Here is a 275,418-nt window from a genome sequence, read left to right as displayed (position 1 = left end):
GTTCTGCCCAGTCCTAACACCACTGAAAGCATTCACAGACAGGGGGTACACAAAATAGACCTGAAATTCAGCCCCCATTTGTTATACAGAGCAGAGCCTTGTAAAGCAAAAGGCTGATACATCTGACTGGAGATAATACAGGCACAGCACAACACCCCACGGGCAGCACATTCCCCTCCTCAGGCACCCCACGGTCCCCAGGCAGGCAGAAAGGGACACAGCCTCCCAGCAAAAAGAGGCGCGTCTCAGACTGAGATTTACTTGATCGCTGTAACATAAATAGAACTCACGATAGCAATCAGTATTTGAACCAATTCTAGCATAACACACATCCTCAAGCTGCACAAATACCAGTCTTTCTGCTCCCAGGGACCACTAAATCGGCAGATACCCAACTTCTGATTTAAGCGCTCTTTCATGCTTTCCTATATTAATGAGTGTTTGTTTGCTCCTCCACACAAACCTGCACAAGCAGAACTCTCATTTCACACATCTTTTCCCCACAGTTTACACTTACCACATTTCAAGCCTCAGTAACCTTCTCTTCAGGGAGAGCAAAATAGCTACGAGGAGAGCAAACATACCCACATGCAACAGTCAGCTACAAGTCTGACTTTCTATATGAGAAAAAAATACTCCAGGAATTAAGAGTTTTCTTTTCTAATCAAATGTTACCAGAAGCTAGTAAAAGAACTGCTTGTAAGTTTTTGGTAAACACACAGACTACCTTCCCGCACCTCTACAAACCTGATGTTTGTGCTTTAATGCATAAGTCCAGAAAAAAAAAAGCCACAGTGAAACCCCAGCAGCAGGAAATCACGGAGAAGACAGCTTAGCCTTAATCCCGGCTTCACCCACCCAGCTACCCCAGACACCAAGTCTGAACCATGAGGAAGACAGCGGGGCAGAGCTGCTCTCATGGTCACATCGCACTGGCTGCTGGGGGTGGTCTCTGGCCAGAAGCAGCACAGGCTGAAAGCTCCCCGGTTTCCCCCCAACTACCAAACCTCTCCCATGCACCTGCCCCCCAGCCCAGGCTTTAATGCCTTCACACCAGCTGGTTGGTTCTCAGATGATGGGTCGGTGATTACCTTGATCAAAATAATTGAGGGCTGCAACCAGGACTGCCCAGTTAAAATGGGCAGGGGTTTCTAGGATACCTGCTTGCTTTCCCTGCAACTTGCTACAAATACAAAGTTTCTGTAGGAAATAACAGGAGAGCGATTCCTGCAGACAGTTCCGTTTGCTACAAGGGGCTTACTGCCTCCCTTTCTTTGCATTGGTGTGAGCTTCAGGTAGCTGGTGTGTAACAGGGACATTTAGTGGGGAACAGCTGTGCTGCTGAAGTACTGCCCAGCAGCAGTGGTCTGACCACAGACTTTTCTGTCTCCGACACTGTGAATCTTCGGGTCTAAGCTTTTGCATCGTTCCTTGCCAGGCAGCAGTGGAGATACGCTGTCTCACACAAAGACAATGCACTGAGGCCCTCAGATGTCAACACCACATGGAATGAGTAACGCAGCTGATATGGAAAAGGCAATAATAAAAACAACTTTGAGAGAATGAAAAAAAAAAGAAAAGAAAAAAAAAACACATTTTATTGAGAGGTCTTCTTGCTCCAATCACAGAAGAAAGAAAACAGAAGCTATAATGTGTTTATATCAACCACAAGTTTAAAATAAAGCACAACAATCAAGTACAGATTTCTTTGTCAAAATATACCGTGAGAAAAGCAAGCAATGCTCTGCTGCAATAGGCATTGTGTTCATGCAGGATTCCCACAGGCACCACGGTCTTCTTGCACAGCTCCTGTGCCCATGCCTGCTCTGAAACACTCGCGTATCAGCGCTCTTTAACAGGGCCTGTGCACTTCTATGCTCTCCATCACAATTATCTCTTGAGTACTTCCCCACTTCCCATTTTGACGTGTAGCTTGGGCTGCTCCCCTCACACCTCGGAGGTGAATGAGGCATGCAAAGGCCTTAAAGCAGTGTGGAGCTCTGCCGAGCACGTAGCAGCCCCTGGTGCTCCCAGCTGCAGCTCTCACCGCTTCGTGCTGCGGGCACCGATGCCACACGGGGCTCTCTGCCGGTCCCCGAGCAGGGATCTGGCCCTGAGGCCTTCTCTTGGGTGAGTTCACAGGACTTTGTACAGCAGCAGGGCTCCCACGCCATGTCCTGCAGACTCTGGCCGTGCCGGCAGCTTGTCAGTGCCTCCCAGAAGTGCAGGAGCTGCCAGTACCCGCTGTCCTCATGCGCGTGCCGCCAGCTGCTCCGGCTCCACAGCCCCATCGCCCATCCGCCTCCCTCCCTGCCTGGGTGCTCTGCCGACAGCTCCCGGTGCAGCAGGAGGGGCAGAGCCATGCCACACCACAATCCCGCGTCCCGCAGCCTTGCCCGGCACGACTCACCCCACACGGCTCTCACACTCCCAAACCTCTCTGGAGACCACACAGGCGGCACCGCGAGGCAAGATCTCCCACCCTGGGCTCCTATGGCAAGGACACATCATTGGGGAGCGTGAGGCCTGTGAGAAGCCTCTTCCCCCCCCTTGTTTTACAAGTTGCTGTTATATTAAAACACCAGCTACAGCAGGATGCTGTTTTGGGCTCGGGGCAGTGGGGGCTCAGGCAGTGTCGCCGGTTGTCTGCGGATGGGGAGGGTACTGGCAGGCGCCTTCCACCACCGCTGGGTTTATGGCATCGTGTTAGCTAGCTGGCCACCAGCTCTTGCCCCAACATTTTATTATGGAAAAGCTCTGGCAGTGTTCCTTCAATAATCTGCAGTTGGAGCATGGGACACAGTGAAGCCACATTACTTCTCACTGACATGAAGTTAAAGAGAACTGGACAGTAACGAGATAGGCTGAATGGCCAAAAGTGTGAATCATATTGTACTATAAACATAGACGGAATGAATGCCAGAGAACATGCCAAAACTCTCACATGGGGACTTCTGTTACTGGGACCAACTGTCTCAATCTTACCACCTGCTTTACAAAGACAAACGCGGGTGCATTAAGCCCAGAACATCCTTGCTGTAAGCATGCAGCACATACACCCCTGCAGGACCCGGGGTCTAGCACGGCCACCCCAAGCATCCCATCACATCAGCCACTCTGCAGCCACCTCTGACAGCACCAATGCAGGATAGAAAACAACATCTCTTTATAAAAAGGGGTGGAGGGGGGGATCACATTGTAATTCATTAATTCAGCAATTTTAGTTAAGTGAACATTGATACATGGAAGAAAAAGCATAAAAATACAGAACCGATATTAGGCTTGAAAATAAATGTAAGTCATAACATCAAAAACAGCTGCTAAAATAACGTACTGTGAACACTAGCATCCCACCAGCTACAGCAGTGAAAAGCCTTACACCTGTTCAGTGCTGCGAGAAGGTGGCTCTTTACAGTGCTGATTTTCACTCATCTTTTACATTTTTTCTTTCTCAAAACTTCCAAACAGAAAAGGCATCCCCTCCAATCTGCCACACTTTTCTAAATTAACTATCTAAAATTACATTAAAACAAAATATAAAGATACCTTAACTGACTAAAACATGATGTTACATCAAACATAATTCTTTTAGTTCTGTTATTTTTATCAAAAACCTCCATATACAAAGAGAGTACAAAGGGAAGAGAGCGATGCATAGTCCACCTGCCAGCTAGATCCACGCAGGAACTGCTGACAGATCACAGAGCAGTTAGGCAAGAGAACGGTACAATTCCTGTCCAGGTACATGGAAACATCCAAAATACCGTGTCTGAAATACGACGTGTGAATCTGCTCAGCTGCTCTGATCTGCTTCTCGAGGACAAACATACAGGATCAGAGGGCTGTTTAAACTGACAGAGCAACCAGTAACATACAGTTATAGTATGCTTTAAGCCTGTAATTGCAGTGATAATTTCTTCTTCCCCCAAGTGACTTGGAGAAACGGGACTTCTTCAGTCCTGGATGCAGCCAGGAGGATCGCTGCTGCCCCTTGCCCTCCGACGCCGCACACTGGCACAGCCACCAGTGGGAAGGGAGCTCCCAGGCAGCTCTGACCAAGTCCGGGAGATGACGAACAAAGGAGCTGCAAAGAGAAAAAGGCACCTCTCCTGGGTACTCTCTTATTACCAGGTCTTCCCAACTGCTTGTAGAAAAACAAGGCACCAGCAGCACTAAGAAACTCGTGTGCGTCGCTGCACGCTGTGTGCTGGCACGAGGGAACCCAGTGCTGCCCCGGTTGTTTGAGCCACCTCTGAAGCCAGGCTCAAGTTCAGGCTCAAGGGCTACTGGTGGAAATCAAGCAGTGGCTCTAAACACACATGAACTAATTTTCCCTTTTATTCGGCATTTCCTGCTGAAATACATATTTTTAAAACATTAAATCAAAGCCCACTTTTCTAGAAGTGGCCATCAGGACCCATATGAGCAGCCTGGTGAGAGCCTGAAGATCCCAGCCCAACTAAACCTTTAAGCATCTCTCTCTGATGCAGAATCAATTCCCCTCCTGCGCTGCCACTCGGCTGTGGGAAGAAACCGGCTGGTGCCACAGGTGCACCGAGAGAACCGTGCCGGCAGCTCGGAGGGTCCCAACTGCAGCCCACAGCCTCCTTCTGACAAGGCTTCGTTTGTCCGCATTCCCCACCAGGTCATCTCATCAATCTGTGGTTCTAAAGCTTAGAGTGTTTTTTGTTTTAATTCACTGATAAGGTACGTTATCTACAACGATTAACTTGGCATCAAAGAAATAACACTACTACACATGGTGGTCTAAGACAACTTTGTGGGATTTTCTATAGAGTTCACATCCTAACTCCAGCTCTCTGGTAGTTTTGAAACATCATTCATCTGGGTGCTTGGCTTATTCATGGAATTTATCTACAGTAAAATCCACATCTCAAACCCCATAAAGGGAATAAATGGCACTCCTGAGCTAGAAAATAATTAATTCTCCAGCTTTGAGCAGGGTTGGTTTAAACCTCAAAAATGAGTTTTTGTTATTTCACTTAACTGTAAGGCAACAGGATTATCTCAAACTGCAAGATATTCATTCTCTTAGAGCAATCACGATTGATGAAAATAATGAACGGAAGCAGGATGGTATAATTAACGTGGAACAATATGGGTCTATGGGAAAGAGAACTTGTCCAATTAGTGGAATAATGAATTTCAGCTTGGTCGATAAATGTAATCATTTGGATGCAATAGTCTTTGTCTTTCATAAATGACTTGACCTCGTGCTAACATGACATTTTGATTAAGGGGAAAACAAAACAAACCAAAACAAAAAAACAGAATTCTATAAAGCCAAGTTGTCACACATCAAATGGACTCAAGTCCAGACACCGATAGGTCCCACGGTGACTGCAGGCAGGGAAACGCGGAGATGATGCATTTCCTGCGGTGCTCCATGGGGACCGATCCTTGCCCTTCTGCAACCCGATATTTGGCCGGCAGCCCGAAGACACCGTAAAAACATCATCGGTAAAGTGAGCAAGTGACACAAACCGGAGGGGCTGGCCACAGGCTCTGCCAGCAGCGGGGCCGGCCACCAAGCAGCACGCACCTCCACAGGGACGAGGCCGGCCGGGCACGGGGCTCTGCCTTGGCAGGCTGGCACCGGGAGGCACAAGGGCCAGGACCTCTCCCATCCAGCTGACCAAGGCACCGCGAGGATGCCAGGGCTCAGGCCCAGACCAAACAAATTTAGACCAGAATGTTGTTCATTTGTTTGTTTTACAGCGAGGGCAATTAGCTATTAGGAGGCTTTATCCCAGGTTGTGGCAGATTCTCCATCACTCGTTTATTAACCTTTATCATCAGGATGGGATGTTTTTCTAACAGGCTGGCTCTGGTTCAAGCAGGAATTAACGCAGGGCGCTCCCGCAGCCATGAACACAGGAGGGAAGTGGTCACAAGTGTCCTTTCTGCAATCATGTGATTGACAACTTGGCACCCCTCTGCCTGCCCTCTTTACCTGACAGCTGCTATTTAAAGGCATTTACATATCCTTGCAGCAACGGGCCTTTGGCTATTGCAGATGCAAATAGTCTGTGACCTCAGAGACTGCTCGGTGCTTGCTCATCACGCTGGCAGGCTCTGGCAGCCAGGAGAATGCCGGCGGGGGGATGCGGGAGGGCTGGGGCCTGGGGAGGAAGCTCTGAGAAGGGCGAGGAGGAACAGGAGGGGCTCGGCCCCTGCGTGCCCGCGGCAGAGGGAGCGAGGCTGGGACCGCCGCACCTGGGGCGTGGGCCAGCAGCTCTCCCACCGCCCGCTTCATCACTTGAAGACGGATGGGAATGTCGGGCAGTCTGGTGACTTCATCTTCTTCATGAACTTCTTGAACTCCTTGTTCTTCTTGTCCCACTTGTAGATGGCCGTCAGCAGGTACTGGGTCTTCACCTGGCGGCCCATGATCAGGAAGTAGTGGCCGAAGTTGTCCAGCTGATGGCAGGGGCAGTCGGCGCCGTTCTTCAGGAACAGCACCAGCTTCTTCAGGTTCTTCTTCCTGATGGGCCCCAGCTTCAGCGCCTTTCTCTTCCGTGGGATGATCATCTTGTCCCCGTTCTCCTTCTTCACTTCCTTTATGGTCATCTTAAGAGCTGAAAAACAAGCCCGGGAGAAGGGGAAAACAGAAAAGTCCTGAGCCGCCTTCACTCACAGAGCACTTGCTACCCACCCACCCGTGTCACCGTGCTGCCGGGAAGGTGCCCCGGGGACAGCGGGTGCCAGGACAGCACAAGCAAAACCTTCCCCGTGACGCCCAGACCCCGGCCTGCCCGCAGGGCCGCAGTGCAAACCCCACAGCGCCCGAGGCAGGGCCGTGCCTTCCTGGCAGGGCACCAGCGTAAGACGTCGGCCTCTGCTTCCCACCCCCCAGCACAAAACGTGCCAGGCACTTTGTATGTGGAAGGGAAACTCCTTCAGGGAAGCAACACAAACTTTGCTAGCAAAACATTGGCTGAGTAAGAACATAATTTCCCTGCTTCAGCACACGGAGAGACTCTTACAGGGGCCATTTAAAAGGTCAGCCTAGCTCCTCAAACATTTGCGTACAGTCACTCCTGGCCTCGGGCGCCCACAAAACAAGTTCCCAAGCACCGACCGTGTCTGCGTGAGAGCAGCAAAGCCCCTTGAAAGAACCCGTGCCCGATGGGGAAGCAGGGAGCAGCCAGCAGCGCAGGCACCTTCCCCAGCAAAGGGGGGAAATCCCATACGACTCCCATAGAAAATATCTTCCTCTTGGGGTTCAGCATTTTCCTGAGTTAATCACAACCCAAATTAAAATAATAATAATAATAATGTTCCCTTGCCCTGACCATGAAGAGGAATTTAGCATGCATGGGAAAAATGATGAAAATGTGTTGTACATTAAAGTATCACTTCTGTGCCATTTGGCTCTGCCTCATTTTGGGAGAAAAGCACATATGGCCAAAAATTACTAACATATTTCCATCATTTGGGAGTTTACTTCAGAGTTGCAGATAAATAGCGCCTGGATAGGTGATTAATTGTCTGCTGTCCCTTTCCATTTGATTCTCAGATGTGTGTGTAGCAGGCAGCACTGCAAAAACCCCGGGTTCTGGCAGGGAGAGGAATCCCCCGCAGCACTGTTCCTTGAAGTCCTGTTCTGCTGGATCTTGTAGTAATAAATACACGTTGCCTCTGGACGGCAGCTCTGTTCACCGTTCCAGACACAAATGGCAACAGCACAGCGCGATGACAATCCCGAGAGCGCAGCAGAGCCTGCGTATTACCCTCACACTCCCAGCCACTGCACTGGCAAAAGGAATAATGGTATTTATCTGCCCATGTGCTAAAAAGGTCTACTGTTTGCCAAGAGCCCCGTTGTGCTCTACTGTTACTGTACAGGAAAGTAATCTGGGACTGGAAACCTAAGTGAAACTGTAATTCCATCTGTTTTTCAAATTCAGGATGTCGAAGGAGCTAAAGAGATGCAAGCTTTAAAGGAGCTAAAGACACTGAACCAGGTTAATTTGCAATGAATCTGGAAAATAGAGCAAGTAGTTTACACGCAGCTCTAAGCTCCATGACATTACTTGGGTAGCGACAACAGCATTCCTCCAAATGAGCCTCAGTTTCTTTATCAGTTCTGGCTTTGAACTCTTGCTCTGAGCACAGCAGTTTCCAGCAGTGTAATACCCATAATTAGAGACTTTTTCCAAAGTGGCTTGTTTGCAAATTGCTTTGCTGTGATTGCTGCAAGTTTAGAACCTTGTCGCTAGAGGAAGAAAACAAGCTGGCAACTAGCAGAGGTGTTGTTCTGCTCCAAGCATCGTAGTCTACAGAAGACAGAGGGTCTGGAAATCCTGTGCCCTTGGAGCTCACAGCTCCCTGCCTTGCACAGCAGCAGGGAGCTGTGCCCTTCACTCTCCAACCACCAGCAAATCTTTGTCATCAAACCCAGCAGCCCCCAGAGAGGTGACGGCAGACAAGCGCCTTTCTCTGCGTCCACCCCAGCAGCAGCACTGGCCAGCTGCAGCACCCACCCTGGGGACTCTCCGTCCCCTCTGCTCCAGCAGCGAGCACGCCACAGGGCCGTGGCCCATTCCTGCAGGGTGCACGGAGAGGTTTTGTTTTGGCGCCGCATCTGGTCCTGAAACACCCTCCTGGGGAGCTGCTGGTACATCTGCTCACAGGCGAGGCGTGGAGGCAGAGCAGCAGGGAGAACCAGTGTCCAGCCACCCGCCCCAAGGGCTCCTCCCGGAGAACAGCAGTGAAAGCGTTATTCGGGCTGGGAGGGAGCACACAAAACACAACAAAGGCAGATTTCAGGATCTAATTTGGGACTCATCAGCCGTCAGCCACGTTGTGTTGACAACAGCACAAGTCCTCCCGGGGTGCTAAACCCAGGCTTGCCCTCACTCAGCCCTGGTGCCAAGAGGCTGTGGTCCCTGCCCAGGCACTCGCTGCCAGCCAGGACCAGCAGTGCCAAATGCCTGGCTCCCGCAGCAGCTCTGGGGCTGACGCTGCTCCTTCCAGCCCAGAGCCGAGCCACGCCAAAGCATAAAAGCACACCACTGGGGCTGTCCTCGCCATCTGGAAAGCCTGAGACCCTGTGCCACAGAGGAGGGCAGAACCCTTTCCCCCAGCGCCCCGTGCATCCCCCCGGGGTTACCCTGCTGCCCAAGTGCCCTGGGAGGGGATGCAACAGGGCGAGGGCGCAGGGCTGGCCATGGCTCCCCAGGCATGGGGCGAGACCCTCGCCTGTGTAACGCTCACCCCTTTGAACCACATCAGGAATTTGGCCCCAGCTACAAACAGCTCCTATCAGACTGCAGCATAGCTCTGCTATCTCTAACGCGGAGAGAGGGGAGCACTGAGGATATAAAAATGTCTTCTTTATATCTACTAAAATGACGCAGGATATATGGAAGTGTTTGTTCACTCGGAGCAAAATCACTTGTGGCAGCAAGAGCTCCAAGGAGAGCAAAGGCTCCACGGAGCTGGTTGCGGTCCAGCCTGAAAGTACAACCTGCACTGCATCACTTGAAACACTCTCATCGATACCTCTGCAGCTCCAGCTTCCCAGTCCCACTCACACAGAGGAAAAAGGAAACCCAACCTCCCAGGCAGACTGGGAGCACTGCCAGCGCCCCTGGGAGCAGAACCCTCCTACCCTCCACAAGGGCTCAGCACCATGCACGGCACAAAAGCAAAGCCTCTCCCGCATCACTCCTGCTCACTCACCAGGTGAGAGTCATGGGCACCGCAGTGCTTGGGGCAGGGGCAGCACGGGGCACACCGCAACGCACACACCGGGCAGGCACCGCTGCAGCAGAGTGCACCCAAGCGCCCTCCCAGAAGCTGGGAAGACAACGTCCCCCCACCCCGTACAGCCCTGCTGAGTGAGCTCCCATCTGTACAGCTGCATGGCAATGCCCGCGCCCTCACCCCAGCCCCTCCAGCCCCCCTTTGGCAGCATGCAGGAGCCGGGGACTCCATCCCCACTGCGGGCAGGGGCCCCGCTGCAGCACCCTCAGGGGCAGGGAAAGGAACGTGAGAGAACGGAAAGCTCTGCTGTTCCTTCAGCCTCGCTGCTCCTTCCTTTAGAAATCACTCAGAAGAAGGAAACCTGCCAGAAGACACATTAGGGCTGTAACAGGAGAAGGCTGCAGGCAAGGAACTGTCAGTCAAGGGAAAAAAATAAACAGCATGTATTGATTGTACTGCAGTCTCCAGTGCAGCAAGAGCCCGTTCAGCAGGATCCCCTCAGACCCCAGAGAAAGGGCAGAAACAATAAATAAAATCAGCAAGAGAAACAGAGAGCGGAATGAACTCCAGGAGAGCGTGTGGCCAGCCCAGCCTGCACGAGGAGTAAGAAACAAACCCTGGCTGCAGCCCAGGAGGTGCGGGGGGCACAGGAGGGCACTCGCACTTCATCACGCCTCCATCGTGTGTCCCTGGCACACCAGAGCAGCACCAAAACCTGAGCTGCAGTTAACCCAAGCGTGCCTGCCAGCCCCCCCAGCATCACTCTGTGCCCCAGGCTGGTCCCACAGCCCCGCTGCCAGCCCCAGCTGCAGGGCAGCAGCCACACGTAGCCAGAGGTGCATGGGGACTTCTCCAGGACCTCTCCTGGAGGGGCTCTGCCGGTGCTGCCAAGAAGAGAGGAGGCAGCTGCTGGATACTGCTGAAGGAAAGAAAGAAAGGAGACACCAACCTCTGGGCACCTCCACCAGCAGGCGGGATGCAGCCAGCCCCGCAGCCGTGCCCGGGGCTGTTGTACAGCTGCCTCCAGCCGTGGGCAAAGCACCCCACACCTCACAAGCCGCTGGGACATACGGGAAGCCTGCGGTAACATCATCGTGGGGATCGGCAAGGAAGAGCTGGCGAGCAGGACCCACCAAACAGCTGCCCCTTGCAGCACACGTTAGTTTAAACATTTATTGTATGTGTCTGGCTTTGATGAGGATCTGTAACCTGTCAGTTGCCAGTGTTTACCTTGGTGGATGTGCATGAGAAATCTCAGTCTGAATGGCTGGGAGTTTATTTTAGTGCCAGATAAACAGCTCCCCTTGAGAAATTGCCCCTGTGACAGTAACCCCTGAAGACTAAACAGAGATCTAAGAACCACGCACTGTGCTTTGAGAAAACTTCCTGAAGCCAATTCATCCTCTGCCAGCTGCTCTCCACAGGCTGGGACATCCCCAGGAGTGCCCTGCCCCATCTTCCCTTGGAGCAGAGGGAAGACTTGCACTGCACCTCTGCATCTCTTCCTGCACACCAGCTTCCCAGGTTGCTACAGGCTGGAAACAGCGTTAGATGCACCCAGGAATTCTCCTGGCTGGGGAGGAAAAACACAGCAACAGAAGGAAGAAAATACCAGTGCAGCTGCATGAAACCTACATCACTGAAAATCCATGCAAATGAACTTTTCCACTGCTATTTGTTCTGGTGACAAGGGAGGAACAAGGGAACAAAAGGACATCCAAGATGCAACCAGCTTTCCATTGTGAAGAAAGAATGATGCTTCACACGCAGCAGACACTAGTTACATCCTGCTCAGTTGTGTTTGGGTTTTTCTACTGTAGGAAAGTCATCGTGTCTTCACAAGGAAAAAAAAAAAAAAAAGAGATTAAAGAAAGCAGCAATGGGAAGGAGAAGGAATAGAAGCAACCTCAGCATCAGCAAGAGCTCCAATGTGTTTAAGAACTAAAGCTATATGTTGGAGTCATGCTGGTACACAGAACAAAGAACAATCCCAAATTACTTGCAATGGCTTGAAAAAGACTCTGCTTCAGCAGAGGAAACAAACAGCTTTAAACAACGCTTGGAAAACACGCTGCTCTGGGGGGCAGGCAGGTGTGATGCAGTAGCAGTGCCTGGCATTGCACCAGCCACGGAGCTGCCCCCGCTCCTTCCCCCGGCGGGGGGACCCATCCCTGCCACCCCAACCGCAGCAGGAGGCGGCTTTCTGTGAAAGCCTTCGCAGCAGTTTTGGATTAGCTGGGGGTGCGCACGGCAGTCGGTGTCGCTGCTGCTCAGCAACTCTATCTGGCCACTCGCCGCAGCCCTACCCAGGGAGCGCCTGCCAAGAAATATTTCCACCCTCCGGATTGTCACCACTAAACTTCTCCAGAACCAGCCTACTCTGCGGGCAAGTCAGTGTCTGAAGCCCCTCTACCGAGCCCACAAATACGTCTGGTTTGGCCTCTCCTGCCGGTCGTGCAGCTGCCCTGCAGTGCAGGATGTGTAACAGCAGAGGCTGATGGCAAGCACGCAGCAGGACACCGCTGTGGCTCAGGGACACGGCACGACCCACACCGCTCCCACCCAGCACCCCTCTGTCTGCAGGGGGGCAAACTACAGAGCAAACAGCAAACACGGCCAAAGATGAAGGCTTGGGAGTGGAAGACCTCCCCTGGCCCTCCCAGGTACTTGGTACCTGTCCTGTTGGTCGCTTGCCCCTGGAGGCGAGGGGATGGGGAGCAGAAAAGCGCCCAGGGCCAGCCGGGTGCTTCCCACATCAGCCAGGCTGCAGCACTGGATTCACGCACATTCCTGAGAAACCATTACACGGCTGCTCCTGTCGATGCTTTTCCCTGTTACAAGAGGTCTGCACTGAACTTAGGGCATTTGGCATACCAAATCTGCAGGAGAGTTGAGAATTCATTTCCAGCAGAAAGGGTAATACACCAGCACGCAGAGCGGGTTTGGGTTTGCATAGCATGCTCTGGCACAGGGCACATTCAAGCGCTAATCCCCGAGGAATGCACACCTTGTTCAATATGCCTTTAATAACTTTCCAGGAAAGCTACATACACCAGCAAGGATGTCAAAACCAGTTAATTCTGGGCTTGATCTGAAAAAGCTATTTTTCCCTGCAATACTTTTTGTTGTTGTGTTTTTTCTCTTTTTTTTTTTTTTTTTTTTTTTTTAAATGGAGTTCTGTTTACCTGTGATTCTCTGACTCACTCACAAGCCATAACGGATTTAGGACTCAGCTGTGAAGTAGCCCTGTATTCACTCCCTCACTGCTCAGCCTTAGCAAGATGAAGGCTTGCTCTTGGTTTTTTACACCTGGACTTGACAAGCAGAGCGTAACTTCGCTAAAAGAAGCCCAGGGCTCCAAGGAAGCTGGGCAGGAGAGACATCCGGGTGCACCTCCCCAGAGAGCTGCCGGCCGTGCTGCAGCACCAAGGCCGGGGGTGACACCGAGTGCAGGCACCACGCTGCGACCGGGACCCCAGCCCCTGCCACCCCCACCGGGCTGCGCCAGCAGGACCCGGCCCTGGCCATGTCCCCTCACCGCGCGCCGACACTGACATCTAGAGGCTCACTCGCCTCCGGGCAAGGACTGCAACTGCCCACAGGCACTCTCAGGGTGGGCAGGGAAACTGGAGCAGCTGTAGCACCCTGCTGGTGCCCAGGTTCCTGCTCAGGGGGCAGGGGGCAGTGCCCTCCAGGCACACCGTGCACCCTGCCTGCTGCCCTGGGCACTGCCGCGTCCGGCCCAAATGTCTGGAAAGGGAGCAGGATGCTCTCATGCCAGGGTCCCAAGCACCTTCTCCCTTCCACACTCCAGAGCCCTGCCAGCGAGGAGAAGCAGCAGGAACGCTTTCCTTACCAAACTCGCTGGCACACAGGTGCTCAATGATGGCTTCCGACTTCATCTCGTTGTCGCACGGGGGACACACCGTCGTTCCTGGTGAGAGGAGAGAAGAGGTGATGAGGAGCAAGCTCAGGAAGCCCCAGAGGGCTGGGCTGACAACATGTGCAGACAAAATGTGCCCTGGGGTGCCAGGTCCCAGCGCTGCAGGACCAGGCAGGAGAGGGGCTTCCAGGGCCAGGCTCCCTGGTGAGTGAGGATAGCTCACACTGCATGGGGCACCCCAGGCTGTAGCTCAGGACAGACACAGCTCAGGGGCCCTGCCAGACACCTGGGCACGGCAAGGGCCTCACCTCCCTCCTGCTCCTCCCCAGAGCAGGGACAGCTTGGAGAGGGACACACACAGTTCTCAGGTGCACCGTCCCCCTCCAGCACGACCCCAAGCACAGCCACCCCTCTCTTCACCGGGACCCATCCTGGGAGGAAAGCTCAGCTCTCCTGGAGAATAAAAATCTGCTTCCAGGTCCCTGCCTCCCGCCTGAGCAGAGACCACCCGGCAGCACAGACGTGGATTTGTGCTACTAACGGATGAATTTATTGAGCTGGGAGATGCTGCTTGTGTTCTCGGTCCAGCAGAACGAAGGGCTCCTTCCCACACACAGGAGTTGTGCTCAGGAGCCGCGCTGCAGTGCAATATCTGCCGGTCCCTGCGTGCAGCACAGTGCTGCCCCCCCAGCCCTGCAGCCAGGCACCCCACGGGGACCGCAGCCTCCCAGTCACAGAAGCCCCACGGGACCTCGGGCGAGACGTTTGCTTTCCCTGCATTGTTCTTCCCCTCCCACCACCCGCTCTGCTCTTGGCAAGTGCTAATTCCTTGGGTCGTGCACCATGTTCTCATTAATCACATCTGCCGGGCGGCCGGCCTTCCAATCCCCCCAATATGCTGGTAACGAGGTAATCGTCACCTGAAGTGGGCCTAACAATCCCATTCCTGGTACTCCTGAGTTGGGTAGCGTCCTCTTTCAAGACCCTAGTAGGCAATAACCACTTTTATTAGCTTAGCCTACAGTGACACAGGCACGGCTGGCGCAGCACAGGCTGCCCGGTGTGCTCCTGGCACCCCGCAAGCACCCCAGGGCTGGAGCTCAGACCCCACCTCCTGACCTGCGACGGCTCGGGCAGGGCCCATCGTCTGTCTGACAGCTTTACTCAAGGCACAACGTTAGCTTGTTTCCAGCCTGTTTTCTCCCTGCTGACCGTTTTCTAATGCCTGGCTTTAGAGCCGGCTTACTCCAGGGGCAGGAGAAGGAATGTGTAATGCTATATTAATCTGCAACTCCCCTGATGCATCCTGTGGGCCTGCAGGCTTTACCGCCTTGTGCTTAAGGAGAAAGGAATTCAGCAGGTCAGCTATTTGAGAGGCAGAAACAAATTCCAATTTTAAGGTGTTAATGGAGAAAAATACTGAACGGGTTCGTTCTTATTAATGCTCAGAGAAGAGGGGGGACACTGCTGGGCTCTGACCTTCTTTAAATCAACAGCACCCAAAACCTGCGAGGGCTCAGAGTTTGCCCCGACAGAAGGCTGCAGGCCAGAGAGGCCTCAGCTGTGTCAGCACTGACGGCCCAAAACCTCACAGACCCACGGGCAGAAGGTCCAGCCCATGATTACTGGAGAGCACCTCACCTCAGAAGTGTTTCTAGCCACAGTGCTGGTCCCTTCCCAGAGCAGTGCCCCAGCCAGCAGGACAGGCACCAGGGGCTCTGAGCCACACCAAGGCAGCAGTTTCTCTTGAAATGTTTGCAGGCAGCCAAGAGGACACAAAAATGGCTGCATAAATTCTTCCGCTGAATGTTCTGGAGAGTCCGCACTTGCACAAGAATTTTAAAGACTCGCTTTCTGTAAACATCCTTGCAAACAAATTGCTCATTTTGAAGTGCACGGGACACAAGCCTGTGAACCCACACAGCAGACAGCGCCTTTACCGGAGGGGCTGCGACGCTTTCTTGCGACACCCACCCCAGCTCCAGTTTCCAGTTCACTCGAAGCACATGTTGTTAATATCCCCTAGAGCCTGTGCAGAATGAGTCCTCTGCACCCCTGGCAGGAGCAGAAGAAAACACACAAAGGCCTCAAACCTGAGCTGATACCGCTTGGAAGAAGTCGCTTCAGTGCTGCCTGAACACCACGCTGCCAGACACGTTCGCAGCACCAAAAGAAAGCAATACTGTGCCACCCTGGTGCTGCTGCCGAGGCAGCTCTGAGAGTTCAGCAAACAGTAAGTTGTTGAATTACACGAGGGGAAAAGCCCAGCAGATGCTGCTCACCTAGAAAACATCTTGGGCTGTTACGTCCTCGAGCTGCAGACTAGCCCCTTGTGGGCTGGGGCAGGGCAGCCCCCAGGCAGCAGCTCCAGTCCAGCCGCCCAGCAGCACGCTTGGCTGCAGGTCCCTGGGGAACAAAAGCAACCTTCGGACCTGCTCACAGGACGTGACAGCGGTCTGGACCAAGGGTCTGGGTTCATACAGGACAGCAACCTCGGAGCCTTCCCTGAAAACAAAGAGCTTTGTCCGGCAGTCGCATCAGCGCGAGCCATGGTATGGAAGGCAGCACGGCTACGTGGCTGCTTGCTCCATGCAGGAGCAGGCTGGGTCCTGGAGATCAGGAGTCACACCTTGCCCCTGGCCTGGCCCCCACCTGCCCCGGGTGCAACAGGGGGGCTCGGCTGCCCCCTGCGTGCTGCCCTGCCTGCAGCAAGCACTGGCCCTGGCCCCAGTCCCCAGCTCCAAGCCATCGCTCCCCACCTACCTCTGTCTTCTCTCTCTGCAATCACCTTTCTCGTCAGTTTTACAAGGTGCTCTAATGCAGACTGCCTAAGCTATGCCAGGATATTTATTTATTTTAGAAGTTTTCAGCAACAAGTGAGACTCATTGCAACTGACTGTAAACAAGCCAGTCTGGCACAAACAGACTTGCTGAGCGTGATCAAAGTAAACACAAAACACACCCACTTGCTCCAATTGCTTCCTGATAAACCTCTTGCCCGCAGCCCCCTCTCCACCATACAGCCCCCCCCCCAAAGAAGGCAGGGCTGGCTTTCCACCATGTTCATCCTCCACTGAGACTGCCGAGCCCCCGGTCTCCTTGGAAGCAGGGTGTCCCTGCCAGGAGCACTGCCACCATCCACTCCCACCAGGCGTTTTCTGCCAGGTGCCAGCAGACACCCTGCTGCTGCTAAGGAGTGGCCCCGATGGGAGCCCAGCAGGGAGGAGAAGCTCTTCCCATGGCAATGCGCACGCGGAGGGCAGGCTCAGGCACAGGGATCAGAGCAGCCGTGCATCCACCACGTTCCCCCCCGCTCCACCTGCACTTGGATTTCTGCTCCGAGAGGGAGGTGAGAAGCCAGCAGTGCATCCTGCCCTCCCCGGGACGCTGCAGACAGCAGCTGGGAGCAGCCAGCTCACAGAGCGCTTAGAGGCAGCCAGGGAGAAGCAGGGCTCTCCAGCTCCGGTCATGCCTTACCTTTGGGTCTGGAGACCTCAGTGGCGTTGGGAGCTGTCATGGCAATGCAGACGTCGTCCTGGGGAAACTGGTCGCACTTGAGCATCTCCGGCCAGAAGAAGCCAAAGAACTGCATGACGGGCTCGCAGGAGTCGCGCACGGCCTCGCACAGCCAGCGGCACGGGTACACCGGCCGGTCCAGGCAGACGGGGGCAAAGAGGGAGCAGAGGAAGACCTGGGTGCCCATGTGGCAGTTCTTGTTCAGCAGCGGCACCCAGCTGCTCGCCTGGTGCTTCACCTCGGCCATGGTCTCGTGGTCCAGCAGGTTGGGCAGCACCATCTTGTCGTAGCCCACGCTGTGGCACAGCCGCAGGTCGGCCGGGATGGCCACGCACTGGTGCGGCTTGGTGTAGAAGCGCCCGCCCGGGTACGGCCCCAGGTCGGACTGGTAGCTCACGTAGTCGTACTCGCTGCCCTCGCCGCACGCCAGCAGCCCGGCGGCCACGGACAGCAGCGCCCGCACGGCCGGCCCGCAGCCGCCCCGCACCCTGCCCATGGCTGCGCCCTGCCCGCCGACGGCCCCGACGGCACCGCCCGCCAAGCCCCGAGCCCCCCGCCCGGCGCCTCCGCCCGGGGACCCCTCCCCGCCCGAGCCCCCTCCCGGTGCCCGCGGCCCCCCCCCCCGCGTCCGCCGCCCGCCGCCGCTCCCGGCCCCGCTCTGGCCCCGCCGCGCCGCGCCGCGGGTTTGTGCGCCCCCGGCAGCCAATCAGGGCGCTGCCGCCCGCCGCGCGCTCGCCCGCCGCTGTCAATCAGCGGCCCCGGGAGCCAATCGCGGCCCGGCCCGGCCACGGCCCCGCCCCTCTCCGCCCCGCCCCGGCCGGGCCCCGACGGCGCCGCGCTCCGGCAGCGCAGCCCCGCGGCCCCGACGGGCGCTCCCGGCCCGGGGCTGCTCCGCGGGGACGCGCCCGGCCCGGCCCGGCCCCGGGCTGCCCCGCGCACCTGCGGCACGGGAGGCCGTCGGAAGGGGCTCGGGGAGGGCGGAGGCACCGGGAGGGTCCCGCGGGCTCGGCCCCGTGAGCGCGCCCGGTAGCCCCGGCTTCCCCCGCGGGCATCCGGAGCCCGTGAGAGCCGGGGGCTGCTGCAGCCGGGTCCCGCTGCCTCCGGGGCGCCCCGGAGCGGCTCGGGGAGGCCCCTCGGCTCCCAGCAGCTTTTCCGGCTCGCAGACGTTGCTGAGAACCTGGAGCGGGCCGCGCAGACCCCACGTCCCCGGGGACGAATTCCAGCCCCGGCTGCGGAACGTGCAGCCGAGCGAGCTGCGGAAAGCTGCGGCCGGGGGGCTCCGTCCTGCCGGGAGCTGAAGCTGCGCGGCCACCACACGCCGCAGGCACCCCCGGTGCCGCTGCTGCCCGCGGGCAGAGCCGGGCCCCTCGGCTGCAGCCGGGCGGGAGGAGCCGTCTCAGCCCCTGCGTGCACGGGACGGGGCCGTCGAGCAGCCCCTGTGCCGCGGCTGAGCGAGCTCCCTGAGCTCCCTCCCCTGGACCCGCACAAAGCTCTGCTGCCGCCGCCGCCTTTTGCTCCGACAGCTTGTGCTATTTACTGCAGGAACTACACCTCATTGAGAGGTAAACGGACACGGCTCTGCAGCTGGGGAGCGTGAAAGAGCCACTTTCACCTGAGGCCCAGCAGAAGCGAGCAGCCAGTTAGCGCTGCTAACGAAGTGGAGAATTCAGCCATAAACAGGAGAAATCTTCGCCATAAGGTGCCAGCAGACGAATGAAGAGGTGATTGCATGGAGCAGGCCCTCTCACGCTGCTTGGGCTCAGGAAATGGCTGCAAAGCACCAAGCACTGCCCCACGAGACAGCTGCAGAATGGGCTTCTCACCCTTGGGAAATCCTGACACCCTAGAGTTGCTTTCACCAACACCAGTTTAAAAACACAAACATCTTTTCAGAATGTAGAAGACAACGCGATGTCCAAGTAGCGTGCGATGCTGCAGTGCACAGAACAGGACACAGATCTGCTTGAGGGCTGTTTGGCTGAATTTCTTTCAAGAATCTTTATTCGTAGCCAAGTGCTTCATTCTCAGGCACGAATGTCTGGTCCGAAACACAGACCCCAGCTCTTCTGGGGCACTCACTCAAAACCAAATTGTGCAATTTTTAACTGTAAAATCACCCTTTCTAGAGATACAATAGGCATGTTTTGCTTGGCAGTGCTATAATCTTGCTATTTTAGATAGAGTAGTGTGATAGGCACATCATAGCAAGGCGGGCAAGATGGGGGCTTTGGAAGGCTGTTGTTCAAAAACTGGGGAGTTCTTCAAAGGCCACAGCAATAACACTGCAATAAAACTACAGTCAGGATTCTGGTTATCCCCAGCACAACAAATACCACAAGGAGAAAGGTAAAAGTCTTTCCAGAGATGTGTTGCACCTCATACCTAGCGCATCCCACACTGGTTCCTGGGCTGGCTGCGTCACCAATGCGGCCCACAGCAGCTGCTGAGCTCAGAGGGCTGCCCGTCACAGCTCAGCTCTCCTCATGCAGGCAGGAGAGCTCCGAGATGGTGTGTCTTGCTTGCTAAACCATCCACACTGAAAGCCTGGACAATTCTTGTCCTCAGCTCAGCAGAAGTCTTTGCTGGCTACCTTCTCTTCTGTATTTGATAATGCACATTTACAGCAGCTGCACCTGTATGACTGAAATAGAATTGCCCCGCAAACCACTTTTTGTTTAATAAAACAAAACAAACAAACAAACAAACAAAAACAAAAAAAAAAAAAACACAAAAAAAAAAAAAAAAAAACAACTCTCAGCTCTGGTCTAGACCATTAAATTGCACAACACACAGTATAAGACCTCTTAAATAGCAGTTGCTCAAGAAGGGCTGCTCTTCTGACAAACCCCTTCCAAACTGGCCATTAACTTTCCTGAGCGAAGCCTGTGCAGTCATTTCCATTCATAATTACTTAGCCCGCCGCTTCTTAAGACTGCATAGTCTGCGATGTCATCGTTTAACTTTGCTTTATAGCCACGTATCACTGCCTCTCCCACAGCAGCTAACATATTCTAACATATTCTTGTTGAAAGATGAGATGCTTTGCACCATGCACGCTTCTGGCTATCCCGAGTCCTCTCTGCCCTTTGAAAAGCCCGGTCCAATTAGCCATGCTTATTTCTGGCTCCATTGTTTGTCCCGCAGCCTGCTGGACCCCGCTCTCTGCCACCCCCACCACTTCCTCTGCCGGTGAGGCTGCTCCTGCTCACGTCCCCCACCGTGGGCACCCGACCTGGAGGGCATGGCGTGGCCGCACGCCCTGCACCCCAACCCCACCGTGGCTGATGGGGGCTGCACCCCGTGTCCCTCCCAGCCCCGCTGCCCAGACTGGAGGGCTCACCCGGCCGGCCGCTGGGACTGGAATGCGCCTTTCCCTCCACGTCCTCAGGGAACAGGCAGGCGTGGGATAATAGAATATATTAGCCCTGAGCCCATTCAGCCCCGGGCTCTTTACGAACAATGGCTGCTAACTGAGCTGATTTTTGCCAAATGACTGGCTTTCGTGCATGAGCAGCAAAGTGGAGCCCCCAAATAGAGTCCCATGCAACAATCCGGCAAGCACTATTGCCCAGGGCCCATTGTTTCACTGCTGTGTTTGAGGGCATGGAGGAGTCATGGCCTTGTCTGCCCTGGCATTTCTTCCCCAGTTTCCCACCGCTGCAGTAGCCCCATCCCAGCCCCAACAGAGGCAGCAGTGATGGGAGAGCTGACAGCGGCCGGCCACAGGCATCCACTACCCCTGCCCCGAGCATGGGTGACACAAAAGCCACCGTAAGCCACCGCGCCAGGTCTTGCACGGCGCCATGGCACTCAGCCCCTGCCACCCCACCATGTCCCCGCCGTGCAGCCCCTGCAGCAGCACATGGCTCCTGCTCCACCTCCTGCAGCGGGGCAGCTCCTGGAGACCCCAGGGAGTATTGATTTTAGATTTGACACCCCCCCACACCAGCTGGAAGCAACAGCCCCTGCTAGGGTCAAGCTGCTGAGGAGGATGTTAGCTTTGTTGTGTTTGTTTGCTGGTTTGGCACAGCAGTCCTCTCTGAGCTCCCAGTAACACCAATGCAGCCAGGGATGTTACCTCGCCCCCGCACATGGGAGGCTGTGCGTGAAGGTTTTGCAGCTGGGATAGCCCCACGCTGTCACTGGGAGCACCCCCACCATGTACCGGGCCATGCTAGGACAGAGTCAAGGCATGCAGCAGTTCCAGCTGATGTCTCCTGTTAGTGTGAAATTAGCACCATTAAATTCTATAACTAAACACAATCAACAAAGGGTTTACTAGCTGAGATAATGCATAAAGAACTACAACAGCTAATGCCTTCAGCACGGCTGAAAACCCTGACCGTCTGCCCCAAAGCCCAGGAGGGAACCAATGGCAAATATTTACAGGGGCTTATAAATATTTATCCTGTAATAACTTGCTGCATTACAGCACATTCTTCTCTCTGAGGCTCAGCTTCATTCTGGACCAGGTGCAGGCTGCTGAGAGGGTCTGTAGCATATATAAAGTTTGTCTCAATAACATACAGCGTGTGCTGGCATTCAATAAAATAGCCAGCAGCTGAGCTGCTTGCGTGAAATGCGCTGCAAGTCATTTCTTACCCAACAAAAGAAAAATGTGGCTTGGCAGCACAGGTGTGCAGACACCTCGGTGAGGGTGCAAGCCTCTGCTGCACTGCCAGTGACCCACGGAAGTCACTGGAGAGTGGAAAGCACAATGCTGGGCTGATGGCATGGGGTTCAGCCCAGCTTGCAGCACCCCAGGGCAGCCACATGGGGATGGAGCACACAGGGACCCTTGGCCTCACTGGTGAGGAGCCCAAGAAAGGCAAAAGCTCCAGCCCAGACATTTCAGGTACAGAGATGGAGATCTGCCCACCACATGAAGACATTTGGCCTCACACTTCTCTCTCTGAGGACCCAGCCTGCAGTGCCCCAACATCACCAGACGTGGCTGAGATCTGCTCTGCCCACAGCAGGTGGGCAGCAGCTCCCTGCAGGACATCGCACACAATGGGCCAAACCCTGCTGCATCGATGGGAGCCACAGAGGGACCAGCACATCATGGCTCTTCCTTTGGTCCTGCAGATGTGGTAAATCAAACGCTGGGGGGACCAAAAGCTCCTGAACAGACCAAGGTCTGCTTGGTGCAGACCTGACTCGCTCAGCAGCAAGGGGAGCCTGGAACTGGTGTTTTGTTGTGGTGCTGTTTCATTTGTTTGGAAACCAGATACTTATCTCCCTTCTAATAATTTATTGAGCTGTCCGTCCATTTATTTATTTATCTTTCTCATGCTTGATGATTTGCAAGAGCATCAGCAGTCTGTGGTTTGGAAACCATGCTCCAGTCTCTGACCAGCTCTAGAGATGGAGCCCTGAACTACTTTCTAACATGGATAAACAAACAGTGTGGAAAGGCTCCATTGTGTATATTCTAGGTTGCTATTTTCTTAACCCTGTCTCATTAAGATGGATGGAGTTTCTGCTTATTAGTAATTTGGCAAGTTCCTCTTTGTGTACACTCTGCACTTCTCACTAATGATGCTCTGCTTCAATGATTAACAAAAGAGACTTCCAGCCTAGTCAGTGAAAACACAGCCATGCACTCGGGGCACTCGGACGGAAACCCAACGTTCTGGAGATGCAGTCTGTGGAAGATAAGAAACTGCAGGGAACCTAGAAAAGGAAAAGCTGCTGGTCATAAAACCATTCCTGACGTTCAAATAATTTTGACCTAAGGACATTGGCTCTTTGATTTACATGCACAATTGCAGAGCTGACAGAGCCTGTAACAAAGTGATTCAGAGACTTTGCCCTGCTGTTCCTAAAACGTGTCCGATGGAGATGAAGTTGGCACTGCTACTGCCTGGATTTACAGCAGGCCATTAAAGTATGTTTACAAGCCTTTAGTACAGCGTACACATCTGGTAAATCATTGATTGAACAAATAGCTCCTGGTGTCATGCTCCCTCTGTCAACGTTTTCCACTACCACGTTACCCAGCGCCGACCCATCTGCTCCAGCCCCGGGTAGGCACCGACGCGTCCCGCAGCGAGCAGCAGGGCTCGTGCCTGGATGCCACTCGTGGGCAGGGCTCTCACTGCGCTCTCCATATCAGTGGACACAGCCCTACCAAACACATGCCTGCACAGGCCTGTGGCACTGGTGTGCCCAGCCAGTACGCACCTTGCCTAGGGACGGGGACAGGGCCCCAGCCGGCCTCGCTGGGCAGGAACAGAGAGGGGCTGCTTCCTCCTGCAGAGGGACGTGGGAGAGGAGAACGCAGTCAGGAGATGAGTCTGACAACAGCATGCAGAGCAAGCCCAGAAGCTGCATTGCAAGCAAGATAAAGTCCTAGATGAAGCTGAAGCTGTGAGGATGGGGAGCAGCAGCCAGCTCCCCTGCCGCCAGTGCAGGACTCGCACTGAAATCTTCCTCACGGTGACACAAAAATGCTGCGTCTGGCATTTTTGCAAGCATGCCAGGGAGCAGAAGGAGCGGCGAGCCCCTGCTGGGGGCAGAGCCGCCACAGCTCATTGTGCTCCTGAGAGAGCATCTGGCCAGCTGCGCAGTCATCTGTGGCCAAACCCTGGCTCCCCTGGCCACAGAGCTGGGCAAAGGCCAAAGGGTAAAGGGCAAAGCAGGGGAGCAGAAACAAAGCTATGTCAGCTCATTCACACAAACCTTTTCAAGAACTTCTGGGTAGCTGGACAGACAGACATGGGAGAGCAAGACATGGATGAATTGCAGTGGAAATTCACGTGGCACCCGCACTGCCTCCACCACGCAGCCACTTCCACCAGGCAGAAGCACCCATCGTCCACCCTGGGCCATGGCCATGGAAACTGGGTGATGTACAGACAGGAAAAGCCAGCACAAAAACGCTCCTCCCCGTCCCGGCTGCACCCAGCTGGTGCCAGTCTCAGAAGGAGACTGGGAGATATTGGCTCGAGGTGAATTTTCTGGGGGCAGAAAGCTGAAAGTTTCAGTTTTTGAATGGGCTGGCAGTGCATCCAGGAGGGAAGAGAGGGAAATAGATTTTCCTTCCCCCATAAATAGTTTTATGGAAGATTTTAAGAGAGAAGTAAAGAAGAACCTCTTCCCTCCCTCCCCCCCCCTTCTCAACTATACTGTGCATTTTAAACTGTTTGCGGAAGGGAATTAATTAACGCAGGCAGCAGAGCCCCGAGCTCTGCAGCAGCCCGTCCTCTGCACAATGGAGATCCCACTTTTTCTCCCCTGCCTGAGAAACACATGCCCAAAATCCAACTACATAAATTTTTTCTAACCTAATTCATTTTGTAGATTGATGGAGAAAATCCATAACAACTATTTATGAGTTTGCAATAAATAACCCTCACAGAAGTCACAAAGAGCTCTGGCGAGTCTCAAGGTAACTTTCAGCGAGTGCCAGGGGTCAGGGCAGATCAGGATACTAAGTCTATAGTGTTCGAGCCTTCAGCTCATCTGTTTTGAATTATTGGTATTACTCAGTTGAGCGGCGCTCTCAATGGAGTAGCTGTGCCGTGATTCCATGCCGTATTTTATTTCTACGGTGGGAGAGAGGCTTCAATAACTGTTAGCTGCGCTGTGCCGCAGCCAGCAACACCCCGGCCTCGGGAGCACGGCCTGGCCCCGCTGCCCCTCGGTGTCCCCATGCCCGTGTGAGCTGCGGGGCTCAGGCACCAGGACTCAGGCACCAGGACATCGGCTGCGGGTCTGGAACGTGGAGCTGCCGGGACAGCGACACGAAGCGGGGCGGCACAGCCGGTGCACGGGTACCGGCGAGGTGCCGCAGGCCCCGCAGGAGAGCTCGGCCTTGTGGCATGGCGCTGCCCCACCGGAGCCAGGCTAGGGCGAGCAGAGAGTGAGCCCGGACCCTCTCCGTCTTCGTTAGCTCTTAATCACCGCGACAGGCGGAGAAACCGCCGGCAGCGCCGTGCTGCTCTGCCGAGAGTGGGCTCCTCTCAGGGCTTTCAGAAAACAGGGTCAGACGTGTCTTCTGACCTGTGACCCGCCGCTTCCCTCCTCGCCATAATTATCTAATACAGCGCTCTCCCTGCCAAGTACAATGAAACAATTTGTCACTTCAATTGTCTGTCAGTCAACACTGGGGCCTTTTCAACAGGCCAACACATGTTTTTTGAGAGCTTGTCAGCAAGAGCTGTCTGGCCAGGCACATAACCATGGAAAATGGAACCTTTGTTAATTCTGGTTCTTAGAAAAGTAAATCTATTCACTTGCTTTTTTTCAGGCCTTCAGCTTGGAATTTGCACAAGAAGCTGAATTGCCCCTGATCCCTAAATGATTGGTCAGAGGATTTGCATGAGGAAGCAGAAATTAATTATTCTTTTCTTTTCTTTTTATTTTCTGTAATTGTGTGTTTAGAAATGAGATTACATTCTACAGCAGCACGAGGGGCTGGGGGCCGGGGCAGGGGGGGGGATTGCTTTGCATTTGTTTAGCTCCTTAGAGTTAAGATCACCTAATCGTTTCAAGCATTTCCTAAGATTCCCTCTCTCTTTTTCTGCTTTAATGACCAAACAAAGATTGTGCTACTTCCCGGGGAACTTTTCTGGCAGCCGAGCATCGCAGTGGGAGCCAGGGGCTTATCCCTCTGCCGAAACAGTCGCCTTGCTCCCCGGGGCTCGCAGGGTGCAGAAGTATCCCAGAGCTGGCAGCCTGGGAGCCCCCTCGTGCTGCAGGACAGCACTCAGCCGGGTTCCCACCCGTGCCAGAGGAAGGTGCAGGGGGTTTGGGGCACCGGAGGCACAGGGACGGGTGTCCAGGGTGGGCTCAGCCTACACCGGGACCGCCGCCACCAGGGAAAGGTCCTGCTGCCGCAGCACATTGCCCAGCCACTTCTTATTTCTGCTGTATGCACTGGGAGAGGGACTGGTTCTCAGACATTGTCTGCTCTGCACAGAGATAGCAGCAGCCAAAACAGCCCCTTGGAAGCTTCCCTGTAAAGCACCTGAGCCCGTTGGCTGTGGGAGCATCTCCACCAGTGGACCCGGTGGCAGCCTGTTAAAGCCTCCTTGCTGCTGAGGTCTCACACAGCAGCTCCCTATAGCTTCGGTGTTTTGCACAGTCGTGGACAACAAAACTGGTAAACGTATCTACAGCACAAACTGGCAGGGTTAAAAACAAAGCACCATTTGAAATTCTCACTTTCTCTGTTGATACATGTGTCGAACCTTAATCCAAAATATGTAGTATGAGAGAGACCTCCATTTTCAAGTATTCATCCTTTTCTTAACCAAGTGGAAGCTTCGTTTTGGGGCAGACATGGATTATTTTGTTTAAAAGCATTGCAAAAGCGCTAGATGGCCCCTATTCAACTACAAATGTACTGCATGAAAACCTCTCCAAACCTAGCTTTCCAGAACACCACTATCCAAACCTAATTCAAACCATACAGGGAGCCCCGACTTAGAATCTTTCAGGCCTATAAAATGAAACAAATTGGCTTTGCAAGCATATCTCCCAATCTAAGCTATGCCTGTAAATTCGATTTGTCCTCTTGGATCCACACGGCATTAGGTGGCCTGAAAGACTCTTTGTTTCTGAGTTCCTCTGTCTCCTCCATCAGCCCCAGGTTTCCACCTTTGGTCATGTCAGGCTGGAGAACACCCCGCAGATTAACAGCACCAGCTCGGTGCCTCTCCAGCACCTCGGCCTCGCCGGTGGGTCCTGCAGGAGAGGAGCCAAGACCTGGGTCCTGCAGCCCTGCAGCGTGCAGGAGCTCCGTCACCAGCACCCCATGCATCAGAGCTGCTGCAGGGAGCACCCAGCGACAGCCAGACCACGCCGCCAGCCCTTCCCAGGGCCAGGTGCCATGCCAAGCCAGCCAGGCTCACCAGACCCCCAGCCTTGCTCCCGTCTGTGAACCGGCCCCATCCAGCCCCAGCACAGGCAGCAGCCCCTTGGCTGTGCCCCTGCTGCGTCCCACAGCCGGGCTGCACCCAGCAGCTCAGCACCCGGGGGTCACGGTGGGGAAGGGCCGGACCCCACAGGGTGTGGGGAGCAGCGGCCGCGAGCAGCAGCAGCAGCAGCGGTCGGTGTTTCTCAGAGGCAGGGGCTGCAGCCTTTCGATCACAGCTGGTTTGACTTACAAAAAAACAAATACAATCCTGTTCTTCGCGCTCGCCTTTTCTGTGTAAACACTGAGCGAGATACCCAGTGATGCAGGTTCAGATTACCTTCCCAGGCAGCACCGGGGCACGGGAGCCTCCTGCCGCACGGGCTGCATCCCACGGGAGGCTGCCAGCAGCTCAGGACCCGCTGCAGGGCCGGCGGTGCTGCCCGCTGCAGGCAGGGACGGTGCTTCCTCTGCAGGTCCCTGACCTCTTGCAGCACGGGGGCTGCCCTCCGTCAGTGGCCCCGACGCAGCTGGGTGACAGAGACTGCTTCTGCCTCTTTAACAGGGTAATTTGCTGCCTTTATTTATGATTTCATGCACACTCGCTGTATAATTTTAACAGTCTTATTCCTATTCAAAAGCAGTGAATTAGAAGACGCCTGTTAAAATTATGAACTGCTTACAGACAGAGTCATAAAACATTGAAACAATAAATGCATCTTTCAGAAACGGACAGATCACACGATTACCACTTCCAGGCTTAGTCTTCACAATAACACAGCAAACTTAGATCCCCACTGGTTGGAGTGTTTGCCATCTTTTCTATTCCAAAAGCATGACAGTGGATATCTTTATATGAACATCCATTAAACTCCATTTTTGTCCTTCCTTAATTCAGCCTTGCAGCTAAGCCAGGGAAAAAAATATTCTCACTTAAATCTCTGGGAAACCTGCCCATAAGAGGCTGCAGTCGCCATGTAGGATAAGGGAGATCTATTCTTGCACTTGCTGGGAGATAAGCTAAGCAACTCATCCCATGGAATAGTTGTCCTGAGCTCTTAAGTTGTATTTTTAGTGTCTTTCAAATCCATTCATGTCTGCAGGAGCCAAGCCTTTAGCCCCAACAGAAATCAAAAGAATTTGGTGCAGAGATGGAACATATTGTTTTTAAGTGACCCTGTATTATCCATCTGCAGAGGAGACCAAGCACGGGACTGAAGAATTAGCACGTTTACCTGACCATAAGTATCCCACTGACCATCTCCTACGTAGTAGCAGTTATATTCCACTGCAAGGACTTCAGAGTTTACTACAAAGGCCAGCAGGATCTCAGACACCCTGAAAACAGATTTTTTATGTTTCTATAAACTCTGGTAAGATTGTAATTGGATCAAACTCTGCATTCAAAAGCACATTCTTTTAGAATATTTTATACACGCATAAAACATCTGAGAAAATGTTAACATCATGATCTTAACTGTTTGCATATTGGAACAAGCTAAAGGTTAGGAAGATGCAGTCCATCTGGTACAGTATTTACAGCAGATTATTTCTGAGCGCGCTTCTTTCAGAATTTGGGCTCACAATCCCGAACAAACCCATCCACAGAAGCCCGCCAGCACGCCGCGATGCATGGGTCCGGGGGGACCCAGCACTGCACTCCCTGCTCTTCCCCAGGCTCCCCCAAGTGACTTGGAGTTTCCTAGAGCCTTCGAGGAGATTGTTTGTTCAAGCAACCCCATTAGGTGTTTATTAGCCTTCATTATGGAGTGCTAGAGGGTTAATTAGTTCAGGCTGTTCCTATGGGAGAGGGGGGGCTGGAGGGTGAGGTGAGCTCAGCAGCAGCTGATAGCCCGGTTCCCGGGGCAGCTCACCGCTTTGCTGGATTTCTTTCCTTTCCTCCCCCCCCTCCCTTTAATCTCTTCCCTAAGCAAGACAGAGGCGTCGTTCCCCCATGCACAACGTGTTTAGCACGAGGAGTGCCCGGGCCCCAGCAAAGGCCGGGGTGCCCCCAGCTCCCCCCAGCCCCTCCACGAGCCTGCAGCAGGGACGCTGGGGACAGCTCAGCCCCGTCCCCAGCTGGCCGTGAGGCTCCACCCGCCAGCCCCCGCCGGGGCCACCCTCCCGCTGTGTCCCCGGGTGCTGCTCGCTGCTTTTATCGCTGCAGCGTTGCTGCTCCGGTCTGGGGCACGGCACGGAGCCTGCTCGTTCTGTGCTGTGAAAAACTCAGCAAATCAACCAAATCAACCAAATCAACCAAATCAACCAAATCAACCGTCCCTGCGCGCGTGGCTGCCCTGTTGCGTTGCGGTGCAGCTGGCAGGGGACAAACAACGACCCCCACCCCCGGCAACGGGCACGGGGGCGGCCGCAGCGCTGGGAGAGCCCCGCTCAGAGCCACCGGCGGGCGGCAGGACCCTGCGCGGGGATACGGCAGCGGGGGGCGGGGCTATTGCATTAGGAGGCGGGGTTATAGCACAGTGGGCAGGGCTATGGCACAGGGGGGCGGGGCTATGGGGCCAGGGGGCGTGTCTCCGGTATCGGGGCGGGGCTACAACCTGGGGGGCGGGGCGACAGCCCGGGTGAGGTGACGGGGCGGGGGCAGTGATCGCCACGCAGCCAATGGGGCGCGGGCGGTGCGCGCGCACGCGCAGAGGCCCGGCGAGGCGGCCGAGCGCTTGCGCACTGCCGCTCCCTGGGGCCGGCGAAGGGGCGGCGCGTGCGCGGCGCGGCACTTCCGCCCTCGTCCCGCCCCCGGCCGGGCCTTTGCGGCAGGCGGCGCCGGGCGGAGCGGGGCGGGGAGCGGCGGGGGGGGGCTCGCTGCGGGCGGCGCGATGAGGCCGCAGCAGGCGCCGGTGTCGGGCAAGGTGTTCATCCAGCGCGACTACAGCGGCGGCACGCGCTGCCAGTTCCAGAGCAAGTTCCCGGCCGAGCTGGAGAACCGGGTGAGGGCCGGGGGGGGGGGAAGGGGGCGGCGTCCCCGGGCCCCGGGCCCCGTCCCCGGGCCCCGGGCCCCGTCCCCCGCCGGGCGGTGCCGAGGCCTCGGGAGGGGCCGCCGGGTGTCGGGGTCCGGGCGTGCGGTCGGTGCCGCTCGGTGGGCTCGGGAACGGGCGGGGAAAACGCGTGGGAGGCGGCCGCTGCCGCCCCTCGGCGCTGCGCGATCCGCGGGGCCGCCCAGCGCAGCCGCGTTCGGTGCGAGCGGAGCAGAACGGGCTCGGTGTGTGCCCGGGAATAACGCCTGCCTTGTGGCACCGCGCAGAGCGGCTCGGCGGGCGCTGTGCCCGCACACGAGGAGCATCTCCGGGGTCTTCCTTTGGCGTCGTGTGCACTGAGGGGGTGTCTGCACGAGTGACAGAACAGCTGCGCCTTGCTGATGGCTTTTCTCCCCCTCTTTGTGTTTTTTCTTCTTTGTTTTTGTTCATTGTTTTTTGCGTGTTCTATGTCGTCCTATAGAGGGCTTGTTTGCCCAACATTTCAGGACCAGCAAGGAATTATTGACATCAAAAGTTAGCTCAATCAATTCACTTATTAAATGCTCTTCTTAATCTACCAGACCTTTGTATGTGTGTTAAATAACCCATTTTTTTTTTCCACCTTCATTTAAATTGCACTTTGATGTAGGTTTTGTTTTTTTTTTTTAACTCTTAATGGCTTTACATTCAGATTGTGTTGGAATTCAGACTGGCTCTAATCGTTTGGTGGCTATTTAACAGAGAATTACTGGCCTGTAACTATGAATCCTCCAGACTTTGGCTCTAAACACAGTGTCTGTTTAAAATGTTAGTAGGTGATGCGTCTAAAAACACATGGAAGCACAAACAGCGATAAATGAAGGCAGATATCTGGAGGTATTGGTGAGTTCTGGAATGCGGAGGGTGTGGTGTGATGGCTAAACTTGACTTTCTGTTGCAGATTGATAGGCAGCAGTTTGAAGAGACTGTCCGGACGCTGAATAACCTTTATGCAGAAGCTGAAAAACTTGGGGGCCAATCTTATCTTGAAGGGTGTCTGGCCTGTCTGACTGCCTATACTATCTTCTTGTGCATGGAAACACATTATGAAAAGGTGCGTTTCTTCTGTTCATTGTGTTGCTTAGAAGGCAGGACGTCCCCAGACATCAGTTAAATATTTACTTCCTGGTAGGTTTTCTGTGACTTGCACCATTGCTGTGCAAATTCCATTTAGGGCCTGGATCTTACTGCAGGGCTGTTTCATGTGCACATCAGACTGACTCCGGTCAGACTGAGCAGTGTAATGATCGTCTGTGCATCAGGGAACTTTGCAGGTTCTGTCTCTGGTGCGTGTTGGCACTGTCATGCTGGGCTGTCCTGATGTTATGTTTGTGATTCTGCTGGGCTGTTACTTCAGGGAATCGTGATTTAAGAAACTGACGTTTGGGCTGTTCTATTACCAGGTTCTAAAGAAAATTGCCAAGTTCATTCAGGAACAGAATGAGAAGATCTATGCTCCTCAGGGCCTACTGCTGACAGATCCCATTGAAAGAGGGCTAAGAGTTGTATCCTTCTGTGGTTTCCAAGCTCCTCCTGACTCGTCCATCCATGCTATACTACCCGTTTCTCTCTGTTACTGTGGCACCCTCTAGTCATCCCTGATCTGTAATACTACAGAATACTTCATTAATCTCTTTACTCCAGTTCTGTGCTGTTCTCTGGTCAGACATTCATACCTTAAGATTTGTCACATCAGAAGACTTTTTAATAAAATACAACAAAAATACAGTATTAGAATCTCTCCTTTGAGACTTTCTTGAAAGTACGTATAAACAGAACATCAAACATATGAGATGCTTCCTCTACTTCAGTGACCTCTGAAAATGAAATTTGGCCAGGGAAAAAAGTGACCAGCTTGGTAGGATTGAAATTGATGTCATGAAAGCAAGAGATTGCTGTGGCTTCATTTGCAATGCTCAGCCTATGTTCTAGTGAAAACTTTGCCATAGCACATCACTGTAAGTCGATCATACCAAATCAGTGCTTGCTCTTAGATGTAGTGTGGCGTATTGGAATCTTTTTACTTCAGGGCTTGAACCATGGTGCAGGCGTTTTGTCTAGATGTTACCTTACTAGTTGCAAGGTTATATCAAATCTAGGGGTAGAGTTACCTGCATCATGTTTTGTCAATATTGACACTGAAGCAAACTGAAACAGAGCATGCCAATTAAATGCATGCTAAGCCTAATCCCTTGCAGTTGCAAAACCATTCAATTTGAGTAAAAGCATTCTTAGTTTGGCTATTGAATTAGGACCTGAACCACAGAAGCATTAACTTTTGTCTGGTGCATAGCCTTTCCTGAGTTTTAAGAGAAGGTGGCAAGGCTCACAAGCTCTCCATGTATGGCATCTTTTATTCTTGTTCTCAGAACAGGCCTGGGCTGTATCAACAGACTGATTGTATGAGACAACCCTTAGGCGTACAGTTCCATTTGTCTTGTAGCTCTGAAACTAGCCTTGAAACAGCAGGTGTGAATCACAAGGACTAAAATTCTCCTATCGTGGTTTTCCGCTTTTTTTTATTTTCATAATCTTTCCATAGTATGTTTCCCTAACAACCTTTCTGTGCAGATTGAAATTACCATCTATGAAGACAGAGGTATGAGCAGTGGAAGATAAAACTGTGGAGTCTCAGGTACGTATTAACATTATATTAGGTGCCAATCTCAACTTCTTTTTTGTGTGTGCTCAAAGATGTAGACTCTCCTACTGAGACAAAATATTTATCCAACCACTGCATGCAATCAAAGGCTCTTCACATAAGTCTTGTGTGGCTTCAGTTTTCTGAATATGTAGAAATACCTGTCCTTGGCATTGTCACTGAATGTTAATACATTTCAGGTGGTATAAAACTTAACAGAATTAACAAATTCAGGTCTTGATTGTACAGATACGTATAAACCTAACTTGTGCTGTATTATTGTAGGCACACTTAAGGCTTACCCTTAAATCTCGACTTCAAAATAGAACAATATTTAAGCTCTTACTTGGATCGCTGAATAATTTTCAGACTAATGGAATAAGAGACTAAGAAATATTCAAGAGAAATCATTGATGGTGCTATAATAGCAACTGCTCTTCCTTTAATGCTGTGAAAGATAGAACTCTTCCTGTTGTTAGAGATGCCTTGTAGCAAGCTCTACTTTAAAAGCTGCTGTGTTTCCAGCACTTGTGAAACCAAGGTGTTTTGCCTAGGAGTTGTTATTATTAGCCCTAGAAACCTGAACAAATCAATATGAGTAATTGCATTTTACCTTCTTGGTTCCAAGCAGATAGGTGAGCTTCTATATTCTATTGCATAGCCTGGTTTTCTTGCTGTGTACCTTCTAAGAAAACACAATATCTGTGTAAAGGTTTGTATGCCTTTTTCTAAAAGTTTCTAATAATATTAAACTTCTTTTCTAGCAGATAGCTCAACAGTGGACTTGCTGTATCAAAGTTCCCCTACCTCCTACTTTAGAGCATCATTCTTCTCTCTGCTGCCAGATCCACAGTGCCATCTACTACAAGGACTAACTTCCTAAAACTCTGTTCCACATGGGGTGGCCCAGCTGGTCAGCATCCATTTTGTGGCCAATTTTAAGCAATGAGTTTATTTCTTAGTTTTTTCAAGAAGAAGAGGTGATAAAGCTGCGTTCTCTGCTGAAAGAAACCAGGCGCTTGTCCCAACAGAAGTCTAGTTTTAGTCACGTGAGTGCAGTGCTGGTCCTCCCTAGTTGTTAAACCTTCGTGTACATCAGTCGGGCTTTGGAAAGCTACAAGTCAGAGTTGGGAATTTTCCAGAAACAAGGCCTTCCCTCCTGCTCAGTGCTGCAGTGAGGGGATATGCAGTGCCTCTGCCTGGAGAGAACTGGCTCAAGGCAACAAGCATTTTAATCTTCCCATGCTGATTCTCGTGGAAAACTAGAAGGCAAAGTGTTTCTTGTTTTAGTGTTTTGGTTGTTCCTAGAAGGGGGAGGAATAGCTGGACTTTAATACTGATGTTTTTTCTACTACTGTGTGTATGTTGCTATTGCATCTCTCAGTGCTCATCAGGAGAGGGGGTCTGTTCACGCATAGAACAGTAAGTATGATAAAATGGATGCTGAACCAATAAACAGTTCCTACCCTGCTCTGATTAATATGTGAAGTGTAAAACTGTTTCTTTATGGATTTATTATATATGATTTATAGGAAAACACTGATTTGATGAACTTAGATGTTGTATAAGATGGTGTCTTAACTCTGTCTGCTGACGCTATGGAAGAGTAGCGCTGTGCATTATTTAGCATCTCCTGTGCATTGACATTCCTCAGCAATACCTGCTAAAGTTAAGTTCTTACAAACTGGGTTGGCTTGATACTTCTCTCTTGTATCCTTTTCTGTTGTCAAAGCAAGGATGTCCTGGTGCTGAGCACCACTGTCTGATTGGGGAAGAAATTCTTGAATTTAGAAATGGAAAAATTCCACAGAAATAGCGAGTGTTTCGGCTTCCGGTGGTACTGTAGGTGCTAATACTGGATCTGAAATTCCAGGCTTATTACTCAGCCACTGATTTTTTTTTTGAGATTCGTTTCATATTTTAATTGTATAAAACGTGTTCTTTTTTTTTTTTTTTTTTTCTAAAACTGTACCTGTTGGCCTTTCACATCTGTTGTGATATTGGCAGAAGTCCGGACGGATGAGTAAATCTTTTCTTAAACTGTGTCCGTGTCGTGGTTGGCGGCGCTGGGTTTTAGGGGCCCGGGAGGGGGGGGGGGGGTTGGGCCGGGAGCCGCCGCCGCCATCTCGCGGCTGTGGCGGGGCCGCCCGGGGCCGGGCCGCGCGTGCGCTCGGGGCCGCGCTGGGATGGCGGCGGCGGGCGGCGAGGAGCCGGGCCCTGAGGCGGCCGGCGAGGAGCTGGAGCTCACCCCGGCACAGCTCATCCGCAGCCTGGAGCAGGTAGCGGGGCCGGGGGCCGAGCCCCGGGGCTGGGGGGGGGGTCCCGTTATGGCCGTTTTTTGGGGCGCGGGGCGGGCGCGGTGCTGCCGCCGCCGCTCACCGCCTGCGTCCCGCAGGCCTGGCTGAACGAGAAGTTCGCCCCGGAGCTGCTGGAGAGCAAGGCCGAGATCGTGGAGTGCGTGGTGGAGCAGCTGGACCACATGGTAGGGCCGGCGAACGGGGCCCCGGCACCCCTGGGGGCGCCCCGGCTCCGTGCCCCGGGCTGGGGGCTGCAGGGGGGCACCGGAGGGAGCCGCGGGCGGGTTTGGTGCCCCTGTGTGCAGGAAGACCTCACGCGCTGCGCCTTGCTTGGTATTTGAAGCTTTTGAGGTTTGTTTGTTTGTTTGTTTCTCTTTAAGGAGTCAAACCTGAAACGGGCAAAGGCAGGAGACTTAAAGGTCAGCGTGCACCGCATGGAGATCGAAAGGATCCGCTACGTGCTCAGCAGCTACCTGCGATGTAGGCTTGTGAAGGTAACGCCTTGTGCTGCAGAGGGGATAGGGAAGGGCGACTTCAGGAGCGATTCTCACCCATAAAACCCCACCTGCTGCAGTGAGACACTTCTTTAAAGCTCGCTCTCTTTCATCCTGGGTGCAACCCAAAACGTTTCATTCCTTGGGCTCGCTTCTCTGTTGTGGTGAAGGAGAATCCCAGCATTGCTGTGGTGTTCCATCACTGCATCTAAGCCCGGGACGGCACAATTAAATGTTTGTGTGTTCTGCCTGGGTCCTGCCATGTACACACATGCCTGTGCTGCATGGAGACCCCAGCTGACCGTGCTGTCAGTTCAGAAGCAGGTCTTTGGTCAGGTTTGTCTGCTGTTCAGGAGCAGGTGACTCCCTGCAGGGGAAGCATCTGAAGGGTGGGGATTGTAGTCACCCAGCTTCTAGGCAAGCTGTGTCTTACTCTTTGGGATTTTTCTTTCAATACCAGATAGAGAAGTTTTTTCCCCATGTCCTGGAGAAGGAGAAGTCTCGAGCTGAAGGGGAGCCTTCTATTCTATCCCCAGAAGAATTTGCCTTTGCTAAAGAGTGAGTAGGTTTTGCATGCATCTCCCTCCTTTTGCACGGGTTACAGGACTCATCCTTGTGTTTCGCTGAACAGTTCTGCAGAGTGCCGGCTTTAGGCAGGGTTGCAGTAGAGTTCAGTTTTACCAGGAGCTTTCCTTATGGGCAAGGAGAGAGCTGAAATGAAATAATTCTGAGTCCGCACTGTGTTTGGCATCTGAGCCAGTTACTGTCAGCCAGTTGCTAGCAATCACAGGACCAGGAGATGTCACCTCTTGGCATTTTTGAATCAATGCTTTCTAGGGAAATTTGCATTTGACTTAATCAACAGATGTTCTGATGTTTTTTTTTGTTTGTTTTTTTTTCCAGGTACATGGCAAACACAGAGACTTACCTGAAAAATGTGGCCCTAAAGCACATGCCACCCAACCTGCAGAAAGTGTCCCTCTTAAAATCAGGTGAGTACAGCCAGACTCTAGGACAGTCCCAGCAAATCATAGCAAAAGATGTGTGGGGAAAGCTCTGGGGAGCATGCAGTGTTAAGAACTACATTTTTAGCTGGTGCTCAGTAGAAACAAACATTGTTTGGTGATAGTATCCTCACATTGCTCTGCTGTGTAGTACATGGCTTAATGCTGCTGTCCCTTCGTGCTTCTCTCTGAGCATGTGCTGACCACTACAATCCAGCGTTGTCTTAAATGGAAGCAGTGCACCTTACCCCTGGTCAGCATTGTCTAGCATTCCCTTTATTGGCCTTGTGCTTGTCCCCATTGCCCCTTTCTGAGCTGAGCATCCTGCAGAGGAACACGAGTGAGTGCTGAGTCTGTGCTCTGAACCCACTGTTTCCACAGTCCCAAAGCCCAACCTGGATTCCTTCGTCTTCTTGAGGGTGCTGGAGAGGCAGGAGAACATCCTGGTCGAGCCGGAGACTGATGAGCAGAGGTAGGGGGTCCTCCTGCAGGCGCTGTGGGCAGGATTCCAAACGCAGCGACCGAGGAGCAGCAGCTTAATGCCACGCCTGCCTCTTGCAGGGAGTACACCATCGATCTGGAGGAGGGCTCGCAACACCTGATCCGCTACAAGACCATCGCCCCGCTGGTGGCCTCGGGAGCAGTGCAGCTCATCTGAGCGGTGCTGGGAGCCGAGCCAGGTAGGTGCTGAGCCAGGGCCGGCAGGTGGCGCCGGGACGGCGCGGTGGGACCGTGGTTTGGGAGCAGCCAAGTAGACCGGCAAGACGTCTTCCCTCTACAGACGCGGAGGGGCTCGTTGTCCCCACAGTTAATCAAACTCTTAATTGCTTACGGTACACCCGGGCTCCTTTTGCCCAGAGCTGCTGAGCAAGGGCGGTCTGTGTCACAGCACTCCTTCCAACGAGGCTTTGGCGGAGCCTTACCATCTTGAGTCCCAAGGGAGGGACAAGTGTAGGTGCTGTCTTTCCAGATTTCAGGCTGGTCTGACAGCAAATATGGACAGAGAACATCTGTCCTTAAAGGTAAATAATGCCTTTGTAAATCCCAGGATGCCCTTTGTTTTAAACTCACATCGTAAAACCTCTGTGTGTTCATCCGTGCCCCAGTTTAGCACTGTTCTTTGAATTTAGGCTATCAGGTGGGAACTGGCTGACCAAATGGTGTGGTAACCAGTTGTGTAAACTCCACCTTCCCCCATCGGCTTTGATCTTTTCACAGGGTCTGTGCAACCCTGGGTGTTGTGCAAGTGCCCGATTGCTCTGAGGTGAACTGGGGGGAATACTTCTGCACCACCTTTGCCACATGATCCCTTGAGCAAAAGAACACCACACGTGAAGGTATTTGCTGGCAGAGCAAATCTTGATTATCACACAGCGAGCAGGAAGGATTGGGAACAAGTTAAGGATAAAACTGAAGCTCAGGCAGAGCAAACAGAATGTCACGGGCAGGCAGGGGACAGCCACAGGATCATGTGAGGGGTGCTTAGCATTAGCTTGTTATCTGCAGTGGGAAGGGAGGTTACAGAGTTTACCGACTGTTTTTATGTGGTCTTTTTGAAAATACTGGCTGGGAGACACTGACGAACTTAGGAATTCAGTGAGTCTCTCTCCTCTGAAGGATAGTTCTGAAGGCCAAACAGCAAGTCTGTCCTTCCTTGGAAAGTCCCATGCAGCTTGTGTCCCAGGGTGGACACTCATCCACAAGCCCCCTTCTGACGTGGTTGATTACACTGATTTATCCGGGCATTTTGGTAACAATAGCACTATTCTCTTAAAATATCCACCCTTGCCATTACAGGTATCTGAGATTTGCCTGCAGAGTAGGCCTGGATTTGGAAGGAGTGTCTACAGGAGCCTTGGGCTTTTGTCTTTTCTCTGAGGTTGCGAATGGTGCAATCCTGATGGAAGCTCTGGAAATATCAGGCAGTCTTTGAACACTTGTCACAGAGCTCTTTAACCAGAGCAACTGGTTCATGCTCACCGGGTCTCGATGCTGCCCGTGTAAAATTTTCATTTTGCTCCATTCACTGTTTTGCTACGTGCACAGGCTTTGCTCAAAGCCAGCACCAAAGTAGCTCCTGTGCCGAAGACTGAAGTGGTGCTGTTTCACCTCTTGAAATCCTTGTTGATCAAGTCCAGCAAGGGGGGATGAGAGGCCTTCCTGCTTTTCTGGCCTTTTCTGACCTCCTCCTTTGGGCCGACAGACTTCAGGGAGATTATACCGCTGTTAGTTAATCCTCAAGCTCAAGGCTGCCTTTCTCAGTGAACTTCAGGACAAGTAAGGCCCTTGGTACAGGATGGTCTGCACAACCAGCAGCTGAGCACTGGAAGAACTGAAGGATTCTGTAAGCTCGTGGTGCTGTCGTGTTCAGAAGAATTCGGCAGCACAGGTCTGGCGGAGCTTTCCCAAGCAGTCTCTTGTTGCAGGGTGAGAACAGAAGCAGTGTTGGTTTTGCCTCACCAGCTATGCGTTGTGTGTTCATGTTGCTTCCTCTAAGGCTAGCACTCTGTATCTGAGTTCTGCAGCAGAGCATTCGGCTCCCTGTACAGGGAGATGTGGATCTCTAGAACCAGGTGCTGCAGAGTTACACAGCAGAGGACGTGTTCTGCCAGGACACCTCATTTGAGAACAGTGGTGATCAGTTTCACTAAAATGGAGTCACTGTAACGATGGGGTCAGGTGAAAGCAGCTTTCTGCTATGTGCGCTCTGAATCTGAAGAGTCTCCCTCCAGAAAGTGTGGAGTTCTGCTGCAGCTGCTGTGTGCATTTGTGAGGGTAGAAACTGTCAAGCTGCCTTCTGCTGAAACAGCTGCTGGGGAAGGGGAGTTGAGCAATTCCTTGGTGCTGGTCACACAGAGCAAAAACTCCTCCTGCCCTGCTGACCCTTGCGTGCCTCTCCTAGTCCCCTGCTACGCAGCCCAGTGCCTGCCAAGTGCATGAGCAGACTGTGGCTCGTTTTCCTTCAGCTCGGGGTCTTCCCTGCATCATGCTCTGTGGGGAGCAGGCTGGTGCTCCTCTGACACTGCCCTTTCTCTGCCAGGCAGGGTGTGACACAGTGCATCTTGTAGTGTGAGTGGCTTTGCATGTGTGCTTTATAGTGTTCCTAATGAATCCATTTAGGTAAAGAAGATTCTTTTAAGTACAGGCGTTAAGAGGAAGCTGGGTTTAATCCTTAGGAATCAGTAGTGCATACCTCTGTGCAGCCCCCAGGAAAGGGCTTTGGATTGCACCCTGCCCGTTCCTACAGCCCAGGCAGCTTCACAGAGGTGACCGAGCTCCTGTTCAAAGTCATTGTTAATCTGCTGCTGCAAAACATGCTCGGGAAGAGCTGCTTGGAGAACGTCTAGTGGCCTGTCTGGCAGACTTTCTCCTTGGCCCTATTATGTTTGACTGAACAGTTGTCCGGGCAGCACGTGGCTACAGCAGTGTGAGTGAAAGGGGCCCCTGCCCTCTTCTAGCAGCCAAATCTCCACCAGAGCTGATTTTTCCTAGAGTGCCTGCAGCACAGCTCCTTTCTGGAGTGTGAAAGCTGGTACGTGGCAGCATCGTCACAGGCTGTGCAGGATTTTTGAACGTGGCTCATAGGTTGGGATCAGTCAGGCTAACAGGTTAAGTTTAGCAGCACCTGAAAGTGCTGCTGTCTGCTCGCTGTGTCCTTCCGTAAACAAGTACCTGGACACTTCTGGGACTGGATGCTGTCGCAGCGCAACACAGTGCTTCTGTTTCCTCGTCCGTGTTGGGGGAGGGGAAACATCTGCAACGTTGTCGATGAAGAGGTGCTTTTGGCTTGTACTTCTAGATGGAGAAAAGACTTGGTGGTCAGTCCACATTAGTCTGTGCCTGTGATGAGAATGTACTGAGAGGGAACAGCTGCTCCATGATCCGCTGCTGGGCTGAAATACAGCCCCTGTTCTCTGTTCCTTCCAGGGTGCAGGTAGCTTGGTTTACTGGGTGATTAGCTTTCAATGCAAAGTAGGTGGGTGGTGGAAGAGGTCACAGAGAGGGCACTGGTGGTGAGCTGTGATTTCCCAGCTTGAGCCGGATCTACTCTCCCGAGTGCAAGAGAAAGGTGGAGCGATTGCTTTCATTAGCAGGAAGCCTCTTGCATGGCCGTGTCAACTTCCCCAGGTCACTGAAGTCGAATACGCGCTGTCAGCCTGAGAGGATGTGATGAAAGGGTGGTTCTCGGGAAGAAACTGCTGGGATCTGACTCACTGCCTGCAGTATGTGTGCTTACCTGTGTGATCGAATGCAATCCTCTGGTACGCAGCCCAGCACAGCCGTGCGCAGGGTGGCCGTTTTCCCCGGGGCCCCAGCCTTGTGAAGAACCCATCCCTGGCACTTTGGTGAGCTTTCTCTGCTGCTGCCCTGGTTCGCTGTGGCTGTAGGTTGCTGTGCTGTTTGACAGAGTCTTTCCTAGAATTGAGAGGTGCCTATATTAGAGCTAGTAGCAAGGGAGCTGTTCCTCTGAAAGCCATCAAGAAAAAAAAAGGTCATTGTTTCTTTTTTCTAGGGTATCTACAGGAAAATGATCTCACTAGCATGTAATTCAGTGAGGATGATCGTTCTTTAGTAAGTAGGAATAAATGCCTACACAAAGTCACAGTGGGAAACAGCTGGAACTTCTGCAGGGAACGTTTTGAGTGTTGAAAGGTTCAGAAGCAGACAAATTAGGAGACCATGAGGAAGAACCATTAGTTCCAGGGAAGAGGGGTTCGTTCACTGGCATGACCCTGGGAAGATGTTGCCTGGGTTTGTAACTTGGGTGGTTGCAGCCACAGTTAGCCGTTGCAGGCGTGAGTACAACATGGCTTGTCCTCCTTCTGACCTCTGGGGAAGGATGTGACCCTGCTGTGTCCGAGGCCAGCCTCAGAAACAAGGAGCACTGCTTCCAGGGCTGGCCTGAGCCCTGCTGCCAGCCAGGGCTTCAGCTCAAGGCTTCTGGCTCAGCATGGCAGGCGTGTGCTGACAGCAGAGCTCTCTGGCCTAGGCATGGGCTTAACAGGCCCATCAGATGAATCCGTCCTGATGCTGGCCAGGTTGGGGAGCTGGTACCAGCAAGGAATTAACGCCACACAGCTCCTGCAGGCCCAGCCGGACAAGTGCATCTGGCTCCTGGTTATCCGCAAAGGGCTCTGCCGTGCTCCTCCCCAGGCAGGAGTGTCTGACCCGCAGTGACCCCAGTGCCACACGTCCTTCCAGGGGAGCACGCGGCTTTGGCTCCGGCTGTTTGCTGATGTTTTTGCTGACCGAGGCCAGGGCTGACCTGCAGATTCCTGCCGGCCACGCACAGAGTTCAGGCTCACTTCTGCTCATCCAGGGAGAGACATCTTGCGCCGTGCTGAAGACGTTCAGGCAGTGGCGGTGAGAAGCCGTGTATAAATATTGATAGATGGGTTGTGTCATGAGCTGATCAAGATCTGTGCTGTCAGCAGGAAAAATCAGGTCTGCTTAACCTAAATGTCTAGACAGCTCCGGGGCGATTAGCAGGTAGCGCAGGGCAGGGGTGATCTGATTTAGGTGACAGTCCTTTCTGTCAGGGAGCCACATGTGAGCTGAGCGGTGAGGGCGGCTCTGGATGCGAGTGGCAGGCACCCCACGGCACCTTTAGCAGGGCGAGGAAGCAGGGGCAGGAAGCTGCCGCGCTGGGGGCGTGCGGGTCCGGGCCGCTCGGCTTCCCTGTGACCGGGAAAGCCCCGGCAACGGCTGCCCTAAAGCCCCCTGGAAAGAGAGGGGCAGGCGGCAGTGCGAGGGGCGGGGAGGGGCGGGGAGGGCAGCGCTGCTCGGCCCGCGGCTGCCCCGGGCGGTGCCGTTCCGGGGCCGCTTCCCCGGGGCCCCGCCGTGCTCGGGGGCTGGGGGCGGCCGGGCTCGGCCCGCGGGTCCGGGCGGGGGGGGGGGGGGCGGGGCCTCGCCGGCCCCGAGCCGCCATTGGTCGCTCGCGGGCGCGTCCCCGGCGCCGATTGGCTGCCGCGCGGCGTCCCGGCGGCGGGCGCTCCCACGGCCCCATTCATCGCGCGGCGCCGGCGGCGGAGGGAGCGGCGGGGCCGGGGCGCGATGAGCTGCGGAGAGTGAGCGCGGGGGGGGGCGGGAGGGAGGGAGCGGGACCGGGAGCGGGCCGGGGCCCTGCCGCCCGGCAGCCGGGGCTCACTGCCTGCCCCTTCTTCACCTCCAGGCTTTTCCAGGTGTACAGCGCGCGGGCCGTCGCCCCCCCGGCCATGCCCGTGGACCTGGCCGTGCGGCTCTGCCTGGGCCACTCGCCCCCCATCCGCAAGCTGCTGACCTCCTACGAGGAGCTGCGGGGCAGCCGGGCGCGCAAACCCCTCCGCTCCTGTCTCAACCAGAAGCCGAGCGCGGAGCACGAGCCTGAGCGGCGAGATAGCACCAAGAGCTCCAAGAGCCAGAAGAAGAAGAGGGTTGTGTTTGCCGATATGAAAGGGCTCTCGCTGACAGCCGTCCGTTTCTTCTCAAAGATCGAGGAGGACCTCTGTGATTTGCAGCACGCCCTGTCAGACCTCGCTTGCTTCCGACCCAGGCTGCGGGACTCACGCCCAGAAGTTTGCAGGTACGTGCTGGACTTCCCACAGCCCTCATCAGACTACGCGGCTTTCCGCAGCCGCCTGCACAGCAACCTGGTCTGCCTGGAGAGCTGCCTGATCCAGGACCGTGCCCTGTCAGGGACAGTGAAGGTCAGAAACATCGAATATGAGAAGAAAGTCACAGTCCGCATCACTTTTGATGGCTGGAAGAGCTTCCGAGACATCTGCTGCCAGTACATGCACAGCACGTACGGCTCGGCTGACACAGACACCTTCTCCTTCGAGCTCTCGCTGCCTAAGTCCTCCAGCTCCCGCAGGGCCACGGAGTTCTGCATCTCCTTTCAGTGTGGGCAGAAGACCCACTGGGACAACAACCACGGGAGGAACTACAGGATCTGCCACGTGGGCACGATCCGCCCTCCCTCCCATGCCGTGAAGAGTGCCAACGGGGCCCGGGAGCATCTTGGCACCTCCCGGGCTGCCGCCCTTGTCCTTTCTCACCTGCAGCCCTGGCGGCGCTCGGAGCCTCGCGCCCCGTACTGGTAGGGGAGCAGCGGGGGGACAGGCGGAGCTCCGTCCCTTCCCGTCCCCGTCCCCGCCGTGGTGCGGGGCTCGCCGGGGGTGCCGGCAGCGGCAGGTGCCGCTTTGTGAGCTCCTCCGCGGGACCTTCAGAGCCGGCCCTGCCCCAGCTCCCGGGGGCGCCTCCCGGCGGTCCCAGAAGGCGCCGCCGCGAGAGATGGGGACGGCCGGGGGGGGGCCGGGCTGCCGCCCCAGGGCCTCACCGGGGGGGTTCGCGGCGCGGCCGGGCTGTGACGGGCTCAATAAAGGCGGCGGGGGCTGGAGCGGCTGCGGCTCTGCGGCGGGGCGGGGCGGGGCGGGCCCGGCGGCGTGCGCGGCCCCGCGGTGGCGTCATCGCGCGGGGCGGGGGCGCGCACGGCACGTGGCGGGGGCGGGGCCGGGCCCGGCGGCGGCGGCGGCGGCGGCAGGTGGGTGCCCAGCGGGGTTGGGGGGGGCGGGGGGGGGCTCGGAGCGGGTCCGTCCGGGTCCGTTGGGTTCGGTTCGGGCCCGGTCCCGCTGCGGGCGGGGCGGGGCGGGGCGGTAGCGCGGGGCCAGGCCCGGCCGCGGGCCGTTGTGACCGTTAACCGGCAGCAGCGCGGCCTCCCCGCCCGCTCCGGGCCGCGCCGCAGCGCCCCCGCGTGTGGGGAGGGGAGGCCCGGCCCGGCCCCGCTCCCGGCCCCGGTAAGGGTGAAGGGTAAGGCGCCGTCCGCCCCCGGCTCCGTGCGGGGTGGGCCCAGAGGCCGCGGCCGAACGGGGGGCGGCGGGGGGCGGGGCTGCCCGCCCCGGGGAGCCGCCGGTACGGTACGGAACGGGCACCGCGTGCCTGGGGCCGGGGCGGGGCTGCTCCGTTCCCCGGGGGAACAGAGGGCAGCGGAGGGGCCGCCCGGCCCCTGCCCGGCCCCTGCCCGGCCCCTGCCCCCCTGCGCTTCCCAAGTGCCCGTCCTCGGGCCCAGGCCCGTGCCCTCCGGTGGCAGGCGAGGGCAGCGTCCCCCGGGCGTTCTCCCCTGAGGTCTCCCCAGCAGCCGGCGTTGGCCTCCCACGTGCCCGCTGCGCCAGGGGCATCGCCTGCCGAGAGCCCTGCTGCCGGGTGCTGACCTTTGCCTGGTCCCCGTGCCCCAGCGCGTTCCGCTGTGGCTAATCATCCGCAGTAATTCTTGCCTTGGGCTAAGTTCCTGCCGTGAACTGTCCGTGAGGCAGCAGGGGGGGAGCCGCGCCCCAGGAACCTGTGTACGGGAGCAGAGGAAGTGATTCCTGCCCAGGAAGCTGGGGCCCGGCTGGCTCCCTGCTCTGGGATTCCTGCGACATGAGAGGGGCGGTAAGGTCGCTGGCGCTCCGTGGAATCCTCTGTCACTCCATTGGCTCCTTTCCTGTATTTGGGAGCTGCTTACGGAGCCTGCTGACATCCTGCGCTCTGAGGGTGGTTCTAGCAGCTGCTCAGGCTGGGCTTTGGATGGGAGGAAGGTGCAGCACGCACATCTGTGGCAGTGCCAGGCAGTAGCTGGAGTGGCGGCCTGAGTCCGCTGTGCCCAAGGAGCTGCTCGGGGTGAGGTGTCCTCAGCCTGAGCCCTGCCTCTGACAGCTCAGAGCCCGCTGTGCCTGGCCTCCCGCCACCCTCTCCATGTTGATGTCTCTCGGAGTTGTGCGGCTTGCCTGACTTCGGTTTCTCTTTCCTCTGCTAGTGCTGGTGACATGCGAGTGCCTGGTCTGCCAAGAAGCCAACTCGCTGTTTGAAGAGTTTTCCAGGGACACGAGCTTCATTTGAGTCTGTTACGACCCTTCAATGTGAGTGGATGCGCAGGGCCTCTGGAATTAAACTTGTTACAGGCGTCATGCAAGGGTCTGAGCCAGTGCCTGCGTCCTCGCGGAAAGAACAGCAATAGCTCCACGCTCAGTAGGCTCCTGCAAGTGCCACCTCCCTCGATCTCCTCCAATGCAGACTCAGGGATGGACTCCACCTTGTCCCCGTGAGGAGATACTGTACACTCTCGGCAGCCAGAGGGGAATTCTACTGCTGGCGTCTTCACAAGCTGCCCCACAGCGGAACTTGCTCAGCAGCACCTTGGGAGATCCGTTCACACAGCTTCACGCCAGTACTTGCTGCAGACCCATGGAGGAACTTGCTCATATGCTACATCTCCTTTGAGCTCCTCAGCCTGCACTGTTTGAACTCACCGGGGCTCCTGGCAGTCTGTTTGCTTGTTTTCCCAACCGCTCTCCCTGATCCTGTTGCATTCCCTCGCTTGCAGAGCCCAAAAAAGATGTGAACTTTGGAATGGGGTCTGTGAGCAGCTGCGGACTCGGTACATGTGTAAGACTTTTGCTGAATAATAGCAGGACTGGTTAACTGCTGTGGGCAGCCTTTCTGCCTGGCTGTGGGGGCGCAGGGCACCAGCCTTGCTTAGGCCCTTCACCATGTTCCTCCTGCTCCCCTTTGACAGCCTGGTCGTTAATCTCTTGGGGATTTCCATAACTGTCCTCTTCACTCTGCTTCTGGTTTTCATCATTGTGCCAGCAATTTTTGGAGTCTCCTTTGGCATCCGCAAGGTTTACATGAAAACATTATTAAAGATTTTTCAGGTAAGTCGTGTTCTCAACATTTTGAGTGTTGGAGGGCAATTACAGGGGTCTCGTCAAGCACAGTTGTGCTGGGAGGAGAGGCTTTTGCCCCTCAGCAGAACACCGAAGGTGGCTGGGGCGGGAGGTTGGTTTGCTGGTGACGCGCTGCTGCCAGCTGACCCGCAGGAGTCATCTCAGCCAAACACAATTTATTGGACTAATGATCACGGGCTGGTCTTTTTTTTTCCTGTAATTAAGCCACGAAGTCTTCAGACAAGTAGTAGGGCAGGACAGCGCAGGCAGTCGGTATGCAGATAGTGCCGCCGTCCTGTGCAGCTGCAGATGTGCTGGGAGGAGGCGTGTGCTCGGAAGGGTTAACGTCCCAGACGAGGCTGGGCGCTGCTGCAGTTTGATGTGGAAGGAAGCCAAAAGGGGTGTAGGGCATGGTGGGGAGGGACGGGGCTGCAGGCAGTGGGCTACTTATCTCTGGTACATTTGGATGAAGCAAAGGCAGCGAGGCGGGACTTTGTGTGCTGTGAACCCTGAGCAGTCTGCGGCCAGAACCCAGAACTTTCAAGACCTTTCTGTCCTGGGGCCAGAACCCAGAACTTTCAAGACCTTTCTGTCCTGGGGCGCCGCCTGCTTATCTGCCGAGCCCAGCAGCCACATTTGTACCTGCAGCCTGAGGACACCCAGCAACCCTCACTGCCCCTCTGGACACCAAGAAGCCAAGTGGAATTTTCCAGCGTGGGGTTATGCTGTTTCCCTGCCTGCCTTTGCAGGCCTATTTTCTGAGCTATCTTACCCAGAACCTCTCCTTGAATCAAGTCCCTGATGAACCCAGAATTTTTGTCAAACTCCCAATAGATAAAACCCAAACCACCCCACGCTGCCAGCCCAGGGAAAAGGAAGAGGGTTGTCTTGTGCTTAGCAGGGAAGTTTCAGACTCTTACATGTGTAGTTCAGACCTCTGCAGTGTTTGGTGGTGCTGCTGCTGCCTGAGCAGGGCTGATTGCTCCTGGGACGATCTCTGGACATGGGAGGGCAGCCCTGTGCGTGAGTGGGAGTCCCAGGGCGTTGTGCAGGGCTGCATTAACACAGCTGTCTGAAAGCCTGGCTTCAAACTTAGTGACTGAACTGAGAGAAAAAATACAGAAGAGTTTTGTTTTATCCAAAATGGAACATTTCACTGGCCTTTTTTTTTATTATTATTATTTTATTTTCTCCTTTCCTTTCTTTAATTCAGTTCTGGAACATTTACTCTCAACGCATGTTTTGGTGTTCAATTTTGAAACTGTTTTTCTGAAAAGACTTTGAAATCTACTTCAGCTTTTATCAAAGGATCTTTGTAGTGGGAGAGAAGAGCACTCTGGCAGAACTGCCCACAGCTTGATGGAAAACTCAGCGACTGGGGCTGGTCACTGGGATGTGTATGCCTGGGGAGTGTTATTCACAAGAAATATTTTCCGGACTCTCAAGGCCAGTGTTGCAAACCTGAGTCCGGCAACCTGCGGGGCCCACCCAGGGCCTGGGATGGCAGCCACACACCTGAGCTGGTGCTGAGGGGACTTGCTTGGTGCTCCCTGGGTGTCCGTCTGGGTTTTCTGCCACCACGGTCTCTGTCCAGAGGGAGATGTGCTGGGCTAGCCAGGAGCGCCTTCTTCTCAGGCTTCCCAGCTCCTGCTGGGTCAGAGCTCCTCTTCTGACTTCTCCTGGGATGGCAGCTTTTGGGCAATCTTCTGCAGTCCTGCAGTTCCTTCTGCCGGCAGAGGAAGCTGCTGAATGAGCTAGACTCCTCACCCACAATTAGTATTCCCGCATCACTGCCTCTCATCTGGTGGTGTTGGGGCTGAGGCTGGGAACCGTGCAGTTCCCAGCAGCTTCTGCTCCTTCACAGGTCCCTGACGGAGCAGCTGCCTTGGAGCAATGAGCGCGTTGCACAAGTTTGCCTTCGTGAGCCTCTCCCAGGCTTGTCTAATGCAGGAGTGACACTGGGCTGGGTACTTGGAGGGCAGGCAGGAGGGCCGGTCAGAAATCCAGCCTGCAGTTTTTCCTGGTTCCCTTGAGAAGCAGCTGAAAAAAGAGATTTCCGTGGGTGCCAAGCAGTCTGGGCATGGGATGTGGCTGTGGGAGCACTGTCTGAGGTGTCTGCTGCTGCTCTTTTGGCCTGAGAAGCAGTAGCAGCTGATAGCTGAACTGGGGAGGGAGGCAAGGATCTCCTGCCCTCGTGCGACTGGCCTGATGTGTACAGCAGCAACCTGAAAACACGTTGTCTGCTTTGAGTTTGGAGGAAATCAGGACTGGAAAATAGTGCCAGTCCCGTGACCTGCTTCCGGAGCCCTGCCACGTCCTGCCCCAGCACGAGGGCCTGCGGGCTGCAGGGCCCCCTGGAGGCTGGGCAGTGGCAGCCACGTGCAAGCTACGGCAGAGCCTGCAGGACAGGGGCTGCAGAAAATCCTGCTGTGCCATCTCACCACTGAGCACTCTTCCATCTGCTGGTGCTCACTCTTTGCTGGGGCTCTGCTGTGTAGAATGGCACGCTCGTGTGTGCATGTTAAGGCTTTCCTAGGTGCTGCTCACCTCCCCAGCAGTCCTCTTGCCCCACTGCAGACAAATATCTGCTCTGGGAACTTTCTTTCCACCCCAGTCTCTGCTTCTCCCTCAGTTCGGTTGCGTGTTCATGACTCTCATTCAGTTCTGTACAGAAGCCTTCTGCCTTCATCTCCTCTTTTCCCCTTACCTGTGGTCTTCCCTGAAAGCCAACTGGAAAACGGGCATTCTGAAGGGGAGCTGCAGGCTTTGGCAGTCTTGATTGCCATGTGTGTCTCTTGCAGTGGGCAACACTGAGAATAGAGCGTGGTGCCAAGGAGAAGAACCACCCGTTATACAAGCCCTATGTCAATGGTAAGATCGTGCCCCGTGTGGGTACACACCAAGTTCAAATTTCTGTATGGGAGCTGTGGTAAATGTGTCTGTGAGCAGCCGAGGTAGGGTGGGAAACCCTCTCCCTGCAGGTGGAGCAGCGGGGTGGCTGTGGAGAGATCAGGTGCATGAGGCACCTAGAGCTTGCTTCATGTCTAGGTAGCTGGGAGGACTGGTTTGTTCCTGGCTGGGCTGGAGGAGGGAAGGGAAACCCTGGCTTTCAGCTGTCTTTGAGCTTTGCTCAGCTGCCCGTGGCCTCTTACAGGTATCATTGCGAAAGAGCCAACATCTCTGGAAGAGGAGATCAAGGAGATCCGCCGGAGTGGCAGTGGCAAAGCCCTGGACACCCCTGAGTTTGAGCTCTCAGATATCTTCTATTTCTGCCGCAAAGGCATCGAGACCATCATGGATGATGAAGTGACCAAGAGGTTTTCAGCTGAAGAGCTGGAGTCCTGGAATCTGCTCAGCAGGACCAACTACAACTTCCATTACATCAGCCTGCGCCTCACTGTTCTCTGGGGACTGGGTGTTCTCATCCGCTACTGCTTCCTGCTGCCCCTCAGGTGAGTGCTGCTGTGCAGCGTGCCCGTGAGGTGGTGCTGCGGGCTGTCGCTGCTGCAGCAGGTGCAGCTGGTCCTCAAGTCCCGTGGACCCTGGTCAGCACGATCAGGAGGGACGGGCAGGTGCTGTGCAGGGCCTGTGGCCTGGCTTTGCTAGCATGCAACTTCCCTCTTTCTGCAGGATAGCCCTGGCGTTTACTGGCATCAGTTTGTTGGTGACTGGCACTACAGTCGTGGGATATTTGCCAAATGGAAGGTGAGTTGGTCTTGGAGAGAAGAAGGGATGGGGCAGCTCCGTGGGCCATTTGAGACCCAGTGATCCAGAATGTTTCTTGAAAGGCCTGGCTGTTCTGCCTGCTGCAGGCGAGGCGCAGAGTCCTGGCATCTGTAGCCTGTCAGGAACAGACACCCTGTAATTTTAAACAAAGGACCTAAATACGAACATTAAGCCCCTTGGTGGGTCTCTCAGCCCTGGGCTCTGAACAGAATAAAACCAGAAGAGAACGAAGGCCTAAGCGTGCTTCGTGGGCATTATCAGTCAGTGGTCATAAGCTGACAGCAAACCCCAGCGGGAGATATGTTTCTGCAGTTGGATCTCATGGCCTGAGCCAGCTGGGCCAAGTGGCACCATCACAGGGAGCTGGGGGTGATAGTTTCTGTTCTGGGCTGCAGGTGTAAAGAGTTCCTCAGCAAGCACGTTCACCTGATGTGCTACCGGATCTGCGTGCGTGCCCTCACAGCCATCATCACCTACCACGACCGGTAAGGAAGCGCTGCCTGCTGCAGACCGTCCTTCCCCTCCAGCCGCTCCGTGCTGTGCCTCTTGCAGGCCTCCCTCTTTGTTCCTCTGCCCTCATCTGTGTCTTTGTTTTGCATTTAGAGAAAACAGACCCCGAAACGGAGGCATCTGCGTGGCCAATCACACATCCCCCATTGACGTGATCATCCTTGCCAGCGATGGCTACTATGCAATGGTAAGGTCTGTGCCCCAGCTCTGCCTGCTGAGGCCTGGCCAGATGTATTTTTGGAGCAGCAAGTATATTGCATGGGGCAAGTTGTGGGCAGAAAGAGGCTTTTGCACACGCAGAACTGCATGAACTCTCAGACCCTGTGCACTGATACCCTGTTGCGTTGCTTTCCAGCAAGTTTGCCTGGAATTCAGAGCACCAAGGCATTCTGGCCACTGCTTTGCAAGGAGAGTTCTTGGCTTTGCTCTCTATGGAAGAGCAAGCTACATCCTCAGCTTGGCCACCCTGGGGCTTGCTGCATCTTTCCAGTCAGAGCCTCTCAGCCTTACCGGGACAGGGGTGGAAAGATGAACCTCAGCTTGGCTGCGAAGCTGTAGGAGCTGCCTTGGCCTTCAAGTGTGCCCAGGTCTTGTAACTTGTGTCTTCTCGTGCTGTTCAGGTGGGTCAAATCCACGGCGGGCTGATGGGTGTGATACAGAGAGCCATGGTGAAGGCTTGCCCCCACGTCTGGTTTGAACGCTCAGAGGTCAAAGACCGTCACCTCGTCGCCAAAAGGTGTGACAGTTGCTAGCTTCAGGGAGAGGTCTGGAGGCTGGGAAAGACAGGGGGCTGCCCTCTTCCCTTGGATGAGGACACTGCCTCTCCTCGTGGGTGTTGGGAGAGTGGCAGTGTCACTGGCATCCAGATAGTCCTCGGTGACTGAAGGATAAGCGCTGTGTGCTGTATGGGTTGCTAGGACAGCCCCTGTGCCATGTGCTAATTGGTGACACTCTTCTGTTTAGGCTTACAGAGCACGTCCAGGACAAGAGCAAACTGCCTATTCTTATCTTTCCAGAAGGTGAGTCATGGAGAGAAGCCCCTGGTGGAGAGGGCGTGCGGGGACAGCACCCTGGTTATGTGACTTCCTTGCTTGTGCAGCCAAGGGCCTTGAGAGCCTTCAGTGAGGCAAAAGGAGCATTATAATTTTAGAACTAACTGAGCCCGGAATGCAGAAGTCATATATGATGTCTTAGTGATGCTGCACCTCCTGTGCACCCAGAGAGCAGGGTTTGGAGTGAGTGTTAGGGGTCAGCTGCTGGATGCCTGTAGGTGTATAGCTTAGACCCCTGAACTGACTTTGCAAGGGGAAGTTGAGAAGATTGTGCTTGCCTTTAACAGGAACCTGCATCAACAACACGTCTGTGATGATGTTCAAAAAGGGGAGCTTTGAAATTGGGGCCACAGTTTACCCTGTAGCCATCAAGGTATGAGAAAGCAAACATTCTTACAGCAGAAGTAGCCCTCTGTATGAGAGCTGAGTCATAGTGGCTCAGACTTGGCACTCATGGGTCAGTAGCCTGGTCTGAGGGCGTGGGGACACAAGTTACTTCATGTGGTGCGCTGGGGAGGGCTGGCCTACAGCTGGGCTTTGGGGAGAACTCGGAGCCTCAGGGAGGGCACATCCTCTGCCTGACTTTCATGAACTGCCTCTGTAGTACGATCCACAGTTTGGAGATGCCTTTTGGAACAGCAGCAAATACGGCATGGTAACCTACCTCCTCAGGATGATGACCAGCTGGGCCATTGTCTGCAGTGTCTGGTACTTGCCCCCGATGACCAGGCAGGTAAGTCAGCTGAGCCTGCCCTACCCGATCCACTGCAGGGCTGCCCTTTTCTTCTGCTGCATGGTGTCATTTTCCCACAGCCTGAAGAGGACGCTGTCCAGTTTGCCAATCGAGTGAAGTCAGCCATTGCCAGGCAGGGAGGCCTTGTGGATCTGCTCTGGTGAGTCCAGGCAGGCTTTTCTCTTCCTGGTGCTAGGGTTCCTTGCTCCTGGGTCCTGGTAAGTGTGTGTGGGCTGCAGAGCTAAGTTCGTTTCTTGCATTGGGCAGATTAGGCCTATGGAGAAATGGAGATACATCTCCAAAACTGCTGCTCTGTAGTCAGGACCCAAATCTTTCCTTCTTCTGTGTGTGCTGGTCACCAGAGCTTCATTCTATGATTCTGGCTTGCACTTAGATGCCCTTGTTCTTCTTGATGCTGCTAGCAAAACAGGTGGATCTTGAGAACCTCTCTTGTCAGGCACTAAGATCGTCAGAGCCTCAGAGGTGGAGGGCCTCTGCAGGCGCTGTGCTGGTTTCAGAGCACCTCACACTGACAGAGCTGCCATGTAGAGCCCTGTGCAGCGCCATGGGTGCCACTCCTGGCAAAGCAAGGTGTGAAAGAAACTCCCCTTGGGGACAGTCAGCCTGCAGTGTGTCTTGGCAGCCCGAGGTACAAGTGCAGCTGTCCGGCCGGTGTGGGACCTGCTGCTCTGAGAAGCCCCAACGGAGGTGTCAGTGCACACCTGTAGCTCCACTGAGCGTATGACTCTCTTCACAGGGATGGAGGTCTGAAGAGGGAGAAGGTGAAAGATACGTTCAAGGAGGAGCAACAGAAACTCTACAGCAAAATGATTGTAGGCAACCATGAAGACCGGAGCCGCTCCTGAGCCCTCTGCCTCCAGCACTGATACTGGGCCCGGTCAGAGCCCTCTGCCTCCAGCACGAGCCAGGGCTTGTCTGAAGCAGCTCTCTGTGTTTGGACTTTGGCTGCTCCAGAGCTGCTTGGACTTGCTTGTTAATTCTCTGGCTTTTTCCCGGGGGCACTGTTATTGCCCAGAGTCTTCTCGCCCTGGGCAGCTCTTGGCAAAGATGCCTTCTTGTTACTGTTACAGTGAAGCCCCTTGCAGGGGCAATATTAAATGAAACACTTCTGGTGTCATATGCTTCCATGTGGTGTTCACAGGCTCGGGGGAGGGCTGGTGTGTTGATGTGCATGTGTGTCAGTCACAAGTCTCCCACAGCACAGAAACTGGTGAGCTGCACTGAGATTAGCTGCCTTGACAACCAAACGGTTCTTATGAGCCTGTGCCTCTCCTGTCCATGGCACAAAACCCATGGAACCAGTATGTGGTCTCACCATTTCCAGCTTTACCTTCACAAGGAGAAACCTTTCCTCTTCCTTTTGCTACCCTCCTGCCATTACCTGACCACTGCTTCTTCAGCATCTGAGTAACAGCCTCTTTGCTGGGGTTGCTCCAGCGGTGAGGATCATCCTCCTTGGAAGCCTCCACCTGTCCCCTACAAGCCGCCAGGCAGTTGTTGCTGATGCAGGCTCCTAATAAATCTGTGTGTGCTGTGGTGGGAGCCCAGGGTGGGCAGGAGGCTCCCTAGCTGGGGCAGGAGATCCCCTTTCAAACGTCTCCCAAGGAAGATGTTGAGATCTGGTCGTGATGTGCACCAACTTGCACGTTTATAGATTTGGTTTGTTGCAAGGAAGTAGAAATCTTGTTCTGGAGGTGGTACCCTTTCCAGCTCCGTGAGTGTATTATTCAGTAAAGCAACTAGTATTTGAGCATTTATCCTGTGTACTTTCCAGTTATCCGTATGGTCCTACAAACTTTAGCACTTTAGTTGGGTGCTCTGCCTGCTCTTACATGCTGTTTCACTGCTACCCCCAGAAGCCCACTTGCAGTTGCTAGAGCATTAGAGGAGGTGATCTCAAAATCCTCCTTTGCGCCCTGAGGGGCGGTTGCTGAGCAAGGGCAGCTGACGCCTTGCAGGTCAGGACAGCCATCCTGTGGTGAGAGTCCTTAAATAAAAGTTTCTCTGAACAAGCTCCCGCTATGGATTCAAGGTAGTTTCCTTTCTGCTTGTTTTTATATCAAGAAAGAGGCAGAGAAAAGAAAGCAAGAGAAAGAAACACGAATTCCCCTAACCTTTCCCGAAACATACTGTGCACACCCTCCCGTTACTCAGTTGTGTGCCACCTTCCAGCTTTGTGTTGTTACTGTGTTTGAAACTATTATTTTGGGTCAGTTAGGGGATCTTGACCTGTGCAAGCAGGGTATGCCTGAAGCACGGGGTGTCCCCATAAGAGAAACCCTACTTTCCCCCATGTGCTATTTTTCAGCTGTCCTAGGACCATGAACTTATGCACAGATATCATAAAATCTTCTCGGTACAATACCTGAGAGGAGACAGTCCTTCTTCCAATGATGTAAAACTACACTTAACAGCATATGATCTATTAAAATGTAATTACGGGAAATATTTCTGTACCAAACGGATTCACCTTTGCTTCTTGCAGTGATCAAAACATGATCCTGCATAAACATGCACACAGACACATTCCATGAATAAACGTGGGTTTCAGTTATCAGTGATCTGTTACACATGATCCCCATTAACACCAGCATCACCAGTAGAAACCACACTCTTCTCATTTGCTGATGGAGACACCTTTATTGGCCCAGGCTTTTCATTATTGCCCCAATTTCATATTCTCTTCTGTCTAAAGTCGGATATGGCAACTGGTGTAAGGGAAGAAAAAATAAAATGAAGAAAGTCTGGTTTATTTCCATTTCCACCAAAGATATTAAAACAAAAGCAGCTGAAGCCAAGCAGTGGACAGTTAGCAGCATCTACAGGGTTGAAATTAATTGCTTTTGCTCTTGTACTACCAAAGGAAGACAAGGTAACAGCTTGCTAATAGGTACCTGAGGCCCCTCCTGCAGGAGTTCATAGTGGTGGTAAGGAGCTATTCACCAGTAGTTTAGTTTACCAGACTCACCCTTAGCAGCCGTTCACCAGTCCTCCATCCGTATTTCTTAGCTGATGGGGCTATTGCTTTGCTACTTAAAAAGAAATAAATAAAGAAAGTAACCTTTCTTGTCAGTTTTTGTTGGCAGGCAGTGTTTGATCACCAACTTTTAGATGTATGAGAACTGGTGGCTATAACATACATGCTGGGGGAGCTAACGCTTCGGTTCCCAAGGGGGGCTGTGCTGTCCTGTAGCACTCTCCTGTACCATTTAACCACAACACTTCGCTATCTGTATTTGCTCCGGTTCCTGCTAGAGTCAGATCCATGCCCAAAAGGTTGCTGCCGGCCTCGTGGCTGCCATGGTAGCCTCTGACCAGCCCCAGCCCCAGTCCCAGCCCTGCCCAGATGAGTGCTGCTGCTCTGGCCCCAGGGCTCGCAAAGCTTTTCCCTGCCCCAGGGCCCACTTGGCCCAAACCCCAGCACCGTGCCCTGGCCTGAGCGGCTCTGGAGCGTGCACGAGACCCAGAGCGCTGCAGGCTCCGGGCTGCACTGTGCTCTCTGGGTGCCCCTGGGCTGAGCTGCACTGGGCTCAGCACATCGCTGCCCAGCCTGTCCCCACCTGGGCAAGGTCTCAGGGCTTTCCTTCGCCTTTCCCCAGCCAGCAGCCCGCTCCCATGCACCCGCCTGCACTCTTCCTGTCCTCTCCAAGTCGGGCACCGGCTCTGGCCGTGCAGCCACCGCTGCGTGAACCGGCAGGGGCTGTGCTCCAGCGCCTGCAGCAGCCCCTGCGTGCTGGCAGCTGGCTGCAGGTGCCCACAGGTCTCCTGCCCCAGCTCGCAGCCCCCAGCTGCCTCCAGCCACTGCCGTGCTTGTGGCCATCCCCGCGGCCAGGCTGCTGCACGGCCGGACAGGTTAGGAAGCACGCATCCATCTTGCCTCGGCTCCCCCTCCCCATGCCCCCAGTCAATATGTCTCTCTCCGATGGGAAAGTTAATAAATTTAGCTCTAGATTAAAAGTATCGATCATTTCATTTGTAAGCAATAAATAACCAGGGGGAGCGCTGGGCGGCCCACGGGGTAGGGGCTGCCGGCTCTGGCTGCAGCAGCCATGCAGCCCGCTGGGGCCGGGGGCCCTCATATGCATTCTGCCCGGATGCTGGCATTGATTTGCTATTAGTCTCCCCGCACCACCCAGTAGCACATCATTCCCGGAGCCGCTATTAATGGCCTTTTGATAAATAATCACTTGTAAGTCAATAAATTTTTATTAAACAGTGTGGCGCTTTGATTTATGAAAATCCGACGGGGTTTGTCTGGGAGAAAAGGGATGCGGAATTGAAGCGGAGCTGCCATCCATCTGCCTGCCAGGCCGCCCTGCCCGCGCTCGCAGCCGCACGCCCCTGAGCAGCGGCCGGGTGCCGCTCGGCGCCAAGCCCGGCCCCACAGCAGGCCCCAGCCAGGGCCACGAGCGGGCCCTGGGGGTGCCGGCGCTCACCTGCACCACGGGCCAGGTCCTGCCGAGCCCCCGGTGCCCGTGGGGGCCGTGCGTGGCTGCGAGCGGCCCCAGCGGGTGAGCGGAGCCGTGTGCCGGTGCTGGCAGCCCCCGCGGCCCCGGCTGAGCGGTGCCCTGCGGCCCCGTCCAGCTGCACGGGGCAGGCAGGCTGTGGCTGTGATTTGTCTCTCTCCTCGGCTGCAGCAGGCCCTTTGCCACCTGCTTTATTTGTCTCCCGGTCCTGACGTGGCATCAGACAGGTGTTAAACTACTTAATCACTTTAAAATTGTTTTAATTTTCTGTTTTGTATTGATCTCCACAGCACCAATTAATCAGCTCACTGGACCAGGCAGTTAGTACATTAAAAATTGTCAGCCACGCTGGGCAGCTTAGAAAATGTCAAAAAAATATCTCAACAGCAGCCCCGCACTTCGTCCGTGCAGAGCCTGCTCCTGCCGAGCGCCGGCTCCGTGCGGGGATGGTGGCGGTGCCGCAGCACTGCCCCGGGGGGCGCGCGGTGCACACGCAGCGCGGCTGGGGGAACCCACGTCCCATGGAGCCCCTCCCGGCCCATCACGGCACCAAAGGGGCTGCGTGGCCGGGGGAAGGGCTACGTCCCACCCCACACACTTCCCAGGGGCTGGTGAGGGGGGGGCTCAGCCTTCCCCAGGCACCCAGGAATGGCTGCAGAGCAGTCAGGGCTCCTTGCAGAGCCCAGCACGTGGTGAAAGTGAGGGGGCTGAGAGGGCCCAAAGCCAAACACAGGCCTCAGGGCCATGCAGGCAGGCGTGTGGTGACTGCCTGCAGCCCCATGCCTTGTGGGAGGGTGCTGGGGGCTGCCGCAGAGCCACGGTGCTGTGGGGGCTTCAGGGGGGCTCAGCCACCAGCACTGCCTGCTGCCACAGGGCGGGTACCTTGGGTTGCAGCACCTCCGTGCCACACTGCTAATGGCCGGACAGTGCAGGCAGCACCTTATCTCCTATCGATTTCCTCCCGGGACACAGCAGCTCTGTTTGCTCGTACCCGGCTGGCATTTTGCTGGCTCTTGGCTGATCAACCGACCAGCCTGCCGGGCCCCAGCAGGGTGCCCGTGCCAGCGGGAGCCCCTTGGGCATCGTGGACAGCGGGGGGCTGCTGGCCTCGTGTGGCACCCACCGTCAGTGAGAAGGGGCCGAGCCCCAGGGAGAGGGGGTGTGGGGGGGCGCACGGTCCCCATGTGCGTGCAGCCCCGAGGCAGCAACAGGCTGGGCGCAGCACGGGGGGGGTGCGCCAGGTTGGCAGCAAACACGTCGGTGCTATTGACACGGCATCAATCCTGCAGCCCTGACAGGTGAATGGGTTCTCACTCACACCGTTAAGATAAATGATATTTATTTGCTGCTAATAGGTTCCAACGAGAGGCCCTAACAAGTGACTTTTGAACCAGCACCTCTTGCTGGAAATGCATGCCCAAGCAGGCAGAAACCCTGCAAAATGTCCCCAGGGCTACCCCACTGCCTTCCTGTCCCCATGCACGATACCCAGCCACAGCCCCTTCCCCTGCCTGGCACATGGACCCTTCCCACCCCAGTCCCATCCCCTCCCCAGCCCAGCCTCGCGAGGGCATCCCCAGACCACACACCCATGAAGCCAGCGCTGGGACGTGGCTGGGGCTGGGGCCAGGGCCTTAATTTCATCAGTGCTGCTGGCACAGCTGTGCCTGCTGCCGCCCACGCCTGCTGCAACCAGCCCAGAGTCAGGAGCCCCAGGCAGGAGCTGCTGGGGCGGGGGACAGCTGTGCCCCCTCCCCACAGCCAGGTGTCTGAATGGGCACGGAGCAGGTGGCCGGGCTGGGTCCCCCATGGCCCCGGAGGCTGGTGGTGCTGGCGTGGCTATGCTCAGCCGCTGTGCGTCCCCAAGCCCAGCACCGAGAAGGCCGCGCGGTGCTTCCTCAGCAGCAGCCGGATCTTCTCATCGTCCGAATCAGGGTCCAGCGGCTTGTTATACTCATCGTCCTCAGTCTCAGAGGCTGCCCGCTCTCCGCCAGAGCCCCCCGCCCGCTGTGAGGATGAGGAGGGCTCCAGGGCACTCTTCTTCCTCCATTTGGTGCGTCGGTTCTGGAACCAAACCTGCCGCCCCATGGGACCGGCTCTGTTAGTGGCCACCCTGCCATGCCCCCGTGCCACGCGCCCCACAGGACCCACGCTCACCTTCACCTGGGACTCCGTCATGCCGAGGGAATATGCCAGCCGTGCCCGCTCGGGCCCTGCCAGGTATTTGGTCTGCTCAAAAGTCTTCTCCAGAGCAAAGATCTGGTGCCCTGTGAAGGTCGGGCGTGTGTGCTTCTTCTTGTGCAGGCTGTCGGCCAGGTGAGCGGGGGCTGCAGGAGAGGAGGGAGGTGGCTGAGTGCCTGGGCTCCCCGTGGTGCTTGGCTCTGGGCAGTTTGCCCTTCCTGGACACCATGCCTGCATGCCCCCAGCCTCAGCAACCACAGAGTCCCCACTCCAAATTCAAACCGTGTCCCGGCTTCAAGGCTTCAGCACCATGCTGGGAGGGCTGTGTGGCCCTCTGTGCAGAGCCAGAGGCAGGCTTTGCACCTGCAGCTCCAGAACGGGACTGTTCTGCTGAGCTGAGGAGGGAACAGTTGTTAGGAGCAGTGCCCGACCTCAGAGCTGCACAGCACCAGGAGCGCCATGCCCATGCCCTGCACCTCGCTGGGTGCGCGATGGGAAGGCAGCACAAAGGGGTCGGCTCATCGCCATGCCAAGAGCAGGCAGCTGAGCTGCCTGACCCTGGGGAGCCAAAAGCAGCACCTGGAGAGGGGAAACGGGGCTGTGGCTGCAGGTGCTGAGCAGCAGAAGCTCCTGTGGGGAGTGTGTCAGGGGGGTTCCTGCAGGCCAGCAAGAATGCCCGCCCTGCCCACCCCCCGTGCTCCCCTCCCAGCTGCACCAGGCGGGCAGCACCACCAGTTCCTATCCCTGGCCTGAGCTGGGCCGGGCACTGACCCAAGGAGGCTGCCGGGGGCAGGGGTCTGCAGGGACCGCGGGCTCTGCCTGCCCTCACCAGCCGTGCCTTGCCGTGGGGCTAAGCAAAGAGTTAACCCCCACCGTCAGACCTGCCCCGCTCTCGAGCCAAAACCTCTGCTTCCCGGTGCTGCCTGCAGGGTGGCCACCCGTGCCTCCGTGCCTCGTGCTGGGCCATGGAGATGATGTGGCTCAAGTGGCCGCCCCGCACCCCAGCGCCGACGGGACGGGGCTCTGCCAAGCCCCAGCGTGCTGCACCGCTGCCCGCAGCCTCCGCCTGCCCCCCGCCGCCCCCGGCCCGCTGTACTTACGGCCGCCGCACTGCCGGCCGCCACGCCACTCAGGGGCCGCCTCCGCCCAGCAGCTCCGGCCCCGTGGCAGGTAGTCGCCGGCAGCCTTGGGAAGGGCGCCCACCTGGGGCCCATAGTAGACGCCCGGGGAGCTCAGTCCATTAAATCCGCCCGCGTGGGGGTAGCTGGGGAGGAGGCCGCTGTTCGGCGTCGCCGCCGGCCGGCCGAGGATGTCGGAGATGCCGTGCGGGGTTCCGGCAGCCAGCTGGGCGCCCAGCCCGGGGGGACCCAGCTTGTAGAAGGAGCTCTGCACCGAGTACTGGCAGACGGGGGCCTTGGCCTCGGGGAAGGCGCCCAGCGAGGGGCCGTTGAGCAGGAAGGTGCCGGGCAGGTTGGTGTCCATGTCTCCAGCACCAGGGCAGCCCTCAGAGGCCAGAACCCCGAGCGCGCAGTGGGCAGCCCAGCTCTGCCATGCCCATGCCGGGGGCTACCGGCCCACAGCGTGGCCAGCGGGCACCTGGGCGATGCCGGGACCCCGGGCGGGCTGAGCGGGGGCGGCCACGGCCTCGGCGAGCGGCCCCGGCTGACCCCGCACCCGGCGAGGCCCCGGCCCCGGGCACTCAACTTGGGCTTGGCAAGAGGCAACTCTGATAAAGGTGAGCCCCATTAGAATACGGGGCGCCCATTGGCCGCGCGGCTGCAGCGGCCGGCGCCCATTGGCCGGATCCCCGCGGCCCGGGCTCCCGTTGGCTGCTCCGCGGGTCCCAGCCCGGGATTGGCCCTGCCCAGGCGGATCGCGCCCGGACAGCGCGCGGCCGAGGGGAGCCGAGAGCCGCTTCCAGCACCGCGGCCGGCGGACAGCGATCGGCACCGGGACGGGACCGGGAGCAGGACCAGGGACCGGGAGCGGGGACCGGACCGGGACCTGGAGAGGGAGCAGGGACCGGGACAGGGAGCAGGGACCGGGAGTAGGGAGCAGGGGGCAGGGACCAGGGAACGGGATCAGGACCAGGGACCGGGGACCAGGACCCGCGGCTCGCGCCGAGCCCCCGCTGCCGGGCGCGGCAGCACCGCGGCCCCCATGTGGCCGGGCGGCCCCTCCGGCCCCCCGTGTGCCCCCCGTGTGCTCCCCGCGGCGGCGGGCACGGGGAGCGCACGGGCAGGGCGGGGGCAGCCGCTTCCCAGCCCGTCCCGGGCCAGGCTGCTGGGGGGACGGCCACGAGACCCGCTTGGATGGCCGGGGGCCGGGGGGGAGTCAAGGGCGTTTGTGCACCCGTCAGACTCCCCCAGGAAGGGCGGTGCACAAACAGCTGCGAGCCCCCCCGAGTGCCACCTGCCCCCCCGGCGATGGGGTATGAGCGGAGAGAGGAACCCCCCCAGCCACAGGTCCCGTAGCCTCCATCTTCCCCTCACCCTTGGAAAAGCAGAGATGAGACGTGGTCTGTGTTAGTTTCTTTATTAATTCATAGTCTGATAGCTGGTGTACAGGGAAATGATCTATACATCAAGGGCTAAGACAGGGAGATCCAAAAGGCTTGTTTCCATAACAATTAAAAAAAGGAAATAAAAGTAATTTTTAAAACTTCTAAAAAGCTTCTAGTGTGCAGACTGCAGCATTCTCTAGGCTCAATGTCGGGTGCAGCCTCCCTCTACCAGCCCTACGAGCAATCCGAGCGCAAAGCAATGTCACTGCAGGTGCCGGGCAGGGTTGCAGCACAGCACATTCCCTAAGGCGTATACGAGGCCAAAGCACAGGACCCAACACAACTCTACGGTGATGCTACGGAGTCAGCTGTCGCAGTGGGTCTAGGTAGGTTATTGTACACAGCAAGGGTGATGCATGGGGGATCTGCCTACATGGCTCAACTTTGGGGTGGGGTGGGGAAGGGGTTGTTCTGCTCTCCGGGGCTAAGCTGGGCCATTTGCTTTGCTGCAGCCAGGCTTCTTAACCAGACTGCAGAGGAGCCGGGGCTTTCCTGGCAGATGCACACCCGCTGCAAGACAGTAGCCCTGCGAGACAGGCGGCCCCTGCCAGGGCCACCATTGCATGGCCTGAAGCTGGAGCTGGGCTTGTTCTGCACGTGGCTACAGAGAGCAACCTCAGGCCCTGCAAAACAGGCCCCCAGCCAGCTCCATAGGAAGAGCAGGGGCGTCTCCACACCACTGTGCTACAAAGGCCAGACCCACACATTGATTAGGTAAAGGACAGAACTGGGGACATGGGACCTACTGCCACTGTCTGCATCTTGTCCTCCAAGGGCCAAGTTTTGTAGCAGATTCAACCTCCTGCACCTCTCTGCATTGCCTGGGCAGCCCTGCCTGTCACTGCTCCCCTGCCAGAGCAGCTGGCCCGGGTGTTGCCCTGACTCCCAGCATGGCTGCTCAGCCTGGGCTGCTGCAGCAGGGCCTTTTGCCTGGCCAAAGTGCAGCCACCCAGGGGAGCAGCCCCCCGCATTTCTGGGGTTGGTCCTGGGAGGGTCAGCATCCATGGGGTTAAGGGTCTGTGCTCATTTGTGCCCTCGCAGGGAGGCCAGGGGACCCTGCAAAGCCCTTGCGCAGGATGCGCAGTGCAGGCTTCTGACTCCTGCCAGTTCCTGGCTCATCTCCTGAGCAGATATTGTGCTGAGTAGAGCTAGGCACAACCCTGTGTGTGGCACAAGCATCCCCTGCTCTGTCTCACTACTCCTCTTCCCTGGGCCCCAAGCACCTCAGTGCAGGCTACCAGCTTCACCCCAGCTGAAGCCAGCACAAACTGGGGCTTGCACCATGGACCAGCCCAGGGGACTGTCCCCATGGGCCCCTATCTTCAGGCCAGGAAGGGTCCAGGCTCAGGCAGAGGGGCACAGGGCAGGGGCAGTCCGCTGCCCTTTTACTCCTGTAGCCTCCCAGCTCTGTTCACCAGAGCTGCTCACATACTCCAAAGGCTTTGCCCGTCCTGCAGCCTGAAGAGGTATTTGGGAGCGGAGCTTTTAGTGCTTTGTACATACTGCTAGAGTGTCCCTAGGGGTTTGCATAGTATTTATTGGTTCATATACACAAGGCTGATTGCTGTACAGTTTACACTTTCAACACAAGCAACGAGCCCAGAGCCCTGCCCTGGTGGGAGACGCTGCACGTGCTGGGGAGAGGAAGGGCAGCCCTGCGCCAGCCCCTCTGCCCAGGGCAGCCGCCTCCCTGCAGCCCCCCTCTCCCACACCTTTCCAACTGCTGCCCTCCCCATGCCCCAGCACTCACTGAGAGGGATGAGAAGTGAGTCCAGCAGAGGCAGCACGGGTGACGAGGGTCAAGCCCCTCTCCTTCCGCGGTGAGCAGCCATGCTGCTCCAGCCTCCCTCCTGCAGCTGGAGCACAGGCGTGGGGATGCACTGACACACACGGACGTGTGAGGGTGGGTTCTCCTTCCCTCTTGCGTGCTGCCAGTCCAGCTCTCGCCTCCCAGAGGAGCTGAGAGGATATCCCTCGTGCGTGCTGCTGTCTTTGGGCTCCTGCTGGCAGTGGGGCAGGGACGGGGGCCCCTCCGTCTGTTGTAAGTACTGTAGCTCATGCGTCTTGCAGTCAGTCAGTCATGCGAGTAGGACGGTAAGTATGTCTCGTACAGAAATCATGCCATTAGCCTATAGAAACATGTACAGCCAGCCCTGCTCCCCTCCACTCTGTTTTCCTCTCTTCTCTTCTCAGGTTGGTGTCAGAACATGTGTGGAGTTCAGTGGTTTGGCGTTGAGGTGAGATCCTGGAGAGATACAGAGAGAGACAGAAGTGGGCTTCCCAGGCATTTGTGGTGGCACAGCCAAGAGAAAGGGAGGGAACAGCTGGATATGTGGCAGTCCCAGCCCATTCTGTGCCCTGCACTTGTCCTACATGCACCCATTATGCCCAGTCACCACAAGATAAATTTTGTGGGGGGTGCCAGAGAGACAGCAACAGAGTGCTCTCTCTGGAACAGATGGCAGAGATGGTGTTGATGTTGCTGTCCCAGCTGCAAAAAGCAGTGACAAGGAGGAGCTGAGCTGCACAAAAGGCACTGTGGCACTGGGAAGGAGCTGGGAGGGCTGCTGTAGGGTGTGAGGTAGACATATCCCTTTGGAGGCCAGTCCTCAGCCCCCAGCCTCACCAATGGTGAATGACTGCACTGTGCTCTCACAGCAGCAGGGAAGATCCCCCAGGTTCCTAACATGGTCCCTGAGCTGTTTTTGCATGCTGTGGAAAACAGCAGGAGCTAAGGAGCACCACCACAGAGAGAGGTAGACCCAGGGACTGTCTGAGGAGAGGGGCAGGCAATAGGCGTGGGGACACAGTCTGCATGAACACACGTCTACAAGCACAAGTGTTTTGGCTGTCACGCACCACAGACAACCCACTAGCACAGTAAAGGGATTAGAGGGAGAGAGAAAAGACATACACAGTCACACACAGCGAGGCTGGAGGACGCCTGCCCCTGTCAGGCAGTCTCCTCCCTGGCGCAGGCAGGGACTGGCAGCTGGGGAGCCTGCATGCAGTGCCTGCCCCCAAGCGCTGCGCTGCCAGCCCAGCAGCGGGAGTGCAGAGCGCAACAACGCAGCCAGGTCCCAGTGCGCTGTGCCAAGCTCCTGCCTTGAGCCTGCTTGTCCCACCTAATGGGCGGCTCAGGGCGCAGGGAATGCACAGGAGCGGGGACGATCCAGTGCTCGTGCTGGGGATCAACAGAATAAATGTCCTGTGACAAAAGCAGGTCCCCTGCCCTCAGCCCCTACAAGCACTGTGTTCCTGCACTCCAACTGCACCGCATTCCTGCTGCTCTTATACGCAGCAGCAGCAGCATCCTGCTACAGACTGCAGCCCCTTTCCTGGCCCCCGGCAGAACCTGTGTGGGGTAGCACAGCCCTGATTGCCCCCATCTCTTCGCTGCAGCCCCTCTCTGCCGGCCGAGAGCTGGGCACAGCCCTGCCGCACGCCCCCAGCAGGGTGCGTGTGACCCGCAGCTCAGCGCAGGCAGCAGCACGGGGAGCTGGCACGGAAGGAAGAACAAAGGTTGAGTTACCTCAAAAGAGGCCATTTGAGGGGGTCACTGCTTTCCCCTTTTCAGGCTGGCTCGTTTCACTATCTGAGCCCCCATCCTGCCCCCGGAGACCTCCAGTTTCGGGACACGCGCTTGTACCTCCTCCTGAGGGAGCCGCAGGGACAGGAAGCGGGACATCACCCAGGTGAACAGACAGACACACAGAAAAGGACAGGAGAGGGAAAGGCAGAGTCAGTTGGCAGAAGACACCAAGCAAGAAGACTCGTGCAGAGGGCAAGAGCCGCCCCCAGCTGCCATAGAAGGGAAACAGGAGAGGAAAGCAGGAAAGCAGAAGAAAGGACAGAGGGTGGTAGAACCCCAGAGCCCGCAAGTGCTGCGGAGGCAGTGCTGGCCCCAAGCAGGGCACCTGCAAGGCAGGTTACAAGCCACACCGTACCTTGGCCCCTAGACCATCCCGGTGCAGGATGGAGTACTTCATGAAGTGATCGGCCTCGGCCTCTAGGTCTTGGGGCTCCTGCAGGGAGCCCTCCACAATCAGCTCCTCATGCTCCTGCCTGTCATCCGTGTCACTGGGGCCCAGCTGACGCACCACCTTCCGAATGATCTGCAGAGAGGCACGCAACCGAGCGTCACAGCCAGCCCCAAGGTACCAGCCCACGCAGGGCAGACCCAGCTGGCCCTCAGGCACCATGCCCCCCTCCTCGCCCAGTCTGGCCCTGAGCCCCACGTGGCAGACACCCCCTGTCCCCTGACTGTGACCACGGAGGGCAGAATGCAGGCACCCTGCACAGCCCTGGGCTCCAGAGAGGAGCGGGACAGCCTGGAGAGGGGAGAGCAGGAAGGCTGCGGCACGCACCCTGCACACACCCTGCCTCTGGTCACTCACCTTCTTGGTGACGATATTGCCTTGTTCGTCTGTGAACTGCTCCTCTGTGACCTGCTCCCCAGGGAGGTGAAGAACTTCGTTGCCCTGCAGGAACAGGAGGAACAGTACAGTGTTTCAGGGGGTGAGAGGGGCCCCTCTGCAAGCAACACAGCTCATCTTACGCACACCCCACAGCCTCTGGCTCCTGCACTGCCCCAGCCCCTTCTCTGCTCTCCTCTGCACTGCCCCGGCACTGCTCTTTCAGCTCCCTGCCCGTTACCTTCACAAGGACACGTCGGCGGACGACCCTGGTGGAGAGAGTTTCCTCGTCATCCACCAGCCCCTGGCTCTCCCCGAGCTCCTTGTCCAGCTCACGGTGGGCGTGTTTGAGCAGGAAGCGGACAGAGCCCCTGACGATGTGCATGACATTCTGGCAGCTGACCAGGAAGAAGGCCAGCAGCACCACGACAATCAGCAGCTGGGCCAGGAAGCCCCACATTCTGCTCACGCAGGGCTGCGCGTGTGCCCCACAGGTCCCGAACCTGCCGCTCAGACTCCGGCCATGCTGCCCGGCTGGGACGGGCAAAGCCCCCTGTGCAGGAGCTGCCCGCGGGTCTGCAGCGTGCCCCGGCTCGGTGGGAGGGCTGCTGTAACCCTAGCTGCTGCAGATCAGCTGGCTGGGGCGGGAGAAGGCAGCAGGCAGGTGGGGTGTCCTTTGCGCTCACAGTTTCTGTCAAAGTCATGGGGCTGGGGCTGCAACAGCACCACCCGTCCCCAGCCAGGCAGTGACAGGCACAGCCCTGTCCCCCGGCCCCGGCAGCCTGCCCGCACTCTGCCAACAACCTGTCTTGCTGGCTGCAGCCCCAGGGCAGCGGGCAATCCTCTGCCACGGGACAAACGAAGCTCCAGGTGGGAGCCAGGGGTCGGGGCTGCCGCTGAAGCTGCACATGGCACCGCAGAGCTGTGCAGCTGCCGTGCTGCAGCTGCCCCCAAGAGCAGCCACAGTGCCGGGACAGCTCTGCCTGCCCTCCCCCTGTACCTGCCAGCTCCACACGGCTGCGGCAGGGTGCCCACCACCCTTCCTGGCCCCCACACCAGCTCTATTTCTGGCCTCAGCAGGCTGTCAGGGCCAGCAGCCAGGGCAGATACTCAATAAGGAAGCAAGCAGGGAGTCTGCCTGGTTTATAAATGGAGAGCAAGAGCTCACATATCGGGTGCAAAGCAGGCTATTCTGGGCCACCAGAGGGCTGAGAGGCCCCCCCAGGGGCCAGTGCAATGGTTCTGCTGGGACACTGTCCCTGCAAGCAGCCGGTCAGCCCGGCTGACCTGGTGGCAGGCGAGGGGCTGCCCATGGCGCCTGCCCCTGCTGTCGCTCTTACCCTCACCTGCCCGAAGAAGTGGCTGTCTGCCTCCTCCGGCCAGCCGCCCGTGGGGTGCTGGGGCTGCCAGTCGCTGTCCTCTGCGGAGCTGACCCGCATCAGCTCCACGGCCGGTGCCAGGACCTGCTCTTGCTCCTGGCCCTGCGCCCCGGCAGCCATGGTGTAGGTCGGGCGCAGCCTTCGGGTGACCCCCTCCTGCCAGGAGCCCGCTGTCAGGTCCTGTAGGCAGGAGATAAAGGAGCCTTCTGCATTCCAGTCCCTCAGCCTGGGCACCGGAGAGGGACAGGGACAGGGAGAGAGAGACAGAGAGAGAGAGGCAGTCAGCTTTGCCGGAACACCAGCCGACCGCTGGCAGGTGCACCAGCACAGCCTGCACCCCGCCAGGCACGGGTCTCCCCGGCTGCCAGCACTGCCGGGTACCCGGCACAAGCAGCACAAAATGCAGATGCACAAAGGGCACAGGCCTCCTCCCTGCCACGCTCCCTGCCAGTCCCACAGCCTCGGCTGCCCCACACTGCCCCTGGGGCTGCAGGCTCTAAGGCAACGCCTCAGAGCATCACTGGGCTCTACCATGGACATCATGGGACTGGTGCCACTGGGAAGACGTCAGGACACAGCCCCGTCTGAGGTGATGCTGGGAAGCACAACCTACATGCAAGGCCTGCCTGTCTTCAGGGGTTCTCCAGGGGTGCTTTGCAAGGAGCCCCCAGAGCATCTCCAGAGGGTTACAAGGCACTCTGCCCAAGCCACTGCTCTGTCTGCCAGGGGTGCTGGGCCTCCAGTGCTGGAGACCAGCAGGGAAGCAAGCAAGGCTGCGAGGTTATTGCAGCTGGCCCAGCACAGGGCAATAGCTGGCAAAGCTCCCTCCCCCCATGCCCCCTCTGGCACCCTGGGCCACAGTACCTGTCTGCACTCTTCTCCACAATGTGGCTAATGGTCGGTGATGCCGTGATCCTGGCTTGTACCTTCTGCTGAACTGAAACAAAAGAAACTTCACTTTCTGGGTCCTGCTCTCCAGTCCCCAGCTGGCAGTCCCTGGCTGGCATCTTCTCCTCTGGCCTCTGCCCCTCCTCCTGGTCTAGCAGTTCAATCAGACCATTCATGGCATCTGAATCCACTGTGTCATCCTCAACTAGGTCCATAGAGCCCATGTGGTCCGGGCCGTGCGTGTCTGTTAGAAGCTGCCCCAGGAAACGGCCTTCGCTCGTGGCATCCGAGTCCTCAGCCTTGCTGCACTCCAGAGAGGAGTCCTCAGCCGTCACCAGCGAGGGGGTGAGCCCCGAGGACCACACCTGCATGTCGGACATCTCCATCAGGGCATCCTGCTCAGTGGCAGCCATGGGGATGGCATCCATGATGGCCACCTCATTCCAGTACTGGTCGGCACGCAGCGGGGATGGCAGCGTGTAATGCAGGGAGGCAGGGGACAGCAGCTCGTCCTGCAGAGAAGCGTAACCTACATGGGCAGACAGAGGTGACACCTCCAGCAGCCATCTCACGTACACACAAGCACAGCAGGGCGAGAAGGGAAACAGCCACCAGGAGGGTGCCCGCCCTAGCGCAGCACCATCCTGGCCACACCAGACCCCCACATCTGAGCTGAGCAGGACTGCACTCACTGCACTCACTGGCTGCTGCCTTTGTGTGGTCCCTCCTGTCCCTGCAAGTGCTCCTGTGCCTCCCTTTGAGTGGTGGGGCTGCACCAGGCCAGACCTTGTGGCTGCCCACTTTCCGTGGGAAGGGCGGGCCTGGGGTCCAGGTGATGCCCCATCCCCACGGCAAGGCACGGTGCCCTCTCTGCCACCCTACTGTCAGCCCCTGGGTCCCTGTCCCCAGCCCCCACCCAGCATCAGCTGGCTGAAGGTGGCCAGGTTCTGCAGGCACCAGCTCCCAGAGCTAACCCTTGAGTTGGGAAGGATAGCCCCAGTACACGTCCATGCTGAAGGAGGCAGCAGGGGCTCTACAACCCCATCAGTGTCCCTGGGCCTGCAAGCAATTGTCATGTCCTTGTCACCCGGGGCCACATGCACAGCCCGGGCACACTGGCTGGGACTATGGCCAAGACAGGCAGTCCAGTCCCGCACACACAGGCAGCTTTGCTTAGCCTCCTTCAGCTCTGAGCCATGAGCCCCTTGTTCACTCCTGGAGACTAAGAGGGAACTCGTCCTGCTCTGGGCAGCCAGGGACTGCCAGCAGAAGCCGGGGCACACGGAGCAGCTGGGAGCCCCCAGGCCCCCTCATGCAGGTGCCTGGCTGGAGGCAAGCAGTGCAGGGCCAGCGAGAGAAGGAGCAGGGGCAGTGCAGACAGGGAGGCCCAGGATGGCTGCCTGTAAGTGTGACACAGCCAGGAGAGGGGCAGCCCTGGGTGACATGCATTTGCTGGAGCAGGACGCGGCTCCTGGAGGGCTCAGCTGAGCTGGAGACAGTGGAGACAGGCAGAGGAGGAAGATGAGAAGAGAGGCCAGGATGAGCTGGGAGGAAGGAGGTGAGAAGAAGTGGCCCCCAGGAGTGCCCACCTCTGGTGGCACAAGGTGGCACGTTTGAGAGCAGATCGAGGGGAGAGACAAAGAGGGGGAGAGCGATGAGCCAGAGGCACACAGGCAGTGCCACAGTGCAGGGCTGCAGCAGCCCCACTCCTGCCTGGTGCACTGGCTCCCCCACAGCACACACAGCCCTGCACACAGGCAGGCTGTGCCTGGCACCCAGCCCAGGGCACAGCCATGGCTGGACAGATGGCTCCAGGAGCTCCTTGGCCACTGCTAAACACCGGTACCTTGCGAGGAGGAAGCCCCACATGTCCGTACTTTGAGAAGACAGCACGGCAGGGCCAAGGCTCCCATAGCACAGGCCCCCTGGGAAAGGCTACATCTGCCCGTGGCACCTTGCACCCATGGAGCTCCTAAGGGGCCACCAGCACACCTGGACCAGGGCAGACATCAGCCCCAGTCTGTCTGCAGCAACTCTGTCCCCGGGCCCTCCGGCATTCATTGTGTAGGACTTGGGGCTCACCATTCATCTGGGAAGGTGAGAGGGAGTAGTCCCTGTCCGTGTAGCGCCAACTGCCCTTCAGGCTCCGGCTCTGCCGCCCAGAACCCTCCAGTGTGCTGACGATCTCGCTGCGGTCGATATTTCTCAGTGCTGTGTACAGGCTCTCCACTGCAAGGGAAGCTGGCGTCAGCCACAGGCAGGGCAGGCTGGTCACTGGGGGGACACAGCCATGCCCCAGCCACCCTTCAGGCAGGTGTACAAGAACGGGTGGCATAAACCCAGACAGGGAGCCCTGAGCACGTACAGCCTTCACGGCCAGCCCAGCCATTTCCACTCCTGCAGTAGGGCACCACAGATACTCACTCTTGACACTCTTGCCTTCGCGGCTGACCCAGAGGTTGAGTAGGGCTATGCTCTGCTCCAGCAGGGAGTTGGGGTTCTCCACACGTATCCTGTTGATGTCATCCACCCCAAACTGCAGCTCACGTGCCAGCTCTGGGGGAGACACCACATCTCAGCATCACACCCTTCAGTGCCTGCTGCCAGCTCCTGAGCCAGAAAGGCAGGAGGTATTGTGAAGGGCTCAGCCAGACCCAGCACAGTCCTCCCACATCCCACACAGCTGAACATGGCAGAATGGGCAGGAGCAGGAGCTGGGATGGGGCACAGGCTGAAGCCTCTCTGCCCAGGCTGGCTGTGACTACCATATCACACTAAGGAGAAATGCAGGTACTGCTGCTGGTGTGTGCCTGCACCAACAGTGCTAGGCCTCCAGTAATGGGGACAACTTGGACCAAAACCCCTGGCATCTGTGCACGCGCTTGTGCATGCATGCAGGGCTGAAAGGAGGCTCTCAGCTTTGCAGAAGTGCTGGGACTTGCCACAAGAGCCTGCCAGAGGGGCTAGTGCAGACTATGTGAATACAAACTGCATCAAGAACCAGCTCCCTGGACAGCATAAAGCACATTCATGACACCCTCCAGCATCTTCCCAGCCTTTCTAAGTGCTCAGTTTCAAGGCACATTGTGCATCCCTGGGGCTGTGAAGTGTGGACTCACCTGCCCAGCTGAGGCCCAGCTGCTCTGCTATGTCGACCATCTTCTGGTCTGCACGGTCGGTGCTGCTCAGAGAGCCTGGAGGAGAAGAGGGAGTCACAACTCCAGCTGCACAGGACCCTGAACTGGGGTGGGGAGGGAGAGAGGTACCGGCTGCGGGGACTCAGCACAGCCCTGCATGCAGGACCACGGAAACACTCAGGGAGCGGAACACTGCCACACATGTGAGTACAGTAGACTCAACCCAGCCCTTGTTCCTGGCTTGGGTACCCCTACCCTAACCGCAAGTGGTGAGAGGCTTGAATAGACCTAGCTGGCTGCGTACCGAAACTGCTTTCGCTTAGGATGCTGTATCGCTCCCGCAGAGACAACGGCGTCAGTGTCTTCCTCCGCTCCTCACTGCTGCTTCCCTGCAGGAGTGGGGACAAACCAAGTGGTTACCAGCCTAAAAAGAGGGCAGCGGCTCTGCTCTGGCACCAGCACAGCCCTGGCATGGAGTGGCATGGCCACATGGGGCAGCTGAGAAAGAAGAGCAGACGCTGACCTTGGTGCAGGGTGGTATGCTGATGTTGAGGTGGCAGAGCACGTGCTGCAGGTCCTCATACTTCATGGCCTTGCGCAGGAAAGACAGGGAGCCGCTGGCTTCCCGACTGCTGTCCCGGACCTGCGCACCAAGAGGCCGGGTAGTGGGGCCTGGCATGGGGCAGGTGCAGGGGCCCCACTGCAGCCCAGCCCTGTGCCCTGCCATTACCTTGATGGAGATGACGAGGCGGTTCTCTCGGAAGGACTGGAAGAGGAAGGTGCGTGGCTGCGTGGTCTTCTTAACAGGAACCAGGTTTCCTGAGAGCTCAACATGCAAAGGCATCCCCTCCACCACCTGGAGGGCAGGGAACACAAGATAAGTCCCTGTGCCCGGCAGCTTCCCCTGCCCTCCTCTCCAGGCCAGGGCCAGGCCCCTGCACTGGCATCAGCACCCCTCCCGCACAGGCAGCCCTTGCCCTTGCCCTGCTGCCTCCCATGCATGCTGCTGGGGACAAACCTCAATGTCCCTGCTGCGGGCCACCTCGGTGAAGTTTTCATGCTGCTCTAAAGTCTTGTCCACCTTGTCATCAGTCATGCAGTAGCAGCGCAGCCTGCCTTCCCGTGCATCGTTCATCTTGGCAAACACCACAAATTTGGCCATGTAGGGCACAGCTGTCAGCTCCTTGTACAGCACGGTGGCAAAGTGCACGGCCTCAGCCGTGCGTGGGCAGTCGGCCAGCCAGAACCTGTGGGAGGGCTGGATCAGGGGTGCTGCGGAGCTGGTTCCCCAGCCATGCTGGGAGAGCAAACAGCACTGCAGAGGTTGCCACAACATTTCTGGGTGTGGGAGTTGCACACAAGTGCAAGACCTGGCCCTCTCCCTCAGCACACCCAGGTGTCACAGTGTTTCCTGGTGTGTGTCAAGGCAGCACAGGTGTCTTAAGGCTAGAGTCAACTGCCCTGCACGTGGGCAGCACCACAGAAACCGATGAGCACAGGGGCTGGAGGCTCTTTTCAGCAGAGACTGCACCCCAAGAGGGCCCCAGGATCAGCAGCTGTCCCCGCTGCACCTCATGCTTTGCCCACAACTTACCTGGCAGACACATTGGTGGTAAAATTAGCACATTCCTTTTCATAGACCAGCTTCGTGGTGCCTGTGATGTCTTCCCACTGAGCTTGGGCTGTCCCTCCTGCAGCAGAAAGCAGGGGTAAGCACACTGCCCTTCTGTAAGCCAGGGGCCTGCTCTCCCCACCACACAGCTGCACCCTGCCCTCGACTCCCAGGAGCTACATCCTACTGAGGCGGCACAGCCCGTCCCCACCCGGACCACTCGTGCCCACACAGCAAGGGCGGCAGCCTCACCAATCACACTGCAGAGCAGACGCAGGCTGGTGGTGTCACCCTCGCCACTGTCTCGGGGATTGTCCTTCCAGGACGGGGGCAAAGGGATACGGAGGCCGATGGGGCGGTGGAACTTCCTCCGGCGTGGCTCCACCGTGACAATGGGGCTGAAGGTCGCCTGGTTCCCCAGCAGTTTGGTCACCAGCTCATCGGGCACAGGCTGTGCCTGCGGGCAGCACGGGTTGGGGAGTCAGGGCCAGCCCCTGCAAGTGCTGGGGTGCAGCCTGGGCCAGCTGCTTGTCCCTGACTGCAGAAGCCCAGCCAGGCTCCAGACCGAGTTCTCGGGGCTCACCTGCAGGGCCAGTCTCACTTCCTTGGTGACGGCAGCGTCTGGGAAGGTGGCCTGTACCATGGGCACCAGTGTGCTTCTCAAGCACCCTCCCTCAGGGCCGATCATGTCACAGACCTGGCAAATCCGGGACATGACCACGAAGTAGAGAGGGAAGTCGGTAGTGACGATGCGGCAGACCCTCTTCTTCTCCAGCTCCTCCAGGCTCTCCAGCTCTGCAAGGGCAGCGCAGCCGTCAGCGTTCACCCCTGCTCCGGGCCCGTGGCTCTCACCCACCACTTTGCCTGGTCGCCTGGTGTCAAACCCCAGCCCTGGCAACGCTCACCCTCATCCATGCCATTGAGTAGCTGGTCCATGTAGCTCTCCTCATAGAGGTTGCGGTGCTCCTTCCAGACCGAGCCGTTCTCATTGCGCAGTACCACCAGCTCACGGTCTCCACGCCCGTAAGAGGCAAAGTGGGGGATCTCCACGATGACAGGGCTGCAGATAGGGAAGGAAGTATGCTCACACCCACATGCTGCCACTGGGATCTGCAGGCAGCAAGGTGGCTGTGGGCAGAACACCTGGCCGCACTACACAGCCACAGGAAGGGGGAGACAGGGCACCTCACAGCCTTGTCTCTGGGAAATGGAGCTCTGCACCCAGCAGGCCACTGCTGATCAGGGCTTTCCCCACCACAGCGCAGCCACTGCTCCATCACCCGCCCCAAAATTGTACTGTGCCAGGCCAGAGCTGGGATCACTCCTGCACCAGACCTCCACAAGCAGCAGCCAGCACAGGTCTTGTCCCCAGTCTCCAGAGGAGCACAAGCCCATCCCCAGCCCTAAGGGATGGTCCTGGTGGGGGCAGCCCCATCCACTCCGTCCCCAGCCTCACTCACCTGAGGAACTGGGCCCCGGCGGGCCCCAGAGCGATGATCCTGCTGGCCAAGCCCTCCTCCTCAGCCAGATTTGGGGGTGCGGGCAGCTTCTGGGGCTTCACCAGGCGGCAGGTGATGCGGGTTGGTGCGGCGCAGGCGCGGGGTGGGATGACCACACGCAGCCCGTGGTGCCGGCTGCCCCGCATGGAGCCGCCGCGGGCGTCCACCATGAAGCTCACCAGGAACCTGCCGTGGATGGAGGAGAGGGCAGGTGGGTGCCTTGCAGCCACCCGTGTGCACGCCACACAGGTGCCACACGGGCCAGGCACTCACCCTGTGTGCACGGGGCTGGCCACTGGGCTGATGTTGTCTGAAGTCTCAGTGGCTGGGCTGCTGGGGATCAGAGAGTCCTCATCGAACTCCTTGGAGGGCTGTGTAAGGCAGGGAAGAGCCCCCGTGGGCACACGGTCCTGTTTGGGGGTGCTGAGCCTGCTCCCCCCTCTGCACTCTCCCAGCCCTGACGAGGCAGCCCTGTACCGCCAGCTTTGTTCCCCCTGCCCACCTCACATTTTAGCTCAGTGCTGACAGGGAAGGAGGGTCCACCTGGCAAAGAATGACCCGGGGGCCATGTCAGGCCATGTCCCATGCTCACCTCCTGCGGGGACACCGAGGGCGCAGGCAGCAGGCTGACTTGCTCAGCTTCTGTCTCCACAGGTCCTAATTGCTCAGGCTCCTCTGCTCTGGTCACCACAGTCTCAGGTGGAATACAGGGGACCTGTGGGACAGCTGCAGACTCCTCCCTGGTAGGAGAGAGCAGTGACAGCCACTGCAGCAGCAGGCCTGGGACCCTCAGCTTCCAGCCATCCCGAGGGAGCCCTGGGGCCACGGGGCGAAGGTGCAATCAGCCGCAGACCCACACATGTCCTTGTGCAAGACCAACACAAACCAGCTGTGCCTGCTGCAATGGCTGTTGGGGCTCAGGGATGTACTCCTGGCCTCCGGCTGTCCCTGCCCCGCTGGCATCCCAACCCAACACCAAACTGGTCTCGCACCCCGCTCCCACTCCCTCTCTGCCATCCAGTGCCTCATACATTTGCTCCAGTGTCATCCTGGTCACAAGCTCCAGCATCTCCCTCTTGCCCTCCTGGTCCCTGGGTTCAGGTGTCCTGGGCTTCGGTGCGATCAGCTCCTCCTCTGAAACCAAGAGCTGGCTTAGCATGCAGAGGCAGGAGGACAGGGGAGCACAGAAGCTCAGCCTTTGCCCCCATCCCTGCTCCCACCACTGGCCACACACATTCATCCCCAGACGTGTGGGGAATTTTCCTTCTGACAGAGGCCGAAGCTGTTGGTTAGTGGGACAGGAGCTGTGGTAGCTGTTGGGAGCCTCAGCTGCCAGCTGGCCCCTTTTCCACGGCACCCACACACAGAGCAGAGCCTGCTGGGGACACCTCACCACCGGGCACTGCAGACAGGCGTAGGCAGGACTGGGGCCACGTGAAGGACTCACCAACATTGTCAAGTGCATCTGTGCACCTCTAACTGCGGGACAAGCCCAGCCAGCACCACCTGCTGGCCCAGTTAACTCCTGCTAAGGAGTCCACCAGGGCTGGGCTTGTGCTAAAGCCCTGCAGGAAGGAGTCCAGCACCTCCCAAAGCAGGAGACCAGCCCTGGTGATGGGGAGGGGACTGCAGCAGCACAGGGACCCTCCAGTGCTCAGCTTCACCCCTGTTGTGGCCAGAGTGGCACGGGGTGGCTGGGTATGGGCACCAGAGCTTGCCACAGAACCAGGTTCCTCTGCCCCCTGGTTGGGGGATAGCCCTGTTCATGCAGTCACACCACAGCAAGCAGCATGGACACGGATGGGCAGAACAGGATGGCAGGGCCTGTGCTGGGTAGCACCAGCCCAGCAACAAGGCTCAGCAGATGGAGGTGGCGTGCAGATGGTTAGTGGCCATGGGGTGAAATGGGCCATTGAGCTGGGGTGGGAGACATGTTTCATACCCATTACTGTGACATGAGCAGTGCCTGCAAAGTAAGAAGAGGCAAAAGTGAGGTCTCAGTGGGAGGGAACAGGAGCAGACCAGCTGCAGCCGGGCTGGGAGTTGGTACTGCCCCAGGGAGCATGGTGGGGTGCTCCATGTGCCCAAGGGCTCTCTGCACACCGTCCTCGGGGTATGGGGCCACAGAGAGGTCCAGGTATCTCCCCCTCACACAGCACAGGGGAGCGAAGCCATCCCCGGAGGCTGCTGGGCTCCCCACCTCCTCTCTGAGAGACCCCTGTGTGGCCAGGCAGCTCCCCCAACCCCAGTGCCCATCCCTAGGGCTGCTGGCAGTGGTGCCAGCTCAGCCAGCAGACCTCTGGGGGTGCGACCCAGCTCCGGCCCCTCACCTTCATCCTCTGACACATCCAGAATCTCATCCACAGTCTCTGGAAAGCTCATGCGGTACTTGTCACTGACTGGCTGTGGGACCAGAGGACAGTCAGAGCAGGCCAGCCATTACTGCAGTGCCGCCCGCAGCTCCTGCCCCCATGCCCGGGCACTCGGGCTGCACTCAGGCAAACCTCTGCCCCAAGCAAGACCACAGCCGCTGCCTGGGGCTCGCTGCCTGGCCAAGGACAGCAGACCCCTGCCTGGCTGATCCCAGCCCCAACTCCCCTACACAGGGTCCTGCACCCCACCAGTCCCATACCCAGGAGCTCACCAGGATGTCGGTTTCCTCTGTGACAATCTTGAGCACATCTGTGACAGAAATGTAGCCGAGCCGCTTCGCAATGGCCAGGGGAGTGGTGCCATTCTGTGCAAGGCAGGAGGATGGGGTCAGCTGCAGCTACGAGGGAGCCCAAGCAAGCACCTGAGCTCACCGCAGAGTGAGGAGGTGCAGGCAAGTGCACTTCCTACCGTGCTGATCTCGTTGGGAGAGGCACCGTGCTTCAGCAGCAGCGTCACGACATCCGTGTGGCCCTGCTGTGCTGCCTGGTGCAGGGGGGTGTAGCCCAGCTGCAGGAGAGGACAGAGGGTGCTGCCATCAGCTCTGGGTTCTACTGCCCAAGAAACACTTGCCCCAGGCTTCGCATGGTGCTTCATGCCTAGAGGACAAGGTCTGCCCCTCTACTTTCTGTGGATGTCTGCAGGACCTAGCACCTGCCCGGGGCTGTAGGTGGACTACAGCAGCTTCCAGACATGGAGAAAGGAGGGCTTGGAGCAAGGTGGAGGAGTCATGGGGGCAGGGGCAGGCAAAGGCTTTCTCATCAACCTGCATTCTGTTCCCCAGGGCAAAGGGGTCCTTGGAGCACAGGGCATCACTGTACCTTAGTCTTGGCATTGACATCAGCCTGGTGCTGTAGCAGAAACTTCACCAGTTTGATGTTCCCATAGTGGCTGGCCACATGCAGCGGGGTATAGCCCATCTGAAAGACAAGATCACGACTCAGCCTGCCCTCAGCGGTGCTTCCTGCCTTTCTGTCTTGGGTATGCTGATTCCATGGGCAAGCCCCCACAGCTGAAGCATGGAACACGTGTGCTGGTGCTGCCTGAGAGCCCAGGACCAGGGCTGAGGCCACACTGCAGACTACACGACATTGTGCCCAGGAAGACAGGGGTGAGCTGTGGGAGCATGCAAAAAGCATTCTTGCAGCGAGGTGGGGGGAAGAGAAAGAAGAGACCCCAGGACACAAGGATGCCTGCAAGGGGGGGAAGTTCTCGCACAAAGAAGAAAAGCAAGGCTCTGCTTGCAGCAGGCCTATAAGTAGTTCCCAAGTGTTTTTCATCCCAGCCATGACCAACGCACTACTTTACCCTGGTTGTTGCATCCACTGTAACTCTGTGTTTCACCAGAACATCAGCAACTGGCACATGTCCCTCTTGGGCCACAAGATGGAGAGGAGTCAGGCCACTCTGCAAAAAGAGCAGGTCACCTGCACAGTGGCAGTGGAAGCACTGCAGCTCTACCAGCAGAGCCTCTTAAGTTGGGTTGTCAACATGGCAAATTGGCTAACACTGTGCTCTTGGCGAGAGCCTTGCTGCCTGAATGCAGAGAGGCACTGGGTCTGCTATTGCCTGCCAGAGCGTTCACCTCCGGCCTGGCAGGAAGCACCAGCACAACTTACCTTGTTGCCTAAATCGCCGTTGGCTTGTTTGGAGAAGAGCAGGGCCACCATGTCCGCATGCCCCTCCTGAGAAGCCAGGTGTAGGGGGGTGACTCCCTGCACAGACTCCGCATTTGCAGAAGCCCCGTACTGCAGCAAGCTGCTGGCCACCTCCATCTGGTTCTGCTTGGCAGCGATGTGCAGGGGGGTGTACCCGTTCTGTGGGGGAAGACCACTGCAGTGCTCAGCAAACGCCAAGCACATCTGCCAGGACAGGAGGTACCAGCCCACCCCTGCAGGCCAGGCCTGCCCTTCCTAGCCACCTCCAGAGCTCGGGGACACAGCCTCACGCCTGAACCATCTCCCTGACAGCAACTAGGCCTGCCACTGAGGCCACCTGCCACTGAGCAAATCCTGCTTCTCCGGCCAAATCAGTCGAGGTGCTTCCAAGGCTTTGTGTCCAGCTGGTATAAGCAGCCCTGAGCTTTTCCTCACGTGAATTTCTAGCATGCAGCCACTTGGGGCAGCAAGAGCCAGGGCAGGCAGGCACCTACTGGGACACGCTGGGCGGCCGTGTGGAGCAGGACTCACAGCACACAGCATTAATATTCAGGCAGAGGCCACAGGGCCCTGAGCACCGCCTGCGCTGCGGTGTGCCAGAAGCGGAACAGACACCCCTTGTCCGCAGTGACGTGGACTGTCGGTGACGCAGACGGAGGTGGATCAGCAGCAGCACCAGCTGCCCTGATGCCTGCCCAGCAGGTCTGCTAGAAGCCACACAGGGGAGAAGGGAGAGCCAGATGGGGAGAGCTGGCACTGGTGGCTGCTTGTCTGCTGGGAGGTTGGAGCTTCTGCAAACGATGTGGAAACCAGGACATAAGGCTGCTGGGCTGCTCCACAGGGAAATGCTCCCCATGCTCAGGCAAAGCCTGAGACGCTCACAAGCTGCCGCTTTTTTCTGACTCATGGCTTCCCAGCTGCATGCAAACATTCGCCTGTGGTTTCCAAAACTGCCAGACCGCAGCGCTGCTCAGCAGGACTTGCCATGGAAACACGTCCCCTCCCCAACAACAGCCACCAGGCTGCCAGCAGGGAACGTCCCTGACACAGCTGCTCTGTGGAAACAGGATGCCTGCTCAGCACCCCTGCTGGGCCAGCATGAGCAGTTGGCATGGAGGGCCACAGGGGTGGCTGGCGGGTGTCACAGCTGAGGGGTGACACAGGACATGGCACAGCCACCTACAGCTAGATTGCACTGAACACACACACGACATCCCCTCAGAGACAGGACCGCGTCCAGTCTTACCCAGGCTGAGCTGTGTGGGGAGCTCCCCTTGGGAAGCAGCAGCTTGACAATCTCCAGGTTGTTATGGTGCACAGCCACATGCAGTGGGGTCAGGCCATTCTGCAGAGGGGGAGAGGGTGCAGAGTGGTGAGACAGAGCCTCTCCCCACACCACTCATTCCTCCCACAGCCCCAGAGCAACCCTCACCTTTCCTGCTGCGTTAGGGTGAGCGTCACGTGCCAGGAGCAGCTCTGCCACATCTACCTTCCCATACTTGGCCGCAACGTGGAGAGGGGTAAATCCTTTCTGAGGAGAAAGGCAGCCCATCACAGGGTGTACAGGGATGACAAGGAGAATGCTGGCACAAGCACAGGGAGGGGTGCTGCAGCACAGGAGGAAGCTGCCCCTTCTGTGACAGGGACGCTGTGCCGCCAGCCCCCCCAGGCACAGCTTGCCTACTATAGCAGCAGCCGCAGCAGCCTACCTTGGTCATGCAGGTCTGGGAGGCTCCCTTCTCCAGCAAGGCCAGGGCTGTGTCCACATGCCCCTCTCTGGCTGTGATGTGCAGGGGTGTGTGCCCTGCTGTTGTTGCCAGGTTGGGGTTTGCATTGTTCTCCAGAAGCAGTTTGACCATGCCGGTGTGGCCAATGCGTGCAGCGCAGTGCAGAGGAGTCTGGTCATCCTGTGAGGGAGGCAGAGAGGCTGCTGCTGGTGGGCCTGGACCTGTCCCTTCCCCGGCCCAACTTCTGATGCTCCACAGCCCCTGGCAGGCAGGGCCCTGGACAGACGACAGCAAGCACCCAGCACCAGCTGTTCCCAGTGCTGGACTGGCACACGGGATCTCCCTGCCTACCTTGGCCTTGGCGTTGGCTTTGGCTTTGTTCTGCAGCAGGTACTTGGCCACATCCGTGTGCCCAGCTCTGGCTGCCATGTGCAGGGGCGTCTCTACTTTCTGAAGCAAGGACAGGTTGAAGTGGTGAGGCCATGGGAGGGGACATGCTTTCCTGCAGTCATTCTTCTGGTCCAAGTGTAGGAAAGCAGTGCCCCCAGTTTGTTCTAGCCCCCGGTGTTTCCTCCTGATAGCAGAGGTGGTGGTGGTGGGGAGGAAGGAGGGAGAGGGGGCACCAGGCATTTCCCAGGAGAGCAGAGAACGGGATGTGGGCAACCTTGACCTCCTGCTGCACCCCCCCATAGTGAGCCCCCACAGCCCCAGCCAGGCCAGGACTCACCACATTGGACACATTAGGAGACGCTCCGCGCTGCAGCAGGGTCTTAACAATGGGCAGGTGCCCCATGAAGGCAGCCACGTGCAAAGGGGTCAGGCCGGACTGCGGAGAGAAGGGGGTCAGGACTCCTGATGGGGGCTGACGGTCTCACCAACACCTCTTCCTGTGCTCCCACCCCCGGGCATGCTCTGACACACAGGCAAACCCCATGTCTCCCGCCAGGCCCCCAGCAGCCCCGATGTGAGCTGAGGGCAGCACGGAGAGCTGCTGCCCCCTGGCAGGAAGCAGGCTGTGGGGAGATGCTGCCAGGAGCAGCAGGTCCTGAGCTGCAGAGAGCTCTCAGCCACAAAGAAGAAGACGCTGGGGGTCAGCAGAGGCAGCAAGCCGTCCTCCCCTGCAGCGCTGCCTGTTGTGCGCAGGCAGCAGCAGAAAAGCTGAGGCCGGCCTGCAGCCCACCCACCTCTGTGACAGCGTCGATGGAGGCTCCTGTCTTCAGCAGCAGCTCCATCACACGGATGTGGTTCTTCTTGCAGGCGATGTGGAGGGGCGTGAAGCCATTCTGCAGACAAACCAGCTGATGGTCAACTGCAGGCACACTTCTCCTCCTTCCCCTTTTTTTCTCCATCCCCAGCCCCCTCCCTCCTTTTCTGATCTTTTGCCTGCCCCTCCTTGCTCACCAGGGCTCTGGAGTTGGGCTTGGCCCCCTTCTCCACCAACAACTTGGCCACACGGTGGTGGCCACAGTGTGCGGCCACATGCAGCGGCGTTAGGTGGTCCAGCGTGATGTCGTCGATCTCAGCACTGTACTGCAGGAGCAGGCGCACGCAGTCCAGGTGGTCACCCTGCGCTGCCATGTGGATCGGCGACAGGCCGTTCTGTGACCGTGGAGCAAGGCCTCAGGGCTGGGCTGGGGGGCACTGGGCGTCTCACAAAGCCCCGCCGCCCCCTGGGCCACAGCTCTGGGCAGGAGGGACACGGTAATCCCAAGCTGCTGCCAGAGAGGAGCCCCCAGGTGCCCCACTGTGACTTACAAGGGAGCAATGCTGAGCAGGGGGCAAGACCTGAAGAGCTGCTGCCATAGGGCAGGCTGTCCCCAGGCCACCCCCTTCCCAGGGCACGCAGCCCTTCAGCAAAAGGCTCCAGTGAGGGCCAAGGAGGTGGTCTGGAAGTTCCTTGCCCTTGGTGACTAAAAGCTCAGTCCTGGCCCAGCCACGGAGAGCATCCAGCAACTGCACACAGCTTGTGACCCCTGCACCGTCCCAGGGCCTGACACCAAGCACAACCCCACAGGGTCCCATGGGCACCTTGGTTTTGGCTTGAATGGGAGCCCCATGATCCAGCAGGATCTCTGCAATTCGCACATGTCCATTGCGAGCTGCACAGTGGAGAGGGGTCAGCTCGTCCTGGGGAGAGAAGGGTTCAGAGGCTCAGCATGGGCAAAGAAAGGTCGGGAGAGAATAGAGACTTGTGACTTGTTTGTAAAATAAGGCAAAAGTGAGCTCGCCCTCAGTCTCCAAGGCACACCAGCCATGCATGCAGCCTCCCCTCAACCTGTGCAAGTAGCACTGAAAGTGCACCAGAGACCTGCGGTCATGCCCCAGCACGATGTTCACAGGGTACGTGCTGGGGAGCACAGCGCAGCAGTGCTCAGGCACAGGGAGCCTGCGGATAGAGACCCGTGCACTTGCTGGTGCTTCAGAAGGGCTCTCACCTTGGTCCTCGTCTCTATCTGGGCCCCACGATCCAGCAGCAGCCGTACCATGATGATGTTGCCTCGACGGGAGGCTATGTGCAGGGGAGTGATCCCATTCTGACAGAAGGAAGGGCAGTCTGTTAAAGAGAGCACCCCCTTCTCTTTCCCCTGCAGGGCTGCCAGGAAGCATGGGGAAAACAACAGAGGGCAGGAAACAGCGAAATCCCTGCTCAGGGATGGCTGGGCCAGGGGGTGGGCACCTGCCCCTGTCTCCAGCTGTGAAAAGAAGCTGCACAGGGCTCACAGAAAAGTGCCAGCTTGTGGGCTTGTCTACACCCATGTGACTGGAAATGGCACACCAACTACAGGGGCATAAGCTCTGCCCTGTGGCAACACCAGCTTTCCCTCGGCCTGGACACAATGTCCCAAGAGTACAGCTGTGACAGAGGTGAGATGCAGTAGAAAAGTCCCATGCTGCTTATTAATGGCCAACCCTCAGACAGGTACCAGCGTGCTATCTTCTGCACAGTGCCACCTCTCCAAGGGACCCTTGGAGCTGTTCACCACGTGGAAGGGAGTCACAGTATCCTCCCCTTACACTGGGGCAGTGCCAGTTCCAGCAGCCACACCACTTTGCACTCACCTGGGGTGTGAAGTTGACACTGGCTCCACGGTTCAGCAGTAATTGGGCCACACTGAGATTCTCGTAGTGGGCTGCAATGTGCAAGGGGGTAAATCCAGTCTAGGGGAAAGAAGGAGGGATCAGCCCAGCCAGACACATGCTCCCTGCTGAAAGGATGGATAAATACAGCATACCAAGCTGCTGTTCTCCCTGGGGATGTGGAAAAGCTCCCAGATACGGGGTGGGAGAGCCACACACCTTGGAGAGGACGTCAGCATTGGGGTCATTCTGCAGCAGCACGGCGGCTGTGCGGGTGTCATCGTTGCGGGCTGCAATGTGCAAGGCGGGCAGGCGGACCTTACCCTTTGTCCCATAGTTGATAAGGTGAGCAACCACATTCTCATGTCCCTGCTGCAGAGCCACAGCTAGTGGTGTGAACCCATCCTGAAAGAGAGGCAGGTGAGAGGGGGAGAGCCGAGGAGCCACACCAGCATCTGGCACATCCAAGAGCAGCCCCAATAAGCAAGGCTACAGTGTCCTCCCCAAGGACCTCACCTCTGTGGCTACGTTCTGGTTGGCTCCATTTTCCAGCAGGAACTTGACAACTTCCAGGTGGTTTTCCTGTGCTGCCATGTAGAGGGGTGTGAAGCCTTTCTGCAAACAGAGCCGTGCACGTCAACACAACCCTTCTTCCAGATCCTTGCAGAGCTACACCCCACCAACAGCCACCCCCTCAGCTCATTGAACTGGGGGAAAAGCGCACACAGTGTGAGTGAGAAAAGTAAAAATCTAGTGGCAACATTGGAGCAATCGGAAAGCAGGAGCCCAAGGCACCCACATCCAGAAAGAACCAGGAGATGCTTTTCAGCAGTCAACCCATAAAACATTGCCTTCCACTCCCTGCCTCTACACTCCCTTAACTCTGGGGGTATTTTTCCCATCAGGCACACATCGAAGGGCTTGCAGCCCCACCAGGTCCACGAAAGACTGAACAAAGGAGGCATGGTGTGCAGACATGCAAGGGCTGCAGGAAAACTCACAGCTGTGTCTGAGCATCACCCATCAGTCTTCCCAGGAAGGGTTTAGTATGCTTGTGCATGCTCCCATGGACTCCCACCGGAGAGGGACTCATCTCCCATCTCTCTCAAGCCTCCCCACCCACTCACACCCTTGTGGTCCTTCGTGAGTTTGGCAGAGCAATCCTTGACCCTGAACAGGACTAGAGAAACTGCAAAGGGCTTCTCAAGTACCCACGCAGGGCACAGTTCTCACATGAGGACACCACCACCACACATGCTGGGGGCTTTTCCCACCCAACCTATGTTACTCTACCTGTGACTGCGCGTTGACATTGGCCCCATAGTTCACCAGTTCCCGGACCACGTCCTGTTGCCCAGCCAGGGCAGCAATGTGCAGGGCTGTGTTTCCCTTCTGAAAGACACCACAGGGCAGCACTCAGGGGCTGGAACAACCCATTTGGGAAAAGAGGGGCCTGACATGTATACTAACACACACGCAAACAGGGCTACTGCCATTTGGCAGCATCTGGCCGGGTTAGGACCATGCAGCTTGAGCTCCATGCCCCATCCCTGCTGTAGACTTATATTTGCTGGCCAGGGAAGAGAATGATCTCACATTTCTCATGAAGTTACTGGAAGCAAAAGCTGCATGCATTGTCAGGCTCTGCAAATCTCCAGCATCAGGGGATGAGTAGGGGAGGGAAGAAGGGGGAGCTGAGCTGGCAGCCTTCAGGCAAAACTGCAGAGTGCGCCCTGGGAGCCAAGGCATCCCAGCAGAGCTAAGGGATATGAAGGCCAGAAAATGCAGACACAGGCTATTCCAACTTGTGTCTTGAGGTGGTGGGGGCAGAATACCAGACTCTGCTCCACACCCCGAGTCTTGCCAGAGCACAGGGGAGGTGGCACGCCAGGCCCACTCCCAGAGCCCTTTGGACAGTGCCAGAGGCTGCTCATTTTTCAGCCCTGCTTGCTTGTGCCTTTGTCTCACCTGTCACACAGTGAGAGCCACACCTTGTCACGGTGATACAGGGAGGCAATGATCCATGGAGCTCCAGAGCTCTCAAGGCTTGCTACAATGGCACCAAGACCACACCAGTTATGCATTGCACGGGGGCTGCCCTGGGGCAGCGAGGGCTGATGTAAGCGGGCAGCCAATGTGGAGAGGCAAGGACAGCACAAGCACAGGTTGTGGCTTCTGTTACTATCCTCTTGAGCTCGTAGTAGCCCTTGTGGCCCCCAAGGGACAGAGGCTCGGGCAGAACCTCTCACTCACTGGGAGCGAAGGCAGGTCCTGGCCCCCCAGCCCAGCAGCACTGCCCCCAGCACAGCCTTCCGAGCAGCAAAAGGCAACCAGCGCGACTCACTGCCCATCTGCCACTGGCGTCTGGCAGCAACAGCAAACCGTGGAGTAGTGACCAGCGCGACCGGACTCCATTCTCCTCACCTTGGTCGTTGTCTCCAGAACGATCTCCTTGTGCAGCAGCTCCACCACCATTTTCACATGGCCCTCCTTGGAGGCCAGGTGCAAGGCATTCAGCCCGTTCTGGAGGGAGCAAAGGTAGGAGAGGGGCATTAGTCACCCAGTGGGGCTGAGGCTCTCCAGGGAACCATCTGCCCTGAGCTCCTGTACAGACTGGACTGTGAGCATTTGGCCCGTGCTGGAGAGGGCTCTGGCTACCGGGAGCAGGACTCATTGTCCTGCCCTCAAGCCCTGCACTGGCATCAGCACGACAGCCACAGTCGGCTCCATGCTGCCAGGGGAACTGCACACAGCCCTGCTGCTGAGCTGCTGATTAATGTAGAGGTTTCCCCATGAGCAAGAAGTGCAGCCCCTGCAGGCTGTTTCCTATGGCTGGACGTCCCCATCTCTCAGTGGGTGTGTGTGGCCCCACAAACACTGTCTCAGTTGACACATCCCTGATGTCAACTCTTGACTCCACTTCAGTGGCTTTCCAGAGATGCCCATCCTTGAGATCACTCGCCCACAGTGATGCTTTCCACAGCTAAAACACAGAGCTGAGCTCTCTGTATGGCTCAGAGTGAGGAGGATGCACACACTGTGTAAGTGTGCGTGCAAACCTTAACATTTAACATTTACACACACAGAAGTGCAGTGAGAAGCTCTGCCTAGGCCAATGGTTTTATCCAAGTAGCAGCTCAATATAACTCATAACAGTTCAGGAGCTTCCAGTCTAGCAGCTAGCTTTACAGACTGCCCACCAACGGCTCCATCCTGCTGTCCATGCCCAGCACAGGGGCTGCTTTGCTCCCTTGGCACTGAACTGTAGTAAAGACTGCAGGGGAAGCATTGGCTGTGCCACTGCTCAAGCTCTGCCTGCTCCTAGAAGCTCTCAACCAATGCAGGCGACTTCTTGGGAAGGTCTCTGCAGGTGCCCCAGTTCACCTCTCCTTTTTCCTATACATGAAACCCCTGGAGCACAGGGCTGGAGAATGCCCTTGGAACATCCCTGGGCTGTCGGAAGGCAGGGTCAGGCGAGCCAGCACCCCAGAGGCTGCCGAAATAGCTTCTGCTTCATCATTTCTGACTCCCTCTTCCACTTCCCAGATGTGAACAGAAGGGCTGGGATATTTGCTGGCAAAGACGTTAAATATTTGCAGGCACTTTCAAATGGCACTTTTTTCCCCACAAGGGAAAAGTGCCTTGCTTCTCCCAGATGGATGCATTATGCTTACTCACCCCTGTGCAACTCGCTCACATGGCAGAGAGCCACCAGCTCCCTGGGAGCACACAGTCCTGCCCAAGCACTCCACCTCCTAACCATCTGTTTCAGCTTCTGTAGAGTACTGGAAGGTCACGTCACAGAACTGCTTCATCCCCACCTGAATGCAGGTAGGGGCACAGAAAATTCCAGGGTAAGCTCCAGTTTCAACCTTCAGCACTCCAGTTAAACTTACAACAGCTCCCAGAGTGGGTTATCATATTGTAAAAGGTTTTCTACCTCCCTCTTGCTCAAGACACCAGCCCTCCAAGATCATAGTTGGTGTCACGAATTTGTCTGATTTGCACAGCCAGCAAAAACATACATATTCACAGGCTTCTTCAGCACACCAACTCCAACATTCCCTGGATCCCCAAGCACAAGGGGCCCGCTGCCCAGGGTGAATGAAGCAGGGATGCTGCAGTGCGCACAGAACCATTCACTGAAAGGAAACGGTCCCCAGCCAGGCCTGGCTACACACAGACCGTCACCTCAGTCCAGCCCAGCTTCTCTGACTGGGACACACCTGCACAGCTCCATTCCTGTGGTTGCTGGCACCCTCACCTCCCTGAGCTCATGAGCTGGATAAGTGACCACAGACACACGCACTTTTTCCCTGTTACACTCATGCATGCAACAAAACATATAGAGAGCAAGATCGTGGATGCTGAGCTGCTCTCCTGAGCACCTATGTCCTTTTACACAAAGGAGTCTTAAATAACCTTTTGAAAGCTGAAAACCTGCAAGGAATCATTATTCTCTGGCCTTACAGCGCTAAGCGCGATGTTTACAGAAGACTGTTTCCCAGTGGCTCGTTGATATTTCAGCTTCAGGAACAATGCAGGCTGTTTTGCACATTTGCTTCAGCTTGACAGCTCATCTGACCCAAAACCGCCAAGGGCTGTGTTTGATTTGAAAGGTGCTGTATTCTGCCGCAAATGCTTCCCAGAAATCCCAGGCACTGGCTGGCAATGCGACAAACAGCCCTGCAGAAAAGCGCAAGAGATGGGACTTTGCACCCAGCGAGGTCGTCCACATTGCTGTGCCTCATTTCAGAATTTGGCCCTGATGCAGGCCCTGCCCTGAGCTTCCCGTCAGGACTGTGGCTGGCCACCCCAGCAGGGACCACCTCCCGGCACCCTTCTGACCACTGCTGGCACGGGTCGCGGCAGCAAGGTCCGCTCAGCCTCAGCCTCCAGCTCTCCACAGGTGAGAGGGAAGCGTGCATGGGTTCGGCACACAGGAGTGGCGGGTGATGAGGGCACTGATGCAGATGGCAACAATGAAGAGGACGGAACTGGCAGAATGAAGATCAGATGGCATGTCAAGGTCTCTGCACATGTGTAAGAATACAGGACCTGTGGGATAGGTCTGACCACATATATCCCTCTTTATTCTATACAGGACATGTGAGGTTGGACCTTTCCCACAGGTCTGATATTCCTCAGAAGGAAACCCCAAAGTGCCATCTAACCTCAGGGAGATGGCAGGAACCCGCGCAAAGACAGCATCACTGAAAGAAGCACCTCATCATGCTGCGGCCTGATGCTCTCTGCCAAAGTGTTAAATCACCTCACCAGCTGCAGAAATCTGGCTGGAAGCAGGACTCATACCAGCGGATGGAGGCAGCTGATGACTGACCTCTGGGTGAAGAAGAAATTCAAAGCTACTGTCTTTAGCTCATGGATGGCTGTCTCTGTTCTGATTCCATGCAGAGCCCTCTCTAGACCCATCTATTCGTCTGCACTGGCAGTACCCAAGCCGTGGACGTAAAAATCCTTCCTCTGCTTTTAGGGCTGTCATCGGTGGTGAGTGAACATCCTTGGCGTGCTCTGCGTGTGGAGGCTCCCCTCTCAGAAGGTGTGGGTAAGCCTGGCCACGCACAGCCACCCTGCTCCTGCCCCTCTCCTCCAGACAGCCACAGTACCCCACTGAGCAAAGCCAGACGATTTCTACCGCCAAGCTCTGCTCCAGCCTTTGCACACATGGGGCATGAACGAGTGTAGCACACAGGGCCACGTCCTCAGCCCTTCATGGGGAGGAGCACAGCACCAAGAGAACCCAAGGAAGCAGCAGCTGGGTTTCATGAGCGGGCCAAATCCCCAAATGAAGCACAGCAACTTGGGAGATCCTGCCAGGTACGAGCATATCTGCTCAGTGATGAGTGCCAACCAAGTCCCTGCAGCTCTGTGCGAACAGAGTGTCACTTGGCCTCTCCTCTTTTCAAACCCTATACATCTCCAAAAAGGTTGTGGGGTCAGAGCCTTGAGCCCACACATGGGAGCCCAAGGGAAAGCTCATTTTTGGAGGGCTGAAACAGAAAGTTTTCTAATTCTTTTCCATACAAGACCCATCTGATCTAAATCCCACATGCCCATGCAATCCTAGGAGTTTTTGAGATTATCTGGATGCTGATTATCCACCGATAATCCAGGTAACACATTGAGGAACAAAATGAGACACCTCACGAGCTTTCCCCAAGCCTCCTCTAGTGCCCTGCTGAGGAGAATGCAAACTGCAACATGCCCCAGAGGCCTGCAGAAGCCCAGCATTTCTGCACACCACTGTCAGCCAGAAAAGAAAAGGAGACAGAGACATTTCCTGGGGCAACCTGTCTGCAGTAACTGCACCGGCCACTGCAGTGCACACATCATAGCTTTGAACCACACTTGGCCTGGGGACTTGATACTGAACCAGGTGAAGGTCCATTTGTGCTACCTGCTGAGGCAGCCTACCCAGCATCACTGCTGCTCTGGGAAGTAGCTGACAGTGCCGTCTGTCTGCTCGCCCTGCTCGGCCCAAGCCCCCTGAGTCTCTCCCTGCAGCACCTACCCTGATTCAGGCTGAGCCACTTGCATTTGGCAGCTGCACAGATACAAAATGTTCTGTCAGTTGCAAGCCATTCCTCTGGACTGTCAAATATGTACAAGCCTGCAGATCTTTCTTGTGGCAGAGCTGTCCCTGCTCTGAGCTGGGGGGGGGGGCTCCACCTGCCCAGCATCTCCCATGCCACCGAGACTGGTGTTTTGCAAGCATCCTTTGCTTGTGTGCAGCTGCAGCTTCTGGGAATCTGAAATCCCAAGCATTAGAGATAACCCCAGGAGTGAGTCCTGCATGGTGTTACGCTCTTCACTCTGCCCTCTGACAAACAGCTGAGCCTCTCCCAGCTGTCCCAGTCACAGATGGCCCCGATGAAGCCTCTGCTCTCCTACCTGCCAATGCACTTTGCTACCCTCCAGACAGCACTGCCAGGCACCCTGGGTCTTCAGCTTTTGCAGTTCTCCCTGTCCCAGAGACCATAGGTCCAAAGCTGTTCCCTGCCCAGCAGCAGCCACAGGCTGGGGGCTGTGCGGAGCCTCTTCCAAGCAGAGCCTGCCCAGGACAGCTGCCATACGGCAGCAACCCAGGCCAGTGATCCAGGCACGTCTCCTTTGGCTTTTTAAACATGCTCTGCCACAGTGTCTGCCTGCCCACTTGTACTCTGCTCCATGCCAGGATCAGGGCAGGTGCTGCCAGAGCAGGGCCAAGCAACCAGGCAGCCATGGGGCACCTCCCTGTCCCCATCCTTCAGGGAAGAGTAAGGAAGGGATGTGGTGGCTGTCACCTGGGCTGGGGAGAGCCACAGCACGGCACGTTTCCACATGAGCGAGAGGTGGTACCAGAACCCCTTTGGGTTTCACCTACCTGGTTACAGGTGTTAATATCTACCCCATTCCTGAGGTGATCCAAGGCTTTGTCCAGATTCCCAGATCTTGCAGCTCTCAGGAAACTGGTCGCAGCATCGGCCTTTGGGAAAGAAAGAAAAACCATGAGGCTTGGGCTCATCCCCCCCATCATTGGCATGGGGCCACCTTGGCCCTTGGCTGCAGAGCATGTGGCTACAGAGACCAGGCAGGACAGGCAGAGGCTGGGCAGGTGGAGGTGGACACTGCTGGGACAAGCTGAGATGCTCCGAATCAGATGGGATGGGGCAGGGCTGGAAATGGAGCTCAAGGTGGAGAGCATCCTCAAGCAGGGGGAGGAGAGCCATGTGGGGCCATGGCTCATCCCAGCGCTGCTGACAGGGCAGGGATGACACTGTAAGGGGACCGCTGCAGCTATGGCAGCCTCCCTTGGCCCAGCAAATGCTTGTGTCCTGGCTGAGAGAGAGCAGCGATGGACAAGCACTAGAATGCAGCTTTAGTGAACCTGCCTTTGCTGTCCTCCAGAAACCACTGGGAAGCCACAGTGTCATTGGGGACAATGACCCTGACTGCACATGCTGCAGCCATGAAAACTGCAACAAGGTAGTGCTTCCCTGTACCACTGAGACAGCCACCTCGGCAAGGTGCAGCAATACTTTGAGCAACACTATTTAGCGGTTAAGGCAGCAAATGAAGACCACGAGATGGCTCACCAAAAGCTGGATAACTACAGGGTGGAGATGCAGTGACAGTTCTGTGTGGCTGGGACCATGAGCTGGTGACTGCCTGCTAGGTGCAGCCCAAAGGGCTCTCTGCAGCACGGAGCCATGAGACATCTGTGGCATGGCAGCAGGACACACGCTCCTGCCCTCCGCTCTGTTAGAAAATCAGAGCCCCTTTCTTACCCCTCATGCTGGAGTCCCCAAGGGACCTCTTGTGCTATGTGAGCATATGTCTTGCCAGAACTAGCCACCCTTCGGCACCCACAGCCCAGCTGTGGAGGAGCATCCAGGGTTAGTGAGCTCCTGGGACAGGCACAGGAAGCAGCGCAGCCTGAGGACAGCGCTGGTGGCAGACCTAGGCAGGATGGTGCAGGAGCTGGGCTCAGGACCTCTGTCCTCCCAGCCTCAGCCATTCCAACTTGGAAAGCGGAGCAGCACCACTTGGCTGCTGCCTCCAGCCATCCTCCATCCTTTCTGCCCTCATCCTCCAACCCAGAGATGCAGCCCATGGCAGGGCCCACTGCCCTGCTACCCCCTGAAGGAAGGCCCACAGACAGGGTGTCCTGGCCCCCCACACAGGACCCAGCTGTGGCTCCCACAGGCGGTGGCTGGGTGCCATGGCCCTGTCCAGGACAAAGGTACAGGTGGAGGAGGGCAGCGCTGCCATGCCCTGTGCTGGCGTGTAGCCTCTGCGTGCCGGGGAACACGTGCAGCAGGCATGCCCTCAGCCAGCTGGCACTGCTTGCTGCCACCCCAGAGGAGAGCCCTGCCCGTCTGGGAGGAGCCCTCAAATACACATCAGGGCTGCCAGTCCTGTGGAGGGCTGCAAGCACAGAGGAGACACACGGGGCACCTCGGTGCTGTCTGCTTGTTCGTGCTGATCTGCTGTAAGAGGCAGAAGACAGTGCTGGCACTGCCCTTAGAAGTTCACGTTGGCGCCTGGATCCCAGTGAGGAAACACTGACAGCTTCAACCAACAGGTTGAGTGCAAAGAGCTTTTCCAACTTCAGACCCTGCTGGAAGCCTCTGCATCTCAGGTCAGGACCCCAGCTATGCTGCAGGCACACCAGCACACACCTTCGGCAGCAATCCCCTTGGAAGTTCCAAGCACAGCTCAGCCAGACTCTCCCACCCACAGGACACGCACGGAGCTGCGAAGATTAAAATGGTAAGACTTGACAGGCTCTGGCAGCAAAGGAGCTCCCAAAGCCCCAGCACGCCCAGCAGCGGAGACCACAAGCAGGAAGCAGGCAAAAAAGCAAAGCAGAGCTCTGTGCACAAAGGAGAAGTGCACTGTATACTCACAGCCACGTCTGGACGGGACCTGCCCTTTCGTGCTGCCATAGTCCGGCACCTCGGCTGAAACCTGAGCCTGGTGTCCCCTCTCCCCCTCCTTGGTTATCTACTCCCCAGCTTTGAGAGAGCCAGTAAGTTACATTGCATTCTCTCTAAAAATACCGTCTTACTCCTTGCTCCAACGCAGACCCTGCAGGGATCGCCAGCCGCTAATGGAATTTGTTCATTTTCTCTCCATTATTGTGTCAGACAGGATATTTAATAGCAAGCTGCCTGCAGAAAGCAGATGCCTGCTGCCAAGCACAGGGAGCAGGTCAGAGCTACAGAGAACACCTTGGGAAGGGCAACACCAAGCAGCCCCACAGACATGCCCAGGAGCCTGGCATCTCACAGGTAACACCCACCCTGAAGCAGAGGGGTGGTGGGACCCTCCTGATGGGCTCAGGCTTGGGTGCTTCAGAACGAACACTCCCCTGCTCACTGGGACCAGCGCAGGGTAGCGCAGAGAACTACAGGGTGCCAGACACCAGCAGCCGGGTGGCACAGGCAGCCAGAGAAAGGGGAGCTCAGCTCTGATAGCAAAAGCAGAGGGAAGAGACCTGCAGTCATGTTGCCTTCCCAAAGTCCCCATGCACGCTGTGACTACCTACCCGTCACTCGGGGGAACTATTTCACAACAGCTCGTGTTACTTTTGGGTGTCACAGCCAGCCTGACAGCACGAGATTAGGAAGGGAATTTAAGCATATATTGGGTCACTGCCCTCTCCTTTTTGACAAAAAGGAGCAGTGACAGCAAGAAATGAAGAGACCCTCTGGACATAAGCGTATGAGCGTACCAAAAAGATGCACACACATCCCAGCCAGCACAACACGAATGCACCTAAATGCAGATGCGCTCACACTGCACAGTCACAATACACAGATGAGCACAAAGCGTAGCACAGGCACACCACATGCACCCACTTGGTATTTGTGCACACATTGCTGCACACACACACAGTCTCTTGCTATCCGTGTACCCCAGCATGTGCAGCAAGTGCTTCCAGATCAAAGAATGCCCTCAGTGCTTTTCCTTTTTTGTTGTTTGTAGTGCTTCTTTCCATTCACCTTTGCTTTCCCAGCAATTTTCCAGGAAGGAGTTATTCCAAGAGGAGAAGATAAACTTACTTATTTGTCATTGTGCACTTCTTGCACTCTCTCACAACTGCTAAATCCCGCACATAGGTGCTGTGTGCCACAGACTTGTGGATGTTCAAGCTGTGAAGTAGCAGGATGCTGCTTACAGCAGTTCCCAGAGGCAGAAGTCCAAAGGTCTGGACTTTGCAAAATGTTCAAGACCTGAAGTAAAAACAAGCACAGTGCAGTGGGGAGTTTTCCTCTCCCCTTCCCTTTCTCTTTCAGGCAACAGCTCCCCTTGTCTCCTGACAATCAACCTTTTCCCTTTCTCTCTCCTGGCCCCGACAGGAGGCTTCCTCGATCCCTATTCACAGATGCCTTCCCTGCCTGCAAAGCCCTGCCCTGTGCTACATCACTGCCACCATAGCAATGTCCCAGCTCCCAGTGCCTCCACTCCAACAGCAGCCTGGGCCTGACCAAAGCCCCTCCACTGTAGCTGTGCCTAAGGCAATATGCAAAGTGGATGTTCTGCCAAACCAGAGGTTCAGGCTGGATTTCAAGGGCTGCAGTCAGAGGTTCAGTAATCTTGCTTTGTTTGTCTTCTGTCCACAGTTGGAGCCCTGCTCTAATCTCTTCGGGCAGTGCCATCATTCTCATTCCCACCCTGGGAGGAGCTCCACCAGCTCCTTCTGCATATTGCTGATAAAGGAAGGGAGGGTCTCAACATTGCCTCCTTCCATGAAAAGTGGCTACATCTGTCAGGAACCCACTCAGCACATGCTGCGAAATGCTGCACATAGATGATTCCAAGTGCAAACGAGTTCAGAAGCTGATGCTGCTGTCACTGTTTTCTGGGCCAGCAGGAAGCAGGCAAGCAGCAAGTTGCCGTGCTGTTCCAGACTGGCGAAAGGCACACGTGCATCCCACCACACTGCCCTCTTCACCCTGTCTGCCCACTTGTCTCTCCTGTCTACAAGTCTTCTGCTGGAGCTGCAAGGCAGCCTGGGCAGGGACTGCAAATACTTCGTTGTTTATTCAGCACCCAGCAGGAGGAAGGGGCTGAGCTGGCTGCTTGCTGGGGAGCTCCGGAGGAGGTGGGACCCCTTCACTGCAAGGATGTGCATGCAGATTGACGGGACTGCTCGGGCCTATGTCCGGCTGCAGACATGGCCAAAGATGCTCAGAGAAAGGGACTGGGCACCCTTTCCAACAAACCCATGACTCCAGCAGTCCCCAAAGAGAAGCCCTGCCCAGTTAGAGGCTGCTAGGATCCACTGGCCCTTCCCACTACCTGCTGAAACAAAGTGCTTTGACTTCAACCAGCTGATTCCAGGTGATAACCTAGAGCCCTTCTCATCAGATTGGAGTCAGTCCTGCAAACTAAAACAGTTGCTAAGATTAAGCGCAGTCAGAGATGTATCCTACGGTCTCTCTAAAAAGATCAGGGAAGATCAGGAAAATTGAATCATGGATTCAGCTCAGAATACCCAGAAAGAGAAACCGCACTGTCTGCTGTACAGGAACTTTCTTCCCTATCTGCATTCACAGAAGCTTGACACTCCCAGTGGTGTCTGCAGTGGGTACAAAACCTACTGTCAGGTTTCTGCCTTCTGGGTGGAAGAAAGCATTCAGCAGAGCACAGCATCTCCAGAGAAGCCATTGGAGCAAAGCCTCAGGCGGGCTGCCAGAAGAGCACAGAGAAGAGGCTACCAGGCACATACTGCAAACCTAGATGAAAGAGAAAAGCAAAAGCCTTGGGAAAGCTCATCAGATAAAAGGATATATGCCCAAAACCTATACTCTCACCATCCTCACCCCTGCCCACATGATTTAGGGCAGGTCTGCAGACTTTAATAGGACTGATGAGAGTCAAGACACCAAGAGGTCATCCCTGGAAGGCACCTGCCACGCGAGCTTCCTCTCATTTCATGCAAAACCCTGAGTAAACCCCTTGCCATGTTACTTTCTATTGAGTGGAGATTTCACAATACTCCAGGCCTCCCTAGGGCACATTCCACTGTTCAACAGATCATCACAGGCCAAAGACTGGTAAGGGCAGCAGAGACCCCCAGTGACAAGAGTGCCGGGGTTGGGGGCACAATCATCTTGCATGCATGAGAATCTGACCATGCAGAAAGCAAGAACTCTGCGCATGTTCCTGCAGCGAGGGGGCTGTTAGAGCTGAAAGAGAACTCAGCACAACTGGCAGAGCAGAAATCACAAAGTAAAGGAAAGTGGGCCCCTGACAGGTTTGGGAGAAGGGAGGCAACTTGTCTGTTAGTTTGAGCTTGGAAGGTAGTAAAGAGGAGGCAAGTTTTCAGGTGCAGTCACCTGGCCCATGTATTATGCACAGTCCTCCATCTTTACAGAATCATAACGAACTAGCTTTTGGAAAGTCCATTTTTATTCAGTCTTAACAGAAGAGATGTTCTGGACTGTTACTGGTGGTGCAGTTCAGGGCCATGGTTAGCTCTGTCCCTGCCGAGCATGTCCAGGTGCAGACAGCATCTGCGCTGGCTCCTTCCCTCCCCCTCACAGATCCCCGTTGATAGCTGCTGAAGCTGGAATAGTTTCAGGACTGGAGGAGGGTGTATATCAGAAGCAGCTTAATCTGCGGTGAACAAGGACTTGGGAGCTGCCCCTTCATGGCAGACCGATCCTTCTGATAAGGATCCCCTGGTGCTACAGCCTGCAGCTCTGTGACAGCCTGTCTGCCAGTTACCACCTACTACTGATGGATTTTCTAAGCAGTAGCATCAAGATTTTGTTCTGCCTTTTGCAAAGCACCACTTCTCAATGAAGTACAGCGCTGGGTTCAGCAGCACTGAGTGGAGAGAGGAACAGGGGCTGGTCCAGATACCCAAACAGGGAGCTGGAGAACAGAACATTGTCCCTCTCACACAGACCCAAAGCAAGGCAAGAGCTAGCACAGCTACTGCTCCTGCCAGCTGGGGTGAGGTGCACCCAGGGGAAAGCTGTCACACTCCTTTGATATTAGCAGGAGCCTCTGCTCTCTGCATATCCTGAAAAAGAAAAGCTATTTTTACTTCATCAGAAAATACATAGACTGTGACTGAAGACAATACATCAGAGCTTGTTGCTCAGGAACTACACCTCTTCTTACAATATAACAGCGCTTACAGCTGGTGACAGAGATGCGGCAGCACTGTGACTGCTTTTTATCTCCCACTTTCCTAACGCACTGCCCTCCTGGTCCATGACATTGCTCAGGCAGGTACATACAACAAACACTGCCAGTGAAAGGGGGAACATGGGGACATGCTTTGAGCCCATCTGAAGCCGCGGACAAAGGCACACCTTATGACCCAGCCTCATCTGGCCCTGGGCCCTTGCACTCAAGAGATGGGCTGGAGGCTGGAGTATGCCATCAGGGTCTGACCCAGTGCCTCGTGCTGAAAATTCCTTCTCTTTGCTAGTGTTATGTATAAACTCCTCCTAATTTCTGCAGTCTGTATTAGTTTGTTCTGTCCCTCTGCTTCAGCACGGCTAGTCCACACCTGCTTTGCTTGCTTGCGTGAGGAAAAGTGCTGAGAAGGGGGCTTTCTGCTATGATGAGCAGGCTGTGAGATATCGCACCACAGACCCTGTGCCATGGCTGCAGATTTACTGTTAGCAGTGTGCAGCCAGGCTGGCCTGGCCAGCGCTTGGGGTGCAGCCTCCGGAAGCCATGCAGGGAAGAAAGCACCAACAGGAAAGCACCTGAAGCACAAGCCTGGCAGTAGATCACTGCCAGCTGATCCCTGGTGAGGACATGCGAGTAAAAGCTGTGGCAGCACAGCCACCTGCTCCTCAGCAGAGCTAGTGCAGCACTGTGCCTAGAAAAAAACGTCATCCTGTGCACCTGTCCCAGGGCTTCGGGTGGGTAAAAACAGAAAGATGATAAACACAGAAATCAACATGTACCATTAAAATTGAGGAAAAATAAACAACAACAACAAAAAAACACCCTAGTGGGCACTTCACATCTCCCAGCAAAGCAGCAGTGAGAAGGACAAGGTGAGTACAGCACCAGGGGGACCTAGGAATTCTGGATTCAATGCCAGGCTCTGCCACTGAATCCCAGCATGACCTTAGGCAAGCTCCCAGCTACCTAGGAAGGGCAGCAAAACCATTCTGCCATTCTGTGGCCCATTTAGGCTGCCATCTTTTGGGAACCTTTTTCTCTGGACTAGACTTAAATCCATATTCCCAAACAGGATATATCTAAACTCCTTTGTGCAAAAAAACACTCAGAGCTGACCCGATTCCTCTCCCCCTAGTCCCCATTACGATGATCCCCATTACGATGCCTAGGGCTGCCCAAGTACTCACCCTCATGTAATGCAGGCATGGCATCGCTGCAGGACAGTCAGCTTGCCCTGGACAGCCAGGGTCTGCAGGTCTGATCAGCCCACTTACACCGAATGCTGCAGCCAAACCAAGTGTGAGAAGCCAGCCTCGAAGAGTTTTATCAACAGGAGGCCTGCACCCTATCTCCCCTCTCACGTGCCTGCCAGCACGGTGGGAGTCTCCTGTATGCAGCTTGGAGATTACAGCTGCTCTAGTAGTGGCTGGGCCAGGGCTGCCAGGCTGGACACTGCCGTGCCCCACGCACACCTCATAAACATGCCTGCAGGATGTAAACAGGGAGGAGCCCGTGTGCACAAACCCTGTTCTTCAAACAGCACAAGGGAAGATGGAACTTCAGAAGCACACCACAAAATGAAACGATGCTGTGGCCTGAACCACACCGCCACTTGGTTTGTGCTGCACAAAGCAGGCTGGGCTGGAGGCAGTCAGCAGAGGAGCCCGGACAGTCCACTGGTCTCTGCGGACCTTGGCCAGGGCACGGTCCCAAAGTGAGGGACGCTGAGATGGAACTGATGTGGCAGATGAGCTCTAGTGACAGCAGCTCCAGGCCCTTTGTAGGGCCTGGGGCCCACTGCAACACAATGAACGCGCCCCTTCCCCCCTTCTACCTGCGCAGCAGACTCCTGCTCCAGCATCCCTTCAGGAGATCCTTGCTTGCAGCAAGAAGGCAAGGGGTCCACAGTGGTTGGTGCATGCCCTCTCTGAAAGACATGCAAGGGAGTCACACCGATCGTCCAAAGGAACAGACCTCCTGGAGACCACTCCCTTCCCACCCTCTCCTCATGCTCAGGCTCGGGATGACAGCACAGAGCACCACAGGACGCTCACCTGGCACTCCTGGGTGGCAGGATGCATCCTTCTGCTAGTGCTTTCCCACCCCATTTGGGGGCACGATGCTAAACTGGGCAGCCTCAACAAAGCACTGGGGCAGTGCCGGGGAGCTGCACAGCTTGGTTTCTATTTCTAGCTACCATTCACCAGGTCCTTTTTGCCAATTACAGGTTCAAGAAGGCCAAAGCACTTTCTGCACTGGGGCCATCCAGTGAGGCCATGAGCTGATCACGCCTGGAAGGGCCGGGCAGCATACGGATAAATACAGCTTGTGACACTTGCAGCTGCCAAGAGAACAAAACCAGCTCTGCCAGCTGCATCCCCCTAGGGAATTCCTATAGAACAGCCCAGCCCACCACTGGGAAAGCTTATACCAGCTGAAGCAGGAAAAGTAGATCAAGAGAGCCTGTTAGGGCAGAAAAATGCTTTGCATTATGTAGAAACTAAGATTTTTATACTGAGCAAAGGCCAGGTTGAAGCATCATAGCAACGAATAGTCATTGTCTCAGTCCAATGAGAACACCTTCCCTTTGTCTAGTGCAATTCAGTACTTCCCTGGAAGCCTGGGATTCCTCAGGTGTTTGACCTATAACAGACTCCACCTCCAGGTCAGGTAGAGCTCAAATGTTAATTATCACAATGATGGGCAATGTAACTTCTGTCTGGGGCACTGCATTTGCTCTAAAAAGTGTTGCTGCTCTGAACCTACAGGCCAACATCATCAGTGTCTCAGATCCTGCTGTTCTTTTCCCCTGCGTAACTGTATGTCATGAATGCAAATACGAGTCCTCTGCACCCTGAAGACAGAATCTTACTAGCCAAGGCTCTTGAGCCAACCAGGAGTTGCTGGCTCAGAATAACACAAAATTCCTGCAGGACGTGCTGCAATCAGGTGCCATGCACACTTGACAAAGCCCTAGAAATGAGACCTGTGTCCTTTGGTCCACCTGGGGTTACCTCATACCACACTTCTGGGAAGAACAGTGCAAAAGTCCCTGAGACCTCTCCACCTGTGTGTGGAACAAGGCCCCTGAGACTGTGTGCAGAGCAAGGAACAGCTGCAGGTGCTGCAGGGACAGGGACAGTAACCACAGGGTGCTTTGGGTGCTGAGAAGGAATTGCCCCCCAGGTCCCCAACATTGAGACAGAGCCTCTCCGCAGCCATGAGAAATGAGGAAAGTGCCTAAATCTAAGAGCCCCTCGCAGGGGTGTTTTTTTTTTTCCCAAAGCTTCTCTAAGGGACAGAGATGAACTACCACCAGGCACTGCCCTGGCAAGCCTGGCCAAGCCACAAAGGCTTTGCTGCTGCACTGAGACCTGGACCTCTGCCTGCAAGCAGCCCTCCACCACCTGTGTCAGACCTCAGAAGAGGCAGCAAGAGGCAGCCCAGGCTGTCTGGGGCATCAATGCAGGCTGGCACATTCAGGACCACAGCAGACCCATGGGATGGCATGTTGCGTGGCACAAGATACCTGTCTTTAGGCAACTGTATGGAGCCCAAGGGTTAACTCCATGACCAGTCATATCTCCGTAGTTCTAGAGGTGAAGGGTATTGCAAAGAGCAGGAATGAGCAGTGTCCTGAGAGGTGGCAGGCACATGCCTGCTCACTCCCTGCCCTGAAGAAGGGGAAGAGCACAGCAGTTTGCCTTGAAGCGTGCAATACACTGATAACCATTTATTTTTTCAGCTGGTTGTAGAGCTGGTGCAGGCTCTATCTCTAAGCGAACTTGGAGACACTTAAAACTCTTAGAACTCTGCTACATCAATTGCAGTCCCTCATTAATCATTCTCTTCTGAACACTTCTCACTGATCCATCTATGAGGTCTCACCTCACTCATTACCACCTCGGCTGAGGCATTTCTGAGGTTCTCCCTCTATGATCACAGACAGGCAAGTTGCATGCATCAGTTCTGAAATCTAATACTCTTGAGCGACTCGCTTTATTAGCATTCTGTCACTGTCACCTTGCCTGTTACACCTAACAGTAACATCTTCGACACAGCTAGCACTTCTGGAGAAAACAGAAGTATGGGCACAATCCTGCCTGAGAAATCAGAGCCCAGAAGAGCTTGAAAATTAATGAATACAGCTCTAATAAACATATAGCACTTAATCCCAAAGCTCCTTTCATTTCTATGAAAACACTTCAAGAGACTAAGGTCTCAGGCAATTCCTTAACACTTACCTGTCTTCAGACCATGAACTGAGATTGGCCAGATTGCTCATTCTTTAGGATTTTATACCATGCCTTTTCCTTAGCGACATCTGAGTATATAAATATCTCCTTAAAGGCCTCTGCGATTGTTCAAGTCGTAGTCGTGTTGCCCCCACAAGAGCTAATACAGAGCTCAATCAGAGCTCTGAAAAGGGAAAAGATTTACAAAAGACACAACAGAAACACTCTCTAAGAAAGAGCAAACCCATGTTGAGAAAAAGCAGCTGAGAGTTACAGCGAATAATAGCTGTCAGCTCCCTTTTGTGCCACTCTGTGCACCCCCATGGGCTTCAGGGGATTTTTTACCAGCCAGGGTTCTAGTATTGTCTTAAGTGCTGTTCCCCAGATATTGTAATATGTCATACACAGGAAAAATAATTTCTCCCTCTGTGGTCCTGAGACAGCTCCTGCGACAGCACACAGCAGGACTAGTGCACTACAGGTTTACACCTAAGATTGAATTCCAGCACCAAATGCAGACAGAAGTAGGGTGGAGGGCAGCACCCTGTCATCAACTAGGAGGATGAGATCTTTATAGAAAACTACTCCTTCACATACAGAGGGTTTTCTGTGTGTGGTTTTTTTTTTTTTTTTTCAAGATACGAAGTCTTGCCACTGACCTTTCCCTGACAGCCTTTGGAGAAGCTCTTCAGCTGCACTATGATGTAGCTGTGAAGGAATGCAAGGCTCCTTCCTCTGCCTTGTTATCTTCCATGTAACCAGAGAAGTGATCTCTGGGCACCAGAGGCTTCTGCCAGTCCGTCCTCAGCTGTTTTTTTCCTTTCATATAAGGGAACAGGGAGTGTGTCAGACAGCAGAGTGTCTTAAACACATTGCCTTGGGGAAAAGTAAATACCTCTCTTCAACAGTGGGCTTCAATACTTGGAGAAAACTTCTTGCTGCTTTTGCTCAGAGAATGAGGTACAGCCTCTTCTGCATTCAGCAGTTTGAGAAACAATGCCAGGACAGGTCCAGGGCTGAAGCTGTTGAAAAGAGCTGCTTCTGTCTCGCTACGCCCTCCTGGAGCAAGGACAAGGGTGTGCCAGGGTTCACCCTGCTGCATGTCCCCTGTCTGCTTACAGAGGACAGCGCTCCCAGTGCTCCCGTCACTGCTGAGACTCCACGGAGCAGCCAGGCTCCCTGGTTCTGGTAACAAGCTGTTACCTTAGAAAACAAGAATGCAATTTTAAAGCTGAGTCAGCAGCAAAAGATGAATAATTTAAACCCTTAGCAATTCTGTTACTGCTGCCCAGCTGTAGGTAATGGAAGGTACCCAGCTTCACACAAGCACAGTTGTGATGAAAATCACTGCCACTGTCAGGCTGCTTCATGCTGTTAAGAGAGAACAGTTGTGATACCAGCATAAATAAGCAGATAGCAGTGCTCTGCAGTGCTGAGCTAGGCACTCTGATGTTCAGAGCAGGCAGTCCTCCTAGCACAGCAAGGCTGAGACTTGCTTTCCCATGGCATTTGTTGTTTCTGGCACGGTGATACGTAATTTTACAGAAAGCCCATGGGAGCTGCTGGTGCGTGAGCCAGAGGAAGGACATGGAAGGTGCACACTGACACCTGCTCTTCAGCTTTCCATCAGAGGAGGAACTATGCGATGTTATGTGGTGGAAGAGGGACAATGATTTGCTATGCACAGATTTTCCAGGCCTTGCTCTCATGTTGGTTGCCTTTTTATCCCTTTGTGTGTGTGAGAGAGAGAGAGAACAAGCAGGGTTGGGCGAGGAGGGAGGACAGTTTACAAATACTTGTCCCCACATGAGTCTAAAAACTGGTACCAGAAGCATGGGACAGATGAAAAATGGCAAGAAAACCAATGGACTGGGTTTGCAAAGCTCAGCAGCTAATAGGCATAGGAAATCTCTCCCCATTACACCCCTGATCTAAGTAACCCTTTCACTGCTTTCCATCAGTTCAGAACTGTTTGAGCTGTGGGATTCACAATGGAAATACAGAAATATAAACTGAAAAGGTCTTCACATTAAGTTTCTTGAACAATGCACAGTTGCATCCAAAGGCATGATTTCAGAGATGAAGCAAACTGCTGTCTCACTCCAAGAGATAACTGCCTCTTGCCTTTATAACCACAGTTTAGTTCTTGGAGAGGTAACAGTCTAAGCCTGAAATCGGGAAGTTTACACAGCCCTTGTCCCCCACTACACTGACACCGAGCAGACAGAATTGCATGCAATTGAGTCATAAGGTGTTCTTTTTGCTCCTCATTTGGATGAGCCAGGCAATGCAACTGAAAATTTTATCACACCAATTTATCTTATTTACACGCATTCACAGAAAAGGAATACTCATGGACCATGTGCTATCCTGGCTGCAAAGGAGAATATTTCTCAGATGGAAAGTGTTCAGCAACTTCTGCGATCAGCTCCCCCATCCACTAGACCAGAAGACATCTTGCCCAAAGGACCAAAGGATTAACATCCACCATCGTCGTTTTTCCCCCCCCTGCTAGAGACCAGACAGTTCTAGAGAGCAAAGAGTACCACCTAACTCAGCCTGAATCTAAAAAATCCCAGCTCTGGGAAGCCAGTTGAGCATTATGCTCACTACAGGGGCCAAGGGCAAATCACTTCTTAATTAGTGTGTATGGTGCAAGTTTCTGCTTTCACTTAGGCAAGTACCAATCTGAAAGATACAACAAGACCCGTATTAGCTGCAGCTAATCAAGCCCAGCTATTGATTCTGTTGGATCCACTGACTCTGCTATAACTGCAAGATTACAGATCCACTGAGATACCTCAGTGTTATACCTATTTGGGGATCTCAAGACTGAGAGAGATCCAGCATTTGGCTGTAGTGCATGCCTGGAGGCAATGCAGACTGACATCCTGTGAGAGCAGATGAACGCACAGTCCCTACCTGGCAAGCTGCACTCTGCTACTTTTGCAGAGAAATTTTCTGCACTGCTGCTAAGCAGTAAGGGGAAAAGCAAGACCTTTCACTGTACATTTACTCTCAGCAGTTACTTGGTCTTTGAGGTCTGCAGTGTACCTAGATGCCACGATATGCAACCAAGATCCTCTTGCTTAGTCGTGTCAGCTCAAGCAATTTGACAGAAGGTATAAACCATTTTTGTAAATCTCTTCTCTTTTGATTTCTCAAATTATTTTCTTCTAAGCTTGTACTAGCAAGAAAAATCTTCAACCACCAGGCACTCTGTGGTGTATTCAATCCTGTTACCTGCTTCTGCAGTGGCTTGACAGGTGTCTAGGGACCTGCACAGAGCTCACAGGGGAGAGTGGAGGAGTGGAAGAAGTCTCCATCTAATATTCACAGCAAGAAACAAAACAAGCTATACACGTGTGATTTGACACATAAATTCGCTAGTTTGAGGAAGGGCTCAAATATCAGTAACAAGGCAGGAAGGCTTGCGCCAAAATTTAAATGAATTCCAGTCAGTATTCACACCACAGTCAGCTGAAATTTGTTCAGCTTTTTTATCTGGACAGACATGGAGTGCAACTGGGCAAAAATAAAACGAGGATAAGCAAGAACATTGGTGGAATTACAAGTGTACATCAGCCATCTGTAGGCAACATCTGTGACAGTGGCAGTGCTGTGCTGCAGGTTACCACGAAGTGGTGGTTACAGCGTCAAAGTATAATCACAGAAAAATGAGTCATGGGAAACCTCCATTCTCTGCATCTCTCTAATTGGTCTGGGTCTTTAGACAATCCCCTCCTGGGAGCTGGATGAGCAATATTGACTGGGCTGTGCCATCAATATCAAAGTCCATAACAGGCATTGCCAAGAATATCTGCAAAAACTATAAAGTGTTAGCAAAATCTGTTTGTCACTAATTTGCTCTTGGGGATTGTTCAGGGAGGGCCATTGAGATTATGGTGAAATACTTATACTGCAGCAGCTCACAGAGCAGGACTTGTTCCCGCTCTTCTGGTTCCCATGCAAAACGAAAGGAAAAAAAAAGTCATTAACTCTTCTCCCAGTTTCTCAGAGCCTCATGTTCCTCCAAAAGCACACTCCACACTCACAAGGTCACTCCTCTTCCTTCTAAAGGTGATGTCAAACGGACTGTGGCAAGATTAGTTTGCTCATCCTGGCACAGAGCTTCCCTACATGGGCAGTCCCCCTTCCCAGCAGCCAGCCTGTGATGTCTGTAGAGATAATACTTGTACAGCATGAATCTATCTTAATGGGACTTCTGAGAGGGAAGAAGGTGGTAAACTATTGTTTTTTCCTGTTTCCCAAACTATAATATATGAAGCATTTCATATGTAAGTATCTGAGCTTAAGGTCATGTTTTAAAACATCACAGGAAGTTGCAAACAAAGGAAGCAGTTGAAAAAATTTTCCTGCTTCGCCCCATACGCCTACAGATTATGGATTACACACCTAGCAATTAGCAGCCACAGGAGTCAGCTGCATCTCTGCAGGCAAGGTGCACAGCTTCCCTGAGGTCTGGAGTGCAACTGCATGCTCCTGCTCCTTACCAGTCCCATACAGACATCTCATACAGACATCCAAGATGTTAGAAACCCATCCCTTTGCTGATCCCCTTCTATGACTAGCTAACTGTTCCAGGTACTGCTGATTCATTAATTTCCTGAACACCCTTGACAGGCCTGGACAACATGGTACGAACGTTACAGCAAGGACGACAGCCCACACCAGAGCACCTTGTTACTGCAATGCTCTGAAGAACAGTTTGGCAGATCTGCAGAAAAAAACACTTGAAATCTTGAACCTCATGAGTTCCATTTAAGGGTAATTAATGAATGATTCAGAAGAGATGTGCACATTTCTGTTGTATGCCCACAGCTCTGTTCTCACTGATCAGCATTTAGGATGATTTCATCTCACAGTAGCTTTTGCTAAGGTCTAATTCAATTACATAAGATGCCTCTGGATGAGAGAAGCAGAGTCCCAGAGTCCCAGAAATACTCACTCATACACTACTTTGGAAGGGGAGCAATTCTGTAGAATAAGAGTGAGGACAGAGCTCCGCTGACCTGACAGAGCTAATGAGAGTCTCACCATTGTTCTAAAAGTGAAGGAGATCAAATATTTTATTTCTCCCAGTGGACATTTCTCAATGAATGCCTGCAGTATCAGCACTTTTCCCTGGCCTCAGCAGTAAAACTTTGCCCCTCAAAGCTCTGTCAGCTACCTCACCAGAGATGTGCAAGTGCTTACTGCTGGAAGAGAACTTCCCCTGCCACCTGTAGAACATCGGTGCAACTGCTCCTCTTCATGGGCTACATGAATCCTCCTCTGGAGCATGGGATCTGAACAAACCATACATCCTCCATCTCTGCTCTTCAAGGTGCCCACCACACACCTGCAACTCAAAATCTCCCAGTAGGATAAAGCCTCTAGCAGTCACCATTACCAGTTTACCCTGCTCTAAACTCTGGAAAATGTGTACAGGTCAGCAGTGAATGGCGTGTTTTGTTCACCATCCAGCATCCAGCTCTGCATTGCAGAAGAGGACCAGGCAGATTTTAGGGAAGAGGCACTGGTAAGTCCCCACCCAGGAGGCAGCAGAGAACACCAAAGAGCTCCTGTGATTCCACGCTGCAGAACAAATCAGGTTTTGTTCTCCCACAGGTCTCCCGCAGCCCGACAGCAGACTCAGCACAGAGTTACTTCAGGGTAAATGCACAAAGAGAAAATGGAATTTATTATAATGAATTACATGGTCTTTGCTCCACCCACCAACAGCATCCTTTTGTCTGCCTTCTGACTTTTTGGATGTGTACCCCAGCTCTTCTGTCTTGTACCTGCAGATGCAGGTCAGAACTACGAGAAAGTAAATTCAGTCTGGGAAAATACTGCAATGTACTACAATACAGAGCTCCTGAGAGTGGATCCTGCATGGGCAGGCCAGACATACCCCTGATTCTCAGTTAGACCTTTTGCAGGAAATTGCTCTTGAAAAAGACCAGTTATGCCCTAAGGCGAATCTCTTTAATAGGCCACAGCTGGTGTTAAGGAAGCCCTCTGGAGACAGGAATGTCACTTGATTCTCAGAGATGGGCATCAGAAGTGCTTCTGCAATCCAAGAGCATTTTTTGGAGATACTACAAAGAAAATATATATCATCTGTTGGCATGCCCATGCCTGGAAGAGCACTGGGTCCCCAGTCCCATCAGGGAATCTAGCCTACCCTAGGGAAAGCAGAGAATACTGTGCACTTAGAGGCAATGAAAACAGAAAGCATTTTTTGTTGCAGATGAGTTTGCAGTTAATTCAGATGATTGCAAAGCAACTTGACAATGATAACATACCCACCACAAACCACGTTACAGCATACTGCCACCAACTCATAATCTCCCAAAGAATGCACTGTCCAACAGCACTGAGGCCACCGGCCCAAGAGCTGGCTGCCTAAGCTGCAGCAGCATAAGCAGCAGGCTGGGTGACTGAAATTACCTGGTTTCCTTCACCACACCAGCCAGCTGTTCCTGAGTGCCAGCCATTGTTATCCACGGAATATTTGCTATGGGTGCATAAGAATAAGTCACATACGTGTGCCTGCCCCCTCAGCAGACATTGGCTGGAGAGGCCAGGAGCACCTGAGAGGGAAGTGTTCACAAGGGAGTGCTGAATTCCTGGGAGCAACTGCAGCACCTGGTAAGGAGGATTAGGCATTCTGCTAATGAAACACAGCTCAACAGACTAACATCGAGGCCCAGCAGCAGCCCCCTGGATCACGCTGCTGCAGCACGCTGCCCAGACAAATGTCGCATTTTCCACAGTGTTCAAAGCTCAGCTTTGTGCCCACTCCTGGAAATCCCCTGCAGCAGCATGCATGGAGCTGCAAGGCACTGAGGAGGGCCCTGAGGAAGGCGCCCAGAGGGCAGCCTCACTGTAACAGCATTAAGCACTGGCAGGGCCAGCTCCTGGAGCAGACCCCTCTGCTCCCTGGAGAGCCAGCAGAGAGAAGCAAGCGTTTCTAAGGGTGTATTCAGCTGACCTACTTGACGTGTGGCACAGCGTTCTTCTCTCCCAGAACTGCAGGGAGCCGAGGGGGGCAGTTTGGAGGTATCACAGCACCCTAAGCCAAGGCAGAGCAGCCCCTTACACAGTGAGAAAGCTCCGTGCACACTCGTGTCTGTGAGGACAGGAATGCAGGTGCATGGACAGCAGTCCTCTTCTGCCCCAATGCACCCAGCAACGCAATCCGCCCCAGAAACATCCAAATCCTCTCAGCTGCTGCTGCCATGGCAACGCCAGAGAGAGGATCTGCCAGCCTTTGATGTGCTGATCTGTTTAAAGCATGCAAAATGCCATTGGGAAGATGGGGAGCTGTGAGGGGAAGCACCTGGCTGCCCTGACAATGGAGGGCTCTCCACCGAGGGAGGATAGATGCACCCTGGAGGTCCCACCAGCACAAGTTGTCACCAGCATGCTGTTCTCTGTGCTGGCTCACCCACTTAGTGAACTTTAATATTTAACATCAGAGAAGCTGCAGTTTTGCGGGGTAATTTGGGTTATTAATAAAAAATCCCCCCCTAAATGATTCAAAAATAAGATGTTACTCCCGGCTACTGGTGCCGGCAGCAAGCGCTGGGAGCTGAGTGCATAGAATACTGTCCGCAGAGCAGCTGGGGAACCTGCTGGGGCTTCTACAGGCCAGGGAAGCACCGGCACAGCCAGCTAACATGCGGCATAATGCTGTCCCCATCTCCCATTGCATCACAGGCAGAGGAGGGGGAAGTAATTCCACAAGACAAATAGGCTGTGCAAACCTCAAGAGAAGCAGGCAGTTTGATCCCCTCTCCCGCAGCTCTCAGAGATCCCCTGCACTGCAAGGGCACCTCAAAGCTCAAAAAGGACTGCACAATTTCGTGTACCTTCAGAGATGAATACCCTTGAAGCACTTACCACTAGAACTACCTTGGTCTTTGCATGAAACCAATGCTGTCAGTGCCAGGAAATTTTAGGCACTTGCCCCTGCATCCCATGTGCCCTTGCTCAACTACCAGGTTACAGTGGCTCAGTACAATCCAAGAAGCCTTGAAATGTGGGGGCACAGAGGACGATTTTATTTCAGCATTTTTTATGCTAGACTTCTAACAGAATATGCTTTGCAACATGAAACACAGAAACCTGATCTTCAACAGAGTTAACATCGATGTACTGCACTCTTCCATTTCCACTGCTTTCATTTTGATGACTCAGCCTACAGCCTACTCCACAACTGCAAAGATTTCCCTACATTTGGTCACCCTCAGCTAAACCAATGTGCCCATAACCAGTGTAAGAGAGAGCAGCCTCTAGCAGACCACAGAAATGCTAAGGAGAACTCAAAGAACCAGAGAAGCAAGGGAACTGAAGGAAGCAGAATGCAATTGCTTGAGAAGGATTTTGGCAGGACAGAGGAGTCAGTCCACACACACACACAAACATCACAGGATCTCTGACAGCAACTATAAGAAATGCTGGCTACAAGGCTCACAAAGACAGTTCATCCTAAAACCTTTAGATTTCCTCCTTTTAATTTCATGGAGTATGGGGGGAGTCTAAGTGCCTATTTTACACTGAATGCTCTGGCTGTGCATGCCCGTGAATTTAATTAAATAGTAAAGAAAATCCTATTGATTATCTCCTCTGTTGGCTTCCTCAAGTTCTTTTCAAAAGAGGACCCATTTTCACCTGCCCATGGATGGAGACTGGGAAGCACATTTTGGCCAGGATGCCAAAGCGCTGTGGCAGACATAACAGCACAATGGTTTCATTACAGCTGCCTTGCTGCATTAGCTGCTGACCATGTTTTGGAACCTGGTCCTGCTGGAAGCCTCCAGCTCTGTAGCCTGTTCTCCTAGCTCTCTGCAACCCTTAGTGCCTCTTCAGAGGCATGACGACCTCCAAGCAACTAGTTTGTATGCATGTTTGCTCATACCGATCTTCAAAGCCACAGCCAAAGTTAGGTCCTTATTTTCATGGTTGGGCACCCAACCCCAGAAATCTCTACTGTTTCCTGCCAGCTCCTAATCACATCACTGGCATGTCATATATCTCTCTTAATTTAAACATAAGCATGATTTGTGCATATTTTCAAGGTACCATTCTTCACTAAATAAGCCTAGCATTATCCTGGTGACCTGCTGGCAAAGCTCAGCAGTTGGCAGTAAAGAGCAGACAGCTGGAGGGCAGGAAGCTAACTGCAGTGGTTGCAGCTCCAGGAAGAGGACAAAAAGCACATTAGTTGCACATTAGTTGCTTTGTTTTTGTTGTTTCTTTTTGTTTGTTTCTCCAGAAATCTCACACGAACAATGAAGGAAATTCTGAACCTTCCTCATCTGCTGAGCTCCTTTTTTTCTCACAGTAGGTTGCAATAGATTCTTTCTGTCAAGAACAAATTACAGGTTCATGTGATATTACTGGGCACTCTTCTTTGTCTTTCTCTGTGTACAACACTGCATTTATTTCCAGCAAATGGGCAAAACACCTCTACAGAGATGAAGTCTGTGCAGACTACAATGCCCAACGTGCAATGCCCCTTCCCAGTGAATGGACCTGATCTCCCAACTCCAGAAGGAAGTTGCTTCACTACAGCAGTGCTGAGCACAGCCTCTGGATCAGCTCGCTCTGTGCATCCTCACAGTTCTCTCAGCTCCAAAGTATGACTTTCAAACAAAGTGAATTGGAGAAAGATGTCAGGTCCTCTGCCCCAGCATCTGCAGCTTACCCACCATGTCTGGGCAGTACAAGAAAGGCAGAACCACTGTCCTCTCTGCTGCTGCTGTGGTGGTGGTGCTATGCAGTGTGTTGAGAGTCCCCCTGTGGAGGTGCTGCTGATCCCTGCTGCTATGTTGTCAGGAGGCATTGAACACTGCTGCCCCACATTTTGGACAGAGAGAGGGTGAATTTGTTTATGTCTTGTGCTACTGCTGGCCACAGAGCACTCCTCTGGCAGGCCTGAGACATATCTCACCATTGACAGGGATGAGTTCACAAGCTGTGAGAAGTTTTGCTGATACAGTACTGACGGGCAGCAGATATTTTATACTTTTGTCCTGTGATACTGCAGCTCCTCTTACTGCAATCTCAGCACTGCAGCTATTTGACAGCAGTCTTGACAGGAAGCATTTTTCTTAGTATGTACAGAAAGGGGTCAGCCTGCTGACCATCATGTTACTCTTCAACAGGAGCACATTGCTATGCAACAATTCAGTGGCACGTCCAACCTGTGCATGAAGAGAGCTGCGATGCCACGCTTCACCGAGCAATTCTTGCTTGGACCAAATCTACTGTCCCTGTGAGCTGAGCTAATTCTGCCAGAAAAAGAGCTGAAGAAGGGAAGAGCTTAGAAAATTATAACCTGCAAGGCCAAGTACAGACTCTGTGCAGTCATCTCTTGCTTGAGAGCTGAAACACTGCCATGCCAAAGACACTGACCCACGGATGTAACTTCTGTTTCAGCGTTAAAGGTGGAGGAAGTGGAACCATAACCCTCCCCACTACAGGGAAAGCAAGTCCAACATCAAAAGCCAATTAGGTAAGTTTTCCCTTGCTGAGAGCTCCCTAGCACATCACCACCCCACACACACCACTTCCCAAGCTCACAGCCAACTCGAGCACTTTCATCCACCACAAGGCAAATGAAGGTAGGGGGAGAAGAAAGAGCTGAAAAGGAACTCCATGCAGAGATTTCCAAGCCATAGAAATGGGATTATTGAAGTTTAGCATCTTATTTAAAAACACATTATTTACTCCTGTAAGCAAAACCATGGAAATCGTTTTCAGAAGAATATTATTATTTCAAATATCAGAGTAAGAACCTAGAAGTGGAAGAGGCATGCATGCAATTACAGCACACAGTAAAAGCTCATAACAGTCATCAACAGAGTAGAGCTGATTCCCAGGCAGACCCCTTTTACTCCTTCCCCTCCCTCCCCATGCAGAGGAATGCAAGAAACAGCTCAGTTGGCATCTATTTCATCCCTGCCTAAAGCTCTGGCAGATACTATCTGCTGGAAGAAAGATACAGCCCAAAGCAGCCATTTTTTCACTCCATCCCTACAGCTTGTGTGACACCTGCAAAAAGAACAACTGACTTGTAAGAATTCGCCTTGTGCTGCAATACAGTTTCACAGTCTTGATGTGTTGCATGGTAAGATTCTTCTCCCAGCCAACTAATACAAGGTGTTGGAAAGGATGGTAGTTTCTGAAACTTTCCGTGCACTGGTAACACCAGCTTAACTTTGTTTTTGCAAGATTATAGAGAACTACAGAGCAAAAGGGAATTGCTTGTTTCAGATTCTTCAGTTCCAATAACAAAGCCAGTGATTTTCAATGTCCATCCATAGCGCCAGCATAACAAACTCTTTGCAAATTCCTAAATCAGAAGCCAGCTGTGCAGCAGAGCTGACAAGTAGCTCCAGCAGTGCAGCCAAGACATGTTTCAGGAAGTAGCGCAACAATCTCTCCACAAGGACCTCATGAGCACTTTACCCAGAAGACTGCTAGATGACAGCAGCGATCAGCACATGCATTTTGGCACTGCCCAGGACCTCTCTATTTGCACAAGAGATTCCAAGGTCTCCGAGTGCCATTAACAACAATTACACTGCAAGTGACAACACAGAGCTAGGCTATTGAAGAAATTAGTACCTACTGCTCAGCAGAGCCACTCTCTCTGAACAGAGCAATGTATGTGTGCCAGGACACGGTGCTCAGCTCTGAGAGGCAAAGCCCTCAGCCGGGGACAGAGGAGAGCAAGCTGATGAAGTGTCTTAGAAGATGTTGAGTTTAATTGCAGCACGTTTGGAGATGGAAGGGTCAAATGCCTAGAATGTCTAGCACAGCATTTCCCACAGCACTTGCCCAAGGCAAGGCTCTGAGACTGTGTGAGCACAGGCTGGTTCAGTCAGAGCACCGAGCAGACAGCTTACTCGCTGCAAGGTGATGGCACAGACACTCCCTTCTTCTCTTTCCCAGATCGTTGTTTAAAATAGATGACAGACCCTCAGAGTGTATTCCATCCAGTGCATTAGGATGCCAGGCATCTGTACTGCCTCAGGGTCCATGAATATGCCAGATGACAGGGAGGCAGAGCTGGAACAAGATCTAAATGGGGCAGTCATACCGACAGTCTGGTGCCTTTGCTGCCCACAGACAGCAGTGAGATACCTGCACAGTGTTCACAGAGCCATGCACGGACAGGGGCAGCCTCTTTCATGTGCTCCGAGATGCTCAGTGCAAGCCAGGAAGCACACTGTTAAAGCTGAAACTGTCCTCAACTCACCCCACACCTGTCTATGTCACCCACCAAAACAGCACATTCTCATAGCATTTATCTTATTCTTTACATTTTGCTGTTCTCAGCAAGTCCTGGGAAAGACACAATGCTCCCCTTCCAGGCATGGCATCATGACAGAACTAAATGGACTCTGAGTACACTGTTTTTCCTGTAGATTATCTGGAAGACTTTGTTTTCTTAACAAATTACACTGTAGAAAGGTGGAAATATTTATTAGTCCTTTTCAGGGACTATCAGATGAGTTAAAAATCTAACACAGTTTATACTCTGCAAAGGATTTCAGCACTCTGTTCTCTGCATTTCCGATATAAGAGGTCCATAATATACACATGTATGTATCCTGCAGGCCCTGAGAAGTCCTCTTACCACAATGCAGTAAATGACTGTAACCATCATTTCTACTTGTTGTTTTGCTGCAGTACCTTTTTGCTTTAACAGGAGGCTTCTCAATGACCTGGACAGACACAGACACACACACACACACGCGCGCGCACACTCTCTCCCTCTTCCCTCATCCCTGTATAAATTTAGAAACCTCGTCTGTTTTCTAAATGCTCTCCTGCTGCTGCATTCTCTCCCTCCACCTCCCAAGACACTTCGGTGAATACCTGCTGCTTTGTTTCTGCTGAAGATTTTTCACTGAGGCTGCGACATTCTGAAGCCCTAGATTTAACACAGTCCCCTACATTTGCAGCCCCTGCAAAGAAATATATGGCTATGGCTTAATGTTTCAGCCAGTCAGCAAAATTTGGTTTGCAAATAGGAAGGGAGCTTGGATTTTGCTGCTGTTTGCAGCACTGTGGCTCAAAACATGACATAGTTCAGCTGTGAAAGGGAATGTGAATTTTCAGTTAGTCCTGCCATGCTGAGCAGTCCTTTTATAGAGGGGCTATATATATCAGGAACTTCCCTGTGTCCAGGAGGCTGCCCTCTACACGTCTTAGATTTTAACAAGGCTAGTCTGTCCAGTCCAGGGCTAACGTTTTCAGAACCTCACCTCATGGCATTTTGAGAGCTGAAGGTGAGGACTGCTATAGCGATATACATGTAAGTAGGACAGGGAACACAGTAATGTCTGTAATCCTTGACCTATCCTTCCATCACGCCCCCAGTGAAGCTGCACCTTCCCAGGCCAGCAAAGAGAGGGTATATTTCTGAAGAACCTTGACATACTTAGACAATTAAAACAAATTAGCATAATTCAGACTAAACTTCTAAATTTAGCTCTCTGTAAAGCTGCTTTCCTTTGAGCTCAAACCTAGCTTGCTGTACCTCAGCTGCAGCACACCAGAAGCAGCTTCTCACCATGAATTACCCGAGCCCCTCATGGTATCAAGCACAGGACTATCAAAAGGGGCATCATCCTTTGCCTCGCATCCTCCTGAAGGCGTTTGCTCTGGGCAGGGCTCACTCCCTGTGCACAGCAATTGCCCTGCTTGGGCAGACACCAGGGGTGCTCCACACAGCACAGGGGACCAGGCACTGAGGATAGGGCACAGCCTGAAGGAGCTTGCTCCTGAAACACATTTCTGAACGCCGCAAGGTTTTAAACACTGCTTGCCTCAATCCAATACCTTGATATCTGGTGGGTTCACCAAGCACATATGGATACCATTATTACCTGAATAATTTAAGAGCCTGCAGAGCAGCAGTGCAGAATGGCACCAGCTTCCTCTCTGTGCCTCTTCTAGCCGCCAGCGAGTCCCTGCAGCAGCAGGGTCTGTTCTGACCTGACATCCCTCTCATCCAGATGCTTATATTCTGCTCATGTTCTACATGCCAGCTGCTCCCCCTCCCATCACAAGCTCTGCAGTTCCCTCTTGTCTGGAAGTGTCAGCAAAGGACAGAGGCACCGGCTCTAAAATGCCTTGCTAGTTAAGTAGTGTGCAAGCTCTTCTTCACTTAAAAGTGCCTTTAGTATTTGTGGACAATTGTTTACTGAGAAAGGGATGAACTTCCCAATCAAACATAATCTATCATACTTCAGCTCTCATTATCTGAGAAACCAGGTTACCTGAACACCACATCCTGAAAAGGGCAAAGCAGACAGTGAAAGAAGAAAAAGGTAAACACCAGAGAGGAACTGCTACTGAATACGCGTTCTGGGCCATATGAGACATCTTGGTTTGTGTCCATTCCAGCATCCTGTGCTCAGCCACAAACTCCTGTAACCTCTCTTCTGTAAAGGAGCATTGAGAGTAGTCTAATTTCTGCATTGCCATTTTGCTTCCACCACATAAATATGCCATGCACTATTCTCTGCCATCCCTCCCCCATACTTAATGCAATCGCTGGAAAGAAAATACAAATGCTGGGAGCACAGATGCTCCCATTATAACCAGTGCACGCTGCATTGCAGCCTAATGGAAAAATGCTAGAGGGTGATTGTGAGCAGCAGTGAGTGAAATCGGACAGAATTTAGCCAAAGGGAAGTTTGAAACCACCTCCTCTTCCTGCTGACTCCCTGTGAGAGAGACACAGAGAGATGGAGAGGAAACCTTAGTGGGTTGTGTGGAGAATGTCCCCTTGCAGACCTCAGTCGGCAGAGCAGCACAACACAGTGTAGCACTGACGCTCTCTCTAATCCTGACAGCATTTCCATTCACACAGTACTCCAGTGGCAGGTCAGATAAACAGCATCAGAGGAAGCCGTTGTCACACTCAGCCCCCATACTTCCCAACTCAGCATAAAACACGAACTAAATATTTATTAATCTTCTGCAAATCAGAGGTCTGAATCTCCTGACAGTGCAGCCAGCTGACGTAATCCTTCCCAGACCCTGATGGGACTTTCTTCCTCAACAACCTTGATAGAGCTTGGAGGGTCACAGTTACCTTCTGCTTGCACAAATCAATTCCTTGCTGGCGCACTGGGCAGACAATGGTGGGTGCAAATCCTCCACAGCTGCTCCATCAGTCAGTGCACTGGATCACCTGTAAAGGAGCTCATGCTTTGCCCCAGTCTGCCAGCAACTGTGTATACAAAATGCTTTAAGAACCTGGCAATTATAGCTGAAAAGATTCAACGTTGCACTGCTGCCTTGAACCTAGCATGCACAACACACAGAAAGATTTAAGATGGCCCTCTCAATTGCAAAATCCTTTTGAAAGCCTATGTAATAGCTAGATAGCTAATGACTGAGCCCATTCATAGTAACACAGTCTAATTCTTTGTCCACACACTCGGCCAGTTACATTCATAGAGCCTCAAAGGTTTTGGCTGTCCTGATATCCCATGCCCCTTCTCCCTGCCGCTGCACAGTAGCATCAAGTTTCAGGCAGAAGATACCAGATACCAATTCCTTTGCAGAAAAATGTGCCTCATACCCAGAGAACTGGAGTCCAGACACACAATCCTGGCTGCAAAGAGCTGATGTTAGTAGCTGGAGCCTGGCTGGGGCATCTGGTGCCCTAACAGCCTCACCTAGTACAACTATGACAAAGCTCTAAAGGTACCTGCTTCAGTGTTGTGCCACACCAACAGCTGGATAACTTTTTAGGGAAGACGCCTGCATAATCATCGCTCTTGTTGTCCTGATGCTGCCTCGGGTGAGATGGCAGCTGTGTACTTCAATGTCCTTTCCTGACTCTGCTTCTCCTCCAGCAAGGAGGAGCTCCTTAGTGCAGGATCAGCTAATGGGACTACTCTGCCCCAGTGGTCTCCCACAGTGTCTTGCCTGTCCTTCCAGAGCTGCCAAGGACTCCAGGCTCCCATCTCATGCTCTTCTCTGCAACGGCAACCTTTGCAGAAAGGGTACTCTGACAGAGGTGCCTGGATTTTAAGTCTCAGGGATCCTATGGTTGGAGTTAGGTTCCACTTGACACAGTTCATCAGTGAACAGGAGATGAGTAAGCTCTTTGGACTGTGACACAACAAGCACAAGCACGCTCATCCTGTATGACTGATCAGTTGTCCTACTACCAAAGCATCTGTAATTGCTTCTTTGTCTGATGGAACCTGTGGCTGTTGTTCCAAGCCCTACTTGACTTGAACTATTTCCCACATTTCCTAAACATGCGGAATTTCTTTCATGCAAAAGAATTAGCACCCTCCATATCACCTCTAGCTTTTCACAGCTGCCCATTCAGGACCTAGCCCCTCTCCCAGTTCACCTCGCCTACCTCAGCTTGGAGTTTCTTCTGACTCCTGCTGGGATGTATTCCAATATATAACAGACTGATATGTGTTTTGCAACCTGGAAATGGACAACTAGAAAAACAGCGAGGAGTTTTGTGCAGAATTTCTTATTTGGAAACAATTTCTTTCAGCACTCAAGATGGCATTGGGCGAGACGCTGTACAAATCCATATCGAGAGACCGTCTTACTCTTGTACGCTTGCAAACCAAAGGAACTAGACAGAAGTGGAATGATAAAAGAAGTGGTCTGCTCCTCATTACTCAAAACAAACAAAAAAGTAGTAAATTGAGACAGCAGTGCACTGTCCTCTATTCTTTAGATGCCCAGGCAAAACTTGCTCTGAACATGGTGAGCAGATGTATCACGTTTTTCACACTAACAATTTATCATTTAAACATTGATAGCAATTACCATAGAAATTGCCTTCTTCTGACCGTCTAGTTAGCTTGTTATTTAATCTGCTAGCCACCAGCTATGCTGCATAGCGACTGTACCCACTTTCATATGTGCAACTGAGGGGGCCTTTGGACATTATTAGAATTGTTGATCTTCCTGAAGTACTGTTGGTCATATTTGCTGCATAACACCCTTGTTATAGATATTTTACAGGTTCCATGTTCTGGCCCCATGCCAATTGAGGAGTTCAGCTCTTATCTGCCTCTTTGTGCTCCTCAGATGAATGTCTGCCACTCTTCAGACCTGACTGGATATTTGGCTGTATTTGGTACCAGAATTTGTGTACTTCACTAGTAAGAACAACTGTCACAAAAGTATTAGCTTTTTTTTATTATTATTTATTCATCTCATTCAAAGCTTGTCAGGTTGCAAGGCACTGCAGGCACTAGCAATCCATCGTGTTGCACTTGGTACAGTTGCAAGTTGCTTTAGATGCACGTTTGAAACAAAGGTGAGCCAAATACCCTGGGTCCCAGCACGAGGTCACACCTTTTGGGCCCTTTCTAACCACCAGGCTGGTGAGCTTGGCAAATGCTTCCAGAATTCCCAGAAAGGGATTCAGTATGTTCTCTATCTGGACAATGTAATCACCATAATAAGCCACATACAACTCAAAAAAGACTCAGTAACACTGTATGGACAGTAACAATTTACAGACCAGCCTCACAAGTTGTGCCAAAGCATCAATAATCCTGCAAAAGGCAGGTCTATATCTGTCAACTGCTCTGTGTGACTTCCAAGGGGGAGGCTTCCCAACTGCTGTGGCAGCTTGACCACACCACACCTGCCATGAAAGGAAGGAGGTGTTCTTTACCATCAGCATCTCCCAGAACCATGAAATAAGGATGGATAGCTGGTCCAAAACACAGACACTGCTACATCTATCACCACCTGCCCTAATGACAGCGCAGCTGACCACATCAGAGACTCCACATGCAGCCCAGTAACTGTTAACTCAGTGGCTGTGGTCCCCTGTGGGCTGGCCATCTAAACAAAACACACAGAGCACTGAAGCTAGGGTACTGCAGCAGGAACAGTGAGAAGCCATTCCAGTTGATGCTTGGCCAATTCTCTAATGGCAGCAAACTTCTGTGATTCAACTCCCATCTCCTGCTCATGGGCTGCTCCCCATCACATCTACCTGTCTGCAGAGCACCCCAAGGAGCCACCAACACATTATGCTTGTGAGGACCTTGCAATTCCTCACAATTCAGCACCTGTGCTGACTGTGGGGACAGAACAGACTATTGAGAGCTGGTATCCTAGGGCCAACCTCAGACCAAGGCAACCTCCAGCAACACTGTGGAGCACACAGATCAGGACCACTACTCAGAACATGTCCAGCTGTTCAGTGGCAGCTTGGCCCAAAATACAAGTGTGGCTAGGCTGCACAGAGAGCAAAGGTGGGTGACACCTTTGCCATGGCTTAAATACTTTATGCACCCCATTAAACCAAACACCAGCTCTCACCACCTGAGTTACAAATAGTGGAGGCAGAGCATACTGGAGGAGCAGGAAAGATTATAACACCTGGACTGTTCCTGTGCTGAGAGACAAACAAGAGGCACACAACATGGAAATGGACAATGCAAGGTCAACTGAGCTCATTACACACACTCAATAAAAAAGCCAAGAAATTTCCATGGAAACTAAAAAGTGACAACTATAATTATGGTCCAAGAAGAAGGGTTTGGGGCAACACAGCTTTAAATAACTGAAGTCACCACCTCCAGATATCTATCACAGGACACAATGGTCTTGTAGGATTCAACCACCAACTGGTAATTTGTGCAATACAGGGGACACACACGACCACACAAAAACAGCTGGAAATGCTGATGGATACAGGGATCAGCTTGCATGAGATTAGAAGAAACTTGTTCTGGGGCCATCATCTCCTTTCTCTGGCTGTCTCTGCTGCTTTGTGTCATGCTAGCACCTTCCTGGATCACAGGTCACGCCCTACAATTAACTCTAAAAAAGGGCACTGCAGCAGTGTATGGTGGGCTCAGCCGTAAATTGAGACATTGACATGCTGCACTGTACAAACACAGAACACAAGCAGCTCCTCTGCTCACAGGAGCCTGATGTGCATAGAGATAAAGCAAGAGACAAATGGCAGACACAGGTGGAGAAGCAGAAGGACCCAGTGACACATTTTTGGTCCATGCTGATGGCCAGTGCAGGAGTATTTTGGAAGAGAGGCCTTCTGCACAGACATTAGGCAAGCCCCACACAGACTCACAATGCACTGGCCAAACATCCAGGCTAGCACAGATGAAACCCCCATAGCTGTTGTTGCAAAACAGAATGAGAAACTCCAACACTTTCTGGCACCCCTCAGCTTGGTGCCAACAGAGACTTGTACAATAAACCACTACCACTACAAACACTCGGGCTTTTGAGGGCTGGGGATAAGAAGAGAGAGCTTGCCCCACAGCAAACTTTCCTGGGTTGGTGGCTCTTCAAAGCAAAGCCCTTTGAAGCAACATGAGAGACAAGCTGCCCTGTAGAAGAGTAAAAGAAGCCCTGCAGGAAAAAGCCACGAGCCTGCATGCAGTAAACAGTTACCACTGAAGAAGGCAGCATTTGACATGCTAGCACTGTAGCTAAAACCCCACATCCAAGCTCCAAGCTGCTGTCTGCAGACTTCGAGTCTGTCCTGAACGTGTCCGTCGATCTCTCCACAATTAGCTGTTCTTGGCAGGCACAGAGCCCTCCTGGTCAGACAGCCTGGCGTTCAGCCTCACATGGAAAGCATCCCTGTCCCAGCTTTGGTCCCAGGAGAAACAGGGAGGGGGTGAGCAGGGGCTCTGCCTGCCCTGACGGTAGGCAGTAAGCTGAAAGGCAGGCCAGTCTCCCTTGTCAGAGTGTGTTCCCTGGACGTAATACTCAGGAAGGGGTAGCTAAAATCAGCTTCTCCTCAGTGTGCCAGAATCCCACTGAATTCTCCAAGAAGACCTTGATCCACGCTCCTCATGCTGTGACAATCCTGACTAGTGTTCTGCAAGAGACTTCTTTATGGCTGCAAGGTCTGTTCCGTCCCAGGGAACCAGAGCCCTCTTGGGTTTATTCAGCTGTGTTTCTCCGCTTTCCTTCCTTCTGTCACCCTGTCCTGGCAGCAAGTGTGACTTAGGCCTCTCACATGGGGCTGGCAAGAAGGTGCCCTCCCTAGGACCTTCTACCTGAGGAAGTCCAGACACTTTACTGGAATCTTTGGATCTCCCAGCCCATCACTGAGACACATATACACTGTGCTGGGGAGAGGGGAGGTGGGAAGGAATAGGATGGTCTTCTGAAAGCCACACACAGTGAGCCTTCACCAGAAACAGGCATGAATGAAATTGGAATTACAGTGTCCGGGACTAGCCCAGACAACCTAAACTGGCAATTGTCCAGCAGTGTGGCAGGAAAAATAAAAGCCTGAGGGCTGGTCAGCAGTGCCTGTCCCTGTCACCTCAGCAGGACACTTCTCAGGACTGCACGGAAGCAGCTGTCAACATGCTCCAAGCACCAGAGCTCTGCTTTAAGCCTCTTGCTCACAGGGGACACATGGAAGTCACAAAGTCTTTTGCTAAATACAGAGGAGAAGTCTACCTAAGACACCCCGGTATCGCAACCTCCTTTCATATATATACAGGATTACCCTTGGTTTCACCTCCCTCCTCACTGCCTCTCCGCATTGGTGTATAGCACACACATCAGGCCCTGCTGTGAGAACGAGATCTCCAAGGGGCAGCAAAGCTATCTTAGCCACTTGCCTGCTCCTGCAGGAAGCTGGCAGCAAGAAAACAAATGGCAGTAACTTTCCAGAGGGAAGCTACAGCTTGGAACAGCTGGCAGACCAAAGGCTCCCACACCTCAGTGTCAGCAGAGGGGAAAGACACCTCTTCTTGCTTCTGACCGCCTGCACACCCCCTGCCAACAAGCAGCATGCTGTTCTTGGGAGGGGTGACCCGTGTCCTGCTCACAAACAGCCTGCCCTGAGCAGCAGCAGAGCTCTCAGCCTCTGCACAAAACTGCTCCCTCTCCTTGAGCGGCCACCTTACCCTGGGTTCGGTGCTCTGGGTAAAGCAGGGCATGACGTGGACACTGAGACCACTCCGTCACTGGAGAAAGGAGTGAGGGTCACTGGCCCCTTCGCTGTGCATATATAGAGCAACTCTGGGAAACTGCATGAAGCTAGAAGCCAGAAATGTTATCTCAGAGATCAAATCTGTTACTGGCAGATGATTAAAGGACTTGGAAGTGGGCTGTGTGAGACTCTGGCTGCCCAGATGAACCCTTCCCTTCCTCTCTCCCTTCACCCACCTTTTTTCTAGCTTCCTTCCTAAGTCATTGGGGCAAACAGCAGCCTCCTGACCCCAAAAGTTGTCCTCCGTTTGGCAGGGACTGTTCCTTATGCTGCGTGCACATGAAATTGTACAGGGAGCAGGCTGCCCCCCTCTTCTCTCCCCTCCTCCCAAACGCAAACAGCACCCACTGCCACAAGCATAGGCATCTGGATATAGGGCTGCTCGCCCCAGTGCCACTGACCTTTTTCTTCCGGTCCCGAGAGCGGTTCCTGCGCTTGCGATTGGATTCTTCCTTTTCCTTCTGCTCCTGCAAAGCCTGAGCCTCAATATCTTTGATTTTCTTCAGCTGCTTAGCTGCTTGAGCCATGGCTGGTCAGGCTGCAGTTCCCTCCAGAGCTCACAACGGCACTTTCCACACAGCACCCTTCTGTTACTGGCCAAGAAGGTCCCTTCCCCTAGCTCAAATGCTGTCGACCCAGATGGGTGTGAAAGCAGTAATGAGAGGAAGATAGAAAGCAGACAACAAGCCCCAAGGGACAGCCGATGTCTCCAGCTAATTGCTAGATGGAGTCCAGGACACCTTCACAAACCATTAATAATCCTAAATCCAGCTGTTCCAGACGTCCTGTGCACCATTTCAGCAGCCCCTGACTGCACTGGCACATCATGCAGAATCCTCCTTGTGGGACAGGACACCGGGCTGGTGCAGCGCTCGCTCCTTCACTGTCTCTCCTGCAGTACGAGAAGAGATGCAGGCAGCCAGCCACAGGAAGGAAAATAACTCTCAGCAATTAATGCAGGATGACAACAGAGAAGCAGTGAAAAAGGAGGATGATGCATTTCATCTTGACTTTGGGGCTCTCTGTAGCAATGCATTAAGAGCAGTAACCTGCATGTAGTCAGTCAGTGGCTTCACCACTGCAATGCTGCTAAGGCAGGCACATATTCCAGTCTCTCCGATTTTCTCTCTCTCAGTCACTCTCTGTGAAGCATCCGCATCACTCGCTCACTCTCTGGGTTATGATTCCAGCTCCTTTCAGGGGGAGCTATAGGCAGGCGCTGCATTGGTTAGAAGGAAGGCAGCATCCCTCTCAGAAAATAGCCGACACTGCAAAGGCTGTGCCAAGTACCGGAGCAAAGTGCAGCTTAACAGCATCCTTTTCTCATTGCATTTCTCCACGGAGTGAACAGCAAGGGGAGGGGAGGGATCTTGGCTGTGAATGGGAGACAGAAACCAGGGGCTCAGTCTGTTCTTTGATTACACAGCTCCTGAAGAGTAAAGCCCCTGCCCATTCAGGCATCACCAGAGCTCAAGTCCTCTCCAAAGAACCCTGGTTAAGGCTCCTGGAGTCAGTCACCCTTTCTCCACACACATCTGTACATTTCACTTGCAGCTGCCTTCCTGAAGCGCAACCAGTGACAGGTCAGAAGTCAGGGATCAGGCCGAGCGATGTAAATTTGGTTCCTGCAGATTGTGCCAGTGGGTGAGATTGACACTTTGGTGATGACCACATTAGCTGCAGCAAAGTGTGCTCTATTCAGACACTTCTTATCAGCCCTGCCTTTATCAGTCCAATTCTTGTGTACCCCCTCCCCCCCCCACAAACCCCGTAAAGCTCACCTATGTGTAGACCTATGGGTAAAGCACCCAGAACATTATCTGCCCAGGTAGCAGCCCTGCATACCCTGTGCTGTTCTGGCACAGCCTATTTTCTACATAAAGGGTCCCTTTTGTATCAAAAGACAGGGAAGCAGGGATTAATATTCTCAGCAACTACTTGACAGGTTATATAGAGTGACAGGAAGCGGAGAAATGCAGAATTAACTTAGGCACTATAGGTCACTTTTCTAAGTTTTCCTGCATTTCCTGCATTTCTTTCTCCTTTGAAGTTCCTCCAATTCCCTTGCTTCATCCATAGACTAAGAAACAGAAACACAGATTAAAAACAGAAAAAAAGATCTGTGTATCTTAGTTTATATGGCATATGACGGGTAAGAATACAGCAAACGTTTATGGGGTCCTAATAAAGTCTGAGAACAGGAAATCATCAAATTTTACAAGGGTTTTCCAAGGACACCTCTAGTTCTCTCTCCTCTACTCATCTAGATAAATAAAGCACTCTACATACAGCTGCACATCTTTATACAGTAACATCTTATGAACACCCATCAAAAAAAAAAAAAAAGTATAGTGAAAGACTCTATAGATAGGAGATGCCACATGCACAGCTGCACTCAGTCACCCTAATCTTGTCTCTTCCACTGGAAACACTTCACAGACTAAAAGAGGCAGAGGCCAAATCAAAAAAATAAAGACATATATATATGTATCTGCAGCCACCAACATGTACACAGGAGGGAAATTAATTGTCACAATTAACCATAACACACTGAGAATTCCTCAGTTCTGCCTGTGTGACTTTGCACCCTAAACCAGCTCCCTGCCAGTTTAGAATAATTTCTGAGGAACTACCTCATTTTTCAAAATAGGGAACCCAGGAATTAAACCAAGTTCTGCTAAATGCAACTGCAACGGTTCCCACCACATGTGCAACTCCTCACAGTGCTTGGGTCTTGACCTTTCAGAACTGTGAGACAACCTGCCTGTGGAAGTCCAGGCAATGTCAGCAAGCCAGCAGCAAGATACTGCTGTGAGTACATCTCATCCCTAACCCACGTTCTGCCTTCGTGGCTGCAAGCTTTCAGCTGGGCCAGACTTCTGCAACCCAGCCCCACTATGTGGCAGGGTCTGCTTGCTTGCAGTCAAGCAGTATCAGTGCTACAGCCCAGGCTCTTCCCTGAGATGTTCTGTATTTCCTGATGCTAACAAAGCATCCACTATAGACAAAGCTGAATGGCACCAGGCAGTGGCCGTACACAGACTTTTGCCTGTAGGACACTGTCTCCTCCTACAAAGAGATCCCATCTTAACTCCCTATAAGCCACAGCAGAACAAGCACAGGACAAGAACAGTTACCATCAAGGGAGAAATAGGATATGGGGTCACACTTTTGATGCCCCAGGGGACACAACGGAGAATCACCTCCTTGTAACTGTCCAAAAACCTGCTTCCTCCTCAGTGCACACACAGGAAGAAAGAAATGCAGTCTCACAGAAGGAGCAAGTATGTTTTCATGAGCTCCTCAAGTTTGAGGATAAGCTCCTCATACGCTGAGCTGCCATCTTGTTTGACACAGAATGAAGCACTCATTCAAATAAAAATAGCAAAAAGATTCTAAGGATTCTAAGAAGAGATATGAAATGTATACAGTAAGGCTGAAAGAGTTCTCTCGCGCACTGGCAGGCAGTTTAGGAGGCAGCTCTGACACCACAGAATTGAACCAGGATTGTCTGTATTTGGTTTTAGGTTGGGGGTTTGACCAGATGACCTCCAGAGGTCCTTTCCAACCTCAAACATCGTGATACATAAAGGGACAGCACATACTAGTGCAGAACCTTCAGACTGGAAGAAAGGTGACAAAGGAGCACAGAAAAATGTGAGTGATACAGATAATGTCCAAAAGGAAACAATTGCACATTATTTCATACAACAGAAGAATCAGAGGCACCATATTTAAAATAACTAAAAATATATATCCTTTCCACTCAGCAGAAAAATTTACAGAATGCTACAGATAGCAAAACATACAGGAGTGAGACAAATTTGGGCAGGAAAGTTCCATCACAGATTATTGAACATGATGATTTGGGCTCAGCCTCCTTCTCTGGAAGCCCTTAAACCACAGCTTGATTAGAATGCTGGGACGAGATGCTAAAGGGAAGATAAGATGCAGAGAACTTTTCAAAAGATAGTTCCTGGACACAGTATTTATCTTACCCCCCCCCCCCCCCGCCACCCTCCCCCCGTTGCACTATGTATAACTGATCCTGACTGGAAAACCACTAGACACATGAATTGCAAAATAACCCTGTCTCCTGTCTGCCCACAAAGAAGAGCAGAGAAGCAAGACCCCAGACAATGCCAGGTTCAGACTCCATCTGTAAGTCAGAGAGACTTCTGATCTAATACCATGTAGGCACACCTCGTAGAGCACCAAAGCAGCATCCGCTATTTGCAGGAAAAAAAGGGTGCACTTCAGCAGTTCAGTTGCTTTACCGGTGCAGCTGAGAGGGCTGCCCTTGCTTTCCCAAGAGCAGAAATCCTTCCCTGTTCAAATCCATTTTCTTCACCAACTCATTCAGAGTAATGTATTCATCATACCCCTGACTATAGCACAGTGCCCCACAGCTATGTGAACGCTGTCAGAGCCTCCAGGCAGCGCTTTCCCATGTCTTCCTTTATACCTTCCTCCTGAACCATCATCTGCTACTTGGACTCACTGAGCTCTGCACAGTATTTGTGACAACATTCCTGAAGACAGTGGGCACATTTCTTAACATATCGCCTGTCTCACAGCTGGATGCACACAGAGATGATCAAGGGCACCTGTGATAGCCTCTAAAAAAAAACACTTTTTCAGTGTTTCTCTTTGTCCCTGGAGTTTTTACCATCACCTGCTGACCTCTCGCTGTACGCGCCTGGGCAGTTCTGATCACTTGCCAAGGACCAAATTCTGCAAATTGCTTTGGTCTCAACAGCATGCTCCCTAACACAAACCAAAGGAGGACAAGGACAGTCCTAAAGTAACTACAGTCTTGCCTACATCAGACTGCAGAAGACAATTTTTGTCAGAAGGGAACACAAAACAGCTTGAACTAGCTGCTCTGGAGAATAGCTCCTCCCAGCAGGATTGACTGAAGCCCTGGTTTGGGAAATCTGCTGTCCAAAAACAATTTATTTCTTCCTACATGACACCCTTTTCCTCTCCTCTCAAGATACCGGAGAGGATTTTGTCTCTATCAAACTCTACATCCAGGGATTTTGTCCTTTTACAACCCTAGCATATAGTGTTTCATGCTTAGTGCTTTAACTTGAGGGTGAGTGACAAGCCTGCTAGATGGTCTTCCAATTCACGGAGGGTTGTTTTTGAAACATCTACATTGATTTTTGACAGAGTGATTTAAGAGACTGAGTTAACTGGAATTAGTTATCTCTGCCATATACATAAGGTTGTCCTGTGCAGGGGCTTACACAAATCATATTCTTTTGTGCGCTGTAGGTGTATGGTTGGTAGAAAGTGACCCTAGAGATCTGCTGTATTTGAAGAAAATCTCATCTTCTTCTCCATTCTTGCTATTTCAGAATAGAGGAAGGACACAGGACAGAGGAAGTGAGAAATGGTCTTAGCAATAATTTCACTTAACTTGCCACTTCTTTTTTTTTTTTTCTCCAACACTGATTTTTCTCTTATTTGAGTAAGTTGTTCAGGAAATACACAAAACAGTAGAAAACGTATTATGGATCATATCTTGTTGCTGCTTTTCTGGGTGGAGAAATATAAAATCACTCCAAAATGGGGAAACAGAGGATGAAAATTTCAGTAAGCAGACTTCCTCCTTTAGCTGAAAGATACCAGCTGCATGCATTAGCCAACATGATAAATTACATGAAACTTTTTCAAGAGCCTTATTTAATGTTTTGGCACAGAGCAACAAACTTATCACTTTTTCCTTGAAAACAGATTATTTGTACTATCATATTCATGACAGACTAGGATTGTACTGTGTCAAATGACGATCATATCAACAACAGAGTCCCTGTTCCAAAGGGTTCACAGGATAAAGGATTTCACATGGGAGAACAAATAGTTATTGACAGAGGAATCCTTAAGAAAATAATCACACAAATGAATCAAGGACAGAAGAACCTCCTGTGAGGAGGGAAGTACAGAAGCAAATTTCTGTCTGCCTGCAAGGCAGTGCAGCTGTTTCAAGAGATGAAATGTCGCTGGAGCTCTGCTCTGTTCTAGGTGAAGATCGATGTTTGTTGAAGTTGCTCAGATTCTGTGTTAGGGGCAGAAGGATTTTACATTCAAACTTCAATTTCAGGCAGCTATTTTTAGCCATATTATTCTGGCTGACAAGCTGTGAAGATAAAAGATGCTGCAGGCTGCACCTCAGCTTCTGTAAACTAAGCCTACCTCAGCCTATCAGCATTTCCGTGTTACTGCAGAGACAGGATCTCAGCAAGCATCTCTCTCCCCAAGTTAGGAACCTAATTAAGATGTTTCTGTTCCTTTTAGTGTTTTTTTTTTTTTCTTTTTTTTTTTTTTTTTAAACTACCTCACTGATGAGCTCTCAGCCTTCCAATTAACCTGCTGAAAAGCCTCAACATTAGTCTCCCTGGCAGAAGTTTGTACGTTGCTGTTGGTTGCATGTGAACTCTTCCCTGCATATTGAGTGTTGGTAACAGACATTTTGGTCCACATACTGACAAATTTGGAGCAAGACGGATAGTGCTGAAGGGAATAGTTTTATGTCCACAGCATGATTACCTGGCTGTGGCAATCCAGAGCATGCAGCAGCAGCTGCTCACAGCATGCTGTAAGGTACTAACAGTTCCTGCACATCAGGACAGTCTGATTTCACTCCTATCTAGCATAGCAACTCTCAGAAAAACAAAACAAAACCAAATCCACAAAAAACTCATATATTTAGTCCTTTAACAACAGGATTTGATAGTTTCTACATCAAGAAACTGAAAAAGAGATCTCCTTGTTCATGACTCCTAAACGGTCTATCATCAAGACAAGTTAACTCACACAAACGAGTTTGTTTTTTTAATTTCCCTTAAAAAAATAAAAATAAAAATAAAACCACCACCACCAACAAAAACAAACAGGTGTTATTAATAGTCAAGCTTATTTGAGCAAATAACGGTTTTTATAAACTTTTCTTAAGTAGCCATACTTGTTTAACAGTTCACTAACTCTGGAAAATCACATTCCTATGATCTTGCTTATGGATTTCATAAGCACTTATTTTTGTTCCTTGGCCTACACGGCTAGAGAGAAAGTTGTTATAAACTGTTACATTCTGGTATTTGCATTTTTCTTCTTAAAATGGTTTCAACTACCTTAAGAACTCAGAAATACACAAGTACTATTTTAATTGTTATTAGTGCTGGCCCTGCTCACCCCAAGCTTGATAGCTTGTGATTAAGCATTGCAAAGATCTCAAACAATGAACTGAAATGTATTTCATGTGCACAGGTGTAACAACAATTTGGTATCAGGGCATTAGAAAAAGACCTTGTATTGTTCTACCGCTCAGTTTATGATTTAAGCATTTTACAAGAACAGAAACGTACGGCATCATTTCATGGCAGCGATTCACCATCACCGTTTTGAACTTTACTGTTATCTAAAGCAACAGAATTATGTTCTAGTCTAACCACTCAGGGCATTGATTCCAGAAGTCAAAGCCATTTTGAACTTCTGGAGGACATGCAACCATTCTCAGTTGGCATTTTACTTCTAAAATCCATTCCATATCTGAAAAATGAGAGATGTTTCTGAAAATCAGGAATAAATAAAAGCAGATGCAGTGTTGCTTGTAAATAACAATTCAAGCCAAACACGTTTTAATGGTCAAATTAAACATGTTAAATATGGATTTAGATATCAAATAACAAGCAAATACAAAAAGAACCCAAACTATAACCCCCAAGTACAGAATAAATGGGGCACAATGGGCGGGGGGGAGGGGGGGGAAGAGGCGGACACCCTCTACCTTACAACTTTGCTATTGGATGGTGACAAAGCTTAAAAAAAAAAAAAAAAAAAGGGAGTTATGAGCAATATACAAAGAGCTTGAGAGCTTGCTGGCACCGAATGGTTACTGCAGGCTTAACTCCAACACTGACTACGGGAAAATAACACGGGCGCAGCCAGCTGCAGGACGTGCGCCTGCTGGGGGCCTGCGGGCGCTTACCTGCAGGTGCCGGCCCGCTCCCCGCAGCTCTCAGGTGACCGCCGGCCCCCGCCGGCCTCACCCGCGGCTCCCCCCCTCTCCCCTCCGCTCCCGGCTGCGCCGCACGACGCCCCCCGGGCCCGCACGTGCTCAGCCCCGAGGTGCGGGGCGGGCCGGCAGCGCCCCCTCCCTGCACGAGCGCGCGGGACACCGCGGCGCGCGCCCCGCCTCGCCTCGCCCCGCCGCGCGCCCCCGGCCGCCCCCGCGCACGAGCGGACGGGAACGCGCTCGGCCGTGCCCGCCGCGGCTCCGCCTCCCTCCAGCGCTCGCCCGGTGCTGCGGGTGCTCCTCGCAGAGGGCGAGCTCGAGCTGCAGCAGCTCGCTGAGGTTTTCCCACGTTCTCCTTCCTGTATCGCTCTTCCCAGGGGAAGCTGAGCGCCACCACGGGGAGCTCGGCCGCCGCGCGCCTGGGCTCCAAGGACCCCGTCCCTTTCAGCCCCAAAGGTGAAAATCAGCCCCGGGGGCTGGTGGCAGAGTTGAGCGCTCACGGGGAAGAAAGAACCCACATGCACAACAGACATCCAAAATGGCTCAACATAATTTATTTTTTATGTTAAAATGTACAGAGTTCTTTTGAAAGTACTTGCTAGAAAGGGGAAAAAAAAGTGATATTACATACAAGTAGAGGAAGGGAGACCATCCAGCCAGGAGCGTATGACATGGAGAATTACAAAGGCATCTAGGCACCCCCTTCCCCTTAGCTTACAAGTCACCATGAACAAAGTACAAAGAGGTTACAAAACAGGAAAAGCAAATATAAACAGACAGGAATAGACTCAGCTTCATTTGTACATGCGGCTTTTAGAGGCATCTGGAGCTCCTATTCACACACTCTAGAGATCTCTTTAAAGAGAATTTTTATCTTTCTTAAAATAGTTTTTAATATTCTACAACAAAGATAAAAAATTTTAAAGATGGAATGAAATGAAAAAGCTCTTATTTTAAAAGGCATCAAAGTCACTAACAGTGAGATTTTTTTTTTAATTTCTTTTAGAAGATTACCCAAGTTATCTTGCTAAAAATACATATTTTATTTTATTTTTAAACAGAAGTGAAAAATGGTAGGTACCAATATTACTGCGTTGGATAATTTCTTTTTATATATAGAAAAGAACATTTTTTCTACAATAGTTCTACAGTCACAAAGGCTTGTGGAAAAGGGAGCTGCCCAATTGATTTAAAAAAAAAAACAAAAATAAAACATAAAACCAAAAAAAAAATACAAAACCAAACCAAACATAACAGCAAACAAACTAAACTCACGGCCCTCATTTCAACAGCTTCTCCTCCTGCTGCAGACCCGTGCCTGCCCCACTACCCCCAACAGTCAGGAAGCAGTGACACAGCTACGATTTAGGAAGGAGAGGGCAGCACAGTGCGCTTTCTACATGGGATATTTGGAACTGGAATAGTATATACAGAGAAATGGGGTCCTACACAGCCTTGTACATGCTCAAAACTAAACAGAAATAAGAAGTGGAAGTCCTTTGAATTCTGCCTTTTATGGTTAGCAGTTATTGGAGGAAAAGTCCATTTTAGTGCATCTGAAGAAACCCAACTTTTAGATTCTTTTGGTTTTAAAACAAAAGAAATTAGTCTTAATGTGTCTGCATTTCTACTTCATATACAATTAAAAAACAACAAAACTCTACCTTAAAGGGTATCCCTTTTTGTATTGGGTGACATGCCAGCAACTGCTGTCTCTATCACAGAGCAGTGTAGCCAGAAAAGAATGCAAATGGGATTATGCAGTAATAAACAGCAAAATCCTGCCACCTGCATCCTACTGTGGTGTTTGGGCTGTTTCACTCCTGCAGAACAGGCAATTCCCCTCATTTCCCACACTAGATCAAAAGTGTGGCTATTCAGATGAAACGGCCTCAAACATAGCAGAAGAATCAAGGAAGTGTTCGATGTCACCAACTCCCCCCAAGAGCGGCACATTCAGCTACTTCCTACACCACACCAGGAATGGAATAGTGACAAGGACACCATAGGGTTCTCATCAAGCCACCTAAAACATACACTTTATCTTCCAAGATTACCTAAGAAAAAAGGTTAAGAGGCAGACCACTGGAAACAGCTGCTTTTGAGCTCAGCCTACTCAAAGGCTCAGAACCAAGACCCTCAGCATTTCGAAGTACATACTAAAGCAGAGTTTGGGATCCGAGTTATGGCTGACATGCAGTTCACCTGAAGAGCCTGCAACCGTTATTTTGTCCTAGCAGCCCAATAACCATGCTATTCTCCTCATGACTGCACGAGGGTTATTAACAGCTCTCTCAAGATGCTCCCAGTAGTTCAGTGACAGAACATTTGTGCAGGCGCACGTGTGCATGTCTGGGTGGTGAACAGGATCTGTTTGAAGTTACATTATATTTTCAGAATGAAACATACAATTTCAATGAACTCATCTACAAAAACACCGATGTGAATAGTTTGTTTACATGTAAATCCAAATTTTACTGAAGGGGAAGGAGTCAGGGAAAGATAAAGATTAACATTTTTTCCTGACTTGCAGAAATGAAGAGCTTCATTTATCCTGTGTCCCTTTCCACGTCTCCCAGTAAGTGCCTCCTGCTAGAAGTAGGAAACTTCAAGTGGGGTTTGGAGGGAAACGCTGTTACTCTTTGAGATGTGAGACATTTTACATTACTGCAGCACTAAAAACTGCATACAAAGGGGCACAAGAAAGGGAGAAGGACAAACATTTGAAAAAATTTAGAAAGATGATTTAACTGTTACACATATTCTGTCCACATGGTCAGCAAAGTAAGGCTCTTTTTAAATTATGAAAAGATTTTGTGCATGTTTTCCCTCTAAAAAATATCTGTAAATGATTTTAGCTGTAAAATGTTTCAGGATTGTGAAGAAAACACTACCCCCCAGAACAAAAACAAAAAGCAACAACAAAAAAACACCAGGCTTCCTAAAAATAAAATAAACCAAAGAAAATCCCTCTAAATCTACAGCAATATTTTAACTGGAAAAAGGTCCATTTTCTCTGGTTCGTCAGTATAAAAGGTTCCTTTATTTATATATATTTAAGTTTTTAGGATGCAAGTTCATCTTGCTCATCTTCTCATGTACGGTCCATTGAGAGACTGCTTGGGCACCCCTGCAGCATTCATGTAGCTGTGATGGGAGGGGCCAGTGTACATCATGTTCCCATGAGGATTTGGCTGCATAGGCTGCTGGGTATAGGCCTGGCTCCCCATCATTCCCATCTGCATCTGCATAGGATACTGTGCTGTCTGGTTCATGTAGGCAGGGTTACTATGGTAACTGCTGTTCATCATGGGCTGTGTCATCCTGTAGCTGTTCATGGCGTTCAGGGTGTTCATATTCATGGAGTTAACATTGTACGGGGTGGTTGGCATGAGGTTGACCCCCATGTTCATACCCCGCTGAACAGCCAATGTACGAGGGCCGGCCTGCATGGCGACTGCGGGTGGGCTGCGGCCGTAGAGCTGCTGCTGGTGTGCACTCGCAGAGGGCAGCGGCGCTGATTTAGAGCGGATGGAAATGTGCCCCTTGACCGGCATCTGCCCCTGCAACCTCTGCGTGTGTGGAATGCCAATATTGGTAGCAGACATGTTACACTGAAGCAGAGGTGACGTGAGGTTCATGGTGGTAGACGCCAAGTTCGGTGGGGGTGTCATGGTGGCTTGTGCTTGTGGTGTGCCTGCTAATGGGTGAGAGGGAGCGAGCTGAGCCAGTCCTGTGTTGGACAGAGAAACACTGGTTGCATAGGAAGTCACAGCAGGAGAATGGCTATAAGGCATGGCATGAGGGTCCATAATGGTGTTCGTCAGCTGCTGCAACTTGGCTAAACTGAACGTGGCTGATGGTTGTGAATAGCTCCCAGCCCCAAAATCCCCTGGAATCCTCTCATAAATGCTTATGTTACCAGTGCTTCCTGATTCAGGTATTTCCATGATCATAGGTGCTGGGGTGAAGCTGTTGTTCATGCTGCACTGAGACAGTGGAGGTTGCTGCTGGGGTGGAGGCGGGGGCTGTGGCTGCTGTGACTGAGGCTGCTGCTGTTGTGGCTGCGGTGCTGGTTGCTGGTTACTTGGAGGCCTTTCTACGACACAGCTCTGAGGTGACTTGATATTGCAGTTAGCTGCAGGCTGGACAGTGCTTTGCTGCATCATGCTGCAACTGCTGCCAATGTTTGCCATTTGCTGAGTGACAACACAACTATTCTGAGTGAGGCTGCTAGAAGAGGACAGGCCCCCATAGGAACAGCTGCTCTGGGAAGAGTTATTTCCACAAATGCTGCCTCCCATAGTAGAGTCATAGCTGCTCGGGTTTTCATAATTTTCTGTAGTGCTCTCAATGCTGCCAAGGTCACTGAAGCCACTATCCACCACCTGCTGAGAGTGGTCCGATACTGAAGGCACATCCATCATGGGGCTGGTCTCCATGTTCTGCATAGAGGGTGCGGACAGGGATCCTTGTTCAGGGCTTATCTGGGTGTAGCTGCTCTCCAGAGCAGGCACATTTGGGCTGCTGACAGAACGTACAGACTGGCTGGGGTGGGACTGAACAGAGGATATTGGACTGTTGTGTTCTGAGGCCTGGCAATCTTCAACCATTGATATCTGAGGATCCTCCTCAGTCTGGGTATAACTCTGCAGAGTCTGACAAGCTGCAAGAGTTTCTTCACAGTCCTGGTAAGCTACATCATGCTCATTGCTTTCCTCCTGTGTCAAGGACTGGACTGCTTGAACAGTTTCAAGATCTAGTTCGCTATGAGGAATCTCTTCCTCTTCCTTTAATTCAATTAATCCTTCTTTGTTACTTTGCTCTTCTTCGTGATCATCCTCAGACCCAGGGACATGCTCTGAGCCCACTGATGTTTCATTGGAAGCCTGCTCTTCCTCAGAATCTGCCTCTGCTTCATCTTTTCCTTTTGCATCTTCTCTACTGTTTTGCATGTCTGCTTCTAAAAAACATTCCTGCACATCGGGCTCCTCCTTCACGCCTTCTCTGGCAGGCTGTTCCTCCAATTCTTTTTTCTTCATAGACTCCAGATGACCATCATCTTCATCATCAGCATCATGGTCTTCATTTTGATTTGTCACAACTGCAATTTCATCTTCTTCTTCATGGTCATGCTCAGGTTCATCTAGTTCTTGCTGCTCTTCTTCTGATTGCCTTTGCTCTTCTAATACCCTTGGCTTCTCCTCTACCTCCTCTTCTATCTCAGGCTCTTTAACTTCTGGCACTGGACTGCTGCTGCTGTCCACAGGAGAAACTGCTCTTACTTCACTGCTGGCTGTATCTTCCTCTTCTCCCTCTCCTACCTCTTCTGCTTCCATATTCACATCTTCCTCTTTCCTTTCCTCAGTTAGAGGTAGCTCTTCTTTCTGCTCAACACCTTCCTCTTCATCTGAAATTTTGGGCTTACGCCCTGGTTTTGAATTACCTACCACTGCATCAGCTCCCTCACCCTGAACTGACGATGGCACTTTTTCCCGGTTCAGTTTAAAACCCGGTTTTCGACCAGGTCTCTTCTTCCAGTGGATTGGTTTTCGGCTCTTGCCTTTTGGCCATCCCTTCTTCTTTTTCATGGGTGTAGAAGTATCTGGTTCAAGTGAACAATCCTTTGCTTCACATTTTCTCAGCATAGATAATGGTTTCAAAGTTGGGGTACCTGAAAACACAAATGGAAAGACACTGTTCAAACATTTTGTTTTACCCGAGCACTCACAGAAGCTTTCCCAAGTATTCCATTATGATTATCAACTTCATACATCAATAATAGCGTAGTGATTTATTGTGAAGGGAGCAAGAAGGATCAAAGTCTACTCATCAGCAGTCACACAGAACATTACATTTTCAAAGAACACCGATGATTTCAAGATTTTGTATGGTCAAAGCTCTTAACCTTCAATGTATAAATCAATGAAGCACTAGTCTATATAATAAAATCCTGGACAGACTCACCACTCTTTAAAGATTTTATTTATACAATATGCTTACAAATGAAAATGTTCCAGTGTAGCACTAGATGTTACAATAACACTGTATTTCCATTTAGATCTGTATTTTGTGCCTCTGCTGAAGAAAGTACTTCTGCTTTGTCATGGCTTATGTTTTTGAACGTCCATAATGTCAATAGAAATATACAGGTGACTGAATTTGCCTGGATTTTTTTTTTTATCCTGAGAAAACAATTAAGGAAGCTGAATTTCACTCTCATCTGACTTTCATTTGATGAAGCAATTTCTGCATTTCAGTGGCTTTCTAAATATGAAAATAGGTTCACGGCCTATACTGCCAGAAACAAACGCTGACATAATCTACTGAGAACTTACTGAATACTATAAGGCTTTCCCTGAAGCAATTCTGTCTTCAACCTGTTGATTAGGATAGCCAGTGACATTTCACACAACAGTTGATAAACAATTGCATTGACACTAGTTGATACTCATGCTTTATCATCTGAATTTCTGTCTTCAGACAACAGATTTTCTTAATCTGCTTTTGTGTTAGTTTCTTTCATCTGCTGGGCAGATAATTCCACTTACCACACAATAGTCCTTACATAAGCAAATATAAGTAATAATATTTTGCCTCTGCTTATAATCTAAGGTGACAGAATTATTTGAATCTGTCATTAGAGAAAATTTGTTTCAATGCCTTAATCAGCTCATGACTATTCTTCAAAGTTTTTCAGTTCATCAATACTCTTTTAAAGTGCAAATAACTTAGTAAAGACAGTTGTAGTTTCACTAAATCTAAATAAAGAGATGACTGGTTGTCTCTGCTCCACTTGAGGTTTCCCTTGTTCATATATTTAACGATTATATGAATCTCTTTGACTGATTTAGAAAACCATGCTCATCTTCTTACTGACAAGACCTTCAAATTCCTGTGAGACTATCCCAGTGAAATGCACTTCAGTTCATTTACCAAATCCCCTCTTTTCCTGTCAGCTGCTTTTTTTTTTTTTTAATATTTGCCCCAAAATAGCAGTAAAGACAAACAAGATTCACAACAATCTCCCTTTCACCCTACTGATAAAAAAGCAGCTTAATTATCTTAATTAACTAATTATCTTAATTAACTAATTATGTCAGGCATTTATTCTGAATGCCCCTGACCAGAAACATCCTGGAAAAATCCTGAGTATTAAAAATTAACTTAAAATAAATACTGATTTCAAAATTCAACAACTCCTTTAAGTCATCCATAAAATAGATTTGGAGTGTGAATAGAGGAAAGAAAGGATCAACCACAGACAGCATATATTTAGGCAGGAAGAAAATGCTACTTTCATGATATTTGTTAAAGCATTAATATTTAGGGTCTTAACAAAATTAAATTAACCTGCTTAAAAAACAAACAACAAAACCAAAAAACTATATCTCTTCCCCTTCCCTTACGTTTTCTATCTACTACGTAAGATTAGCTTTTACCATCTCTTACCTAAAGATACTGTGCTTTCACCTGTACTGTCATGGATTTAATATCTTAAAGAATAAATACATAAAAATCTTATGATGGTAGGCTCCCCTTAGAGTAATATAATATTAAACGTGTCTGGTTCTGGTCTCCTCCATACAAGAAAGATATGGAGGCACCGGAAAGAGTCCAGCAAGAGGCCACTAAGATTGCTAAGAGACTAGAGCATCTCTCCTATAAGGAAAGGCTGAGAGAGCTGGGACTAGAGAAGGCTCAGAAGGATCTTAACAATCCATGCAAATACCTGAAGATGGGCATAAAGAAGATGGTGGCACACTTTCCAGCGGTGCCCAGTGACAGGACAAGAGGCAACAAGCACAAACTGAAACATAGAAAGTTCCCTCTAAACATCAGAGAACACTTCAGGTTGCCCAGAGGTTGAGGAGTCTGCCTCCTAGGAGATACTCAAAAGCCATCTGGACACAATCCATGGCAACTGTGTCCTGAGCAAGGGAGCTGGACCAGATGACCTCCAGAGGTCCCTTCCAACCTGAAGGGACTGTGATTCTGTGATTTTTACCACATGCAGTTGACACTGTCTTTACAAAAGAATATGGGTTTAATAACCACTCAACTTTTCTGCACAGTTTTTGAGGATACTGGGATACATACATCCATACACGCTTTCTGTTGCGCTTAATTAAAAGTCAGTGTGCAGGTGAGCTTGAATAGAAGATCCTTACAGCATTCACATTCACAGTAGAACTCTTGTAGAAGCAGGGAAAGCAAAATAATACAGCCCAACCTGTCAAAGAGCTCCCTCTTCTCCTAAGTTGTACAACACTGTCAGAATATACAGAGAGAAGCTTTTTTCGTTTCCTATACCACAGAATACCTGTCTTCCAGAATACCAAATCCATATTAAATACCAGCCTCAAGTCACTACACCACACTACCCATTCTCACCGTAGCCCTGACAGCAATCAGAGCCAATTCAAACTCTAATCAGACACCAAATTTAATAGATTGAAATGTCACAGAGGGAAATCATAAAACACCTTCCACGCACTGACTCAGCTAGACATTAAGTTAGTATCTAACCCAAAACACCCTTAGCTATTAAGAATGTACAGTCAGCTTTCTGTAGTGAAGGAAAAACTGCAGTGAATCTAAGCTTCCCATAAACATTTCTAACTCATAGTTATGATTAAAATACTCTAAATCTGAACCAAGTATAAGTGACTTTTATACTTCCTTTTTGAAATGTCAGAAGGCTGTGCCACCACAATTCCACCTAGTGTAATGCTTTATCCAAAATGTCCAGTAGTCAGCTTTTTGTACTGCTTGATTATTATCCCCATGTAATAATATGTTTAGATAACTGAAAATACATCGTATTTTCTCTAAGATCACTTCAGTTTTACTTTGCATATGCAAACACAACTGTATCAAAGGCAAAAAAAAAAACAACAGATACATTATTTCAGGAGCAGCAAAACCCTAAATCAGTGTGCTTATTACATTATTACCTCTGAGGTACTAACAAATTTGCAGAAGTTCAGAAACAAAGCATCAGAAGTGACACCAGGAAACAGGAAGCACTAAATTGAAAACAGGATGGTAAGAAAGTGAAGCATTTACAAACTAGGTGAGCAAGAAATTTATAACTGTGGTACATAGTGTATGTAAGTCATAAAAGTGACTTTCCAAATATCATTCTCTAGAGGACTCTCTAATTAATTTTTATTTTATTGCTGTAAGCAGCTCTGCTGCACAGGTTTTTCCACAACCGCTTACACCAGATCCACTAGAAACGATTAAATGAAAATGCCCTGTGATCGGGTCAGTGCTTAAAGTTAAGGCACCATATTTTCATAACATTTGGGAATGTTTCAGGCTGGTATGACTAGTAACTTAGGCTTAAACAAACTTTCAAAAGTTTACCACCAAACATACCATTAGTGTCATCGGATTCCTCCTCATCTTTGGACTTTCTCTTAGAAGAGGGTCTGTTCCTGAGGGTGTCTTGTGGGGCTAAGTGCCGAAAGTATCCACTGGGCAAAAGTTCATTCTCCTCATCTTCCTCCTCCTCTTCTTCCTCTTCCTCCTCCTCAATCTCAAATGTAGGCTCTAATCGTGGCATTGGTCGTTCAGAGTCTGAATCCTCAAATGGTTCATCCAGCACTTCTGTCGTCTCTGAGATTGTTTCAGTGACAACACTGCTGTTGTGGTGCTTACGCTTGCGTACCCTTCTTTTCCGATGAAGAATTGGCTTCTGAAAACGGAAGGTAGAAGAAAAGATATTTTTATCATGTATACTAAAAATAGGATGCTAAAAAAAAAAACAGAGAACATGAACAGCAGAGTTCGACAGTCTAAGTAGGACCAGGGATTCTTTTTTGAATTCAAATTTTGAACTTCACTTGGAAATACAGGCCAGCATCTGCCTTCGTTTAGACAGATATCAAATACCATGCAAGACCATAGACTTTCATGCATATTGATGGATGGGCATCTGGGCCCATCTGTGCATCTGTGATGGCCATCTTTAAATGCTATAAGCCATTTAAATAGCTGAAGATAACCTTAACAGATGAGAATTCAGAGTCACTAAAGCATAGATGTGAATAGTTTAGAATAATCTACAAAGGTGATATAGAAAATAACTTTTTAGTGTAGCATCCCATGAAGACAGGATTTTCTTGGTCATGTTGACAGACATCTCCAAGGTAAATGATTCCAAAGACTTTATGCTGTGATTTTAGCTGCTTAGATAGCATTTGTGTTTTTAAAGCTTCTTTTAAAAGTAGGATTGTATCTGTTTTTACTCAGTGTAATTGAGTAAAACTTTAACGGGCAAGTTGGAAAACATCAAACCCACAAGTGAGAAATCTGGAAAAAAAACTACCTCTGATGCAAAAAACAAAAACAACAAACAACACACCACTAGCAGTAAGATAGCATAAAGTACTCTCCAGAGACCTGGAACACTGAACAGGTGTTACTTGTACATTTAATTGCACTGACCCTTAAAACAGTACCAAGATATTGACAAAATATACTGCATAACAGACACAACAAGGAATAAAGCGCACACCTTTCGTTTTAAAGTTGGCTTGGTGAGAACAGGTGGAGAGCTTGATCGGGGACTCACAGGGTCATCATCATCATCTTCGCTACTCTCACTAAAACATCTTGGAAGCGCCCTATCACTATCGCGGTAGCGGCGGGGTAATCTTTCACAGTCTTCTGGGAACCTACACTTCAGTGACTCCATGTTTTTCAACTGTCCTCTCCATCTTTCCATACCTTCGCTGTACCGCCGACGAGGAATTGCAGATTTTTCACTTTTGCCATACTGCACCTGGGAAACTGCAGATTTTTCTTCATCATCAGCATACCGACCTCTTGGGGCTGGAGACTTCTCCTCACATTCGCCACATCTTCCCTGCAAAGCTGTTGACTTCTCCTCACATTCACTGCACCGGCCTTGTGAGGCTGCTGATTTCTCTTCACATTCACTGCATCGCTCACCAGGAATGTCTGTCTTGTCCTCAGTGGGCAATATTGGTTCCTTCTCACAAAAGGTCTCTCGAAGTTTTTTGCCCTTGCGATTCCATCGACCTCTTCGTGATGACTGACTGTTTGCAGGAAGACTGTCCAGGGGAAAAACATGCTTGTTTGGCCGTGTAGAACTGACCGGAGCAACAATGTCTGGTTTTTTTTCATTCTTTGTAGGTGAATAAGGCTCTTGCTCTTTCTTCTCCCATGACACAGATTTTACCATCTAACGTAAATAAAAATAAATAGATTTCATACTTCCTATTTAATCATGCACATCTCTCCTGAAACTGATTCAGCAAAAGCTTTTGAGCAAGAATTCAGAAAACTTTAACAAGGGTGACTTTTCAGAATCTGAGAATAGCAAATGAATAAATGAATTGACTTTTATGATGTTGTAATATTGCCCACTGCAATTCCTTTCCCTACCAGATTAGCTTCCTGACAATTGACTTCAGTAGGCAGCAGCCATCCAGTGGCCTGCTAGAATGCAAGCATAACCTTGCTACATTCAAACATAGTATTTACCTCACAATTATCTTGAAAATTACAAGAAGTGTTTTTTCCTAAAAATGCACAATGAGTTTCATGCAAGTGTAGTAATGTTCTATAATTTCTCTCTGAAATGGTACTCTAGTCAGCATTCATCACCTGATGTGAGAGCACAACCCTTCCAGGTTAGCAGCCTAGATTTCAGAAAGTTTCACTGCTCTGTGAGCAGTGATTTACGATAAGGTTATTGGTGATTTTGCAAAGCAACAATGGAAAATATTTTGGTAAAAAATGTTGACGATTTTTTGTCATTTTTATTTATGGAATTTCTCACTTGTAGAAGTGCTGGGTGCCTTCAAACTTAATGCCTTTTCAGTAATTTGATGAGAGTCCAGGTTGCTTGAGAGTAGGAAGGGGGTTGTTTTGCTATTTTTTATTTTTTTTGAAAACACCATGACTTCCACACACTCAAAAATGCATTAAGGGTGCTCTTTAATAATTTGAAAAAGACTTGAACCTTTTACAGGCTATGCCTCAGTGATACTATTTTCTAGTATCTAATCTGAAACTACAAAAATACATCACCCAATTACGACCACAATGTTTTTTTAAAATTATTATTATTATGCAGAACGACCAAGCTTGCTGTTTGAAATTTTGTTAGTACTGCCTGCAAAAGCACTGAATATAAACTATATGCCGCATAGAAGTAACCAAGTCACTCTTACGCTGGCCTCTGAATCTTTTTCTTTCTGATGTTGTTGCTCTTCATTTTCCCCATCCTCTGTCTCTTCTTCTTCATCCTCAGAGACAACTGAGTTGGAAACTATAACAGGTGTCCAACGCAGACATTCCGCATCCACATCTATAGGTCTCACATTAGTTCTAAGCTTTGCCATATGTTCTTGGATAAGTTTCTCCCGACGAATGATCACAAATCTGAACAGTAATAATACTCTGATCAACAACAGGCTACTTACTATACATATCATGTGACATACAAAATAAAAATCTGTGTACTCTTAATCATCGTAATCTCAATTGCAGTAACTTCAGAGAATTCAGGAAGTTTATTAAAAATCTACAATCTGCAAATATGCAATGGCTTCAGACTAGAGAAAGCATCTTAGAACTGAGAAAATGTTAAAATTCTTTCCATTTCTTGTTAAAGGTGAAGCCATTATTCTTACATAGATATTACACTTACACTGTTGTTATCTGTTAAACAGTCAGGGGTTAAGCCATTTGGTAAAAAGGCAACATAAGGCAAAAGATGCTCAGTGATAACAAGAAGGTTGCTTTAAAGAGTTACGTTCCCACTGCCAGACTGGATTTTATTCAGCTATTTGGGAGTAATATCACTGATTACTATTATTTTTTTAATCAAATTAGAAAGCACACTGTGAAATGAGGACATAAAGGCGCTCTAAAGTAAGTTTAACACAAACTAAGAATACAAGCCCACTCCCAAAACAGCAACTGTCTGAATTAAGAACAATTCCCTGTATTTCACTTGACTGGTACACTCAGCTGGACAAACCTCTATTCTATACCCATACACCTCATTTCTCCCATTGATCTATCCCATTGTCTGAGCAAGTTAATTGTATCTTGGACATGCAGAGAAAAGGGGAAAACAACTGTCTGCTCAGTGTCAGGAAAAAGGAACATGTTCCCTTCTCTCTAGAGATCCTCCTGCTCTGTCCTGTGAGGTTATTAGACTGATTATGCAGAGGGACCCCAGGAGAACAAGCAACCAGGTTGCTTTCTCTCACAGCTGCGAATTACTTGGACATTTCACAGCTGCACTGCTACATGGCTGGTAACCTCATGCAGCTTCAGCACAGAACAATTCTTTTACTGCATGAGAACATCACAGATCTCAACAGTCAATATTTGGTCACATTACTTTTAAATAAAATCAAGATTATTGGATGTGACTTGTCTCCAAACATCCTTGAAGTTCATTCAAATACACCTGAGTTTGTCTGGAAATAAAACAGGACTACGGTACTCACTGATCACTACGGAAGTCAAGCATTCTCAGGTGATGCAGAGTGGAAGTGATATCTTGAGGGCAGATTCCAGTCAGCTTACTCAATTTCTTGATGCTTAATTGCTTGTCATGTTGGTGATAAAGGCACTCCAATATTACACTTTTCCAATAAGCCATATATGAGAGTCGTCCCAGGTCTGACAGGGGCTTCTCTGGTGATCCTGCTTGACCTTCACGCTTTGAAAGCAGATAGCCTAAAGAATCACATGAAAAAATGTTCAAAAAATTGGCATATATAGCTTCTGCATCCTGTTACTCCAAGTTCTACAAGAGCAAGAAAGTAGCTGAATGCTTCTTATGAGATAATATATATTACACTTTTGAAGGATGCACCGAGTGATCAGCCCTGTTCTGGGGGGTTCAAATTTATGTTATTCAACGATAGAGTACGAGGTTTCTAAACTACATTGTTTTTCCACATTGGCTATGGACAATACCACAAGATGGCAGCAGTTGACTACTAGAAACTAACCTAGGACTGTAGTACAGATAGCGTGAGGTCTGCTGAATCTCTGAAACTACAACTCTGCCAGTTAAGTCATTAATGTATCTATCAGTGAGTGTCACTTTGGGCTTTGAAGAAATACATGATTTGAAAGCAAATAACTTCAGCAATTGCCATTAGCTTAACTAGTGACAACTGCCTCAGATCAGCTACTTTGTACAAAATTCATTAATTTTAGACAAAATTAAGATGATAATTGTCATTTTAAAGAAGATAAAATGAAAACATTTTAACTTTTTAAAACTAATAAAGCAAATAATTTACTTAAAAATTCTCTATTAAGAAATTTCAGGGCCATACTAGAGTTCTTCTACCCATAGAAGAACCTCAATTAAAGACTGTGATACGCTGCACAGGTTCAATAAGACAGAGAGGTTATATCTCCCCAATATAACAAAAAAGAAAAAAAAAAATCAGCTGACAAAGGCGTGTTCTCACTGCTGCTCTACTATAGCCCAAATCTGTTACTTTCTCAAGATATATCACTGAGTTCCATTAATTGATCAATATTTTCAGGAGAACAACATCTTATCTGCACAGGATATTTACTATTCTAGAACTATTCTAGTATAATTATGGCAGTAGAGTTTCTCCTTAGGACATTAAAATTAGCATGTCCACAGGGAAGGCTATCTATATATCAGCAAAGTAAGTGAGGTATAGATACAGTGGCAAGTTTCTTAGTGAACTTACTAAAATCCACATGAAACTGAGAACTGCTAATAGTATTCACAGCCAAAAGCCATCTTTTTTTTGTTGCTCTCAAGGCTAAATTAAAACCTAAGTATGACTACCTTTTGCTTAAGACACATTCACTTAATCAAGCTGCTGAAAGTTTGAACACACCATGTGGTTTTAATTGGCTTTCTTTATAACTACATGCACAAGATAAGCTTCTGCAAAAACCCTATACTTGCAAATGCCTATAGTTGCTTACACCTGAATTAGAGGAAAATTCATCTACTTGTTTTCAGAATTTAAGCTTTCCAACAAAAAGACTAAGTAGTTAAGTTCAGATTACTGTGAATATCAGTATTCTTTTTATGAGATCTTGTTTTTTTTATTATTATTATTTTATTTTTTTTATTTTTAAAAGATATCCTCTTTAATGACTAAGTCTTTAATTAAAATATGAAAAGGAGAAAAAAAAGTGAAGAAGTTTCTTACTGAAGTCAATTAGGAACCTGCCGTAGCCCTTACGCTGGTATTGTGGAAGAATCATTATACAGGAAACATTGTATTTCTGTTGGCAGTGTTTTTCCTGTTGGGAAAAAAAATAAAAATAAAAGCAGCAAGTTTTAAAAGCAGAAAACTTCTGACTAGTCAGAAATATGGAGTTGTACAGAACAACTTCTAATTAGTTATCAAAAACTGAGATAGAAAGCCACAAAGGTTTTTATTTATTTATTTATTATTATTTTTAGGAAAAACATACTTGAGCAACAGAAAGACTTTAGAGGAGAGAAAAATATTAAAACTCTATTACCATCATTTCAGTTTGCATACTATATTACATAAAATGCAAAGGCCTAAATTACAGTTAAAGTCTCTGAAGCAACATTTCTCACCAGAGCAATTTCAAGTCTGAAGCATTCAAATACTTGCCTTGGAAAAGTAACCAACAAGGTGACAGCCCTTCACATCGTTCTGTGTCAGCACGTAGAAAAGAAATGGCTCCACATCATAATAAAGAGTCTTATGGTCCAGGAAGAGTTTGGCTAATAAGCACAAATTCTGGCAGTAGATAGTGCTGACATTGCCATCAACCTTACAAAAACGAGGAGAAGTTGTTACACTCAATATTCTGTCATACAAGAGAATGCTTCATCTGGGCATCCCTAAATATTTGACACATGTAACAATAGGAAGGCTTCAATGCCACAGGCAGAGTCTAAAATGATTTAAAATTTCACAGCAAAAAGGCCATGGCTGAGTCCCTGTTACATTTGTTAGAATCATGGAATATCCCAAGTTGGAAGGTACCCATAAAGATCATTAAGTCCAACTCCTGGCACCACACAGGTCTACCCAAAATTTCAGACTGTGTTTTTAAGTGCACAGCCCAATTGCTTCTTAAATTACCTTAAAAGAAGTTAAAATTCATTTTCCTAAAATGAATAAGTTTTTTTTTGTTTTTTTTAAACACAGCAAACCTTCTCACACGTTTATTGTATGAATAATCTATATATGATACCAGCACCCACTGCTTGCTTGTACTGCTTCACCCACTGCTTCATTCTTTAAGTGAATGCTTGAAGAATGAAGACTTCAGGGCTACAGAACACTCACACTACTGGATGCTGAAGACCCCATCTTAGAGATAACAGTGAGTGGCTTCATATCTTAACTTACCTCAAAGACTGAAATATTGTTTTTTCTGTAAATTTCATTGGCTGGAGGATGAAACCAGCCACACTTTTTCATATGCTGTTGGAGAATAGTTCTGCTTTTCATATACTTTAGACAGAATTCACAAAGGTATAACTTAGGTAGCCTGTAAGCAAAGGTGAAGAAAACCCAAGATTGAAGATACAGACTTTTACATGAAATTCCTCACTCCTGCAGATAAAGAACTTGATGAAAACAAAACCAGTATACAGTGAACCTATGTATGTGCTAATGAGGACAAAAAACCTTAGCATGCTTAAAGTTACAGCATTTACTTATTCTGTAATGAATACGTATTTAAAAAAAAGAAATCCCCATGAGAAATCTGTCAATGCCATCACAAAGCCATTTCATGTACCACATTGACATAGACAATTTAAATGAGTATCTTGTCCTGCTGTGATTTAATTCCATTTGCATACACTAACTTGGGCAGGGATGCTATTTCGCAATTACATTTAATACACTTAGCAGAACTAGAATAATTCCTGATAACAGACCGTATGCTCTGTGGTAGAAATGGTATAAGTTTTATTTCATTTTCTCTCTCTAGCTATGGCCTTCAAAAGTTATTCCTCATTCTGAATCAACTTTATGTCTGAAGAGTTTACAGTCTAGACAGTTTGAAAAGTTCTTAAGAAACAGAACATAAGAACAACTAAATGAGTATCAGAGGAGAACATTTCAAATGCTAAGATGTAAAACAATAAACATTCATGATTTAATGTGTTGAACTCCGTACAACATAAAAATACATCAAAAGTCATTCTTATTAAATTTCTTCTTATTTTTCTCTTTCAAGTCTTATATAGCAAACAGCCCTTTCTAATAAGGTCATTTAAAATACAGTTAACAAATCTGCTGAGGGAATATGGTATTATTTTATATCAAGAATTTTATATCAAGATATTGCCACGTGTCAAGAACTACTGCAGTCAGCCAGGATACTCTAATCACTTACAGCCCAATATCAGATCATTTAGCTGAGGCTGCTCTCTCTTCAACATAACATGTCAGTTCTTTGGGAATCTATGTAATCTTATGTTTCCGTGGCCATTCTAATGTTCACAGCATATACAACATATTACGGAGAGTTTATCGCCTTTCTGATTCAGCCTAAAAAAAACTTCAGATGTCTACAGACTCCCATGAAAAGTATCTGGATTACATGTACTTGGCGTCTGTCCTACATTCACATACAATCTTCTTAAGATTTCCACACCTGCTGGACTACAGCTTTCCCATAAACACTGAAGCAGAACAAAAAAGGATGTTCACTCGTACCTTGAGTATTCCTGGGGATATGGGGAGGAGTACCAGGTCTGGATTTCATACTTGCCAAATTCAATGACAGAGGGGCATCGGACTTGCGGATCAGGAGGTCCAGTCACCCCTACTTTCTATGCAAGAAAAAAAGACATTTATGTGAATTCCCAACTGAAAGACTTGCAAGCTGAAATAAATTGAAGTGTTTCCATCTACCCAGTCCATCCTACTCAATCTGAACTCGACGAAGATGCAGAAACCAGCAATCACATACCAAGCAAACATGATTCACAAAATTGAAGTAGTGAGTATTGTCATATCAAATATTCCACTACCTTTCACACTGTTGCATGTCATACTCTTTACATGCAAATTAGTAGACAGCAAGATTTAATTAATATAATTTTCTTTCAGTCCATCTGTTATTTCTTCCCTTGTTATTTCAATAGCCAAGTACAGAAACACAAATTGTTCCTGATGCTAGGATCTAGAATATACAAGTGTCTACTAATAGAACACAGGGTCTTCCCAGCACTAAGATTATATGTACTGTGAACACAGTATCTACCAAAACAAAATTCAGTGCATAGCTCTTTTTTTGTTAGCTTGAGATAGCTATCTCAAGAAAACACTCCTCCAAATGAATGCCCAGTGCAAAGGTAGGCACACAGCACACATCTAGCTCCTGTATCGCTGCTTACACATCACAGTCACTACAAGAAGGCATTCAATAGCAGACTACTGCTTCAGCCTCTGTGCTAGCAGCTTTCTCCCCGAACATTCACTAAGCCATATCTTTTCCTTGGCTCACTTGAAAGCCTTTGACACATCACCACACATTTCCATTCTCCTGGGTGAGGCAGTTAGCTCAGATACAAGTGCACACTTCCTGTATCCTTGCATCACAACTCTGGGTAACACCTTCCTCACCAAAACCAACCAACTAGCCACCTTAAATGTAAGGTATTTTAACTACAACAAGTATTTTCCCCACATAGGGCAAAAAAAATCTCTTCAAAATAGGTTCTTTTTTTCTAAGCAGGTGTTTGGAGATTAATATTTTCTCTGTTGTGGATATATGTCCATAGACAGTTTCAGCTTTTCAGTGTTTTTCTAAACTATGGTGGCAAGCCATAGTCAGGTATGTAATTTGCTCAGTAACGCATATGCTGAGCATTGCATTTTTTTCCTTTTGTTTTTTTTTTTTTTTTTTCTTAAATCAAACCTGTAACAAAGTTTGAAATAAGTTTGAAATAAGTAGTGTTATACAGTACTGCTGTATTTGCACCTCAGAAAAAAGTTAACCGCTCTCCATCTTAGTCTGCTTTATCCTACAGATGGCAGAGTTCAGTCTTACCAAAAGTCATTGTTCTGTAACTCTTTAGGTACAGAGGCTATATTTAGTAATTGGAATTGAATCGACCTTTGACAGAATTGTATGTAAACAAACAGAAGTCAAAATATCTGCAGAAAGTTAAAAGGACAGTTATACTTAGAGAAGCACTGCTCAGGGAAGTCACCTCATAAATTCAGTTGACCTCTCTGGCTTGAAAAGGAGTAAATCATAAAACCATTCAAGGTACTGAAAAGTACACACACACACAGTATGTAACAGACATGGATATATACACGTTACACAGATACGTGAATATACACACAAAATAACGCCTCATCCCTTTTCATAAGTAGCAATATTATCTAGAAAAAATGTTTAAATCACCCAGAGGCCCTATATGACCCATGCAAACAGCCCCCATATTTTATTAACACTCCATACATTTTACCAGCTACTTAACAGCTATGTTCTAACATAATTAAAGCCACAGCCCTCAAGGCTTTTTAGATGCTCACCTCAGCCCCTTAACACCCTTATGTCCACTTTTATATTATTCTTCAGCTCTCTTGAAATCAGTTTCCCTCTACTCTCAGCCAGAAAAACAGAGCACAGTAGCTTCTATAACAGACTGACTCATCTGTAGTCTACTTTTTTTTTTTTTTAAAAAAAAAAACCTGTTTTACAGGCTTGGTACTTTCTGCCAAACACTAAAAATTTAACTTTACCTGCAGTGCTTGCTCCTGAATATCTCTAAACAACTCCATATCTTTTTCAGTTAAGACATCCTGGCTCCCAAAAAAGCGCTCTTCATTTTCTTGTTTTCCATCCCAGCCATCCTGATTGTCTGTAATTGAGTGAGAAAACTGTCATCACCTACATTTACAAAGAGTTACATACTTTTTAGTACAGCAGGAAACAACATGTAGCAAAATGACTGAATGCAGCTGATTTTTTTTTGATGCAATTTTCTGTTCAAATTGGGACCAAAAAGGAAGAACCATTTCTGGATTTCTGAACACGTAAGAAGTAATGTCAGTTATTTGACTCAAACGCAGCATTTATGTATTCATTGTTACAAATGCCACCAGGACTCTACTATAAGATCTTTTCAGGTAAATGGCTTACCACTGTGCCTGTTTCTCACAAAAGGACTACAAAACTATTTAAACCCTGTAGTTGCCACAATCAAAACCAAAACACTTGCATTCATCACCCAAGGAATACCCCCTTCCACACACACACAAAGCACAACAAAAAATTGAACAGCACCACCACATAGAAACAAAAAAGACTAACCCCACAAGACTCTTCACCTCACCCTCAAGCCAGTAACACACTTTTTTTTTTTTTAATGGTTCCATCACCAGCCAGGCTAATGCAATTAACTATTCTAAAGCTTCAACCCTTGTATTTGATTGTGGAATATTATCCACTGCTTCCTTAGGAACAACTCAAGTTATGAAAATACAGAAGACTTTAAAGATCTGAACACAAAGATTAAATTAAGGTGCAGTCATGGATGATCATCTTAAACTAAAAAAGAAAACAAGTAAAGCAGAACTGTGTTAATTCAAGAGATGCTCCCCAGCAGGTAGGTGAGAAGTACAGCATGAATCAGGCTCTTCTGTGACTGAGAAAGAAATTTTTGCTAGCCTCTACCACAGATAGGAAACTCATGAATCTTTCTTATCTACTTCCTGTTTCATACTTCTACCTTGTTGTTCTTATTCTCATTAACCACTCCTTAAGTTACTTCTTTTGAACTTCTTTTCGACATTATTTTGCACATTTCCTGTTATCTGCCAGCCCCTCATTATCAAAGGGCATTATACCCATTATATACAAAGGGCATTGTTCGATCCCTCATTACATCTTGTCATTACATATGAAGAGTCAAAGATCTCTTTTCCCTTTTCCAACTGCTATTCTATCATGATGCACTAAAGATAACTGCATTTGAGTGTTAGCTTTTCAGCTCAAAGTTTCCAGCATCTAAAAAAATTCTAGTCACTTCAATATCCTGGCCTTTAAACATTTTCTTGGAGTACAGGGTACTTACATCGGCAGGGTGAAAAATCTTTACCTGTGGGCCACTCTGAAGTGCTAGATTTCCTGGTACCCTTTTTCCTGATCCTATACTGCTGAGAATAGTCCACCACTTCCCCTCGAGCTTTTCGTCCATCAGGGGAGGGAGTGAAGAATTTAGTAAGGCCATCTATAAGCCCTTTGGTTTTCTTATTAAACTTCAAGGTGGTGCTGCCATCTCTGCAGAAGTCCAAGACATCTGTCTGCTCCAGGTATCCTCCTTCTGATGACGCTGACTGGCTGGACAGAGTTATCTTACGCTTCCGACCCCGACCAGGGCCAGTTCGAACTTTGCTGAACGGGCCCTTCGATCTAAAGAATGAAAAGAGGAAAGATATGGTCAGAAAATTGGGTAAAGTGGTTTGTTTTAGGTTGCAGAGCAGATTAGCATCTTCCGTATTTATGAATCACACAGAAGCTAAAGGTGAACTGAAAAATTTAGAAATATACTATGATATACTCCTTCACTGTTCTGTCCCCAGCATAGTTAATAACGTTGCATCACAACAAGCACTGCACAGCAATCTTAATTAAAGGAATTGCTCTGGCTGGAGAGTAATCCAAAGAATTCCCCCACAACTGGTTCCATAACCACCATAACAAAGTCACACAATCTGTCCCTGGGCAATTAAGTGTTGCACAAGTGCAGGAACATTAGGAGTGGAAGCAGAATATGGACAAAAATATTTAATCTGATAGTGTTGCAAGACGGTCTGTCAAATGACCACCTTAACTGCTTTATTGTAGATTACTATGTTTCTCTAACATAGATGTAGATTACTATGTTTCTCTTTGCAAGCATTGCAAAGCTACTATAATGGTAAAAGTAACCATTCAGAGAAACAGACTTGACAAAAATCAGCAAAAATCTATTGCTATAAGGAATACTTTAAAACCAAATATTAAGTTATTATACAGAGTTAATACCTAGGCACAAAGAAGCACTGTGAGATTACTTCTGTTCTTTTACAGTACTCTTCAGAAATTCTGTCTTCAAGAATTAATGAAAAGCTACTCATTGGAAAAGATACCTCCTCACAGAGAGCAGGTAACACACTTCAGAAGTGCTCACTGCCCTACAGAATCACACATCTTACTCCTCTTCTATAGAAACTTACGTTGCGTTTTGATTCTTTAATCTGTTTTTGGGACGTCCTATTGGATTAGCATAGCGTCGTTTTATCTGTGCTGCCTTCTTGTGTAAAAGTTTTCTTCCTTTCTTCCGTGGCCGACATATTTGACATATCCACATACCTATAAGACACAAATCCCCATCACTGAATGCAGTGGATATCTATATAGAATGAAAAGGAGAATTACAGGCCCTAGGTTTTCCAACAGAAAGGTTAAGAACAATACCAAAGGCCCCAATTATCATATATTCATTGTTAAAAAAAAAAGTATGATCCAGCAATCTCAAGTCAAATTCAGTTAATTATCCACACCTCCCGTGATGTACTTCCAACAACCATTCTTGAAGTTTCTTAAATTGGTAGTACATTATCAGAAAAAACATAAACACATTTAATTATCCTATATTCTGCTTATGAATACACTACTTCCAACTACCTTCTATAGGAAGATTTTTCTTTTTCCAATTATCAAGGGATAATCTTCCACAGATAGTCTGCTCTCTGACAGAAAAGAGAAGTTTGGTTATACTCCAGGAATCTCTACTGTCCAACCAGATATGACTTCAAAAACTCACAAGCCAATCTCTTTCTTACGTACAAGGCTATTCATTCAGTTTTAAGCTGATTACTTTAATCTGCAGGGATCACTTCTATTCCCTCAGATCTCAAGGATTTTTTCAAAACCCTTCACAGATAATAATGTACAGGAAGCAAGAAACAGTGGAAAAACTGGATGTTCAGCTCTGCCCCTTTCCAAAAGAAACTTTACAATCCCTAATACCTGAAAAGCAATGATATAAATAGCAAGTTAAAAGTCGCTAAAAGAGAATAAAATGTACAGAAGCACTTTCTGCCTACTGATCTCTTCTGACATCACCTTAAATTACCCTTTTCATTACAAAGTTCTCACCTTTTGGCATCCTGGTAAGAGGGGGATCACAACACTCCATGTGAAAGCCACGATCACAGGAGTCGCAGAATAGCATGTTATCCTGTTGAAGACAGATTTAATCTCTCTTTAAATGTGCATCAAATCCCCATTAATTTGTCGCTATCTTAGAGAACACGCATGTATTTCTCAACTACAAGGTGTAAGGTATTTCACAGGTCTCAGAAAGACTACCAAACTTAAACAGAAACTGCAAATACTTGACTCTAGAATTATTTTATTGCATATTTTAACAGAACATTCACAAGACTGATACTGTATTCATTCAGTCCATACTTTACTGTACTCACAGCATTTTTGCCCTGATCTCGACAAGAACTGCATGTTTTGCATTCAATACACTGCCATCTCAAGGCTTTCACTCGAACTGTCAGTTCTGGCGAGAATTTCAAACAGGATGGATGACCTACAGGAAAGCAAGAAAGTGATACCAACAAAAACATTCCACTGCTGCTAATGCTCACAGATAGCTCACAGCAGTAACTGTTAATCACATAGTTCCATGCAGAATTTTGCTTATCCAGATACACCTTTTTTCAGATGCCTCTATTCCACTTATAACACAATAGTCTAGAAAGCAAATGACATGCCCACATACAAAAGCCCACCAAGATTATTTTTCATGACTGAGTTCTGTTTTATTGTAACGTAATATAACTAGTAATCATTACTACATTTTTAAAGAAACCTCCAGGAGTCAAATAAGCTGTTTGTGTCTTAGGTTAACCCAAGCGTTTCCTCCTAGGACCATGAGATTCAGCTCAGCTAAATTCTTATATGTCACAGATGCATAGTCCTCATACATACGGGTTGGTAGCAGTCACTACACTGAACTTTTCTGTCTCAGAAATTACTGTAGTTATTACTAGTAGCATCATAAGTAGTCACCTACCACTGTTGCCACAGTCGGCACAAGAAATGAGCTCTTCAGGTTTCTTCTCACGATTTTGCTCTTTTGTACCAAGGCAGAAACTGCAGATTGGAATTGGTTCAGCAACCGGCTAGGAGAGAAAAACAAACAATAAAACCACTGAGTATACCAAGGGAGCAAATTGTATAATATGCAAAATCATGCAGGCATTATATTGCATGTGAATAGTATGCAATGCACACTGTGTCTCACAGATGCTAGCTGGTTCTCGCCACACAGTAAATACTGCATGAACAGTAACCTCATGAGAAATTAGAACACCCAAAGACATGAGAAATAATCCCAGGTACAAAGGAAAGAATAGAATTGCAGGACTTGAAGAAACTTGGAAAAACGAGGGCTGTAAATTAATTGAATGCAAAAATCAGAGTGTTGATGTCTTAATTTGTCACTAAATGAATAAACTATGAGTTGATGCACAAATAATCTTAGAACACAGTAGCCTTAAAAATTCCCATCGTGTATCCAGAAAGCTGGAGTGGAATTCTCAAAAGCTCTTACAATGTATTAAATTACATTGTAAGATTGGATTAAATGTATTATGGAACTACTACAACTGTAGCACTATTAACATGTGTATGAAAAATTAAAACAAAAGGAAGTTCTTGTGTAAAATATCATAAATCTGCTGCTTAGCACTCAAAACAGCAGACAAAAAGGTTTGTCCTCTCTGGAAAAGTTTGTGGGATTTAAACATTAGGTAGGAAAAAAGTCGTATTTCAGATGACAACAAATTAGCAAAGTCACAGATGTTAACTAGCCAACAATACATTTAACCTGAAATAAATAGGTTTTTAAGCCAAAGGACTGACATTCTGTGACAGCCTCCTCAAACAAGCAATGAATGCAATGAACTGATTGGTTTTAAAGTGACACTTGATCAACTAATGTGAGGGAAAGGGCAGTCTTATCTCCAGTAATATTAAGTGCTAGATTATGAAATTCTTTCTAATCCAATTCTGCGCTTTCTAAGAAAATTCTACAAGTTACAGCTATACAAAATTTGCCTGAAAACATGCGATAGTCTAACTTTTTTCATTCCATTATTTTAAACGTGATTCTAGCACCCTTTTTTATTTTTGCATGCACACACAAAATAAAATTTGGCTTATATCATTGCTCCTAAAACTGTATTATGTTACTGTTTATATTTTCACACATCTTTTTCAAATTATATTATGCAACTAAACACAGATGTACTGTTAAAGAACATAAGTATATGCCAAAAATACTTCAACAAGTCTTTATCCTGGCTAAGCCAAAGCTCCATCCAGCATAGTTCCTTGCAGAAATCAGGTTGGTTTATACTGCAGTAACACAAGAAGTTCCAAGCCACGTTTACATTGGTGTACAGATCCAGTACACTTGCAGACTGAGCTGTGCTCCTCAAAACATCCACTAGATGGAGGCAATCAGAATACCTTAGGAAAATCACTGCGTCAGAGCTAAGCCACACAACATGGAACTACTTGGGAATGACAGCCTAATTCCTAATTCCTCAGCCTGAATGCAAGTGGTTATCCTAGCTTTCAGCTAAGTCCAGGAAGATGCTTAAGCTTAAAATTACTATGAAAACACCTGACCATCAACATATTTCAGTATGAAACGTATTCATAGGCTGAAGTTTAGAAACCCCAGAACAACTTTGGTATGTTCATTCATCCTTTATATTTGTCCAAGTATCAGCACAGTCAGAATAGATAAATAAGTCTCTTGAGCGTCTTTTAAATAAATTGTAACATCCACTGTAAGCACAGTTTTGCTAGAAGTTGACTCAGTGAACATAACATTTCACATCCCAGAATCATGTTTCTCTCTCACTTCAGAAAAGTTTATTTCAGTCTCAGCTCATGATAAATTTTCATACAGAATCTTAACTATGCTGTAACAGCCCTTCAGACTAAAGGGAAAGATGAACATGCATTCTTACTAATAGTGAGTCTTTACTGTAATTGAACAGTAGATAGCAACAATTTCCCTGCATCCATGGTTAAAACATATTTGCTGACATAAACAGTTTTCTGATTCCCAATTTAAGAGTTAAGATCCTTTGGAATGTTAAAGTTGCACTATCAAATGCTAAACGTTACATCTGGTATCAAAGCAACAAAGCAGAACAAAGGTGAAGAGCCATGACCAAAACATTCATATTACTCAACATTCTTTTGTAGGCTTCAAAGTTACAAACTCAAAGCAGCAATAATTAGGACTGCCAAAGACACAAAAAGAAAATATGACCCCAAAAAAGCAGCACATCCTTGCTCAAACTACAGAAGAATCCAGACACTGTAATAGAAAAAACACCAAATGTATTTGTTTTCTTTTAAAGACAAGAGAGACAATATACTTTCAAAACTGAAATCTACATAAAACCTCAATATAAATTGCTTACATATCTCAAAAAAAATCAACACCATTTATGGCTTTAGTTCAAAGGGCTGTGAAATGAGTTAATTCATAGACTTGAAATAAGCCTAAGGTACTGCTCTGCAAATCTGGAAATACGGAATCATATTGGTGATTATAACTATTCAGAAGAGCTATCAGCATGTAGTTTCAATTACTATTGAAACAGGTTGCTACAGCCCCTGGGGAAGTTATATAGCTTGAAAACTGACTCCCTCACAAATTTGTGAAAGCAACCTCCTAGCAAAGCTGGAGCATTCACAGTTTTCAGGAAAGAAGTAAACTCTTTTGCATATCCTCTGTGGATACAACCTTTGCAAGCAATTTGTTTCAACCATATGGGGCATCTGTACAGTCAAAGTTAGTCTCTCTGATCTCCTCTGGCCAATCTCTCTGCATACCCTGTTTGTTCCTGCAGTCCGTCAAATTTGGGTGCCCAACATAGTCACTTTCTAGCTTTGAACGAATCAGATCAAACACTGACCTTCAAAAATTCAATGTTTCCTGCATTTACCACCTATGACAAGCTGCAAACACATACTTACCCAGAAATAGAAAGCAAACCAGTTTGGGTGGTGGTGGGGGAGATAGGTGATAAAGAATAAGATATTATTAGAGTGCAAAATGCTTTCAAAATGTTTTATAATAATTGATTAAATTAGAATGATTTTGAATGGAGATAAGGCTGCTACTCCTCCAAAGCTTCTGTGTGAGACAGCATTATGCTAAGGATGGGGAGATCTCACTGCTGCTGTGTTTGTTCAGCAAAGAACATCCTGGCAAGTGAAAAACGCAAGCACACAATGAGAGTCGTGAAAGTAAGACTGGAAGCAGCCAGCTCAGTTTCATCCAGCAAATTTTTGGCAGACTTTCAACTCCTTCTGCTGTTTTTCTCACAAGAACATCTATCTCTGTGATGTCACCAGACTAAGCGAGGGAGGGAGCCAGAACAAACGAGGCTGACAGCGTCTTACAGGCTGCCAGCCTCTCAGCACATGTTGTTACTATACAAAGGATGTCTAGAAACCAAACGTGCTCTGTGCAGGCTGTATCCCCTCCTAAAGGCAACTTCAGAGAAGTGCCTACAAAGATTCCCCAAACACTTCAGTTTTGGCCAATCCATCTGCTTTGTTGTCTTCTTAATTTAGGGAAATTGACTTAGGAAGCTACTCAAAATTGACAGAAAAGCCTCTATAGCATACTTGTCAGCCTGCTCTGTCAGTGGCTGTCATCAGTAACCTGAACACACTTCACTTCCCGCAGACATTTCAGTGCCATCAGCCACTCATTAGATACCAGGACTGTCTTTGCCCCCATCACACACGTGCTTGTTGCAGTGACTGGTTGGGATCAAGTAGGTGTGAAATTAAAGCCAGAGTGAAAGAAATGCACACAGAACACATCAGTTCTCCAGAGAGAGAATCTGCCATAATGAGTATTTACAGCACCATGCCCACTACTGTGCATTCATTTCCTAGCTGAAAGTTACCACCGAGGAGTACTGACAGATGGCTTCTTAGAATTCATGCTAGGTCATGAGCTTTTGTTTGTGTCCTGGTTTTGGCTGGGAGAGAGTTAATTTTCTTCCTAGAGTGGCTGGTATAGTGCTGTGTTTTGGGTTTAAGATGAAAATAATGCTGATAACACATGAATGTTTTAGTTGCTACTGAGCAGCACTTACGCAGATCCGAGGTGCTTTGCATTTCTTACCAGTACCACCCTGCCAGAGAGCAGACGGGGGTGCACAAGGAGCTGCAAGGGGACACAGCTGGGACAGCTGGCTGAGGGGATGTCCCACACCACAGGACATCAGGCACAACCATGAACCATGGGGAAGTTGGCCAGGGGAGTGAGCGACCTGTTGCCTGTCAGGTTAAACCACAGCAGTCTGTTTTGAACAAGCAAAAAACCATTATTACCAGGTATTTCAAGCACCTGAAGCTGTTGGAAAAGTCTGCCTCAAACGCTGAAGGTACTGGAGGGAGCTGATGAACCAGAAAAGCCAGAAGGAAAGGACGATCTACACCACGTGAATAAAGTGATTTAAAACATGAGGGAACACGTTTCAGTGAGGAAGGCACCACGAAGCCCAGGTTCTACTCCATGCCTTTTGGGTTGGTGACTGGAAAGTCACGTCAGTTCTGTGCCCCTGAACAGAATCAGAGCCACTGTTTTTTATATTACCACTGTAGTTTTACAGCTAACATTTTGTTGTTGTTGCCATATACAGCGAAAAAAATTAACTTGGGAAATTCTGTTCAGTAATATCAGCTTGTGGCAGCAGTGGGCTCGATTTGCTTTTTGCCTGGTGAATCACTCAGCTTTCTTCTTCTACCTCAGCATTACCAAATCACAATTGTTAACATCCTCTGCAGACAGTATGGTGTGAAAATCATGAACCAATTAACAGTAAAAACAGAAATTCCTTAAAGCACTCTTTGAGCTCAACAAAAGAAAGCTAAATGTATCGCCATAGTCTTTCATGCGTCTATTAAAAAAAGACAGGTATGTATGTCTGCCTCTGTCAGTGGATATTTTGTCTCCACTACGCTGGGTCTCACTTAGAGAAGCACATTTACATAGCAGAATGCACAGCCTAAAACATGAGACAACATTAAAGTATGCGTAAGAGAAAAAAGTAGACAGTAGAAGTGACAAGTATGAAATACTGATCTCTCCAGAGGGGTCATTAAAAAAACAACAATGGACTTTCAAAACAAGTCTGCCCTTGTTGCCCGTTTGGGGAAGGACTATTACAGAGCAAACATCAGAAATGCTGCTGAGAGTAAAGTGACATAACAGTGGGTAATAGCTTAGATATCAGGATGGCATCCACAGGCTGAATTCTATAGGACATCTGTAAGTCTATGGGAACAAAAATATTGTGGGTGCTAATTGAGGCTGACACTCAAACTGAAGAAAATGCTTTGCTGTTAGACATGCACATAAGAAATTTATAAAACGTTATCTTGAAATATATAGACACTCCACCATTAAGTAACTGTACCACAGCTAACTCCTCTAATGAGAGGATTAAAACCATTCAAGACCTGTACACCAGTCAGCATCACCTGTCAAGACTTCCTGCCTGCAAATTATTGAGGGGTGGGGAGACAACCACTTATGGAGAGAGGCTCAAATTTCCTCATTTGCAGCCAGAATGGTACTCGTTTCAGCTAGCTGTCTGGTTCAGGAACCTGGCGGCTCAAGCCACTGAGGTTCTCTTTACCCAAAGCTATTATCTAGAAGCTCTCTCACATACTTTGTCCCCATTTCCTAATTTTCAAGCAAGTAAAGAATGCCATAATCAGAACAACAGATGATTGTATCTCTCAATTTTAGATGAAAACTTATTTCTGAGATGTCATAGACTTCCACAAGTGCAAAAGCGCAACACGTGGCAACAGAATGGCAAACTGAAGTCTTAACTCCTCTCCCAGAGGACAGTTTGCATCCCACAATACTTGGGTTTTCAAAGAAAATAAGAAACTTAATTATTGACTTTAATTTCTAACAATAAAGAACTATTTTGGGGAATATACTTCTGTAAGCACCAAAGTAATTTCTATGCATAGAGTAAATAATTCCATCTTTAGACACCACACGCTGCTTTCCCTCAACATCAGCTGCATCCCTAAAGGAAGGGAAAATAGTTTACTTAGGAAAAAAAAAATACAAACCAATAGATACTTAAAACAATGCAGCAGCCCACATAAACACACTAACAGAAAGTATAAAAGAAACTGTGAACGACAACTCACAGAGATACCAGTCACAGTTGATATTTGTAGTTTGCTCAGGATACCCACACAACTGCAATTATGGGACTGATGCCTACTAATTTTTTGAAGCTATACTGCCTTGAACTGGAGGAAGAAACAAAACAAAGCCAAACAAAACCTGCTCTGCATATAACCTACACTACCCAAATCCTCATCTTACAACATTCCTCATCATGAGATTTAACAAAGTCCTATGTTCTTGACCCACAGAGCTCATTAGCATCAAACAGCACCATCGGCATTTACCTGCATACCAAGACCCATAATTTGTTCTATTCCTTTTTCAAAAAACACACTGAACTGATGTAGACATTGATAATTAGAAGTTTTGGTGATTCGTAAGTCTTCATAGAAACATATTTGAAAAGCTCAATATTTTTTACCTATAATTCATCATTCACACACAAGTCTGCAGAGAAATTAACTTCAACAGGAACTCAAAACAAGAAAATAGACTATCAGTGGGATTTTGTTTGCTATGCGTGAGCACAATTTTTGGATACCCTTCTTCCTCCCTTCTTTTCAATCTCACTACAAGCCCAGGTTTACCACAACAGCAGCAACGATGGGAAGACTGACAGATTCTTGGACAATGAAACTAGTAACGAGCTACAACTCCTCATCCAGTGCACAAGACAGTATTTGTAGTTCAGGGAAATGCACTCACATAGCCAGAAAAAACGATGGGGATATAGAAGGTAAGGCAGATTTACACTCCAAGTAAAGAAAAAACCACTAAATAGGTGAAATGAAGACTAACATGACATGAGTCATTAGAATAAGTTTAGTTTGCAGCTCCTTCAAGAGGCAGCAGGAATGGAGCAGAGCTACCCACCTACAGGACAGAGGTCAAGGGACTGCAATCTGTCACACATAGGATTTGTCTACCAGATTTTCTGCTGATTGCCGATCTGTGCTTACTGTAAGAACACAGAACCCCACCTTTTGACTAAAATGATGTGACTTCATTTAATATTTATAGCTTTTTCAGCTGTTTTTCCCTACCACCGCTGTAAGATAAAATCACTGGGACACTAGGGAAGGGCACAGAGAAAGCTACCTGCTGTCATTTTCCCTGTTGTTTCTTCCCCCCTTACGTAGCACAGCTAACTCTGGAATAAAGCTGGCGTTTATTTAGCTATGTTCTCCGTCATCCACCCTCCCTGTCTGTCCATACTTCAGAGCTCTGTAGTAAAAAGGTTCTTTTACTAACCAAACTTCGGAGATGTGTCTTTCCATACCTAACAGTCACCAGCACAGAAAGCACTAACAACAGGGATTCAGCCAACTTCATTCTCTTTGGACAGGTACCCTATATTCAGCTGTGTCAGAGCATACCGTTACAAACACCTCCCCCTCAGCAGCACCCCACTGAGGTACATACTCCATTACAATGTCTGATGTCTTTCCACAGTAAAACCTTTAAAACCTTCGCCTTTAAGTTACCAATGCTCCAAATTCTGCAGACCGCGTCTTGGTATCTTTCTGCATCATTTTGTCCTAAAGGCATCGTCCCATAGCATCCACGAGAGTAAGTTTCTGATATGTTTATGTTTGTTCTATCATGAGCTACATCACTTGTTCATTCATCAAGTTAATCAAGTTCAAGGTAATTTGTAACGGAGGCCATCTGTTATCAACCATCATTTTTTTTTAACTAGAGCTAAAATCTTTGCTACCAGCGAGCCAGCTGGGAGAGAGCAAATCCTAATCCTTCTCCAGCTGGGAGCAAAGCTTGAAGAGCACCTGTGGAGAATGAGGGTGAGCTCTCAAAACGTAATTACAGTGCCCTGGCTGCAGGTCCTTTGTGTACTCCACCCAAAACAAACCAATCCACAAATAATTTCCTCCCCAGTTATGGGACAGTTCTTTGCTTTAAGACATGGAATTAACAGGTATTAACCTAAAACCGGCACAATATAGCAACAGCTACTGTATGTTTAATGGCCCAAACAACTATGATGCCCTCAAAGCATATAAACTTTCTGAAAAGAAGCAATGTAAATACAGCGAGGGCACAAAGGGATCTAGAATCATTATTTGCAATAGGAAAAGCCTAAAGGATGGGTATTTATAATAACCCCCCAGTTAAAATGATTGGTAAGTACTGGCATATAAATAGCAACATACAACTAGGAGGCAGACATGCCAAAAGAACATGCAGAACAGCAACAGAGAGAATCTGTTCTAAATATTCCTCCTATTTTTCAGCTAGAGAAGTTCTCGCCTTTTTTTTCCTCCAGGAAACACTTGCAGAATGTTTTTATACTCTTAGCTGTACTGCAGGACAATATTTAGCTATTTACCTACAGCCCTCTCCAGTTTAAATGGCATAGAAAGCCATTTCAGTGTGAATGCAGATCAATTAGTACCATTAGTATTTTCCTTACAGTTACAGAAGAAATGGTGCCACTGTTGTCCTGAGACCACAATTCAAATGCTCTGGAAACATTTACCATGCACGCCAATTATTCCAATGGCCCTTTCATGAGTTGTCTTAACATAACTTTTTATAATAACAATTTCACAAAAAATCTGACAGAATTTTGACCTGTGCTCTAGAACAAGTGTTGACAAAACAGAGGTAGAGCAAGCTGTTTCCATGTAGTGCCTCCAGCCTCAAGGCTTACTACAGTTCAGTTCCACACAACCACATACTAGGAAAGAGTTCTTTGCTCGTAAACAGTACTAAATGTTGCATTGTGGCAAACTTCCTGTACTGTAGTAACTTTTGCATTGTGGTAATATTGTACTAAATACTAAACAGTACTCGGTAACTGTAGCAACACCACAAAAAAAAAAATCAAGCACAGACCACGTGAAGGGTAAGTTTTATTCCTATTTAAGTTATTACTATGTTGTTTACAGTGAATGGATAAGCAGAATACACAGGGTAATGAAAATTACTTTGGCATTCTGGCAAAAACAGCTTTAGATTTTCTCAAAAAGTGCTTCATTAATGAGGTAACAGATTACCTGATTGTTGTTGTTGTTTGCTTTGTTTTTAAACACAAACACTACATCGTGATGTCTTGCACCTCCAGTAGTTTTTGACTGAACTTGGAATTCAGGCTGTGGCTGGGTTCCTCCTGCTAGCCATCATATTATGCATATTTAAAAACACTCTAAATGGTTTTAAAAGAAGATGTACGCTGCAGTAAGGGGTGCCACAACATACCCTTTTTTTTTTTCCCTCCATCTTGAAATCATGAGTGTATTCTTTTGTAGTATCTAAAGGGATTAGAAATTGTAGCTAATGTGCTATGATTCATATGTGTTACACAGATTACATTGTCTCCTGCTTTATGCCTTTGGAGTATTGGTATTTTACAGAAAATGCCAAACTTTAAAATGAGATGCCTTTCAGTTACCCATTTGCACAGTGCCAATGCTGTAAGACTTGAACTGGTAGGTAACAGATCCCTAGAGATAAAGGCTACCACACCAGCTAGAACTGTTCAAAAAGGCAACCCAGTGAGCATTTCTGTTTCAACTCTGTCCATCAGCTAAAACAAACAAAACCAGCAGTTATCTGTTTCAAAGTTTCTGACCAAAAAAGCCTCCTTAAGTATTGCAGTCTCCCTGAAATGTTCTGAAGATGCGGCACACAACTGCTTGAGAAGTTTCCCACTATTGAGCATACAATACGCATTCGATAGCCACAAATAAAGTATATCAAATAAAGTGCCTATAAAAGAGACAAGTCAGTGTTTATTGTCCGGCAAATACAACCTTTTGCACTCAAGAGGAAGCCAAGAAATAAAGCTACCAGTGGCACAGATAAAGCAATGTTACAGCAGATTGCAAGGCCAACTCAACATCAAGGCCTCTGTGGCTCTGCCTGTTCACCACAGGGATGAGGATGGAGGTGACTGCTCTGTGCTGCTCCTGGTACTTCACTTGAGGTTCCTTCCCCCCCTCTAGCTGCAGCTTAATTTCCCAGCACAGAGCATTAACTGACACCAACAATTTAATTTCATAGTAAGAAACTGGGCTACAAACAATACAAGTCGAGGAGCAAAACACCATTTGCTCGGTCTTTGCATTGGCTGTGGTAACCTCTGGCAGAGGTGCCTGGAGTCAGCACAAAAAGAGATCAACTGACTGCCATCCCAGCAGCACCTGCCCCAGAAATCACAAACAAGTATTGCTAATCCAAGGCATACCCAAGCAGTGGTGAAATAGCCCAGAAAGCTTCATCCAGATAGTCCCTAAGAACTTTCTGCATATTTTTTGTCAAGCCTTTCTATTCCCAAAGACATGTCAATACGAAGCATGTGGTAAAGCAGTATCAGTGCTTATTCCTTTTTTTTTTTTTTTTTAAAAAAAAAAACTCCTCAGAAAAAGCATTTTTTAACATAATAATTTACAGGAAGTTTTAAGAAATAAAGCTGTTACTCTGAACAAATGCTAGGCACAGCAATTTTTTCTTAAGAAAAAGGACTTTGAAGAGTAAAACCCTGTTTCAGTCTGCAAGTAGGCTAATTATACACAGAACAGAAGTGAGGAAACTTTAAAGAAATTTTTCATGTATATTTAGTCAGAGCTTCACAGTAGAAGTTGCCCTGTAACTGTGGGATTATGTAATTCAAAATTCAGCCTGTATAGTATTGCTTGTTCCCTACAGATGTGAGAAGAAAAGTCGCTGATGGAGAGCGGACTCAGTGCAGAATGTTCTCTGCTCCACACTTATCACCTCCTTGGCTAACCTAAGGTGAGGGGCCTGACACCTCCTCACTTTCAGGTGTTCTGAGGGAATAGTGCTTACCGGGTACATAACCAAGAGGCAGCAACTCAGTCTTCTCTTTCACTACAGTTTCTGCATGAACTCCCTTTACTTCTAGGTATTGCAACAACTTGCCATCCAGCCTCTTACTTTTCTTTCCAAAGCAGCAGTAGGCCCTGTGGATCTTACCAGCCTGGTACTGTTTATAGGACAGGTGACAAAGTCATTTCCAGTATTAAGTCCAAGATGTCCCAAGTAATACAATGCACATAATACAACTGCATGGAACTGCAATTCCCATTTTACCTTCTAAACTATGGGAATACGAACAAAAAGAAAAGGCCAGTTCCATTAAACTTGCATGTAAGTTAAGCCACATTCAGCACTTAAAACTGAAATTAAAGACAACTTTTTGTCAGCTGTTGTCACTAACAGGTCAGCAAGCTTCAGCACTGAACTCCGCCCATCAGCAAGTTTTGTTTTATTTGCTTGTTTTCATCCAAGTAGTGTTTTTTAGGCCAAGGATATCAAGACTTTATTGTCAGCAGCACGTCAGTATTACCTAGCAAACCATGGTAACTTGCTGTATTTTTGCCTGAATGCTGTAATGCGGTATTCACAGAACACAGAAAGACTTGAAAAAAAAAAATGTAATATTTACTAAGCAAGCTTCTATAGAACTACTTAAACTTTTAAAATTAAAATGTCAGCTTTCATAGATCTCCTACCACATAAGGATAATTTCATAATACACAGGAAAATATCCAGACCTGAATATTCACTTTTAGGCATCTAAACCAAGTGGTACTACCAAACACGGACAGGTAAGCACTTGCAGCTGATAGGAAGCTGTACAGATAGGAAACAAAGAAATATTTTACCTTTAAAGATTATAAATTTCAATCATATGAATACCCAAAGAGTTCTTTAAAGGATGTTAAAGACCAAACAGTGCAAGGTTAAAAGATAATGACAGTGAGTATGAGAAAGGTCATTAGGATTTCTCAGGTTTGGGAGGCGAAGGGTTTGTTCACATTGCTACCAGACTGTTCTAAGAACCAGAGAAACATGGCAGTGATATTCCTGAAGAATTCAGTCTACGTGATTCCATGAAAGAAAACAAACAACCTCACCAGTCTCAAGAATCAAGTAAAAAAAAAAAAAGTAATTACTATACCATATACATGTAAGCCCTCAGCACACGCATAACTGGCTGAGATTTAACACAAGACAGGGTGCAGAAAAACTATCACATAGGGTCTGCATTAAGAAAGAAGTGTGTTAAAATTCTTGTAGAATAGGAATGATCTTTTGGCTTCCTCTGACTTGCCAATTAATGCTGACGAAATTTACATAGATGTTTTAATACAGTATCTTCTAAATGACTCAAGAAACTAGTAAGAAAATCAACATGGTTTACACAGCACAAAAATGGTACATGAAGAGCAGAAATCTAGGGTCTTATTTCAAAGGATAAACTAAAAAAAAAAGATCAGAATTTTATGAAGAAATCCCTTGCAAGGTTTCCACTATAGTTACTGTTTAAAAGTTTACAGCACATAACACCTTCTATTGTTATTAACAGCCCTTTTATTGTTCAAGCTGCTCAGACCTAAGCAGGTAGAGAGGAAATAAGAAGCATATCTAACTGCCCCAAACATACATACCTTGTGCATGTTTATTTTTCTATGCATATGCACACACAAGAAATTGACACACACATTTCACCAGGGGACAGAAATGAACTCCAAACCAAACTCAGTATTTACGGTAGCTCAGGTTATCACTCATATGCCCTGTTCTATGAAAAAAACAGGAAACAATCTGAAAGAATATCAGATTGTCCTGAGTTTTGTCACATCACAAGACTGATTAGGCTGTGAAACACAGTGTTAATAATAATAAGCACAGCTAATATTTTCTGCTGTTACTACCACTCTCAGTTCAGCTCCCACGTGTACCAGGCTTGTTTATAATCAGTTTTCATTACCAATTTTATTACGGATACAGTTGTAGTAGTACACAGGAAACATATCTAGACAGAGTACTTGAGGAAGCTGCTGGAATTTTCAACATATTGTTACTTAATCATACATTCCACCAGCATGCAACACAGCCTGCTGACTAGCAAGTACTCCGTCCTCAGAAGAACTTGCGCAGTTAAATGAAGACTTCTGAGAATCTTTACCAGTGATAAAGCAGATACTCAGATTTTTTAAGGGGAAGACTCCTACAGTAGTTTCACCTCTTCAAACCCTACTAGATCATAAACAAGCCCTCTCACTGGAGAGTGAACCTAATTAGGAAAAAAACATGATCAGCACACTCAAAAACTTGATCAATGAAGGTGATAACAACAACCAAAAAATCCTATCACCGGTGATGAATGTATCTATTACATATAGAAAAAGTAATTTTCTAGTACTAGAAGTCCTGAAGATTTGTAGTACAAAGATATGAATTAGTGGCAAACTGATGTTCAATAAACAAAGGCAGACTTCAGTTTTACTCTACTCCCACAGCAGCATAACAAGGACAGGAAAGATACTGATGGTATCAGTTTCACTCCAACAACTTGATCTCGAGGTTGGAGTGGAGGGTCAGAGACCTTAAGCATGCAGAAGGATGGAAGAAAGTGGAAAAAGAAAACAACAGAAAAGTGCCTTGGTTTGTATAATGAACTACATTCAAGGATGGGCACGAGGCACACAGAAGAGAGTACAAGTCTACGATTGTTCATTACAACATTTCCTTTGCTCTCTACATCTTCTGATTTCACTCCTCATTTCAACTGCTATATCCTATGCGTCTTCTCTTTATATTTCACAACAAAGCTGTATTGGGACAGAAACCGAATCCTTCACTGCAAACACTTAAAGCCTCTATGACAACATTAGGCAGTAATTGCTCGTCAGCACTTTGCAATGTTACCTGTGTTCAGATAAGCAGTTGAATAATAATATGAAATTTTATGTTTTATATAAAATATGAAAAAATAAAATGAATAAGCAGTCAAATAAAAACGTGAAAATAAGATGATCTTGTTTGCTTTTCAAATCCACACCCTACCTTAAACATAGGGGGCTTACTTCCTCAGGTTCAGTAACATAACTGTACAGTAAGCCTGTCAGCATCCATTCAGCTCTGCTGTACCAAAACGCCAGCTTTTTGGTCGCAGTTTTCAGGTCCAAGGTACAAATTATCACCTATTCAAGTTTCACTGATCATGCTTAGAAATTTGAACAGAGTAGGATCCTCAAAGCATATTCAGCATTTCAACCTTACAAGATGCAAGTTAGACAAATTGACTTCAAATTGTGACTCTGCACTAACATATTCCATCAAATACACAAATAGGTTCACGTAAATTGGGCCTTACCTTATCCTTTTCATGGGGAAGCAGACACACTGGAGGCAGACAGGAAAGAGACTCAAAACTCTCCTTCCCTTCAGCATTAGTGGTTGCTTTAGTGTTGAGTTGGTACAGAGGTCCATCTTTAAGGAGCCTACCATGGCCAACAGCACGTTTGACAGCTAATCGCAATTGCTGGTGAAAAACGGAGGCAGCGCTACCTCCAAATAATGCAGACACATCTTTCTGACCTTTCAGAAAGCGCTCAATGTTTTTCAAGGATGAGCCGCTAGACTCACCCAAGCCCTCAATTGCCCGTTTGATAAGTTTATTCCAGTCCACGTTTGGTTTACCATCCAACTTTCCATGGTTCCGGGGCTTTGGAAGTGCTATTCTCCCAGGATTATCAGGATCCTTGTAGGAGTTGAGACCCTTGTTGGAGACTTTTAAAATAGTTCCATCTTTAACACTCAACTCTAACTGTTCCAGAACAGTTTTGCGGTCCAAACCATGTGATGAAGACACTGCATTGCATATCCTCTCCTCTGAAGGACGCTGTTTTTGCTTCTTTACCTTTTTGATTGCCTCCAAAATCCACTCCGTATACAGCGGGTTGGCGAGTTTTACCATGGTGAAGAATTCTGTATATCCATAGAGTCGTTATCCTTTATCCCGATGCTGAACAAGTTTCACACGATGGGAAAACAGATTCTCGGATGATGGGAAACAGCTAACCATAGCATACACGTTTTCTGTTCTGAATTACTCCTCCTTTCTCAAACATCAGTTGTTTTCACACTGCAGAGAGGAAAGCAAAACTATTAGAAATTTCCTCGTTCTTTCCGATAAGTCCCATAATAAATTCCAAGAATGTTTTTCCACAAAGGTAGGAAGATTTCAACAAGTCTCACCTCAGCTTCTAGCCTGCACGCTCACGATCAGAAGAACTGTAACATTAAGCCTGGAAGAGAGCAAGAAGAGAGATATTTCCAGTGAACCGTTAAAAAAAATAGCAGCCAACATTAATCCATTACACACACTGCAGAGTTTTAATCCATTACTACAATTCTGTTACATTGAAGTAATAATTAAGATTCTGTCTTCACTGCTAATAAAAAATGGTTTAACACTGCAATAACTAATTCCATACAACCCAGAGAAAAAAAAAAGCACGCCTTTTTAATTTCAATCCATAACTTAGCATAAACTCTACCACAAGTTTTATATCACTGCTGAGCACAACCTTCTTTACCATTAAAAAAATACACCAGGATCTTATACAAGTCACGAGCAAAAAAAACCACAATCAAAACCCAACGAAACAAAAGAAAACAAACCGGCAGCTCTCTTCATTTTTGCACATGGAAGACACTGCCTGAAACTTGAATAGAAAGTGGTAGCAATAATCAAGAGTCTTGAGCAAACAGTAAGGAACTTTTAGAACTCTTCCAAGAGCATAATCATAGGTCTGACTCCCTCCCGCTAAGAAAAGCTATGACAGTTGTTCCATCAAGAAAAAAAGTGAAGAAACACAGCTTGAGACTGTAATTAAACATTTCACTTCCAAAGAGTGTAGAAAAGAAGACTACAACATTATAATCCTTCATAGATGAGGCACACTGAAAACACTTGAGCACAAAGTAACAGGTGACCCTACAAATGAAAAACAAATGCTTATGTCATTGCTAATTAAAGGTGCAGATGGAAGAGTAGGAGGCTCTACTTCACAGCTCTCAGTTCTCTTTAACAAAGACTTTTTCTTAGCATGATAACAGTACACTGTGCTGAAGTTCTACTGTAAAAGTACACTATCCCTGAAGAATTTGTAAACTGTTTATTAAACGGATAATGACTTTCCTGCAAGGGAAGTTTTAGTCATCAGCTAGTCGTTAACACGGTTCTCTTCCATTCTGCTTTCTAGTAAGTATTCAAGAATTTATCAGCACACAAAACACATTTGCATACAGGCATCAGACTCAATTGCGCAGCTCCAGGCATCCAATACTAGAAAGATTCGGAACTCCCGTTCAGCCCAGGGGGGCCGCGGCACTCGCCCGGAGCTCTGTTTCCGTTGGCCTTTCTGTTTTTTGCACCCCGCCAACAACAAACGCGAAGGGAAGCGCGGACCGAGAGACCCGCCCGCCTGGCGAGGCCGGGCCGCGCTCCCGGGGTGGCGGGGGGGGGGGGGGGGGGGGCTCCGTCCGGCGCTACGCGAGGGCTCCGGGCGGCGGCGGCGGCGCTGCCCCCGGCGGGGCTCCGCGCCCGGCGCGTTACGTAACTGCTCGGCCGGGCCGAAGCGACGCGGGGCCGGTGCCGGCGGCGGGGCCGAGCGCTCCCTGCACCTGCCGCCGCTCAGCCCCGGCCCTCCCTCGGGCGGCCCGCCTCGGCCGCGGGACTCGCGCCGGAGGGCTCGGGGCGAGCGGGCCGCCCCCCCATCCCCACCCGCAGCCCCATCCCCCCGCGGCCGGCCGAGCCCCGCGCCGCCTCCGAGCGCCCGGCAGCGGGGGCGGCGCAGCCCAGCGCCTCGCACCGGCTCGGCCGGGCCCGCGCCCGCCTCCGCCTCCCCGCCTTTCCCCGCGCCGGGGTCGGAGCGCGCCTCGCCCCGCGACCCCCCCCGGCCCGCGCCACCGCCTCATCCGCGCCGAGCCGCGGCCGCCGCCGCCCCGGGGGGAAGGCCCGACGGGCTCCGGAGCGGCGGGCGGCCGGGGCCGGGCCTGGCGCACAGCGGCGGCGGCGGGGCCGGAACAGGCCGCGAGCCTGGTGCGCTCGGCGGGCCTTCCCCTTCCAGCGGCCGGCGGGCTCGCCGCCCGCCCGCGCGGCCCCCGGCGCCGGGCAGCCGAGCCGGGGCGGTCCCGGCAGCGCTCCTTACCGAGGCCCGCGAGAGACGGGAACCGAGAAGCCGAGGCCGAGCGGCGGCGAAGCCCGAAACTGACACGGCGGCCATCTTGGGTCCGAGCTCTGCGGCGGGGGGAGGGGGCGCGCGAGGGGAACAGCCCGCGGCGGGGGGAGGGGGCGTGCTCAGGGAACAGCGCGGCGGGCGGGGGCGGCCGCGGCACCGCCGGGAGGAGCCGCGGGGAGGGGGCGGCGGCGGGGGCCGGTGGCGGGGCCGGGCCGAGCTCGCGTCCGGAGCGGCGGCGCGGGGTTGTGCCCCGCAGGCCCGGCCGCTGCGCTCCGAGCTGACGGCGCCCGTTGGCCTGCGGGGCCGCGCGGGTGCACGTGCGTGAAAACCGCGCTCTGCTGAGGCGGCTCCGTGAGGTAATTTCGGTCACTTTCTACATCTTCGGTGTGCGCAGCGTCGTGACGAGCTGTGGGTTATCGTGCAGAAATCCGTCGCCGGAACGTGAGCGCTGAGGCAGCTCGGGATCTCGGCGTCTTGTGGCCGTGGTTCTGCAGCAGGCTGCGCGCAGCCGGCTCCTTGTGGCTGGAGTCGGGGGGGACCCGCTGGGGGCACCCGCCCGAGGCTGCCTCGGGAAGCAGCGCGGCTCTGCCCTGCGGGGGGACGGCGGCGGACCGAGCGTCTGTCGACAGCTGACGGAAAAGAGCAAATTCTAATGTTATGAAATTATGGCATTCTCTCCCGGGTTGTACTCGGTTGAATAATCTCGCTTTGTTATTTATACAGGGTGGTTGCGTGCTGCGCGCAGTTCCCTAACCCTTTCCTAAAACAGCCGCGTATGCACGATGTCAGGTACGCATTTTTCAGTGTTATCTTAGAGGACAACTGCTGGGTAAAGATTCGTGCAAGCTTCCCTTTTCAGAAAAAAAAAATAATCTTAAGAAACATCAGGAAGACAGTTGAAAAAAGCAACAAAGTGGTGTTTTCTGAATGGCTGTGTTCAGTGTCTTGTGGTGAGAAATTTCTCTTTTGAGCAAGATGAAATCTTTTGATGTTTTAACAGAATAGGTTTTTCAGCATGAACATGAACTGCTTCTTACTTGAACTGTTTGGGAAGCTAATGGAGTTTGAGGTGCTGTTGTATGAGGTATTGTACAAACAGGTCTGTTCCTCTCATGCAAACTGCAGAGGTCTGCCCTTCTCAGAGTTGGATTCACCATAGAAGTTAATTTCTTATCCCACCTCTTCCTGAGTGGAAGGGTGGAAATTAAGGTACTTCAATGCCTTAAATTCCAAGGCTGCGGTGCTGGATTCTGAAAGGCTAATGAATGTATAAATGTAATTTCCAGAGAATAATGTGAGTAAGCGTAACAGTACTTGCTCACACATTGCTGAAACGACTCAGTACATAACAGTGAAACCCCAGTTGTGTTCCTAGAAAGCAGAGTTGTCAGTCTGCAGTCTATTTTGTTTCAAAATTTGCAGTAGATTATTATTGTCAGCCTTACAAAATTAATTGTTGTTGTTTGGTATTTCAGGGATGAAAACTAGCCTTTCTTCTTCTACTCTCTTTTATTTTCACATCACAAGCTAACAGTTAAGCTTGAATTCTACATCAGAATTCTACATACAGCGACCAACAGATAGTAGGGGATTGCTTTTTCATGAAGACAGTGTACTGTTTGGCAACAGCATTTCGTCGCAATTCAAATTTTTTGCTCTTTTTCTCTGGGGGTTCATGCACTTTCACAAGGGAATAATACCTTTACTGAACTGTTTTCAGGCTGCCACTAAATTAACCAGCAACTTGACAGTCTGTTCGGGCTACACCTTCTACCATGTTCTCTTAGATTCCAGTTTATATAAGCTCCTGAGCGACTTGTGGAGGAAAGCATTACTGATGTTCAGAAGAAAATGTTATCCTTCTGCTAACAGTTTGGAAGCAGACAGGCCACGTTTCTGCAGCAGTAAACAGTGGTGTAACTGTTAATTGTTCACTGCAGGTGCCAACAAGATACGGGAACATTTTTGGAGAAGTTTAAATTTCAAGTTAGCATCCCAGCTACACAGCAGCTCTGCAAAGGTCAGACTACTCAAGGGATTTTGACAAGCTATCTCTTGTGATTAGTTTTTCATAAGTCTATAGGATTACAAACAAATGTATTCCCCTTCATCCTTCCACAAGCTTTACCTTTGGTGTGCAGAAGTAATTTATTACCCTATGGTTTCTTTTGCATTGGCACTGACATTCTTGATGACTAAAAAAAACAAGGTTACCATAGGAAATATAAAGAAGTAACAACATCGTGAACTAGGTAAAATATTAACTATTTTGATGAGGAGTGCAAGCAATTGGATGAAAATGAAGGTTTTTAAACAATGTATGATACAGTGAAAACTGAATTGTGTTTTATGAGACAAGCAATAAAAGCCTGTATTGAAAAGAAGAATCCTGTTACAGTAGACTTAATTTTCCAGGTTAAAAACAGAAAGGCTTGAGTTTTGCAGAGAACCTGCAGAAGGTTTTGCAGAAAACCTTTATAAAGGTTTTATGGTGTTGCATATGCTTACCTTTGTGCTGCTGTTTTCTGTCTATGATGCCTATATGACTTCTGTTAATACAGACTCCAAAAGCCTCTTAGAGAGTGATGTTAAAACCATACATATTTATTTTAAATTTATAACAGAATGCTGTAATTAAATGAAAAATTTATACCACTTTGTTGCTCTGAAATGCATAATTCATCTCAGTAATTTGAATTAGACATTTAAAAAACATCTTCAAAATGCACTTGAAACATATAATGAGTGTAAATGATAAACCAATGTATAGGTCAGTTGTCCCTTATTTCTGGTATAGTAAAAAAAGCTCACCTAGTGCATGTTGACTTAATAAAAGGTAACATCAGAGTAAACAGTCTGACCTCTGCCCCGTTTGGGGGGAAAATAGTACAAAAAAGATCTAATTTAAACTTTAAATGGTGCTGCCTTTTTTTTTTTTTTCTGACATGGTCAATCCATCCTGTTTACTCATCTTCCAAACCTGCTAGTATAACTGTCGGAGAGATACGCCCACAACATTGTAGAACAGTTAGCAGTGGAGACTTGGATCCGAGTCTTTCAGTGCTTTTGCAGCAGTCCTAACCAGTAGTCTGTCACCTTCCTTTCCCTGTAATAAAGGTTGTATGCTCAGACAGATTATTTCATGGTATCAAAAGGGCTTTTTCATTGTATTTACGTTTGTTCTCACAGTAGTTGATGGGAGCGGCCCTTTTGGACTATAAGGTAGTGAAATCAGGGAATTATTGGCAAAGGCATCTGCTTGACGCAGAAGACGAGAGATCTGCTCTGTGTACACAAGTCACCTGTCTTAGATGTGCAACGGAGTCACTCAGCCTAGGACGTAGCTGCGTTGTGCATGGCAGCTGTCGTTCTGACTGCGGCCGGGTTGTGTTTGCAGCTGTGCCACTGCTCCGTGGTGAGCAAGCCCAGAACAGCGCGGTGGAAAACATCCGACCGGCTGCTCCTCGCTGCGGCAGCGGGCCGCAGGCTGTACAGACAGGCGTCTGCCGCGGGAAGAACCAAGTTCAGAGAGAGTCAGGGAGAGGCTCCGTCCCCCTTCGGCCTGCCGCCGCAGGAGGCCGCGGGCTCTGCGCTCCGCTGGACAGCGAGGCCGGGGCGAGCCCCGCACGGCGGGGGGGCGGGGGCGGGCGAGGGGGCCCCGGGCGCTGTGGGGCCGGGGCGCCCCCTCCCGGCGGCTCTGCCCGCGGCCTGCGGGAGACGCAGCGCGGGGCTCGCCTTCCAGGCTGACTGCGGCCCAGGCAGGCCGCTCCGCGTGCGTCATCAGCCGCGCGCCTCTCCTCGGCCTATCGGGCTCGGCCGTCAGCGGGCCGCCCAATCGGGGCGCTCGCTGCGAAGCCCGCCCCGAGAGGCCGCGGGGGGGGGGGGGGGGGGGGGGGCTCTTCCTCGGCGCTGCCAATCCGCGCGCCGGGGGGCGGGGCCTCGGGGGGCAGGGGGCGGGGCCGGGACCGGGACCGGGCCGGCGGGGGGCGGAGGAGCGGGGCCGAGGCGAGCGGAGGCTCGGCCCGGCCGCGGCGCCGGCCGCCGCCATGATCCACAGCCTGTTCCTGATCAACGCCGCGGGGGACATCTTCCTGGAGAAGCACTGGAAGAGCGCCGTCAGCCGCTCCGTCTGCGACTACTTCTTCGAGGCGCAGGAGAGGGCCTCGGAGGCGGAGAACGTGCCGCCGGTGATCGCCACGCCGCACCACTGCCTGCTCAGCGTCTACCGCCACAAGATCTTCTTCGTGGCCGTCATCCAGAGCGAGGTGCCGCCGCTCTTCGTCATCGAGTTCCTGCACCGCGTCGTCGACACCTTCCAGGTGCGGCCGGGGGGGGGGGGGGGGTGGGAGGGCCGCGGCTGCTTTGCGCCTTTCGCCGCCTCTCGACGCCCGTCCTGCGCCAGCCGGGGGCTCCCGCGGGTCCGGAGAGCTCGCGGGGTCGGCAGGGGCCGCCCGGGGCGGATCCGCAGGCAGCCGGCACGGCCCCGCGGCAGCCGAGAGCTGCGCTGCTGCTTTGCGGTCTCGCGGCTGCGAGGAGCTGCGGAACGCGACCGAGCCGGGCTGCTCGGTAAAGAGCTCGTGCAGCTCCGGTGCTCGAGGCAGTCGGTGGCAGCCCGCCCGCCGGCTTACATCCGATGGTGTTTCTCGGAAGGGTCTCGTGCTCCCTGAAGAAAGCGGTGACAGCGGTTGCCTCAGAGCAGCTGTGTTTCCTCTGTGCTGTAGTTGGCACGAGTGCCACTCACTCTGGGGATGTAAAAGGCAGAACGGGCCTCTTCTGCGTGCCAGCAGTGCGATTGTGCAGTCTGGATTTGAAATGGCTCGTGACCGGCGTCCTACCAGAGTACAGGACATGTGAGTGCTCGGTCAAATGAGCATCACATGAGCTTCGCTTCCAAGTGCCGGTCAGGCCATGGCTCGTTGTAGGCACAGGGTCATCTTTCATTGAGCTCAGTGCTTGGATTGACTGTTTTTGTTTAATCCCCGGGATCTGAATCCAAGCAGCACAGGGTTTCTTGTGTTTGACTTTTTGTTGGTGAGACCTGTTATATTTTCTTTAGGTTGCCTGAGACTGGTTCTCATGCTCTGCTGAGCTATTTGGCTAGACATGGCTTGCATGGAAAAGTAATTTAATTGGAAATTCCAAAGAACGTTGTGACAGTTGCATTCCCAGCCATCATTCTGCAGTTCTTTTTTGTAGCCATGATCAGTATTGGAGTAACTAGTTATAAGCATTATTACAATCAATCTGAGTTACTTCTGTTGAAATGGAAGTCAGCTCTCTTTCATGTTCAGGCCAAAAACGTGCCGCAGGAAATAGATGTTAATTAGTATTGCAGCTTAATCAGTTACAATAGAGCTGTTTTCAAGTGCCAATTAAAAAAATCTCTTGCCTATCAGAGCGAGTCCCATTATATAGAAAGGAAATAGGAACACTTGATGACGCAGTGATTCACCAGCTTGCTGTCACAGTGGTTTGAGGTATGCTTAGAATTGTGCTTCCCCGTTGGGAGTGTTCAGTCTCTCTGATATTCTTCTGCTAACTTGTGGAGCTTCGATGTTATTTCATCTCTTGCAAGAAAAGGCTTGATTTGTTTTTGTGTGGGAGGACAGTGAACTGAATAATCACTAAGTCTCTCCTCTAGAGGTTAATTAATTATTTCTTTTGAACAGGATTACTTTGGTGTCTGTTCAGAGGTGATGATCAAGGACAATGTTGTAGTGGTTTATGAGGTGCTGGAAGAGATGCTGGACAATGGCTTTCCATTGGCAACAGAATCCAATATTCTCAAGGAACTGATAAAACCTCCAACAATCCTGCGAACAGTTGTCAACACCATCACAGGTACAAGGAGACAAAAAGTAGATAAACTGGTGAGGCCATGAGGCAGTATTCCTCCAGAAGTAAATCTGGACATAGGTGCAGAAAACGTATGTTGTTCTGTATGTTTCTAAACCCCAGCAGAGGTGTGTTTTGGGAGTCCTGTGTTAGCGCTTTTCTTTGAGGTTTGTCCTGGTTCCAGCACCAGCTGCATGTTTTGTTTGTTTGTTTCTGTCAGTGGCTTTTTGTTTTGTCTTTTAGTTACTTTTTTCAGTAGTTTATTGTGATATGTTCTAGAGTTGGGTGAGGGAGAGATGCAAATTGTAGAATACAAGGAGTCTGGAAGAGTAATTGTTCTTCCACAAAGAGGCAGAGGTTTCTTGGAAATTAATTACGATCTAGTTGGGTGAGGCCAGGAAGTTCTTCTGGAGCGTTGTCTATCTTTTGTGGTTGTTACGATTATCATTCTTTTTCCAGGAAGCACTAACGTGGGTGACCAGCTTCCTACTGGACAGCTATCAGTGGTGCCTTGGAGACGTACTGGTGTAAAATATACCAACAATGAGGCATATTTTGATGTGATTGAGGAAATAGATGCAATCATTGACAAATCAGGTATGGGAGTTGCTTTTGGCTATGACAAGGGTAAGTTGTCGTGATGGTGCCAGAAGAGCGATTTATGCTTTCCAAAGAGGTGCTCCCTCATCTCTGTGTGGGAAGCTTTATTCCTATGCTTACTTTGGAATGTTGCCAGCTTGTAGGTGCTTTTCAGACAAAAATTTTAGAGAAGTATCAAAATTTTAAATTGTCTTCTGACTGCTCATGAGGTCCTGTAAGCAGCTTGGTACTGGGAAATGTGTGGGGAAATTCTGTAGAGAGCTATCTCCTTAGTTATAATGTATCTTAGTCTTGTTAGTCTTGGGAGCTATTGCTGTTCCATTAGAAGTGAAGTTCCTGGCATCGGTGGTTCTTCTATGCATCTTCTTTAAAAGTGGTTGGGAATGAGAAATATGTCGAGGAGGCAACATATTGAGCCATGACACTTCATAAAGACATTACATTCCCTTCTTCCTTGTTGATAGTTTTTTCATGTTGGAATGAATTTTGACCAGGTTCACGTAACCTCCTTTGTTTATTTTATTGTTGCAGGTTCCACAATTACTGCTGAAATCCAAGGGGTGATTGATGCTTGTGTCAAGCTGACTGGGATGCCAGACCTTACCCTTTCCTTTATGGTAAAGCTCAAGGATACATCTTTACTTAAATCCCTGAAAAGGGCTTCCCAGCCATGCTACCAAGCTCTCAGTCTCACTGTGATGTATTCAGTTAGATCAGAACCTGAGTATACGAAACAAAAAGAGAAAGAACGGACAGTGGGAACTCATAGTGAACTTCAGCAACTTTGAATGTAAAGATTTTGTTTTCAGGTTCTTTGTTGAAAGTACTGTTAGCACATTCTGTGACTAAGTTTCTGTGATATAGTAGTGCTTTAGGCAGATATTTTAAAGGGCCATCTTTTTTATTAGTATGCATCAATACAATTATTTAACATGATAGAATTTGCAAAAAAGGAGTAGAATAGAATATTTCAGCTGGAAGGATCTTAAGAGATTATCTAGTTTAACTACCTGACCATTTCAGGGCTAACCAAGAGTTAAAGCATGTAATTGAGGGCATTATCCAAATACCTCTTGAACCCTGACAGGCATGGGGTATCAACCACCTCTCTAGGAACCCTGTTCCAGTGTTTGACCACCCTCACGGTACAGAATTTTTTCCTAATGAGCAGTCTGATTAGAACTGATGATAATTGAGTGCTGCTGTTGCACAGATGTAGCAGCATCAAATGGCTTAAAATGTCTCAATGTAGATATGCTCAAAGGTGTAGAGTGTCAAATGCTGGGCCCTTTGTGGATAGGAGATTGAAGAATTTAAGTACTTATTTTAGGTAGTACTGCCTTCTTTAAGCTTTCTTTTATTTCAGAACCCTCGGTTGTTGGATGATGTCAGCTTTCATCCATGTGTACGGTTTAAGCGCTGGGAGTCAGAGAGAATACTCTCCTTTATTCCTCCTGATGGAAATTTTCGCTTGCTGTCTTACCATGTCAGTGCTCAGAAGTAAGTGGTGAATTTAGTGTAGTGGATTATGGAATTTGGATCTTCCTGACTAGAAAGAAGGAGGCGGGGGAGAATGTCTTTTAAAGATTAGGTAACTACTTGTGCCATGTGAAATAGGGATGTGTGTTAATTCGCACTTTTTTTTTTTTAAACGTCTTTTCCCCTTGTTTGGAGCAGTGATTCTTGTCTCTTTTTACTGGTCAACCTGCATCTGTCAAAAACTAGTACCAGATGAACAATCTAGAGTGGGAATGAATTAGGCAGTATGGAGTAACTGGGCTGTTAATTTCCTGTGTTTACTTTCTTTTTAAGATAAAACAAACTAGTTTGATATTCATGTTGATTTTTTCGATGTCTTTTTTAATGAAACTACAAGTTCTTGTCAGCTGTTTGCACTCTTTTCTGGAAGCAGGCTACCGACTAGCAATTGGTGTTACAGATATTAAAGCATTTTGTTAGACTTTGTCAGGCTTATCTCAAGAAGTTGAAAAGGAGTGTGGGGGGAAAAGTCGAGCTGAAAGCATGCAGTTCAAGTACTGTTGCTCTGCCTGGGACTACTTACCATCTTGGTTGTGACATGTGAAAAGTTTCTCCCCTCTCTTGCTCAATTCTCAATTACATTGGGTGTCCTTACCTGTCTTGTATGACAGTGGAAAAGTAAGATAAGGAAAGTTTGATATTTTTTATTTTTTAATAGTAAGAAAGACTTGAGGACAGCATTATGACTTTGCTCTTTGATTTGGTAAATAAAGAGCATAGATCTCATTGCTTTCCCTGCTGCAGTCCTTGCCCTTTTTACTGGGAACACTGAAAAGCAAAGATGAAGGAAAGAAATTCACAAGGTCTCTTTGTTACTGTCTTTATTCTAGTCTTGTGGCAATTCCTGTCTATGTTAAACACAACATCAGTTTCCGTGATAGCAGCTCACTGGGACGCTTTGAAATCACAGTGGGGCCAAAGCAGACTATGGGAAAGACTATAGAGGGAGTGATGGTCACTAGCCAGATGCCAAAAGGTGTCTTAAATATGAGCCTCACACCCTCACAAGGAACACACATCTTTGACCCAGTTACAAAGGTGAGAGAAAGTAGATTTTAATTTATTTATGTAAGTTTTTCAGCAAATGAAGTTGAGTTATTCATCCTTTCAAGATCATTCCTTTGAATGTTGATGCCCTGAAGGCAGTATCTTTTCTTGGGTGAGAACTTAATATACCCCTGGTTTTTGAACAACTGCACGTAAGAAGTTGTTTTATGCCCCACAGCAAATGGCTCAGTGCCAGAATGGATTTAGTTTTGGTAGCATGGTGTGTGCAGGAAGTACAAGGACTGGTGTTGTATGATTGGGCAGTAGTTTAGTGACTGGTTTACGGATTTCTGCGTATCTGGTTGTCATGCACTGCATGCTAAGACTTGATCCTTTGCAAATGATGAGGATTTCAGTTGGTTAGTGATTTCCTCCTCCCCACTGGTTCAATATTATCTTTCTGTAAGTTAGAAGTTTATCCACAGTAGAGCATCAGGCAACACAGATTCAGCCTCATAGAAAGGAGGTGATTCTGTGTTATCTATGTCATTATGACCCATAGCAATTGTGGCTTGTAGCACAAATAGTGGAAATACCATTGATGGTAGACTTTTGGGGAACAACATTGGAAAGAGAGGGAGAACGAGGGTCTCTGAGACAGCTGCTCCTTAAGCCTTTACTATGTCTGAAGCGGAGGACCCGACTGGATGGAGAGGAGTGTGTGTTGTATGTCCAATCTGAAAGGCAAGATACTGAGACAAAGAGCTATTTCATAGAGAAATGTTAAAAATTGTCATTGGAAAGGGACTATTCTTTAGAGGTTGTTACTGTATTTCTGCTTGACTGCTGCATTTGTTGTTCCTTGAAGTTGCTCTCATGGGATGTGGGGAAAATAAACCCCCAGAAGCTGCCAAGTCTGAAGGGAAGCATGAATCTGCAAGCTGGGACATCAAAACCCGATGAAAATCCAACTATTAACCTGCAGTTTAAAATTCAGCAGCTGGCTATATCTGGTAAGTGACTATCAGGTGAAGAAGCTGAATGTTTTCTTCTCTGTGAAAGTGTTTACTCTGCATGTAGCTGATGTAGCTTTTCAGACCTTCTCTTCAGAACGTCCTATCTGAAAATTGTGTGCTTTGGCAACAGATAAAAGGATTTATTCTCTGTTGCTCTGTGAAACAGCCTGTCTACATCCTCTTGCGTTTCTTGCTTAGAGCCTCATACATAATTTTAGAGTATGGTTGTGTTTGTAAGAATGCTTCTGACAATTAGCAATTGTCAGCTTTTATGTTTTTGGTTTTTTTTTGCTTTTTTCCCCCCTCCATTTCCTGCTTGTTAAAATGTGCTCTCTTCCCCTCTAGTACGCTCTTCTGTTCCTTTATCCTGAAGTTCTATGTTTGTGGCAGCAGTCAGTCTTATGCTATATTTGCTTGCTTTTAGGACTGAAGGTGAATCGCTTGGACATGTATGGGGAGAAGTACAAGCCCTTCAAGGGGATAAAATACATGACTAAGGCTGGCAAGTTCCAAGTCCGAACTTAAAGGATCATGATAGTGAGGAAAAGCACTTTCCTGTTTCTCCTATCCCTAGCTGTTGGATATAGCATCTCCCCAATCCGTTTAGGGTTGCTCACTTGCCTTTAGGCTGATCAGGATAACCAGTGCTTAGTGTGCTGGGGGGAAGGGAAAAGTAAGGTTAACCTGAAGCTGTCACATCCCTAAATAAGCCTGGAGTAATAGCAGCAACAGCAGATGGGAGAGGAGCTCAGGTCACTTGGGACTAGTGAGTCAGATATAAGTTTGTACCATCTTCATCTTACTGTCTTAAAGGAAATTCTAGGGATTTATTCCCTTTTCTACTTCCTGTTCCTTATGTTTTGGCTGGCTTTTATCCCTTTTGTAGATGATATGAAGTTGAATTTCCACAACGTTCTATTGTACTGTGGTGGTCTGGCATCTGCCCTTTCCCATCACTGCATGTTTGGTTGGAGAGCTATAGTTCTTGGCAGCAGAGAGATTAGCTGGCCATTCTGCCTTGATGAGACTGAAAGAAGTGAAAAGGTAGACTGTCACACCCAGGATGTGATTTTAAGAAGCCTGAGATTGGGGGTGGTGCCACAGAGGGAGGAAGCAGGAAAAAATGAACACTTTTCCTTGATATTTTGTAATCTATCATGGTCGCTAAGTTTCTTGAATCTTTGGGGAGTAACCAGAAACCCATCCAAATTTTAGTATAGAATCCTCTGAAAAGCCACCTGTAGCACTTATCTTATAACTGATGGATGGTGACATCTGAATGTAATTCTGCTTCTGTTCTTATTTTCTCAATATTTTGAGGTAGTGTTTCTCCTGGCTTCTTTGGGAAGTCAGGGAGGAGGCAGAGACAGGACAAGAATTTGCGTGGAGACATAGCACTCTGATGGAAACTCTTTGAAACTGAAGCTGCAGCTAAACGAAGACAATTGCTATCCCAGTAACTTGTTGGAACCTATTTTTCTTCCTGCCTGCCTATTACAAATGAAGGTGATACCAATGTTCTCCTGCTCGCTTATGACTTTATTTGAAGTAATTATGTCCTGGTACCTTTTGTGATGTTTCTGGCTGTACCTTATTCCAGTTCCTGTCTCAATTAGCTGCTGTGCAGGTGGATTCAAGCCTGTGTTGGATTTCTTACTGGGACCATCCCTTCTGCAGGAGCTGTTGCTACATAAGCCCATCCCAGTCTCTGCTGCATCTCTCTCTGTATAGCACACATAAATATAAAATGAGGCATATGCACTGTTCCCTATTGTTTGTAATGTGTTCTTCGGCCACTAGATGCCAATGTGTTAATTTCTCTGGTATCAGAACTTGTTACATGTACAGTAGCTTATGGACTACAGCATCTGCCAGGTGGCTGTGAAGTCCAGCACGTGTAGTTAATGCTTGTAAGCAGAACAAGGTGGCCCTAAATGAAGGCTAACACAAATTCTGTTTTGCCTGTGATGGGCTACTTGCAGTGGATGAGTGACATCTTGATTTTGGAATTGCAGTTTTCAGTTCAACTTGTGAATGCCACAGCAGGTGGCCTTAGTGCTGAATATATTCAGTGCAAATATCACCTTCAACAAGGGCATCAATAAAATTAATTTTTACCTGTCATCTGTGATATTTCAGAGTGGTTTGTGTGGTCTTTACAAGATGCACAGTTGAAGTTTGAGGATGAAGGTAAATTATGACAACTGGACCTTGGATAGTGGGTACCTTAGAGAGACGAATGTCTTCATACAATTGATTCTGTAAAGCTTGGGAATAAATCGTTGTCTGAAGAGCTAAAATTAATTCTTTTCTTTATAACATTTTCTTTATAACATATAACAATCCTGTGTTTGTTTGGATCTCTTAGACTCTGTTAATGAATCTTTTCCAAACTGAACAAGCAAGTTGTACATTGATATGGAAATAAGTAGCCCACACCTAGAGCTGTGCTATATCTATTGGAGTCTGAAATCCGCTTAAATAATTAAGTAAAATCAAATAATTTTACTTTGTTTACTTCATTAAATAATGAAGTAAAATTTCATAAGGAAAGAACTTAATCTTGATTGGAATTTACTTTAAACTTAGAGCCAAATAAGAAATAACATTTTTATTTGCAAATCCATTTTTGATCCTGTGTTAATCAGAGTGTAGTTGTAAATTCAGTGGGTAAGTGTAGATTCTAATATTTTAGTGGACGAGTTTAGACCTGTCAGTTGTTCTTACAGTGGTGGAAAGCTTATTGTTAAATCAGACAAGCACAGAACAGCTTAAAATACCTGCGTAGTATTAAAAAGAATAAAATGAAATTCAGAATTGTATAGACAAATACATCAGAAGATTATTCATTTCCCCCCCCCCCCCCCAAAAAAAAAAAAGAAATAAAAATAAAAATGTTACTGCAGTGTGTTTGTGAAGTGGTTATTACACAATATGTTCTTTTTGCTCTGTGAGTCCCAAATGGGAACAACCTGAGCTAGAAAGAATCTGTGCAAAGTAAGGGCTCAAACTCAAGACTCCCTTCAAGGATTCACCTCAATGCAGGCAGCTGTGTTTTGGATAAGAAAGTACATGTCTTTCCATTGCACTTTTAAAACATGTTCTTGTTATTCCACATGAGATCACAAAACTTTCTTTCCTGGCCCCTTGTTCAAAGGGAGAAACTTTTCTCTGTCCCATGCTTTAAATGCTAGAAAATTAATATTCCCCCAAGGGGAGGCAGAGGAGAAGGGGTTTGTGGAAATTAATTTGAATAATAAATAATCCCCTTTGTGAAATAATGTTCATATATGCCCTGGGGCAGTGTTATGGAAGACGTATGTCCATGTGTCATTGAGCATCCTTGACAATGTTTGAGTCCTGTTCCCTCAAAAGAGGGAGATGAAAGCTTCAAGAAATGAAATCTGTCCCCTTTGCCTGCTGCTCACTCCCATTCCCCAAACAATATAGCTTTAATTTTGCAAGCCAATGTTTGTTTTCAATTGTACACATGAGACTGATGAAACGACAAAGCTTGGAGATATAAGGGGGATGAGGGGAAGCACTCTGCTTCTGATAACCTGTGGTGAGGAAAAGGGAGTAATTTGAGAATGTGACCTTACCACACATGGCATGGGTCTTCCTTTTTCACAGACAGACATAAGCATCTGGGCAACCAGGATGCCCTGTTAATATCCTTAAAACACCTCAAAGGAATTTGCAAGGGCATGGTCACAAGATTGTGGATAGTTCATTTTTCTTCTTCAGGATTTCATGTTGTTCTGAATCCAGTCAAGATAACGATTCACATTTGTATAAACGCCAGGTATGTCTTTGCGACCACAACCTATTCCCCAGCTGATGATTCCAATTAGATGCATTCGATCATCCTTCATGCAGACCAGAGGCCCTCCAGAGTCACCCTGCAGAGAAGTACTAGGTTAGTAAAGAATCTCCTTTTTTGTTTGTGTTTTGTATTGTTTTTTTTCTCTCACTGCCTTTAATTGTGCATTAGGTATCTTCTCTTGTGTTTTCCTAAATATCCCATTTAATATACTCACAAATCAAGAGACACCGTGCTTCTAACGCTCTTAGTAACAACACTTTTACATAAGCAACTTCTGTGTTACAGGCAGCCTCCGTTAGTGCTTCTTTTGTATCAGGGAGAGACCGAAAACAATCTAATACTAAAGTGTCTAACTTCGTATGGCAGTTATTTATGAAATGTAGGTGATGCATTGTTAAGAACAGCAAAAAAAAAACAACAACTATAAAGTTCAAACTATAAAGGTCCGGGCTGCTTTATACTCTTGTGAGTAATAGTAAATCATGAACATTAAAGAGATGTTGAAACTGAAGAAATGTCAATCTTTGTTTTAGGTATTATAATTTAATGTGTGCTCTCCTGTTTCTCATGTTACAGCTGCTCATTCTCTCCTATCTTTTCGTCTTTATTATTTTATTCTCCGCTTTCCAGTAGAGTGGCACCTACATCTCTTACAGAACCTACTGATGAATGTTTTGGTGGCTCACATAAGAGAAAATATTAGGAAACCCTGCTGAGGTGGAGTTTCCTGCTCAGCTTTGTGATATTTCCTGTATTTGGAATTTTCAGTCTGTATTCTGATTTGCTTCATTGAATGTGGCCTGCATTCTCAGCTATGAGGAGAGGGGAGAAAAAAAAGGAGAAAAAAAAATGAAAGAGGACCCAGCAGTTCTGTTCTATTGAACAGAAGTTTACTACAATTTCATGTAGTCAAATGCAGAAAATAAATTATTTTCTGAAGATTTGTGTTTGGTTTGTTCACACTATAAAGGACAGACCTAGAAAGAAAAGAGGAACAGAGCTGGCTTTACCTTGCAGGCATCATCAAGATTCCTCGTGTCTCCTGCGCATATCATATTGTCTGTAACTGTCCGGTTGTCTAGATGCTGTGTTGTGCACCGACTAGCTGGAAATAGTCTGACGTGCCCTTCTTTCAGGTGCTCTGAATAGAAGGGAGAAACTGGAAGGGACGTGAATATATATATACACTTATAAAAACTTTGCAATTCAATTTCTGCTTCAGCATTTACAATTTAAAGAGAATAAAACGAAATAAGTAGAAAATGCCAGTGTATATCTCCAGTCAGGTTTTATTCCTGTTTTTTGTTTGGCTGTGCTTTTTAAAATAGCTCATTTTTAAAAACCTTTCACCCAGCAAGGTGATTGATGCCCCATGCCTGTCATTGTTCAAGCAGCATTTGTATAATGCCCTCAGTAATATGCTTTAACTTTTGGTTAGCCCTGAAATGTTCAGGCAGTTGGATTTAATGATCTTCATAAGACCCTTCCAACTGAACTATTCTAATTCATTTAGCTGGCCTTATAATATATGTCTAGGATCATCAACTTTTTAGCTTTTTTGCTAATCACTGCACAGCAAATGTATCTTTTAGAATAATGCAACTACCTGCAACTGTAAATCTCAACAGAAATGGATTTCTGTCAGAATGACAATGTCTAAGTTTAATATTAAATGCAGTAAATATCTCAGTAAAGCAGAAATGCAGGAACTTTGACTGCAGTTTTTCTCTTATACGTTCTGTCATTTTCTATGTTTTTACTATTGGAAAGTTTCAAGGAAGACTCCACTAGCCCATGTTGCTAACAGATCTCAGATGAATGAAATAACTTGGACCAGAACTTCTTTTTGTATGTGTTTCACTTACGTGTATGTTTTGGAGTGCTGATATAAGCCCACAAAATTATTTGTGGGGGTCAAACGTCAAACAATACACTAAGGGCTTGAATTCTTTGAGGGCAGGGGGACCTGACTTTGGACCCGGTGTATCTTCTACTTACATTCTTCATTTCTGCCATAACCAGAGATCTCGCATTCAGTCCAGTCAGGCAGCTGCAAGTTTGGTGTTGGGAGGCAGGCAGCACGGACAGCGTCTGTTTCAATAGCACAGTCTTTTGTATCAGATTTCAACTGCAGCAGAGCTGAAGAGGGAAAAAATGACTACTTTACTAACATACAGCTTGAGCAAATCATTACCTATCAAATCATGATGTCGAAGAAGTTCTTACCAATGTCATTGTCATAATTTTCGGAGTCAAATCTCTGATGCACAATGTAGTTCTTCACTTGAAAGTTCTGTTCATTCTCCTCAGGAGTTGTTCGTGAAGTCCTGCCCAGCACAATCTTCAGCTGATCAGTACTAAAGCTGAAAAATGAAAGAGTTTTGCTTTCTTCCTGTGTTAACTGGAATGGACCCTTTCTTTGAAGATGTGCTGTTGGAACTTCTGCTTATTTTATCACTATTACTACGTCATTGCCCAAGCAGTTTAACCTCAGATGTCCTGTTTGCCTTAGTTTTTGCAGTAATTGCTTAGAGCCACGCTGGCAAGCCTCCTCTGTAAGGCTGTTGCTGTTACTAAGTTTCAGATGGCTCTGCATTCTATACTGACAGCTTTGTTCTTCAGCTATTTGGTGTTTTGCTGTGGTACCTTAATGCCATACAGCCAGTTTGCCTGTCTATATTGTTGGTCACGTTTAACTCTATAGAATTACTTTGTGGAGTAAATGGCTTTTTCAAGTCTTTCACCCTTCCAGTAAGGCTAATCCTTGATGCTTCCATTCTCCAGCATTTTTGATATGATTTCCCAGACAGTACTGAATCCTCAGCTCACCCTTCCTCGAAGCAGTGAGCAGCTGACAAAACCCAGCAGGAACTGATCAGAATTCCTCCACAAAGGAAGTGCTCTCCAGGTACTCGGCGATACTTCACAAAGATGGCAGCTTGCCATGGGTGAGCTTCAATGTCTGCACGGGAGCCAAATTTTATGCGGTACTGGCGTACTCTATGCTGCCGTGTGCCACAGGTGGCTGTAGATGACAAACGTGTTCAGGAACTCTGCACTGAGTTTGAGTTAAGAGATTGTTAGTTGTCACTGCATATCAAGGCAGCCTGGCATCAACTGTTTGGTATCTGACTCATTCCTGTTTCTTAGGAAACTTGTATAGCTTTGAAACAATATAGTAAAGAAACCCTGTCTTTTCTGTCTCCCAGTTCTGCAGTCTTCTCTTCTGGCAGATAAGGTACTTCTATAACAGCTGATCTACAGAATCCCTATTTATCCCAAGCAGCTTTTTTTCCCCACCTCTTATTTTACTGTAAGAGGCTTGCAACACACTGAACAGTAATGCCTCAAAGAAAGGAGAATTGGGACTGTTAGGAGCCTTACAACAGGTAGGCACGTTACAGTACTCCCATGTGAGCTGATTTCCTTTCAGTACGTGGCACCAGGGCTTGTTGTCATTGTCAGGATTCCTGCAGCACAGGAAGGAGAAAAAAAACTTGAATCACCAGGTTTGCAGGGATTTTGGGGAGAAGGAGACACCTGAAGAGAGCAGGTGGGAATCTGACTGTATTCTTCTTGTTTTTTCTAGAGATACAAAGAGCACAGGGCAGTGTGGAATTTCTATTAATGTAGTCCAGTGTTAGGGAAGTATACACAAGTCAAGTGGAATGAAAATTACTATTGGCAGTGAGCTTTATTCTCCACTGTAATGTATTGCCCCTGCTTTAATAAACCATGTAAACAACATGGATTAAATAACCTGGCTTTAATAACCCATATAAAGAACATGCCCTGCCTCAGGAGTACCACAAGAAAGCTTACTGTTATTATTTATTTATTAAATTCATTCTGTAATGATACATACCGGCAGAAATTGTGACTGCCAAGGCCTAGCTGGTAAGCATCTCTTCTCCATGCAGTATATAGCTTGCTGACAATGAGTTGAGAATTCCACCTCAGACAGGTAGCTCCAGAACTGGTAACACTGTGACTGCCTCGGTAATCCGTGCCTCTTCCAGTTTTGCAGTTGTTGTTCCCAACTTAAATAAGAAAGCTGCATGTTAACTGATGCATATAAACCATCAGCTGTTCCTATTGTCATTTCTGTCAAGGGATCTATATATTAGCTCTACTTATGTCAGTCTCTCTGTGTCATAAATATAAAAAGCTTAAACATGATTTAACATGACAGTACCAACTTTTCAGTTACACAAGTCCACAGAGAACCCTTATATATGCAGTGAGTCATGGAAGCTCTGAAGTCCATTCCCTGTCCTGCATGTACCTTTTGAACAGGAGGGTACACTGCAGTATTCCCAGATGTACTTTCCCCCTTTATAGATGTAGCACCAGGGTCTGGAGTCTTCATCTGGGTTTCTGAAAGAGTTAATGCATAATGCATTTATGCGATATTATAAAGACATTATGCATCATTAAAAAACTGTCATTATTAGTCTCAAATCTAGTACAGTAACTTGATCCTGCTCAGCAGTGCAGAAGTGGACGGAACCACCAAAAGTAATTTGTATTCTTATTTTAATTATAAAAGCAAAGAATATGTGAAGATGAGGATGAGACAGCCGGTAGCAGGACTAGCTAACTTGTTTGTGCAGTTTAGTTCATTTGCAGGAAGCATTATATTTTAGAATTGTGAGGAGCATGCAGATCTGCAGGCGTAGGTGGCAGGAAACTAGCTTGCAAAGGGAGTTTTAGGCACTGAGAAGGATGCAAATGGGCACAAGGGAAGACTATAGGTGAGAAAGGCATGCATTTTTTAGTTCAGCATAAACATCTAATCTAGATGGATCAGAAGCTGATATCTATCTATAGAAGTTGCAGTTGCTTCTCTTGTACTGCACTGTATGTGCACCTGTATGCAGTGTTCTGTGGCTGGTATCAAACAGCCTCTCTTTTGCCCCAGGTTCTCAGAATGGGCAGATTCTTACAGCTGTGACATGAGTCGTGAGTCCCTCACCTGCAATAGTTGTGATTGCCCAATCCCAGCTCAGCAGCATCCTTTCTTTGGCCGCTGTACGTCTGGTCCATCAAACCATCAATATTCCAATTCAAGCATTCAACTCCGCTCTCTGTCCTGCTCCACGTGCCCCTGTATGTTACTCCAGCATCTTTGTAGCACTTAACTTCAGTATCTGAGCAAAAGGGAACAAAACATTACTGAAAGGACAGCATCACACACCGCTTCTCTTGTTCTGCTTAAACTTGGCTCCCAGGTGCCGTGTATTGTAAGTTGGTGAAAATGTCTTTCCAAGCAAATTGCAAGGATATACAAATATCTTCAGCTTCAAAACTTAGTGTTTTATCGAGAGACACTGAGATCAACCCAGGTGTCCTTCTCAAAGGTTCTTTGTAGAAAAGCTTTACCATGAAAAGAGACACCTTAATGGAGAGCCCAGTATACAGCAGTAGTTTCTGAGTCTCTGCTTTCTGCACTACATAGCTAAAACCAGCAGCATTGTTCCCTTTAACTGATAGATTATACTTGCCTATTTCGCACTGCTTCCCAGAGAAACCTTGGTGGCACTGGCAGATGAAGAGCTGTGGGGAGTAATATGCCTGTGAACACTGGCCCCCATTGTAGCATTTATTTCTAGTGCAGGCTGTGCAGTAAAGAAAAGTCAAGAAACAGTTAGAATTCACAGAAGTAAGCAGCTGGCAATGTACCCACCTGTCCTTCTGTCAGTCTCCTTTAGCCTGCTCTACTTCCCCCTGCCTAAACGTATTTAGTGCCACATTCTTCCTTTGTTCCATTCTCTCCGTGTTCACTGTTATGAGCCTTTCTCAGCCTCTTGCTCATTCCTCCTTAGTTCTGCTTGATTTGGTGCATATTAATGCTTTCATTTCAAGCAAGGTTTTCCATGTGATAATTTCATTCCCTGACGGTGGAGCTCTTTAGAACACTTAGATGGACAGTCTGTCATCTCCCGCTCTTTCCTTCTTTTTCTTCTTCATACTCACCTCTGATGGGAACAGTGTGGCAGCGACTCCGACCGCTGTCGCACCTACAGTACTCTATTCGGCTCCTTGAGAGCCTCAGCCAGCTCCCCTTGTGCTGGTATATTTCTCCAGATGAATAGTCTGTGCAAATGGCTGTAATTAGAGAAAGGAATCTCTTTTAGAGAGATTCACTGAAAATACTTGGTTTAGCAAAAGAACTTTTCTCTTTCCAGGATAAAAAGTATCCATGATGGGAGCATCTGTCTAACAGAATCACAGAACTGTAGGGGTTGGAAGGGACCTTGAAAGATCATCGTGTCCAGGCAACCCTTTCTCCTCCCCAGACCCAGATTGTCCTGTCGCTCTCACTATTATGCTACTGGATATTCTGTTCTGCTAGTGAAGAACAGGGGGTGGGGGGCTGACTTTGCTCTTTGAGCTGTAGATGGTATTAATACTCCAGTATTTTGCCTTCTGAATCTGCCATTCTCAGATCCCCTCTCCCCCCCCCACCCAAGCCATGGAAAACAGCTTTCAGGCTCTATTCCCTCAGCACCATCTGCTTTTCTGTCCTGTGCTCATAAAGCTCCAGATAATGCAGTTGTATTTTGCCTGGCTTACCTCTAGATCTGGCTCCCCGTTTGTAACGCATGTGCCAGCCCTGCAAGCAGAGAAGGTTAATTCTGTGAGTAGCTGCTCTCCTAAGAAAACTGAGAGAACAAGTGCCTCCGAAGGGACAGTCCTCCTCTTGAGGTCTTGCAAATCAGAGTAGTGAAAAGTGCCGTCAGTACTTCAGCAAGGGTACTGAAAACTGCAAATCATTGAATTACCACCGATTATACAGTTATTGTTTATCACTTGAGTGATGTGAACTTGGTGATGTGTTGTACTTGCATCAGGTGTGAAGTGATTATGTACTTTTAGGGCATTGCAACTCCTAGCTTGTCAGCTTTCAGTTATTTGCAGGAGGTCCAAGGAAATATTTTCCAGAGACATAAATATAGGCAAACAGTTACTTTTGCCCAGCAGCTGTTGCTTGCAGTTTCCTCATGAGCCTTTGTACCTTGATTAGTTTTGATTTTTTTTCAGAGCGTATTTTACTAGCTGGTCATAACAGGAGCTCAGCATGGACTGGAATACGTGTATGCAATGGAATGTGATCCTTCCTTTGGCACAAGCCTTTCACTTGTTATCCATCATGCTTAAGTACTGAAATTGGGGTGGGAGGAAAGAGGAGAAAGGTAGAGATAAATTTCTTGCAGCCAATTAAATAAAATATTTTGAAGTTTTAAGCATGAAACCCATTTAGAAAACTTCTTTGACTGGACACAAAAGAAAGAACAGCATAAAAAGAAAGAGGAAGGCTGGGATAACAATTTTTTGAGAAGATACTAAACTTTTTAGAATTGTGCAGTGTTTATTTAAGCTATGCAATGTGAAGCGTGGAATGAGAGGACATGGAAACCGTCAATGGCTAGTTGTACATGAGAATAATGATGAAGGTGAGGTCAACGGAAAGGAAATTAAAGGGTTATTGTGATGTATCTCTTCCTAACTGTGAATAGTATCTGGCTGAACAGATACACAAGGAAGATTTGGAAGTGACTTTCTTACTGAAATGGAAACCAGATAGGATAATACATTAGTAGAAATCCCATATTAGACATAGACTGGTTCACATGGCTTTGCTTCCTCTGATTTATAGTGATAGAATGAGATCCTCCTTTTGTCTGATGCAGACAGCTGGAATCGCTAGCAAGGAAATGCTGCTGAAAACAAGGTTGAGTGCCTGTGGATGGCAAGAGCATTATTTACCTCCTTACCTGGCACTGAGTAATTGTGATTGCTCCCATCAGCAGGAGGAGATATTGGAGTGTTTTCCACATCATCTCCAGATCTCAAGTTATCTATAGAGGGTTAAAAAAAAATAAAAATGTTTTACAGAGTGAGTTACATTCAAAGTAGTGAGTTTAAATTAAGGTTTTAAATGATGAAAATGCTTTTTACATTAAGTCCCACTTTCTACTCTGCAGTTCTCAGCAATTAGGCTTAGCTGTCTTGGTGTCCCTGAACAGAGGAAACTGCCAGGCTGGACCTGGTTGCGCTTATATTTGATAAATGTAGAAACCCTACAACCCTAAAGCATAACCTCTTGGATCTGGTGGAAACTCAGAGCGTGTTTCCTGGAGAATAAGACTTGTAGAAGAAAATTGAAAGTCCTTTTTCCCAAGGCTGCTGGAAGCCAACAGTATCATGCCCATTATTAAAGAGATGACTTGTCTAATAAAGGAATAAAGGAAACGTTGATTAGAAAGCGTTAACTGAGATTCAGGTCACTGAGTCCCATCCAAGAGATCTTTTGCAGTGGCACAGAAATCTGCTAATAACAGTTGTTTAAAAAGGTTTGTATTTTCTGCCCAGGCTACTTCTCTGGGCAAGAGTGAGGGCTGCTTGCTGATGGATTGCGTTGGCAAGGAGACTATGGTGATGATAGGGGATGCTTTGTGGTAGGTGGTGATGATAGGTGGGTTGCTATGTCTTCATTTTTCAGTATTTCTACTGCTTCTCCCTACTTTGGCCCTGCTGAGCTTTCAGTTTCTACTATTGTCGTATGTTTTTGCTAAAAATTGAGAGTATGTTGAACATCTGACAGGCTAGCTTTTGATCTGGTGCTCTCCTTGTTACAGCATTTCTTTCTGTGTGTCACTTCTATGCGATCACAACTGCATGTTTTATTCCCTCAAATCGCTTTGGCAGCTTTATGCAGTAAGAGATGTGGATGAGGTAGAGCAGAGGGCGGGCTCTCATTTCCATTCCCAGTCTCTAGGGCTGCTCTACAACATATTGGATAGTGGTTTCTCATGATTAGCCTGCACGAAGGGGAGACAAAGTTGCAAGTCAGACTGAAGAGGTTCATAGGAACAGCTTCTGAGAGCATTAATTACTCCAAGTCTTGTCTCTGGGTCATACCTTAATGATGAAATCCATGTGGTCCAGAGCAGCTCTCAGGGGTATATATTAGTATGCAGATTTTTTAGTAATCTCCATGTACTTTCAAGTCCTTTCTGACCTCTTAACAAGCGTTTTGCATTACACAGCAAGCCTTTAAAAAAAACAAGCTGAGTTTTCCAAACAGGCATTGACTTCATGGGAATATGCTAACTGCATTTGAACTCAGCCAGTGGTGCTCCCAAAGCTGCAATGCATAACCCAAAATCACACAGAAGTTATTGGGCTGCTGCTCAAACACTGTGTTATCTTATCCTTAATCCCTGCAGCTGTTGCTCATTATTGGAGCTGTGCAGGGATGCATTCTGAATCTCACAGCTGCAGGATTTTAAATTGCTAATTATTAGCACCACCAGTCACCTTTGTTGCCAGCTGTGGAGGAGGCTGGAATTTCTTGCTGACTGCTTTAAGAAACAAGATTCTGCTAGCCTAGACCTTGCGTATGAAAGACTCATGAGGTGAAACGACTCTAACTGAGCTGCTTTGTTAGCATTATTCTGTGGGAAGCACTATGAAGAACTGTGGAGACTTTATTTCTGAGGTACATGCTAAGATTCTCTCGAAACAAGGCAACACTGGCAACACTTTTTTGAGGGGAGATTAGAGTGGCAGAGCTGGTCTAATTAATATCTTGGAAGAAGTCCTAGGTTCCTGATACCAGAAGGAAACTAACTATAGCTAGTTTTAGTGAGGGAAGGGAGGTTGAGAAACAGGGAGCTGTTTCAGTCTTGGAAACTGACATGAAAGGAGTCCCTATTTATGAATTACTTGAGTGGCTTAATGTTATAATCAAGTTTATGCTGTATAATCTGCTGTACAAGTAGATTCTAGTCTTATGCTGTACATACTGCTAGCGTGGAGTGCTACAGAATGTATCCCTGAAGTTGCCTTGCATCAGATACTGCATCCTTTCTTCCAGTTACTTTTCCTGCGTCCTGTTCAGGCTAGCTCATGTTGCAGTGCTACAGCCCTTCCTTCCTTCTTCCCCTCTCCCATGCCTGTCTGTCCATTGGTGGCTGGTGTCCCACTGTGCAAGGAAAAGTGGTAACAGGTTTGGCCAGATGTTTGTTTTCAGTCCAGAGAAAGGTACGATACATGCCAGTCAATTGGAATGTTCTGAATGATAAGCCCTATCAAACTGAAACCACATGGCTCTATGAAAAATAGCATGTTTACAAGACTCCAGGCAGAAACCTTCAACCAATGTACTTTCTGGTACTGCCCTCATAAGCAGTTTGTGTCTGCTGCTTTCATCTTGTTTCCTCTCTGAACAAGAAATACTCTAGCAATAAGACAGAGGCCTTGATGTGTTGTTCTGACGTTCTGTTTCTATGCTGTGAGGTACAGTAAAACAAGGATATAGGATACCCTAAATTTAGAGGTTCTCAGGCTTAATTCTTTTAGAATTCTAAATGAATCAGAAGCTGCCTGTTTTGTTCATAATCACACTTCAGACATGTGAGTAATAAGGAAGTATTGCCCTTTGAAAGAGAAACAGAGAGAAGAGGGAAATAGAACTCAGGAGGATGAATTAGGAGGCTTGGCTAAAAGCAAAAGTTTTAAAAACAGTATGAAGGTTTTAAAGAATGGAGTGAATTGATAAAGTAGATAACCAGGCTTGCAACGAGGACTTTCTGCTTGTACAGAGCCAGTTCTATACATTTTTTTTAATTAATGTATGCCTTTTATGATAGCCAATAAGGAATGGAGTAAGCTGGAAAAACATTATTGTGACTAACGTGTTATAGTATTTCACTGGAGATTGGATATTCCATGCTAACCACATAGATCAGCAAGTCGTGAGTTGTTGCACATGGTACAGGTATTGTGCTAGTAGCATATACCTCAATACTTTAAATTGCATATTTTGACTATTAATTTATTAATAACAGCTCTTCTAAGAAGTGAGAGCGTATTATTTTACAGATGTGGCATAAGACCTAAAAAAGGGGCATAGCTTATAAAGGTCAAACAGAACATCATTGGTAGCAAGTAAAGGTAGCTTCCCCCACCCATCCCTTCTAGTCACCTGGTATACATGTAGAATACTTGCTTCGATTCTGAATCCATAGCATTAGCAGCTCCCTTGCTTATAAACCACCGTCTTGGTCTAGATCAAAGGACTGCAGGTCCTTGATGCCTTTTCCTGCCTTTTGGAGAAAGTGCTGCCATATCCCTTTTCTAAACTGAGCAGATGAGTATCAGGCTTGTACTGCTTTTCTTTAGAATATCACAGTGGACAAGCGCTTGCTTTTGGGGAAAATAATTTAAAATTTTGAAGTCTTTGAAGGCAGTGGAGAAAACGGGCATTTCAAGCTCTGGCTTCCTTTGGGGAATCATTCTCAATATTTCCTGTCATTAGAAAAGAACCATGTTTAGGAAGAACTGAAGACAACCCGCCCTCCTCCTCCCCTTTGTGCCTCCATTATCCTGGTTGTGAGCCTGGGGTGAAATGTGTAGTCTGATCTCCCGGGAAGACAATGAATCGTCCTTTCACGCCTGGCTCTCGGGGCTTCTCCTTACTATTGGAATGTTTGTAACTCTTCCTTTGCTAGTTCTTTTTCAAAATGTTCTCTGTGCAGGAGGCTCCTCCCTGCTAGCTGTTCAGAGCCTGAGGCCATTTGCCCTTTCCCTGGAATAGCTTGCTGAGGCTTTCTTGAAGCAACTGAAAGCTGAAAGTTTTATCCAGCATTATAAATCTTCTGAAGCTGAAAAGCAATAGCTTTGCTAGTTAACTACCATGATACCCTAGTAGGTTTTATTAAACAGTATTTAGTAGTATTTAATGATAATGCCAATAACGTTGAAAATAGGAAATGAACTTTTTGAAACAGGTGTAGAGTAGCACATACCTTTTTTGCTTTTTTTCTCTCCTATTTTCTGCTGATGATTTCTTTCCCAGACCAGCCTCTTTCTGTTTTCCACGTCTCTGTTATGATCTTTCTGATCAGCTCCCGTCTTAAAACTCCTCTAAAAGGGGTGGAGACTAAAGAGGGCAGGAGGGTGTGCTTCCCGCCCCCCTCCCTTCCCAAGAGAAAAGATAGCAGCCAGGATCTTGGGATGACCTAGGAGGAGTGGCTCATGTCCAGAGCATTAGGGAATATTTGGGGGTGGAGTGGCAGGAGAAAAGCTTGCTTGCCAATGTCAGGAGGGCATAATACTGGATTTTACAGCCAGTTTGCTTTCTTCATACTTTATTCCAGTCCAAGAGCAAATTCAGTCTTCAAAACATTTTTTTTCTGCGTTGAACAACTTAAGCTTCAATGAGAGTGAGAATAGTAAGTATCCCATATGAAGAACTGTCTCATTGTGCTTTTAGGAATGTGAGGGAAGAATGGCCTAGGGAGCGCCCAAAATGAATGCATGAATGTTTTATTTCTAACATGGCCATAGGTCTGTAGGCTTAGTCCTCGTACTGAGAAACTCCTGCTTCAATCAAAAGCAGTGTGCTACGTCAGAATGACATCCATCTTTGGCACAGAGACCCTGACCGGTAAGTGGAGCAAAACATGCCATGAACAGTGCTGCTGGGAGAAGTGGTCAAAGGAATTCCCAGGTTAAGTGGGGACGATAAGCAAAACTTAGGATTCTTGGTTAGAAATAAGGACTAGCATGTTAAGGACCAGAGAGTTAAATGTTGACTGATACTGTCCTCTTAGAAAACGAAACTGCTCAATCAAGGTACAGTCCCAAAGCACTATATTGTCGGAGTGTGGCAGAAAAATCCAAACGAGTGGAGTGGTTTTAGAACTGAATTTAAGGCTGGGTTTGTTAAACCCAGCTCTGTCCTCTTTAGCACCCTTCCTTCAGGTATTTATAGACCTTGATAAGGTCTTTCCTGAGCCATCTCTTCTCCTCAGAGCGTTTTCTCATAGCAGAATGCACCATATCCTTCATCTTTGTAGCCCTTCATTGGACTGTCTCCAGTATGTCCATGTCTCTCTTGTACTTGGAAGCTCGGAACCAGTTGCAGCACTCTAGGAGTGGCTTTACTGGTGCTGAGCAGAGGAGAAAGATCACCTCCCTCCTTTACCTGCTGGCAATGCTTTGCCTAACGCAGCCCAGAAATACCGTTGGCATTCTTTACAGTTGAGAGCACATTGCTGGTGTATGTTCAGCCTGGTGCCCTCTAGGAGAGCTCCGGGTCGCTTTCTGCCTAGCTGCTTTCTGGACAGGTGGCCCCTGGGATGTCCTGGTGTTGTTCCTACCCAGGGGCAGGGCTTTGCACTTCTCCATGCAGAACTTCCTGAGGTTCCTGCCAACTCCTTTCTCCAGCCTGTCCAGGTCCCTCTGGATGGCAGCACAACCCTCTGCCACATTAGCCACTCATTCCAGTTTTCTCATCTGAAAACGTATCAAGTACACTGCCCCATCATCCAGAACGTTAATGGAGATGTTGAACAGAGGCAGGCTCAGTACTGACCCCCGTGGTACGCTGCTAGTTACTGGCCTCTGATTAGTCTTTGGGCCGCCCCCTGGGCCAAGCAGCTCAGCCCATCTTCAGTCTGCTTTGCCTTTTTACGCTCCGATCAGCCCAATTCGGAGGCTTCGTTGGCACGCGCGGGCCCGGCAGAGCCTCCCTGGGGCTGGAGGGAGCGTGGTCCCCGCGGTGCCTCTCTCCAGGCCCTGCAGCAGCGTTTGCCGTGCCGGCCGGCACAGCTGTCGGGGAGGTTTCTGCGCGCCCTGCAGAACTGGGGGACGCGCACGGGAAGCAAGCGGCGACCGGGAGCTCTCCGTGAGCCCCGCGGAGCTCGGCCGGGACCCGGGGCGTGAGGCGCAGCCGAGGGCTGGCGGAGGGGCGGGGCGGGGTGCGCGCGGCTCCTTTAAGGGCGGGCTCGCGCCGCCCGGGCCGGAGCCGGAAGCGGCCGCGCCGGCAGCCTGGGCGCCGCGGCCCCGCCATGAGCCGGCCGCCGGCCCTGCAGGCGCAGACCTGCGGCCCCTGGGAGATGAAGGAGCGCCTGGGCACCGGCGGCTTCGGCAACGTCATTCGGTGGCACAACAAGGTAGGCGCCGGGCGCCCCTCCCCTCCCCCCCACGGCCCGACCCGGCCCGGCCCGCGCTGAGCCGGGCCCGCGCTGTCCCCGCAGGAGAGCGGCGAGCAGCTGGCCATCAAGCAGTGCCGCCAGGAGCTGAGCCCGCGCAACCGCGAGCGCTGGGCGCTGGAGATCCAGATCATGAAGAGGTGAGGCGGCGGCGCGGGGGGCCCGGCTCGGCCCGGCGGGGCGCGGCCTGGCGCCGCCGGGCTGGGGCTGGGCGGGCGGGGCCGGCTCTCGAGTCCCGGCGCGGGGGGGGGGGTTCCGGCGTTCCTCGGACTCGGGGGCTTCCTCCTGCGGCCGTCCCGCCGCCGTCTTCGGTGCTGCGCTGCCGCCGCTCCGCGGAGCACAGCGCTCCTGCTCTGCCTCGGGGCTGGGCCGCTCGCGTGGGGCGGCACGGCTCCGGCTCGGGGCTCGTCCGGGGAATGGCAGCAGCCGGTGTCGGACGGCTCGGATCAGCAGGGTGTCGTCCTGTAGCTTCCAAGCAGATCTCCCGTGTGTTTCCGTTGAGAGAAAGCACAGCTTGCACGCGGGAAGCAAGGAATTGGGATGAGTCTCCGGGTCCACGAAGGATGGATGAATTGTAGAGCAGTAAAATTCAGTATTTCAGCTTCTCGAGGGATTCGTATCCCTGTAGGACTTCACGTGGTGACTGTGAATATGTGAGACTGCGTAGCTCTTGCAGAAAGTGTTTGCCTTGGTTCTGGTGATCACCTGTACTTGTCTCACTTCCATTCCTCAGGCTGAACCATCCCAACGTGGTGGCTGCCCGCGATGTTCCCGAGGGAATGCAGAAGCTTGCACCCAATGACCTGCCATTGCTGGCTATGGAGTACTGCCAAGGCGGAGACCTCCGCAAGGTGAGGTCACTGGCATGGTGATGGTGACAGTGGAAAAAGCATGAATCAGCTTCTTGGCAAGATGGAGCCTAGGGGTTTCTCTTCAGAACCAACCCTGTAAAAATGTATTTTCACATCTTGAAGCTTCCTAATTGTTAATATGGCACCAACAAGGTCTGACAGATTGGTCCTTGATAAAGTTCTGCTTCTGAAAACTTCAGTGCTTTCTGAAACTTTCTGCGTTTCTTTGGCTGCAAAGGACAGTGCAAGGATTTTGCATGTAGAGGATGAGGGTACGCATGAGGGATGTGCTACAGGATGTGAGTATGGCCAGGACCATCAAAGGGCCGGGCCTTCCTGTGGGTAGTATCCTTCTTGACAGTGATAAACCCCTTTCTGTCATAGATGGAGGAAAAAAAAAAAGAAAATAAGACCCATGTTTTAATTCTAATCTTACTGTTTTTCTAACCTTTGCTATAATGTGCCCATAGATGAAACCCAGAACTTATATCTGACTTCAGAGCTGATGTAGCCAGGCCCAGGGGAAATGGCTATGTTGTAGGACACAGCAAGTAGAAGGAAGAGGGCGGCCATTATGCTGACTTTTTCCACCCACTCTTTCTTATCTCACGGATATGCTAAGGCCTAAAGCTGTAATTATTACTACCAGAGGTCCCAGTTCCACGAAGTTCTGTGCCCGTAGAAAATATCATTGCTGTTTCGGGAGCTTCTTGCGTTCGTGAGAGCTTGTGGGACTGACATCCTTCCTCAGGATACAGGATGGAGAGACTATATTCTGTGTTGTTTTCTTTCAGTACCTGAATCAGCTGGAGAATTGCTGTGGCCTGCGGGAGGAAGCGATTCTCATCTTATTATCTGATATTGGTAAGTGGTAGCTGATTTTCAGTAGTCTGAACCCTGGAAGCCCCTTCAAGGGGGCACTTCAAAGGGGTCACTACTGCAGCAGTGACCTGTTGAACTCTTATGTTAGATAAGACCCCTTAAGCAGTATAGTTGTTGCCTGTTTTGCTTTGCCAATTCTCCTTTTAAGAGAGCCAGCCTTTAGTTTTTGTTCTATCAGTCTCCACTCAGCTCAACAGCCAATGACCAGCACTTCAGTGTTTGTTATAAGTGGGTTTCCATTAGCATTTGGGCAAACACTATGTGGAATTTTAGACAAAAAAGAATAATAAAAAGATGACTGCAAAGGTTACTGAGAGAGCTGTCTAGAGATTTTTGGGACTGAGATTTTTGTTTAGACTACACCAAGATCTTACTGAGTCAAAGCTGAGGCAAAACTGGATAGATGATCGGGGTTTGTAGAGAAGTTATTGAAAACTGTTTTTGGGGCAGGTGCATGATTAGAAGGTGAGCTTGTGGCAAGAGAAGAAACGTGCATTTGTCATTACTTCTACTGTGGATACGACTGTTAGGCAGAATCTCCCATCCTTTGTGTTCACAAAGCATTTGTACTCTGCTGTCTGATCATTTCACTTCTGAACCACCAGGAAATGATACAGAGGGCTGACTGGAGGCAATGGTGGATCGTGTTTAGAGTGAAGCTTGTGTTCCTATGCCTGTTTGTGCTTAGGAAGAGGGACAGATCTAAATCTCCACTTGTACAACCTGAACTGTAGTTGATCAGAAATGTTTCCAACAGTCGATATAACTTGTTTTACAGATCCCTTACAGTGCAAGCATAGTTGGTCTTTCTAGGGTTACTGACCTTTAGAAGAATATTATATTATTGATTACTCCTGAAAGTCTAGCTGAATCATTTCATGCTGAACAGGAGAGCTCAGTCTGGGAATGCAGTCAGAAGGGACACTAAGACTTGGAGATCAAAAAGTGAGTCCCTTTGGCACAAGTTTTAGTCACAGCTGAAAAGCCCTCTGGAACCGTAAATATTACTAAGTTTTTGTTTTTTCTAGCAACGTGCTTTTTTATTCCGAAAAAATGAAATATCTTAAAGTATTACTTCGAGCAAGTACAAAGAAATAGAGGGCATTTTTTCTCGCTTTGTATTCTTAAGATGAGTTTTTTTTTTTTTTTTTTGGTCTTCCTAGTATAGATGGAATTCGTCAACCTACTAGTTGTGATGTCACATTGGTCCTGAGTAGGACATAAACATAAATTTTTGAGGAGTTTTGAAGGTGAAGTGGGGAGAAGAATGCTTTGTGGACAGGATAGGACAGAAAGTGTTGGGCAGAGCACCTTTTGGATCCTAGGTTAAGACTGTTGAAGATACAGACACTCTTCTAGTGACTAGATATATTTTACTTCTGCACAGCTTTTATTATGTTTTTTAACCTTCAGTACATGGGAAGGGAGAGACTTGAAGAGAAGTGAATCTACTTTAACTTCAAAAATGTATCTGCCAAGAGAACAAATCTGTGTCCAGAAGAGTTTGATGTCAAGCTTTCCTCTTGAACATGGCATTTCATTGTTCAGTCAATGATCTTGTTGATTGTGCAAGATTTGACTCAAAAGCAATGCTTACATCACATAGAAATGAAAGTTTACTGAGCTCATGCTAGATAGTGTTAGTTGCATTCTTAAAAGTGGTTCTTTCTGTGTCTCAGCGTCTGCTCTCAGGTACCTTCATGAGAACAGGATCATCCACAGAGACTTGAAACCAGAGAACATTGTGCTGCAGCAAGGAGAGCAAAGGGTAAGCAGGAACCTGGTGTCTCAGCCTGCACAGACAATGTAAAGTAAGAGGAAGATGTGGATGTGCTTGCTGCAGTTGAAGTGGTCACTCTGCAAGAGTGACATAGGGTAACAGCTGGCTCAGATCTGTGTGTCAGTTGAGCAGTATTTTGTGCGTGGCTGAGTTAGACTTCTCTTAACACCTGGCAGTATGACATTCAGCTACTAAGGAAAGAACCTGACCTTAGCTATTGGGTAAAGATCTGAATTACAAGTAATGTTTCCAGCTATGTCCATATAAAGCCAACGACAATTTTACATACCTTTTGGTTTTAGGAATCTACAGGAGCTTCCCATTTTTACTTTCATCTTTTCACTGGCACCTTTCCTGCATACCTTTGAAGAGCTGAACCTTTTTTTCTTTCTCTGCTGTGTGGTGTACTTTAAAAACGAACAAACAAACAAAAACTTTACTCTAGTGTCCTTATTCTCTGTTTTGTGTTTCAGTTAATACACAAAATCATTGACCTTGGTTATGCTAAGGAGTTGGATCAGGGCAGCCTATGCACATCCTTTGTTGGGACACTGCAGTACTTGGTAAGGAAGGAATTCAGCTAGAAGATCAGCTCCCACTTTGTTGTGGGACAGAGTTAACAGTGTAATCTGGCTTGGGGCTGGGATGAAGTAGTTGTTCTGGCATGGGGTGCATTTGGGGTGCAGAGCTTTCAGCATGGTCTTTAATGTAAAAGAAGTGTTAATGAGCTCTTAAGGGGTGGGGAGAGCTGAGAGATGGGTGGCTTTGTCTTATACTTGTGTAAACTGCCTCAGGCTCCAGAACTGCTGGAACAGCAGAAGTATACGGTGACAGTGGATTACTGGAGCTTTGGCACACTGGCCTTTGAGTGCATCACAGGCTTCAGACCATTCCTGCCCAACTGGCAGCCAGTGCAATGGTGAGTGACCTGGGGCCAGGTGATAAGAAGAGTGCATGCAGTGCCACTGTCCTGTCTGTGGGAAGCAGAGGTGTGGTCCCTTGATTCTTAGGGTAGTATCCCCATGTTCCTTGCCCTTATGGAGAATGGCTCCCTTTACTGGAGTTTGAATAACTTGAGCAAGTTCAGCATTCCTTTAATTTCTCTCTGGGATCAGGACTGACTTCTGTGTGGGAGGTAGAAGAAACCAAAGCAGTATCTGTCAAGAGTAACTGTAAGAGAATATTAACATGTATGCTGGGAAAGGCAAGTGATGATTTCACCATTGTACTTGCTTGAATTCATTAGGCATACAAAAGTGCGACAGAAGAGTGAGCTGGATATTGTTGTTTCAGAAGACTTATCTGGAGAAGTCAGATTTTCTAGCAGTTTACCCTGCCCAAATAATCTTAACAGGTAAGGACTAGGAATCCGTTGTGCCATGCCAAGATGAGCTATTTATTCTGTGAATGGACCAGCTTTGTATTATATGCCTTATGTCAGCGAATAAGTTCGGTACATCACTCAGTGCTTGTGTCCATTGTCAGACTGACATTGTGTAGATGAGTCTCTGTTTCTGCCTTCTAAATAGCACGTTTGAGATTTAAAAAAAAAAAAAAAAAAAGAAGAAGAACTATTTCAGTCCTTCTGCAGAGACCAGTCAATATGGTGACTGCAAATGTACTTCGTCTCCTCTGATCCCATTCATGTTTCGGTCCTTCAGTGTTTTGGCTGCGAGACTGGAGAAATGGCTGCAACTCATGTTAATGTGGCACCCGCGGCAGAGAGGTACAGATCCTGTGTATGGACCCAATGGGTGTTTCAAAGCTCTGGATGACATCTTGAATTTGAAGGTGAGCGATGGACCTGGCTTACCTTGAAAAGTTTTGCAGAGATCAGTTGCTGCTAGCCCATGAGAGAAGAGTGCTAAGTCATAGGGGGAGGAGCAACACAGAATCTTATTTAGCTGTCTCCTGACAGCTAATGGCACGTGCTTTCCTCTTGCTTATTGGAGGATGAATGCTCCTTGAGCTTGTTGGGAGTAGAAAATAGCTTCTGTTATGTGCTTGGTTCCGTATTCTGGTGCTGTAGCTGCATAATTACCATGTGACCTCTCTTCCAGCTGATGAGTGACTTCTTGAGCTGTGCATGTGCTTTGAAACAGTTTATCAGGATTTGGTGTCTTGGTCCTGGGATCTCTGCTCAAACATGACCTATGTATCTTCAGCCCTTCTCATGTCACATTATTCCTCTTGTAGTTGCTGCATGTTTTGAACATGGTTACGGGAACGGTGCACACCTACCCTGTGACGGAGGAGGACACTCTGCAGACCGTGAAAGCCAGGATTGAGTCAGATACTGGAATCCCAGAACAGGACCAGGAGCTCCTGCAAGAGGCTGGACTTGCATTGTTTTCTCAGAAGCTGGCCACTAAGCATATAGCTGATAGCAAGGTGAGCATGAATGTTCCCCTTCCTTGCTTTTCACTGACTCAGCAAGCACTGATGTTGCTTTGGGGGTGCAGCACTCCCTGCTGTTTTAGCAGGCTTTTGTCACAGCAACCACTTGACAGCACCCTGTTTCCTTTGGTGAGCAGTCCTTGGGTGAGGAGAAGCATTCCATTCCCAGTGCTACTGAGACTTGCTGTTTCTTAGAGAACTCAGTTGGGTCTTCTGTTTTCTGCAGGTGAATGATGCTGCAGATGCAGATCTCCTCTTCCTCTTCGATAACCAGAAAGTTACCTATGAAGCTCAGGTTGCCTTGCGACCGCATCCAGAAAGTGTTGACTGCATCCGTAAGGACTTTCTCTAGTATGAATGTGAGAGGTTGTCCACACTGAGATGGCTACCTTTGTTCTGTGGTCTGTGTCGTGTGCAAAGAGTAGAGAGAGCTTTTGTATCTTGGGACTGGAGAAGCACTGAAACAGCCTGTCATAGCATTAGTTCAGTTCCTCAGAATAACTGAGGAAAGGAAGGATTTGAGATACTGGGGAAGCTGCATACGGGATAGCCAGCTGTAGACTTTGCAAGGGGTAGGGTCTGGGCTACATATTGTTCAAAGAAGTGATGTTTGAGTATGTTTTATGTGATAGCACTGCTTTTAAGCTTTATGCTAATACATACGTTTCCCTTTTCTGCCCCCTCTCCCCTCTGTTTCCAGTTCAGGATCCAAAGAAGATACTGCACTTTTTCCAGTTGCGGAAAGTGTGGGGTCAGATCTGGCATACAATCCGGATGCTGAAAGAGGATTGCAACCGTCTGCAGCAGGGGCAGCGAGCAGCCATGTATGGTGGTAGTCTCTCTAGAATACTTACCTATGTTTTTGCTCCTTGGTAAAAGGGAACGGAATGGGACAGTGATAGACCAGGGAAGGCCAAGAGCAGACCTGTTAACAGTTAGAGGACACAACTCTCAGCTTTTCACTGACACACATACTTCTGTGCCTGGTGCTACACTCTACAGTATCTGCTTTTGATATAAGTGTAGGTCTGTGTTTACAGTTCAGGAGGATGATAGGACCTTTTCTTGTCCACACAGGATGAATCTGTTGCGGTATAATAGTACTCTTTCGAAGATGAAGAATTCTATGGCCTCCCTTTCCCAGCAGCTGAAAGCAAAACTGGACTTCTTTAAAACAAGCATCCAGATTGATCTGGAGAAGTATAAAGAGCAGATTGAATTTGGAATTAGTGAGTATAGCATCTGGCAAAGAGAGGTCTCTTCCGCCTTTCACCATATCGTAACTTTCCCTGTATGAATCTGAGAAAAGCAATTGCTCTTTTTTTCCTTTAGCTTCTGAGAAGCTGCTGTTTGCCTGGAAAGAGATGGAGCAAGCTGTGGAACTTTGTGGACGAGTACGTATCTGAATCTTAATTATTTATCCTGAGGAAAAAATAAACATTCTTTTCCTTCCTTTGTCTTCCCTTAGAGACTTACTGTGTCTGAGATGATTCCATACATCACAGTGCTTTGGTTTGGGTTACATCATTTCTTTCCCTTACCAGTGTTTGTACGCTTGGGGAGTGTGAGAGGAGATCTTGGTTGTGCTCCCATGTCTGGCTAATGAATCCTGTAGGCAGGAGAGTTGCAGCAGGATAGTTGAAAAGAGGAGGTCTGGAGTAGTAGGTTAAACTGATTGGGAAAGCAAATGATTAGATGGATGAACACAAGACTTTAAAAGGCAAGCATCAGTCTTTTTGAAAAGGCAGCAATTTCCCATTATCAGTGCACGCTGTGCACCTGCTTCCAATAACATTAAAGCTTTTGACACGAGAGTGTAACTCTGTAAGTATGGCCAAGGATCATCTGTCCCAGATGAGGAGTGAAAGGTGACTAGTCAGCATCTTACTCTGTGCCAACACTTGGTCGTCTTCTAGATGGTGGATTCAGAGTGACAGAAGTCTGACAAGTGGCAGCTTCTGCCTCTGCATGTGAAAAAGTTTAGGTGGAAAGCACAACTTGGGATACCAAGTACTGGATGTGGCTGTGCACTGTGGGAGGAGGGGAAACACTATGATGGGTAGGATGAGAGAGATCTGGAGCAGCAAAGCAGCAGGAAGCATGACAGCCTGTGAACCAGCAGCACATTTGTTATGAAGTATGACCTTTCAATGGCTCTTCATCACAGATCAAATTTTTCATCAAAAAAATCTTAGAAAGTGCTTTATACCAGAGCACAAAGCTAATTTATTTCCTTGATGTAAAGTCCCTCATGTTCTCGTTTGTCTTTGTGGTTGTTGTTAGCATCTTGCTGGCATGTTCAGAAATGTGAATGAAAGGAATAGTCAGTGAGTGGTAGCCATCTCTTAGTATAAGTCTGCCCCTCTGCTTATGTTCTGCCCTGCTTTCAGGAGGATGATGTGGATCAGCTAGTGAAGAAAATGATGGCTCTGCAGACAGACATTGTGGACCTTCAGAGAAGCCCACTAGGTCGTAAACAAGGAGGAATACTGGAGGATTTGTGAGTTGAACTATCTTGAATTTCAGATTTAAGAGTGTTGCTAGCTAAATTTAGCTCCTATTTCACTGGAGGACAACAAAACTGTTATCTCCTCAGCCCAAATTATGAGGGACTTGCAGGACTTTGACACTAGAAAAAAAAAATTTTGACTCCTTCCCTGTTGATCTAAAATAATGTATGAAAGATTTGAGTTCTTGAGTTACTTGTTCATAATTTAAGTTCTAGAGAAATTCTTTGTGTTCTGTGTCTTTTTCTTCTAGAGAAGAACAAGCCAGAGAGCTGTACCGGAGACTGAGAGAAAAGCCAAGAGGTAAATGACGCTTTAGGTCAAGGTCAGCTTGCTTTGTGTGGGTAGTTACTTTGGAGGTGCTGTAATCTGCATTGAGAAAACTTTCTCTACATTCTAGGCCTGCCTTTATGCTAGCTGTATGTGCACTCTTCTGGACTTGGCTTTTTTGGAAAGGAGAGTTAGGGAATCAATTTTAAACCAGGCCGGCCTTGCTTTCTTGATGCCTTCTGAATGCCTTTTCTTGAAAGTCTTCTGAACACTTCTCAGAGCAAGCTGTTACTGCAAGTGTATGCTGGTGCTTCTATTTCTCTGTGGGAAGCATGAAAGACAACTGTTCCTTTGAGCAATTATACAGCCCCAAGGCAGTAAACCCACTCTCTCAACTCTGCTTTCCAATTCTCATCTATTTGAAGAAGGTGGCTAAAACACAGTGCGTTTCATTCCTCTCAAACATGCATGCCCTGAACTTCTGGGATGTTTCAGGATGGAAGAAGTGGTGGAAACAAACCATTAAAAAGCTTCTTGCTCTGTCTTAAAAGCTTACTTTTCTGTGTAATACTCTGACTATTCCAGATCAGAGGACAAGTGGTGACAGCCAAGAAATAGTACGACTGCTTCTACAGGCAATCCAGACCTTTGAAAAAAAAGTCCGTGTCATTTATGCTCAACTCAGGTGAGCTTTGTAGACTAAGCTTTTATTGGCAGTTGAGAGACAACATTTTCAGCAAGAGGTTCTGTTCTAGAGGTTTAAAAAACAAAGTGTTACAGGGGATAAGAAACTTCAGAAAAGTTTCCCTACCGCAGTTGCCAATGTGTAATCTTTTTTTTTTTTTTTTTTTTTTTTTTTTTAAAGTAAAACTGTTGTTTGCAAGCAGAAGGCACTGGAATTGTTCCCCAGAGTGGAGAAAGTGATGAATCTGATGAATGAAGATGAGGAAACAGTTGTTAGGCTTCAGGAGAAACGACAGAAAGAACTGTGGAACTTATTGAAAATTGCTTGTGTAAGTAAAATTAAAACTCCAGTTCAACTGTACCCAGATAACTGAAATAATTAATAGTAAGCTTAGTATGTCCTGTAGTAATTTTTTTCTACTGATTTAAATTAGGATTGAGGCCAATTTCTAGGCTCTCTTGCATTCCTGGTTGGTGGAAATGATCGCAGTCTGAATCTGCTGTTTTCTTTCAGAGTAAAGTACGTGGTCCAGTTACGGGCAGTCCAGAGAGCATAAACACATCGCGTTTTAGTAGCCCTGGCCAGCTGCTGCTGCAGGTCCCTTCTGGAACCTACAATTTATCAGAATCTGTCAGGAAAAGGTGAGGGGATGGCTGGAGTTCTGTTGATGCTAATGCCAGCACTGTGAAGCCAGATGTCCTGCTTTGAGAAATGATACATTCTTACATTCTATACTTCGCATTCAACTTCTGGTGTCAAGAGTCCTATCTATAATAGCTGGATAATCTAGGTCTTGTCAATATTCCTGATGAACAACTGGAAGTAATGTGTTGCTATACACACCACATATGTGCCTCAATAATACGGGGTTTGTTTTATCTGGAGGGGTTGGGCTTATTTGAAGTGCATTGGCTGCAGGAACTTCTGGTGCATTATGGAAGGAATGGTAGCTGGTCTATGTCATCCAGGAGAGACTGTTACACTAACCACTTGTAGTTCTGGCTTGCTGAAAGGAACTGGATCACCATTTGGAATGAGACCTCGGCTAGTTTACTTGTACGTTGCTTCATGCTTTAGTTTATAGGATGGTCTGCAACTTTTTCTGTAGTGACAGTGACTTCACATAAGAACCCAATTCCAACTTGAACGTGCTTCCTTCTCCCTCATCCCAGTAAATCTGAGGACGCTACTGACTTTCCCTGTTGCACTATGAGCTTATAAACTGTTAACGCTCCTCTGTGCTGTGCAGCATACCTGCCAACCACAGTTGCTCAAGAGGTGCTGCCCCTACCTTTAAACGAGACTTCCGTAGAAAATAATAGTTTAACAATCCTCTCTTTCAGTGAGGAGCTACTGCTGGAATCACAAAAACTCTCTAGCCAACTAGAAAATGTGATGCATGACACAATGAAGGATCAGGAGCAGAGCTTTATGGTAACATACTTAATATTCTTTTACAAGTGGATTGGGGATGCTTATTACTTCAAACTTCTGCTTGTGTACCTTTGCCTACAAATAAGTAATAGGGTTAGTGGAAATCTATTTTCTCTTGTGAACAAGAAAAGAATATGAGTTGTGTGAGATGAAACCACCTGCTCTCCTACTTGAACTGCTGCCACATTCCCTGCTTCTTGAAAGTGAGAGCCATGTCTTTGGGACTGACTTTGGCGCTTTACAGTTTGGCACAGAGCTATTGACACTTCCCTTCCTTTGAAGGGCAGATGGGGAGGGGAGAGAGCTTGGCTGTTTTACAGAGGTACTATAAAACTGCACTTTTGCAGTTGGGATGGGCCTGTGGTGGCAATATATTGGTGTGCAGGGATGCTTGTTTACTGAAGTAGAATACTGACAAGCAAGTAAAATATTGAAGAAAATAGATTGTGCGTAGTGTTTTCTAAGAAATCACATGGTTCATCATGAAACTATATTGACTAACTTGTTTACAGTGAATTTTTTTAAATCTTTGCAATCTCAGGTGCAAGCTAGTGTTGAACTCTGCATTTCTAACTGTTTATACTTTAGGCTCTAGATTGGAGCTGGCTGCAGCTTCAGGTAGAAGAAAGAAACAGTCCAGAACAAACCCAGATGTAAAATCACTTCAACTGCGTCTGAAGCCATGCTGCTTGAGGAAGCCAACTGTAATAAGCTGCTGCCTCTGAAAAGGGAAGTTAAAATGCCTCCTTCTACTTCTGAGAGACACATGGCATAGCTTATAGTATCCACATCTCAGATGCTTTTTTTTCATGAAGATAGAGTAGGAAACGTGTTCTAACTGCTTGGAAAGAGTTCTTAATCATGCCTTAAAGACAGTAGCTATTTTTACTCTCTGCCTTAAGCACCACATGTGGTGGTTTTGCTAGCTTTCAGGCTTTCTGATGAACACTGGACAACACCTGCAGTCAGTTTGCACCATCAATGGTAGATGTCACTTTCCTAATATACCTGAACTGTGAACTAATTTTCTTAACTTTGCTGATTTGCACTTTTTTGTAGTGTAATGGTTATCTGATACGTGTTTCCTCTATGGGAACAAAATTATCTAAAACTGTGAACTTTTGGTTTGTTCTTTTTGATACCTTCAATGAAAAAGCTGCTTTCTAAGGTGTGAGAGGTAAGGATGTTATCCTAGACAGCACAGAGAAGCAAAGTGTTAGTGTATATGTTGTTGGGGAAAAATACTTCTCCATGTCTAAGGGATAGGAAGGAGCACCTCTCCTAGGAGTAAAGGCTGAGAGGGCTGGCACTTTTTAGCATAGAAAATAGATAGGTCAGGGGGAACTCTCAATGTATAAAAATACCTGAAGGGAAGATGTAACAAAGATGGAGCTAGGCTTTTTTTTCAGTGGTGCCCAGTGCCAGGTCAAGAGGGCAGTGCGCGCAAACTGGAATACCGAAGCTTCCCTCTAAACATCAAGAAGAACTTCTTTACTGTGCAGGTGATGAACCACTGAAACTGGTTGCCGAAAGAGATTTTGGAGTTTTGTTCCTTGGAGATCTTCAAGAGCAACTTTAGGTAGCCGTGCTTGAGCAGGGCACTTGGACCAAGTAAGCTCCAGAGGTCTCAACCAACCTCAACCACCCTCTAATTTTATATATAGTTTAGTAAAACTTTAACCATACTTAACAGATAATCTGCAGAGGATCCACCAAAAAGAAAAGCCCCACTGCATAGATAACAGCTTATCTGAACCAATGCTATGTTCCAACTGTGACATTTATTTCATTTCTGATGTAAAACCAAATGTTACGCTGTAGCACACAGATTACCTTTCGTAAAAGGGTGTGAAAGGTAGGACATGCAGGATGCGATACAATAATGGGGAGAGGTGGGATGTTCTCCTTTTAGGAGCCCATTTAGAATATGATAAGCAAGTGAAAACATGGGGCACAAACATCACAACTCCCATGCATGCCTTCAAGTATCTTCTTTGGAGGTGCTTGCACTCGCTGGACTTCAAGGGTGGGTTAAAAGCATTCTTTGGAAGAGTAGAAAGTTCACACGGCTGGAGATTTCAGAGTAATGTTAAGGCCAAAACACACTGGGTATGCTTTTCCTTCTTCTTCCAGAGCACCATTTGTTGTTTTACTTAAAACTGCATTAAGCTTCTAACTCAAATCCCAGCCCAACTTTGTGACCTCCAGCACTGAAATTCTTGCCATCAATCAAGCCTGAGAGAGTCAACTTTATACCTAGAAAAGCAAGGAAGGAGAGTCTTCATACAATAATGTCCCAGTATAACACCTTCTCACCAAGTACCTGAGTCTGAGTCTTAGTGTGTGTCTTCTTTGTTATAGGAGCTTATGTGCATACACAGCCTTTACTTCTATATTACCTGTGTAAGATTTCTATTTTTTTTTTCCTCCTATTCTGTTGTAGAGATGATAGTAAAATAACCCACAATGTAGTAACCAGTAGGATTTGCTACTAGTTGGGCTTACATACCAGGTCGAAGGGTGTGAGCATAACCGATTCCAATCAGGCTGGCATTATTCACTTTAGCCTACAGGAAAAAAAAAATCACTGCCATGCACAAATACTCAAAAAGTTGCTCTAGTGCCCTGTTCGTTCTTTCAGCTACTTGTAGATTGATCTCTAGCTGTGGTGTATTCTAGTCTTTTCCCCTTCAAGTTTCCAGTATACCAAATTTTCACTATGTTCCTCCACTTTACCTTCAACCTGGAACAGGCACAAGAAATAGGTCCCATCTTATCTTCAGATTGTGGTATACTACACCTATATCAAGTCCCACCCTATTTTTTCTAAGGAATGAGCAAAAAAATTATGTGTATGCAAACTTATCTTTTACTAAGTTTTGAGCTGTTTACAATAGCATTTCCTATTTTTAATTCTGGCTGAATTATCCTGGAACTAATTCTTGTTTTAAGGCTTAACAAATGCTTGCTACCTAAGTGCTTAGTGTTGCTATGTATGCAGTTACTTTCATTCATGTTGCTTTTTGCCCCTAACATTTCTGCAAGACTTGGTAAGTGTCAGTAAGGGCACTTAGCTCATAACCATGACTGACTTTCAAGAGCTACATAACTCAGTGTTAGGAGAGGGCTGTAAGCTCAACTGAACTGTCACCTTACTGCAGTAGTTTTGTCTAATTCTTACCCAATCCACAATGTAGAAAAATATTTCATGCTCATATTACCTTTTCAAAACACATTTTGCATAGGCTTCAGGCACAATAGACAGACTAACAACTATTTCAGCACAGATGAAACATCTTTTTTAAAGATGTTTCACACATATGACTTGTAGTCCTTGTGGTTTAAACCACAACAGTTTGCTATCTCCCATACTTTCTCAGTAACTATTTGGAACAACTATTTTACATCACTATTTTTTAGCATTTATTGGAGCTTGAAATACTTGTTCCTTTAAAAAAAAAACAACTTACCACAATGGAAGTCTTCTCATCCAGTTGGTACTTAGCAGCAATACCAAATCGTGTGTTGTTACTGCCAGCAGTCCATGCAAGATTGACTGATGTCTCAACCTTATTATTAACTTTCTGATAAATAGACCCACCAAACTCAGTGCCATCATTCCTGTTTGTAAGAGATGCAAGTGTCAGTAAATAGCAACCCTTGAGATTATCCCTTCCTTTCCCATCATCATTTGATCATTATCTCAAAATGAACCAAGGTGTCCAGTGGACCCATGGTCATAGAATTCCTAGCTGGAGCTCACAGCTGTTCTGATGTTTACTCATAACAAGGGTATTGTTTGCTTAACTGACCACAGCTGACCAGTAGCCAAGACACAATGTTTGAGATTCTGACAGAAAACAAACTTTACTTGTCTTAAGGAGAAAAGCCTCTGATAATGTATAAAGGGACAAACCTAGAAGGAGATTTAAGGCAGTTATGGGAATGATGAGACTGAAAACAAAGTTATTGCATGGCAGTTGTTTAAATATAAAAAGTTCAAAGACTCTCAAAGCATCTGAATGCAAAGGCTAGAGCTACACTAAGGTGACAGCTGGAAACAAGAATTATGCAACACACACCTCTCTCCTCAACCCTGGGCATTTCTGAGCCAGAAACTCTCTCTTTGGTGAGGGAAAGGGTAAGATAGCTTAACTGAAGACTCTTATCTATTGCCAAAATAGAAGTTGAAGTTTACCAACTTTAATTCCAAACTAATGGTGTGAAGTGCCTTTATGCCATTATCTTGTGTACACAAAACCAAGATGACCCTGAAACACAGTCTCAACAGACAACAAAAAGTTGAGAAGTTGCCTCTGCTTTAATTGTACTGAAGATGAAAACATGGTGTGAATTATTTTTGAACTAAATCAGCATCCTCCCTCCTTCCTACCACATTTTACCTAGCTCAGTTAATTCTCACTATTAATCTAGCTTGGATCTTCTGATAATTTTCTCTAGGCTCAGATTAATACTTACACATTAGTGTGCAGCTGGAAGTCTCCTGCCTTATATCCCAAGGCAAAGTTGTTTTGCGAAAGCTTAGATTTTGCCGTATCAAAAGCCATCTGATAGCCAGCAAGCCAGCCTTCATAGCCCAGCACTGCCCAGCCATAGATGGTTGGTCCAGAGAGATCAATGTCTATATTGCAGCCTAGATTTAGATATTCTCTTTTGTAGGAGGTCTTCAACTTTCCACTCTTCTTCCTGCAGAGAAACATTTAATTTTATCCCTTGTGGTCTATATTATAGGTAGTTTTAATCCTGTATGTATGTTCTTTAGGGCCAGTGCATTAAATGACTGTAATGCCTACTCAAAACTTAAAATCACCACAACTGCTGAAGAGCACATGGGATGAGGGTAACACTGATGTTACATGTGTTTGGTGGTGCTACTTCCAACATTTTCAACGTCCTTAAAATCCTTGAGAAGTTATAAAGGCATCAATCTTTTTGCTTATTACTCAAAACATATCAGGTTTCAAATTCTGTTCACCGCAAATAGTTGCAATATGTTATGGCACCATCAATTTCTTTCAGCAGCATCTGCGACATCCCACAGTGATAGCTGCTCTTTTTGTCCTTTAATGATTTTTTTGGCTGCTCAGTTCTCTCCACTGTTCCTTTGTGTGCACTGCCTACTCTCCTTCCTCCTTCACTGCTGGATACCACACTCCCTTACTGAGAAGGAATTTTCCTCATCCCCCATGTATCATCCATTTAGTCTGTCTTCCAAAGAAGCCTGTTCCTCTCTCACCAATGTGTCTTTCTGCTCCTTTTGCTACCGATTCAAAGTTAACTGCAACAGAATTTTATCACCTCCATCATCCTCTCCCCAGCCTCCTTTATCTTTGAAGATACAGCAGGACACCGTGCTGGCCATCACTCATACCCAGGCCTGGAGGCTACTTTTTAACTCTTTTTCTAATTGCTTATATCCAAGTAGTATCGAAAACTCTGATTTTTCTTCTGTTATGCTGTTCTCAACGATAAAGAAATACCAGTAATTATTTACAAAGCAGTCTCAAGCTTGATGTTTATCCAGACATACATACCCCATATACACATCTTCTTTGCTCTGTCAACCAAAAAAGAAATAAATAATTTTAAAAAGAAAAAAAAAAGTGCTATTCCACCGCCTATCATAATACACAGGCTGTTCTACTTCCACAGGCTTCAAGGAGAAAAAAACAAAAAAGAAAAAGCTTTGCTTTTTGTTCCTAAGGCACTGGGTTGACAGCAATTGAACCATGAACACCATGAGAAAGATGGTACAAATTAAGCAGTCCCTGTAAGACCTAGCTATTCAAGGAGCAAGTTACAGGAATACAATACCTCCTCTAAAACAATAAATTTGCAGTGGCCAAAAAGCCAGAGTCATTTCTAGCAGAGCTTATTCTGCTCATTGCCTTCAAAATACTCTATAGTACCTGCAGAACAAAGTTCTCGATTTTTCATTTTTTTAAACCATGAGTTCCTTCCTGTTGCAATATTTGAATGTGACCAGTCAGTAATGGTAAGTTTTGAGCATTTACACAATGTACAGTATAAGCATTTCTAATGAGAAGTTAAGGGCAATTCTAGGACTCCTTAGATAAAGGTGACTGAAAATACTTACCCTGTGTTTGGTACAAATACAGTGTCAAGAGCCACCTTCAGTCCTTCAGCCAACTGTAAAGAAAAACAGAGAAGTCTGCTCACAACTCTGCTAAAACATGGCTTGTTTTATTACATTACTATGGTGCTACTTCAGGTCTAAAGAGAAGGCGTGACATGAACAGAAAGTCTCCCACACATTTTTACAAAGAGATCTGTAGGTGCTGTATGATAAAGGATTAAAATTGGGAATTTCTTCCTACAATGAGGCACCATTAACAGCACACACTTTACAGATTTGTTATTATGGGAATATTTCAAACCTAGTGTTGACAAGAAAAATGAGAAACTGTTAAAGAAAACTCTTCAGTTTTACTTATTTATTCCCTATAGAGCCAATAATCCATGCTGGAGCTTAAGAATCCCTGTCAGAACCTATGCATATTCTGAGACACAGTACTACTTCACTGGCCAAACCATGTACTGGGCACAGCTGTTCCACCTCATTTTGAGTTGAATGTGTTAAAGCACTGGTAAAATTGCAAAACCTTAACTATAAAAAGGGATGGACACATATAGTGGAGAGCACCCCAAAACTTTTATTACCTTTGGAAATTTTACCTTAGTTCATAGGCAGTTGTGAAAAGCAGAAAGCTATCGACTTTGAAAAGGAGTTTCGTATTTTGAGAGTGTTGTATAACAGCAACCCTTTGCTTAACCAGCATCAAGTTGCAAATTTTCTCTTCAACCTTCAGCCGAAGCCTTAAGTCTCAAGGCAGCCAAACTTACAGCCTTATGTATTATGGCATTTAAAACAGAGAATCCTCTCCGGTTTTCTTTCATGACTGTAGCAGTGACAGCTCTACATAGCTAAAATTGATTTAAAAAAAAAAAAAAACAAAAAAAAAAACACCCTTGTGTTTAGAGTGGATAATAGTGATATTCATTCAACCAGCTAATTTGGCATGCTGGCATCTGCAATAACTGTATCTTTGTATTGCTATGTAGCAGTGCTTGGCTGTGGTTATGCTTGCACTCCCTGCACTAAAATTCATGATGCTGTCTCTCAGTCTGTGCATTTTTAGTACTCCGGGGAGTTTTGTGTAACTTTCATTCCTCAGTGTTTTCTGCTCAACTCAGTATTTTCTCATACCAACTGCGGAAACATTTTCAGAGTATCAGCTTCCTCTTACCTGATCCTCCATGGAAACTTCTGTTCCCAATGTGTTGTCCGTGTTCCACTTCTGGAGGAATGTAAGCCCATAGTCTTTGATCTTGTATTTTGTCTCTAGACTACCTGAAGCCTTGCCTGTGTCTGTGTTAGACGAGCCAGTTGCTGTAAATTCCTGCCAAGAGGACAATATGAGTTTCAGCACTCCTAAGTACTTTACCTTTTTCCACTTGTCAAATGCTAACGCAAACACTCGCTACCCTTAGATCTTAAAAACAGAACACTCAAAATCATCATCCTCTTCCCTATCCACACCCAAAGCTATTCTTTTTGCATCTCATCATTTCTGGCATCTCTGTTCTGGATATTTGTTATCAAGATGTGCTGATAGAGCCCTGGAGCTTGCTTAGGTTGGAAAAAGACTTATTACACTAAGAACTGTCATCAAAAGCAAACAAAAACATTTCAATATCAATCAGAGATCCTGTTAGTACTCAAGTACTAGATTTAGATTTCACATTTCATGCCCAGCCTCTCTTCCATCCCCTAAACCATATATTGCTGCTGAATGCTCATTACAAACACTAATGAGCACAAAACTTTTAGCAATAGACAACTGTACCAATACCATATCTGTCTTTTACAGGTAGATATTTTTTTAATCTCTCGCTCTTTATTTTCCTCATGCTGTTTTTATGGTGCTCTTATTTTGAATTGTTGGAACAGAGATTGCAAATGGCTTTATGTACATGTATCATACAGGAGATTAAGCACTATGGACACAAGCCAAACTTCATGATGTAAATGAAAATATGATGCAGAACAACCAGACGATATCCCCCACAGAAAACCTCACCAGAGAAAGCAAAAAGAAGCCAACATGACAAAACAGTCACTGTCCTTACCAGCTGGTTAAGCATCCAAAATGAAAGTTGCATGGAGAAGGAAAAACCCATTTTAGAACTTAATAGAGTTGCGCATGTTCCGTCAAAAGATAGTGTAGTTAACAATTACCATATTATTGAGAATCAAAACTTCATGGCAGGAAAAGTACGCACATTCTTTGATGTCAGTAATTGACAGCTGTCGTAATACAAACACTGTGGAGTTCCTTGACCTTTGTGTGCCGGGTGCACGATAGAAGTAATCCATCAAAAACTCAACTGAGACAGCACGCAGTAATACAAAAGGAATGACTTATGCAATTTGCATGATAAGAATGCAAGAGAAGGGATCTAAAGCAAATATGGTTATGAGGCTGAAAAGCAGGACAGGCCTATCAACCAGGATAGCAGTAAGTGCTAGCGCTCAAGAAATTGAGTGTCCTTGTAAGAATAAGCTTATCTAATATAAATTGCATATGCCTTTGTTTAAAGACCAAAATTAAGAAATCCATTCTTGTTTTTTCCATTCTTGGTTTTGCCAGCTTTCCTGTGAAGTCACAAGGGAGGTCCATTTTTCCACCACTAAAATGGGGATCACCACATTTTCTAATTACCTTAAGTGCTATAAATCTTAATTAACACCTACAAAATGCTCTGAAATTCTACACAAAGCATGTCAGGAGGACTATTTAGTTTTAATTAATTAATTAGGTCCTGCATTATAAGCGTAGTGGAGATGTGTGAAAATGAAGTTAAGGCAAACTGTGGTTCCTTTTTATCCCTTGGCCTTTTGGATGAAAAGCCTGTGAACTAAAAATCTTATAAAAACCAACAGCAGAGAATCTCAACTGCATTCATAAACAGAAGTGAGACCTATAATGGTGAAGAAAAACTGCGTGCATGGACGTTGCAATGCAAACTGGAAGGAAAACCATACATCCTGAACAAGGTATGTGAAAATTCTTGCACACCAGAGGAAAAGGAGTACCACTACACAAGTTCCACAAATGGTTATTGGAAACAGCTCAGTTGGCTAACAATTTTAAATTGAGAAACAAAAGAAAGAAGCAACACCTGCTATCAAGTTATTACCATTTTAGGAATTTGTCCTCCCCTCCATATTGGTGATGTTGAAAGCTCCCAGTACTTACCACCCCACTGGAAGACTTGGTCTTCAACTCTAACTTGACCATTCCAAATCCTGAAAATAGAAGAGTACAGAGAATCTGTTTCACCACAATATACAAGCAAGGTTTATTTGCTACACACCCAGCAAGTCTGGCACATAGGGAACACTCGCCTGAAATAGCCTATTTTCATATTTCACCAGTTGTTCATCTTAGTGATGATAGATTGAAGGAATTCTGGTGATTCGAGGTGGTCCATCCTTCTGCTGGATTCCTACCATGAGGTATTTAATGGCTTTCTCAAATAGTAGTGTTTTTATTGTAGACACCCAAGACAAAATATGAAATTACTATCAAACCTGTCATTTTACTTACCATAGCCCTTATTGAATACATCCCTGGCAGACTTTCCCAAGTCACTGTATGATGGTGGGACAGCCATGGGATCTGAAACACAGTGGAAGCTGTAAGAATCCTAGGTTTAACAGCATAAAATCTAAACTATATTCAAAGCATGTATAGACATCTATGACTAAGTACCCTATGCGTGCTTCACTGATAAGAAACTGCAAGGCCTTCGAAGAATGTTCATGAAAGTCATGCTTGTGTCATTGCTGCTTTGTCAGAAACCAATCTGCTCCTAATCATTCGGAGCAGCGTTACATTCAACTACATACCGAGACTTCACATTCTGCTATTATGTTGCAAAAAGAGCTCACATGAGCATTTATCACCATTCCAATAATATGCAAAATTGCTTTCATGACAGGACCCTTTCTGAAAGGGGCTCCAAGCAGCGAAGCCATGTCAGCACTGAACAATCCCAAAGGAAAAGATAACTGACTTCCATATAAACTTGTAAATTCTTAGGAAGTTTTCCAGAGATTTGGAAAATACATAAAGATCTCATTACACTGTCCAGTAGCTTCCAGTATTTCTGCGCTGTGTGTACAAAACAGCAACAACTACACCTTCTAATACAGATAGCTGCTACAACTAATATGGACTACAAAACTCAAAAGGACAGATGTGACGCTACACCGTACATTGGTTAATCCACGTTAAAAAAGCAGAAACGCTCTTCCTGTCATAGAAAAATTCATCTTTCCCTTCTAGAATAAGTTTACTTAACTGTAGAGGTACACCTGCTCCAGAAAAGAAAGGCCATCAAAAATGATGCTTTTGATTAATTTTAATGCTAACCCTTTGCCATTTACTTTTTTGCGCAGCTGATCAAATTGCTGACATTGTTCCCTGCAACACCCAATACGAGAAAACCCCTACCCCGCATTTGTTACTTGTACCATACCAAAAGACTAATGAAAAAGAAATAAAATAATAACTCAAGCAAAAAACCAAAAAATCATAACGTCACTCCCACCAATTTACTTTTTTTCCCCTTCCCCACATCGCAATCCTGATGTTAATATTCTATTTCGTAGTGTTCTGTTTTCTACTCATGCTTTTAGCAAAAATCTAACAAGTATTTTTTTGACTTTTATATAACTAGAAACCTTTATATAACCAGAAATCTATTTCCTTAACAGCTTCTGACTTTGCTTTCTAAAAACACAGGTAATCAAAATCCAAATAGTTTTGCAAAATACTCAGGCTCTGTCACAAACGCAACAGTATCCATATTAAGCAATTAAGTCCTGTTTTCAGATAGTGAGCCCCTTCCTGAAATGAAGCCGTCATGCAATTTGCATCCCACGGTGAAAAAATGCTCTACGTTCAATGACTTAATATCTAACCTGCACTACATATCTATCAATATGTACCCGTGGGTCTAGAGGATATAAAACAGCTGGACATGACCGCAGGTTCCTTATCTGAAGATCAGGTCATAAGATAGGCACTTCTCAAATTTACTACATAAAAAGGCCTTTTAACCTGTCAAACACGGAGAGGAAAAATTAAAATCGGTGAGTTGTTAAACTGATGAAAAACAATCAATATAGACTTTTACAACAATAGAGTTTTAATACATACAATGGTTTTGGCAACCTAGCTATGGAGCAGAGCATATATTTCTGATAAAACATGTTTTTTTCCACACAAACCTCTCAATTCAGAAGTTTCAACTTTTTTTTGTGTGTGTGTGTGTGTGTGTGTGTGCATGTGTTCTTTTTTTAAATAGGTTCGCCAGAAATAAGCCTCACTACCTATTGTAAACGTCTTCTTTTTAAACAGTATCTTCTTAATATCATACTTGGACTTGCTTTCCAACACGGAAATCATGACAACAGCCACAGGGAGAAAACACTGAGGAATAACAGGCTAGGGCGAGCGATCGTTAACGCTGCCATCTTTAGCTACAGCACGCAGTAGTCAACAACCGCACGTCAGCTGCGAAAATAAAACGCCGAACTGGCGATGCGAGGGAACGCGCAGAGAACGCCCGCACTCGGGTACGGCGCAGACACCGCCAACCCTCCCCGGCCAAGCGCCCGCAGCAGGGCCCCGCGGCAGCGGCCCCGCCCTCGGGGCAGCGGAGCGGAGCGGAACGCGCGGCCCTTCGCAACGGCGCCATTCGCCGCTTCCAGGCCCGGACGCCGGAGCCCCGGCGGGACCCCGACCACCCGCAGGGAGGGCCCGGCCCGGCCCGCTCCGCGCCACGGGGCCGCCACCACAGAGCCGCCCCCTCCGGCCAGCGCGACGCCCCCCCCAAGGGCACGGCGGCGCCGGCCAGAGCGAGCCGCCGAGCGCGCTCCCGGCTTCCCCCCTGGGGCCCTCGCCCCGGCGCGGGCCGGGAGACGCCACCGGGCCCCGCCGGGCCGGTTCCGCGAAGCCCAGTAGAGCCGCGCCGCGCCCGGGCCCCGCCGCTACCTGCCGGCCGCTCCGCTCCGGGACAGCTCTCGGTCGCCCCGAGCCCGCATGCGCAGCGCCGCCCCGCCGCGCCACCGCCCCTGAGGGCCGCCGGGGTGCCGCGCGCGGGGCTGGGGGCGCGCGGCCGAGGGGGAGCGGGCGCGCGCGGCGGCCGCCGCAGGGGGGCGGGGCTTTCGCCGCTGCTCTCGGCGGGTCCCGGGGCGAGGGGAGGCGGCGGGGGCCGGCGCCGCGTTCGGCCGGCTCAAGGTGCGCGCGGGGCCGGGAGGAGGCCGCGGAGGGGCCCGCTGCGAGCGTGCCCGCGTGGCGCTGCTGGCCCCTTCTGCCCCCCTCCTCGTTCCCGGCCGTTTCGAGCTGCTCGTGCTACGCGCAGACAGAAACTGGAGTTCCTCAGCCGTAGCAAGGCGCAGCGGCACGCCGAGGTCAGCAGCCCCGAGCCCGATAAAAGACGTCGCAAGCGGGAGAAGAGTGAACTCGGCCCAAACCTGCAGCCAGCGCTGAGGAAGCGCAGCTGCAAGTCTTTGTCTACCTGGTGGTATGAGCACACCACCCACTTTGACAGACTCTCTTTAACACACTCGAGGCTTGCAGCAACTGCCTCCAGTGATTGCCTGCTATTGTGCAGTCCAGTGCTGAGGAAGGAAAGAATTGTAAGGAACTAAAAGCATTGCAGAATAATAACTTGATGGGAAGGAAAATTATTTCCGATACCCAAAGGGGGCCTACAGGAAAGCTGTGGAGGGACTCTTCATCAAAGAGCATAGCAGTAAGTTTTAAACTGAAAGAAGGGAGATTTAATATTGGACATTAGAAAAGTTCTTTACAAAGAGGGTGGTGAGGCACTGGCACAGGCTGCCCAGAGAAGCTGTGGATGCTCAAGGCCAGGCTGGATGAGACTTTGAGCAACCTGGTTTAGGGGAAGGCGTCCCTGGCCAGGGTAGGGGGGTTGGAACTAGATGATCTTTAAGGTTCCTTCCAATCCAAACCATTCTGTGATACTGTGGAGGAAAAAAAAAAAAAAGAAAAACAAAAACCAACTGCAGCGTTTTATATCGTTTAAGGGGGAAAAAAAAAAAACAACACACAAAACCAACAACCTCTGAACACGCCATTTTTCTTCTACCCAGAAGGATTAAGTGTGCTATCGAGAAAAAATACAAGGCCAGCAAATTCTGTCTCCAGTCCCAAGACAAAGTAGTCTTCTGGGCTACCTAGTATTATGTATACTGCATCAGTGTAATGCTGTATGCTACTTAAGAAACATTTGTAAATGTTGTGTTATTGCTTTCAAATGCTTTTAAAAATGACACCTATATAAAGAAGTCAAACAGTGGATTGAAATATCACTTTATTTCCGCTGATTATTGAAGAAAACACTAAATACAGCAGCTAAATGTCTTTTTACTATGAGGCAGTGGAAGACATCAGGTAAGGGAAAAGCAAGAGTATTAGTCTATATAATCTCTATTACTAAGAACGACCAACACTAATTATATAAGAACAAGCAAATTTGGTGTTCTGTAGGCTCAAGTAAGGTAAAAAATATGTCTGTTCCACAATTCATTCAAGGCTATGTATTCTGCCAGTACAGATAGAAGTTCTTCTCTGCCTCCACAAAGGCTGCTAAAGGACCTAACTATTTACAAATCAATTAACATTGAATTAGTAATAGTCAATTGGACTATCTATAAAGTCTTTCTTATTTGAGTTGGTTTTCCAAGCTTGCAGTTCTATAATATATTTGCCTTCTACTCCCACAAGGTATCCAGACACAAAGACAGCGATGTGTTCCATACACATGCTCTGTAGTATGTCAAAGTTGCTATTTTACTAATAAAAACTAGTCACTTTAAGAAGTTCATACACAGAATTCTTGTCTCAAATAAAATTAAGTAATGCAATCTTGATTGGAGCTCCTCTAAAGTCCATAATAGTCATTACCTCTCAAAATGATTTAAAAGGAGCTAGCAGAGCTGTCAGGTTTGCATATAAAAAAGTTGAGAACTACAGACATATCAGAGGAAAGAGCTAGCAGAACACGCTTACATCAAACCAAAAATTCAGTCTCATTCAGGAAAAGGCTGGTTAGCCAACCAAAGAGGTGCAGTCTGTCTTCAGAAGCAGGAATGTTGCTGCTAGATTAAAAATAGTCATCTGTTAAAAGCCTGTGTTGGACAATTTCACTTTTTTTTTTTTTGAGAGAGGAACTACTAAAAAGCAGAGACCCTGCTTGTTCTTTACCACTTAAAGTTCTTGGATAAGGCTTTATGTTGGAAAAATAAAGTCACACCCTACACTGAAAACAGAATCTTGGGCCTACATCAAGAATGGGTGTTTCTCTCTTTAAAGTTTTATGCAAGACTGTATCTCAGAACACTTCAGAATGTTGGGAGAGGGAGAGAAAGAAAGATATGTTGGTTTTCTCTTAAGGTACATGATTTTTAAATTTTGTCTAGTCACATCCACTTCAAACTCTCCATGAACATTTATAGCTATACTGTTCCTTTTTGTCTGTAGAGAGCTGTAAGAAGTTACAGCTGAACAAAGGAACGATAAAAGGAATGGTTCAGAGCCAAGTCAAATTTTAAAATATTAGAAGCATTAGACCATAAAATCAGAAAAATAACATCATTAAGAGGCAAGGGATGGTTATAGCTTAAGGGGGATAAAGTATGTCAGCCAACTAGGACAAATAAATTAAAAGGCAAAGTAACGACACTATCCAGTGTCGATATCTATCACGCTGATCAGATAGTGCTGATGCACTATGTTGCATTAGGATTCTAATCCTCTTTATCTAGAGTGGAGAAAGGATTTGATTTTTACTAGACATTTTGCACTAGTGCCATGGACTTACTTTAAAGTATCATTACTATACACTTTTTGCAGTAACATCCAAAGAAAGATAATGCAGTTTCTATGTTCGCGAAAAGCTATGAAAATGTCTCTTCAAGTCACAAACCTAGACAAGCAATTATTCACTCCGATCCTTTGGCTCTCTGTATTTCCATTGGATGTAGTCAAAAATGTCTTTCTCGCATTCTACTGGTAGGGCCTCCCCAGCAACTCCTGCAAGCATATTACAGATGCTATTTGAAACGTGGAAATTCCATACAATCCTGGACTGCCAAATGCATTGCAAGATTAAGACAAACTGCTGTAAGCAAAACAGATTTAAAAAACAACAACAGCAAAAAAACAACAAACCCCCACAGACTCATACAGTATTTAGATATTAATTCTCAGTGTCAGAAGAAAAAAGATAACCAATTAACCTTGGGGCTACATGGTTATGCAATTAAAATACATACATTTATACACACATATATGATATAGTAAGCCCTCCACCAAAGAACGGAAGGACAAAAAAAAGATCATGTTAAAAGAACAAGAAAACATTTGTTGTGCTTTACACTGAAAATCCAGCCTGTACATCAGTAAGACCAAGTAGATTAGGTGGCCTGATAGAGTTATCGTATACTGCCTGTACATAGTAGCCTGCCTCCCCCTGCTATAATGGTGTCAAGTATCAGAAAGGCCACAGTGAAAAATTTCATTAACTACTGTATTTACCACAACTTCCAATACACTGAGAGACCGATTTAAGGAGATAATCGCACAAAACATGAAACTATAAAGAAAACTACATGTAAAGGTCTAGACTGACCAGTGACGCCCAAGGGACGGATCGTATACTCATTGATTGTGAAGCCCATTTCCAGAGCATGAGTTCTCATGTTCTTATTGAATATATCACTGCCTGTGAAATACAGTACACCACAGTAGTATTGATCTTTAGGGATGAACCTAGAATAGAAGTGGAAGAAAAACATAGATTTAGGGCAAATGTAAAGCTACAAGCCATTTGGAGTTCAGCTGCTCAGCCACTGTTCTAGGTTTGCCGCCTTTTTAAGTGCACAAATGCTGGAATTCTGTATATTAGATTCTCCCAGAAGCCTGACCCAAGAATGAAATGCATATCAAACAAAGGCATTGCACATTTACCCTGACCCGTAAGTTACTGGTGTTCAGCCACTGCATGGTTATGGTGCTTGCACCACTGACAAGAAAGAATTTATCATAGAATCATAGAATATCCTGAGTTGGAAGGGACCCTTAAGGATCATCAAGTCCAACTCTTGACACCGCACAGGTCTACCCAAAATTTCAGACCATGTGACTAAGTGCACAGTCCAATCTCTTCTTAAATTCAGACAGGCTCTGTGCAGTGAATTTATGTCAAAGCAGTATTGATAACATAGGTCATGATTATGAAATTGAATAGAAAGCCATGACTTGAAATACTCTTGCTAATATCCTGTTCTAAACTGGCAGTTGTACAGTGGCTTCTATACAAGGTAATTGGAAACCTGTTAAATACTATATTCTAGACATGGGAATGGAAATTTGAATGCAGACTGGAAGCAAATATCTATTATGTAGTAGATAGCTAACGTGGTGGCTTTTTTTTTTTTGGTTTTATTTTTAAAGGTCTACCTGATATCAATTCTCCTATGTGGATAGGCTGTTCCATCTTCTTTATTTGGCAGCTGACAGACACCCTGTGAGAAGGTAAAGAAAGTGAGAAATTCAAAATGATGTTAAACATACATGTATTTGGGATAACCTTACAGGACTTGACTGTTTTTAAACAATCTTTTGAAATACACATTTCCAAATATGTATAATTATGGTTTGATCATTAGTCATCTTGAAGAGCAAAAAAGAATTAAATTCTTGTTGAACTGATTAAATATTTTATTAGAACAGCTGGGTGTCATTGTGACTGTGAATCACTGTTTTACGCTGCTAAGAGAACTGTAGTTCAATAGTCTATAATTCCTAAGTTGTTACAGCAGGAGGAATCACAGGACTTCTCCATCCCTCTACCCTAATTATTATCAGGCTCTTCAGCATGGATAAACATCAGTAAGATCATGAAAATGCAAACAAAGCTCATGCTAATAGAAATAAAAGTACAGATTTTTTTTTTCCTGAGATATCATCTACCATTTTTCATTTCAAACTGCTTTGTAATCTCCATGCAATTCATACATTTAAAGAAAAAGGCTCATATCTTGTTTATGATGAGCAAAAATGACAGTGCAATAAGGGTCAGGGAAATGAACCATAATAACGTAATGATGAAAAATGTTTACATATTACACTGTCTCACAGACTGCAGCTTCATACTAAGACAACCTCTATTCCTAGCTTTGTTTTGAAAGCTTAACATTGCCTGTATTTTTGAAGCTATGAAGACTGTTTCCTTGCAGTAACTTGTTTTTCTCAGATTCTCAGCTACAATCATATTTCCCTTTTTACAACATTCCTTTCTTAGCTTCCACTTTGAAGGCAAGAGCTACTGCACAACTATTTTAAGACTGATATGATTGTGCAGAAAAAGCGGTCAAACTATAATGAGCTTATAGAACTGTGACTTCAACCTGGGCTGTTGAGCGCCTCTGCTTCTGGCTCACCTATACATACATATGTATATACATATATATACACACATATATTTAGCTTTAAACCCATATGGTATGCACAATCAATTTGGCAAAAATGAGGGTAGTTCTGGTTTATTCCTCCTAAAGATCAAGCCTAAAAAGCCATCATGTTTCATTCCCTCTCAGAATGCAACACAAACCAAACTGAAAACAAAGTCTTAACAGGGTTCTTTTAGCTCTAATTTCAACTATAAACAAACAAAATCCTCAACCCTAACAGCCCCTTTTATCTTGGGAAAACAAGTATCTTTTAACTTTAGCAGATATATTGTGTCACGAAGGTTGTGTCAGTGGGGTTCAAAACTAGATGAGTACCTGCAGATTTCAGAATACTGGTATTTTAATGAGATTCACTAAAAGGCAATTGGAAAAAAAAATGAGATAAAAAAAACAAGAAAACTACAGCTCCAGCAGTCTAAACAAAATTTGATGTCTATATCCTAGTTTCTGTCATGAGAGGTAATCTCCGCCACATTCCCTCACCACAAAAAAACTTACCATGAATTTGGTGTCACCTTTAGACAGCACATCTGTGACAAAGTGGACTTTTTCCAGCTGTTCTACAACTCGATGCAGAAGTTTTGACTAGGAACAAACACAACACAGAAGAACAAATTACTTCACAAGCAACAGTATCTTACTTGTTTACCTGCGGGACATCACCATAATGATATATATGCTATTGCATATGAACTTTGAGGTGGAAAAGATTAGAGTTAATAGTGAGAAGAAGCTAGTGAAATTATAATTATGAAGTAAGGAGTTTCCTGTGAAATCCATGTCAGATTGCTTCCATTTGAAATGACAAAGGTTCTTTGTTGGTTTCAGTTTTCAACTCTCAAGCAACAAATCTACAGAAGCAACACAGGAAACAGAATCACTAGGACTACTCAAGAGTTAGCTGCAACAGATGCTAAGGGCATCAGGACATTTGCTTCTCCTCTGAAAGCATGTGGCTACATGAAGAGATAGTAATGCTGCCTTTAATCCCTGCTTTATTCAGCTAGTTCTTACAGTTCTACCGTGTAAAGCACGTGAATCTGGGGAGTTTAAGGGATGAAGATGGAGGAAAGAATAACAGTAAATATACTACACTGAGACCGCAACATAATGCACAGACCCAAGAAGCAATTTCAAATCCTCAAAATAAACATGGTGATCAGAGAGTTGAGTTTACTATTACAGTAACAAAAAAAAATATGCAGGAAGCTGCAATGCAAGTCTGAGATTACCTATCTTCTGAATTTAAACACGCCTTTCTGGAAGTGAGGCACAGTACAGATCCACAGTAGCAGAGAAACACACCTGTTTGGATGACTCGGATGTGAAAGTTGGATGGGTTAAGAGAACATCCATATCACCACTCGACTCTGCACCTAGGCAAGTAAGAAGCAAAGAAAAACCCTGTTAAAGACAGAAAGCATATGCACATCGATGAACGTAAATCTAACCTCACCTTTCTAGTAGAAATTAGTCAGTGAATATTCAAAGTATTTACAAAAACTGATCATAAGGGAAAAGAGCCCCACTCTTTTGATATCACCACATTTCATAGAAAAACAACCAAAAATTTGCTGCTATACTCTCTAGCAATGAAGCACAAACACTTCATTTAAAGGATTTATGTGGGCATTTCATGACTGAACTAACCAGTTAAGACAATGCTAACACAAAAAGCTGAATTTTAGCATAAACGCACTCTCCAGAACATATATTAATAAGTCTTGTTTATTAGCCCTAATTAAAACATGACAAGATTACAGTGTACCAACCTCGTCTAAAACTGCCACAGACTGTAGCAATATACTTTGGGTCAAGGTTCTTTACCTCTTTCAGCACAATTTCCTATGGAAAGAGGACAGATGAGCATTTAAAGGTGCCAGTCATTCATTGGCCCTCACTGCCTCAAGTTCTTGACAGAGACTTTCTTACCTGCATTTGCAGCATTTCTTCCCTTGGGATTCTTTTTTCAAAGTCTTCAAAATATCTGAGTATAGAATAAAAGTGTCTGACTTAGTGGTAAGGGTCACATCTTAAAATTCTTTACAATTAAATGTTTTTAGAAGAAGCAATAAACATTATATTGTCTCACCAAAAGCTCCCCGTTCTCACCACAAAGAATTTAGAAAACATCTTTCCAAGCAATAGATGTGCAAGTTTGACAGTGCTTAGGAAATAGCTTCGGTGCTTGTTTTTCCACTATATCTAAAGAGCTGCTATGACGTGGGAGTAATATTACCATATGGTCAGTGGTTTATATTTACATAGCCCTCCGGAAATAAAAAAGGTACCTGACAAAACTTGGTCTATCAGCAATAAGCAGGAGCAGGTCCCTCACCCCTGGTCAGAGGTGGCCTATGTTGCCAAAAGCCAAATAAAGCTCCTTGAATAATTATACACGGAGCTGTAGAAAACAGACTGCCATGGAAAAGAGGCCAGGTGAAACAATGATGTCTGACAAGCAGGTACGTTCTTCCCTTTTCTAGCACCAGAACCACTGACAGAAGGTACTAGCAGTGCTACTGCAGCCTGGGAGCCACACATTACCTGACGTGTGTGATCCATCCATCCCAATTCCTACTGAATTTCAACTCTAATGAAACAAAACCGAAGAACTGCCAAAAAGCATGCAGATAAAACAGGACTAATTGGCCTGTGTAACCTTCCATTATATTCTGGTGTCTAAAGGAGTCATTAGAAAAGCCAAGCACTTGCACCCAAGAAAGCTTACTTCAACCCAATTCGCTGGTGATGGGTCAGCTTGTGCTCATTTTTTCTTAGATCTAGAAGGATTAGTGAAAAAAAATTACTTGAGGGTAAAAAGTCATACAGTAAGTTTCCAACAATGCAAAGGTGATACAAATGAAGAGTATCTAATAAGCAAATAATAGCAACCTCAAACACAATTAAGAGATTTTAAGAAGATTGCTCAACAGCTGACAGCACATGAAGAAATCATTAGTGCACCTTCCTGATAAAGACTTATATGGACTATTCACTTGAAAGACAAAAATCAATGTTATTTTCAGTGTAATCTCTAAGTACTTTATTGTAAATGCATATATAATGCCTTTAGCCTGTTCACTAACTTCAGCTTTTTTTTTCTTGTAAATATACTTTCACCAGAAGGAAGGCACATCCACTATTGCAGTACTACTGTGCAACAGGCAGCTTGACAGAAGAGACTTTATTGGTGTGTGAACTGATGACCCAAAGTTACACTCACCCTCTAAAGTTTTAATTCCTTCCTCAACAAACTTCCTGGCAGCAGCTGGACTACAAAGAGACAAAGCAAGATGCAATCAGGAACAGCAAGAGTCTTACAACACCGAACAGGAGGTTTGTATTCATAGTAACTCCCTAGGTTCTTTGAGGCCAAGATTAAAGTTGCTTCTAATGCTTACCTTTCGGCGTGCACATTTTCAGTTTTTACTTTGAAACAGAGATGGCTATCCAAGGCTTGGCCTGCACATTTTTAGCACTGACAGAACTATATAGTGATGTATAATTTAAAGTAGTAAATAAATAAAATCTCACCAAACTGGCAATAGTGCTTTAGACAGCTATACTGGGATGTAACTGGATGTGTGATAAGAACTACTTTAATCGTGAATAGTCTCTAAAGCAGCTGATGCCAGCAACAACAACAGTGTCTTTAGAGTAGCATTTAAAAACAAACAAACAGAAACAAACAAAAAGTCCACAAGACTCCAGCTTGCAACCTCCAGTACAAAGTGGGCCCCAATTCCAATTTGACTGGAGAGTTTGTGACAATCACAACGTAAGTATCCTCAAACTTTGAGCAAGTCTTCGAGAATTACTATAACATTCCCTGTCCTCAACCTGAAGGGTTTTGAATACTGCTCTTCCCTTCCCCTAGCATTCTACTCTGCTTTGTTTCTAAGGACTCACAGGTCCCTAATTCAGTCAAACCTATTCTCAGCAAGCAATATCAGAGCCCCACACACTCAGGAAACTGATCTCTACTGTTGTTTTTTCATGCATGTGCCTGTACGAAAGCTGAGCTCTTGTCTGTCGGGGATTCCCTAAGCACAGGATAGAAACTAGAACAGGCTTGTGAATTTCTAACAGCACCTTTCTGAAAAGCCTTCTTTTTGAGGAACGAGGGCTTTTTCATGACTCTGCTTCTTTTATAAACAGCACCAAAATACCATTATCCCTGGCCAAATTTCACACCCTTATGTCACACCCAAAGACTCCTACTTCACCTAAACAATTCTACTCTTCTCTGTTTTTTCATGGTTTTTGATCACTTATTTTCTCCTTCCCTTTTCAGCTTGCACACAGGAACTTTCCAACTTCTACTCCTCTACTGCAAAGTCTGTAATTGACAACTGCCTTTTCTTCTTGTGCAATTGTCTCTGCAACTCTGAGGTCTTGGTGTGGGTATTACAGCATCAGCCCAAACTCATTCTTTTCACAATTTATAATCACACAACTTCTGTTTATAACTCCACCAAATAAAACAAACAAGAACAAACAAGCAAGTGAATAAGCAACAACAAAACACCACCAAAATAACTAAGCTTTACCCAATGCCAGTAACTCGTGTCAGGAGGTTGATAGATGCACTTGTATCATCTTGTCGAATCTGCAAAAAAACAAAATAACACAAACCAAATCTTCTTTGCTCCATTTGCAGTACAAAAAGGAAGCTTAAGAAGATAAAACAACTTGGTCAGATTCTGCTTTGGAAAGCTACTATAAATAGGAACAAAACAGCACCAACAGTAGAACTGTGCGTTACTACAGTACCATACGTACCATGCCTACAAACTGTCTTAACTTCCCATGTGAAGGTGAACAGCATGCTTAAAACTCAGAACTCAACAGCCTTCCAGAGTCATAATTCTACAGGGGGCCTACAGGAAAGCTGTGGAGGAACTCCTTGTCAGAGAGTGTAGCGATAGAACAAGGGGTAATAGCTTTAAGCTAAAAGATGATAGATTCAGACTAGATGTTAGAAAGAAGTTCTTTACTCAGAGGGTGGTGAGGCACTGGAACAGGCTGCCCAGAGGAGCTGTGGATGCCCCATCCCTAGAAGTGCTCAAGGCCAGGTTGGATGGAGCTTTGAGCAACCTGGTTTAGGGGAAGGTGTCCCTGGCCACGGCAAGGGGGTTAGAACTAGATGATGTTTAAGGTTCCTTCCAACCCAAACCATTCTGTGATTCTAATGCTTGACTCGAGTCTCACCACAGAGAGCATTAGAAATTGCACAGAGTAAGCAGGCTACGTTGCAAAGTACAAAGAAAATCAACTACTGAGAAATACAATACAAGGGAAGAAACACACCTTTTCCAATTTGCGTAGTTTGCCAGTGGATAAAAACTCATCAATTTTCTCTGCTATTTTAGCACCAACTCCATCCTAAATATCGGGGGAGAAGGAAACACCAGTTAACCTCAATATCACTTACAACCAGGAAAAAAAGAAAGCCCCGCAGGAAGAACTATGATGTCACTTAAACCACAACAAAACATTGCTCCATAGGGGAACAAGAGCATGCAGGGTTCCACACAAGCAGCATAAACACAGCAGTTTGACGACTGCATTACTTATTCTAGACAAGGCTTTCATTTCTACTGCCCTCCAAGTTGAGCGGGGCAGTAAAGCAACGAAGGGGAAACCTGCCACCACAGAAGCCCTTGGCACGCAGACAGCTGCAGGCCCCAGCTGGCTCTGTGAGGCCCCGGCAGCAGCCACCCCCCCCCCCGGGAACCTCCCCCCACGGCGACACCGCCCCCCCGGCCCCCCCCGGGAGGCAGGGCGCGGCTCCCTACCAGCTTCTTGGCTTCGGCCCCGCTCCGTATCTCGCTGGGGTACCGGGCGATGACGGACGCCGCCTTCCTGCGGAACAGCGCGGCTCAGGGCTCAGCACCCAGCCCCGGCGGGGCCCTGCAGCCCCACGCACGGCGGGGGGGGGGGGGGGGGGGGGGAGAGGCGGTACCTGTAGGCGTTGTACTTGTGGATGGCCCGGTTGACGTTCCGCTCGTAGTTCGCCAGCTCTGCGGGGAGAAAAGCGGTTGGAGCGGCCGAGGCGCGGCGCGGCGCGGCCCCCCCAGCGCCCACCCACCCGTCAGCAGGTCCGTGATGCCCTGGTTGGGGCTCCCAGACGGGGCCTTCCGCTTGCTCATCGCGGGCGGCGGCACCGGCCGGCGGCAACAGGCGGAAACGACGCGAAAAGGCTTCCGGCGGTGACGTATGTAGGCGCGACAGCATTCACGCGCACGCGCGGCCCAGGGCCTGAGCGGTGCCGGGAGATGTAGTTCTTGGACAACGGGCTGCCGGGAAGCCATGTTGGGCCTCGGGGGACGCCGCGCCGCTGTGGCCGTGCTCCTTAACTGGCGGCCGCAGTACGGGATCCCCTTCTACCTGCAGTACCTGGCGCACTGGCCCGAGTACTTCATCGTGCCGGAGGCGCCCGGCGGGGAGCTGATGGGTTACAGTGAGTGCTCCGGCCCCGGACCCGGACCCGCCGCATCGGGGCCGCAGCGCTCGGCGGGGGCTCCGGCTGCTCTCGGGCCGCGGGGCGGGCGCGCTGCGAGTGGCGCTGAGCTCCGGGCACGGGCTCGGGCTTCCCTTCGCCCGCCGAGAGCCAGCCCTGGGCCGGGGAGCTGAGCCTTGCCTTGCCTTGTCTTGCCTTGCCGCGGTGGCGTTCGCCAGCAGTACCCGCTACTCGGGCTGTCTGCCGGTTCGCCCTCCTCGTTATCGCTGCCCCGGCATCCCGGGAGGCCTTTGCAGAGACTGGGGAAATGGCCCGTTCTATGTGTTGAAGCCTAAAGCGTTGGTGCTGTGAGTGACGGGTGTTTCTGAAGTACTGCGTGCGACAGGAGGTTTGAAGGGTTGTTTGCAATCTGACGCTTGTGTGGTGCTATGTAGAAACAAGCTCCAAAGACACCCCCGCTCCCCACCCGACTCTTCCCCCTCCCCCAAAAATAACAAACAAACAGAAAAACCCACCTCATTTGGCTACATGTAACGTGTTTGCAGGGTCTAAGCTGTCTTTAGCCAGATTAGCAAAGCTGCCCAAGTTCTACCCCCTCAAAGCGACCAGAAATTTCCTTTAGTTGCTAGGGTGATGAACTAGTTTTTTGGCTTGTAGCCCTCTGTTCTTCCATTATTCCAGTCAGACCCCGAATTCTGCTCATTTAATGCATACCGGGAAATGTAGATCTCGGACTCCGAACTTCCCGGAGGCCATGTTGGGTGCCCGGAGCATGCCGGGAAATGCAGTCCTGGGACTCCGAACTTCCGGGAGGCCATGTTGGGTGACCGGAGCATACGGGGAAATGTAGTTCTGGGACTCCGAACTTCCGGGAGGCCATGTTAGGTGCCCGGCGCATACTGGGAAATGTAGTTCTCAGACTCAAAACATCCGGGAGGCCATGTTGGGTGACCGGAGCATACCGGGAAATGTAGTTCTGGGACTCCGGACTTCCGGGAGGCCATGTTGGGTGCCCAGAGAATACCGGGAAATGTAGTTCTCAGACTCCAGACTTCCGGGAGGCCATGTTGAGTGCCCAAAGCATTCTGGGAGATGTAGTTCTGGGACTCCGGACTTCCGGAAGGCCATGTTGGGTGCCCGGAGCATACTGGGAAATGTAGTTGTGGGACTCCGGACTTCCGGGAGGCCATGTTGGGTGCCCAGAGCATACCGGGAAATGTAGTTCTCAGACTCCAGACTTCCGGGAGGCCATGTTGAGTGCGCCGAGCATTCTGGGAGATGTAGTTCTGGGAATCCGGACTTCCGGGAGGCCATGTTGGGTGCCCAGATCATACCGGGAAATGTAGTTCTGGGACTCCGGACTTCCGGGAGGCCATGTTGGGTGCCCAGAGCATACCGGGAAATGTAGTTCTCAGACTCCAGACTTCCGGGAGGCCATGTTGAGTGCCCCGAGCATTCTGGGAGATGTAGTTCTGGGACTCCGGACTTCCGGGAGGCCATGTTGGGTGCCCAGATCATACCGGGAAATGTAGTTCTCAGACTCCAGACTTCTGGGAGGCCATGTTGAATCCCCAGAGCACGCTGGGAGATGTAGTTCTGGTGATCTGGCAATTTGCCTTGTGGTTCTGGGTCTCTTATGATTTTGGCAGAATTACGGGGCTTTCTGTGAGTCTTTGCCTATACGTGAAATCTTATCAAAGTCACAACCTTGCTGTTAAAGTGATGGAGCAGGGTTTAGGAGAAATGTATGATGGAGTCTACCTGTGCGAGCATATATCTGCAAAAGGCAGCAGTGGGCATGTAAGGGGTAGCCTGTTTCAGGTTTAGGGACGGATTATTATATTTCTGTATCTTTTGCCTGTGGGTTTCCTGTCTGTAGAGTCTTTAGACCTTGCAGCCTACTAGGCTTTATGTCCTTGAATTAGGGTTAGGGGTTAGGGTTAGGGTTAGGATTAGGGGTTAGGGTTAGGGGTTAGGGTTAGGGTTAGGGGTAGGGTTAGGGTTAGGGTTAGGTTTTGGGTTAGGGTTAGGGTTAGGGTTAGAGGGTTAGGCTTAGGGTTAGGGGTAGGGTTAGGGTTAGGGTCAGGGTCAGAGTCAGAGTCAGGGTAAGCGTAGTGAGATCCTCTCCTGAGCCTATGTTATTTTCCAAAGATTGATTCACGCTTTTAAGGTTTCAGGGGTAGGGCACTAGCGTTGGGTTTCAGGGTAAGTATTCTCAGGGTTTATGTTTAGGATTTTAAGTTGTTTAGGTTTGGATTTTTAACGGTTAGTATTTTAGGGATTTGGGGGTTAAGGTTTTAAGTTTTTCAGGGTTAGTGTGTTAGGGTTTTAGAGTTTATGGGTTGTAGTGTTGAAAGGTTTTTTAGGGTTAGGGTCTTAGGGTTTTCTTTTTGGTCAATTATTTAGGGTTAGGGTTTTAAAATTTTATTTTTATTTATTTATTGATTGATTGATTGATTTTTTTCAGGTTAGGTTCTCCAGGGTTAGGGTTTTGAGTGTCCTAATTTTTTGGGTTAGGGTTTGGAGCATCTTAATTTTTTGCGTTAGGGTATTGAGCATCTTAATATTTTGTGTTAGTGCTTTGAGCGTCTTATTTTTTTGGATTAGTGTTTGGAGCGTTTTTGGGTTTAGGTTTTTGGGTTTTTAGGTTTTAGTTTTTGGGTTTAGGTTTTGAGAGTCCTATTTTTTGGGCTTGGGATTTTTGGGCTTGGGATTGGGTCAGGGGTCAGAGGTCAGGGGGTCAGAGGTCAGGGGTCAGAGGTCAGAGGCCGGGGGCCAGGGGTCGGGGGTCATAAGTCAGGGGTTCAGGGGTCAGGGGTCGGAGGTCAGGGGTCAGAGGTCAGGGGTCAGAGGTCAGATGCCGGAGGTCAGGGGTCGGGTGTCAGAGGTCAGGGGTCAAAGGTCAGGGGTAAGTGGCCAGCGACCGGAGGTCAGGGGTCAGGGGTCAAGGTCAGGGGTCAGAGGTCAGGGGTCGGGGGGGTCAGAGGTCAGGCGTCAGAGTTTAGGGGTCAGATGTCGGGGGTCAGAGGTCTGGGGTCAGAGGGGGTCCATGGGGGTTGGGGAGACCCCAAGGGTCGGGGGGAACCAAAATGAGGGGGGAATCAAGTGTGCGGGGTGCGGTTGCCGGGGGGGACGCATTTGAGGGGCGAACCCGGGGGGAACCAAAATGAGGGGGGAACCAAGAGTGCGGGGTTTTGTTTCCGGGGGGACATATTTGTGGGGCGCACCGGGGGGAACCAAAATGAGGGGGGAACCAAGTGTGCGGGGTTTCGTTTCCGGGGGGACACATTTGTGGGGCGCACCATGGGGGGGAACCAAAACGAGGGGGGAACCAAGTGTGCGGGGTTTTGTTTCCGGGGGGACACATTTGTGGGGCGCACCGGGGGGAACCAAAATGAGGGGGGAACCAAGTGTGAGCGGTTTTGTTTCCGGGGGGCACATTTTTGGGGCGCACGGGGGGGAACCAAAATAAGGGGGGAACCAAGTGTGCGGGGTTTTGTTTCCGGGGGGAAACATTTGTGGGGCGCACCGGGGGGGGGGGGAACCAAAATGAGGGGGGAACCAAGTGTGCGGGGTTTTGTTTCCGGGGGGACACATTTGTGTGGCGCACCGGGGGGGGAACCAAAATGAGGGGGGAACCAAGTGTGCGGGGTTTTGTTTCCGGGGGGACCCATTTGTGGGGCGTACCGGGGGGGGGAACCAAAATGAGGGGGGAACCAAGTGTGCGGGGTGCTGTTTCCGGGGGGACACATTTTCGGGGCGCACCAAGGGGGGGGAACCAAAATGAGGGGGGAACCAAGTGTGCGGGGTTTTGTTTCCGGGGGGACCCATTTGTGGGGCGTACCGGGGGGGGGGAACCAAAATGAGGGGGGAACCAAGTGTGCGGGGTTTTGTTTCCGGGGGGACCCATTTGTTGGGCGCACCGGGGGGGGAACCAAAATGAGTTGGGGGGGGAACCAAAATGAGAATGGGGGTCCATGGGGTTAGGGTTAGGGTTAGGGTTAGATCCGTTAGGGTTAGGGGGTTAGGGTTGGGGGTTTAGGGTTGGGGGTTAGGGGGTTGGGGGATTAGGGGGTTTGGGGGTTGGGGTTGGGTACTTGGGGGGTTAGGGTTAGAGTGTTAGGGTTAGATCTGTTAGGGTTGGGGGGTCGGGGTTTAGGGTTGGGGGTTTAGGGTTGGGGGTTAGGGGGTTGGGGGGTTAGGGTTAGGGGGTTTGGGGGTTGGGGTTGGGTACTTGGGGGGTTAGGTGTTGGGGGGTTAGGGTTAGAGGATTAGGGTTAGGGTTAGATCTATTAGGGTTGGGGGGTTAGGGTTAGATCCGTTAGGGTTAGGCGGTTAGGGTTGGGGGGTTAGGGGGTTGGGGGGTTAGGGTTAGAGGGTTAGGGTTAGATCCGTTAGGGTTAGGGGGTTAGGGTTGGGGGGTTAGGGGGTTGGGGGGTTAGGGTTAGAGGGTTAGGGTTAGGGTTAGATCCGTTAGGGTTAGGGGGTTATGGTTGGGGAGTCGGGGGGTAGGGTTGGGGGGTTAGGGTTAGGCTTAGAACTGTTAGGGTTAGGGGGTTAGGGGGTTTGGGCGTTAGGGTTAGAGGATTAGGGTTAGATCCGTTAGGGTTAGGGGGTTAGGGGGTTTGGGCGTTAGGGTTAGAGGATTAGGGTTAGATCCGTTAGGGTTAGGGGGTTAGGGTTGGGGGTTTAGGGTGTGGGGTTAGGGGGTTGGGGGGTTAGGGTTAGGGGGTTTGGGGGTTGGGGTTGGGTACTTGGGGGGTTAGGATGGGGGGTTAGGGTTAGAGGATTAGGGTTAGGGTTAGATCTGTTAGGGTTGGGGGGTTAGGGTTAGATCCCTTAAGGTTTAGGGGGTTAGGGTTGGGGGGTTAGGGTTAGAGGGTTAGGGTTAGGGTTAGATCGGTTGGGGGGTCGGGGGTTAGGGTTGGGGGGTTAGGGGGTTGGGGGGTTAGGGTTAGAGGGTTAGGGTTAGGGTTAGATCCGTTAGGGTTAGGGGGTTATGGTTGGGGGGTCGGGGGTTCGGGTTGGGGGGTTAGGGTTAGGGGGTTTGGGGGTTGGGGTTGGGTACTTGTGGGCCGCGGGGCACCCGGTGGCCCTACCGGCGTCACCAGCGGCCACCTTGGGGTCAACGGCGGCGGTTTTGGGGTCAACGGCAGCGGTTTTGGGGTTTCGGTCTGGGGGGTGCTGACATGCCCCTCCCCGCACCCCCCCAGGCATCCTGGCCCTGCAGCTGCCCCCGGGGGGGCTCGACGCCGAGTCCTACAGGTGAGAACCAGTCCCCTCCGCCCCCTAAATGCGCCCCCAACCCCCAAAATGCCCCCAGACCCCCCCCAAACTGACCCCCCCCAATTTATTCCCCCCCCTCCAGCGCTTGCCTCCACCTGGCCGAGATGCAGCATCGCGTGCGGAAGGCGCTGGCAGAGTGCGAGCGGCTGCTGCGGGCACGGGTGGGACGGGGGGGGAGACAAAATGGGGGGGGGCACCAAGGGGGGGGGGGTCCATGGGGCTAGGGGGGACCCCAAGGATGGGGCGGGGGGGGGGGAACCAAAATGAGGCGGGAACCAAGTGTGCGGGGTGCTGTTTCCGGGTTGACCCATTTGTGGGGCGCACCGGGGGGGGGGAACCAAAATGAGGGGGGAACCAAGTGTGCGGGGTTTTGTTTCCGGTGGGACCCATTTGTGGGGCGCACCTGGGGGGGGGAACCAAAATGAGGGGGGAACCAAGTGTGCAAGGTTTTGTTTCCGGGGGGACACATTTGTTGGGCGCACCGGGGGGGGGGAACCAAAATGAGGGGGGAACCAAGTGTGCGGGGTTTTGTTTCCGGGGGGACCCATTTGTGGGGCGCACCTTGGGGGGGGGAACAAAATGAGGGGGGAACCAAGTGTGCGGGGTTTTGTTTCCGGGGGGACCCATTTGTTGGGCGCACCGGGGGGGAACCAAAATGAGGGGGGAACCAAGTGTGCGGGGTTTTGTTTCCGGGGGGACCCATTTGTTGGGCGTACCGGGAGGGGGAACCAAAATGAGGGGGGAACCAAGTGTGCGGGGTTTTGTTTCCGGGGGGACCCATTTGTTGGGCGCACCGGGGGGGGAACCAAAATGAGTTGGGGGGGGAACCAAAATGAGAATGGGGGTCCATGGGGTTAGGGTTAGGGTTAGGGTTAGATCCGTTAGGGTTAGGGGGTTAGGGTTGGGGGTTTAGGGTTGGGGGTTAGGGGGTTGGGGGATTAGGGGGTTTGGGGGTTGGGGTTGGGTATTTGGGGGGTTAGGGTTAGAGTGTTAGGGTTAGATCTGTTAGGGTTGGGGGGTCGGGGTTTAGGGTTGGGGGTTTAGGGTTGGGGGTTAGGGGGTTGGGGGGTTAGGGTTAGGGGGTTTGGGGGTTGGGGTTGGGTACTTGGGGGGTTAGGTGTTGGGGGGTTAGGGTTAGAGGATTAGGGTTAGGGTTAGATCTATTAGGGTTGGGGGGTTAGGGTTAGATCCGTTAGGGTTAGGCGGTTAGGGTTGGGGGGTTAGGGGGTTGGGGGGTTAGGGTTAGAGGGTTAGGGTTAGATCCGTTAGGGTTAGGGGGTTAGGGTTGGGGGTTTAGGGTGTGGGGTTAGGGGGTTGGGGGGTTAGGGTTAGGGGGTTTGGGGGTTGGGGTTGGGTACTTGGGGGGTTAGGATGGGGGGTTAGGGTTAGAGGATTAGGGTTAGGGTTAGATCTGTTAGGGTTGGGGGGTTAGGGTTAGATCCCTTAAGGTTTAGGGGGTTAGGGTTGGGGGGTTAGGGTTAGAGGGTTAGGGTTAGGGTTAGATCGGTTGGGGGGTCGGGGGTTAGGGTTGGGGGGTTAGGGGGTTGGGGGGTTAGGGTTAGAGGGTTAGGGTTAGGGTTAGATCCGTTAGGGTTAGGGGGTTATGGTTGGGGGGTCGGGGGTTCGGGTTGGGGGGTTAGGGTTAGGGGGTTTGGGGGTTGGGGTTGGGTACTTGTGGCCCGCGGGGCGCCCGGTGGCCCTACCGGCGTCACCAGCGGCCACCTTGGGGTCAACGGCGGCGGTTTTGGGGTCAACGGCAGCGGTTTTGGGGTTTCGGTCTGGGGGGTGCTGACATGCCCCTCCCCGCACCCCCCCAGGCATCCTGGCCCTGCAGCTGCCCCCGGGGGGGCTCGACGCCGAGTCCTACAGGTGAGAACCAGTCCCCTCCGCCCCCTAAATGCACCCCCAACCCCCAAAATGCCCCCAGACCCCCCCCAAACTGACCCCCCCCAATTTATTCCCCCCCCTCCAGCGCTTGCCTCCACCTGGCCGAGATGCAGCATCGCGTGCGGAAGGCGCTGGCAGAGTGCGAGCGGCTGCTGCGGGCACGGGTGGGACGGGGGGGGAGACAAAATGGGGGGGGGCACCAAGGGGGGGGGGGTCCATGGGGCTAGGGGGGACCCCAAGGATGGGGCGGGGGGGGGGGAACCAAAATGAGGCGGGAACCAAGTGTGCGGGGTGCTGTTTCCGGGTTGACCCATTTGTGGGGCGCACCGGGGGGGGGGAACCAAAATGAGGGGGGAACCAAGTGTGCGGGGTTTTGTTTCCGGGGGGACCCATTTGTGGGGCGCACCTGGGGGAAGGAACCAAAATGAGGGGGGAACCAAGTGTGCGGGGTTTTGTTTCCGGGGGGACACATTTGTTGGGCGCACCGGGGGGGGGGGGAACCAAAATGAGGGGGGAACCAAGTGTGCGGGGTTTTGTTTCCGGGGGGACCCATTTGTGGGGCGCACCTTGGGGGGGGGGAACAAAATGAGGGGGGAACCAAGTGTGCGGGGTTTTGTTTCCGGGGGGACCCATTTGTTGGGCGCACCGGGGGTGGAACCAAAATGAGGGGGGAACCAAGTGTGCGGGGTTTTGTTTCCGGGGGGACCCATTTGTTGGGCGCACCGGGGGGGGGGAACCAAAATGAGGGGGGAACCAAGTGTGCGGGGTTTTGTTTCCGGGGGGACCCATTTGTTGGGCGCACCGGGGGGGGAACCAAAATGAGTTGGGGGGGGAACCAAAATGAGAATGGGGGTCCATGGGGTTAGGGTTAGGGTTAGGGTTAGATCCGTTAGGGTTAGGGGGTTAGGGTTGGGGGTTTAGGGTTGGGGGTTAGGGGGTTGGGGGATTAGGGGGTTTGGGGGTTGGGGTTGGGTACTTGGGGGGTTAGGGTTAGAGTGTTAGGGTTAGATCTGTTAGGGTTGGGGGGTCGGGGTTTAGGGTTGGGGGTTTAGGGTTGGGGGTTAGGGGGTTGGGGGGTTAGGGTTAGGGGGTTTGGGGGTTGGGGTTGGGTACTTGGGGGGTTAGGTGTTGGGGGGTTAGGGTTAGAGGATTAGGGTTAGGGTTAGATCTATTAGGGTTGGGGGGTTAGGGTTAGATCCGTTAGGGTTAGGCGGTTAGGGTTGGGGGGTTAGGGGGTTGGGGGGTTAGGGTTAGAGGGTTAGGGTTAGATCCGTTAGGGTTAGGGGGTTAGGGTTGGGGGGTTAGGGGGTTGGGGGGTTAGGGTTAGAGGGTTAGGGTTAGGGTTAGATCCGTTAGGGTTAGGGGGTTATGGTTGGGGAGTCGGGGGGTAGGGTTGGGGGGTTAGGGTTAGGCTTAGATCTGTTAGGGTTAGGGGGTTAGGGGGTTTGGGCGTTAGGGTTAGAGGATTAGGGTTAGATCCGTTAGGGTTAGGGGGTTAGGGGGTTTGGGCGTTAGGGTTAGAGGATTAGGGTTAGATCCGTTAGGGTTAGGGGGTTAGGGTTGGGGGTTTAGGGTGTGGGGTTCGGGGGTTGGGGGGTTAGGGTTAGGGGGTTTGGGGGTTGGGGTTGGGTACTTGGGGGGTTAGGATGGGGGGTTAGGGTTAGAGGATTAGGGTTAGGGTTAGATCTGTTAGGGTTGGGGGGTTAGGGTTAGATCCCTTAAGGTTTAGGGGGTTAGGGTTGGGGGGTTAGGGTTAGAGGGTTAGGGTTAGGGTTAGATCGGTTGGGGGGTCGGGGGTTAGGGTTGGGGGGTTAGGGGGATGGGGGGTTAGGGTTAGAGGGTTAGGGTTAGGGTTAGATCCGTTAGGGTTAGGGGGTTATGGTTGGGGGGTCGGGGGTTCGGGTTGGGGGGTTAGGGTTAGGGGGTTTGGGGGTTGGGGTTGGGTACTTGTGGCCCGCGGGGCGCCCGGTGGCCCTACCGGCGTCACCAGCGGCCACCTTGGGGTCAACGGCGGCGGTTTTGGGGTCAACGGCAGCGGTTTTGGGGTTTCGGTCTGGGGGGTGCTGACATGCCCCTCCCCGCACCCCCCCAGGCATCCTGGCCCTGCAGCTGCCCCCGGGGGGGCTCGACGCCGAGTCCTACAGGTGAGAACCAGTCCCCTCCGCCCCCTAAATGCGCCCCCAACCCCCAAAATGCCCCCAGACCCCCCCCAAACTGACCCCCCCCAATTTATTCCCCCCCCTCCAGCGCTTGCCTCCACCTGGCCGAGATGCAGCATCGCGTGCGGAAGGCGCTGGCAGAGTGCGAGCGGCTGCTGCGGGCACGGGTGGGACGGGGGGGGAGACAAAATGGGGGGGGGCACCAAGGGGGGGGGGGTCCATGGGGCTAGGGGGGACCCCAAGGATGGGGCGGGGGGGGGGGAACCAAAATGAGGCGGGAACCAAGTGTGCGGGGTGCTGTTTCCGGGTTGACCCATTTGTGGGGCGCACCGGGGGGGGGGAACCAAAATGAGGGGGGAACCAAGTGTGCGGGGTTTTGTTTCCGGGGGGACCCATTTGTCGGGCGCACCTGGGGGGGGGAACCAAAATGAGGGGGGAACCAAGTGTGCGGGGTTTTGTTTCGGGGGGACACATTTGCTGGGCGCACCGGGGGGGGGGAACCAAAATGAGGGGGGAACCAAGTGTGCGGGGTTTTGTTTCCGGGGGGACCCATTTGTGGGGCGCACCTTGGGGGGGGGGGAACAAAATGAGGGGGGAACCAAGTGTGCGGGGTTTTGTTTCCGGGGGGACCCATTTGTTGGGCGCACCGGGGGGGGAACCAAAATGAGGGGGGAACCAAGTGTGCGGGGTTTTGTTTCCGGGGGGACCCATTTGTTGGGCGCACCGGGGGGGGGAACCAAAATGAGGGGGGAACCAAGTGTGCGGGGTTTTGTTTCCGGGGGGACCCATTTGTTGGGCGCACCGGGTGGGGAACCAAAATGAGTTGGGGGGGGAACCAAAATGAGAATGGGGGTCCATGGGGTTAGGGTTAGGGTTAGGGTTAGATCCGTTAGGGTTAGGGGGTTAGGGTTGGGGGTTTAGGGTTGGGGGTTAGGGGGTTGGGGGATTAGGGGGTTTGGGGGTTGGGGTTGGGTACTTGGGGGGTTAGGGTTAGAGTGTTAGGGTTAGATCTGTTAGGGTTGGGGGGTCGGGGTTTAGGGTTGGGGGTTTAGGGTTGGGGGTTAGGGGGTTGGGGGGTTAGGGTTAGGGGGTTTGGGGGTTGGGGTTGGGTACTTGGGGGGTTAGGTGTTGGGGGGTTAGGGTTAGAGGATTAGGGTTAGGGTTAGATCTATTAGGGTTGGGGGGTTAGGGTTAGATCCGTTAGGGTTAGGCGGTTAGGGTTGGGGGGTTAGGGGGTTGGGGGGTTAGGGTTAGAGGGTTAGGGTTAGATCCGTTAGGGTTAGGGGGTTAGGGTTGGGGGGTTAGGGGGTTGGGGGGTTAGGGTTAGAGGGTTAGGGTTAGGGTTAGATCCGTTAGGGTTAGGGGGTTATGGTTGGGGAGTCGGGGGGTAGGGTTGGGGGGTTAGGGTTAGGCTTAGATCTGTTAGGGTTAGGGGGTTAGGGGGTTTGGGCGTTAGGGTTAGAGGATTAGGGTTAGATCCGTTAGGGTTAGGGGGTTAGGGGGTTTGGGCGTTAGGGTTAGAGGATTAGGGTTAGATCCGTTAGGGTTAGGGGGTTAGGGTTGGGGGTTTAGGGTGTGGGGTTCGGGGGTTGGGGGGTTAGGGTTAGGGGGTTTGGGGGTTGGGGTTGGGTACTTGGGGGGTTAGGATGGGGGGTTAGGGTTAGAGGATTAGGGTTAGGGTTAGATCTGTTAGGGTTGGGGGGTTAGGGTTAGATCCCTTAAGGTTTAGGGGGTTAGGGTTGGGGGGTTAGGGTTAGAGGGTTAGGGTTAGGGTTAGATCGGTTGGGGGGTCGGGGGTTAGGGTTAGGGGGTTAGGGGGTTGGGGGGTTAGGGTTAGAGGGTTAGGGTTAGGGTTAGATCCGTTAGGGTTAGGGGGTTATGGTTGGGGGGTCGGGGGTTCGGGTTGGGGGGTTAGGGTTAGGGGGTTTGGGGGTTGGGGTTGGGTACTTGTGGCCCGCGGGGCGCCCGGTGGCCCTACCGGCGTCACCAGCGGCCACCTTGGGGTCAACGGCGGCGGTTTTGGGGTCAACGGCAGCGGTTTTGGGGTTTCGGTCTGGGGGGTGCTGACATGCCCCTCCCCGCACCCCCCCAGGCATCCTGGCCCTGCAGCTGCCCCCGGGGGGGCTCGACGCCGAGTCCTACAGGTGAGAACCAGTCCCCTCCGCCCCCTAAATGCGCCCCCAACCCCCAAAATGCCCCCAGACCCCCCCCAAACTGACTCCCCCCAATTTATTCCCCCCCCTCCAGCGCTTGCCTCCACCTGGCCGAGATGCAGCATCGGGTGTGGAAGGCGCTGGCAGAGTGCGAGCGGCTGCTGCGGGCACGGGTAGGACAGGGGGGGAGACAAAATGGGGGGGGGGCACCAAGGGGGGGGGGGTCCATGGGGCTAGGGGGGACCCCAAGGATGGGGCGGGTGGGGGGGAACCAAAATGAGGCGGGAAACAAGTGTGCGGGGTGCTGTTTCCGGGCTGACCCATTTGTGGGGCGCACCGGGGGGGGGGGAACCAAAATGAGGGGGGAACCAAGTGTCCGGGTTTTGTTTCCGGGGGGACCCATTTGTGGGGCGCACCGGGGGGGAACCAAAATGAGGGGGGAACCAAGTGTGCGGGGTTTTGTTTCCGGGGGGACCCATTTGTGGGGCGCACCGGGGGGGGGAACCAAAATGAGGGGGGAACCAAGTGTGCGGGGTTTTGTTTCCGGGGGGACCCATTTGTGGGGCGCACCGGGGGGGGGAACCAAAATGAGGGGGGAACCAAGTGTGCGGGGTTTTGTTTCCGGGGGGACCCATTTGTGGGGCGCACCGGGGGGGGAACCAAAATGAGTTGGGGGGGGAACCAAAATGAGAATGGGGGTCCATGGGGTTAGGGTTAGGGTTAGGGTTAGATCCGTTAGGGTTAGGGGGTTAGGGTTGGGGTTTGGGGGTTAGGGTTGGGGGTTTAGGGTTGGGGGTTAGGGGGTTGGGGGATTAGGGGGTTTGGGGGTTGGGGTTGGGTACTTGGGGGGTTAGGGTTAGAGTGTTAGGGTTAGATCTGTTAGGGTTGGGGGGTCGGGGTTTAGGGTTGGGGGTTTAGGGTTGGGGGTTAGGGGGTTGGGGGGTTAGGGTTAGGGGGTTTGGGGGTTGGGGTTGGGTACTTGGGGGGTTAGGTGTTGGGGGGTTAGGGTTAGAGGATTAGGGTTAGGGTTAGATCTATTAGGGTTGGGGGGTTAGGGTTAGATCCGTTAGGGTTAGGCGGTTAGGGTTGGGGGGTTAGGGGGTTGGGGGGTTATGGTTAGAGGGTTAGGGTTAGATCCGTTAGGGTTAGGGGGTTAGGGTTGGGGGGTTAGGGGGTTGGGGGGTTAGGGTTAGAGGGTTAGGGTTAGGGTTAGATCCGTTAGGGTTAGGGGGTTGTGGTTGGGGAGTCGGGGGGTAGGGTTGGGGGGTTAGGGTTAGGCTTAGATCTGTTAGGGTTAGGGGGTTAGGGGGTTTGGGCGTTAGGGTTAGAGGATTAGGGTTAGGGTTAGATCTGTTAGGGTTGGGGGGTTAGGGTTAGATCCCTTAAGGTTTAGGGGGTTAGGGTTGGGGGGTTAGGGGGTTGGGGGGTTAGGGTTAGAGGGTTAGGGTTAGGGTTAGATCCGTTAGGGTTAGGGGGTTATGGTTGGGGTGTCGGGGGTTCGGGTTGGGGGGTTAGGGTTAGGGGGTTTGGGGGTTGGGGTTGGGTACTTGTGGCCCGCGGGGCGCCCGGTGGCCCTACCGGCGTCACCAGCGGCCACCTTGGGGTCAACGGCGGCGGTTTTGGGGTCAACGGCAGCGGTTTTGGGGTTTCGGTCTGGGGGGTGCTGACATGCCCCTCCCCGCACCCCCCCAGGCATCCTGGCCCTGCAGCTGCCCCCGGGGGGGCTCGACGCCGAGTCCTACAGGTGAGAATCAGTCCCCTCCGCCCCCTAAATGCGCCCCCAACCCCCAAAATGCCCCCAGACCCCCCCCAAACTGACCCCCCCCAATTTATTCCCCCCCCTCCAGCGCTTGCCTCCACCTGGCCGAGATGCAGCATCGCGTGCGGAAGGCGCTGGCAGAGTGCGAGCGGCTGCTGCGGGCACGGGTGGGACGGGGGGGGAGACAAAATGGGGGGGGGCACCAAGGGGGGGGGGGTCCATGGGGCTAGGGGGGACCCCAAGGATGGGGCGGGGGGGGGGGAACCAAAATGAGGCGGGAACCAAGTGTGCGGTGTGCTGTTTCCGGGCTGACCCATTTGTGGGGCGCACCGGGGGGGGGGGAACCAAAATGAGGGGGGAACCAAGTGTCCGGGTTTTGTTTTCGGGGGGACCCATTTGTGGGTCGCACCTGGGGGGGGGAACCAAAATGAGGGGGGAACCAAGTGTGCGGGGTTTTGTTTCCGGGGGGACCCATTTGTGGGGCGCACCGGGGGGGGAACCAAAATGAGGGGGGAACCAAGTGTGCGGGGTTTTGTTTCCGGGGGGACCCATTTGTGGGGCGCACCGGGGGGGGGGAACCAAAATGAGGGGGGAACCAAGTGTGCGGGGTTTTGTTTCCGGGGGGACCCATTTGTGGGGCGCACCGGGGGGGGGGAACCAAAATGAGGGGGGAACCAAGTGTGCGGGGTTTTGTTTCCGGGGGGACCCATTTGTGGGGCGCACCGGGGGGGGAACCAAAATGAGGGGGGAACCAAGTGTGCGGGGCTTTGTTTCCGGGGGGACCCATTTGTGGGGCGCACCGGGGGGGGAACCAAAATGACTTGGGGGGGGAACCAAAATGAGAATGGGGGTCCATGGGGTTAGGGTTAGGGTTAGGGTTAGATCCGTTAGGGTTAGGGGGTTAGGGTTGGGGTTTGGGGGTTAGGGTTGGGGGTTTAGGGTTGGGGGTTAGGGGGTTGGGGGATTAGGGGGTTTGGGGGTTGGGGTTGGGTACTTGGGGGGTTAGGGTTAGAGTGTTAGGGTTAGATCTGTTAGGGTTGGGGGGTCGGGGTTTAGGGTTGGGGGTTTAGGGTTGGGGGTTAGGGGGTTGGGGGGTTAGGGTTAGGGGGTTTGGGGGTTGGGGTTGGGTACTTGGGGGGTTAGGTGTTGGGGGGTTAGGGTTAGAGGATTAGGGTTAGGGTTAGATCTATTAGGGTTGGGGGGTTAGGGTTAGATCCGTTAGGGTTAGGCGGTTAGGGTTGGGGGGTTAGGGGGTTGGGGGGTTATGGTTAGAGGGTTAGGGTTAGATCCGTTAGGGTTAGGGGGTTAGGGTTGGGGGGTTAGGGGGTTGGGGGGTTAGGGTTAGAGGGTTAGGGTTAGGGTTAGATCCGTTAGGGTTAGGGGGTTGTGGTTGGGGAGTCGGGGGGTAGGGTTGGGGGGTTAGGGTTAGGCTTAGATCTGTTAGGGTTAGGGGGTTAGGGGGTTTGGGCGTTAGGGTTAGAGGATTAGGGTTAGATCCGTTAGGGTTAGGGGGTTAGGGGGTTTGGGCGTTAGGGTTAGAGGATTAGGGTTAGGGTTAGATCTGTTAGGGTTGGGGGGTTAGGGTTAGATCCCTTAAGGTTTAGGGGGTTAGGGTTGGGGGGTTAGGGGGTTGGGGGGTTAGGGTTAGAGGGTTAGGGTTAGGGTTAGATCCGTTAGGGTTAGGGGGTTATGGTTGTGGGGTCGGGGGTTCGGGTTGGGGGGTTAGGGTTAGGGGGTTTGGGGGTTGGGGTTGGGTACTTGTGGCCCGCGGGGCGCCCGGTGGCCCTACCGGCGTCACCAGCGGCCACCTTGGGGTCAACGGCAGCGGTTTTGGGGTTTCGGTCTGGGGGGTGCTGACATGCCCCTCCCCGCACCCCCCCAGGCATCCTGGCCCTGCAGCTGCCCCCGGGGGGGCTCGACGCCGAGTCCTACAGGTGAGAATCAGTCCCCTCCGCCCCCTAAATGCGCCCCCAACCCCCAAAATGCCCCCAGACCCCCCCCAAACTGACCCCCCCCAATTTATTCCCCCCCCTCCAGCGCTTGCCTCCACCTGGCCGAGATGCAGCATCGCGTGCGGAAGGCGCTGGCAGAGTGCGAGCGGCTGCTGCGGGCACGGGTGGGACGGGGGGGGAGACAAAATGGGGGGGGGCACCAAGGGGGGGGGGGTCCATGGGGCTAGGGGGGACCCCAAGGATGGGGCGGGGGGGGGGGAACCAAAATGAGGCGGGAACCAAGTGTGCGGTGTGCTGTTTCCGGGCTGACCCATTTGTGGGGCGCACCGGGGGGGGGGAACCAAAATGAGGGGGGAACCAAGTGTCCGGGTTTTGTTTTCGGGGGGACCCATTTGTGGGTCGCACCTGGGGGGGGGAACCAAAATGAGGGGGGAACCAAGTGTGCGGGGTTTTGTTTCCGGGGGGACCCATTTGTGGGGCGCACCGGGGGGGGAACCAAAATGAGGGGGGAACCAAGTGTGCGGGGTTTTGTTTCCGGGGGGACCCATTTGTGGGGCGCACCGGGGGGGGGGGAACCAAAATGAGGGGGGAACCAAGTGTGCGGGGTTTTGTTTCCGGGGGGACCCATTTGTGGGGCGCACCGGGGGGGGGGGGAACCAAAATGAGGGGGGAACCAAGTGTGCGGGGTTTTGTTTCCGGGGGGACCCATTTGTGGGGCGCACCGGGGGGGGAACCAAAATGAGGGGGGAACCAAGTGTGCGGGGTTTTGTTTCCGGGGGGACCCATTTGTGGGGCGCACCGGGGGGGGAACCAAAATGAGTTGGGGGGGGAACCAAAATGAGAATGGGGGTCCATGGGGTTAGGGTTAGGGTTAGGGTTAGATCCGTTAGGGTTAGGGGGTTAGGGTTGGGGTTTGGGGGTTAGGGTTGGGGGTTTAGGGTTGGGGGTTAGGGGGTTGGGGGATTAGGGGGTTTGGGGGTTGGGGTTGGGTACTTGGGGGGTTAGGGTTAGAGTGTTAGGGTTAGATCTGTTAGGGTTGGGGGGTCGGGGTTTAGGGTTGGGGGTTTAGGGTTGGGGGTTAGGGGGTTGGGGGGTTAGGGTTAGGGGGTTTGGGGGTTGGGGTTGGGTACTTGGGGGGTTAGGTGTTGGGGGGTTAGGGTTAGAGGATTAGGGTTAGGGTTAGATCTATTAGGGTTGGGGGGTTAGGGTTAGATCCGTTAGGGTTAGGCGGTTAGGGTTGGGGGGTTAGGGGGTTGGGGGGTTATGGTTAGAGGGTTAGGGTTAGATCCGTTAGGGTTAGGGGGTTAGGGTTGGGGGGTTAGGGGGTTGGGGGGTTAGGGTTAGAGGGTTAGGGTTAGGGTTAGATCCGTTAGGGTTAGGGGGTTGTGGTTGGGGAGTCGGGGGGTAGGGTTGGGGGGTTAGGGTTAGGCTTAGATCTGTTAGGGTTAGGGGGTTAGGGGGTTTGGGCGTTAGGGTTAGAGGATTAGGGTTAGATCCGTTAGGGTTAGGGGGTTAGGGGGTTTGGGCGTTAGGGTTAGAGGATTAGGGTTAGGGTTAGATCTGTTAGGGTTGGGGGGTTAGGGTTAGATCCCTTAAGGTTTAGGGGGTTAGGGTTGGGGGGTTAGGGGGTTGGGGGGTTAGGGTTAGAGGGTTAGGGTTAGGGTTAGATCCGTTAGGGTTAGGGGGTTATGGTTGGGGGGTCGGGGGTTCGGGTTGGGGGGTTAGGGTTAGGGGGTTTGGGGGTTGGGGTTGGGTACTTGTGGCCCGCGGGGCGCCCGGTGGCCCTACCGGCGTCACCAGCGGCCACCTTGGGGTCAACGGCGGCGGTTTTGGGGTCAACGGCAGCGGTTTTGGGGTTTCGGTCTGGGGGGTGCTGACATGCCCCTCCCCGCACCCCCCCAGGCATCCTGGCCCTGCAGCTGCCCCCGGGGGGGCTCGACGCCGAGTCCTACAGGTGAGAATCAGTCCCCTCCGCCCCCTAAATGCGCCCCCAACCCCCAAAATGCCCCCAGACCCCCCCCAAACTGACCCCCCCCAATTTATTCCCCCCCCTCCAGCGCTTGCCTCCACCTGGCCGAGATGCAGCATCGCGTGCGGAAGGCGCTGGCAGAGTGCGAGCGGCTGCTGCGGGCACGGGTGGGACGGGGGGGGAGACAAAATGGGGGGGGGCACCAAGGGGGGGGGGGTCCATGGGGCTAGGGGGGACCCCAAGGATGGGGCGGGGGGGGGGGAACCAAAATGAGGCGGGAACCAAGTGTGCGGTGTGCTGTTTCCGGGCTGACCCATTTGTGGGGCGCACCGGGGGGGGGGGAACCAAAATGAGGGGGGAACCAAGTGTCCGGGTTTTGTTTTCGGGGGGGACCCATTTGTGGGTCGCACCTGGGGGGGGGAACCAAAATGAGGGGGGAACCAAGTGTGCGGGGTTTTGTTTCCGGGGGGACCCATTTGTAAGGCGCACCGGGGGGGGGAACCAAAATGAGGGGGGAACCAAGTGTGCGGGGTTTTGTTTCCGGGGGGACCCATTTGTGGGGCGCACCGGGGGGGGGGAACCAAAATGAGGGGGGAACCAAGTGTGCGGGGTTTTGTTTCCGGGGGGACCCATTTGTGGGGCGCACCGGGGGGGGAACCAAAATGAGGGGGGAACCAAGTGTGCGGGGTTTTGTTTCCGGGGGGACCCATTTGTGGGGCGCACCGGGGGGGGGAACCAAAATGAGGGGGGAACCAAGTGTGCGGGGTTTTGTTTCCGGGGGGACCCATTTGTGGGGCGCACCGGGGGGGGAACCAAAATGAGTTGGGGGGGGAACCAAAATGAGAATGGGGGTCCATGGGGTTAGGGTTAGGGTTAGGGTTAGATCCGTTAGGGTTAGGGGGTTAGGGTTGGGGTTTGGGGGTTAGGGTTGGGGGTTTAGGGTTGGGGGTTAGGGGGTTGGGGGATTAGGGGGTTTGGGGGTTGGGGTTGGGTACTTGGGGGGTTAGGGTTAGAGTGTTAGGGTTAGATCTGTTAGGGTTGGGGGGTCGGGGTTTAGGGTTGGGGGTTTAGGGTTGGGGGTTAGGGGGTTGGGGGGTTAGGGTTAGGGGGTTTGGGGGTTGGGGTTGGGTACTTGGGGGGTTAGGTGTTGGGGGGTTAGGGTTAGAGGATTAGGGTTAGGGTTAGATCTATTAGGGTTGGGGGGTTAGGGTTAGATCCGTTAGGGTTAGGCGGTTAGGGTTGGGGGGTTAGGGGGTTGGGGGGTTATGGTTAGAGGGTTAGGGTTAGATCCGTTAGGGTTAGGGGGTTAGGGTTGGGGGGTTAGGGGGTTGGGGGGTTAGTGTTAGAGGGTTAGGGTTAGGGTTAGATCCGTTAGGGTTAGGGGGTTGTGGTTGGGGAGTCGGGGGGTAGGGTTGGGGGGTTAGGGTAAGGCTTAGATCTGTTAGGGTTAGGGGGTTAGGGGGTTTGGGCGTTAGGGTTAGAGGATTAGGGTTAGATCCGTTAGGGTTAGGGGGTTAGGGTTGGGGGTTTAGGGTGTGGGGTTAGGGGGTTGGGGGGTTAGGGTTAGGGGGTTTGGGGGTTGGGGTTGGGTACTTGGGGGGTTAGGATGGGGGGTTAGGGTTAGAGGATTAGGGTTAGGGTTAGATCTGTTAGGGTTGGGGGGTTAGGGTTAGATCCCTTAAGGTTTAGGGGGTTAGGGTTGGGGGGTTAGGGGGTTGGGGGGTTAGGGTTAGAGGGTTAGGGTTAGGGTTAGATCCGTTAGGGTTAGGGGGTTATGGTTGGGGGGTCGGGGGTTCGGGTTGGGGGGTTAGGGTTAGGGGGTTTGGGGGTTGGGGTTGGGTACTTGTGGCCCGCGGGGCGCCCGGTGGCCCTACCGGCGTCACCAGCGGCCACCTTGGGGTCAACGGCGGCGGTTTTGGGGTCAACGGCAGCGGTTTTGGGGTTTCGGTCTGGGGGGTGCTGACATGCCCCTCCCCGCACCCCCCCAGGCATCCTGGCCCTGCAGCTGCCCCCGGGGGGGCTCGACGCCGAGTCCTACAGGTGAGAACCAGTCCCCTCCGCCCCCTAAATGCGCCCCCAACCCCCAAAATGCCCCCAGACCCCCCCCAAACTGACCCCCCCCAATTTATTCCCCCCCCTCCAGCGCTTGCCTCCACCTGGCCGAGATGCAGCATCGGGTGCGGAAGGCGCTGGCAGAGTGCGAGCGGCTGCTGCGGGCACGGGTAGGACGGGGGGGGAGACAAAATGGGGGGGGGGCACCAAAGGGGGGGGGGTCCATGGGGCTAGGGGGGACCCCAAGGATGGGGCGGGGGGGGGGGAACCAAAATGAGGCGGGAACCAAGTGTGCGGGTTGCTGTTTCCGGGGGTCATATTTGTGGGGCGCACCGGGGGGGTGAACCAAAATGAGGGGGGAACCAAGTGTGCGGGGTTTTGTTTCCGGGGGGACCCATTTGTTGGGCGCACCGGGGGGGGGAACCAAAATGAGGGGGGAACCAAGTGTGCGGGGTTTTGTTTCCGGGGGGACCCATTTGTTGGGCGCACCGGGGGGGGGGGAACCAAAATGAGGGGGGAACCAAGTGTGCGGGGTTTTGTTTCCGGGGGGACCCATTTGTTGGGCGCACCGGGTGGGGAACCAAAATGAGTTGGGGGGGGAACCAAAATGAGAATGGGGGTCCATGGGGTTAGGGTTAGGGTTAGGGTTAGATCCGTTAGGGTTAGGGGGTTAGGGTTGGGGGTTTAGGGTTGGGGGTTAGGGGGTTGGGGGATTAGGGGGTTTGGGGGTTGGGGTTGGGTACTTGGGGGGTTAGGGTTAGAGTGTTAGGGTTAGATCTGTTAGGGTTGGGGGGTCGGGGTTTAGGGTTGGGGGTTTAGGGTTGGGGGTTAGGGGGTTGGGGGGTTAGGGTTAGGGGGTTTGGGGGTTGGGGTTGGGTACTTGGGGGGTTAGGTGTTGGGGGGTTAGGGTTAGAGGATTAGGGTTAGGGTTAGATCTATTAGGGTTGGGGGGTTAGGGTTAGATCCGTTAGGGTTAGGCGGTTAGGGTTGGGGGGTTAGGGGGTTGGGGGGTTAGGGTTAGAGGGTTAGGGTTAGATCCGTTAGGGTTAGGGGGTTAGGGTTGGGGGGTTAGGGGGTTGGGGGGTTAGGGTTAGAGGGTTAGGGTTAGGGTTAGATCCGTTAGGGTTAGGGGGTTATGGTTGGGGAGTCGGGGGGTAGGGTTGGGGGGTTAGGGTTAGGCTTAGATCTGTTAGGGTTAGGGGGTTAGGGGGTTTGGGCGTTAGGGTTAGAGGATTAGGGTTAGATCCGTTAGGGTTAGGGGGTTAGGGGGTTTGGGCGTTAGGGTTAGAGGATTAGGGTTAGATCCGTTAGGGTTAGGGGGTTAGGGTTGGGGGTTTAGGGTGTGGGGTTCGGGGGTTGGGGGGTTAGGGTTAGGGGGTTTGGGGGTTGGGGTTGGGTACTTGGGGGGTTAGGATGGGGGGTTAGGGTTAGAGGATTAGGGTTAGGGTTAGATCTGTTAGGGTTGGGGGGTTAGGGTTAGATCCCTTAAGGTTTAGGGGGTTAGGGTTGGGGGGTTAGGGTTAGAGGGTTAGGGTTAGGGTTAGATCGGTTGGGGGGTCGGGGGTTAGGGTTGGGGGGTTAGGGGGTTGGGGGGTTAGGGTTAGAGGGTTAGGGTTAGGGTTAGATCCGTTAGGGTTAGGGGGTTATGGTTGGGGGGTCGGGGGTTCGGGTTGGGGGGTTAGGGTTAGGGGGTTTGGGGGTTGGGGTTGGGTACTTGTGGCCCGCGGGGCGCCCGGTGGCCCTACCGGCGTCACCAGCGGCCACCTTGGGGTCAACGGCGGCGGTTTTGGGGTCAACGGCAGCGGTTTTGGGGTTTCGGTCTGGGGGGTGCTGACATGCCCCTCCCCGCACCCCCCCAGGCATCCTGGCCCTGCAGCTGCCCCCGGGGGGGCTCGACGCCGAGTCCTACAGGTGAGAACCAGTCCCCTCCGCCCCCTAAATGCGCCCCCAACCCCCAAAATGCCCCCAGACCCCCCCCAAACTGACTCCCCCCAATTTATTCCCCCCCCTCCAGCGCTTGCCTCCACCTGGCCGAGATGCAGCATCGGGTGTGGAAGGCGCTGGCAGAGTGCGAGCGGCTGCTGCGGGCACGGGTAGGACAGGGGGGGAGACAAAATGGGGGGGGGGCACCAAGGGGGGGGGGGTCCATGGGGCTAGGGGGGACCCCAAGGATGGGGCGGGGGGGGGGGAACCAAAATGAGGCGGGAAACAAGTGTGCGGGGTGCTGTTTCCGGGCTGACCCATTTGTGGGGCGCACCGGGGGGGGGGGAACCAAAATGAGGGGGGAACCAAGTGTGCGGGGTTTTGTTTCCGGGGGGACCCATTTGTGGGGCTCACCTGGGGGGGGGAACCAAAATGAGGGGGGAACCAAGTGTGCGGGGTTTTGTTTCCGGGGGGACCCATTTGTGGGGCGCACCGGGGGGGGGAACCAAAATGAGGGGGGAACCAAGTGTGCGGGCTTTTGTTTCCGGGGGGACCCATTTGTGGGGCGCACCGGGGGGGGGAACCAAAATGAGGGGGGAACCAAGTGTGCGGGGTTTTGTTTCCGGGGGGACCCATTTGTGGGGCGCACCGGGGGGGGAACCAAAATGAGTTGGGGGGGGAACCAAAATGAGAATGGGGGTCCATGGGGTTAGGGTTAGGGTTAGGGTTAGATCCGTTAGGGTTAGGGGGTTAGGGTTGGGGTTTGGGGGTTAGGGTTGGGGGTTTAGGGTTGGGGGTTAGGGGGTTGGGGGATTAGGGGGTTTGGGGGTTGGGGTTGGGTACTTGGGGGGTTAGGGTTAGAGTGTTAGGGTTAGATCTGTTAGGGTTGGGGGGTCGGGGTTTAGGGTTGGGGGTTTAGGGTTGGGGGTTAGGGGGTTGGGGGGTTAGGGTTAGGGGGTTTGGGGGTTGGGGTTGGGTACTTGGGGGGTTAGGTGTTGGGGGGTTAGGGTTAGAGGATTAGGGTTAGGGTTAGATCTATTAGGGTTGGGGGGTTAGGGTTAGATCCGTTAGGGTTAGGCGGTTAGGGTTGGGGGGTTAGGGGGTTGGGGGGTTATGGTTAGAGGGTTAGGGTTAGATCCGTTAGGGTTAGGGGGTTAGGGTTGGGGGGTTAGGGGGTTGGGGGGTTAGGGTTAGAGGGTTAGGGTTAGGGTTAGATCCGTTAGGGTTAGGGGGTTGTGGTTGGGGAGTCGGGGGGTAGGGTTGGGGGGTTAGGGTTAGGCTTAGATCTGTTAGGGTTAGGGGGTTAGGGGGTTTGGGCGTTAGGGTTAGAGGATTAGGGTTAGATCCGTTAGGGTTAGGGGGTTAGGGGGTTTGGGCGTTAGGGTTAGAGGATTAGGGTTAGGGTTAGATCTGTTAGGGTTGGGGGGTTAGGGTTAGATCCCTTAAGGTTTAGGGGGTTAGGGTTGGGGGGTTAGGGGGTTGGGGGGTTAGGGTTAGAGTGTTAGGGTTAGATCTGTTAGGGTTGGGGGGTCGGGGTTTAGGGTTGGGGGTTTAGGGTTGGGGGTTAGGGGGTTGGGGGGTTAGGGTTAGGGGGTTTGGGGGTTGGGGTTGGGTACTTGGGGGGTTAGGTGTTGGGGGGTTAGGGTTAGAGGATTAGGGTTAGGGTTAGATCTATTAGGGTTGGGGGGTTAGGGTTAGATCCGTTAGGGTTAGGCGGTTAGGGTTGGGGGGTTAGGGGGTTGGGGGGTTAGGGTTAGAGGGTTAGGGTTAGATCCGTTAGGGTTAGGGGGTTAGGGTTGGGGGGTTAGGGGGTTGGGGGGTTAGGGTTAGAGGGTTAGGGTTAGGGTTAGATCCGTTAGGGTTAGGGGGTTATGGTTGGGGAGTCGGGGGGTAGGGTTGGGGGGTTAGGGTTAGGCTTAGATCTGTTAGGGTTAGGGGGTTAGGGGGTTTGGGCGTTAGGGTTAGAGGATTAGGGTTAGATCCGTTAGGGTTAGGGGGTTAGGGGGTTTGGGCGTTAGGGTTAGAGGATTAGGGTTAGATCCGTTAGGGTTAGGGGGTTAGGGTTGGGGGTTTAGGGTGTGGGGTTCGGGGGTTGGGGGGTTAGGGTTAGGGGGTTTGGGGGTTGGGGTTGGGTACTTGGGGGGTTAGGATGGGGGGTTAGGGTTAGAGGATTAGGGTTAGGGTTAGATCTGTTAGGGTTGGGGGGTTAGGGTTAGATCCCTTAAGGTTTAGGGGGTTAGGGTTGGGGGGTTAGGGGGTTGGGGGGTTAGGGTTAGAGGGTTAGGGTTAGGGTTAGATCCGTTAGGGTTAGGGGGTTATGGTTGGGGGGTCGGGGGTTCGGGTTGGGGGGTTAGGGTTAGGGGGTTTGGGGGTTGGGGTTGGGTACTTGTGGCCCGCGGGGCGCCCGGTGGCCCTACCGGCGTCACCAGCGGCCACCTTGGGGTCAACGGCGGCGGTTTTGGGGTCAACGGCAGCGGTTTTGGGGTTTCGGTCTGGGGGGTGCTGACATGCCCCTCCCCGCACCCCCCCAGGCATCCTGGCCCTGCAGCTGCCCCCGGGGGGGCTCGACGCCGAGTCCTACAGGTGAGAATCAGTCCCCTCCGCCCCCTAAATGCGCCCCCAACCCCCAAAATGCCCCCAGACCCCCCCCAAACTGACCCCCCCCAATTTATTCCCCCCCCTCCAGCGCTTGCCTCCACCTGGCCGAGATGCAGCATCGCGTGCGGAAGGCGCTGGCAGAGTGCGAGCGGCTGCTGCGGGCACGGGTGGGACGGGGGGGGAGACAAAATGGGGGGGGGCACCAAGGGGGGGGGGGTCCATGGGGCTAGGGGGGACCCCAAGGATGGGGCGGGGGGGGGGGAACCAAAATGAGGCGGGAACCAAGTGTGCGGTGTGCTGTTTCCGGGCTGACCCATTTGTGGGGCGCACCGGGGGGGGGGAACCAAAATGAGGGGGGAACCAAGTGTCCGGGTTTTGTTTTCGGGGGGGACCCATTTGTGGGTCGCACCTGGGGGGGGGAACCAAAATGAGGGGGGAACCAAGTGTGCGGGGTTTTGTTTCCGGGGGGACCCATTTGTAAGGCGCACCGGGGGGGGGAACCAAAATGAGGGGGGAACCAAGTGTGCGGGGTTTTGTTTCCGGGGGGACCCATTTGTGGGGCGCACCGGGGGGGGGAACCAAAATGAGGGGGGAACCAAGTGTGCGGGGTTTTGTTTCCGGGGGGACCCATTTGTGGGGCGCACCGGGGGGGAACCAAAATGAGGGGGGAACCAAGTGTGCGGGGTTTTGTTTCCGGGGGGACCCATTTGTGGGGCGCACCGGGGGGGGGGAACCAAAATGAGGGGGGAACCAAGTGTGCGGGGTTTTGTTTCCGGGGGGACCCATTTGTGGGGCGCACCGGGGGGGGAACCAAAATGAGTTGGGGGGGGAACCAAAATGAGAATGGGGGTCCATGGGGTTAGGGTTAGGGTTAGGGTTAGATCCGTTAGGGTTAGGGGGTTAGGGTTGGGGTTTGGGGGTTAGGGTTGGGGGTTTAGGGTTGGGGGTTAGGGGGTTGGGGGATTAGGGGGTTTGGGGGTTGGGGTTGGGTACTTGGGGGGTTAGGGTTAGAGTGTTAGGGTTAGATCTGTTAGGGTTGGGGGGTCGGGGTTTAGGGTTGGGGGTTTAGGGTTGGGGGTTAGGGGGTTGGGGGGTTAGGGTTAGGGGGTTTGGGGGTTGGGGTTGGGTACTTGGGGGGTTAGGTGTTGGGGGGTTAGGGTTAGAGGATTAGGGTTAGGGTTAGATCTATTAGGGTTGGGGGGTTAGGGTTAGATCCGTTAGGGTTAGGCGGTTAGGGTTGGGGGGTTAGGGGGTTGGGGGGTTATGGTTAGAGGGTTAGGGTTAGATCCGTTAGGGTTAGGGGGTTAGGGTTGGGGGGTTAGGGGGTTGGGGGGTTAGTGTTAGAGGGTTAGGGTTAGGGTTAGATCCGTTAGGGTTAGGGGGTTGTGGTTGGGGAGTCGGGGGGTAGGGTTGGGGGGTTAGGGTAAGGCTTAGATCTGTTAGGGTTAGGGGGTTAGGGGGTTTGGGCGTTAGGGTTAGAGGATTAGGGTTAGATCCGTTAGGGTTAGGGGGTTAGGGTTGGGGGTTTAGGGTGTGGGGTTAGGGGGTTGGGGGGTTAGGGTTAGGGGGTTTGGGGGTTGGGGTTGGGTACTTGGGGGGTTAGGATGGGGGGTTAGGGTTAGAGGATTAGGGTTAGGGTTAGATCTGTTAGGGTTGGGGGGTTAGGGTTAGATCCCTTAAGGTTTAGGGGGTTAGGGTTGGGGGGTTAGGGGGTTGGGGGGTTAGGGTTAGAGGGTTAGGGTTAGGGTTAGATCCGTTAGGGTTAGGGGGTTATGGTTGGGGGGTCGGGGGTTCGGGTTGGGGGGTTAGGGTTAGGGGGTTTGGGGGTTGGGGTTGGGTACTTGTGGCCCGCGGGGCGCCCGGTGGCCCTACCGGCGTCACCAGCGGCCACCTTGGGGTCAACGGCGGCGGTTTTGGGGTCAACGGCAGCGGTTTTGGGGTTTCGGTCTGGGGGGTGCTGACATGCCCCTCCCCGCACCCCCCCAGGCATCCTGGCCCTGCAGCTGCCCCCGGGGGGGCTCGACGCCGAGTCCTACAGGTGAGAACCAGTCCCCTCCGCCCCCTAAATGCGCCCCCAACCCCCAAAATGCCCCCAGACCCCCCCCAAACTGACCCCCCCCAATTTATTCCCCCCCCTCCAGCGCTTGCCTCCACCTGGCCGAGATGCAGCATCGGGTGCGGAAGGCGCTGGCAGAGTGCGAGCGGCTGCTGCGGGCACGGGTAGGACGGGGGGGGAGACAAAATGGGGGGGGGGCACCAAAGGGGGGGGGGTCCATGGGGCTAGGGGGGACCCCAAGGATGGGGCGGGGGGGGGGGAACCAAAATGAGGCGGGAACCAAGTGTGCGGGTTGCTGTTTCCGGGGGTCATATTTGTGGGGCGCACCGGGGGGGTGAACCAAAATGAGGGGGGAACCAAGTGTGCGGGGTTTTGTTTCCGGGGGGACCCATTTGTTGGGCACACCGGGGGGGGGAACCAAAATGAGGGGGGAACCAAGTGTGCGGGGTTTTGTTTCCGGGGGGACCCATTTGTTGGGCGCACCGGGGGGGGGGGAACCAAAATGAGGGGGGAACCAAGTGTGCGGGGTTTTGTTTCCGGGGGGACCCATTTGTTGGGCGCACCGGGTGGGGAACCAAAATGAGTTGGGGGGGGAACCAAAATGAGAATGGGGGTCCATGGGGTTAGGGTTAGGGTTAGGGTTAGATCCGTTAGGGTTAGGGGGTTAGGGTTGGGGGTTTAGGGTTGGGGGTTAGGGGGTTGGGGGATTAGGGGGTTTGGGGGTTGGGGTTGGGTACTTGGGGGGTTAGGGTTAGAGTGTTAGGGTTAGATCTGTTAGGGTTGGGGGGTCGGGGTTTAGGGTTGGGGGTTTAGGGTTGGGGGTTAGGGGGTTGGGGGGTTAGGGTTAGGGGGTTTGGGGGTTGGGGTTGGGTACTTGGGGGGTTAGGTGTTGGGGGGTTAGGGTTAGAGGATTAGGGTTAGGGTTAGATCTATTAGGGTTGGGGGGTTAGGGTTAGATCCGTTAGGGTTAGGCGGTTAGGGTTGGGGGGTTAGGGGGTTGGGGGGTTAGGGTTAGAGGGTTAGGGTTAGATCCGTTAGGGTTAGGGGGTTAGGGTTGGGGGGTTAGGGGGTTGGGGGGTTAGGGTTAGAGGGTTAGGGTTAGGGTTAGATCCGTTAGGGTTAGGGGGTTATGGTTGGGGAGTCGGGGGGTAGGGTTGGGGGGTTAGGGTTAGGCTTAGATCTGTTAGGGTTAGGGGGTTAGGGGGTTTGGGCGTTAGGGTTAGAGGATTAGGGTTAGATCCGTTAGGGTTAGGGGGTTAGGGGGTTTGGGCGTTAGGGTTAGAGGATTAGGGTTAGATCCGTTAGGGTTAGGGGGTTAGGGTTGGGGGTTTAGGGTGTGGGGTTCGGGGGTTGGGGGGTTAGGGTTAGGGGGTTTGGGGGTTGGGGTTGGGTACTTGGGGGGTTAGGATGGGGGGTTAGGGTTAGAGGATTAGGGTTAGGGTTAGATCTGTTAGGGTTGGGGGGTTAGGGTTAGATCCCTTAAGGTTTAGGGGGTTAGGGTTGGGGGGTTAGGGTTAGAGGGTTAGGGTTAGGGTTAGATCGGTTGGGGGGTCGGGGGTTAGGGTTGGGGGGTTAGGGGGTTGGGGGGTTAGGGTTAGAGGGTTAGGGTTAGGGTTAGATCCGTTAGGGTTAGGGGGTTATGGTTGGGGGGTCGGGGGTTCGGGTTGGGGGGTTAGGGTTAGGGGGTTTGGGGGTTGGGGTTGGGTACTTGTGGCCCGCGGGGCGCCCGGTGGCCCTACCGGCGTCACCAGCGGCCACCTTGGGGTCAACGGCGGCGGTTTTGGGGTCAACGGCAGCGGTTTTGGGGTTTCGGTCTGGGGGGTGCTGACATGCCCCTCCCCGCACCCCCCCAGGCATCCTGGCCCTGCAGCTGCCCCCGGGGGGGCTCGACGCCGAGTCCTACAGGTGAGAATCAGTCCCCTCCGCCCCCTAAATGCGCCCCCAACCCCCAAAATGCCCCCAGACCCCCCCCAAACTGACCCCCCCCAATTTATTCCCCCCCCTCCAGCGCTTGCCTCCACCTGGCCGAGATGCAGCATCGCGTGCGGAAGGCGCTGGCAGAGTGCGAGCGGCTGCTGCGGGCACGGGTGGGACGGGGGGGGAGACAAAATGGGGGGGGGCACCAAGGGGGGGGGGGTCCATGGGGCTAGGGGGGACCCCAAGGATGGGGCGGGGGGGGGGGAACCAAAATGAGGCGGGAACCAAGTGTGCGGTGTGCTGTTTCCGGGCTGACCCATTTGTGGGGCGCACCGGGGGGGGGGGAACCAAAATGAGGGGGGAACCAAGTGTCCGGGTTTTGTTTTCGGGGGGGACCCATTTGTGGGTCGCACCTGGGGGGGGGAACCAAAATGAGGGGGGAACCAAGTGTGCGGGGTTTTGTTTCCGGGGGGACCCATTTGTAAGGCGCACCGGGGGGGGGAACCAAAATGAGGGGGGAACCAAGTGTGCGGGGTTTTGTTTCCGGGGGGACCCATTTGTGGGGCGCACCGGGGGGGGGGAACCAAAATGAGGGGGGAACCAAGTGTGCGGGGTTTTGTTTCCGGGGGGACCCATTTGTGGGGCGCACCGGGGGGGGAACCAAAATGAGGGGGGAACCAAGTGTGCGGGGTTTTGTTTCCGGGGGGACCCATTTGTGGGGCGCACCGGGGGGGGGAACCAAAATGAGGGGGGAACCAAGTGTGCGGGGTTTTGTTTCCGGGGGGACCCATTTGTGGGGCGCACCGGGGGGGGAACCAAAATGAGTTGGGGGGGGAACCAAAATGAGAATGGGGGTCCATGGGGTTAGGGTTAGGGTTAGGGTTAGATCCGTTAGGGTTAGGGGGTTAGGGTTGGGGTTTGGGGGTTAGGGTTGGGGGTTTAGGGTTGGGGGTTAGGGGGTTGGGGGATTAGGGGGTTTGGGGGTTGGGGTTGGGTACTTGGGGGGTTAGGGTTAGAGTGTTAGGGTTAGATCTGTTAGGGTTGGGGGGTCGGGGTTTAGGGTTGGGGGTTTAGGGTTGGGGGTTAGGGGGTTGGGGGGTTAGGGTTAGGGGGTTTGGGGGTTGGGGTTGGGTACTTGGGGGGTTAGGTGTTGGGGGGTTAGGGTTAGAGGATTAGGGTTAGGGTTAGATCTATTAGGGTTGGGGGGTTAGGGTTAGATCCGTTAGGGTTAGGCGGTTAGGGTTGGGGGGTTAGGGGGTTGGGGGGTTATGGTTAGAGGGTTAGGGTTAGATCCGTTAGGGTTAGGGGGTTAGGGTTGGGGGGTTAGGGGGTTGGGGGGTTAGTGTTAGAGGGTTAGGGTTAGGGTTAGATCCGTTAGGGTTAGGGGGTTGTGGTTGGGGAGTCGGGGGGTAGGGTTGGGGGGTTAGGGTAAGGCTTAGATCTGTTAGGGTTAGGGGGTTAGGGGGTTTGGGCGTTAGGGTTAGAGGATTAGGGTTAGATCCGTTAGGGTTAGGGGGTTAGGGTTGGGGGTTTAGGGTGTGGGGTTAGGGGGTTGGGGGGTTAGGGTTAGGGGGTTTGGGGGTTGGGGTTGGGTACTTGGGGGGTTAGGATGGGGGGTTAGGGTTAGAGGATTAGGGTTAGGGTTAGATCTGTTAGGGTTGGGGGGTTAGGGTTAGATCCCTTAAGGTTTAGGGGGTTAGGGTTGGGGGGTTAGGGGGTTGGGGGGTTAGGGTTAGAGGGTTAGGGTTAGGGTTAGATCCGTTAGGGTTAGGGGGTTATGGTTGGGGGGTCGGGGGTTCGGGTTGGGGGGTTAGGGTTAGGGGGTTTGGGGGTTGGGGTTGGGTACTTGTGGCCCGCGGGGCGCCCGGTGGCCCTACCGGCGTCACCAGCGGCCACCTTGGGGTCAACGGCGGCGGTTTTGGGGTCAACGGCAGCGGTTTTGGGGTTTCGGTCTGGGGGGTGCTGACATGCCCCTCCCCGCACCCCCCCAGGCATCCTGGCCCTGCAGCTGCCCCCGGGGGGGCTCGACGCCGAGTCCTACAGGTGAGAACCAGTCCCCTCCGCCCCCTAAATGCGCCCCCAACCCCCAAAATGCCCCCAGACCCCCCCCAAACTGACCCCCCCCAATTTATTCCCCCCCCTCCAGCGCTTGCCTCCACCTGGCCGAGATGCAGCATCGGGTGCGGAAGGCGCTGGCAGAGTGCGAGCGGCTGCTGCGGGCACGGGTAGGACGGGGGGGGAGACAAAATGGGGGGGGGGCACCAAAGGGGGGGGGGTCCATGGGGCTAGGGGGGACCCCAAGGATGGGGCGGGGGGGGGGGAACCAAAATGAGGCGGGAACCAAGTGTGCGGGTTGCTGTTTCCGGGGGTCATATTTGTGGGGCGCACCGGGGGGGTGAACCAAAATGAGGGGGGAACCAAGTGTGCGGGGTTTTGTTTCCGGGGGGACCCATTTGTTGGGCGCACCGGGGGGGGGAACCAAAATGAGGGGGGAACCAAGTGTGCGGGGTTTTGTTTCCGGGGGGACCCATTTGTTGGGCGCACCGGGGGGGGGGGGGAACCAAAATGAGGGGGGAACCAAGTGTGCGGGGTTTTGTTTCCGGGGGGACCCATTTGTTGGGCGCACCGGGTGGGGAACCAAAATGAGTTGGGGGGGGAACCAAAATGAGAATGGGGGTCCATGGGGTTAGGGTTAGGGTTAGGGTTAGATCCGTTAGGGTTAGGGGGTTAGGGTTGGGGGTTTAGGGTTGGGGGTTAGGGGGTTGGGGGATTAGGGGGTTTGGGGGTTGGGGTTGGGTACTTGGGGGGTTAGGGTTAGAGTGTTAGGGTTAGATCTGTTAGGGTTGGGGGGTCGGGGTTTAGGGTTGGGGGTTTAGGGTTGGGGGTTAGGGGGTTGGGGGGTTAGGGTTAGGGGGTTTGGGGGTTGGGGTTGGGTACTTGGGGGGTTAGGTGTTGGGGGGTTAGGGTTAGAGGATTAGGGTTAGGGTTAGATCTATTAGGGTTGGGGGGTTAGGGTTAGATCCGTTAGGGTTAGGCGGTTAGGGTTGGGGGGTTAGGGGGTTGGGGGGTTAGGGTTAGAGGGTTAGGGTTAGATCCGTTAGGGTTAGGGGGTTAGGGTTGGGGGGTTAGGGGGTTGGGGGGTTAGGGTTAGAGGGTTAGGGTTAGGGTTAGATCCGTTAGGGTTAGGGGGTTATGGTTGGGGAGTCGGGGGGTAGGGTTGGGGGGTTAGGGTTAGGCTTAGATCTGTTAGGGTTAGGGGGTTAGGGGGTTTGGGCGTTAGGGTTAGAGGATTAGGGTTAGATCCGTTAGGGTTAGGGGGTTAGGGGGTTTGGGCGTTAGGGTTAGAGGATTAGGGTTAGATCCGTTAGGGTTAGGGGGTTAGGGTTGGGGGTTTAGGGTGTGGGGTTCGGGGGTTGGGGGGTTAGGGTTAGGGGGTTTGGGGGTTGGGGTTGGGTACTTGGGGGGTTAGGATGGGGGGTTAGGGTTAGAGGATTAGGGTTAGGGTTAGATCTGTTAGGGTTGGGGGGTTAGGGTTAGATCCCTTAAGGTTTAGGGGGTTAGGGTTGGGGGGTTAGGGTTAGAGGGTTAGGGTTAGGGTTAGATCGGTTGGGGGGTCGGGGGTTAGGGTTGGGGGGTTAGGGGGTTGGGGGGTTAGGGTTAGAGGGTTAGGGTTAGGGTTAGATCCGTTAGGGTTAGGGGGTTATGGTTGGGGGGTCGGGGGTTCGGGTTGGGGGGTTAGGGTTAGGGGGTTTGGGGGTTGGGGTTGGGTACTTGTGGCCCGCGGGGCGCCCGGTGGCCCTACCGGCGTCACCAGCGGCCACCTTGGGGTCAACGGCGGCGGTTTTGGGGTCAACGGCAGCGGTTTTGGGGTTTCGGTCTGGGGGGTGCTGACATGCCCCTCCCCGCACCCCCCCAGGCATCCTGGCCCTGCAGCTGCCCCCGGGGGGGCTCGACGCCGAGTCCTACAGGTGAGAACCAGTCCCCTCCGCCCCCTAAATGCGCCCCCAACCCCCAAAATGCCCCCAGACCCCCCCCAAACTGACTCCCCCCAATTTATTCCCCCCCCTCCAGCGCTTGCCTCCACCTGGCCGAGATGCAGCATCGGGTGTGGAAGGCGCTGGCAGAGTGCGAGCGGCTGCTGCGGGCACGGGTAGGACAGGGGGGGAGACAAAATGGGGGGGGGGCACCAAGGGGGGGGGGGTCCATGGGGCTAGGGGGGACCCCAAGGATGGGGCGGGGGGGGGGGAACCAAAATGAGGCGGGAAACAAGTGTGCGGGGTGCTGTTTCCGGGCTGACCCATTTGTGGGGCGCACCGGGGGGGGGGAACCAAAATGAGGGGGGAACCAAGTGTGCGGGGTTTTGTTTCCGGGGGGACCCATTTGTGGGGCTCACCTGGGGGGGGGAACCAAAATGAGGGGGGAACCAAGTGTGCGGGGTTTTGTTTCCGGGGGGACCCATTTGTGGGGCGCACCGGGGGGGGGGAACCAAAATGAGGGGGGAACCAAGTGTGCGGGCTTTTGTTTCCGGGGGGACCCATTTGTGGGGCGCACCGGGGGGGGGAACCAAAATGAGGGGGGAACCAAGTGTGCGGGGTTTTGTTTCCGGGGGGACCCATTTGTGGGGCGCACCGGGGGGGGAACCAAAATGAGTTGGGGGGGGAACCAAAATGAGAATGGGGGTCCATGGGGTTAGGGTTAGGGTTAGGGTTAGATCCGTTAGGGTTAGGGGGTTAGGGTTGGGGTTTGGGGGTTAGGGTTGGGGGTTTAGGGTTGGGGGTTAGGGGGTTGGGGGATTAGGGGGTTTGGGGGTTGGGGTTGGGTACTTGGGGGGTTAGGGTTAGAGTGTTAGGGTTAGATCTGTTAGGGTTGGGGGGTCGGGGTTTAGGGTTGGGGGTTTAGGGTTGGGGGTTAGGGGGTTGGGGGGTTAGGGTTAGGGGGTTTGGGGGTTGGGGTTGGGTACTTGGGGGGTTAGGTGTTGGGGGGTTAGGGTTAGAGGATTAGGGTTAGGGTTAGATCTATTAGGGTTGGGGGGTTAGGGTTAGATCCGTTAGGGTTAGGCGGTTAGGGTTGGGGGGTTAGGGGGTTGGGGGGTTATGGTTAGAGGGTTAGGGTTAGATCCGTTAGGGTTAGGGGGTTAGGGTTGGGGGGTTAGGGGGTTGGGGGGTTAGGGTTAGAGGGTTAGGGTTAGGGTTAGATCCGTTAGGGTTAGGGGGTTGTGGTTGGGGAGTCGGGGGGTAGGGTTGGGGGGTTAGGGTTAGGCTTAGATCTGTTAGGGTTAGGGGGTTAGGGGGTTTGGGCGTTAGGGTTAGAGGATTAGGGTTAGATCCGTTAGGGTTAGGGGGTTAGGGGTTTTGGGCGTTAGGGTTAGAGGATTAGGGTTAGGGTTAGATCTGTTAGGGTTGGGGGGTTAGGGTTAGATCCCTTAAGGTTTAGGGGGTTAGGGTTGGGGGGTTAGGGGGTTGGGGGGTTAGGGTTAGAGTGTTAGGGTTAGATCTGTTAGGGTTGGGGGGTCGGGGTTTAGGGTTGGGGGTTTAGGGTTGGGGGTTAGGGGGTTGGGGGGTTAGGGTTAGGGGGTTTGGGGGTTGGGGTTGGGTACTTGGGGGGTTAGGTGTTGGGGGGTTAGGGTTAGAGGATTAGGGTTAGGGTTAGATCTATTAGGGTTGGGGGGTTAGGGTTAGATCCGTTAGGGTTAGGCGGTTAGGGTTGGGGGGTTAGGGGGTTGGGGGGTTAGGGTTAGAGGGTTAGGGTTAGATCCGTTAGGGTTAGGGGGTTAGGGTTGGGGGGTTAGGGGGTTGGGGGGTTAGGGTTAGAGGGTTAGGGTTAGGGTTAGATCCGTTAGGGTTAGGGGGTTATGGTTGGGGAGTCGGGGGGTAGGGTTGGGGGGTTAGGGTTAGGCTTAGATCTGTTAGGGTTAGGGGGTTAGGGGGTTTGGGCGTTAGGGTTAGAGGATTAGGGTTAGATCCGTTAGGGTTAGGGGGTTAGGGGGTTTGGGCGTTAGGGTTAGAGGATTAGGGTTAGATCCGTTAGGGTTAGGGGGTTAGGGTTGGGGGTTTAGGGTGTGGGGTTCGGGGGTTGGGGGGTTAGGGTTAGGGGGTTTGGGGGTTGGGGTTGGGTACTTGGGGGGTTAGGATGGGGGGTTAGGGTTAGAGGATTAGGGTTAGGGTTAGATCTGTTAGGGTTGGGGGGTTAGGGTTAGATCCCTTAAGGTTTAGGGGGTTAGGGTTGGGGGGTTAGGGGGTTGGGGGGTTAGGGTTAGAGGGTTAGGGTTAGGGTTAGATCCGTTAGGGTTAGGGGGTTATGGTTGGGGGGTCGGGGGTTCGGGTTGGGGGGTTAGGGTTAGGGGGTTTGGGGGTTGGGGTTGGGTACTTGTGGCCCGCGGGGCGCCCGGTGGCCCTACCGGCGTCACCAGCGGCCACCTTGGGGTCAACGGCGGCGGTTTTGGGGTCAACGGCAGCGGTTTTGGGGTTTCGGTCTGGGGGGTGCTGACATGCCCCTCCCCGCACCCCCCCAGGCATCCTGGCCCTGCAGCTGCCCCCGGGGGGGCTCGACGCCGAGTCCTACAGGTGAGAATCAGTCCCCTCCGCCCCCTAAATGCGCCCCCAACCCCCAAAATGCCCCCAGACCCCCCCCAAACTGACCCCCCCCAATTTATTCCCCCCCCTCCAGCGCTTGCCTCCACCTGGCCGAGATGCAGCATCGCGTGCGGAAGGCGCTGGCAGAGTGCGAGCGGCTGCTGCGGGCACGGGTGGGACGGGGGGGGAGACAAAATGGGGGGGGGCACCAAGGGGGGGGGGGTCCATGGGGCTAGGGGGGACCCCAAGGATGGGGCGGGGGGGGGGGAACCAAAATGAGGCGGGAACCAAGTGTGCGGTGTGCTGTTTCCGGGCTGACCCATTTGTGGGGCGCACCGGGGGGGGGGGAACCAAAATGAGGGGGGAACCAAGTGTCCGGGTTTTGTTTTCGGGGGGGACCCATTTGTGGGTCGCACCTGGGGGGGGGAACCAAAATGAGGGGGGAACCAAGTGTGCGGGGTTTTGTTTCCGGGGGGACCCATTTGTAAGGCGCACCGGGGGGGGAACCAAAATGAGGGGGGAACCAAGTGTGCGGGGTTTTGTTTCCGGGGGGACCCATTTGTGGGGCGCACCGGGGGGGGGAACCAAAATGAGGGGGGAACCAAGTGTGCGGGGTTTTGTTTCCGGGGGGACCCATTTGTGGGGCGCACCGGGGGGGGAACCAAAATGAGGGGGGAACCAAGTGTGCGGGGTTTTGTTTCCGGGGGGACCCATTTGTGGGGCGCACCGGGGGGGGGGAACCAAAATGAGGGGGGAACCAAGTGTGCGGGGTTTTGTTTCCGGGGGGACCCATTTGTGGGGCGCACCGGGGGGGGAACCAAAATGAGTTGGGGGGGGAACCAAAATGAGAATGGGGGTCCATGGGGTTAGGGTTAGGGTTAGGGTTAGATCCGTTAGGGTTAGGGGGTTAGGGTTGGGGTTTGGGGGTTAGGGTTGGGGGTTTAGGGTTGGGGGTTAGGGGGTTGGGGGATTAGGGGGTTTGGGGGTTGGGGTTGGGTACTTGGGGGGTTAGGGTTAGAGTGTTAGGGTTAGATCTGTTAGGGTTGGGGGGTCGGGGTTTAGGGTTGGGGGTTTAGGGTTGGGGGTTAGGGGGTTGGGGGGTTAGGGTTAGGGGGTTTGGGGGTTGGGGTTGGGTACTTGGGGGGTTAGGTGTTGGGGGGTTAGGGTTAGAGGATTAGGGTTAGGGTTAGATCTATTAGGGTTGGGGGGTTAGGGTTAGATCCGTTAGGGTTAGGCGGTTAGGGTTGGGGGGTTAGGGGGTTGGGGGGTTATGGTTAGAGGGTTAGGGTTAGATCCGTTAGGGTTAGGGGGTTAGGGTTGGGGGGTTAGGGGGTTGGGGGGTTAGTGTTAGAGGGTTAGGGTTAGGGTTAGATCCGTTAGGGTTAGGGGGTTGTGGTTGGGGAGTCGGGGGGTAGGGTTGGGGGGTTAGGGTAAGGCTTAGATCTGTTAGGGTTAGGGGGTTAGGGGGTTTGGGCGTTAGGGTTAGAGGATTAGGGTTAGATCCGTTAGGGTTAGGGGGTTAGGGTTGGGGGTTTAGGGTGTGGGGTTAGGGGGTTGGGGGGTTAGGGTTAGGGGGTTTGGGGGTTGGGGTTGGGTACTTGGGGGGTTAGGATGGGGGGTTAGGGTTAGAGGATTAGGGTTAGGGTTAGATCTGTTAGGGTTGGGGGGTTAGGGTTAGATCCCTTAAGGTTTAGGGGGTTAGGGTTGGGGGGTTAGGGGGTTGGGGGGTTAGGGTTAGAGGGTTAGGGTTAGGGTTAGATCCGTTAGGGTTAGGGGGTTATGGTTGGGGGGTCGGGGGTTCGGGTTGGGGGGTTAGGGTTAGGGGGTTTGGGGGTTGGGGTTGGGTACTTGTGGCCCGCGGGGCGCCCGGTGGCCCTACCGGCGTCACCAGCGGCCACCTTGGGGTCAACGGCGGCGGTTTTGGGGTCAACGGCAGCGGTTTTGGGGTTTCGGTCTGGGGGGTGCTGACATGCCCCTCCCCGCACCCCCCCAGGCATCCTGGCCCTGCAGCTGCCCCCGGGGGGGCTCGACGCCGAGTCCTACAGGTGAGAACCAGTCCCCTCCGCCCCCTAAATGCGCCCCCAACCCCCAAAATGCCCCCAGACCCCCCCCAAACTGACCCCCCCCAATTTATTCCCCCCCCTCCAGCGCTTGCCTCCACCTGGCCGAGATGCAGCATCGGGTGCGGAAGGCGCTGGCAGAGTGCGAGCGGCTGCTGCGGGCACGGGTAGGACGGGGGGGGAGACAAAATGGGGGGGGGGCACCAAAGGGGGGGGGGTCCATGGGGCTAGGGGGGACCCCAAGGATGGGGCGGGGGGGGGGGAACCAAAATGAGGCGGGAACCAAGTGTGCGGGTTGCTGTTTCCGGGGGTCATATTTGTGGGGCGCACCGGGGGGGTGAACCAAAATGAGGGGGGAACCAAGTGTGCGGGGTTTTGTTTCCGGGGGGACCCATTTGTTGGGCGCACCGGGGGGGGGAACCAAAATGAGGGGGGAACCAAGTGTGCGGGGTTTTGTTTCCGGGGGGACCCATTTGTTGGGCGCACCGGGGGGGGGGGGAACCAAAATGAGGGGGGAACCAAGTGTGCGGGGTTTTGTTTCCGGGGGGACCCATTTGTTGGGCGCACCGGGTGGGGAACCAAAATGAGTTGGGGGGGGAACCAAAATGAGAATGGGGGTCCATGGGGTTAGGGTTAGGGTTAGGGTTAGATCCGTTAGGGTTAGGGGGTTAGGGTTGGGGGTTTAGGGTTGGGGGTTAGGGGGTTGGGGGATTAGGGGGTTTGGGGGTTGGGGTTGGGTACTTGGGGGGTTAGGGTTAGAGTGTTAGGGTTAGATCTGTTAGGGTTGGGGGGTCGGGGTTTAGGGTTGGGGGTTTAGGGTTGGGGGTTAGGGGGTTGGGGGGTTAGGGTTAGGGGGTTTGGGGGTTGGGGTTGGGTACTTGGGGGGTTAGGTGTTGGGGGGTTAGGGTTAGAGGATTAGGGTTAGGGTTAGATCTATTAGGGTTGGGGGGTTAGGGTTAGATCCGTTAGGGTTAGGCGGTTAGGGTTGGGGGGTTAGGGGGTTGGGGGGTTAGGGTTAGAGGGTTAGGGTTAGATCCGTTAGGGTTAGGGGGTTAGGGTTGGGGGGTTAGGGGGTTGGGGGGTTAGGGTTAGAGGGTTAGGGTTAGGGTTAGATCCGTTAGGGTTAGGGGGTTATGGTTGGGGAGTCGGGGGGTAGGGTTGGGGGGTTAGGGTTAGGCTTAGATCTGTTAGGGTTAGGGGGTTAGGGGGTTTGGGCGTTAGGGTTAGAGGATTAGGGTTAGATCCGTTAGGGTTAGGGGGTTAGGGGGTTTGGGCGTTAGGGTTAGAGGATTAGGGTTAGATCCGTTAGGGTTAGGGGGTTAGGGTTGGGGGTTTAGGGTGTGGGGTTCGGGGGTTGGGGGGTTAGGGTTAGGGGGTTTGGGGGTTGGGGTTGGGTACTTGGGGGGTTAGGATGGGGGGTTAGGGTTAGAGGATTAGGGTTAGGGTTAGATCTGTTAGGGTTGGGGGGTTAGGGTTAGATCCCTTAAGGTTTAGGGGGTTAGGGTTGGGGGGTTAGGGTTAGAGGGTTAGGGTTAGGGTTAGATCGGTTGGGGGGTCGGGGGTTAGGGTTGGGGGGTTAGGGGGTTGGGGGGTTAGGGTTAGAGGGTTAGGGTTAGGGTTAGATCCGTTAGGGTTAGGGGGTTATGGTTGGGGGGTCGGGGGTTCGGGTTGGGGGGTTAGGGTTAGGGGGTTTGGGGGTTGGGGTTGGGTACTTGTGGCCCGCGGGGCGCCCGGTGGCCCTACCGGCGTCACCAGCGGCCACCTTGGGGTCAACGGCGGCGGTTTTGGGGTCAACGGCAGCGGTTTTGGGGTTTCGGTCTGGGGGGTGCTGACATGCCCCTCCCCGCACCCCCCCAGGCATCCTGGCCCTGCAGCTGCCCCCGGGGGGGCTCGACGCCGAGTCCTACAGGTGAGAACCAGTCCCCTCCGCCCCCTAAATGCGCCCCCAACCCCCAAAATGCCCCCAGACCCCCCCCAAACTGACTCCCCCCAATTTATTCCCCCCCCTCCAGCGCTTGCCTCCACCTGGCCGAGATGCAGCATCGGGTGTGGAAGGCGCTGGCAGAGTGCGAGCGGCTGCTGCGGGCACGGGTAGGACAGGGGGGGAGACAAAATGGGGGGGGGGCACCAAGGGGGGGGGGGTCCATGGGGCTAGGGGGGACCCCAAGGATGGGGCGGGGGGGGGGGAACCAAAATGAGGCGGGAAACAAGTGTGCGGGGTGCTGTTTCCGGGCTGACCCATTTGTGGGGCGCACCGGGGGGGGGGAACCAAAATGAGGGGGGAACCAAGTGTGCGGGGTTTTGTTTCCGGGGGGACCCATTTGTGGGGCTCACCTGGGGGGGGGAACCAAAATGAGGGGGGAACCAAGTGTGCGGGGTTTTGTTTCCGGGGGGACCCATTTGTGGGGCGCACCGGGGGGGGGAACCAAAATGAGGGGGGAACCAAGTGTGCGGGCTTTTGTTTCCGGGGGGACCCATTTGTGGGGCGCACCGGGGGGGGGAACCAAAATGAGGGGGGAACCAAGTGTGCGGGGTTTTGTTTCCGGGGGGACCCATTTGTGGGGCGCACCGGGGGGGGAACCAAAATGAGTTGGGGGGGGAACCAAAATGAGAATGGGGGTCCATGGGGTTAGGGTTAGGGTTAGGGTTAGATCCGTTAGGGTTAGGGGGTTAGGGTTGGGGTTTGGGGGTTAGGGTTGGGGGTTTAGGGTTGGGGGTTAGGGGGTTGGGGGATTAGGGGGTTTGGGGGTTGGGGTTGGGTACTTGGGGGGTTAGGGTTAGAGTGTTAGGGTTAGATCTGTTAGGGTTGGGGGGTCGGGGTTTAGGGTTGGGGGTTTAGGGTTGGGGGTTAGGGGGTTGGGGGGTTAGGGTTAGGGGGTTTGGGGGTTGGGGTTGGGTACTTGGGGGGTTAGGTGTTGGGGGGTTAGGGTTAGAGGATTAGGGTTAGGGTTAGATCTATTAGGGTTGGGGGGTTAGGGTTAGATCCGTTAGGGTTAGGCGGTTAGGGTTGGGGGGTTAGGGGGTTGGGGGGTTATGGTTAGAGGGTTAGGGTTAGATCCGTTAGGGTTAGGGGGTTAGGGTTGGGGGGTTAGGGGGTTGGGGGGTTAGGGTTAGAGGGTTAGGGTTAGGGTTAGATCCGTTAGGGTTAGGGGGTTGTGGTTGGGGAGTCGGGGGGTAGGGTTGGGGGGTTAGGGTTAGGCTTAGATCTGTTAGGGTTAGGGGGTTAGGGGGTTTGGGCGTTAGGGTTAGAGGATTAGGGTTAGATCCGTTAGGGTTAGGGGGTTAGGGGGTTTGGGCGTTAGGGTTAGAGGATTAGGGTTAGGGTTAGATCTGTTAGGGTTGGGGGGTTAGGGTTAGATCCCTTAAGGTTTAGGGGGTTAGGGTTGGGGGGTTAGGGGGTTGGGGGGTTAGGGTTAGAGTGTTAGGGTTAGATCTGTTAGGGTTGGGGGGTCGGGGTTTAGGGTTGGGGGTTTAGGGTTGGGGGTTAGGGGGTTGGGGGGTTAGGGTTAGGGGGTTTGGGGGTTGGGGTTGGGTACTTGGGGGGTTAGGTGTTGGGGGGTTAGGGTTAGAGGATTAGGGTTAGGGTTAGATCTATTAGGGTTGGGGGGTTAGGGTTAGATCCGTTAGGGTTAGGCGGTTAGGGTTGGGGGGTTAGGGGGTTGGGGGGTTAGGGTTAGAGGGTTAGGGTTAGATCCGTTAGGGTTAGGGGGTTAGGGTTGGGGGGTTAGGGGGTTGGGGGGTTAGGGTTAGAGGGTTAGGGTTAGGGTTAGATCCGTTAGGGTTAGGGGGTTATGGTTGGGGAGTCGGGGGGTAGGGTTGGGGGGTTAGGGTTAGGCTTAGATCTGTTAGGGTTAGGGGGTTAGGGGGTTTGGGCGTTAGGGTTAGAGGATTAGGGTTAGATCCGTTAGGGTTAGGGGGTTAGGGGGTTTGGGCGTTAGGGTTAGAGGATTAGGGTTAGATCCGTTAGGGTTAGGGGGTTAGGGTTGGGGGTTTAGGGTGTGGGGTTCGGGGGTTGGGGGGTTAGGGTTAGGGGGTTTGGGGGTTGGGGTTGGGTACTTGGGGGGTTAGGATGGGGGGTTAGGGTTAGAGGATTAGGGTTAGGGTTAGATCTGTTAGGGTTGGGGGGTTAGGGTTAGATCCCTTAAGGTTTAGGGGGTTAGGGTTGGGGGGTTAGGGTTAGAGGGTTAGGGTTAGGGTTAGATCGGTTGGGGGGTCGGGGGTTAGGGTTGGGGGGTTAGGGGGTTGGGGGGTTAGGGTTAGAGGGTTAGGGTTAGGGTTAGATCCGTTAGGGTTAGGGGGTTATGGTTGGGGGGTCGGGGGTTCGGGTTGGGGGGTTAGGGTTAGGGGGTTTGGGGGTTGGGGTTGGGTACTTGTGGCCCGCGGGGCGCCCGGTGGCCCTACCGGCGTCACCAGCGGCCACCTTGGGGTCAACGGCGGCGGTTTTGGGGTCAACGGCAGCGGTTTTGGGGTTTCGGTCTGGGGGGTGCTGACATGCCCCTCCCCGCACCCCCCCAGGCATCCTGGCCCTGCAGCTGCCCCCGGGGGGGCTCGACGCCGAGTCCTACAGGTGAGAACCAGTCCCCTCCGCCCCCTAAATGCGCCCCCAACCCCCAAAATGCCCCCAGACCCCCCCCAAACTGACTCCCCCCAATTTATTCCCCCCCCTCCAGCGCTTGCCTCCACCTGGCCGAGATGCAGCATCGGGTGTGGAAGGCGCTGGCAGAGTGCGAGCGGCTGCTGCGGGCACGGGTAGGACAGGGGGGGAGACAAAATGGGGGGGGGGCACCAAGGGGGGGGGGGTCCATGGGGCTAGGGGGGACCCCAAGGATGGGGCGGGGGGGGGGGAACCAAAATGAGGCGGGAAACAAGTGTGCGGGGTGCTGTTTCCGGGCTGACCCATTTGTGGGGCGCACCGGGGGGGGGGAACCAAAATGAGGGGGGAACCAAG

At 50.4% G+C, this 275,418-nt stretch overlaps 13 protein-coding genes and 1 long non-coding RNA gene across 38 annotated transcripts; 7 read left to right on the top strand and 7 right to left on the bottom strand.

The window, feature by feature from the left end:
* Window positions 1-3,149: 3,149 nt before the first annotated feature.
* Window positions 3,150-17,757, bottom strand: SFRP1 (secreted frizzled related protein 1). The gene is made up of 3 exons (XM_027443614.3): window positions 17,093-17,757; window positions 13,589-13,666; window positions 3,150-6,599 (listed from the first exon to the last, which is right to left on the bottom strand). Exons 1-3 carry the CDS (start codon window positions 17,625-17,627, stop codon window positions 6,277-6,279), a joined length of 936 nt encoding a protein of 311 aa, XP_027299415.3. The 5' UTR covers window positions 17,628-17,757; the 3' UTR covers window positions 3,150-6,276.
* An 11,957-nt stretch (window positions 17,758-29,714) lies between these two features.
* Window positions 29,715-34,690, top strand: GOLGA7 (golgin A7). Of its 2 annotated transcripts, none has more exons than XM_027443514.3 (5): window positions 29,715-29,938; window positions 30,906-31,058; window positions 31,408-31,509; window positions 32,576-32,639; window positions 33,410-34,690. In XM_027443514.3, exons 1-4 carry the CDS (start codon window positions 29,828-29,830, stop codon window positions 32,621-32,623), a joined length of 414 nt encoding a protein of 137 aa, XP_027299315.1. In that variant the 5' UTR covers window positions 29,715-29,827; the 3' UTR covers window positions 32,624-32,639; window positions 33,410-34,690. The 2 variants fall into 2 exon arrangements, with proteins under 2 accessions (XP_027299315.1, XP_027299314.1); XM_027443513.3 differs by having other exon boundaries at window positions 29,716-29,938; window positions 33,413-34,690.
* Window positions 34,691-34,765: 75 nt separating this feature from the next.
* On the top strand, window positions 34,766-38,374 carry GINS4 (GINS complex subunit 4). Of its 3 annotated transcripts, XR_011804766.1 has the most exons (9): window positions 34,766-34,924; window positions 35,041-35,127; window positions 35,323-35,436; window positions 35,897-35,994; window positions 36,340-36,428; window positions 36,822-36,912; window positions 37,002-37,120; window positions 37,659-37,777; window positions 38,238-38,374. XR_011804766.1 is itself a non-coding variant. In XM_072027283.1 (8 exons), exons 1-7 carry the CDS (start codon window positions 34,832-34,834, stop codon window positions 37,096-37,098), a joined length of 669 nt encoding a protein of 222 aa, XP_071883384.1. In that variant the 5' UTR covers window positions 34,766-34,831; the 3' UTR covers window positions 37,099-37,120; window positions 38,238-38,374. The 3 variants fall into 3 exon arrangements, 2 of the variants coding, with proteins under 2 accessions (XP_071883384.1, XP_027299313.1); XM_072027283.1 differs by lacking the exon at window positions 37,659-37,777; XM_027443512.3 differs by lacking the exons at window positions 37,659-37,777; window positions 38,238-38,374 and adding an exon at window positions 37,222-37,534.
* Window positions 37,008-45,354, top strand: LOC101791756 (protein phosphatase 1 regulatory subunit 3C-B). 2 transcript variants are annotated; one of them, XM_027443505.3, is made up of 3 exons: window positions 37,008-37,120; window positions 41,643-41,804; window positions 42,613-43,818. In XM_027443505.3, the coding sequence occupies exons 2-3, from the start codon at window positions 41,677-41,679 to the stop codon at window positions 43,520-43,522; spliced, it is 1,038 nt and encodes a 345-aa protein (XP_027299306.3). In that variant the 5' UTR covers window positions 37,008-37,120; window positions 41,643-41,676; the 3' UTR covers window positions 43,523-43,818. The 2 variants fall into 2 exon arrangements, with proteins under 2 accessions (XP_027299306.3, XP_027299307.3); XM_027443506.3 differs by lacking the exons at window positions 37,008-37,120; window positions 41,643-41,804 and adding exons at window positions 42,429-42,508; window positions 45,214-45,354 and having other exon boundaries at window positions 42,613-43,518.
* Window positions 45,355-45,946: 592 nt separating this feature from the next.
* Window positions 45,947-53,282, top strand: GPAT4 (glycerol-3-phosphate acyltransferase 4). The gene is made up of 12 exons (XM_027443503.3): window positions 45,947-46,111; window positions 48,925-48,994; window positions 49,278-49,575; window positions 49,754-49,828; window positions 50,245-50,334; window positions 50,453-50,546; window positions 50,980-51,095; window positions 51,323-51,378; window positions 51,699-51,784; window positions 52,016-52,144; window positions 52,225-52,304; window positions 52,902-53,282. Exons 1-12 carry the CDS (start codon window positions 45,947-45,949, stop codon window positions 53,008-53,010), a joined length of 1,368 nt encoding a protein of 455 aa, XP_027299304.1. The 3' UTR covers window positions 53,011-53,282.
* Window positions 53,283-57,897: 4,615 nt separating this feature from the next.
* NKX6-3 (NK6 homeobox 3) lies at window positions 57,898-60,502 on the bottom strand. The gene is made up of 3 exons (XM_027443664.3): window positions 59,913-60,502; window positions 58,789-58,958; window positions 57,898-58,707 (listed from the first exon to the last, which is right to left on the bottom strand). The coding sequence occupies exons 1-3, from the start codon at window positions 60,292-60,294 to the stop codon at window positions 58,477-58,479; spliced, it is 783 nt and encodes a 260-aa protein (XP_027299465.1). The 5' UTR covers window positions 60,295-60,502; the 3' UTR covers window positions 57,898-58,476.
* Window positions 60,503-61,331: 829 nt separating this feature from the next.
* Window positions 61,332-130,233, bottom strand: ANK1 (ankyrin 1). Of its 12 annotated transcripts, none has more exons than XM_027443535.3 (45): window positions 122,519-122,674; window positions 98,695-98,787; window positions 90,583-90,684; window positions 85,623-85,721; window positions 84,492-84,590; window positions 83,715-83,813; window positions 83,418-83,603; window positions 83,181-83,279; window positions 82,556-82,654; window positions 82,149-82,247; window positions 81,522-81,719; window positions 81,305-81,403; window positions 80,848-80,946; window positions 80,472-80,570; window positions 80,103-80,300; window positions 79,826-79,924; window positions 79,640-79,738; window positions 78,355-78,552; window positions 78,044-78,142; window positions 77,557-77,655; window positions 77,147-77,245; window positions 76,950-77,042; window positions 76,636-76,708; window positions 76,248-76,271; window positions 75,337-75,439; window positions 74,898-75,045; window positions 74,579-74,676; window positions 74,267-74,491; window positions 73,712-73,866; window positions 73,390-73,601; window positions 73,059-73,263; window positions 72,789-72,885; window positions 72,213-72,441; window positions 71,925-72,050; window positions 71,718-71,837; window positions 71,499-71,583; window positions 71,177-71,251; window positions 70,482-70,613; window positions 70,140-70,286; window positions 68,034-68,586; window positions 67,131-67,395; window positions 65,773-65,856; window positions 65,323-65,490; window positions 64,908-65,030; window positions 61,332-63,620 (listed from the first exon to the last, which is right to left on the bottom strand). In XM_027443535.3, the coding sequence occupies exons 1-44, from the start codon at window positions 122,642-122,644 to the stop codon at window positions 64,932-64,934; spliced, it is 6,003 nt and encodes a 2,000-aa protein (XP_027299336.1). In that variant the 5' UTR covers window positions 122,645-122,674; the 3' UTR covers window positions 61,332-63,620; window positions 64,908-64,931. The 12 variants fall into 12 exon arrangements, with proteins under 12 accessions (XP_027299336.1, XP_027299337.1, XP_027299343.1 ...); XM_027443536.3 differs by having other exon boundaries at window positions 67,137-67,395; window positions 122,519-122,673; XM_027443542.3 differs by lacking the exons at window positions 98,695-98,787; window positions 122,519-122,674 and adding an exon at window positions 130,111-130,233.
* On the top strand, window positions 92,594-98,142 carry LOC119713498 (uncharacterized). The gene is made up of 3 exons (XR_005260725.2): window positions 92,594-92,730; window positions 92,849-92,992; window positions 94,328-98,142. It is a non-coding gene; the product is annotated as an uncharacterized lncRNA (long non-coding RNA).
* Window positions 130,234-130,669: 436 nt separating the features above from the next.
* KAT6A (lysine acetyltransferase 6A) lies at window positions 130,670-171,541 on the bottom strand. Of its 2 annotated transcripts, none has more exons than XM_027443577.3 (18): window positions 171,403-171,541; window positions 169,445-169,494; window positions 168,561-169,331; window positions 154,229-154,337; window positions 153,627-153,742; window positions 153,298-153,379; window positions 152,373-152,508; window positions 151,253-151,566; window positions 149,895-150,013; window positions 147,852-147,967; window positions 146,532-146,673; window positions 145,785-145,946; window positions 145,347-145,440; window positions 143,637-143,868; window positions 142,347-142,557; window positions 140,663-141,352; window positions 139,522-139,840; window positions 130,670-135,811 (listed from the first exon to the last, which is right to left on the bottom strand). In XM_027443577.3, exons 3-18 carry the CDS (start codon window positions 169,161-169,163, stop codon window positions 133,224-133,226), a joined length of 6,033 nt encoding a protein of 2,010 aa, XP_027299378.1. In that variant the 5' UTR covers window positions 169,164-169,331; window positions 169,445-169,494; window positions 171,403-171,541; the 3' UTR covers window positions 130,670-133,223. The 2 variants fall into 2 exon arrangements, with proteins under 2 accessions (XP_027299378.1, XP_071883244.1); XM_072027143.1 differs by lacking the exon at window positions 171,403-171,541 and adding an exon at window positions 170,499-170,576.
* A 3,837-nt stretch (window positions 171,542-175,378) lies between these two features.
* AP3M2 (adaptor related protein complex 3 subunit mu 2) lies at window positions 175,379-184,270 on the top strand. Of its 3 annotated transcripts, none has more exons than XM_027443582.3 (9): window positions 175,379-175,751; window positions 177,102-177,273; window positions 177,727-177,864; window positions 178,399-178,484; window positions 179,234-179,367; window positions 180,237-180,444; window positions 181,262-181,406; window positions 181,834-181,946; window positions 182,734-184,270. In XM_027443582.3, exons 1-8 carry the CDS (start codon window positions 175,479-175,481, stop codon window positions 181,932-181,934), a joined length of 1,257 nt encoding a protein of 418 aa, XP_027299383.1. In that variant the 5' UTR covers window positions 175,379-175,478; the 3' UTR covers window positions 181,935-181,946; window positions 182,734-184,270. The 3 variants fall into 3 exon arrangements, with proteins under 3 accessions (XP_027299383.1, XP_027299382.1, XP_027299381.1); XM_027443581.3 differs by having other exon boundaries at window positions 182,730-184,270; XM_027443580.3 differs by having other exon boundaries at window positions 181,834-184,270.
* PLAT (plasminogen activator, tissue type) lies at window positions 184,006-198,900 on the bottom strand. The gene is made up of 14 exons (XM_038166902.2): window positions 197,053-198,900; window positions 193,014-193,099; window positions 191,812-191,851; window positions 191,212-191,343; window positions 190,740-190,853; window positions 190,211-190,385; window positions 189,521-189,612; window positions 189,101-189,275; window positions 188,620-188,705; window positions 188,065-188,260; window positions 187,462-187,598; window positions 187,234-187,374; window positions 186,246-186,394; window positions 184,006-185,311 (listed from the first exon to the last, which is right to left on the bottom strand). Exons 2-14 carry the CDS (start codon window positions 193,077-193,079, stop codon window positions 185,153-185,155), a joined length of 1,662 nt encoding a protein of 553 aa, XP_038022830.1. The 5' UTR covers window positions 193,080-193,099; window positions 197,053-198,900; the 3' UTR covers window positions 184,006-185,152.
* Window positions 198,901-199,026: 126 nt separating this feature from the next.
* Window positions 199,027-211,165, top strand: IKBKB (inhibitor of nuclear factor kappa B kinase subunit beta). Of its 2 annotated transcripts, XM_027443578.3 has the most exons (21): window positions 199,027-199,202; window positions 199,287-199,381; window positions 199,975-200,092; window positions 200,887-200,956; window positions 202,654-202,742; window positions 203,228-203,317; window positions 203,549-203,673; window positions 204,001-204,108; window positions 204,416-204,545; window positions 204,951-205,145; window positions 205,378-205,486; window positions 205,852-205,975; window positions 206,229-206,380; window positions 206,484-206,545; window positions 207,542-207,651; window positions 207,912-207,961; window positions 208,514-208,613; window positions 208,794-208,941; window positions 209,127-209,254; window positions 209,957-210,047; window positions 210,636-211,165. In XM_027443578.3, the coding sequence occupies exons 1-21, from the start codon at window positions 199,098-199,100 to the stop codon at window positions 210,702-210,704; spliced, it is 2,268 nt and encodes a 755-aa protein (XP_027299379.1). In that variant the 5' UTR covers window positions 199,027-199,097; the 3' UTR covers window positions 210,705-211,165. The 2 variants fall into 2 exon arrangements, with proteins under 2 accessions (XP_027299379.1, XP_027299380.1); XM_027443579.3 differs by lacking the exon at window positions 199,287-199,381 and having other exon boundaries at window positions 199,065-199,202.
* A 644-nt stretch (window positions 211,166-211,809) lies between these two features.
* On the bottom strand, window positions 211,810-222,299 carry VDAC3 (voltage dependent anion channel 3). 3 transcript variants are annotated; one of them, XM_027443586.3, is made up of 9 exons: window positions 222,155-222,299; window positions 219,701-219,772; window positions 219,350-219,399; window positions 217,337-217,489; window positions 216,166-216,218; window positions 214,527-214,754; window positions 213,518-213,668; window positions 212,557-212,614; window positions 211,810-212,303 (listed from the first exon to the last, which is right to left on the bottom strand). In XM_027443586.3, the coding sequence occupies exons 2-9, from the start codon at window positions 219,765-219,767 to the stop codon at window positions 212,212-212,214; spliced, it is 852 nt and encodes a 283-aa protein (XP_027299387.1). In that variant the 5' UTR covers window positions 219,768-219,772; window positions 222,155-222,299; the 3' UTR covers window positions 211,810-212,211. The 3 variants fall into 3 exon arrangements, with proteins under 3 accessions (XP_027299387.1, XP_005029541.1, XP_071883248.1); XM_005029484.6 differs by lacking the exon at window positions 222,155-222,299 and adding an exon at window positions 221,107-221,213; XM_072027147.1 differs by lacking the exons at window positions 212,557-212,614; window positions 222,155-222,299 and adding an exon at window positions 221,107-221,215.
* A 1,182-nt stretch (window positions 222,300-223,481) lies between these two features.
* On the bottom strand, window positions 223,482-235,022 carry POLB (DNA polymerase beta). Of its 4 annotated transcripts, none has more exons than XM_038166904.2 (15): window positions 233,756-233,971; window positions 233,630-233,687; window positions 233,463-233,529; window positions 232,975-233,049; window positions 232,215-232,273; window positions 230,888-230,937; window positions 230,393-230,444; window positions 229,594-229,648; window positions 229,434-229,506; window positions 228,967-229,037; window positions 228,160-228,246; window positions 226,649-226,713; window positions 225,819-225,958; window positions 225,114-225,220; window positions 223,482-224,286 (listed from the first exon to the last, which is right to left on the bottom strand). In XM_038166904.2, exons 1-14 carry the CDS (start codon window positions 233,814-233,816, stop codon window positions 225,126-225,128), a joined length of 1,008 nt encoding a protein of 335 aa, XP_038022832.1. In that variant the 5' UTR covers window positions 233,817-233,971; the 3' UTR covers window positions 223,482-224,286; window positions 225,114-225,125. The 4 variants fall into 4 exon arrangements, with proteins under 4 accessions (XP_038022832.1, XP_038022833.1, XP_071883247.1 ...); XM_038166905.2 differs by having other exon boundaries at window positions 223,482-224,283; XM_072027146.1 differs by lacking the exon at window positions 233,756-233,971 and adding an exon at window positions 234,842-235,022 and having other exon boundaries at window positions 223,482-225,220.
* Between the last annotated feature and the right edge of the window lie 40,396 nt (window positions 235,023-275,418).

This window comes from Anas platyrhynchos, chromosome 23 (genome assembly GCF_047663525.1).
Source record: "Anas platyrhynchos isolate ZD024472 breed Pekin duck chromosome 23, IASCAAS_PekinDuck_T2T, whole genome shotgun sequence".
Taxonomy (NCBI): Eukaryota; Metazoa; Chordata; class Aves; order Anseriformes; family Anatidae; genus Anas; species Anas platyrhynchos.
Note: the sequence above shows the minus strand (reverse complement) of the source record. Positions and strands in the feature narration are given on the sequence as shown.

Excerpts from the sequence above, each read along its gene's own strand:
- SFRP1 (XM_027443614.3), bottom strand. The coding sequence starts at position 17,627 with ATGGGCAGGGTGCGGGGCGGCTGCGGGCCGGCCGTGCGGGCGCTGCTG. Across the intron at positions 13,667-17,092 it reads TGAGGTCTCCAGACCCAAAG|GAACGACGGTGTGTCCCCCG; the intron begins GTAAGGCATGAC and ends TCCTCTCACCAG. Across the intron at positions 6,600-13,588 it reads CCTGTGTGCCAGCGAGTTTG|CTCTTAAGATGACCATAAAG; the intron begins GTAAGGAAAGCG and ends CTTGTTTTTCAG.
- GOLGA7 (XM_027443514.3), top strand. The coding sequence starts at position 29,828 with ATGAGGCCGCAGCAGGCGCCGGTGTCGGGCAAGGTGTTCATCCAGCGC. Across the intron at positions 31,059-31,407 it reads TGGAAACACATTATGAAAAG|GTTCTAAAGAAAATTGCCAA; the intron begins GTGCGTTTCTTC and ends TTCTATTACCAG. Across the intron at positions 31,510-32,575 it reads TTGAAAGAGGGCTAAGAGTT|ATTGAAATTACCATCTATGA; the intron begins GTATCCTTCTGT and ends CTTTCTGTGCAG.
- GINS4 (XM_072027283.1), top strand. The coding sequence starts at position 34,832 with ATGGCGGCGGCGGGCGGCGAGGAGCCGGGCCCTGAGGCGGCCGGCGAG. Across the intron at positions 36,429-36,821 it reads AGTGTCCCTCTTAAAATCAG|TCCCAAAGCCCAACCTGGAT; the intron begins GTGAGTACAGCC and ends CTGTTTCCACAG. Across the intron at positions 36,913-37,001 it reads CCGGAGACTGATGAGCAGAG|GGAGTACACCATCGATCTGG; the intron begins GTAGGGGGTCCT and ends TGCCTCTTGCAG.
- LOC101791756 (XM_027443505.3), top strand. The coding sequence starts at position 41,677 with ATGTTTTTGCTGACCGAGGCCAGGGCTGACCTGCAGATTCCTGCCGGC. Across the intron at positions 41,805-42,612 it reads AAGACGTTCAGGCAGTGGCG|GCTTTTCCAGGTGTACAGCG; the intron begins GTGAGAAGCCGT and ends CTTCACCTCCAG.
- GPAT4 (XM_027443503.3), top strand. The coding sequence starts at position 45,947 with ATGTTCCTCCTGCTCCCCTTTGACAGCCTGGTCGTTAATCTCTTGGGG. Across the intron at positions 50,547-50,979 it reads GCGATGGCTACTATGCAATG|GTGGGTCAAATCCACGGCGG; the intron begins GTAAGGTCTGTG and ends CGTGCTGTTCAG. Across the intron at positions 51,096-51,322 it reads CGTCACCTCGTCGCCAAAAG|GCTTACAGAGCACGTCCAGG; the intron begins GTGTGACAGTTG and ends TCTTCTGTTTAG.
- NKX6-3 (XM_027443664.3), bottom strand. The coding sequence starts at position 60,294 with ATGGACACCAACCTGCCCGGCACCTTCCTGCTCAACGGCCCCTCGCTG. Across the intron at positions 58,959-59,912 it reads CGGCCGGCAGTGCGGCGGCC|CCCCCGCTCACCTGGCCGAC; the intron begins GTAAGTACAGCG and ends CCTCTCCTGCAG. Across the intron at positions 58,708-58,788 it reads TGACGGAGTCCCAGGTGAAG|GTTTGGTTCCAGAACCGACG; the intron begins GTGAGCGTGGGT and ends ATGGGGCGGCAG.
- ANK1 (XM_027443535.3), bottom strand. The coding sequence starts at position 122,644 with ATGGCTCAAGCAGCTAAGCAGCTGAAGAAAATCAAAGATATTGAGGCT. Across the intron at positions 71,838-71,924 it reads GCCTCGTCATCTCCATCAAG|GTCCGGGACAGCAGTCGGGA; the intron begins GTAATGGCAGGG and ends CTTGGTGCGCAG. Across the intron at positions 68,587-70,139 it reads CTCACCTTCCCAGATGAATG|GTTACGCTTCTCTGCAGGAC; the intron begins GTGAGCCCCAAG and ends CTGCCCATGTAG.
- KAT6A (XM_027443577.3), bottom strand. The coding sequence starts at position 169,163 with ATGGTAAAACTCGCCAACCCGCTGTATACGGAGTGGATTTTGGAGGCA. Across the intron at positions 153,743-154,228 it reads TGCCGACTGTGGCAACAGTG|GTCATCCATCCTGTTTGAAA; the intron begins GTAGGTGACTAC and ends GCTTTCCTGTAG. Across the intron at positions 143,869-145,346 it reads CAGGTTCCTAATTGACTTCA|GCTATCTGCTTTCAAAGCGT; the intron begins GTAAGAAACTTC and ends GTGATTCTTTAG.
- AP3M2 (XM_027443582.3), top strand. The coding sequence starts at position 175,479 with ATGATCCACAGCCTGTTCCTGATCAACGCCGCGGGGGACATCTTCCTG. Across the intron at positions 177,865-178,398 it reads TGCAATCATTGACAAATCAG|GTTCCACAATTACTGCTGAA; the intron begins GTATGGGAGTTG and ends TTATTGTTGCAG. Across the intron at positions 180,445-181,261 it reads TCTTTGACCCAGTTACAAAG|TTGCTCTCATGGGATGTGGG; the intron begins GTGAGAGAAAGT and ends TGTTCCTTGAAG.
- PLAT (XM_038166902.2), bottom strand. The coding sequence starts at position 193,079 with ATGATGTGGAAAACACTCCAATATCTCCTCCTGCTGATGGGAGCAATC. Across the intron at positions 190,854-191,211 it reads CCACACTGTTCCCATCAGAG|CCTGCACTAGAAATAAATGC; the intron begins GTGAGTATGAAG and ends TTTACTGCACAG. Across the intron at positions 187,375-187,461 it reads AAATTATGACAATGACATTG|CTCTGCTGCAGTTGAAATCT; the intron begins GTAAGAACTTCT and ends TTCCCTCTTCAG.
- IKBKB (XM_027443578.3), top strand. The coding sequence starts at position 199,098 with ATGAGCCGGCCGCCGGCCCTGCAGGCGCAGACCTGCGGCCCCTGGGAG. Across the intron at positions 205,146-205,377 it reads AGCATATAGCTGATAGCAAG|GTGAATGATGCTGCAGATGC; the intron begins GTGAGCATGAAT and ends TGTTTTCTGCAG. Across the intron at positions 207,962-208,513 it reads ACTGAGAGAAAAGCCAAGAG|ATCAGAGGACAAGTGGTGAC; the intron begins GTAAATGACGCT and ends TGACTATTCCAG.
- VDAC3 (XM_005029484.6), bottom strand. The coding sequence starts at position 221,140 with ATGTCCAGCTGTTTTATATCCTCTAGACCCACGG. Across the intron at positions 219,400-219,700 it reads TGTATTCAATAAGGGCTATG|GATTTGGAATGGTCAAGTTA; the intron begins GTAAGTAAAATG and ends TTCTATTTTCAG. Across the intron at positions 212,615-213,517 it reads ATGAGAAGACTTCCATTGTG|GCTAAAGTGAATAATGCCAG; the intron begins GTAAGTTGTTTT and ends TTTTTCCTGTAG.
- POLB (XM_072027146.1), bottom strand. The coding sequence starts at position 235,007 with ATGGCCTCCCGGAAGTTCGGAGTCCCAGAACTACATTTCCCCGTATGC. Across the intron at positions 229,507-229,593 it reads AAGAAATGCTGCAAATGCAG|GAAATTGTGCTGAAAGAGGT; the intron begins GTAAGAAAGTCT and ends CTCTTTCCATAG. Across the intron at positions 229,038-229,433 it reads CTGTGGCAGTTTTAGACGAG|GTGCAGAGTCGAGTGGTGAT; the intron begins GTTGGTACACTG and ends TTACTTGCCTAG.